The sequence below is a fragment of the Globicephala melas genome, chromosome 6 (genome assembly GCF_963455315.2).
Source record: "Globicephala melas chromosome 6, mGloMel1.2, whole genome shotgun sequence".
NCBI classification, from domain to species: domain Eukaryota; kingdom Metazoa; phylum Chordata; class Mammalia; order Artiodactyla; family Delphinidae; genus Globicephala; species Globicephala melas.
This window is the reverse complement of record NC_083319.1, coordinates 62,753,878-63,042,235: the sequence shown is the minus strand read 5'-3', so window position 1 is coordinate 63,042,235 and position 288,358 is coordinate 62,753,878. Positions and strand designations below refer to the sequence as shown.

At 37.7% G+C, this 288,358-nt stretch overlaps 1 protein-coding gene across 7 annotated transcripts; it reads left to right on the top strand.

Annotated features, from left to right (window-relative positions):
* Positions 1 to 84,980: 84,980 nt before the first annotated feature.
* Positions 84,981 to 252,831, top strand: MPDZ (multiple PDZ domain crumbs cell polarity complex component). Of its 7 annotated transcripts, XM_060300933.1 has the most exons (49): positions 84,981 to 85,215; positions 115,695 to 115,762; positions 119,254 to 119,327; positions 121,964 to 122,130; positions 143,227 to 143,436; positions 143,924 to 144,063; positions 145,095 to 145,308; positions 147,979 to 148,107; positions 149,690 to 149,899; positions 152,705 to 152,819; positions 153,173 to 153,261; positions 162,712 to 162,895; positions 163,732 to 163,803; positions 166,894 to 167,003; positions 169,279 to 169,425; positions 170,410 to 170,574; positions 171,985 to 172,170; positions 173,303 to 173,512; positions 175,654 to 175,770; positions 178,548 to 178,715; positions 185,127 to 185,411; positions 185,661 to 185,784; positions 194,114 to 194,312; positions 200,501 to 200,605; positions 204,444 to 204,536; positions 211,041 to 211,218; positions 214,270 to 214,380; positions 218,889 to 218,987; positions 219,731 to 219,802; positions 222,087 to 222,249; positions 224,023 to 224,219; positions 225,358 to 225,449; positions 225,654 to 225,744; positions 227,905 to 227,985; positions 231,131 to 231,223; positions 231,313 to 231,387; positions 232,521 to 232,695; positions 235,136 to 235,281; positions 236,007 to 236,090; positions 236,280 to 236,473; positions 237,956 to 238,103; positions 240,660 to 240,746; positions 241,658 to 241,748; positions 242,613 to 242,656; positions 243,477 to 243,599; positions 244,834 to 244,938; positions 245,495 to 245,607; positions 246,417 to 246,540; positions 248,414 to 252,831. In XM_060300933.1, exons 3-49 carry the CDS (start codon positions 119,312 to 119,314, stop codon positions 248,558 to 248,560), a joined length of 6,288 nt encoding a protein of 2,095 aa, XP_060156916.1. In that variant the 5' UTR covers positions 84,981 to 85,215; positions 115,695 to 115,762; positions 119,254 to 119,311; the 3' UTR covers positions 248,561 to 252,831. The 7 variants fall into 7 exon arrangements, with proteins under 7 accessions (XP_060156916.1, XP_060156915.1, XP_060156918.1 ...); XM_060300932.1 differs by lacking the exon at positions 115,695 to 115,762; XM_060300934.2 differs by lacking the exon at positions 84,981 to 85,215 and having other exon boundaries at positions 115,743 to 115,757.
* Positions 252,832 to 288,358: the final 35,527 nt, after the last annotated feature.

The following is a 288,358-nucleotide window of genomic DNA, read 5'->3' as shown; positions in this document are numbered from 1 at the left end:
TCTCTCACTGGGACTCTGTAGGAATTAATGAGTATGATGCATGCAAATCACTTAGCCCAGAATATAATTTTAAGTGCAAAAGAAATATTAACTAGATATTGTTACTGGTGTTGTAGTTACGGTTTTTATTGCCTCCAGTTTTTGGCAAGTTCTGGTCAGTATAAGTCTCAGTGGAACATAATCATGAAACCCTTTAATTTTTCTCTGGTCACAACTTTTCACTGCCATTATAACTGTCCCTTTCCCATCCCTCAGCAATATCTTGAGTTAAATGCTATGACTTCTCTCTCCCTTCGGATTATGAAAATTTAAATCTGTTTAAATTTCCATCCCAAGTAATTTAAATCTCACCTCTTACTTCCCCACTGTCCTCGCACCCAGCAGCCTTGAACCAGGCTCTGACTGCCCAGGGTGGAGGGCAGATTATATGGCTGGCTACAACGACTCTTTCCTACGCCCTTTTCAAGACCCAGCAACCTTGATCGGGACAAGCAGATTGAAGGAAAAGGGCAAATGTTTATTATTGTCTCATTTCTTTCCTGGCTGCTCCATGGACCTATCCCTGATGGGTGTCGCTTCTTCTCACACAGTGGTGACTGGCTTCTGTGCCTCTTGTAATGTTGGCTCCCTCATGACATGCTGGCTTCAGTTCCCTAGGAGGGGTCATGTGGGGCTTCCCTCACTGCGCGCTTATCTGACACGGTTATCGGGCTCAGTGCACTGGTTTGCTAGAGCTGCTGTAACAAAATACTACAGACCACGTGGCTCAAACAATAGAAATGTACTGTCTCATAGTTCTGGAGGCTAGAAGTCTGAGATCAAGGTGTCAGCAGAGTTGGTTGCTTAGCTTGTGGAAGCATCACCTCTGTCTTTGCCTTCGTCTTCACATGGCGTTCTCCCTGGGTGTATGTGTTTCAGTGTGCAGATTTCCCCCTTTAATAAGGACACTAGTCATATCGGATTTGGGCCCACCCAAGGACCTCATCGTAACTAATTACATCTGCAATGACCCTATTTCCAAATTTAGTTGCATTCTGCGGTACTGATGGTTAGGACTTCAATATCTGAATTTTGGGAAGACACAATTCCACCCTTAACAGTCAACATCAGCCATCCCATGCCAACCAGGCTGTCTCCAAGCTCTTGCCTCTGTTAGTGCACACACTGCAGGCAATGAGGGGGCTCATACGATGGACACTTTTCACTGTCTCCTGCCTTGTTACACGTGTGTTTATGGCAGGATTCAGTACCTAGGGTCTGTAATCACCCGTCCTCCCAGTTCAAGGAGATGGCTTGTAGACACCCAGCTTGAGTTTATCTGCTTTGTGATTCTAAGTGACTAAGCTTGTCCTGCATCCAAGGTGATATTCTGGAAGGAAGTATACTCCAGTCCAAAACTGCTTAACCTTTCATATTTATTAATGCCTTTTTCCAAATCTGGTTGCCCCCAAATGATTAGCATGAAGTAGATATTTTATTGCCCTTCTCCCTGGACCTCGTCTGTCTGGAAAGTAATAGAAGGGCATGGGAAGAGATAACAATGGGAAGCGGAAAGCCTAGTGCTGATTTGGTTAATTTCCTCAAAGGCAAATGCAGGTCTTCATCTGCTCTGGGTTGCCCAACGTGACGCATGGACTTCCATGATTCACTCTGTGCAGATTCTATCATATGTGTTCATTTCTTAATTTTAAAATAAGTCTTCTTTTCAATCTATTGCCTCAATGTCCTTATAGTTTGGAAAACTGGTTCCAGTATAATTCCTTGTTCTGTAAAACACATTTGGGGGCAGAGGCTTCACTGAGAGAGAGAGAGAATCACAACCCCAGACCCCATATGCCTGCCCAAAATAATTGGTACCTTATATGATAGGTACTTCTGGATATAAGATTTATATTTCCAAAAAGGATAGAGAAGAGCAAGCCTAATGCAAGTTGACTTTACCCCGGGTCCTAGCAGAAGTGATATAATCCTGGCCGATTTTATCATTTCTTCAAAGCAGTGGTTCTCAATGAATTCCCCAGACCAGCAACACCAGCATCCCCTGGGGTCTTACAGAAATGCAAATGTTCAGGCCCCAGGCCAGACCTACCCAATGGGAAACTCTGGGGGTGGGGTCCAGACAGCTGTGTCTGAGCAAGCTCCGAAGTGATGCTGACGCGCACTCCAATTTGAGTAGCACTGCTCTGAAGCAGTAGTTCTTAACCACGGCTGCGTTTTACAACATCTGGGGCCCTGAAAAAAAACAAAACAAAAAACAGTTGTCTATGTCCTAACTCGTATCAGTTGGATCACAATATCTGGGGGTGGGTTCTGAGCAGGGATATTTTTAACAAGTTCCTCAGATGATCTAACAGGCAAACAGGATTGAGAACCACTGCTCTCAGTCAACAGAGTCTATAGATTCTCTACTGCTCAGGAGAGCTCTTCTGGAGCCTCTGTTGGATGGGAATGATGGGGCCAGCTGCCAGGGCTTTGGGCCCCCTCCCTAATTCACCTGGAGCAACTAAACTTTTATCTGTTTTCCATCCTTGGCTTTAGTACAATGTTTTGTCTGAACAAAGGTTTCTGTGGCTCAAAAGTACAAGCATTAATTCTCTGAAGGATAATAAATTATAAAAGCCAAGAGCCCCTTGTTTCCTTCTAATTCCATTTTATGGAGAAGGTGAGACGGTAAAATAAATATATCTGGAGCTTATCAGGAGAGAATAGCGGCTGGAGGCTCCTCGTGAGGTTATAGGAAATCTGAGGTTTTGGAATGGACCAAAGTGCATGGAAACATTTGTGTGGGAAGTCCAGGAATGTGATCTGCTGTTCCAACTGCTCTACGCTTCACTAATCTGATCCTCTAAAACTTCATGCTTGTTAGAACATAAATTATACCATCACAGATTAAAAACATGTTCACCTTTTGAAAAATAAATCATGGTATGAAAGTACAAAGTAGAGATTTTTTTTTTCCTGATTTTGGTTAGCCAGCATCAAATCTATGAGCAAAAAATTAAACACAAAATATAGAGATGCTTAAAATAATAAGATGATGGCCAAAGAGGGGCTCCATCAGCACAGATACATTGGGAATTTTTAATGGCAAATAAAATGTTGCAACTGAAACAATTTTAGAATATTTTAAATCCATTTATTTTAATTGGAGCAGTTTTTGTACATAAAGATGCCAAGATACATGAGAAGGAATATATGTAAAAGGTGGATAGCTTCATTCATCAAGGTAGATAGGTATTTTAGAAGGCAATTTGACTCTCTCTCTCCCTCTCTCTCTCTCTCTCTCTCTCTCTCTCACACACACACACACACACACACACACACACACACACACACACACTACAATAAAAGTCTTTGCCAACTTTCGTGATTAGGAGCTTTTAAATATCCAGTAGGTCCCTGGAAAAGGAAACTTACTAAGGATAAAGTCTAGCGTATTACAGGCAGTTACCATGCTGATGATGGACATGAGTTCTGAGTAAGCAAAAAAAACAATGAACAATATTTAAATCCGGAGAGGTATGAAAACAAATGCTTGATGAGTGTCATAAGTGTCAATTGAACAGATGAAGAGAAGAATGAACCTCCAGGGTGGGGAGGCAGAGGTGCTGTCAAAGGTGGTGAAAACAGGAAACTCCAGTTGGTGGGATATGTGGTTAGAATTACAATAATAACAGTGATCATCATGGGTGCCTCCTTCCTCCTCCCCTGCAACTGAATAAATAAGGAACTAGAGTATGACGATCACTCCATAAAACTCTCATAAAATCACATTGTCCTATCAGCTCTCTTTACGTGCACGCTGCTCTAGAAACTCAACAAAGGAGCGAAATTCTCCTGGCAGAGAGGAGAGTTAAAACTTTTCCTTTATCAGGGAATGAGAAGTCAGGACAGACAGACAAAACAGAAAAAAAAATGCCACACTTCTTTCATCCAGAATCTTTAGTCTTAGGAGATCAGAAGCACTGTGGCTTGATTTGAGGGGCCTTTTGCCATGGCTTTTTTTTTTTTTTGTGGCACGCAGGCCTCTCACTGTTGTGGCCTCTCCTGTTGCGGAGCATAGGCTCCGGATGAGCAGGCTCAGCGGCCGTGGCTCACGGGCCCAGCCGCTCCGTGGCATGTGAGATCCTCCCAGACCGGGGCACGAACCCGTGTCCCCTGCATCGGCAGGCGGACTCTCAACCACTGCGCCACCAGGGAAGCCCTTGCCATGGCTTTTAAACTACTTAAGGATAAGGACTTTACCTGTTCATATTTCCAACACCCCAAAGCAAGCACAGGGCCGAGGAAAGTATACTTTGCATTTTCTGATTCTCAGAGCTTCTCGTAGGGCTTCAATCACAATTCCTGATGGTCCTATGTTTTTTTTTTTTAAAAAAATGAAATTTTAAATCGCAGGTAATCTATGTATATCTTATGTGTAACTTCCTACAGTATTTTCAAACATTTTTATCAGTGGAATCTGTTTACAAATTTACTCTTATGGCCAAACCACGATTTATAAAACAGATTAAAGTAGAACTGTACGGCCATTAAGGGGCAGGGAGCTCAGACTGCTGGGTCACCTTCCCTTCATCCTACACAGTGACCTTGAGCATACTCCATGAAGCATCAGGGGTTAGAACTCTTTGAAGATCATTGTTCTAATATATTTATCCATATATATACATATATATATATACACATATATATACACACACACATATACATAATACCTATATATGCATATATTATCATTATTATATATTTATATGTTATATTATACATATTATTATTATATATCATGAGTGCATATGGAACACATTTGTAAAATTAGTACAGATGAAGCGTGGTTCAGTAATAGTAACTGTTTACCACAGAAAGCAGTTAATGTATCTATGTACCTATGGTACAATCCAGTAATTCATCTCTCTGTAACCTAGGCACCATCCCCATAGAAACTGCCTTGCACCAGGGCCCTCAACTTCTCATCTTACTTTTCATTTTGGCATATATTTTCCCTTTTTTAAAAAAAAAGTAGAACCTTCACTTATTTTTCGTTGTAACTGAGGTACAACTTATAATAGTAAAATGCACAAATCTTAAGAGTACAGCTCTATCCCTTTTACTTACCTACAGACACACCTGTGAAATCCCTACCTATAGCAACACAGAGAACATTTTAGCACCCCAAGATGTTCCCTCCAAGTCAGTACCATCTCCAGAAGGTAATAATTCTTCTAACCTCTAACACAGAAGATCAGTTTTGCCTGTTTTTGAACCTATATAATCTAAAGCATGTAGCATGAGCTTTATGCATCTGGCTTCTTTCACTCAGCATATGAGATTCATCCATGTGCCTGAATGTGATATTGGTTCATGGTGATGACCTTGACTTTTATTTTCGTAAGAGCAAAAGTTATTTGACCTTTATAACTTTTCCCTACCACCCTTCATCTCAGCATGTATCATCGTCAGGATTTAGAGGTGAAAAGGACGTTAGGACCTTAAATATATCTAGCCCAGTAACATTAAGAGACGAGCCTAAGGTCACAGCCCTGGTCCTTCCGAGAGCTAGGACAAGGAAAGCCTGGTGTCTTGACTCCCGTCCGGTAGCCTCTCCGTTACCTTTTGCTCCTGTCTCTCTTTTATTTCTCTTCCCTAATCTGTTGACCCTGCTTTTTGTTTGGAGAAGCAATAGGAAAGCTCATCTTCCCTATTGGCAATCTCCTGAGCAATGTGGCTTAAGCTCTTTCTCACTTCTTTTTTGTCCCAAACTCCTACTTCTGCCTTTCATCCTAATTAATCCTCAATTCTTTGAAATCTCTTAATGCATCACTCTAGGAAAATTACCATCACCATGCTGATTACCGATACCTTTCCAGCTATGTTTTCCAGTTCATCTTTCTAGCTACCTGTTCTCAGATTTTTGAGACTTTTCATTTCCATCTACTGGAAATATTGTCCTGTCTAATCTTCCATTACTTTCCCATCTCATCGTAGCCTTATCATTTTTAATGTAGATCTGTGTTCTACATTTGTTCCCTCGCTGATTGGTTCTTACTTCACATCACCCATTATTTTTACCATTAATTTTACCATTCTGATATATTGGAATGGCAAAATTACAAGGATACCTGACAGTATCAAGAACCCAGGGTGAGTGACCACAAACAAGCAGTAATAATAATGGTAAACATTTATATAGCATTTACTATGTGTCAAGCACTATTCTAAGCACTTTACACATATTAACTCATTTAATTGTCCTAACGACCCTCTACGGTAGGTACTAGGGTTAAGAACTCTGTTTTATAGATGAGGAAACGGAAGCAAAAAGAAGTAACTCACCTAAGTTCAAACAACTGGTTAGGATTTGAATTCAGGGGGTCTGGTTCCAAAGTCTTTGATCTTAACTGGCCTCCAAAGATGAAGATGGTGTGGGTACGAGAATAAAAAGAAGTCAACTTAGGGTGCTTGGGATAAATCTTCAGGAAAAATTTGGAGAGATGTCCAAGATGGGCAACAATATAGCAGACATGGGAATTTAGTCTGGCAAAGCCACCTGGAAGGCAATGACAGGTAGATAAAACAAAGACGATTCCTAAAGGCTCAGAAATAGCTGCCTTCGTGTAAGAATAGAAGAAATGAAACTGAGCATTCAGCCAGTGTTGCAGAGATAAATTGCTGATATAAACATGATGACTCATCTAGAGAAAGGGATAATGTCTAGGGTTCATCCAGAACAATTACTTAGACCAAGTTGGTTTTATACATTATGTAATGACAGCCTATACATTTAAAAAAATAAAATGCTAGTTCATTGCTTTCTGTAATACATCAAATTGGATGAACTAAATGGGCAAAATAGTTGATTTGGCAGAAATTAAACTACATGTAATTTCTTCAAGAATATGGACAGTATTTAATTATTTCTATATCATCCATGGTGCCTAGAATAGCATTTTCACATTTTTCATATCAGAATTGCTGAGTCCATGTGGAATTTACAGTGGAATTAAAATAGTGGTGGATGGTTGCAACCTATTAGGACAATAATAGTCAATATTTATTAAATCTTTACTATGTGTTGGGCCTTTTTCTAAGTGCTTTATGCCATTCAGTCCTTTAAAAAATCTTGAATGGAAGATGCTATTCCCATTTTAAAATAAGAAAATTGAGACTCAGAGACGTTATGCAACAGGCTCATGGTGGCACAATTAAGTGGTGAAGCTGGGGCTCAAATCAATCTGTTTGCCTCTAGGACCAAAGGTAATATATTATCCACCAGGCTAGAGACAGATCTAGAGAGAACGAGACAGAGAACTGAAGATTTTTGCCTATATGTAGAGACAATATTAATTTAATGATGCTAATGAAATGGCTATACAGAGCTATGAAATGTTTCATTTGATAGTAGAGCATAATTCTGCTTTCCCCACATATACCTTCCCGTGTGAAGCTCAATGTCTGCATGAAAAGATCTCTGGTCAATGATTATGCCTATAAGTCCATTAGAAATGAATAGTGCCAAATATATCTATTGCTGTTTGTGCTTTGTAAACTATCTTATTTAATCTCATTTTATGATCACAATTGTGAAATGTAATACAGAGTTTATTATGCAAAAGCCTAGTCACAGGGAAGGACTCATATGTCATATTTCACAGCAAGACAGTGATAGCAGATCACTGCAGTAGAACCCAGAACTGCTGATTCTTAATTTTGACCCAGGGCTTGCTCCTTAGTTTTATTTAAACTGAATCCCTTTCCTCATTATATGCCTCCAGTATTTACTCAGCTCTGTGCCTGACCCAAAGAAGGTCTACAGAAAACATAAACTGAAAGAAGACAAGCTTTTCTGCCTGAATAGGCTGAAATTTTACAGAAAGATACAGAAAGATGAGTTTTACCACCTAACGATGCCATCATTGATCTAACTTTATTATCATTGTGAGAGTGCCATGCAGAAATTATGACACTTTGCAAATGCAGGCTTTTGGACAAAAGTGGACATGAATGAGTTGTTTTTTAAGTTGGTCCATTGTGCCCCTCTTAAAAGATCAAGCTTTTGCATCAGCATACCTGAATCCAAACCCTAACCTCAACATTTACAATGAGTGGCAGGGCAAGTTACATGCAAATTCTCCAGGCCTTAAGTTTCCTCACCTATGGAAATTATCTAACAATTATCTGCTTTTTTGGTGTATTTGTGAACATTGAATAAGGTATGTAAGGTATTCAAGCAGTACCTAAGACAGTGTAAACAGTAAATAGTGGTTATTATATTCCCAGCACCATCATCATCATCATCAACCTCCTCAACCTCTATCTTATCTATGAGAGCATTGGTTGTAAAATTTCACATCATCATTTTTACCATAAAGAAAAGAAAACACTCCAACCCAACTATGTCTTGCCATTGACTATAAGATGCATCAAATTTCAATAATGTTAAAAATGTGGAAAAAAAATTTTCATCTTAAGTACATAAAATACAGTAGTGTGTGTGTGTGTGTGTGTGTGTTTTCAAAGATTTAAACTGTGGTCTGGATCAAGTTTAAGAGTGGAAAGTTTTAACTAAATTTCCCAAAAGAAAGTTTAAGAGCAGTTTGCTGTTCAACCAAGTAAAATTCTTTCAACAGTACAATGGAAATGTTCTAAGGTACAGAGAACTCTATATGCCTCTCTAGCTAGTATATTTTTAAACTTATGAATGATGTTTTCATAATGTGCATGTGCTCACAGGGTTTTGTGATGGGCTAATGATGTATATTGCAAATAACAAATAAATACTTCTGCAATGTCATTTGAAAAAGTAAAGCATATTTTTGTTTATAGCCAGATAAATACACTTGCAGATGTTTTCCCATAAAAAGAAGTGATATCTAGTGAATTTCAGGAACTTTATTGGAATGACAAAGTTCAAACTGCTGCCAAAGCCAACACATAAGGTTTATATATAGAGAGAGAAGAACAGATTTCACTGTGTTGATGAGATTTTTATTTCTTGGTTCACGTTTTCCAGTACTGCTTGGTCAGTAGCCATGAAAGATTCAGGGTGGTTTCACTCAATAAATGCCTCCAGTCTCATACCCTTCTCTCCTAACTTTATTCAAAACCAAACACAAATCTGAACAAAAATTAAATATCTAGAGAACCTAGCAAATCACTAGACAGCTATACTAAGCTCTTCGTGCATATTTGAAGATAATCCAATGTATAAGCTATCTTTGGAACAATGACTTTAAGGTTTAATGATATCATGACTCTAGTATAACTAAATCAGTCATGACACAGTTAATTCAGAATTGTAGACGCTTTCACTATTGCAGTAATTGATCAGATCGAATGCATCAATCCAATTCAGGATATTCTTTTGTTGGAAGTAGAGATTAATGATACAGCAGTAGTTATTTGGTTACCATGGCTCACCATTTGCAAATGAAGGCCTCATTTGTTATGGACACCTGAGCTTAAAAGGAAAAGAGCTCTCAGAACAACAGCTTATATAGTAAATGACAATAAATTGAAACATTAAATGTTTTCTAAACATTTTGTAGTGTTCATTAATTTGTTTTATTTTAAATTGTACTTTCAAATGTTCTTGCTTTGGAGAATAGAATACAGAGGTGGCCAGGATTGTGATTCCTATTGCCATTCTAGATTTGAAAGGTAGGAGATCTTTGAAGGTGCACTTAAAGAGGTATAATGTAACTCATTAAGTCTAAGATGGCTTTGATTGTAATAGGGAACATTACTCTTATGTGCCACTAAGAAGAAAAAAATACTGGCAATCAAATTATGAGGCACCATCAATTGCAAGACACATTTCAATTTCAGAGAAGTTAAAATGTGAAAATATGAATGGCTTAGAATTGATAAAATATGGTAGTTTCCATGATAAAATGTAGCCACTTCATCTCAGAAGCATTCAAGAGAAAACCACATATTATGCTACAGGGAAAATCAGGGAACTTGATAACTTTAGAAGGTGTAATGGTGTTTCTACATCACTCTGGATGCTTTGGAATTACCCAATGGAATAGATCCCTAATTCTGTACTCCAGAAATTCAAGACATCTTCACTCCCCACTGTCTTCCCACCTGCCAGGACAAATTCCAGAGCAAAGAAAATAGTCACAGCTTGCAAGATAGATGTTTGAATGCTCCCTGCCAGTTTTGCACAAAGAAAGATTCAAGAAAGAATTCTAATTCTCCTTTAAATAAAATTGCTGATAAAGGTATTGCAATGGGAGGCCTGAAGCCTGAGAAATTGCTGAAATTTCAGAATGTGAAATGACCTCTAGGTTCTCATATTCTGAGGTAGTTTTATTCTTCCAAGGCAAGTGAATGCTTCACATCTCCCTTTTGCCCACCAGCCCCATTTATTTTCATTTCTCAAGTTTCATTATGTCTTTTTTTAAAATTTTTTAGCATCTTCATTGGAGTGTAATTGTTTTACATTGTTGTGTTAGTTTCTGCTGTATAGCGAAGTGAATCAGCTATGTGTATACATATATCCCCATATCCCCTCCCTCTTGCGTCTCCCTCCCACCCTCCCTATCCCACCCCTCTAGGTGGTCACAAAGTACCGAGCTGATCTCCCTGTGCTATGCAGCTGCTTCCCTTGAGCCATCCATTTTACATTTGGTAGTGTATATCTGTCAGTGCTACTCTCTCACTTCATCCCAGCCTCCCCTCCCCTCACTGTGTCCTCAAGTCTGTTCTCTACGTCTGCGTCTTTATTCCTGCCCTATATTCCATTGTCTATATGTGTCACACCTTCTTTATCCATTCACCTGTCGATGGACATTTAGGTTGCTTCCATGTCCTGGCTATTGTAAATAGTGCTGCAATGAACACTGTGGTACGTGTATCTTTTTGAATTATGGTTTTCTCAGGGTATATGCCCAGTAGTGGGATTGCCCACCAGCCCCATTTTAGTTCATTAAGCCAAAGTGGGACAAATATAGTGTACTACGGGGGACAGGGAGATGGAGGACAAATACTGGAAACCATGTTCCAAAGGGTTACTGAGGTTAATCAAAATAGTTCTTCCCAATATTCTAGTATTCGAGGGTTAGATTGACAACAGTAAAAAGCCACACACACACACACACACACACACACACACACAGAAAAAAGAAAAAAAAAAACAAAAAACAAAACAGGTCATGGAAATAGGGAAGTTAACAAGTGGTGGTAAAGGAAGCAAACTGAGTTTATCTGAATGCATTGTAGATGCAATGCAAGTATCTGAGGACCTTCTTCCATACATCTGGCATGACTGGGGATGGATAAGCCCTATCTGCAGGGTGAGAAAGGAAGCAGTCAGCAGCAGCATCCTTGACTAGATCCCTCTTCTCAACTCCCAGTGACAAATGTGGTTTTTGAAGGGAAGGAAGTTCTAGGGAAATCATCTCTCAAGGGTATACCAGAAAAAAATTCTTCTACATTTTATAGACATTATAGAGGGGCTGTTCATGCCCAGGCATCTTCATATCTGCATACTTCAGTGAAGGAGAAAAAAACAAATCATCTTACACTTACATAGTCTACCAAGTCTCCATAAACCTATGTTAGCAGGAAATTAAGAAGTTGCCCCCAATCTGTGCAGGATTCTTTACTATTTCTTTTTTCTTCTCATTAAAAATTTTTCTTCTCTCTTAAAAAAAGGAAGTGGAATCAAGAGAAAATGTGCAGAACCTGTGTACCTATGTGAAGTGCACATAAAAATAAATCACAATGAAACCCAACTTCAAGTGTGCCAAACCACACAAAACTCTGAAATAACTTCAGCCCAACTGTGAGGCAAAAAGGTTTAGGTTGCTTTTACGTTTAATGTTTAAGGAGTTTGTGACCGTGGGAAAAGAAGAGAATAAAGTTGTGTGCAATGTAGTAGTTTTTTTTTTCAAATTACTTTTAAACTACTTTTATTCAAAAAAATATATGATCTTTTATATGCATGATTCTACCATTTTTGAAAATTTTCAGGGACTTAACTGGGCTTTGGAGCCTGAGGATTTCACGTGTATGTAGAGTCTCTGTCCTTAACTCAGTGGGTGCCTCATAGGGCAGAACAGCTCCATGCTTGCCTGGCATTTCTCTTGTTCCTTACACACCGTGGTCCTGAGAACCAGAACCAAGAAAGGCTCAGCAGTGCTGTGCTTGGCCTTTCTTCCATGTGCATGCACATTCCTTTATGGAAGGTGCTTCCTCTCTACCGCAAATTTCTGCTCACTACCTTCAATTTTTTAATAATAAAATTAGTACTTTGTTCCCATGTAAAGGATTAGCTCTGATAAGAAATAAAAATTCCTCTTAAGATTGGAGCAACTTATTTTTTTAATGATGTGATTAAAGGGACAAGATTTCTTGCAATTCACAAATGGTCATACTAGAGACAAATTAACAGCCTGTCCTGAGAGTTAGCCTCTCGGCAGTACACTTGCAATAAAGAAAATAAAGCCTAAGATGTTGAAGACCTATCCCACTCTGGGACAGTTGAGGTCTGTAAAGCAACAGATTGCATGCAAATGGATCTCTGCTGGCCTTCCTCTTAACAGAGCTTTGATTGGACAGTGGTGTGTCTAACTTTAATGTGCATAGAAATCACCTGGGATCTTGTTCACCTGCAGATGCTGCTTCTGGGAGTCTGGAGCAGACCAAGGATTCTGCATTTCTAACAAGCTCCCAAGTGATGCTGATGCTGTTGATCCAGGGACCACACTTTGAGTAGCAAGGGTCTAGAGGAAACCATAAACCAGGGCTCCAGACAGACCAGGACTAGCAACCAAGCTCCACCACTTAATAAGCATATGAATTACGGTAAGTGCCTTTACCTCTGAGCTTCTGTTTCCTTGTCAGTAAAGTGGAAATAATAATAATATTAAATTAGCATTCTATTCCAGACACTGTTTTAAATGCATAATAGTAATTAACTCAATAATCTGATTTTTACTGTTCACGTTGATGAAAGTGTTAACAAAGAAAGCTCAAATTACCTGCACCAAAGCCAGGTGGCTAGTAAGTGGCCAAGAGTGAATCCAGATCCCAGGCAGCTTAGCTCAGGAGCCCACTATTTGCAACCACACCTTAGAAGAGCACACACAGAGGTCTTGCTAGCAGACATGTGATGTACCATAGCTAGTGCTCACTAAATCTGAGTTCCACTTTCCTTACTTCCCTTCTCCTACACCAAGTTCCGGTGTCCTTAAGCAGAATCTACTTATAAAATTTAGAAAATGGTACTGCTTTCTAGGATTCCTTTTTCACAATGATCTCTCTGGTGGACTTTTCTTTAGCTGAAGAGAGTCTTTGGTGTTTAGAGAGTTGCATGAATTGCTACTACTGACAGAAGGAATTGCTTTGATCTCTCTTGCATCGTTACTGGATCCATTGTTTCCCTTCTTTCTAGAAGTGCCAAAAAAGTCTCCAAGAGACAGAAAATAGCATTTGCTATAGCTATGAACTTATAACTATATCTGGCCTTTAGAAAAATAAAAATCTAGATTTATTAAATATTAAACAGTGGTAGTTCATTCAACAAAGGGATTTACCAAAGTCTTGATTTAAATAGTAAGCTCCCCTGATATTTTAAATTTTTCATTAAGGTTTCTTTTATTTAAAAATAAGCTCTTTAAAAAGTATAACCATTGTGTTAAAATTAGAAGCAATAGAAAAAATACTTTGCACACTGGTTTGCAGATACACTTATCTTACCATGAACAGACTTGTGTAGGAAATATGACTGAAAAAAAACTATTTTACATACCATAGTGGCAGAATAGTTTGCTTTAAGAAGAAGCTTCAAATATTTCATATTCAAACTTTATTATGAATACATTCTAAAGCATGGAAGTTGTTTATCTTCCTGATGTCGGTGCTAAAGAATGATGCGGCACTTCTGATGGAGGGAACTTTCTGAAACCAGAGCTGATATTTCTGGAAATATTTCTCTCATATGCTAGAATTCTTTCTTTTTTCTACAACAGAGCTGCCTCTTGCAATATCTGTCATTTGGGAAAGCACACTGTGGAAATCCCCAATTTTTAAGTAAATATGTTCTAGGTAAATGCTTATGCGGGGAAAGAGATGATGACAGTGAATCAGAATCATCATCTGACTGACCCTAGGGAAAAATATGAAAAATGTTAAAGAATTTGTCTTTTAAGAGTATGGGATGCAGGCATGATGTAGGGACAAGGGATATCAGATTTATTTATTTATTTATTTATTTATAAATTAATTTATTTGTTTATTTTTGGTGGCATTGGGTCTTCGTTGCTGCCCGAGGGCTTTCTCTAGTTGTGGCAAGCAGGGGCTGCTCTTCATCGCAGTGCACAGCCTTCTCGTTGCGGTGGCTTCTCTTATTGGGGAGCACAGGAGCTGGGCACACAGGCTTCAGTAGTTGTGGCACATGGGCTCAGTAGTTGTGGCTCACAGGCTCTAGAGCGCAGGCTCAGTAGTTATGACACATGGGCTTAGTTGCTCTGCGGCATGTGAGATCTTCCTGGACCAGGGCTCGAACCCATGTCCCCTGCAATGGCAGGCGGATTCTTAACCACTGTGCCACCAGGGAAGTCCTGGACTTTTTTAATTTAAATTCTAGTGATTAAAACAGTGTGGTACTGATGCATGAGTCAACAGACAGGGCAAGGACATACAGTAGAGAACCCAGAAATAAATTCAAATACATAAAGCAATTTAGAATATAAAGGGGGAGCATATCAGTCCATTTGAAAAATTATATATTATTCAGTAAGTGGTATTAGACAACTGGGTAGTTACTTGAAAACATAAGTTGGACCCATACGGGACACTTTACACCAACTGTAAATTTCTAATAAATCAAAGATTTAATGGCGAAAAGATAATCCATAAAATTTAAGGGAAAAGCAATGGAAAATTTTTTAAGAAGCTTGGTATAGAAATGAAGTGTGGCCACCGCTTGAAGACTCATGAGAAGGGAAGAGATTATTCCTCTTTACACACCAGCCTCACCACCACCCACTACTGGCTTCCACTACACCAGTGAGCCAGAGCATTTCAGTGGCACATATTGTAGGCTCTGAAGTCTCTTACTTCATTTGCAGACTTCCCAGTTCCTGAGCCAATCTTGACTAAGACAGAAAGCATACTGTAAAACCCATTCTTAAGCTAGAGGTATCACCTGCCCTGATTTCAAACTATTTTACAAAGCTATAGTAATCAAAACAGCGTGGTATTCGCTGAAAAACAGACACATAATGGAACAGAACTGAAAGCCCAGAAATAAGCCCATACACATATGGACAATTAATTTACAACAAAAGAACCAAGAACATAAAATGGAAAAAAAAACAAATGGTGTTGGGAAAACTGGACAGCCACATGCAACACAACAACAACAACAAATGAAACTAGACCACTATCTCATCCCATGCACGAAAATCAACTCAAATGTATTAAAGACTTGAATGTAAGACCTGAAACTATAAAACTCCTAGAGGAAAACATAGGCATTTTGCTCTTTGAAATCAGTCTTGGCAATTACTTCTGCATACATCTCCTCAGGCAAGGGAAACAAAAGCAAAAATAAAAAGACTGTATCAGATGAAAGAGCTTTTGCACAGCAAAGGAAACTACAAACAAAGTGAAACAAAAAAGCTGTCTGCTGAATGGGAGAAAATATTTGCAAACAAAGATCTGATAAGGGTTTAATTTCCAAAATATAAAAAGAGCTCATACAACTCAACATCAAAAAAACAAACAAATTGATTAAAAAATGGGCAGAGGATCTGAATAGACATTTTTCCAAAGCAAACATACAAATGGCCAAGAGGGATATGAATAGGCATTCAACATCACTAATCATCAGGGAAATGCAAATCAAAACCATAATGAGATATCACCTCACGCCTGTTCGAATGGCTGTTATCAAAAAAGCAAGAAATAACAAGTGTTGGCAAGGATGTGGAGAAAAGAGGACCCTCATACATTGTTGGTGGGAATGTAAATTGGTACAGCCACTGTGGAAAACATTATGGAAATTCCTAAAAAAAATTAAGAATAGAACTAGCATGTGATCCAGCTATCCCACTTCTAGGTATTTATCCAAAGAATATGAAAACTCTACTTTGAAATGATATATGCACCCTTATGTTCATCTCAGCATTATTTACAATAGGCAAAGCATGGAAACAAGGTAAGTGCCCATCAACTGATGAATGGATAAAGAGACGTGATACACACACACACACACGCGTGCGCGCGCACACAGACACACACAGTGGAATAATACACAGCCATAAAATGGTGAAATCTTGCCATTTGCAGCAATTTGGATAGACCTTGAGAGTATCATGCTAAGTGAAGTATGTCAGATAAAGACAAATACTGTATGATTTCACTCATACGTGGAATATAAAAAACAAACAAAGCAAAACAAAATAAATGAACAAACCAAAGAAAAAAAAAACTTAGATACAGAGAACAGAATAGCAGTTACCAGAGGGGAAGGCGTGGAGGAGAGTAAAATGGGTAAAGGGGAGCAACTATAAGGTGACAGATGGAAGCTAAATTTTTGGTGGTAAGCACGGTCTAGTATATGTATATAGTATATGCAGTGTATTATATGTTTCACATGTACAACATAATATTTCTGCTTTTGAAGTAGAAATATTATGTTGTACATATGAAATGTATATAATGTTACAAACCAATGTTCCCTCAATAAAAAATAAATTTTTTTAAATGTCCTTGAGTCAGTCTCCTGTTCTAATTGGCTATATATGAGGTAAATACTGATACCCCCGTGCCCACCAAAGCATAGTCTTTATCTTTATTGTGTTCTATAAACTCATACATTTCTCCTTCCATTTTTCCAGGGTAGAGTCCATTCCCAGATTTTAAAAATGAAGTGTTACCTAACACTCATCATCACTATTATGAGTCCATATTAACAAAATAAGAATTTGAACCTGTGTCTGATTCTCTAGGTCAGAGTGCATCTGTCTATTCACTTGTTTCTGCAAATAATGTTTGTGCTAATATCTGGTTGATTACAGCACAGACTATTTGGTCATAACACATAGGCATCTATAAAATAAGATTGTGCATAGAATCCTTCTACATTCTTAATCTTCTAAAAAATATAAGTCCTGCCCACATGAAATCTGGTTCCCTTAATGAGTTCACTAGGAGAGTCACCGTAGCTTGCAGTTGTTTGATTAAAAGAGCATAAATTGGGATGTGTTTGAAGGTTCAGAGGCATTTCCTATTGTAATTTAAATAAAGCAATCTTGAGGTAGGAGACATTATTGATGGGAGCTTATAATGGGATTAGTAAAGGTTTCACAAGTGAACCCAAATTCAACAAATAGCCAAAGTTTTAAAATATCATTAAAAACCACTGATAAAATATACCTTTTTTTGAGAATAAACTTATAGGGGCTAGAGAGTGCTGGAAAATAAGAAAAGCAGATGCAAATTTAAAATTTAGAACAACAAATAAAAGAAGTTATTGGATTTTTTAAAAATCACTGCACACATTAAAAAAACCCTACAGTTCATGGTAAGTCTAAATTACAGTTGGAAGCATGCCAGCTAGTTACAGAGCACAGAAAAGGTGAAAATCTCTCAAACCAGAGTACAATTAATGCTGCCTGGGCTCTCTGGAATCCTTTTCAAATGTATTTCCAAATAAAAGTACTCTGTTTCTCTGTTGGATGCCAATAAATGGTAAACCTTAAACTTGGGAACTTACTACCCAGCAATAGCCAAGAATTCATTTACAAAATGCCATGGAAGGATCCTTTTTCTCACGTGACAGGAGGGAGAAAACGTTCTCTTTCTTTAAAGGGTCCTACCACTTAATGCACATTCTACCCATTACGATCAACATTTCGTCTTCGTCCTTGGTAACAGAATGACTAATGGACAGATTTGGTTATGAAACTACATGATGAAGTTTCCACATTGCCTAAGTATAGTATGCTTCTTCTTCGGTGGGTTTTGGGCTTTCTTTTCTTCTTTCTTTTTGCAAACCACTGAAGTATGCCCAGGGATATCACTGATCTTTAAAGCTGCAAGTGAGCTTACAGATTCTAGCACAACTCCCACCTTTAACAGAAGTGGAAAATGAGGCCCAGAAAGTTGATCATCTTAGCCAAAAACACACAGCTAGCTAATGTGAAAAGTAAGCCTTAATTTCTAATCAAGAAATATATTTGGTACTTAATAATAAATAATATTTATTGGACACTTTCTTTCAGTGACACTGCACTAAATTCTTTACACAAATTTCCACATTGTATTCCCACATACACACACACACACACACACACAGACAGATGCACAACCCTCAACAAATTTCCACATTGTATTCCCACACACACACACACACACACAGATGCACAACCCTCAACAAATTTCCACATTGTATTCACACACACACACACACACAGAAATACGCACAACCCTCAAGGCAGTTGTTAGTATATTCCTAGATAATGAAGAAACTGAGATCAAGTAACTTGCCCAAGGTCACACTAATCCTGAGTAATGGAGTCAGGATTTGAATCCAAGCCCTGTGAGAGATACAGCAAAAAAACTAACAGCATTCCTCTCCTCAAGGAATGATCTAGAAAAGGAGCTAAGACATGCTTACTAATACAGTACTGCATATAGTACTGCATACAGTACTGCATATACTGCATCCCCATTCCTTACTCTCTGATGCTGGAACTGACCCATAATTGTGAATGCACCCATGATTTAGCTTCATTAATAGTGAGCATTCGGGCTTCCCTGGTGCTGTGGTGGTTGGGAATCCGCCTGCCAATGCAGGGGACACGGGTTCGAGCCCTGGTCCGGGAAGATCCCACATGCCGAAGAGCAACTAAGCCTGTGCACCACAGCTACTGAGCCTGTGCTGTAGAGCCCGTGAGCCACAACTACTGAGCCCGCGTGCCACAACTACTGAAGCCCACACGCCTGGAGCCCGTGCTCCGTGGCGAGAGGGGCCCCTGCAGTGGGAGGCCCATGCACTGCAGCTGGAGAGAGCCCGCTCGCAGCAATAGGACCCAACGCAGCCAAAAATAAATAACTAAAATAAATTAATTAAAAAAACAAAATACTGAGCATCCAGTAATCCCAGAATCATACACAGATGCTCTGTGGGCAATTGCAACACTTACCACATGGAATGCAAACTATTCTGCGTAGCTTCTGCCACAGCACTGTAATTCTTCAGCTGATATTTGGAAATTAGCCTCAGTGTCAATTGTCTTAAGCTGAGAATTCCATTGTCCTTGATATAAAAGAGCAATAAAAAGTTCTCCAAGCCGGAGTTATCTATGGTAGGCTTGGCAAAGAAAGAACTTGGACTATCTAGGATTCACCTGAGAAACACTAAGTAGCATATAGAATTTGCACGTATAGAAGTAAAGGAACTCTCATCTTAAATCACTTTCTTGAGAAACATTAAGACTTTTTCCATCATATCATTATGGTGGTCTTTCCCTTTGAAGAAATGTTTCTTAATTGGTTTCTGAAACTCTGTATGGGGTCCAAGACACTGTTGGTTGCCTGTCAATTTCTTCCCCCTCATTCCATACAAACATAGAGTTTGAAAATGCCAGATACTCATTTTCCCAAACTTCTTTGCAGGTAGGGGTAGCCATATGATTTCTGGGTAATAAGGCTGGGTCAGACCACAAAGGAATGGTCTAGGTTAAAAGATGGCTGTGAAGAATGATTTGGACTGGGCTCAAGGTTGCTTTCACTTTGATTTATGACCAAACAAGGAAACAAGCGTACATTAGACATACATTAGATAAGTATGCAAGAAAGTGTGCATGTAGCTTCCTGGAGCTTCTCTAAAGTCAGTGCTCAGTGGAACCCACATAGAATGAGAAACCCCCCAGTTCTAAGGAGCCAAAAAACTGAAGTCTCAAATCCTTCCTTTGATTAGACTGGGAGAAAGACCACGTTGGTTATAGAGGGTCCACCTACTACATTATAAGGCAATTCCCTTCTGCATCATAGTTACATACCTCCAGGTTCTGTTTTTAATTGCACTGCGTAGCCTATAAAAGACCTGGTCATAGCCTTCCATGGAAGGGGGGATATTCTTAGGGGCAGGGTAGAGAATGAGGTGCTTCTGGAAGTGATTTTTTTTTCTAATAGAAAGAGAGATGAAAGTTAAGCAAACTCTCCTTCCCATTTCCTTCCTGCCTTTGGAAGCCAACCATGAATCCTGGAGTACAAGCAGTCATCTTAGGACTGTACAGACCTGAGGAGAAAGGCCAGCCTGCTGAGGAAGCTTGAGAAGGATGAAATATCTTAGATCCTTGACAGCTTTGTTAAACTGTTAAAATCATCCCCCCTGGGATTTCCTATCTCTCAGCTTCTTCTTAGGAGAATAAGGGGTATATTTGCTTGGGTTTATTCTGTCTCTTGCAGTTTAAAAGACCTTAGGCGATGCAATTGGCACACTAATTCATTAAGGAAATCAGCCCTTAGGAAAAAAATGTCTTAAGGGAAATAATCTCTATGAAAATTGTTCTGTAAAGAGAACTCTACCTTCTTTACCTCATCCTTTGGATCTCAGTGTAAATAACCCTGCTTCCAAAAATCTATGATATTTAATAAGAACCCTGTTTGGCCACTTGTCCTTTTACCACTCATGTAATTTACTGTTATTTCATAAATGCCTGTGTGTCTTTACTAGCAGCGTGACTGTAAGCTTCAGAAAATCAGGGGTTATAACTCACATAGTCTAAGACTGTATTCGTCACACCATGCCCTGCATATAGTGTCATGCAGTTTTTGCTGAATAAAAACTTCCAAGGAGATTACTTGAATCTCTAACGGCCAACCCTAAACAACAGCCATTCATTATGTAAAACTGTCTTTAGTGGTTCCTTCATTTTATTTCTATTACTTCCCTCTCATAAAAACGTTCTGCTCCCCCAAACTTCCCTTTACTTCAGGCCTGCCTGATTTCCTTAAAACTTCATGCTGCCCAGGGGTTATAATTCTGTGTTTCCTTGCATAAATGTACATTCCTTCAGCACCAGGCATAGAGTTCTACATCTTCCATTAATTACAACTGGCTGAATACAGGCACTTAATAGATGTTGAATAAATGAATACATAAGTGGGTATATTAACTCAGTGACTATGGCTGGCCGGATTAATATTTTGAGCCTTCTTTTCTTTTTTTTTTTAATTCTATTGTATTTATTTTTTAAACAGCATGTTCTTATTAGTTATCTATTTTATATATATTAGTGTATATATGTCCATTCCAATCTCCCAGTACATCCCCCCACCACCATCCCCCCACCATATTCCCCACTTGGTGTCCATCCATTTGTTCTCTACATCTGTGTCACTATTTCTGCCTTGCAAACCAGTTCACCTGTACCAGTTTTCTAGATTCCACATATATGCATTAATATATGATATTTGTTTTTCTCTTTCTGACTTACTTCACTCACGTCTCTACAAATGACCGATTTCATTCTTTTTTATGGCTGAGTAATATTCCATTGTATATATGTGCCACACCTTCTTTATCCATTCGTCTGTCCATGGGCATTTAGGTTGCTTCCATGACCTGGCTATTGTAAATAGTGCTTCAATGAACTTTGGGGTACATGTGTCTTTTTTTTTTTTTTTTGTGGTACGCGGGCCTCTCACTGTCGTGGCCTCTCCCGTTGCAGAGCACAGGCTCCGGACGCGCAGGCTCAGCGGCCATGGCTCACGGGCCCAGCCGCTCCGCGGCCTGTGGGATCTTCCCGGACCGGGGCACGAACCCGTGTCCCCTGCATCGGCAGGCGGACTCTCAACCACTGCACCACCTGGGAAGCCCCATGTGTCTTTTTGAATTATGGTTTTCTCTGGGTATATGCCCAGTAGTGGGATTGCTGGGTCATATGGTAATTCTATTTTTAGTTTTTTAAGGAACCTCCATACTGTTCTCTATAGTGGCTGTATCAATTTACATTCCCACGAACAGTGCAAGAGGGTTCCCTTTTTGCCATACCCTCACCAGCATTTGTTGTTTGTAGATTTTCTGATACGCCCATTCTAAACAGTGTGAGGTGATACCTCATTGTAGTTTTGATTTGCACTTCTCTAATAAGTAGTGATGTTGAGCAGCTTTTCATGTGCTTCTTGGCCATCTGTATGTCTTCCTTGGAAAGATGTCTATTTAGGTCTTCTGCCCATTTTTTGATTGGGTTGTTGTTTTTTTTTTACTATTGAGCTGCATGAGCTGTTTCTGTACTTCGCAGATTAATCCTTTGTCCGTTGATTCATTTGCAAATATTTTCTCCCATCGTGAGGGTTGTCTTTTCATTTTGTTTGTAGTTTCCTTTGCTTTGCAAAAGTTTTTAAGTTTCATTAGGTCCCATTTGTTTATTTTTGTTTTTATTTCTATTACTCTAGGAGGTGGGTCAAAAAAGATCTTGCTGTGATTTATGTCAAAGCATGTTCTTCCTATGTTTTCCAGTAAGAGTTTTATAATGTCCAGTCTTACATTTAGGTTTTTAATCCATTTGAGTTTATTTTTGTGTATGGTGTTAGGGAGTGTTCTAATTTAATCCTTTTACATGTAGCTGTCCAGTTTTCCCAACACCGCTTATTGAAGAGACTGTCTTTTCCCTATTGTATATCCTTGCCTCCTTTGTCATAGATTAGTTGACAATAGGTGTGTGGGATTATCTCTGGGCTTTCTATCCTGTTCCATTGATCTATATTTCTGTGTTTGTGCCAGTACCATATTGTCTTTTTTTTTTTTTTGCGGTATGCGGGCCTCTCACTGTTGTGGCCTCTCCCGGCCCAGCCGCTCCGCGGCATGTGGGATCCTCCTGGACCAGGGCACAAACCCGTGTCCCCTGCATCGGCAGGCGGACTCTCAACCACTGTGCCACCAGGGAAGCCCCATATTGTCTTGATTACTATAGCTTTGTAGTATAGTCTGATTCCTCCAGCTCTGTGGTTTTCCCTCAAGATTGCTTTGGCTATTTGGGGTCTTTTCTGCCTACATACAGATTTTAAGATTTTTTCGTTCTAGTTCTGTAAAACACGCCACTGGTAGTTTGATAGGTATTGCATTGACTTGGTAGATTGCTTTGGGGAGTAGAGTCATTTTCACAATATTGATTCTTCCAATCCAAGAACATGGTATATCTCTCCATCTGTTTGTGTCATCTTTTTTTTTTTTTTTTTTGGTACGCGGGCCTCTCACTGTTGTGGCCTCTCTCGTTGCGGAGCACAGGCTCCGGACGTGCAGGCTCAGTGGCCATGGCTCACGGGCCCAGCCGCTCCGCAGCATGTAGGATCTTCCCGGACTGGGGCACGAACCCGTGTCTCCTGCATTGGCAGGCGGACTCTCAACCACTGCGCCACCAGGGAAGCCCTGTCTGTTTGTGTCATCTTTGATTTCTTTCATCAGTGTCTTATAGTTTTCTGAGTACAGGTCCTTTACATCCTTAGGTAGGTTTATTCCTAGGTACTTTATTCTTTTATTGCAATGGTGAATGGGACTGTTTCCTTAATTTCTCTTTCTGATCTTTTGTTGTTAGTGTATAGGAACGCAAGAGACTTCTGTTCATTAATTTTGAATCCTGTAACTTTACCAAATTCATTGATTAGCTCTAGTAGTTTTGTGGTGGCATCTTTAGGATTCTCTATGTATAGTATGTCATCTGCAAACTGTGATAGTTTTACTTCTTCTTTTCCAATTTGGATTCCTTTTATTTCTTTTTCTTCTCTGATTGTGATGGCTAGGACTTCCAAAAGTATGTCGAATAATGGTAGCAAGAGTGGACATCCTTGTCTTGTTCCTGATCTTAGAGGAAATGCTTTCAGTTTTTCATCATTGAGAATGATGTTTGCTGTGGGTTTGTCGTATATGGCCTTTATTATGTTGAGATAGGTTCCCTCTATGCCCACTTTCTTGAGAGTTTTTATCATAAATGGGTGTTGAATTTTGTCAGTAGCTTTTTCTGCATCTATTTAAATGATCATATGGTTTTTATTCTTCAATTTGTTAATATGGTATATCACATTGATTGATATGCATATATTGAAGAATCCTTGCATCCCTGGGATAAATCCCACTTGATCATGGCGTATGATCCTTTTAATGTGTTGTTGGATTCTGTTTGCTAGTATTTTGTTTAGGATTTTTTCATCTATATTCATCAATGATATTGCTCTGTAGTTTTCTTTTTTTGTAGTATCTTTGTCTGGTTTTGTTATCAGGGTGATGCTGGCCTCATAGAATGAGTTTGGGAGTGTTCCTTCCTCAGCCATTCTTTGCAAGAGTTTGAGAAGGATGGGTGTTAGCTCTTCTGTAAATGTTTCATAGAATTCACCTGTGAAGCCATCTGGTCCTGGACTTTTGTTTGTTGGAAGATTTTTAATCACAATTTCAATTTCATTACTTGTGATTGGTCTGTTCATATTTTCTGTTTCTTCCTGGTTCAGTCTTGGAAGGTTATACCTTTCTAAGAATTTGTTCATTTCTTCCAGGTTGTTCATTTTATTGGCATAGAGTTGCTTGTAGTAGTCTCTTATGATGCTTTACATTTCTGTGGTGTCCATTGTAACTTCTCTTTTTCATTTCTAATTTTTTTGATTTGAGTCCTCTCCCTCTTTTTCTTGATGAGTCTGGCTAAAGTTTTATCAATTTTGTTTATCTTCTCAAAGAACCAGCTTTTAGTTTTATTGATCTTTGCTATTGTTTTCTTTGTTTCTGTTTCATTTATTTCTGCTCTGATCTTTATGTTTCTTTCCTTCTACTAACTTTCGATTTTGTCTGTTCTTCTTTCTCTAGTTCCTTTATGTGTAAGGTTAGATTATTTATTTGAGATTTTTCTTGTTTCTTGAGGTAGGCTTGTATTGCTATAAACTTCCCTCTTAGAGCTGCTTTTGCTGCATCCCTTAGGTTTTGGATCATCACGTTTTCATTGTCATTTGTCTTTAGGTATTTTTTTATTTACTCTTTGATTTCTTCAGTGATCTCTTGGTTATTTAGTAACTTATTGTCTAGCCTCCATGTGTTTGTGTTTTTTACATTTTTTTCCCCTGAATTCATTTCTATTCTCATAGCATTGTGGTCGGAAAAGATGCTTGATATGATTTCAAGTTTCTTAAATTTACCGAGGATTGATTTGTGACCCAAGATGTGATCTATCCTGGAGAATGTTCCGTGTGCACTTGAGAAGAATCTGCTGTGTAATCTTCTGTTTTTGGATGGAATGTCCTGTAAATATCAATGAAATCTATCTGCTTTTTCTTGAATTTTTATTTTATTTATTTTGAATTTTATTTTATTTACTTTTTATACAGCAGGTTCTTATTAGTTATCCATTTTATACATATTAGTGTTGTGTCATTTAAATCTTGTGTTTCCTTATTAATCTTCTGTCTGGATGATGTGTCCATTGGTGTAAGTGAGGTGTTAAAGTCCCCCACTATTACTGTGTTACTGTCGATTTCCTCTCTTAGAGCTGTGTTCAGGTGCTTCTATGTTGGGTGCATATATATTTATAATTGTTATGTCTTCTTCTTGGATTGATCCCTTGATCGTTATGTAATGTCCTTCCTTGTCTCTTGTAACATTCTTTATTTTAAAATCTATTTTGTCTGATATGAGTATTGCTACTCCAGCTTTCTTTATCTTTCCATTTGCATGGAATATCTTTTTCCATCCCCTCACTTTCAGTCTGTATGTGTCCCTAGGTCTGAAGTGCGTCTCTTGCAGACAGTATATATATATGGGTCTTGCTTTTGTATCCATTCAGCAAGCCTGTGTCTTTTGGTTGGAGCATTTAATCCATTCACGTTTTAGGTAATTATTGATGTGTAAGTTCCTATTACCACTTTCTGAATTGTTATGGGTTTGTTTTTGTGGATCTTTTTCTTCTCTTGTGTTTCCCACTTAGAGAAGTTCCTTTAGCATTTGTTGTAGAGCTGGTTTGGTGGTGCTGAATTCTCTTAGCTTTTGCTTGTCTGTAAAGCTTTTGATTTCTCCATCAAATCTGAATGAGATCCTTGCCGGGTAGAGTAATTTGGGTTGTAGGTTCTTCCCTTTTGTCACTTTAAATATATCGTGCCGCTCCCTTCTGACTTGTAGAGTTTCTGCTGAGAAATCAGCTGTTAACCATATGGAAGTTCCCTTGTATGTTATTTGTTGTTTTTCCCTTGTTGCTTTCAATAATTTTTCTTTGTCTTTAATTTTTGTCCATTTGATTACGATGTGTCTCGGCATGTTTCTCCTTCGGTTTATCCTGCCTGGGACTCTCTGTACTTCCTGGACTTGGATGGCTATTTCCTTTCCCATATTAGGGAAGTTTTCAACTATAATCTCTTCAAATATTTTCTCATGTCCTTTCTCTATCTCTTCTCCTTTTGGGACCCCTAAAATGCAAATGTTGTTGCATTTAATGTTGTCCTAGAGGCGTCTTAGGCTGTCTTCATTACTTTTCATTCTTTTTTCTTTATTCTCTTCCGTGGCAGTGAATTCCACCATCCTGTCTTCCAGGTCACTTATCCGTTCTTCTGCCTCAGTTCTCCTGCTATTGATTCCTTCTAGTGTATTTTTCATTTCAGTTAATGTATTGTTCTTCTCTGTTTGTTCTTTAATTCTTCGAGGTGTTTGTTCTTTAATTCTTCTAGGTCTTTGTTAAACATTTCTTGCATCTTCTCAATCTTTGCCTCCATTCTTTTTTTCGAGGTCCTGGATTATCTTCACTATCATTATTCTGAATTCTCTTTCTGGAAGGTTGCCTGTCTCCACTTCATTGAGTTTTTTTTCTCGGGTTTTATCTTGTTCCTTCAGCTGGTACATAGTCCTCTGCCTTTTCATTTTGTCTGTCTTTCTGTAAATGTGGTTTTCATTCCACATGCAGAATTGTAGTTCTTCTTGCTTCTGCTATCTGCCTGCTGGTGGATGAGGCTATCTATTAGGCTTGTGCAAGCTCCCTCATGGGAGGGACTGGTGGTGGGTAGAGCTGGGTGTTGCTCTGGTGGGCAGATCTCAGTTAAACTTTAATCACCTTGTCACCTTGTCTGCTGGTGGGTGGGGTTGGGTTCCATCCCTGTTGGTTGTTTAATCTGAGGCGACCCAGAACTGGAGCCTACCTGGGCTCTTTGGTGAGGCAAATGGTGGACTCTGGGAGGGCTCATGCCAAGGAATACTTCCCAGAACTTCTGCTGCCAGTGTCCTTGCCTGGCGGTGAGCCACAGCCACCCCCTGCCTCTGCAGGAGACCCTCCAACACCAGCAGGTGGGTCTGGTTCATTCTGCTATGGGGTCACTGCTCCTCCCCCTTGGTCCTGATGCACACACTACTTTGTGTTTGCCCTTCAAGAGTGGAGTCTCTGTTTCCCCCAGTCCTGTCAAAGTCCTGCAATCAAATCCCGCTAGCCTTCAAAGTCTGATTCTCTAAGAATTCCTCCTCCCATTTCCGGACCCCCAGGTTGGGAAGCCTCATGTGGGGTTCAGAACCTTCACTGCAGTGGGTGCACTCAGTGGTATAAGTGTTCTCCATTTTGTGAGTCACCCACCCAGCAGTTATGGGATTTGATTTTATTGTGATTGTGCCCCTCCTACCGTCTCATTGTGGCTTCTCCTTTGTTTTGGATGTGGGGTATGTTTTTTGGTGAGTTCCAGTGTCTTCCCGTTGATGATTGTTTAGCAATTAGTTGTGATTCTGGTGCTCTCACAAGAGGGAGTGAGCGCACATCCTTCTACTCCGCCATGTTGAACCAATCTCCTGAGCCTTCTAACATGGGGGTTTAACCAACAAATCTTCATTTGACAACTTCATATGTACAAGGCATCTAATCCCCAACATTAAGTATTTCTCCACATCAATTTAATTGATTTTATTTAAATGATAGACTTGACTGCCCTTTAAAAGCCTTCTTTTTCTCATTACTTGAAAATGTTCTGAGTTTATGAGATAAAACTGATTAGCACATGAGTATATATTCATGTTATATTAATTAAGTAGTATCCTAGTCTTGGAAGGAAAAGATAGCTTAGCCTAGAATAGCAATTTTGCCACTCGAAGGGAGCTTAAGAAATCCTATGTTTCAATTTTTTTGACTTACAGTTATTTTAGTAAACCGTGGAATATGAATCCAGGTATATTAGTTTTCTTTTACTGCTGTAACAATTTCCCACAAACTTTGTGGCAAACTTTGTGGGAAACTTAAGCAACACAAATTTATTGTATTACAGTTGTGGAGATCAGAAGTCTGACGGCGATCTCACTGGGTTACCAACAGGGTTATGGCAGGGTTTTGTTCCTTTCTAGAGGCCCTGGGGAGAATTCATTTTCTTGCCATTCCAGCTTTTTTGGAGGTCACATTCCTTGTGGCAGCCTTCCTCTGTCTTCAAAGCCAGCAACGTCTCATGTCTCTGACCCATCTTCTGTCCTCCTGTCTCTCTCTCTGACTGCAGCTGAGAAAGATTCTTCACTTTTAAGAACCCATGTACTTAGATTAGGCCCACCCAGATAATCCAACCTAATCTCTCCATCTCAAAGGCCTTAACCTTAGTCACATCCACAAAGTCCTTTTTGCCACATAAGGTAACCTATTCACACATTCTGGGCATTAGGACATGGACACTGTGGGGTGGGGAAGGGGGCAGTATTCTGTCTACTACACCAGGATTCCTAGAAATACATCAATTTGTGTTTCCAGAGAAACAGAATACAATTGTTGAAAGAGCACTGGGTAGAGTTTTAAAGACCTGAGTTCAATTTTCGATAAATATTTCACAAAGGGCGTTGCAAGTAAAGGTAATAATGTGACCCAAGAGGTGTAAAGCACAGAGTGTATTTAATAAACACTAAATAATCTGATTCAACTGGAGTACAGCAGTAGAAGAGTCTTTGGGGGAAATAGCCAGAGGGACTGAATGTCAGGCTGAAGATTGGACCTTCATCAGAAAGCAGTTGAAAGTCATTGAAAGTTAGTGACAGTAACCACATTTGCACCTTCTAATGGGTCATCTGGAAGCAGGATGCAGAGAAAGCTGGAAGGGACACATTGCAGGTAGACAGACAATCAAAAGACTATTGCTTCCTTCTAGGAAAGAGGTTTGAATATGGGGTAATGGCAGTGTAAAGGACAGGAATGGAGTAGCTGGTGAAGTAATAGAGCTAAGTGATCCTTTCAGTTAGGTTTGATGCAGCTGAATACTCAGCATCATATGATGACCATCTCTGGGGCATTAGTATTGAGAAATCACATCTGAATATAATTTTTAATGTAATATTTTTAGGAAAAATCTAAAATTTTTTCTTAAGTATTATGTTCATTAGCTCCTGGATAATTTTAGTTTTGGGGTCCTGTACTGTATGATTGGAGAAATGAGTTCCAATTAAGTACAGGTAAGAAATGGTGCCTCAGGAGAGCTTTATAGCTGGAAGATGTATAATGTCGAGATTTTCCTGGAAGGAGTGTCAGGAGAGCTTCTGTAAGTGAGAGTGTGGTACAGGGTGGGGGGTAAAATAAATATCATAGAAGAAAGAGAAAATGAAGTGTTGGTAGATTGATTAAGCAAACACAATTCCCAATTTCTAAAATTTAAGAAAAATTCACTAAATCTTAAGATTGCTCTTAAAAGCAAGCTGCATGTAGAGTAACAAAGCTCAGGTTAAAGATGCCCCAGTTAGAAGAGGTTATATAAATTAGATTTCATCTGCAAAAAATTAGCTTAGCAGAGACAGAGGCCACTGTGGCACCCCTTCAGGCTGGGACCGTAGGATATGATTATATCTTAGAGACTTCAGCTCTCTGGATTCTATTTATTCTGACATCCTGTTACTTTCCTGACCTGATATTTCAGAGTTAACTTATCCAGAGAAAAGCTGGCCTGACTCTTCTTTGTGAGCCTTGGCAAGTTTGTAGTCTGTTGGTGGTATGGCTGTAGGCCCAATTCCCATCTAGTGAATATAGCCAGTGACTGTATGTTTTTGGTATGCAGGCCTGTTTGTGTACCAGAGAAAGAACTTCGACATAAAGGAAAAAGCCTCTAAGGTATTTGAGCCTCACAACTACTGTTAAGCGTGAGGTGGGCTACCTTATTACAGCACAGGTTTCTCTCATTTTGTTAATAAAAGCCAGACTCCATCACTATAGTTGCAGGGCAGCAATGATGGGTAAGAAGTGAGGAGAGCAGCTGTGCAGAACTGCAACATCGAATCATGATACTTATCCTTTGGTACTAGTTTTAGATGTTTGCTATTAAAAGATAATGAAAAGAGGCTGAAATCGTTTCTGATTTGTTAATTCTGTGTGGCTCAAGTCTGTATTCCTTACAGAGCAGTTAACACTACCATTCCACCTTTCTGGAATTAAATCAGAAGTTTGGATCTGATTAAATTTCAGATCCAAATTTAAGATTTAAGTTCAGACAGTATCTTCAAAAATTAAACACCTTGAAAAACTGAAAAATTTAGTCCAATATCCAGATGTTTGACTGTATGGTGCCAAACAGCTGCATATACATTCTACTTTAATTCAACAAGCTTTTATTGAAATGTTTGGAAAATGATGGATAAGTGAACTAACTCATTGAGAATATCAGACCTGGAAAGAGGCCTTGAGGTCCTCTGCTTGCTACATTTCAGAGCTGACAGTGGAGTGAAGGTAGCACTATATAGCAGGGGAAAGAAAGATAAAGTGAGGGGAGAATGATTAGGGCCCCAAGAGGTAAAGCCATTTTTATTGAATTTTGTTCATTTTAGCCATGTTTGTTGTTTGGTACATAGATTTATAATGTTTTCAATTTTTGGTAATTGATTAGTTGGGTCTTTTTGGGGGTGGGGCAAAAAATACAAAGACACTGACAAGTTCTCAGAGTCCTCAGTTTGCCTCAAAAGGGAAGAAATAAAAGACTTTTTGATTTACCACTAAAGCTCTACCACTTTCCAAAGACAAACGTTCATTCCCATAGTATACATATGAAAACAATTTAGAGTGCCTATCAATGGAAAATGTATTAGCTAAGTTCCTTGGACCTGAAATTAATAGGAGAGCTTTAAGATTAATGGGACTAGAGATATCACTGCTTTCCCTTGACATGATCTTTATGGCATCTTCATATTCTTAAAATACAATGTACTGCTATGAATCTACTCTGTCTCAACCCTTCATATGATTTTGTAAGTTCTTAAGATCATGAAAACAGCAGAAACTAAATAATGGTTCTTCTTCTCTCTTCTTCTTCTCTGTGCCGCACAGATATCTAATTCTGTTCATGTAAATACTTTGAGAGACGAGTGATGCAAAGTGTGTGAACATTATGTATAGTGAGGTTCCTTAAAATTCAAAAATGGAATCAAATAAATCTAGGGAAATAGAGTCTATTTTTCTGAAAATACTACCAGCTTCAATGCTATTTCTTCAGTATTGAGAACTTAATTATTAAATTTTTCTTACAATCAGTCTCAGATATTTACTGAGGATAAAACTATGAGTCAAGGAAGGCAGATTTCTCTTTGCAGCATGTTATTTTTTCTTTCTGACTTCACAGTCTAGATAGAGAAACTAGATTCAGATAAAAGTTTTAGCAATAAAAAGCAGTATAATTAAGTTCTAAACTGTACATCTTAAACTTTAAAAACTTTCTGTTTTCGAGTAAATTACAATTATTTAGGCAGATTTTTAGATTCCAAGTTTAAGTGTATTTCTCTCAACATGTAGTGTCAAATGTACACTATTTACTCACAGGATGGAGATTGACAAAAGAGCTGTCTAGGTTAGACTCCTGAGACTTCTACTTGTATCAATGTAATCTTACCAACATAATGAGTCTTAGTTAAAAATGGTAACATTCACTTTGACAGTTATAGTTGGGAAAGGAATACGAAAGGGCTTACCATTTGTTTAGCATTTAAAATTGCCAGGCATTGCCCATAAATCTTCTCATTTTGTTCTCATAATAGCCTTATGAAGAGATTACTGGGATCCAGAGAAATAAAGTAATTCTCACAATATTACATATCTAGTAAGTTGAGGCTAAAAATTCAAATCCAGACCTGTCTCATTCCAGATCCAGTATTCTGTTACAGCTCACTCATGGTAAGTTTTCATGTATCATGTTGTAGACACACGAGTGTTTACAATTATAATTATCCCATGGTTGAAATCTGATTGTGGGACTTAAAGAGATGAGGTGAATACAAGCTTAACCCTGCCGTTGATTCAGTGAGTAATTGTGTTTCAGTCACTTAAAAAGAGTGGCCTCTGCTTTCTCATTTATGAAAACAACTAAACAGAAAATTTAGGTTGGTCATTTGGAAAATGCATGGCTTCCAAATAAAATGATTGCTTATATCTCTTCTGAGATGACAAATTATAATGACTAAACCTATCGATATGCCAAAGGGATAAACATATTTCAAAGCCAAAACCAAAATCCAAAATAATATATTTCTCCTGTGTCCACTTGATGATATATGTAAGTCTAAATAAAAAATATGTGCTTTCTGTCCAGTTTTTACTGTACTACATCTACAAAGTGAGAGAAGTAGGAACATACTATTTCAGAAGAAATTCTCAAATCTTTATGTATGATACTATTTTTCTTACTATTTTAGAATTTAATTTTTAAAATAAATTTATTTACTTATTTTTGGGTCTTTGTTGCTGCACGCAGGCTTTCTCTAGTTGTGGCGAGCAGGGGCTACTCTTTGTTGTGGTGCATGGGCTCTAGATGTGCAGGCTTCAGTGTTGTGGCACGTGGGCTCAGTAGTTGTGGCTCACGGGCTCTAGAGCACAGACTCAGTAGTAGTGGCACACAGGCTTAGTTGCTCTGCGGCATGTAGGATCTTCCCGGACCAGGGATCAAACCCGTGTCCCCTGCATTGGCAGGCGGATTCTTAACCACTGCGCCACCAGGGAAGTCCCTTAGAATTTAATTGTTTAAGTACCAATTTTTAAAAACAGTTTTACTTTTTCAATTCTAAAGAAATCCATGTAGGCTGGGTAGAAAAAACTTCAGGGAGTTTGTAAAGACAAGAAGAATAAAAACTGATCGTATAAAATTATTAAGATGTGGAGGAAAAGATCTTTAAATATAGAAATCCTTCCCTGGGATGAAGGCTCCTATCAATCAGTTGCCCAATGTGTCAAAGGAACAATAAATATTTAATAGAAATTCCATTATTAAGAGCATTTATCCACCCATCATCCTCACTACTTACTCTTTCTATTACTAAAGTGAAAGAAATCTTTTACTTCTATTTTGACAATGTCTTTCCCCTTTCCAAAACCATTCAAATGCTTTGTAAATGAAGACTAATTTCCTGTCTCAGCTTTAGCAAATTTTGCCAAAATACTCTGAGTCCAAAATCAAATAACAAAACCATAATGCTGAAAGGGACCACAGTGAGTCACTTTCCCTTCCCCAGCCCTCTGTCTAGTCCTTCTTCACCCAGACCCGCCTTTATCTCCCCTGTTCAGCTGCCGGTTCTCCCAATTATCCAGCAAGCCATACTCTGAACCTAGAAAGGTTACTCCTTTCTGACTCAGTGAAGTTCTTTGCTTTTATAATTCTTAGATGCCGTAAACTTCAGTCTCATACTCATTATTTCTGTTTGTCAGTCTTAAAATAATTAAAAATACCTATGTCTACTTCTTAAACTCCAACGATATATTACTATTACTAATCTCAAGAGCTCTCTGTCTAGTTTAATGGGTGCTCTTGCTTTAAATTGAGAAAGTCCTAACGCTGTGTCTTTCAAATTACCGGGAAAAAATAATTATTGCATGAGTCCCACCACACTAACGGACCTACAAACTCAATTCTTAGTACAATATAGTATAAAAATGTAAGTATCTTAGTAGGATCTGAGTGTTTATTTTTCCTTTTAGCTCTGGGGGGTATTCCTCATATTTTTATTATAAACTCTAGAGGTTAGAGTGTGATTAGCTGCGTGAATTTTAAGTGTAATGTAGGTCTATTCTGGAAACATGTCTTGTTTATTTTTGTTGTATTTTGTTTACACCCCTCACTTTGTCCCCACATTCCCAGAGCCTACAAGGACATATAATATATAGCAATCTGAGGGTAAAAGTATCTGAGAAAGAATGAAAATAAACTCAGAGTCCTTAGGAATGAAGTTCTTATAAAATTGTAAACCGTAAAGTTCATTATATTTGCCATAGGAGCATAATTCTGGTTCTGTGCTTTCTTATGAGCCCAAGTCAGGCTAGAAAGAGAGATGAGTCATTATTAGACAACCTACTATGTTATAAAATTAAATAAAAAGAACTGTAAAGAGCTCAGAGAAGTGAAACTGTATTGACACTAACACTGAAAGCTGGAATCCCAGGAAACAAAACAATCAGCGTTTTCAACAATGGCCTTACTTTTAACACATCAAGTTTCCAAAACTTTATTTCCTATGCTGGGTTTCAATAAAAGCCAGAGTCATCCCAACAGAATGAATTTAAGTCAAAAGAGTGGCACTAGGTGCCACAATGATATGATTGAAGTATATTGATCTCTGAAGTCCAATTTAGTGTAGGCGTAAATTTTAAAATATCTGGAAGTTTGGCCTTTTGCAGCTACTGTGCAGCAGACTTCACAGGAGAGTGCTACCACAGACGCTGCAAATACAGTGATTCGTGTGTCGTGCAGTTGATTGACATACATTTTTGTTGTGTCATTATATGATCTATAGTGTAGGTTTAAAAACAGGCTTCTGTAGAGAGCAGTGTCTACATCTTGTAGTTAACAGGGACATACTGTTATGTGTTAAGAAGATACACACACACGCACAGCAACGAAGACCCAACACAGCCTAAATAAATAAATAAATAAAACATCAATTATAGACTAAAAATCCAGACCACTGGAAAATACTTAGTAATGTCAACTATGTGTATCTTCTTTCTTTCATTTTTTAAAAAAAATTTTTTTTAAACATCAAAAAAAAAATTTTTTAAAAAAATGAAAGAAAGAAGATACACATAGTTGACATTACTAAGTATTTTCCAGTGGTCTGGATTTTTAGTCTATAATATTATGACTTTCAGAGAAACCCGGCTCCCTTTATGAAAATCCAGTAATCTAACAGGTCAAAAATATTACCATAGATGGGCTTACTTAGACAAGCAAAGGCCAGAGGCTCACAAGGTTCCTGTTAGTATACACAGAGAAAAAGGCAATATGATGTTCCTAAAATAGATGTTATAGAGACATATTAAAACATAGGGTGTCTGGGAATGTCTGGTCTATCCTGATGAAATCAACAGAGGTAGGCCAGGGCAGGAGAATTCTTTATGGCCGGCAGATATATAATCTGTGCTGTTGCTGATTTGAAAACTGGAATAGATTTTTAATTTATGATCGAAAAGATTGAGTTCACCTTTGAACAGCTTAGGTAAATTAGATTGCCCCCAAGTCACACTTGAAAAGCACCACAACCACCAGCATCAGTTTCAGTTTGTAAAATGGAGTCAATGAAGTAGTCACTAGGGGCACATTCACACACCTAGCCCTTAAATTATGCATAAATAAGAACCACCAACACCTCCAGCAGGCAAATTAATTTCAGAGTATGAGGATTTTTCTACTGAGAATACCCTGTTCAAAAGTTCAACTCTGCAGTGCCAGCGTGACTGCACTAATGAATCAACTCTAAAACCATGGTAGAAATGGAACAGAGATCAGTGTTTGGTTATGGCCAATATTTCTCTATGGAAGTTGCTTGGAAGCCACTAAATTGTGCCTCTCTAAAAGAGCTTAGTGATTTTAACTTCCTAATATCAGATACTATATGTTTAAAGGGTCAAAGAAACCCAAAAGAGGTAACTAATATAATTCAAGTTAAAAAATCTTAATTTCCTTCCCTTCTCTAACAAAACTTACAGGAACATTATAAGGAAAAAAATGTCAATTGCACAAAGATTTAGAAGGCAGCAATTGGGTCTATGAATTCTCATTAAATTAGTTCCATAAACCAGATTCTATGGAATAACTCTGAAAAGTAAGCCTTATCTTATCCAGGAAAACCCACTGTATATATTTAAAACCTCATAAGATTCTATTACTTACGTTGTATATTGTATTAAGTAAGCCCATTTAAAGTATACACTTCAGCTTCCTTAAGCCAGTGTTTTTACAAGTTCATGGCCATGATAAAACATATTGCTTTTCAGAATACGTATCCTTTATGCCTATCATAACTATGTTCTACCAATTAAATTACTCCAGCATTTATGGGACAAAGTTCTCTAGAAACAGAGACTGTGTTTAATGCCTGCAGTGACACCTACTGGTAATGAAATACACCTAATCCTTAAAGATATTTGAAGTAATAATATCATAGGTCTGTGCTTTTCATTCTCAGGTCCTGATTTCACCATCCACAGCAAATTTTCTTTTCATCAGCAAACTTACTTCAGTAGCTTTTTGGTAACAAAAAATCCATACAAATAACATTTTCTTTTAGAGAGTGAGGATTTGGCATGCAGTAGTTTGTGTTATCTTTGTTGAGTATGACAAAGAAATGTCCTTTTTGTTGGTAACAGATTGTCCCAAATCATTTTATTTATGCTTATGCAAAACCAGATGTCTCTTCTTAGCCAGGATGCCCACGAGAGATAGTGTTTCTGACAAATTGAGGAGAAAAGGAAGGGGAAGGAAGGCCATCGCATGAACTGCAGATTTATAGGATGGTCTCCACTACCATCGTCTCTGAGGGCCCCTGGATATAACCTCTAAAGCCCCTTTGAACAATGTGGCCTTTTCTTAGAAGTCTTGCACACCTGATAGCCGTCAACTCTTTTCGTTAATCCTCAAGGCCAAGTTGAGGCCTCCCCAAATATCATGGTACCACATTTCCCACAAGCCTGCCACACGTGCGTGGCCTTGTCTCCCATGACACATGTGTCCCCCAAACACATCAGTCAGTCACATCCTTCTCTCCCTCGTTCCTCCATGCAAAGCTTTATAAATTATTCAAATCCCAACAAGCCTTTCCTGACCATTCTACCATCTGTGCTTTCCCTGCTTTTGAACTCTCAGACTCTCAGGTCTGAATTACACCACTAAGAAATTGTTTATATATTCTTCTTTAATCACTACTACTGATAATTAGAGTAGAATCCATGTATAGATGATCCATAAAGCTCTGGAAATATGCTAAGCTGGACATAATGACTTGAATGTTTATAATGACCCTTCAAGTTAGGTACTACCATCTTCATTTCTCAGATAAAGGAACTGACACTCAGAGGAGTCAGATCCTTTGTTCCAGGTAACACATCCTGACAAAGTTAGGATTCTAAGCCAAATCTTTCTTGCATTCCAAACCTCTTCTTCCATGATGAGATATAAGTGTGTTATCTGTAAGTTCTATTCACCCAAGCTCCAACCCTTGTGGCTGTTGGGAATATTCTGTCCTCGGCAGGCGGCCCCCATTCTTCCCCACAAGCAGTGACAACTTTCTAGCAAGTTATTGCATCCTCCATTAGTCAGTGGAGTTTCAGAAATATTCTTCTGCTTTTGCCTAAAAGTTAAATTTCCTAAAGGGGGACAGACCTGTTGTAATTTTGTTGGCAGTGTCCTATGGCGGCTTCTGAATTTTCATGCCTGTCTTTGTGGCTCCTTACTGGTAGTCTAGTGGTTCACCAAGAGCCTTTAAAAAGGCTGCCAAGCCAATCTGTTTGATACTGCGATGGTAAATACATGTCATTATATGTTTGTCCGAATCCATAGAAGGTACAACGCCAAGGGTGAGCCCTAACGCCCCCTGTGGACTCTGGGTGATAATGATGTGTCAGTGTAGGTTCATTGATGGTAACAAAGGTACCTCTGGAGTGGGAGATGTTGACAGAAAGGGAGGTTGTGCCTGTGTGCAGACAGGGGACATATAATAAATCTCTGTACTTTCTGCTCAATTTTGCTGTGAACCTAAAACTGCTCTAAAATATAAAGTGTATTAATGAGAAAAAAAACAAAACTGCCAATGCCTGGCCTCACTCACGCCACACAATAAATTCAGAATCTATGGGGGTCTGACCTCTGTATTAGTATCTGTTTAAAGTTCCCAGGGGAACCCTAATGCGCAGCCGGGGTTGAAAACTGCTGTGCTGTGTCTCCAGTGTATCTGGAGTGCCTCTGGCCCTCAGGTTGCTGACTTCGCTCTAATCACAGACACTCTGGAGTCATCTCCATGGTGATTCCTCAGCCAGGAAGTAATATATAATATATAAAAATAATATATGCAGAAACATATGTAATATACTAACTGTGTATTTTTATAACATGTATTATATAAAACATATTTTATTTAAATATATATATGATAAATCCATGTCCCTAGTAGGTGACCAGGTATGCACCTAACATAGCATCAACCACTCACCTTACTTCTGAGTCTTTGCCCCAGAGCCCCTAACATCTGAGTTTGTTGGTTCCCACTAAGACATTAGAGTTGCCAACTGCTACACTGTGGGTTTCAGTTCTGGCCCCAGATTCAGCCTTGAAGCTCCTGTCTTCTCTCTTGCCATCATTTTTCATCTTGTCTATATTCACGTGTGTTCACAGAGATCAAGAACTTCCTCCAGTGGCTCTTCCCGGCCCATGGGAGCCCTGGGCATGCTGCTTCCTGTACTGTTAACCTGGTTAATATTAAATCCAGCCTTAGCAATCATGAACGTGCTTATGCACCTCAGTGCTAAAGACATCACAGACCTCTGAGCACATCCCCTGTACATATACGGCAGCTCCTAGGTGGGGTTAGCACATTCAGTCTCACTTCATTTTACTCGACTGTAAGCTCTCTGAGAGCAAAAGATATACCTTATTCATCTCTACCACTTAACACAGCACCACTTAATACATCTAACTAGATATTTAAATATTGTAAATGAATAGTCTTCCACATTCCTTCCTGAAGCTCTGAAATATGTTTAGAGAATTAACACTATCTCCTGCCATCATTGAAGTATGGACTTGGGCTATTTTTTCCAATTTGTGGTCATGAGAGTTTCTACTAAGTTATTCAAGTGCTTCACTTGAACACTTTTGAGTGAAGTCAAATTGTGAGATAGTTACATAAGCTGTTTGGTGTCATTAGCACTTCATTCTAAGCAATCAGAAGGAGCACCTGAGGTCATAATATGTCATTTGATGAACTGCTTCATTTAATTTGGGAATAAATGATAAATTACTCCCCAGTAGGAAAAAAGGTTCTTTTCTTAAGGCCAAACATAGTACCCACTATTAAGTTTCCACTTTACTATTTCTTAGCTCTCTGACCACTTCCAAGTCACTTAATGGTGTCAACTACTTTGCAGAGTTTATTATTATGTATTTTTTTGTACTAAGTTACAATGTACATAACAATAATGACATTCATTATGGATATTATTTTTATTGACTTTATTTACTTCTCCATAAAAAAATTTAAATGCTGATTTACCCTAGAATTCAAATATAAAATCTACCATCAATCTACATTATATTTGGAAAAGTTTGCGATGTGCTAATCAGCCAATGGTCTTAAAATACAGTCTTTCACTCCCAGAAATACATTATTTAGAAGTACATTGGCCACCATAGCTCAGAAAATAGTTGGTTATGTCAGGAAAGTTTTAATAAAGCAAACTGTATATATTTATCATCTATGCCAATCAACTAATATCCAAAGAGCACCATTATGTTCTACAGATGTTTTATAAGGAATGGATGATCTTAGTTCAACTTAACTACCAGGTGTCTGTAATTTATGCCAACATCCTAATACTCAGAGAGTTTTTATAATTCCTGCCTCAGCAGTAGAAAAGAAAGATCAAGTCAGCTCTACTACATACAGAAGAGTCAGACTTTGGGTCTGATACTGCTGCACATAATATGCCCAAGATTGTTTTGATGCCCTCTAAGTAGAAGATTAATATTTTGGAATAGGAATGATGCAACCAGACAGACCAGATGTTTGTTTCTGTCTGTTTGGGGCTGTGATTGTTTAAATACAACCTAAAAAAAAAAGTCTAACTAGCTGCGGTGATGAAAGTTCCTGCAGTGCTTCCAGGATTGCATTGTTTGATTTGAATTTCAGCCGGATGTCAGGATGCTGGTGGGGTCAGATCCTCTTATGCCATTTTATAAAACGTTTTCTATGTGCCTAATTTGGTATACATTGAAATGTATATATGTACACACATAAATGTTTGTCCTTGTTATTTAAGGTATTTCAAGTAAGCTTAAAAACACTGAAACCATCTGATTTGCATTTTTCAACAAGAACCAACATATGTATTTATTTATGGAAATATTTTTGGCATAAGACTTTCTATTAAATTATAACAAAAAGCTTTCTCTATCACCCTGGGGAATCTGGCAATCAGCCTACCTCCTACCCAGATCAATCTTCCCCACCTACCCCAGTCTTCTTCACCCACTGTATGCATAACTTAAAGCGGTAGTCTTGCCCGGAGCTAGTGTTGAGGAGACATGGAAAGTTGAGGAGGGCAGTACTTGTTAACGTGGCTGCAATCCCCATGATCTCCAAGGTCCCCTAGGAATCCACAGATTGACCATCTATCATTTAGGTAGCTCTATTTTCATTTTAAAACGGGCACAGATATATTTTATATTGTAAAAGTTAATAACTCTCAAGAAACTAATTGAATACAATTATTTGAATGCTCTAAGGCTGGGAGAGCCACACTGCTGTCAGTCTTGAAATTTCCTGATTTAAATTCAACCTCTCTTTCCAGTCTAAACTGGATCAATACTAGTCCTCCAAATAAACACCATAAGTTTTAAAATTATAATTATCACTAATTACTACCACTAAGATGATGCTGATGATAATGAGAAGGAAGAGGAGGAAGGACATGGTGAAGGAGAAGAGCCTATTATCTTACAGGCAATTATCATAATTTAGGTGTATACACTCTTTACATCCATGATTTCACTTAATTGTGAAAATTCTAATAGGTAAATATTATTGCGATGCCCATTTCATAGATAGTAAATCTGAGAATTCCAAAGGTTAAACTTACTTGTCTAAGATAACACAATGAGAAAGTGGCAAAACAGAGAATCTAAACCAGGAGTATCTGACAATTAATCTGTCTTCCTATTATCCAGCCTCCATAATAATCATAAATTTACCTTAGTAATAATTAACACAGTGTGTATGTATTTTTCCCATTGGTTGAACATATATTATTGTGTTCCAATTATATTAAGTACTTTCATAACCATACACAATGTTTTAGTTAATCTTTACATCCCCTCAAGTTGGGATGTACTAACTGCACAAAGAGACTTTTCTCAGCCCATAATGACATGTATCTGGCGGTTTTATTGAAACATGTTTCCCTGTGTAACTACATCCATACATTTAAGAAATCGATCAGATTGGGACTTCCATAGGAGAAGGGAACTGGGTAGCTAGAAGAAAATGATAGAAAAGGGCCTATGGTGAATTTCTCTACATTTTTAATTTTGAAACAGATTTTTTGAATAATAAAACTACTGTTCTAAAATAATAGGAAAATGCATGGAAAAATAATGGTCGATTATAAAATTTAGAAATTATTAAAGGAGACAGTAAAATACAAAGTTGACAATATTAATAGGGAAGCTGGGTAGAGAAAAGGTCAAATGAAAGCATTCTGGCCATTACTGCAATTCAATTAGGAATAAATGATTTTTTTTAATTTAAACATATTTTGAAAACTGTAAATCACATCCACAAATAACTGACAAGTTAAAGTGGAAATCATAAAATATATAGAATAAATAGCAAAAAATTAAAATGGAAAAACTAGAAAGGAAAACTATAAAAGATAAAAAGGAAGGTACTATCAGAAAGAGCAAAATTAATGAACTAATAGAGTCAAACATAAACAAGCAAATAGTAGAGCAATTTATATGAAAAAGCCAATGCAATGAAAAAAATTCAGTAAATCAATCAAAAAAATAGTTTGCACAAATAAAAAATGTTAGTAGTTAAAAAAAAGAAACATAGATCATATACAATGGACAATTTTATGTCAAAAAAACTTCAAACAGAATGGAAATGAAAGTTCTCTTCAAAACAATTATTAACGTTGACTTAAAAAGAAATTCAGAAAATCTAAATAATCAATTACCAATAAATTAATACTCAAATCCTCCTGCCTTACCATGTGCCCTGACAAGATAATCACTATTTTATGAAAACTGTTTCAGAATTTTAAGTAAGATCAAAAAATAAAGGAGAAGTGCAAAAGAATAAGAGAGGGAGGTAAAGCTACCTACTTCATTCGGCAATTTATAATAAATAAATAAATAGCTAACCTCACTTATGAATATAGACATAAGCATGCTAATACAATAATAAATAAGATGAGAGAAGGACCTACAAGATGGCGGAGGAGTAAAGCATGGAGATCACCTTCCTCCCCACAAATACATCAAAAATACATCTACATTGTGGAGCAACACCTACTGAACACTGGCAGAAGACCTCAGACCTCCCAAAAGGTGGGAAACTCCCCATGTACCTGGGTAGGGCAAAAGATAAAAGAAAAAACAGACAAAAGAATAGGGACGGGACCTGCACCTCTGGGAGGGAGCTGTGAAGGAGGAAAGGTTTCCACACACTAGGAAGCCCCTTCATTGGTGGAGATGGGGGTGTGGCGGGGGGTGGGGAGCTTCAGAGTCACGGAGGAGAGCGCAGCAACAGGGGTACGGACGGCAAAGTGAAGAGATTCCCGCACAGAGGATCGGTGCCAACAAGCACTCACCAGCCTGAGCGGCTTGTCTGCTCACCCGCAGGGACGGATGGGGACTGGGAGCTGAGGCCTGGGCTTCGGTCAGATCCCAGGGAGAGGACTGGGGTTGGCTGCGTGATCACAGCCTGAAGGCGCTAGTGCGCCACAGCTAGCCGGGAGGGAGTCCTGGAAAAATTCTGGAGCTGCCGAAGAGTCAAGAGACCATTGTTTTGGAGTGCACAAGGAGAGGGGATTGAGAGCAACGCCTAAACGAGCACCAGAGATGGGTGCGAGCCGTGGTTATCAGCGTGGACCCCAGAGACCAGCATGAAATGCTAATGCTGCTGCTGCAGCCACCAAGAAGCCTGTGTGCGAGCACAGGTCACTATCCACGCCTCCGCTCCCAGAAGCCTGTGCAGCCCGCCACTGCCAGGGTCTCGTGATCCAGGGACAACTTTTCCGGAAAAACACACAGCGTGCCTTAAACTGTTGCAATGTCACGCCGGCCTCTGCCACCGCAGGCTTGCCCCACATTCCGTACCCCTTCCTCCCCCCGGCCTGAGTGAGCCAGAGCCCCCTAATCAGCTGCTACTTTAACCCCGTCCTGTCTGGGCGGGGAACAGACGCCCTCAGGCGACCTACACGTGGAGGTGAGTCCAAATCCAAAGCTGAACCCCGGGAGCTGTGCGAACAAAGAAGAGAAAGGGAAATCCCTCCCAGCAGCCTCAGGAGCAGTGGATTAAACTTCCACAATCAACTTGATGTACCCTGCATCTGTGGAATACCTGAACAAAAAAAAAAGAACAAAAAAAACCCTCTAAAGTTTGTACAAGAAAAGAAATCATAAACATCAGATCCGAAATAAATGAGAAAAAATTGAAGAAAATATAGCAAAGATCAATAAAACTAAAACCTGGTTCTTTGATAAGATAAACAAAATTGATAAACCATTGGCCAGACTCATCAAGAAAAACAGGGAGAAGAAGACTCAAATGAATAGCATTAGAAATGAAAAAGGAGAAATAAAAACTGACACTGCAGAAATACAAAGGATCATGAGAGATTACTACAAGCAACTATATGCCAATAAAATGGACAACATGGAAGAAATGGACAAATTCTTAGAAAAGTACAAACTTCTGAGACTGAACCAGGAAGAAATAGAAAATATGAACAGACCAGTCACAAGCACTGAAATTGAAACTGTGATTAAAAATCTTCCAACAAGCAAAAGCCCAGGCCCAGATGGCTTCACAGTGGAATTCTATCAAACATTTAGGAAAGAACTAACACCTGTCCTTCTCAAACTCTTCCAAAATAAAGCAGAGGGAGGAACACTCCCAAACTCATTCTACGAGGCCACCATCACCCTGATACCAAAACCAGACAAAGATATCACAAAAAGAGAAAACTACAGGCCAATATCACTGATGAACATAGATACAAAAATCCTCAGCAAAATACTCGCAAACAAATTCCAACAACACATTAAAAGGATCATACATCATGATCAAGTGGGGTTTATCCCAGGAATACAAGGATTCTTCAATATACGCAAATCAATCAATGTGATACACCATATTAACAAACGGAAGTATAAAAACCACATGATCATCTCAGTAGATGCAGAAAAAGCTTTTGACAAAATTCAACACCCATTTATGATAAAAACTCTCCAGAAAGTAGGCATAGAGGGAACTTAACATAATAAAGGCCATGACACACCCACAGCCACCATCCTTCTCAATGGTGAAAAACTGAAACCATTTCCACTAAGATCAGGAACAAGACAAGGTTGTCCACTCTCACCACTATTATTCAACTAAGTTTTAGAAGTTTTAGCTACAGCAATCAGACTAGAAAAAGAAATAAAAGGAATCCAAATCAGAAAAGAAGAAGTAAAACTGTCACTATTTGCAGATGACATGATCCTATACATAGAGAATCCTAAAAATGCTACCAGAAAACTACTAGAGCTAATCAATGAATTTGGTAAAGTAGCTGGGTACAAAATTAATGCACAGAAATCTCTTGCATTCCTATACACTAATGATGAAAAATCTGAAAGAGGTATTAAGGAAACACTCCCATTTACCATTGCAACAAAAAGATTAAAATACCTAGGAATAAATCTACCTAAGGAGACAGAAAACCTGTATGCAGAAAATTATAAGACAGTGATGAAAGAAATTAAAAATGATACAAACAAGTGGAGAGATATACCATGTTCTCTGATTGGAAGAATCAACATTGTGAAAATGACTCTACTACGCAAAGCAATCTACAGATTCAGTGCAATCCCTATCAGACTACCAATGGCATTTTTCACAGAACTAGAACAAAAAAATTCACAATTTGTATGGAAACACAAAAGACCCCTAATAGCCCAAGCAATCTTGAGAAAGAAAACATGGAACTGAAGGAATCAGGCTCTCTGACTTCAGACCATACTACAAAGCTACAGTAATCAAGATAGTATGGTGCAGGGATAAAAACAGAAATATAGGTCAATGGAACAGGATAGAAAGCCCAGAGATAAACCCATGCACATATGGTCACCTTATCTTTGATAAAGGAGGGAAGAATATACAATGGAGAAAAGACAGCCTCTTCAATAAGTGCTGCTGGGAAAACTGGACATCTACATGTAAATGAATGAAATTAGACCACTCCCTAACACCATACACAAAAATAAACTCAAAATGGATTAAAGACTTAAATGTAAGGTCAGACACTATAAAACTCTTACAGGAAAACATAAGCAGAACACTCTATGACATAAATCACAGCAAGATCCTTTTTGACCCACCTCGTAGAGAAATGGAAATAAAAACAAAAATAAACAAATGGGACCTAATGAAACTTAAACTAGACGAAAAGACAACCCTCAGAATGGGAGAAAATATTTGCAGCTGAAGCAACTGACAAAGGATTAAATCTTCAAAATATACAAGCAGCTCATGCAGCTCAATAACAAACAAAATACAACCCAATCTAAAAATAGGCAGAAGACCTAAATAGACATTTCTTCAAAGAAGATATACAGATTGCCAACAAACACATGAAAGGATGCTCAACATCACTAATCATTAGAGAAATGCAAATTAAAACTATAATTAGGTATCACCTCACACTGGTCAGAATACCATCATCAAAACATCTACAAACAATAAATGCTGGAGAGGGTGTGGAGAAAAGGGAACCCTCTTGCACTGTTGGTGGGAATGTAAATTGATAGAGCCACTATGGAGAAGAGTATGGAGGTTCCTTAAAAAGCTAAAAATAGAACTACCATAAGACCCAGCAATCCTACTACTGGGCTTATACCCTGAGAAAACCATAATTCAAAAAGATACATGTACCACAGTGTTCATTGCAGCTCTATTTACAGTAGCCAGGACCTGGAGGCAACCTAAATGTCCATCGCCAGGTGAATGGATAAAGATGTGGTACATATATACAATGAAATATTACTCAGCCATAAAAAGAAACGAAATTGAGTTATTTTGTAGTGAGGTGGATGGACCCTTGAGTCTGTCATGCAGAGTGAAGTAAGTCAGAAGGAGAAAAACAAATACCGTACACTAATACATATATATGGTATCTTAAAAAAATAATCATTCTGAAGAACCTAGGAACAGGACAGGAATAAAGATGCAGAGGTAGAGAATAGACTTGAGGACACGGGGAGAGCGAAGGGTAAGCTGGGACGAAGTGAGAGAGTAGCATAGACATATATACACTATCAAATGTAAAATAGATGGCTAGTGGGAAGCAGCTGTCATAGCACAGGGAGAGCAGCTCAGTGTCTTGTGTCCACTTAGAGGGGTGGGATAGGGAGGGTGGGAGAGAGACACAAGAGAGAGGGGATATGGGGATATATGTATACATATAGCTGATTCACTATGTTATACAGCAGAAACTAACACATGATTTTAAAGCAATTATACTCCAATAAAGATGTTACCAAAAAAAAAATTGATGTAACAAACAAAATAAGAGTATTGTCCAAGAACACACAGTGAAAGTAATAACAAATGCTCCTTATAACACGATTCCATAAAATTTCATTTTGAGCCTGAATTATAAAAATAATAAAATAACCTTACCAAAAAAAAATAAATAAATAGGATCCAACAGTGTATTAAAAATAATAATATATTAGTCATATAATATATATGTGATATAATAATAATATATCAGTGGTTTATTTCAGGAATACAAATGGCTTTACATTAGAAAATCAGTAGATGTGATTTACTATATAACTATATTTAGGGAGTTAAGGAAAAATATCTCAATTTTCTCTATTGATGCAAAAACAATCAGTTGATAATATTTTATGCCAATTCACAATCAAATTTCTCAGAAAACTAAGAGTAGACTTCCTCAGTCTCATAGAGAGTATCACCAAATTCCATGGTAAGCATCACACTTAATGTAAATCAGGAAGAAGTAAGGATGACCCTACAGCTATTCAGTAATATACTGGAATTCCTATCCAATGCAACAAAATAAGGAAAAAAGATAAGAAATAGAAAGATAAAGATAAAATGCATTATTTGTAAACATGAATGTCTACCTAGAAAATTCAAAAAAGTCTATAGAAATTAATAGAATTTGTAAGTTCAACAAAATTGTTGAACACAAGATCAGCAGACAAAATCAATAATGAATGCTTCTAATCACCATCACTAACCATATAGAAAATTTAATAGAAAAAAATTTCATTTACAACAGCAACAAAAACGTAATGTGTTAAGAATAAATATAACAGAATATATGCGTGACATTTAGTGTGGAAATTACAAAATGTTATAGAAGGACATTAAAAAGTCTGGAATTAATGGCAAGAAATGATGGGCAGAAATACTTGCTGTATTAAGATGACAAATTCATATAAATTCTAATAAAAATGGTGACATAATTTATCTTGGTACTTGACATACTTTTACTAAAATTTTTATGGAAGCAAAGTCCAAGCGTAGCCAAATACACTGACAAATTGGAACATTTACATTGAGAAATACAAATGTACAATGATTAATATATAGTACTATCAATGCAGTGATAGGTCAATGAAACAATAGAGAGATTAGAATTATTGAGGAGGCTTAAAGTATGATAGAAATATCATTACAAATCAGTAGAGGAAACAGAATGTATATAGATATATGGTACTCGGACTGTTGGCTTGCCATGTAGATTAAAAGTAGCTCTCTACCACATAAAACAAAACAAAACAAAATGTTTCAAATGGAAAAAACAACTAAATGTAAAATACATACACATTTTTAAAACTATACTAGGAAAATATCGTAGTAATTCGGATCAAGGAATGATTTATTAAACAAGATACAAAAAAACCCACAAAAACCCAAAACCTTAAAGAAAAGATTGGTATATGTAAACATTTAAGACATCTAAACAGAAAACCACCCGGTGCACAATGGTAACCCCAAAAATGTGACAGATGAACCATGTTTCAACATAATCAACATCCAAAGGATTGGTATCTAGAACACATAGTGACTACAATAGGAAGACCAAAAAAATAAATAAAAACCCCACTAGGAAAATGGTCAATTCAGAGAAAAGAAAACCCAAAAGCCTATAAATGTTGGGTTGGCCAAAAAGTTCACTTGGGCTTTTCCGAAATGTCTTAATGGGAAAGCAAACAAAATTTTTGGCCAACCCAATATATAATGAAATGTTCATCTTCTCTAGTAATCAAAGAAATACACATTTAAACATGATACATTTCATATTCATCAGATTGACATGAAATTCAAAGTTGGCAGTATGTAGTATTGATGAATATGTGGGGAAAGGGTAACTGTCATATATTTCAGGAGAAGTATGAATAATTCAACCTTTTAAATTTATCAGTGTCTAGTAAAGGTGAAAAACAAATTCCCTGTGACCCAGCAATTTGGCTTCTAGGTAAATATTCTCCATAAACAGGGAAATGGCCCGAGAATGTTTATTGTAGCATTGTTTATGAGAGTAAATTTTGGAAACTCTTTGAATCTCTAATATTACAAGCCAGGATAAATAAATTTAAACTCAATTAAAATGAATAAACAATTCTACACAGATCTCAAAATACATATGTTTGATTCATTGTAGAATGGAATATATGTGAATATATGAAAACAGAACCTGGCTATGCTTTGAATTCATGACAGGGTTTGCCTTTGGGGCAGAACAGGAATTTTTCTCACAGATGGGAGAAGAAGGATTTCATCTTTGTAATGTTGAATCACTTAGATATATCAAAAGTAACTAAAGCAAAAATGGCAAAAATATCATTTGTTAACACTGGATATGACTAAAGGAGTATTAGACTGTGCCCTTCAAAAAAAAGAGGCAATTCATATCTTCTTATTTAATTTTAATTTTATTTTGCAACAGGCTCTCCTACTCCTGATGAGTGAATTTAACATTTTGTTTTTCAAATCAGTAAATTTAAATTAATTTTGTTGAGACAGCAGCGAACCCTAGAGATAACTGGAGAAATAGAGGCTGAAATTCATCAGCTTAGAAATTAACATTAAACATTTCACTCTAGCTTTTGGAAGTTCAGTACAGTAAAAAAAAAAAAAAGAAAAGAAAAGAAAAAGAAAAATATTCTAGGCGTATTTTTAGAATCTATTCTTTCATATCTATAGTGATAAAGACTTTTCTTGTGTCCATATCAATAAAACAATAATAATGTATACTGTTACAACCAAATATTGTGCTAATTGTTTTACATGAAGTTTATCATTTAATTCTCATAATATCCTATAAAAAGACACTTTCATCACAATCTAAAAGATGAGAAAACTGTTCACATCTGTGAAATGAATATACTAATAGCTTGTTTACAGATTTGTTGTAAAGACTGAATTGATGTATATAATGGTACTTACACAAAGTAAGCTAATATTATTGATTTGAAAACAAGGAAAGTAAGACTTAGAGAGGTAAGATAACTAGCCTGAAGGCACAAAGCTAGTGAAGATTGGAGTCAGGAGCAGTTAGGATTCAGTAACATGCTTAGACACTCTTAGGAAGATCACAGTCTACCTCTTTTTGCTCTCTTAGTGCGTAACAATGAAATGACAATATTTATTTACCAGATTCACAAGATCCAACTATTTCATTAAAAAATATACATGATGTTGGTGAGGTTTAGAAGCTAGGCATTCACTGTTGTCAGGAGTATAAATTGATATTTCTTGGATGGGAAATTTAACGATCTCTACCAAGATTTAAAATTCATGCATCTTTTGACCCAATAATTTCCCTTCTTGTTTTCAGCTTTTATTGAATAGACAAATGCACAAAGATACTCACTACATCATTGTAGGACTAAAATGACTGGAAATAATATCAGTCATCATCAGTGAAGCATTTTTATAATATTACACATTCATGCAACAAAATACTCTAACCACTAAAAAGAATAAGACAGACCTGTGATACTGATATGGAATTATTTCTATTATATTTCACAAACTTTTAAAAAGCAAGATGAAAAAGAGAATATAAAGCATACTAGCATTTGTATAAAAAATCATAAATATGTGTACTTAGATATGTATATCTTTTATCATTTCTAGAAACGTACATAGGAAACTAAGTGTAGGAGTGTCCTCTGAGGTGAAGAACCACATAAATAGGAATCAAGGATAGGAGGAAAATGCACTTTTAATTCTACCCTTTTTAGCACTTTCAATGTTTACCATGTGCATGAATCAACTTTGTAAAAAATTTTAAAAATAAAACAACAGAAACACACACACACACACAAAACAATTATACATAGTATCATTACTTGTTTAAATGCTATGTGGAAATACTTTGTATCTAAAGTCAGCACTGCTCTATTTCCTTTCCCAAAGTAAGACTGGGAAAATCTTGGCAAGGGATTGAGTTTGTCTAGAAGGAGGTTGGGGGAAGCTGGAGCTGGGGTAACCCAGAAAGGAGGAGGAAAAAGGGACATAGCTCTCCCTGTGTAAGAGAAGATATGAATGGGGACAACAGTGAAATCTCCCAGAAGTTCATGTCAACTCCAGTGGAGTCTACATGGCTAAAAAGTAACAGGACAGATGACAACTTTGGAACTTGCCACTGGAGGGGTAGCAGGCATGGAAATAGCATCTGGGTAAAAGTGAACAAGTGGAGGTGTCCTCATGGAGAGCCGCCTTTCATAACTTGAAGCAGATCTTATGTTTCCAGATGGTTTCAACAAAAATACCAGACATATTTGAGAAATCTATAGCTGGGAGCTCAAAAACCAGATGGCTTGTAACTGGACACCAAATAGCCTTATTTGCACCATCTAATATCATGGACAACAAAATCAAAGGTCAAGGAGAATTTTGTGAGCATCTCAGCTTCCTTCATTTTGCTTCAAGTGAAAGTGATGGGTGTGAGTAGGCATAGAGCTGGTGTTTCAGGACCCCAGATGGTGAGGGCCAGCCACGCAGGTGTACTTGATACCATCTGACACCTATGCTTGCATGGCTTAGGAAAACAGTGCTTTCAGTAATGAAATCATATTCCCTAATATGAAGCATGCAAAACGAATCATTCATTTTTTCTTACTGTTTTTAAATTTGACACCACAGGAAAAAATTAAGAATTTCTGGAGTATAGGACAAAGACATCACACCTTAATTTGGAAGTTATAGAAAGAACAATGATAAATAATTATGACAGGAGAGTTAGAAATTTGGTTGTTCCTAGACAGTAAAAGTTAAACATGCTGTTTACACCAATAATGGAATATGTGATGCTTTTTGCATGTGCATGATATATATTCTACAGAAACCTGACCTTTGGACAAATCTTACAAACATTTCATCTTGCCATTGTGAGAAAAAGGCAACCGTAAAGCATAGGAGAGAGAGAGAAGAGAGAGGAATGAAAAGCAAATGAACAAAGACATTCTTAGAATGGGGGGGAAAGCACCTTGTAAAAAATAAAGCTGATTTAAATAAACAGCTTTAAATTAAGTTAAAAACTAAACTTTTAACTTTCCTGATAACTTAAAATATTTGCTGATAACATGCATTTCAGTTGATTTTTCTTCCTTTTCTTTACAAATACTCTGGTTGATCTTCATCATTTTCCATCTCTTCTTATACCTTTTGCGACTACAGTTCCTCAGGCTCACTTTATTGTTGCTTGGGAATTTTCTAGATTTACATTAACTTTTCAAAGAAATTAAGGAAACTTTACAAGAATTATCCCAGTTCCTAACTTATTGAAGCATCTGCCAAATAAATTTTACTTATCAAGATCCTTTGTTTATTCTTTTAAGATGCTACACTGAGAGTTGGTCAGATTTATTATTTTTCTCAAAGAAACACAGATTGAGTTTTAACAGATGTTCAGATGTTTTAATTTTCAGATTTTGCAATTCCCACTTGGCTTTAAAAAGTTCATTCAGTAATGCTGGCTTTTACTGGATACTACATTCTCACGCTTGGTTTTTCAGCTGTAAACCACAACAGTACTGGAAAGGAGAGTCTGTGAAGCAAGTAGATTGTGGGAATGGAATTCTCAAATGCCAGTGGGTTCAGAGTGAGGGAACATCCCCTTAACTGGGGAGTGGGAAGTGAGGAGAGATGATAAACAAGCAAACACTTCAAAAAGTAAACTCTCCACTATGGCATGTAGCAACTTGCTCCTTCTCAAACAAATTCTAAATCTTCTTTGACATTTGTAACTATCTTTGATTATAAATAATGACATTTTGTTTTTACTGGGAATTTGCCTGATAAAATTTTAAATGAAAATGTATAGTTTAATATTTGCAGATTCTATTCTTAAGTCAGACCAAATCAAATAGACACTCATATAAAAGTTCAGATACAACCTTGTTAGTCTCACTTCTGTTTTGTTTTTAATTTTTAAACATTTTTAATTTTTGTATAATTTTTCAAGGTTACACTCCATTTACAGTTACTACAAAATATTGCCTGTATTTCCCATATTATATAATACATCCTTGAGCTTATCTTACACCCAGTAGTTTGTACCTCCCAATTCCCACTCCTACATTTCCCTTCCCCCCCAACCACTAGTGTGCTCTACACGTCTGTGAGTCTGCTTCTTTTATGTTATAGTCACTAGTTTGTTGTATTTGTTAGATTCCACACATAAATTATATCCTACAGTATTTATCTTTGTCTGTCTGACTTATTTCACTTAGCATAATGCTTACTTCTGTTTTCAATGTCAGACTCTTCAAGTAGAACTAAATAGCCTGTGTTTCCTTATGTCAGTGACTCAGCATTTATATCAGTTATTGTTCTAATGTTTCAAGGGGGTGGCACCAAATATATAAGCATTATTTTAAAATTAAATAAAATTATTTGTATCCTTGGGGATATTGTGCTCAGGATTCTGCTGTGATGGAACTGATTCATGTGAACCAAAATGAAAATGCATGCTTGAAATGATATGGTATAGCATGGTATAACAGATATAAAATATTGGAATTACCAATCGCTATAAATTCATGTTCTAGGTTTTGTGATCTAATATATATTATAGTAATCACCTAGGAAAGGTTTTTATTGCATAGACTTTGAAGCTATTGCCACATTCTGAATCCAAGATTGATAGAATTAGAAACACAATTGAAAGAACGGAGTAATTTTTTCCAAAAAAAAGGGGGGCGGGGGAGAAGACACTCTATAATCATTTTATACCTTCTTAACTCTGGCTCAGATGTAATTCCTAGGCATTACTTTGTGGTCTGCTTTATTCCTTGCTTTTTTCTTCTCTCTCTTTCACTCGCACCATCTCCTCTGTGTCCCACCAAAATATTATGCCTTGAAAGCTTCCACAAGCCACTTGCTTCTGAACTCCAAACTGAAAGAAATAACACAAAAAAGGCCTTTGGGTGATAAAGGCCTACTAAGATTTCCAGTTATTCAAAGCAATTTGTGCTTAAGCAAAATGTCAGTTTAAGTGTGTTACTTTTTCCATTTGTTGTTTGAGTTGGCCTATGGTAGGCAGGTGAGAGAAATTTTTTCCATTTTCAAATGAAATATTAGTAGTCAAGTAAACTTAATTTGTATTATTCCAGGAATAAAAGGATTTTTACTAATAAAGAAAAACTTCAGAATATAAAAGAATACATCAATAGTCCAATTTTAAAGCAAACTCAATATATATCAAAATGCAGAAGATAAAATGTAACTGAAAAAACTCAGAAAATCACAAAGAAAGGGATACTTTCTGCACATAATGTAGAACACCAGTCTTACATCAATTGCCAAAACTATCATTATGGTGAAAACCAAGAGGCATTTTCAATAATATGAGAAAAAAATGGCCAGGATATGTGGGTTTTGTGTGTTTGTTTTTGTTTTTGTTTTGTTTTTTTCCCTCAGTCAAGATCCTAGCAGGAAGCAGATGGCACACTCAGGCTGGATAAGGGGGTTATAGAAACACCAAAGGATTCTGCAGCATCTGGAATTAGCAACAGCAGGGAGCTGTGACCACTTACAAGGCTGAGGGGCAAATGGAGGGACCCTCTTCCAGACTGGCATAGGGTAATGATGAGGACTTCTGACAGGAGCTGCTGCCCTTTGCAGGACACAAGTCAGGCAACAACTAAGCAGGGAGGGAGTTGTGGAAATAATTACCTTCCCCTCACTTTCCTGCCACTCTTATTTCCTGCCAATGCCCTCACTGGCTGAACCTAACAGGAAGCCAGAAAGCAAGGGAGCCCTAGTAAGACCAGGCTTCCTCTCTCCCTAGACATGGAGCAGGGTACAGAGCTGGGAGTGGACTCTGGAGGGGTAAAAGACATATTCAGCGCACCAGCTTGTCCAAGTCACACCGTAAGAGGTGAATCCAGACACAGAAGAGAAATCTGGAGACAGAAACTGAGCTTCTAATGACCACGTTTACTGCTTCTCCCTAACCTCGAAGTTGCCTTATAGAAGATCCAAAGGGAAAAAAGGATTCCAATTTCAGTGGCAGGAAAAATCACAAAATACCTAAATACATAAAATATCAACATACATAGGATAAATATAAAATACTCCTTGAGTACATGGCAAAGAATAAAATGCTCCTCACTTGGAATATTGTGAAGATATCATTATGTCCCAAATCAGTTTTAGACTTAACCTGATCCCAATTAAGTTCTTCATAATATTTTTTAGATTGAAATTTCTTTTAAAGTTGCTTTGAAAGAAAACGACCCCCCCCAAAAAAGCTAAAATTTTTCTAAAGATTATTGAAGAAGGTACTACCCACTCAGTTAGAAACCATAAAATAAAATAGAATTTTAACTATGAAATACATGTTTTTACTAATCAAATTAACAGGGTTTTTCCTCCCTCTCTGTTTTTTTTTTTTTTTTTTTGCGGTACGCGGGCCTCTCACTGTTGTGGCCTCTCCCGTTGCGGAGCACAGGCTCCGGATGCGCAGGCTCAGCGGCCATGGCTCACGGGCCTAGCCGCTCCGCGGCATGTGGGATCTTCCCGGACCGGGGCACGAACCCGTGTCCCCTGCATCGGCAGGCAGACTCTCAACCACTGCGCCACCAGGGAAGCCCCTCCCTCTCTGTTTTAAATATCCAGTGCAAAGACAGATGTGGAGAAAAGAACATTCTCACAGCTGCTGAAAGCATAAATCATATAAACTTTGTGAGGTGTAATCCGGTAATATGGATTAGAACCTTAAATATGTCCATACCCTTTGGCCCAGTAATTCACTTTTTAGTATTTTATCCTTAGAAGGTAATTAGACCACATAATGTTCTATAAACAAGTATTCATAGCATTACAATAGCTTTGTAAACAAAATAAATATTCAATAATACGGAATTTGATAAATTATGGAAAAGTTATGTACTAAAATGTCACATAAACTCTAAAGGCGTTTGTTGAAAATATTGAATAGAATAAATCTGTTTCAAAAAATTCTCTTTTTGGGCTTCGCTGGTGGCACAGTGGTTGAGAGTCTGCCTGCCGATGCAGGGGACGCGGGTTCGTGCCCCGGTCCGGGAGGATTCCACATGCTGTGGAGCGGCTGGGCCCGTGAGCCATGGCCGCTGAGCCTGGCGTCCGGAGCCTGTGCTCCGCAACGGGAGAGGTCACAGCGGTGAGAGTCTCGCGTACCGAAAAAAAAAAAAATTCTCTTTTTCCTAAACATGCAGAGGAAAATTGGGGGCAGGGGCCGGGAGATGCACCAAAATGTTAACATATGGTTTTCCCTGGTGGTTAGTTTTGAATAATGTTACGTTTTCTTCTCTTTTTTGTCTCTGTATTTCTCTGATTTTCTGTGTTCAAGAATTGCTTACGTAATCAGAAGGAGGTGTATGTGTGTGTGTGTTTGTGTGTGTATTATTTAGGAAATATTTAATTTTTAGAGATTAACTGCTGAAATTAAAACTCGCTCAGGCTACAGTATAGTGTAATTGTACACTGCTGATGTCCAATGCATATATTTTTTATAAAAGCAGGGAAATAAAGTAGATCCTAACATGAAGAAAGCACTTATGTTAAAGGGAGGGAAATTATGCAGATGGCACAATCTCAGTGTTTTTCTAAATTAGGTCAATTTTGTTAACTATCCCCTAGATAATAACAGAACAGAGTTATTTTACCAAACAAACTTTTGGAAATGGATGACCACAATTTCCTACAATTCTTTTTCAAATAATTAATAAGGGTTACTAATATTAACTGATTAATAAGGGTGTTATATAATAAGCAGTACCACTCCTCTGATGCAGTCACTGGTATAAGTAATAAAAATCTATTTTCATAAATCATACATTTAAAAATATGTGCTACTAGCATAGAATTTAACAGAGCATTGAAGCAAAATATGTATATATAAGGGAACATTGCAAGCCAATCAGAAAATGCTAGCTTATTAAATAATGATGGATAATTAATCTATTTTGAAAAAATACAATTTTATATAATTACCAAACTTGATTTCAGTTGCATTAGAATTAAAAATCTAATGGAGCGGGCTTCCCTGGTGGCGCAGTGGTTGAGGGTCCGCCTGCTGATGCAGGGGACGTGGGTTCGTGCCCCGGTCCGGGAAGATCCCACATGCCGCGGAGCAGCTTGGCCCGTGAGCCATGGCCACTGAGCCTACGCATCTGGAGCCTGTGCTCCGCAACAGGAGAGGCCACAACAGTGAGAGGCCCATGTACCGCAAAAAAAAAAAAAAAAAATCTAACGGATAAAATCATAAACCAGGAGAAACTGTGTAAATATGTAAAAAATCTTAAGAAAAATGGAAGTATTTTATTTCTTATCATAAAAAGAATTGGAAAACTCATGAAGGAAAATATATAGGAATTATAAAATTGAAAACTTTGGTGTTTCAAAAAACATAGATGAAATCTCAAGTGTAAAATTAAAAAAAGAAATCCATTTACTACACATCTAATAGACAATGCACTAATATCCTTTATGCATGAAAAAATCTTCAAAATTGTAAGAACTCTAATAATCCAATAAAAATATGGACACAGGGCTTCCCTGGTGGTGCCATGGTTAAGAGTCTGCCTGCCGATGCAGCGGACACGGGTTCGTGCCCCTGTCTGGGAGGATCCCACTTGGCGTGGAGCGGCTGGACCCGCGAGCCATGGCCACTGAGCCTGCACATCCGGAGTCTGTGCTCCGCAACGGGAGAGGCCGCAACAGTGAGAGGCCCATGTACCAAAAAAAAAAAAAAAAAAAATGGACACATATATGGTATAAAATGACAAATGTCTAAACTCATTAATAATCAAACTGCAAACTAAGACAAACATAAGACACTATTTTTCTCTTATCAAAGAATCAAAGTTAAAAATATATAATATTAACTATATTGTGGCAGACACTAATTTCAAGAGAAAGTATAAAAAGGAACTATATTTCTGCAAAGAAAGTTGGCAACATATATAAGTTTTAAGAGTGTCCATTCTTTGAGTTCTATCTTGGGGAATTAACCATATGAAATTATTTAATATACACTAAAAACATGGCTATTCACCCAGATTTACTTATCAGACTGAAAATTAGAACATCCACACGCTGCACATTGGTGTCATAGCTAAATAAATCATGATATTTCCACATCATGGATAATTAAATAGACATGAAATTGAGATTCCAAGAAATGTTAATGAAAACAGCCATAATATATGCTAAGTGAAAATTCAGGGTACAAAATATGTATACAGCAGTGATGATTCCATTTTTGCACATATGTATGCATATGTGACTGAAAAAATTAGAGCTAATAGTTCTTGAGCACTTACTGTATTCTAGGCATTGTTCTATGTGTTTTACAAAGTCTGCCACGTATCAATATATTGCCTCTCAGCCCGAAATTCACCCTTTTTGTCTGCTATGTGAAAAAGGAACTAGGCCCTTTAAGTATTTTTCCTTTACTGTCTAGCACAATGTTAAGTTTTGTCAGTAGAGGGTGCTGGAGAGACATTGCAGGAGAAAAGGGGTTTACTTCTTGTTTCCTAGGCTTCTCTAGCACCTGGGTCCTGCAACACCCGTTGACCAGTGGCTTCCCTTGACACCTGCGCTTCCCTTACAGTCAGTTTTATAGCTAAGCTTCCTGTGAGACACTTCCCTGTGAAAATCTTATATGATCACAGGGGATCTTGATGATTCATTCTTCATTATTAATCTTTCCCTGGTACCCTAGAGGGCAGATTCCAGGCAAGTTCTGCCAGTGTGTCAATGTGTCACCACAGAAAGTTCTTTTCCATTCAGTGAGCCACAACCTGGCCCTATCTAATAAAGTTGGGATGAAAGAAGGGTATGAACTCTTCCTTGAGAGCTCTAATGAGGATTAAGTCATTTAATGCCTCTAAGAACTCTAGGTTATAATTATTATCTCTGTGTTACAAATGAGAAAACTGAGGCATCATATAAAATAATATCGATAAAAACTGATGAGGCCAGAATTTAATCCAAGCACTTTGTCTCCCCTATGCTATACCAACTTTTTGTACTTGCAACCACTATGCTATACTAATTTCTAAAATTTTGAGTGTATTCACACAGATACATAAAAAGACATTGGATGGGTAAGCAGATACATGTAAACAGTAGCTATCTTGAGGTGGTGGATATTACAGGTGTCTTATTTTATTTGGGAAATTTCCAAATTTCCTTCAATATGAAAATATTAATTTTAGAATCAGAAGCATATACATATTTAGGTTAAGAATGAAATTCTGACGAATCCTTTCTGGACTAAAGGTATTTCAGTCTTTCCATGAAGCCATGCTACCAATAAAAAAAGTGCAGACTCAAACTATTCTGATAACTAAAGCTGCTCTTATTTCTACAGCCCTTACCTTAAGCTCTTTCCTGGTGTACAGTATGTATCACTAAAAACATAATTCCAATCTTCCATGGTATCTGTGCTTATAGTCCATTCAGCAACAAGGCAAGAGTAACTATAGCTAAGTTTTAATTTGCATAATTACAATCCTACACAAATAAAAACCATTCATTATGGTTATTCCTGGCCTGGCTCCAGTATAGATCATTACCCAGACTATATAGCTAATATTATTAACATTGTAGAGTACATTTATAATAAGTTTCAGGAAGCTAAACTATTTTCTAATTTCAAGTTATGTAAAGTTTTCCATCATTACTCAGGGAAGTCTCTTTTTTAAATAACGATTTCTCCCGATTTCTTTTTTTTTTTTTTTTTTTTTTTTTTGCGGTACGCGGGCCTCTCACTTCTGTGGCCCCTCCCGTTGCGGAGCACAGGCTCCGGACGCGCAGGCTCAGCGGCCATGGCTCACAGGCCCAGCCGCTCCGCGGCATGTGGGATCCTCCCGGACCGGGACACGACGCGCATCCCCTGCATCGGCAGGCGGACCCTCAACTACTGCACCACCAGACTACCGAATTCTTTATATCACATTTGATAACTAGCTTTCTCCTTTTCCATTGTATTACAATCTGTGACATTTTCCCCTTCTTATTCCTGAAATACAGTTCCTTCATGGGACACCTGTCAGTCTGAGAGAATCAATCTCCTAACCTGCCTGATATTCTTACTCCCAGAATGTTCAGTGTCGATACCAACATTATTTTTTGTTTTAAAAGAAAAAAAGGAATATGAACTTTTCCTGATACTTCTCCATATATTCTCTCAACATCATTGGAATAATTATCTCTCAGATATTAACAAAATATAAGCAGACATTTTAAAGAAATTTATAGTCACTTAAGAGAACATCAATTCAAGCTCATTGTCTTAGAACAGTTGGGACAGAATACTGTTTTCAACTGTCCCACAGATTATAAGGTTTATGAGAATCATACATGATCATTGGGGGTCTTGCTTATTTATTCTTTACTATTAATCTTTTCTTCACACATGCGTTATACATTCAATTACTCAATCAACAGATAGTTATAGAGTTAGAAATAGTGCCTGGAAAAGAGAAATAGATATTCAGTTGGTAGATGGTTAATACAAGCAAAATTTGTATACAACAAATAGGAATACAATATAATAGGATTTTATAGTAATAATACCTTAATCCTCCATGCTAAGAAACTGCTCAAATCATTTAGTCATCTGTGGCTAAAACAATTGACTTAATTCTTGTCCTCTCCATATTTCTTTTCTTTCTTCATTGCCCAGATTCTGTTTTTGTGAGTTCCTCAATGCTCTTGTCTTGCACCACCTGAGCTAGAGTGTTTCTCATGTGTAAAGACCTTACTACTATTTTGAGAAATTTTTTATTCACTATATCTTCAATTATTTATTTTAAATGTATTTTTTAATGATCTGTACTGCGTTTTTGTTTCCTCTGATATACTCTGCTATGAGACTATACTAGATTCTTATTGCCAATAAAGGCGTTGCTTTTTAATTGTTGAAGTTGTCTCTATTACAGGTGTCTGTTTATCTTGCTGTGTCTCCTTGATTGTTCCTTCTTCTAAGGATCTAAGTGGCAGATCCCTTCTTTTTTTTTTTTGCGGTACGCGGGCCTCTCACTGCCGTGGCCTCTCCCGCCGCGGAGCACAGTCTCCGGACGCGCAGGCTCAGCAGCCATGGCCCACGGGCCCAGCCGCTGCGCGCCATGTGGGATCCTCCCGGAGCAGGGCACGAACCCGTGTCCCCTGCATCGGCAGACGGACTCTCAACCACTGCGCCACCTGGGAAGCCCCGATCCCTTCTTTATTGTGGGAAGAATAACTTCTAGATTGACCCTGAGTAGTAAGAGATTTCCTGATGCCCAGAAACGTGTGTCATCATACCTTCTGTGATAGATTAAAGGTGGACACAATTTCTTTGCTAAGCCTCTCATTAAGAGGTGAAGAATCTCATCCCCCTGGGCTAGCCTTAGTGACTTGTTTGACCAACAGGATACAACAGAAGTGACGTTCCAGGTATTCTAGGGCTAAGTCATAAGAAGCCTTGCATCTTAAGCCCAGGTCTCTTGGAACATTCCCTCCTGGGAGCTCTGGCCAGTCAGGAAAAAGCCTAACTATCCAGAGACCACCATTCTGGAGATGCCATGTATAGATGCTCTAGTCAGCAGTGCCAGCTGAGCTCAGCCTTCTAGCCATCTCTGCCAAGGTGACAAACATGTAAATGAAGCCACCTTAAACCCTCCAGACCATCCTACTGACTGTATTCACGCCATGTGAAACAGAATAATCACCCAGGCCAGCTGGAATTCCTAACCTACAAAATCATGAGATATTAAAAAATGGTTGTTTAAGCCACTAAGTTTGGGTATAGTTTGTGATACAGCAATTGATAACTAGAACTTACCTCCTTGACTGGAGAAGTTTGGTGGTTTTAGTCTTTAAGCATTTCACAACCATTTTAATGTCAGCAACTCTAATATGGTAGAGGTTATAAAATTCTGCTTTCTACAGAGAGAATTGGGATGCAGTGACATTGGTTCATCAGGTGAAGTAGAACTAAAGAATGTCCAGTTTGCCATTTTATTAAGTAAATTTAAAGTCAGTTCAACTGGAAAAATATCTCCTGGCAGTGTTACCCTTGTGGAGCTTTATTTATATAGAATAAAACACTAAGACATTTCTCCAGGGTTAGGGCAAGGGATGTGAAGGAAGTTAAGGAGGCAGAAAAGTTCAAAGCACATTAGGCAATTTATGGGTTTATCAGATAACAAAATTCCTGATTTCTTGAAGTCCTTTGTTTTTTGTGTTTTTTCCCCTAAGTAAGCAATGTTTCTTGCTGCCGCCATCATCACTATTTCATACTTGCATATGTGAGATAAAATCTTGCCTCCTAAACTGAAGATAAGAAGAAATATGAAGAGCTGTACTAGAACATGAGCTATCATCTCCATCTGAATTTGAAAGATGAGCTCATTAGAATCCTTATCTAAGGACACAGCTAAGAGTATTGTTCTTCAGGGAAGTGATTCCCAAACTAGGCTATGCATCAGAATCACCCAGAAAGCTTTTTTAAATACTTTTTTCCAAAAATTATGATGCAGAATCTGAGAATATGTATGTATATATTGGACAAGACTCTTTAGTGTAAAAAACAAAACAGAAACAACAAGCAAAGTTAAAAAAGAGAAAAAAACAGAAAAAGCAACTCAAACTGACTTAAGCAAAAGAAGGGGGGAATTTATTAATTTACATAACTGAATAGTCTACTCTTTTAGATGTTTCTACTGGGCTATGCTGTCTACTTCTAAATAACATGAGTAGTTTCAGTTCTTCATATTTTGGCTGTAGGACTTATCTATTGACTTCCTGCTATGGAAGATGAGGACTTAGTTTATCACCAATTTCTGTCCCTTGTAAGCCTCTCTGAACTCCTCCACACTCATGCTTCCTCTCTCATGGTGTGTAATATAGTTCAATATTCAAGGTTCTATTTCTACAAGCAACATGGCGGCCATTCAGACATGAGCCATGTAAGTACTCATTTTTAGTTCACACACAAACTCTCTCTTAGAAGTGTTAATCTTCTCTCAGCTTGTTCAAAGACATTGTCTTCAATGAATTTCATCTTTTTTTTTTTTTTTCATCTGGATTGTTTGTCCTCTAAGACAGATGTTGTCTTGGGATCTCCTTTTGCCTCCTCTCTCTTCTAATCAATCTTTCACTTTCTGGCTCCCATTTCTTGCACTTTCTTGATTTATTCCCTTAAAAATAAGACCAGTGGAAGATAATCTTTTGAGACGCCGCACACTTGAAAACTGTTGTTAGATACCCTTCTAACAGATAGCTGAGATCAGTTAGATAGCTGAGTTTAGAATTATACATTGGAAATCTTATTCTCTTGGAATTTGAAGGCTAATCACCTTTGTCTTCTAGCTCCCAGAATCACTATTGCTTAAGTTCAATGCCATTGTGAGCCTTGATCTTTTATATGAAACATCTTTTCCTCTTGAGAAGTGTGTACACTCATCTTTTTTTCTAAATGTCTGAAATTTCACAGGCATGTGCCTTGGTTTAGGTCTGTTTTGGTCCATTTTGCTGTCAGGGGACTTTAGAGTCTGAAGACTCATGACCTTTAGTTCTGGGAAATTTTCTTGGATTATTTATTTAGTGATTTTCCTCCCTCTGTTTCTTTTGTTCTCTATCTTTGCATCTCTGATTACTGTAAATTTGGACTTCCCAGACTGATGCTCTTCTTTTCTTATCTTTTTCCTATGATTTTCCACTTTTTGTCTTGTGCCTTATCTCCTGGCAAATTTCATCTTAATAATCAAAATGTCTATTGCAGTTTTTCATTTCTATCATTGTTTTAAATTCCCAGACCCCTTTTGTTTTCTCTTTTTAAAAATCATGTTATTTTTTATGGATGAAATCTCTTTTTTTCTTTGAACTTTAAGTGTGTTTTCCTGGTTTTGTTTTTACATTTTCCTCTTCCTATGTGGTTCCTTCCAAGTTTCTTCTCATTCAATAAGTTTAGGTTTCTCTCATGTTTGAGCCTTTCCTCACACACTTGATGTTCTGTGACTCTCTAGTGGAAAATATTATGACCATTCACAAAATAATTCTGTCTTCGCACCCTGTTAAAGTAGAGTAGATGGCCTCCAATGACAGCTGCCAACAGTTCCTCCCGTTGCTGTCTACCTCTCCTCACTCGAATAAAGACTGACCAACATAGTGCAGCAGATGTGACACCAGTTTCAGACATAGGCCTTAAGAGGCCTGATAACTTCTGGTTTGGGAAGCATCCTTTTTGAAATGCTCTTACCACCATATACAGAAGCCCAGCCTAGCCTACTGAGTAATGAGAGACCACATGGAGAGATGAGCCACATGGAAGAGATGCAAGGCTCTCCAATCAACAGCTGACGCCAACTGCCATTTACGGGAAAGGGGCCATATCTTGGCTGTTTCAGCCTCTGCTGAGGTCTTGGTTGAATGCAGCCCCCTCATTGACTCCAGCTGACACCATAGGGAGCAGAAGAATCACTGCACTGAGCCCAGCCAACCTATAGAATCATGAAGAACAATACACCAATACATACTATGTCAGGTCACCAAGCTTTGGGGTAATAGATAACTGATATAGGAGGGTATTGTATATCCCCTGTTTATGACATTAGGCTTAGCCATGTGACATGATTTAACCAATGAAATGTTACCAGAAGTGATGTCTGTCACTTCTGAGCTTTAAGAGTCAGTGCATGGTTTTCCATGCTCTTTTCTAAATGCAAAAGTCAGCAATATTACTGATAGAGCCTATTCCCCAGAAGCCTAGGTCTCAAATCGAAGCTGAGTTTGAGAGAAGCACTGTGATTATAAGCGACTGAGACTTGGAGATCATTTGTTATTCCAGTACACCCTAGCCTTTCCTGCCTGATACAGACACTAAATAGCAACGGAGAAACTTGTGCACATGGCAAGTGTGGGATTCACTGCATGGCAGTCTGGCAGGTGGTCCCGGCTCCTTCAGACCTGAAGGTCTTATTTCCCCAGCTGCTAGACGTACTGCCAGTCCTCAGCTGTCATCTGGAAATTGCCCTCAATTAGAGAAAACTTCTTCACCAAGGTAATGCCCTCTCCTTAGGGGATACCAGCATGAAGGCATATAAGCACATCCCTTTGTAATAGTGCAGGACACCTTTGAAGGACCATCCCTGCTTCAGAACTCTCATGGGATCAGCTTGAGATGTGATCACAACTCCACTACCCCTCCCCAAAACTCCTTCCTTCCCTTTTCTTTATTCCATAGATGTGGTTACCATGGATACTCCCTAATTAACTTCCTGCAAGGTAATCTCCATTTCAGAATCTACTTCCTGGGGAATCTAACCTACAATAGTTTATTTTATATATGTATATAAATAATTTTTATTGACGTATAGTTGATTTACAGTGTTCTATTAGTTTCAGGTATACAGCAAAGTGGTTCATATATATATATATATATATATATATATATGTTCTTTTTCAGATTCTTTTCCATTAAAAATTATTATAAGATATTGAATATAGTTCTCTGTGCTATACAGTAGGTCCTTGTTGTTTATCTATGTTATATATAATAGTGTGTATCTGTTAATCCCAGACTCCTAATTTATCCCTCTTCCCACCCTTTCCCCTTTGGTAGCCATAAGTTTGTTTTCTATGTCTGTGGGTCTATTTCTCTTTTATAAATAAGTTCATTTGTACCATGTTTTTGGATTCCACATATACGTGATATCATATGATATTTGTCTTTCTCTGTCTGACTTCACTTAGTATGATAATCTCTAGGTCCATCCATGTTGCTGCGAATGGCATTATTTCATTCTTTTTTGTGGCTGAGTAATATTCCATTTTATATATATATATATATATATATATATATATCTCACATCTTTATCCATTTGTGTGTTGATGGACACTCAGGTTGCTTCCATGTCTTGGCTATTGTAAATAGTGCTGCTGTGAACATTGGGGTGTACGTATCTTTTCGAATTAGAGTTTTCCTCTTTTCCAGGTATGTGCCCAGGAGTGGGATTGCTAGATGATGTGGTAACTCTATTTATAGTTTTTAAAGGAAATGCCGTATTCTTCTCCACAGAGGTGTACCAATTTACATTTCCACCAACAGTGTAGGAGGGTTGCCTTTTCTCTATTCCCTCTCCAGCATTTGTAATTTGTGGAATTTTTGATGATGGCCGTTCTGACTGGTGTGAGGTGATACCTCATTGTAGTTTTGTTTTTGTTTTCATTTTTTTTAATACAGCAGGTTTTTATTAGTTATATATTTTATACATATTAGTGTGTATATGTCAATCCCAGTCTCCCAGTTCTTCCCACCACCACCCCCCCATTGTAGTTTTGACTTGAATTTCTCTAACAATTGGAAATGTTGAGCAAGCTACAATAGTTTGTTTTATAAATTTTTATTATTAACGAAATTTTCGAGAGCACATAATATCAGTATCTTTAGGAATTTATCTTGGATTGATTGGAGTTCTCAATAAAGAATTTTCTAATGTCACACTTAAGAGTATAGGTCAAGCTGTTACTGCTCTGGAAGCTGAATTGAGGAGAAGACTGTTGGGTATTAACAATTACTTTCTAAGCCTTCAATTTAATATCCCTATTTTCAGTACAGTATCCTGGCTCTCAGCTGTACCCAACATTCCCCAGGCCAGAGCCCTTCAGTCCTACTTTCCACAAAGGATAAACCCCCTGTCTTCTGCCCTGATGGGAAAGAGGCAACAATCCCAGATATGTGGAATGGGGCAGATGATGGGAGCCTGCTTCTGCTAAAAGATAACGTTCCATCAATCCTGCTATTGATATTTTTGTGCTGTTTTACTCTCCACAAGTAGCAGGTGCCCAAGTCTGCAAGGCAAATCAAGTGGTTTTGTAGCTTTCCATCTCTTTCCAACTTCTAGAATTTTGTTATTGCTGTCTCCTCTCCCAAAATATTTACCCTTATGTATTTATGACTTCTTTTTGTATGGTCATATCTATTTATTTCATTTTAGTGGGGTTCAGGAATGGAGGGAAATATGCATGTTTTTATCAACCATCTTAAATTAGAAGTTCCATATATTTATCCTCCCATGTATGCATTAGAATTATTGAGTCAACTTTTCTTTTAAAAAATATGGGGGGCTTCCCTGGTGGCGCAGTGGTTGACAGTCCGCCTGCCGATGCAGGGGATGTGGGTCTGTGCCCCGGTCCAGGAGGATCCTGCATGCCGCGGAGCGGCTGCGCCCGTGAGCCATGGCCGCTGACCCTGTGCGTCGGAGCCTGTGCTCCACCACGGGAGAGGCCACAGCAGTGAGAGGCCCGCGTACCACACACACACAAAATATATATATATGTGTGTGTGTGTGTGTGTGTGTGTATATATATATATATATATAGGAATCTTTATTAGAATTACGTTTAAATACTAAATTAATGTGAGGGAACTGATATGATGTTGAGTCTTCGTATTTAACAACAAAGCATACCTCACCATTTATTCAAGTCTTTTTACATATGTCAGTCGAGTAATACAGTTTTTTAATATATGTCCTATGTTTTTGAAACCTTATTCCTAGTTTTTTTAATTACTTTTGATGGATTATATAAATAGTATCTTTTCTTCCATAGCATTTGCTGACTACATTTGCTTATAAAAGGGAAGAGATTGAGTTTGGGATACTAATTTTATAATTGGGCATCTTACTGATTGAGCTTTGTTCATGACTGGAATGTTTTCTTCAGAGAGATAGGAGAAACTCCCATTTCAGAGACAACATAGATGACATCTGAGAAATGGCAGACAGGTCATAGGGATCACATTAGACGTTTTCCTCCATAGTACACTTTCTAACACCTAATCAATGATACAGGAACTTAGTCTCAGAATTCCACTGTGGTCTCTTGGTCCTTACTGACTGTAGGGACTATGGTTTGGGTTTTCTTGAATCTTTCTGTGGCATCTTACATCAGCTCAAGTGGAATCTGAGGAGTACCTGTTATTTCCACAGAAGAAAAATAGGCTTCCTCCTCCTAGCCCACCTCTGAGAGCCTTCTAATCTGGAGATATAAGCCAACTGGGGCAACGAAAGATAAGAAGGAAATTATAATAGTCCCTCCCATATCATGTGACCTTGTGCATGAATGAATACATGATTCTTCCCATAAAGAGGTCCAGTCTCTTTTCCCTGTGTTCTTAGTGCCCATGTCATACAAATTGGTAAGCATTTTGAATAGATCCCCGCTCAATCTACTATTCATCCTCAATCAGTTGCTGATTCTGGATCACTCTGCTACCTAATCTTCCTTTAGTGGAAGGAAATGGAGCCATTTTGAATGTTTCATGAGAGCATCCTTTCTGGTGGCCATCTAGATAAGAAATGGCATTATTGCTACTGAAGGATTTTACTAGACCAACTTGTAAAAACACCACTGTAATTTTTTGAAAAACACTTATTATCCAAAAGACATCGTGGTGCTTTCAATTTGAGACTAGCTAGTTTATTATGTAACTGCTTCCCGCCTCTCATTACTGCATATTAGATCTGAATTCAAAGGAAATAGATACATGACTGTTTAAAAATAAAATAGAATCAAATCATATTCCACTCCAGAAGTTATCACCTTAAAGAATCTTTTGTGCTTAGTCTGCTCTGTATTTTATCAGAAGTTTTGCTGTGTTTACTATCGTAAATGCTGAAGCAGTTATTAAAAGATTATTTTTGTGCAGTAGTAAAAGTGTTTTAATGTGTTGTAATTGCAGAGTCCTGTTAGTAGTTGTTTAAAAAAAAAATCTCAAAAATGATAACATTGTAATCTCTGGTTCTACATTAAGGGCCATATTCTTCCCAAGACACTAATGCATAAAGTAGAATAGTAATAACAGGTATTTGAAAATGTGTACTCAGGGAAGAATATAACCTTTTAAAATTACTTACAAATGGAAATCCATGCACTAGGATTGCCAAAACACATTGCATCACGACTAAAACTAATTTTCAATTCTTGCAAATACAGTTATAAAAATAGCAAATGAATTCCAAATGGTAAACTTAAGATAAAGCTTCCTCATTTCAAGTTCACATAATAACATGAATGATGTTTCATAAACTATTTCTCTAACACAGTAGTTTTCAAACTTTCTTATAGAGGTGGACCCTTGCTTCAAATAAAACCTTATCCAGAAGGTCAGCTGATACAAAACAGATAAAAAAATAAATCTCCTCTAGTTAAAATGATGGGAAAAGGGACTGGAAGCCTACCCAACAGACACTCTGTCTCCCAAAATTTTACTAATCGTTTTTTTCAGAGGGGTCCACGAGGCATTTCTGAGAAATTACTAGTGCTCTTGAGACATTTAAAGCCACTGTTATCTCAATTATTAGATATTTATAATTTATAAAATTCTTTAATAATTCTGAAAGGAGGAGAGCCCTAAGGACTAAGGAAGATATAATACTTTATTCTCTTATCAAAAATAACCATCTAGAGGTAGGCAAGTAGGCTAAAATAGGTATGAAAATTCCATAAAAGTCAACAGGGACTTAAGCTGCTTCTATCTTTCTGCTCTGCCATCCTTGGTGCAGGCTGCCACCCTCAAGGTTACTGTGTGGTCCAGGAGGGATGCCAGATATCCACCCATCTTATCTTTATTCTCACAATAGAAAGGAAGAGGAGATAAAGCACAAAAAACAAAGTACACCCTAGCCAGCTGTCTCCCTTTAAACAGTCTTTGCACCAATTCCTCCCAGTAATTTTTACTTGCAGATCCTTGGCCCAAATTTAGACACCTGGTCACGCCTAGCTGCAATGTACTTTTTCACAAGTCAAGTGTGTAGTTTGATTTTGCCTAACTTAAAATCTATTAAATTATCCTGTTACTGTTTCATGGTTGCTGACAGAAGACGGACTCTTGGGTCTTTATTAATCATTGCCCAGCTTTTTGTGTAGATTACCCTGGTCCCTAAGTCCCATGGGAATTATGCCATGGGCTTGATGACACTCTACATGTGCAATGGGTTGCATTATTACAGGAGAAGAAAATGCATGAGGTTTGGAAAAACCCAACATTGTGTAGCAGTCAGTAAGTCAGCCCACTCTTGATCCTATTTTCTTCAAAAACAACCCTGAAAAAATGGTCGAGGTCAAGAGCTATCAGGACCTTGCATTCTTGGCATACCCACTAAGAACATGCAGGGCCCATGGTGGATTGCCTCTCCCAACAAACAATACCACCCTGAAAAAATTCAGACTTCTGTCACCAAGGGAGAAGGGAGGAATGAAACTGGGTATAAAATAAGTAGTCTCTATCGTATAACCTAACTGTATTATCTGAGATTGCTATTTTATCTAATAATTTTTATCTTAATGAAGCTTTAAATAACCCAATGTATTCTTTCCTTTGGCTGATTTCTCAACCTGGATATCTGTAGTATTCGTTTCCTTACGTTATTCAGGTCTCTGCTCAATGTTATTTCATCCAAAATGTCTTCCACACTATCAAAAGAGACTTCATGCAACCCTATCCTTCCTTTCTTTTATCTGGCTTTATTTTTCTTCATTGCACTATTACCACCTGACTTTTTAAAAAAAAAATACTTTTCTTCACTACTGCCCCACACAAAAGTGACCAACTTACCCCAATTTACCTAGAATTTTCCCAGTTTTACTACTGAAAGTTCTGCATCCGGAAAACTCCCTCAGTCCTAGTCAAACTGGGACACTTGCTTATCCTATCCCACAATAGGATGCAAGCTCTATGAGAGCAAAACTTTGATTGTTTTCACTGTTGTATGTATCCTCGGGAATTAGAATAGTGCCTCGAACTCGATAATCGCATAATCAATATTTGTTAAATGAATGCATGAATAGGTGTACCAGATTGCTGGGAAAGTGTTGGTTGGAAGTAATCTCCAATAAAAGCTGAAAAGGGCTTAGAAGTCAGTGCAATCCTCATTTTGTGCAAGGGAACACAGAAAGTTAGTGGGTGTGTCAAGGTCCAGGAAGGAAACAGAGCCTATGCCAGCTAGTTTAATAAAAGGAATTTTGCATGAGAAATGAGCTACAAATGTATTGGGAAAGCAGACAAACCAAAGTGGGGATGCTGAGATCTCTCAAATATTAGCTACAATAGGAAGCCTCTAGTGTCTTAGGGATGAAGGAACAGAGAGATAAGGCAGTGTTTACCAGAGCTCAAGAGCATGATGAATGGAAGACTCTGTATCCCTCCAGAGTGATCAGGAATCTCCAAGGAGAAAAGGTACTGCCTGAGGCTGCCCAAAGCAAAGAGAAAGAGGGCAAAAAACTGGTTTCTCCCTTTTTTCTGTCCTTCCATTGTGGAATTAATCTGGAACCCAGTTGACCAAGGAGCCAAAAAAATGTTGTCTGCAGAGATGGGTAAGAAATGTATCTTTTGTGGTTCCATACAAACTTTAGGATTGTGTGTTCTATTTCTGTGAAAAATGCCATTGGAATTTTGATAGGGATTGAGTTGAATATGTAGATTGCTTCAGGTGGTTTGGACATTTTAACAGTATTAATTGTTTCGATCTGTGAGCGTGGAATATCTTTCCGTTTGTTCATGTCTTCTTCAATTTCTTTCAGCAGTGTCTTACAGTTTTCAGTGTATGGATCTTTCACCTCCTTGGTCAAATATTTTCCTAGGTATTTTATTCTTTATGAGGCAATTATAAATGGGATTGTTTTCTTAATTTCTCTTTCTGATAGTTCATTATTAGTGTATAGAAATGCAACCGATTTTTCTATATTGATTTTGTATCCTGCAACTTTACTGAATTCATTTATTAACGCTAATAGTTTTCTGGTGGAGTTTTTACAGTTCTTTTTACATAATATCATGTCATCTGCAAATAGTGACCGTTTTACTTCTTCCTTTATGATTTGGATGCCTTTTATTTCTCTGTTTTCCCTAATTACTCTGGCTAGGACTTCTAATACGGTGTTTAGAAGAATGGTGAGAGTGGGCATCCTTGTCTTGTTCCTAATCTTAGAGGAAAGACTTTCAGTTTTTCACTATTTTGTTACCTGTGGGATTGTCATATATGGCCTTTATTACATTGAGGTGCATTCTCTGTAAACCCACTCGTTGAAAGGTTTTTTCATAAATGTTGAATTTTGTCAAATGCTTTTTCTGCATTTATTGAGATGATCATATCATTTTTATTCTTCATGTTGTTAATGTGATGTATCACATTGATTAATTTGCAGATGTAGAACCATCCTTGCATCCCTAGAATAAATCCCACTTGGTCAAAGTGTGTGATCCTTTTAACGTATTATTAAATTTGGTTTCTAAAGCTTTGTTGGGACTTTTTGCATCTATGTGCATCAGGAATATTAACCTGTAATTTTCTTTTCTTGTTGAGTCATGTCTGGTTTTGGTAGCAGGGAATTGCTGGCCTTGTTTGGAAGTGTTCCCTCCTCTTCTATTTTTTGGAAGAATTTGAGAAGGATTGTTATTAATTCTTCTTTAGATGTTTGGTAGAATTCGCCAGTGAAGCCATCTGTTCCTGGGCTTTTGATTTAATTCCTCATTTAATCTCCTCACTAGTAATAGGGCTGTTCAGTTCTTGGTCCATTTCTCTTGAAGTAAACACAAAAATTAAAATGCCTCCTTTCTGTGTCTTTCTTAAGCCATGCTGACAACTCCATTTCACCACATAGTCAGGACTAATTGACCAACAAAAGCAAACTGTGGTCACTGGGTGCTGTTTGTAGCAACTGCTTTGTTTCTGATCTATTCTTGCTCTGCTCCCATTTCTTCCCTGCTCCAGTTTCTGTCCTGTTCCTGATACCCAACTATGTTTCCTGTTTGTTAACCCTGATTCTGCCTCTAGATTTCACCTTTATGCTTAACTTTCCCAGGCTTGAGTCGGTCATGTCTTTGTCTCCTTCCACTTGAGAATACTTTGATGAGCTGGCTGTACTCTAATTTTGCTGCACTCAGCATTGCATTTTTTACACTGCACTCTTGCGTATGGAGAGAAGGGCAATTGGGCAAAACCCAGTAAGCATAATTAGATTTTATTTGGGAGACAGCTACAGAATTAGGAAAATGTTTGGAAAAGCAAATTAATAAACAAAAGCAAAGTCCACAAAGATATAGGCAAGGTTGATGATGTTGAGACAATCTTGGGAATACTGTCAATAAGTTAGGCAATTTCCATAGACCTATAAAAGATCAGGCCCATTTTTTTCAAGGTGGGACAACTCTAAAGGGCCATTTTAGTGTCACAGCAACCTATGGAATCTACTGAGGGCTTTGTTTCAATACTACAAGATTCAACACTTCCCTTTGCCCAGTCCTACTTCTGTCACAATCCCCTCACCCAGGTGTTGATCCCAAGGGCGTTCTCCAATATAACGTATGCTTTCCAGTGTATCTGAATGATGGCAAAATGTACAAATTTACATTTTACTTTGGTTGTTGGGCTGGTGTTGGTGTTGATTACAGTGGTGCATGTAGTGGAGGTGACTGTGGAAATGGTAGTGGTTGTGGTGTTGGAAGCAGCAGAAGTGGTAGTAGGAAAGTGTTGACGGTACAGTCCTTGCTGTAAGTAGTATGTGTAAGTATTGGAAGATCGTCAGTGGGGACCCTAAGAAGTCTGGAAATCAGAGATAACAGAGAACTAGTTGTAGAGATGGCTTTCAGTTAGGAACTAGGCCAGTTTTTATAAGCAACAAATAGATTCTGTGCACATGATTAAAGGAAACCAGATTTTTGGTGAAAACTGTTACGAACATGGCCATAGAGAGGTACTAATACTCCTGAACTTTTTGTACGTACATATCACCCCCATGTTTGTAGTCATCTCTCTGTTGTAGGCTCACTCTTTGCCTCAGAACCCTAAGTTTGGACCTGGCTAAAGGCTTCAAGCTCACGCACTTGACCTCAAAAAGAAAGGAGAAAGAAGGGCTGGTCCTGAAAAGATAATTTCCCTCTGCTTTTTTGGTCTTTGAGGTTTATAAAATTGATGATGTTCTCCTCCATCTTAAAGCCCTTCAACAGCCCTCTTATGCCCTTAGAGAAATGCTAATGGGGACTTCCCCTGTATGGACACTATAGCCACATTGCTGTCATCCATTCCCACCTGCCTTCCCCTTTAGAATATGAGCGTCTTTGGAGTAGGACCTACGTAGTCTGTTTCTGTGAGGATCTCAGTGCCTGGCTCTTACCAGGTACTCAATTCTCATTTACTAAAGAATGAGTGGCAGCTATCCCCTTATCACCCAACCCCTACTGTGTTCAAGGATATTCGTTACTTAATGAAAGTGAAACAGCAGAGCAGAGGGTATAAAACTGCCTTAAATGAAATGAGGCATAAGACCCTCTTTTCTGCTCTTGTTTGGTGAGCTAGTACCAGATTTCTCTGAGCTCTAAATCCTACTGGTCTTTAGAGTGAACACAGAACAGTTCTTACTCAATCTAGTTCTTCTTTCTCCTGTCTCAAGTTTACCCGATATATCTAAGCAAAAATCCCTTAATAATGATTCAGTGAACCTGCCTGCTACACATACATAATTATCATATAATACATATTTCCACCTATAAGCCAATTAATCTTTTAAATTTTTCTTATTCTAGAAATACTAAATAGTATACTAAATGTACTGAATATTATTCATGTAAGCTCTGTCTTCCATGTTGTCATTCATGTTATACGTAATCTAATTGCAACATAAGATAAAAGAAAACCCTCAAAATTTAATTGATGGCAAATATAAGCAAACCCATACTTGTTGAGTAAACCAGAACAAGTTTTTTTAATCATTAAACTGTTTCACAGAGATACAGAGCCAAAATTCAGAAAATATTATGAAGAAACAAAATCCTGTAAAGTCGAAATATCACAAATATTCCCTTGAGATAATGTTACTGATGGGTTAGTTTGCTCTTGTCAAATTTTTCACCTTGCCCTTTTCAATTTTGCAGTCTCATTACTGAACTAAGATTACTAGGAATGTTCCATGTTCATTCATATTATAAATTTTTTTTAGAAAATATAATCTCTATGATAATTAAATACATCATCCTCTGGAAACAAAGATAAGACCTTTCAGAGGTGAATTATTTAGTCTACAGATAATTTAAATCCTTCACTTTATCCACAGATAAATATTTTTTAAATTTCAGTTATCATTACCACACTGAGAAGATTAAGAACTAATAGTGAGGGCTTCCCTGCTGGCACAGTGGTTGAGAGTCCGCCTGCTGATGCAGGGGACACGGGTTCGCGCCCCGGTCCGGGAAGATCCCACATGCTGCGGAGCAGCTGGGCCCGTGAGCCATGGCCGTTGAGCCTGCGCGTCCGGAGCCTGTGCTCCGCAACGGGAGAGGCCACAACAGCTAGAGGCCCGTGTACCGCAAAAAAAAAAGAACTAATAGTGAGAAGGCAAAGGCTTTAAAACGAATGGATGATAATAGATAATATAGATGCAGTATATAGTTTTTTTTTAACATTTTTATTGGAGTATAATTGCTTTACAATGGTGTATTAGTTTCTGCTTTATAACAAAGTGAATCAGCTATACATATACGTATATCCCCATATCTCTTCCCTTTTGCATCTCCCTCCCTCTCACCCTCTCTATCCCACCCAGCATATAGTTTAAAAGTGTTTCACTTTTCTATTCTCCTCTTTATTACTGTTTTTCAGCCAGTTTCCAACTTCTTCTAAGTAAGCAGTATTTTTAAGCTATAAATGACAAAGTAGATCTTATAACTCACTTCATATCTTATTATGAATTAACTTGATAAGTGGCCTCTGGCTGACATTGCATTTTTAAAGTGAAATTGGGGAGGAGAAATACATCTCAAAGCCACTACTGCTACTGCTTTTATGTATTTTCCTCTAAAATATAGATTCTATAAAATATGCCTATGTTGCTACTTGTAAAAAAGATGCAAATAACTTCAGATTCTGCTAAAAGAAAAAATATACTACAAATTTCATTTGGATTATCTTTTGGATTATCTAATATTCTTGATTTCCATAAGTTAAAGTATATAATTTAAAAATTATTCTATCAGGTGAGAAAAGTCATGAGAATTTTGAGAAAAAAGTAATAGTGAGAGGGTGCCAGTTATTAAAACATATTATAAATCTATAACAATTAGAACAATTGATATTGATATTGATGCAAGAAATGAGACAAATGGGACATGATTCCGCAACAGATACTGTAAGATGTGACTCTAATATGGGATAACAGAATCAGTACTGATGTCAACTAGGACATTTCTGTTGTTTTGGAACTTTGATGAAGTCCCAATCTCAGGGCCCAAGAGATACCTGATCTACATATTCTAAACAAAAGAAGTAGACACATTCCCCATGGCACTTACTAAGAACGGCAACGCAAATCCTGACACGTTTCACCTATCATCCACTTTCAGGCCGTGAGGTAGGAATTCAAAGGAAGGTTTTTCAGAGTGAGGCTTTTTTTGGAGAAAATCGTACACTTGGTAGAAAATACTACACGTTTCTCCTCCATTGCTCATACTGGGCAAAGTCTTGCTTCTTCAGCATCTCCCCAGATAAGTGAGGGGAGCTTCAAGAGAATTACTCACCAAGTCTGGTTTGTTTGATAGAGGGGAGGTATTTCCTCACACAGGCTGGATGCTGCTGAGCTGTGAAAACTGAGGTCTTGCCTGGTGCAGCTGTTAAAACAGAGTGTGATGAGAAAATATTTAGAGGAAATTGATCGGGTCCTCTGTAGTATGGGGAGCACACAGATGATAGTCTGATTCTCCCCTAGAAAAATTTGAATGTAACAGGCTGTCTTAAATTGCTTGAGATCGCAGGTCCAAGACAAATTTACAGATTTGGATGGACTGGGTTTTTCTGTGATTCCACAAAGACACCTTGGAAGATAGTGGTTCTAGACTAGCGCCATTTTGAAACGCATTCTCCAAAGAACTTCCTTCCTGGATGAATGGACCCTAGGAGGAGGAAGCTGTGTGGGGTGTACCAGGAAAGCAGGAGTTGAAGGGGAGTCTTAGGAGGTCAGCAGGAATGTACATCGTCTCTAAAATGGGCAGAGGTCCAGGGAGCCAGAGTGGAGGACGTCTTCAAATAGCTCACTAAATCACCCCTTAAGAGATGGAGTTAGCCTTTGGCTAACTGCCACAGAGAGAGTTTTCAACATCTAGCCAAGTAAAAAGATACTTTTCCTCCTTTTCGTCTGATTCCCAGCTTCTTAGCCTTAACTTGGAAGAGCCAGAAACCAGCAGCAAGTGAATGGAGAGGAAGTAGTGAATAAAACCAAAACCATCCAACTAAACCTTGGAGCAAAGAGGAGATACTTTAAATAGAATGTAAGGTGAATTTTTAAAACATTCATTTGGTTGGGAATTTTTAGTAGTCAAAAATAAGGGCTATTCACTAATACCCAAAATTTGCTGTAAAAGCAACTGGTTGCATGGTGGTTTTAAAATATATCTGCAAATGCTTTGACACTCCTCCTATCAAGAGATAGAGTCTCTCTCCCCTCTCCTTGTACCTGATGAGCCTTTATGACTGTTGTGATGACTGAATCATGGCAGAAGCTGCACCGGGTGACTTCTGGGGCTAAATCAGATAGGGAATGCAGCTGACCTGTGGCTTCTATTGGGCACTTACTCTGGGAGCCTTCAGCTACCATGGAAGAAGTTTGGCCATTCTGAGGCCATCATGTGGAGAGGCTACATGCAGAGATCATATTGAGAGAGGCAGCGAGGCAGAGAGAGAGGCTCATCGACCACAGGGCTACATCAGGAGAGGTGAGTGAAGTGAATGTGGTATTCACCTTAGCACAAAATTTAAGGGGGAGGGGTACCAAAAAAACCTAATAATCAAGGTAAATCAGATTTTAATGCAATATTAAAAAAAATAAAAGTCAAGGTAAATGATGAATAAAACATCACCATTTTAAATAAAGACAAGATCAGTATTCCTGATTGCTCCTTTTGCCTTCAACTTCAATATGGCTCAGCAAGGCACCATTACTCATCTGATTAACGAAAGGGCCCAAAGCAACTTTCTGGAAATCTCTGACATCTTGGTTCTCTGGTGTGTATGTAATTGTCAAAATGGATTGAAATGCACGCTTGAGATCTGTACATTTTATTGTTTGTAATTATACTACTCTCTATATGTGTATAAGTATTTTGAATTGTGAATAGTCATGAGATCTAATTCAATCTAAGGAGCGTTGAAGGCATGCTGCGGAGGTTTGGGGGACAGAAATTTACTTAGTTTTTAAAAGCGAGCAAGTGCATTGGATGGCCTGTGGACAGCACTCTGTATGGATGTGACAGCTGGGACTGCCGTGGCTACCTAGATGCCAGCCTGAATATGAAGCTGACACATGGAGATGGGTGGAGCTGAAAGAATCAGAGAGAAATAGGCTCGGAGCCCTGACTGAACTACACCTGATCACTGGGTTTCCTCTGGACTTTTCTGTTACATAAACCAGCATCCGTTTTATTTAAAAGCCAGTTTGTGTTGGGTTTTCTATCACACATTCAGAGAGACAAGGAGAGAAAGCAATAAAGAGAATCGGGAGGCAGGAAGAGCTAGGGGTGAGCAGAAGTCATGAGTCAGCAAAAGTAACGTACATAGCCTTGTAGACAGGGCTTACCACCCCCAGGCACTGTACTATCACGTGGTGAAAGACAGAAAATGAGTCAGACAATATCTCTGCTCTTGTGGAACTTACATTCTAGCTGGGAATGGGAGACAGGAAGGGGGACAGCAACCATTTTTGATAGTGATAAAAACTTTAAAGAAAATAATACAGGGTTATGTGGAATGGAAGAGGCTACTGCTTTTGTTGGAGCACCCGGAGAAGCCTTCTCCACGGAGGTGACATTTGACCTGTGATCTGACCGCGGAGGAGAAGCGAGCTGTCTGAAGCTCTGAAGAAAAATCTTTCCAGGTAAAGATATAGCAGCACATTCCTGGAAGACAAGAAACAGATCAAAGAGTAGAAACTCCCTAAGAACTTTAATGTGCATATAAATCACCTGGAGATCTGGTTAAACTGAAGATTCATATTCAGTATTCTGGGGTGATGACTGAGGTTCTGCATTTCTAACAAGCTCCCAAGCAATGCAAATGTTTCTGGTTTATGGACCATACTGGGAGTAACAAGGCCCTGCAGAATTGCTCCCCAAAGTATGGTCTGTAGCCTGGTTCACAAAGACTTTGAAAGTTTCTTTTAATATCTTTATGGCAATTTAACATTGATACAACATCCATGCATGTAATCACTTTTCTAGTAATCCATTTTAAGTGCATTGGTCACTGATAGATTGCAAGTTTAAAACACAAAATTTGACCCTGCACAGATAGTTTGAAAAGCACTGCCCTAGAGCCTAGAGTGTTACAGCTGGAGGGAACTGAACTAACTACTAAAACTACAAAGAAGCAGGAAACAATGAAATGTACAGCGTATAATAGAGAGTAGAAATAAATGTCATGTGGAAAACATGGGGATCGGTACAGTCAACAGTACCATCACTGCCACTACCGCATTTGTGCATAAACACAGATAGACAGGCAGACAGACAGACAGACAGACAGACACACACACACACACACACACACACACAACACGGCTTCCATACAGAACTCCTGGCAGCCAGGCGTCTATCATCTATTTCTCAGATAAACATCCAGAAATGTCCTCTCTAAACATATCAATGTCTATGAGCCAAGATTTCCTCCTTCTGGAATTTAGGGTCTCCTAAGTGTTGTTCCCTCAGAAGTGAAGCGCATGGGTCAACAATGTTTCCAGTGTGTGCAGAGCTTAGAACTGTTCATTGCCTCTTTATTAAATGGATCAGAATCTTAAGGATCACCAGACTTTCAAGGAACCAATTTAAACAAATATTCTGAGAAGAAGATGGAAAGCAAGATTAATAAGGACAGGGCTACACTGAATCATAATTATGGTAAAATTGCAGAGACTCAGTGAAAACCTACCTGGTCTCTAGAGCTACATCCTCTGAAACGAGCTTACATTCTCTCTGCACGTTTGTGGTATAACCAGATAAGATGTCACATTTCTCAGTGAGTTTCACCTATGGAATACTCTCATCTTCCTTATATTCCTAACTATCCTTTAACAACTCTCACTAACTGAGGTAATCTCAGTGTGTTCCTAGAAAGTTAAGAGTACCTGTCTAAAACACTGTGAATGGCTTAGTATGTATATTTCATCAGTTTGAATGCTTTTAGTTGTAAATAACAGAAGACACAATTCACACTAGTTTAAGAACTAAAGGAGACTTACTGGCTCATATAAATGGAAGTACAAGAGAGGGTGTGGGCTTCAGGTAATGTGTGATCCAATGACGCAGTGGCAGTCTGGAAAACTCAATTTTTCTTCTCTGTTCTTTTTGCCATCACAAAGGAGGGGTATTACCTAAAAATTATTATGTGACTTGAACAGGTTCTTCTCATTATCATTATTGCTTATTTGTCTTGACTTTTGCTTGGGCAATGGACTTATACCCTCATAGTATACATGATGCAGAAGAAATATTTTTCAGGAGAGAGATTCCAAAATGCTATTCTAGCTTGTATAAACTTGAGTTGGAGATTATTTGGATGTGTTCCACCCAAAAAATAACTACGTCCTCTTGCTTTCTCCTAAGATTTCCTCACTGCACCAGGATTCTGTGGGTACATAAGTAAATGAAGTCAAGGTCAGATGGTCATGACCTCCCAATGCCCTTTCTTTCTTCCTCAGAGAGATGAGACCCAGTCAGACACACTGTATGTTTCAGTGCCTCTATTCTATAAACAGTTTGTTATATGAAGAGAGACAGATTACTCTACATGTTTTCAAGAGATATAATTTTTACATTTTTCACATGCCTGGCATTCTCTCTCAGTCATTCCTTCCTCCTAATGGATTTCTTGTAGACACAAATATATTTATTATCCTAACATTCTTTTCTTTCTTCTTCATCTCTTTTCAATCTTGTCTGTTTTCAACGGAGAAAAAAGTTAAAGATTGTTTAAAATGGTCTATTTTTTTTCTAACATTGAAGAAACTGAAAAAAAAAAGTATCCAAACTCCTTTCTTTTATTTTAGAAACTAGAGGCCGATTGAAACCATAAAGTCAGTCAGCCAACACTGATAGAATATAAAAACCTTTCTGCAAACTATAATAAATAAAAATGCATATCTGTTATACATTAGTTAACCCTTAGGCAGGAGGAGATGTAGACACATCAAGTAGTTTGCATTTAAATGAAGCATTATTAATAAGAGTCACGGCTGGTTAAAGGTTTGGAAATAATCCATTGTCCCACAGTAAGAATTCCTCCAAAGTCATTTAGTCCTGGGGAAAGAATCTGGTTCATACACAGTGCTGACCTGAGAGCCCTGTAGTGACACCTACCAAGTGAGGGAGGAACTGGCCCACTGTTAGGAGAGCAGAACAAAGACTGTGTTGCCTGGGAGGCAACTCTGTAACTTGATGGATCAAACTTGCAATTTCTAGGATCTATCTTTAATAGCAGACATTAAAGGTTTTGAGTAGACAAGTTGGGTCTTTCACCAGTATTAGAGTTTTATGTACTCAGTTGATATTTGTACTTGTTAAATTATAATAAAAAATAATTCTAGCCAATCCTGGAAGTCCTCAAAATTTTCCCTTACAAAAATAGTCTGAACGTTACTCAAATTTGAGAAAAACAAATTGCTGTGCCGAATGCCTCCCTGGGAATACAGCTGGGATGCAGACAACGTTCCTAATTCCTTCATCTTCAGATCCCGGAGCCTGTGCTTGACAGGAAATAGAAAGACTTATTAACCTGTATTTTCAACCCACCCCATAGACAAGAGCAACTCTACTTTATCCTCTATATACTTGGGTTTTCTCTGTAAGATTTTATTTTATTTTTTTTTATTTATTTATTTTTTTTTTGCGGTACGCGGGCCTCTCACTGTTGTGGCCCCTCCCGTTGCGGAGCACAGGCTCCGGACGCGCAGGCTCAGCGGCCATGGCTCACGGGCCCAGCCGCTCCGTGGCACGTGGGATCTTCCCGGACCGGGGCACGAACCCGTGTCCCCTGCATCGGCAGGCAGACTCTCAACCACTGCGCCACCAGGGAAGCCCTGTAAGATTTTATTTTAATTAAAAAACATTTTTTTTAAACCAGTGCAATATACCACACTGCCTTGTCACTCTAGAAAGTCTTGGGTCCTCTGGGTGAGAACAAGCAGAAGAGAATGGAGCAGTAATGATACAGGTTTACTTCAAAAGGAGATGTCCCTGAGTGGAATCATCCCAGTTCTGGGTAATTTTATGGAAGAAGTAACGTAGGCAAAATGCCTTTTTGACTTATGATGTATTACCATTTAAGATGGGCATGTACAATTTGCTTTGCTAAATGAGACCAGAACAGTAGTATCTTTTTAACCCACGCTTTGTTTTAATCTCATTTGTAAACTTGCAACAAACCAAGTTATTAAATCCTTTAAGCTGGGCTCTTTTCCTATGGTTCAATAGAATAAATGCCATTTTACCTTTCAACACCCTTAGAATACTTTTAGTAACTTTTAAGGAACCCTTAGTTACTTTTAGTAACTAGTTATGGAATCATTCTCCTATTCTTCTTCTACCAGCTAGCATTTCATGCACTTACTTCCTTTGCATCTGAGAATGACCAGATTTGGAAATGGACAAATGGAAGAACTTTGCTATTCAAAGAGGAGGAATCCTCTGGAATTTCTAAGCAATAAGAGAATACTCTCCAAATGGGATGCTGGAGATGACTCTATGGCAAGAACAAAAAAGTTATGTAGAGAAATCATTCATTCTTGCATTCACGTATTCGTCCCATGTCAAGTGAACACTGATAAGGTATGAAACATTTTGCTAGGCTCTGAGGATGATCTGGTGAAGTGGGCCCTGCTCTTGAGTAGTTTATGGTCTAAGTGGGAAGAGAAACATTGCATATATAGCTAAATGTATAATTTCAAAGTAGGATGAATACTGTGAAGCAAAAGTACAGATGAGAATGTATCTCAGTGGGTTTATCCTAACTTGTGGGAATCATGGAGTAATGTCCATGGCTGTGCCGTTCACTGAAACACTGAACTGTGAAAGATGGCCAGGCCTGAGCAAATATCATTGTTCCATTCTGGGTAATCTAGGTTTGAGACAGGCATATGGGGAAGTCAAATAAAATCAGATAGATGGAGAAGTCTGCATTGAAGATAACAGCTTAGGAATCCTTAACCAATAAATGATAAGCTAGAGGTGAGAATGAACTGACTTAGGGATAGAGTTGAAAAGAGGGCCTATCACTAAGTCTTGAGGAATTCCATTTAAAGATTAGGGAGAGATTAGTTGGCAAAGAATATCAAAGAGTGGTCTGAAGACAGAGGCAGAGCAACTTTGCAGCTAATAAAGGTGAAGATTCTGGGTCCTTCTCTTGCTTGGGAGGAGCCCTAGCAACGGGTTTACACGGTCATATATTTTTGTAAAATTTTCACAAGAAAGATATCTTTGTTTTTCTTTTCTAAAAGCAGAGCCCCAAATTGTATGAGCTTCAGGTCTCACACTTCTGCCCCTAACTAAGAGGAAGGAGCAAAACCAAGAGTGAGTGATTGCCTGGAATTGCAAGGGGAGGGGAACAGTTCAGGAAGAGAGAGTGCAACAGTTATGAACGCATCTGAAGAGACAGGAATATGAGGAGAGAAACACATCTGCTGGATTTAGGTAGTGGGAGGTCACTGGTGTCCCTAGCAAGGGCCCGTTCTGTACTATGAAGGGGTAGGAAGCCAGATGCAGTTGGTTGGTTTCAACAAACTTAACTAAGAAGGAGAGGGGAAAAGTGTGGTAGCTGGGGAGAGACAGGTTTGGGAAGTAGCTTATTTGTTTCCTCTCTCTCTCTCCCCGCTCCCTCCCCGCTTCCCTCCCTCCCTCCCTCCCTCCCCTTCTCTCCTTCTATTTCTCTTTTCTCCTTTTTTGTCTCTTTTTCAGAATGGAGAGACCTGAGAGTGCTGATTGAAAGGTTATGCAACATAGAGATGTGTTGAAGAGACAACGAACAGAAAAGATAAGGTAAATGAGTTTTTCCTTTATCCTATCTTAACTTTCATTTTCAAAAGACCCAGAGGAAATGAATATCCATAGACTATGAAGAAATCTACTCCATGTTTTTGTTTCCCCGTGGGAAAATCTATACCAATTCATATGTTTATAAAAGAGCAAGCGTCCTTGGGCTGAAGACACTCTCTTCAGCCCAGGGCACTGAGCTGACTACTCAACTCCTAGTCATTTACAGGCAAATGTTCTATTTTGCAGCTTTCTGAAAATATCCATTTAAAAACTTAAACCAGTTTCCCTCTGAAGTCTTGTATATTTTATAAACTGTGTTTCCCCTTAAATAGTTGGTGAATATTGTAGAAATACAAATACGTTTTTTAAGACAAACCAAATTTACAAGTCTGCTAAAGAAAAACAGACCTTTAATTCAGGATATTAAAATAAATTCTTTAAATATTTTAATTGGGCTTCTGAGTATCCTTTGATGTATACTTTAATATTAGACTTATGTATTGAAAAAGGGAGCAATTTTCCTCCCCAGAGAATATTCCTGGGACTCAGGGAATTGAGAATATCAGAAAGAAAATCTTAAATGGCACAGAATAGAAATGAGTATGTTTTTCCTGGCACCGTGTATTTCTGCACCCTTCCTCCACTTTTTGTTTGTTTTTTAGTTGGATCATCTGTCTGAGAATGGACATTGATGCGCTAAAAGTTACTTTCTAGAAAGTTAGATTAGCCCCGCCCCCAAGCATCCTCATTAAAGTGCTTCTCATCACTTTAATGAGCTACCAGAGAGCAATCCGCATTAAAAAAAAAAAAAAAAAAGTCCTCAAAACTAGAAATAGAGGCTACCGGTTCCCGCAGGTTACCAGATTCAGCAAATAAAAATACAGGCTGCCCAGGTAAATCCGAATTTCAGATAAACAAAGAATTTTTTAGTGTATATCCTAAACGTTGCATGGGACAGACTTGTCCAAATTAATGCTTCTTTTTTATTTGACCTTGACATTTAAGGGGGCTTTTCTCCAGCAACCGTGCGGAACCCACTCCCCACATCCCCAGCCGAGCGCCCGCGGAGCTAGTTTAAACCCCGGGGCCTGCCGGCTGGGCCGCGCCCCCTGATTGGCCGAGGCGCGCCAGCCGCCCCGCCGGCCGAAGGCGTCACGCAGCCCTGGCAGCCCGGGCCCAGCCGCCGCAGCCGCCTCCGCGGCAGCCCCGGTCGGCGCAAGTGCGGCGCGCGCAGGGGGAGGGGGCGCGGCGGAGCGCGAGGCTGGCGTCGGGCCGCCGGCGGCCGGGCAGGATTAAGTTTCTCGGTCGAGTGGGAGCGTTAGTGCGCGTTCCTCCCGAAGCTCCTCGCCGGGACGTTACTTCAGGACAGAAGAGAGCGAGCGTGGGCGAGGCGAGGCTCCCAGTGTCCCCGGCGACCCCAGCTCTCCAACCCTCCGTTCCTTTCGCGTTCCCGCCGGCGGCGGCTGCCGCGAGCAGGGTAAGCAGCGCCGGGGCCCGGGCCAGGAGGCCGGAGCGCGCCCCCGTGCCCTGCGCGCGCACCGGCCGGGAAGGTGCGCGGCCGCCCGGGGCTCGGCTCGCGGGGCGGGCGGGCGGCCCACCCTGCGCGGCCCGGCGCTACCGGGAAGCAGCTGCTCCTCTGATTGTTGAAAATGATGGGGTCTGGAAGTTTCCTTTGCGACTCGCCGGGTCCCCAAGCGGTCGTTCCGGTTCTTTCAGCCACTTCTCCCCTCCTTTTGCTCTTGTTGATTCTAAGAGGTTGAAAAGTTTCGTCTTTTTGTTCGCCAGGAGGGGCATAGTAAGGGTGCTGAGGAGGCGGACCCCGGGCCTGGCACGCGGGCCGGGCGCAGCGGGGCGCGGGAGCCTGTTGCTGTCTGCTGCGGTGGCCGCGCCCCGGGTCGGACGCCCACTCTATCGTTACGCGGGGGTGGGGAGACGCGCCCCCAGACTGGCGCCTCTCGCCTCGGCTGCGGGACACCCAGAGCGCGCGGCTCACTGGTATCCGCCCCCACTTTTCATCCCTCTGCCAGACGCCAGTACCCTTTCGTCAGCTGTCCGCGTTGGTGGGAGTGTTTTGCTCCCGCCTCCCCTTTTATCCCCCCACCCCGCGGCGATGGGGCGCCTTTGTCCGCAGTTTCGCAGCCCCGGGATGCCGGATGTTTGTAGGGAAGCTTTGTTCCGAAGTGTGTGTGTGTGTGTGTGTGTGTGTGTGTGTGTGTGTGTGTGTGTGTGTGTGTGTGTGTGTGTGTGTGTGTGTGTGTGTGTGTGTGTGTGTGTGTGTGTGTGTGTGTGTGTGTGTGTGTGTGTTTCAGCGGTGGTGATGGTGTAAATTCTTGCTGCGTTCTTTTGCAGAGGCACAAAGCCTGGGCTATTCTTTCCTGCCGATCGCGTGGAAATTCATGCTGGGACTGCGGAGAGGGGGAGGGGCCGGGAGAGGGCGGGAGGGGCCGGTGGGAAGTCTCCGTCCATCTCAGCAGCTGGGGCTGCCGAGGTTGCTCTGCTGGGGCGGAATCCGGGTTTGGACGCTGCGGGTCTTGGGCGGAGTGGGTGCGGGTGGCGGCTAGTGTTTCAGAGGTGTCATCAGATAAGAGGACCTTGACTTCACCAACCTAGAAGGAAGACTCTCCAAATTCTTTTGGTGTCGAGAGGGGAATAATCTGAAAAGTGGCCAGACTCTTGTCATCCAGCCTTGTTGGACAGCTGTGGCGTAAACATCCCGTTTGTGTTTCCGTAGGCATTCCTCATTTAGGTTGCCTTTAACAGAATAAGTAACACCTAATCTGAAACATTCATGAAGTGATGGAGTGGGTTTCAGGGTTACATGTTGCATTTGGGTATAGGGAACTACAATGAACTTTTTGTAGGAGTCGCATCATCTAAATTTGTAAAATATATGCTTTAGCCCCGGTAGAATTTAGGTAAATAACTGCATTTAAAACCCAACAAAACTTGGAAGTTTCTTGGCTTGAATTCTAATGCAGTGCACCTGTGCCTTTGCCTGAGGGAGGAGCTGAGAGGGTTTAGAGGGTGGTGGGAGTAATCTTGTCTGGGATGCCCAGATTCCCTGCTTGCTGATGGGCTAGTTTACAGATGGGCCAAGTTTATCTAGACTGGACTCTATCCCTCACTGCCCCCTCACTACCCCCTCCCATTTCAGAGTTCACATTAGGGTCCTTAAAAGCAGAGGTCTGTAAACTTAAGGGCCAAGGGCCAAATCTGTCTGCTGCAGCCTGTTTTTTTCTCTACGGTTTAAGAGCTAGGGATGATTTGTACATTTTTTAATGGTTGAAAAACAAAATCAAAAGAATAATATTTCATGACATGTGAAAAATATATGAAGATCAAATGTCAGTGCACATAGTTTTATTGATGCACAGCCACTCTCATTCTTATTGTCTGTGATTCTTTCTTGCTGTTTGTGGCTGCTTTCGCAGCAGCAGTGGCAGATTTGAGTAGTTGCGTAGTTGAGACAGAGATGGAGAGCCTTCAAAGTCTGAAAAATTTACTGTCTTACTCTACAGAAATAGTTGCCAATCAAGACTAGGCTTCGAAAGTATTGCTTACATACTCCCTCATGTAATGAGCATATTGTTTAATTCCACTGCCTTTTAGGCCCTGTTTCTGGTGTTCTGCGAATTGGCAGACTGTTCCCCAGTAGGCAGACAAATTAATGTGTTGGATTTCTCATTTCCATGTTTCACTCTCAAAAAGTTTTCTTAACCTTTTGGTATCTTTTTAAGAATCTAGGCTGAAGTGGGGTTTGTGATTAGCAGAAATTATATATTTAGCTATTTTAAGTTCAATATACAGCTGTATCTCAGGGTGCTCTGCAGTGAGTTCTGGTGACTTCTAGCTGCTCTGTTACCTGAGCAGCTTTGAGAATTATAGTTCTGCTTATTTAGCTCGACAGAGGCAGGGGTTAGGGGTTGTCATAAGTTCCTTTCCACAGGCAGGTTGTCACTTAGGCAGAGCTAGTTTGGGGAGCCCCTTGACTCTTCATCACTCGTCTTGCCTACGTCATTTGCAAAAACAAACAAAACAATTGATGAAGTTTGTCTCAACACATTACTACTAGATTGCTCAGATGCATACCATAATTCTTACTTGTGTTCTCTCCTTTTCCTTGGCTCCTTTCAGTATTTCTTTTCCCCTCTCTTGTTTCTGGTTTCCTTTCTCCATTTAACACACTCCTTCATTTCATCACGTGAGCCCCCTGACTGTTGTTGCTAGGGGACAGATGTATGTCAGTTTTTATTGTACTCCAGATTCCTATCATATATACAATGCCCTGTTTGGCGGCTGAAGTTCTCTTTGCATCTCAGATACTTTTTTTTGTATATCTTTATTGGAGTATAATTGCTTTACAATGTTGTGTTAGTTTCTACTGTATAAAAAAGTAAGTCAGCTATGAGTATACATATATCCCCATATCCCCTCTTGAGCCTCCCTCCCACTCTCCCTATCCCAGCCCTCTAGTTCATCACAAAGCATCGAGCAGATCTCCCCGTGTTTTGCAGCTGCTTCTCACTAGCTATCTATTTTATTTTTGGTAGTGTATGTATGTCAGTGCTGCTCTCTCACTTCATCCCAGCTTCCCCTTCCCCTGCTGTGTCAAGTCCTTTCTTTACATCTGCGTCTTTATTGCTGCCCTGCCACTAGGTTCATCAGTACCGTTTTTTTAAGATTCCATATATGTGCGTTAGCATACGATATTTGTTTTTCTCTTTCTGACTTACTTCACTCTGTATGACAGACTCTAGGTCCATCCACCTAACCACAAATAACTCAATTTCATTCCTTTTTATGGCTAAGTAACATTCCATTGTATATATGTGCCACATTTTTATCCATTCATCTGTCGATGGACATTTAGGTTGCTTCCATGTCCTGGCTATTGTAAACAGTGTTGCAGTGAACACTGGGGTATGTGTATCTTTTTGAATTATGTTTTTCTCCAGGTATATGCCCAGTAGTGGGATTCCTGGGTCGTATGGTAGTTCTGTTTTTAGTTTTTTAAGGAACCTCCATACCGTTCTCCATAGTGGCTGTATCAGTTTACATTGCCACCAACAGTGCAAGAGGGTTCCCTTTTCTCCACACCCTCTCCAGCATTTATTGTGTGTAGATTTTCTGATGATGGCCATTCTGACTGGTGTGAGGTGATACCTCATTGTAGTTTTGATTTGCATTTCTCTAATGATTAGTGATGTTGAGCATCCTTTCATGTGTTTGTTGGAAATCTGTATATCCTCCTTGGAGAAATGTCTGTTTAGGTCTTCTGCCCATTTTTCGATTGGGTTGTTTGTTTTTTTGATACTGAGCTCCATGAGCTGCTTGTAAATTTTGGGGATTAATTCTTTGTCAGTTGCTTCGTTTGCAGATATTTTCTCCCATTCTAAGGGTTGTCTTTTCATCTTGTTTATGGTTTCCTTTGCTGTGCAAAAGCTTTGAAGTTTCATTAGGTCCCAATTGTTTATTTTTGTTTTTATTCCCATTTCTCTAGGAGGTGGGTCAGAAAGGATCTGGCTGTGATTGATGTCATAGAGTGTTCTGCCTATTTTTTCCTCTAAGAGTTTTATAGTGTCTGGCCTTACATTTAGATCTTTAATCCATTTTGAGTTTATTTTTGTGTGTGGTGTTAGGGAGTGTTCTAATTTCATTCTTTTACATGTAGCTGTCCAGTTTTCCCAGCAGCACTTATTGAAGAGTCTGTCTTTTCTCCATTGTGTATTCTTGCCTCTTTTGTCAAAGGTAAGGTGACCATATGTGTGCAGATTTATCTCTGGGCTTTCTGTCCCATTCCATTGATCTATATTTCTGTTTTTGTGCCAGTACCATACTGTCTTGATTATTACGGTAGCTTTGTTGCATAGTCTGAAGTCAGGGAGCCTCGTTCCTTCAGCTCTGTTTTTCTTTCTCAAGATTGCTTTGGCTATCAGTGTCTTAGTGTTTCCATACAAATTGTAAGTTTTTTTTGTTCTAGTTCTGTGAAAAATGCCATTGGTAATTTGATAGGGATTGCACTGAATCTGTAGATTGCTTTGGGTAATATAGTCATTTTCACAATGTTGGTTCTTCCAGTCCAAGAACATGATATATCTTTCCATCTGTTTGTATTGTCTTTGATTTCTTTCATCAGTGTTGTACAGTTTTCTGCATATAGGTCTTTTGACTCCTTAGGTAGGTTTATTCCTAGGTGTTTTATTCTTTTTGTTGCAGTGGTAAATGGGAGTGTTTCCTTGATTTCTCTTTCAGATTTTTCATCATTAGTGTATAGGAGTGCAAGAGATTTCTGTGCATTAATTTTGTATCTTGCTACTTTACAAATTCATTGATTAACTGTAGTAGTTTTCTGGTGGCATCTTTAGGATTTTCTTGGTGTAGTTCATTTATCTTTTAAATGCATATATATGATGAGGGAGTAGAGACTCTCCCCAGAGTTTACTGTATCTGTGCAAGGCTTGGTGCTTGGAGACATTGATGGAAATCCTTGAAATGTAATTTTGCATTGATCAGGCCTTTAGCCTTTAGCTGATGTGGTGGAGAGGCTCTGCTTTACAAACAAAGAAATGGACCCATTTCAGATTAAGGGATTTAGAAGCTGGGGAGTAACAGTTGCCTGGAAGATACTGTCCTGAGTTAAGAGCAGATTAATAGACTTGATTCAGGTTGAGTTGCAGGTGGGTTCCCTTTTGTATATTTATAATACGCACAAAGTACTCTGTGCTTTTCACAAAATATCTTCGGGCAGGGTTGACGTCTTGGGTTGGAAATGTCCCTATATATGCTAGAGCAAATGACACATCTATCAGCAAAAGCTTCTATGATTCAGAGTAAAGAAGCAAACAACTTCCTGTAGAATTCAGGACTGCTTGATGGTGCATGTGAATGATGATAATATCACCAGTTATATTTCCCAAACAGTTATATGTGCTCTTAAAACACGTTTGGCCTAAAGTAGGAATTCATTTGATATTGTTACATTGTTACATACATTATCAACCCCATATTTATAACAAGAAAGGTATTATTTTTTCTTGTAAATTAGTTTCCTGCTTAAAAGAGCATCACTATAAATACAGTTGGGAAATGATGTTTAATATGATAAAGTTAATGTACTATAATTAAATAATTATAGTGGGGTTCCACATGGGTGAATAAGAATAAGGAGATGAACTATTTCTAGATAGAGAAAACTGATACCATTGCCTTCCTGTGAAACACTTGCCAAGAAGATCTGAGGTAGTTATTCATTGAGTAGATGGTAATAGATGGATTAGGAGGTATGTTGAATTGGGTTAGGCACTGGGGAGAACACCAAATAAATACTGTTGGAAGCTTACTGTCTTAGTTGGAAAAATAGACACACAGAGGAAAGAACAAAAAGGTTTTACATGTAGTAAAAGTTACAGTGATTAAAGGAGTTAGACATCAACATTGGGTTCCTTGCTGGCAACTTGTAGATGGATTAAGGGCCTACCCCAGTGACCTCATTTAACCTTATTTACCTCTTTAAAGACCCTCTCTCCAAATATAGTCATATTCTGAGGTATTGAGGGTTAGGACTTCAACATATGACTTTGGGGAGGAAACAATTCATAAATTCTTACAGAGACTGTAAGGCTCTCACAGACTGTAGGTTGTAAACTGGTGAGACCTTGAAGAATTGGACTGGCTTCAGGGTAAGGGAGGGAGGTCCTGTAGGAGGCTATTGTGGTGGTATACCTAAGCTGTATTGTGGTAATTTGATGTTTGGAAAGAAAGGGAAACTACTATGTGAGGAAAAAGTTATTTTATCTTTGGCCTGAGGCCACTTGTTTTCTTTCTTCTGGTGTTCACTGGAAAATTGGCCCTTCCTTTTTGTAGACAGAGCATTCGTTTTCTTTTTAAGCATTTCATAAAAGCATCAATTTTCTTAAAATATTTCTTCTATCTCTCACAAAATGAGTAAAACATTAAATTAGCAAAGATGAAATATTAGTGTTGTAAACATCTCACGATGGTTTTGGAGTGTGATTAAAACAGTAAAATTTATAATTTAAATTATATTGACCTAAAAACTGTGTGTATATCCTATGCATGTTTTATGGTCAGATATTTGGCATAGTCTTTTTCCCCCAGAAATATCTTTCCCTTTTTGGAAAAATATAATTTAAAAAGTAATTCATATCCTATATATCATAAAGTAACAAAAAACTTTTTGAAGCGTTGAAGTTATATTTGTTAGAGCAGTGTTAAAGCAGTTCTTCCAAATTTGGACAGCTGAGTTTAAAAAAAAAAAGGTAAAACAAGGCTTAAATTCTTGCTTTTTTTCTTCTTGCCTGTGGTGGTTAAATTTGTTTGGTCGAGGGAATTCTTGTCTTTATCCTCCTGTTGGCTTTATTTAGATCTGCAAAATCAACATTCATTGTTATTTTCTTGTAAACCACTCTACCTCCGGATCTAGGGTGCCATAACTAAATGCAGGAGGGGAAAGTGAAAGAGAAAACACTGGTAAGAAAGGAAAAGACAGAAACATCAGCTACTGGACAACAAAAACTCAAGGAAAAACCTATTTAGTTTGTGTTGATGATTTAATGTTGATAGTATGAATACCTTTTGGGATACTTTTTTTTTTGGGGGGGGGGTACGTGGGCCTCTCACTGTTGTGGCCTCTCCCGTTGCGGTGCACAGGCTCCGGACGCGCAGGCTCAGCGGCCATGGCTCACGGGCCCAGCCGCTCCGCGGCATGTGGGATCTTCCCGGACCGGGGCACGAACCCGTGTCCCCTGCATCGGCAGGCGGACTCTCAACCACTGCGCCACGAGGGAAGCCCCTGGGATACTTTTCATTTACTCTATTGCTTATGTTTTAAAACTATAGTTATAGTAAAATACATAAGGTAATTCTTTCTTTTAGTAACTTTTTTTGATGATAAAAAAGCACGTTTAAAAAATATGGACAACATGAGCTTCCCTGGTGGTGCGGTGGTTGAGAGTCCACCTGCCGATGCAGGGGACACGGGTTCGTGCCCCGGTCCGGGAAGATCTTACATGCCGTGGAGCGGCTGGGCCCGTGAGCCATGGCTGTTGAGCCTGCGCGTCTGGAGCCTGTGCTCCGCAACGGGAGAGGCCACAACAGTGACAGGCCCACGTACCGCAAAACAAAACAAAACAAAATACATATATATATATATATATATATATATATATATACACACACACACACACAACATAAACAACTGCAAAGAAACAGAAAAACTTAGCTGCAATTCTGTCACCTAGGTACTATCCCTCCCCAAAGAAAACAAGTATTTTGTGAAACGAGAATGCTTAACTTATTTTGATATACAAATGAACAAGTACAGCCATTGGTCAGTAGTTTTCAGTAATTGCCCTTTCTCTCAGTGAGGATAAAATGATTTGAGATTATTAAACGTCCATATGTTTGAACTGACATTAATTGCACCTGTTTGAACCAATGTCTCTTGACTCTTTGAGGAGGTATAATATGCCTAACTACCATATGGCACACAGGACACCAGTGGAGAATGCATTTGTAATTCTTGATCTGGGCTTAAAAATTAAATGTTCCATAGACCTATAGTTAATTTTGCAATAACTTTACATTATGTATTGATAATTAGGTGGTCCCTAGCATGCCTTGCTTCAGGGAACACACTGAAGAAAATGGTCATGGGAGTCTGTTATCCTGTGCTTATAAGACATCAATACACTAACAAAACTGTGATGACAGAACCATAAATATTAAAGATTATTTTACAGTTTAAAAGATCTTCTCTGATCTATACAAGGTATGCCCAGCTTCTCTTATATTTTGCTAAGCACCCCTCCCAAACAGGTCCTGTTTGTCTAAGGCATTACTGGATAAAGTTAAAGAAGGTTTAGACCAGATGTTCCCATTTTCTTCCCCCAGTCTTGCAAGAGTATTTCATTTTAATAAGTCAGGCATGAAGTCTGCCTCTGGGCAACATTTATTTCCTGCTGTAGCACTGGAGGGGCCTCAACTATAGGATTCAGTGGAGTTTTGCCTGACACCCTCTCCCTCCTTTCTACCACATTCACGGTTTTCCTGGAACTAGTGAATGTAGTCATCCTGTTCCGGTTGAGAAAAGTACAGCACTGGAATGGCTCTTTATACTATAAACTTCGCAGAATGTACATATATACATATATCTATCTATATTAATAGCCCCCGGGCCTGGATTATTGCCCCCTAGGCAGTGCTATTAAGTTCAGTGAACATCTGTTGGGTGCTAAACTCAGGACGTTTAGGCTTCCCCCTTCTCTCAGGGAGGGGAGAGGGCTTGTTTAAGTATTTTACTGAGGTATAATTTATAGTTCACATATGATGGACTGCACATATTGAAAGTGTACAGTTTGTTGAGTTTGGACCCTTGTGAAACCAGCCTCGCAGTCAAGACAGTGCACATATCCATCCCCCGCAGATTTTCCTCACGCCCCTTTGTAATCCTTTCTTGCCTCTCCTACTTCCCTATCTCAAAGTAACCACTGATCTGCTTTTTGTCACTATAGTTTGCATTCTCTAGAGCTTTAAATAAATGGAATCATACAGTGTGTTCTTTTTGTCTGACTGCTTCACCGTGTATTTTAGGATTCATCCTTGTTGCCTGTACTCGTGGTTTATTACTGTTTATTACTGAGAAATAGTTCATTTTATGGATATAGCATTCAGAGTTTTTGAAATAGTTTTAGAATTCTCCTATACTTCATCCATTGCCTTGTAGTGTACTTGTGCTTGGATTCAACTATGTTGTGTCAGACTCTTGTATTTGACAGTTTTATTCAGTCTTCTTAAATTCATGCCCCTTTTGGATCAACATAAAATTTAAGTACCCTTATTTAATGTTTACATGAAGTTCAAAAATATGTAAATCATATTTTATTAAAAAAAAACCCTGGCAATTGTAAAATAGGGAGATTTAAATTTTTCAAATTTTTGAAAATATCAGGTGATTAATTTTTTTAAAGTCACGTGAGCGTTGAGGTTTTCCACAAGCTTTTGTATACTACCTTGTGAAGTCAGTTTCAATATTGAGCCCAAAACTGTATTTCCAGATTGCTTGCCTAATTCTCCTGACCCACGTGCATATTTTTGGTAGTTCTTATAATTTTTGGTAGATTTATTGGTCACTTCTTATGACAACTTTATGTGACAGTCCTATAGTGATTTGGATAACAAAGGAGTAATTTGGCACCTGAATTATACACATAATTGCCATTCATTATATGTTACACCTAAGATCATCAGACATACCAAGAATTGGAGAAAGGATGGTCATTATATTATGAAAACATGTTATTCTTACTGGGGTCATTCAGGTTTTTCAGGCCATTTTTAACATTTTTGTGTTTGTCTCTACTCTCTGATCACTTGATTGAAATTGAGTGGCTAAACAATAAAAAAAAACACAAACCCCAAAGCAGCAACACCATTTAAAGCAGATGTGCTGTCTGGATTATTACAAAAGTAAAAGTTGGTTTATAATCTTAATTTTAACAGTCCTTTGAGTACCATAGTAAAATACAGTTAATGCATGTAGTTAAATAGTAGATGTGTTAATTAAGAAGCAAATAGTCATGTTTATTGAAAGAGAATGAGACCTTTTAAATTGTTTTCAGAGGCGAAGTACCGAGTGGTCAAGATGGCCTTAGTGAGTCCTATAGACTTACATAGGGTGACTAAATAGTGTAGCCTATTAAAGTTATCTCTGAATTAGTAATTAGGAGATTGAATTGGTCCATGCTTATTTATCTTACGTGGGTAAGGTTTGTGTTTGGGTAGATTCATATTAATTCAGACTTCTTTAAATAATTTTCCCTTCTCTGAGCAACGTGGAATCTTGCCAGCACGATATAAGTTGTTATGTCTTTGGCTGACTTTCCTCATTGTATTCTCAGGAGTGTACACTACCACTGCTTGATGAGCTTATCAGCTGATTTAGACAGTGACACCTCTTTGCTTTCAGAGGGATACAGAGTTCTCTCTAATGAGTCTTTAGTACAGATTATGAAAAACACTACTTTTATTACTGTGAAGAAATTTTAATTTCTTCTTGAACGTTTGCATATTCAGTTAATGGAAGATCCAGAGGTGAATTTGTTTTGGTTTAGTGTGGAGGTAAATAAGAGAGCGTCATGGCTGATTTATATTTTTTAGATGTATTCTCCTCCGTGTATGTAGATATTATTTCATCGTGGAGCTTGCTGGAGTATTTTTGATTCCACTGGAATTAAAAAAAATTTTTTATATGGCTCTTTAACTTTTAAAGTAATATTTTTCTACAGTGTCATTTTATTATTATCCTATTATAAGGTCAGCTTTTTTCTTTGTTTTTTTAAAATATCTTTATTGGAGTATAATTGCTTTACAATGTTGTGTTAGTTTCTGCTATATAACAAAGTGAATCAGCTATACATATACATATATCCCCATATCGCCTCCCTCTTGCGTCTCCCTCCCACCCTCCCTATCCCACCCCTCTAGGTAGACACAAAGCACTGAGCTGATCTCCCAGTGCTATGCGGCTGCTTCCCACTAGCTATCTATTTTACATTTGGTAGTGTGTGTGTATATATATATATACCAATGCCACTCTCTCACTTCGTCCCAGCTTACCCTTCGCCCTCCCTGTGTCCTCAAGTCCATTCTCTACATCTGTGTCTTTATTCCTGTCCTGTCCCTCGGTTCTTCAGAACCTTTTTTTTTTAGATTCCATATATATTTGTTAGCATACGGTATTTGTTTTCCTCTTTCTGACTTACTTCACTCTGTATGACAGACTCTAGGTCCATCCACCTCACTACAAATAACTCAATTTCGTTTCTTTTTAAGGCTGAGTAATATTCCATTGTATATATGTGCCACATCTTTATCCATTCATCTGTCGATGGACATTTAGGTTGCTTCCATGTCCTGGTTATTGTAAATAGTGCTGCAGTGAACATTGTGGTTTATGACTCTTTTTGAATTATGGTTTTCTCAGGGTATATGCCCAGTAGTGGGATTGCTGGGTCGTATGGTAGTTCTGTTTTTAGTTTTTTAAGGAACCTCCATACTGTTCTCCATAGTGGCTGTATCAATTTACATTCCCACCAACAGTGCAAGAGGGTTCCCTTTTCTCCACACCCTCTCCAGCATTTATTGTGTGTAGATTTTTTGATGATGGCCATTCTGACTGGTGTGAGGTGATACCTCATTGTAGTTTTGATTTGCATTTCTCTAATGATTAGTGATGTTGAGCATCCTTTCATGTGTTTGTTGGAAATCTGTATATCTTCTTTAGACAAATGTCTGTTTATGTCTTCTTCCCATTTTTGGATTGGGTTGTTTATTTTTTTGATATTGAGCTACATGAGCTGCTTGTATATTTGGGGGATTAATCCTTTGTCAGTTGCTCCGTTTGCAAATATTTTCTCCCATTCTGAGGGTTGTCTTTTCGTCTTGTTTATGGTGTCCTTTGCTGTGCAACAGCTTTTAAGTTTCATTAGGTCCCAAATGTTTATTTTTGTTTTTATTTCCAGTTCTCTAGGAGGTGGGTCAAAAAGGATCTTGCTGTGATTGATGTCATAGAGTGTTCTGCCTCTGTTTTTCTCTAGGAGTTTTATAGTGTCTGGCCTTACATTTAAGTCTTTAATCTATTTTGAGTTTATTTTTGTGTATGGTGTTAGGGAGTATTCTAATTTCATTCTATTACATGTAGCTGCCCAGTTATCCCAGCAGCACTTATTGAAGAGGCTGTCTTTTCTCCATTGTATGTACTTGCCTCCTTTATTAAAGATACGGTGACCATATGTGCATGGGTTTATCTCTAGGCTTTCTATCCTGTTCCATTGATTTATATTTTGTTTTGTGCCAGCACCATACTGTCTTGATTACTATAGCTTTATAGTATAGTCTGAAGTCAGGGAGCCTGATTCCTCCAGCTCCGTTTCCTTTCTCAAAATTGATTTGGCTATTTGGGGTCTTTTGTGTTTCCATACAAACTGTGAAATTTTTTGCTCTAGTCTGTGAAAAATGCCATTTGTAGTTTGATAGGGATTGCATTGAATCTATAGATTGCTTTGCGTAGTATACTCATTTTCACAATGTTGACTCTTCCAATCCAAGAACATGGTATATCTTTCCATCTGTTTGTATTGTCTGATTTCTTTCATCAGTTTCTTATAGTTTTCTGCATATATGTTTTTTTGTCTCCTTAGGTAGGTTTATTCCTAGGTATTTTACTCCTTTTGTTTCAGTGGTAAATGGGAGTGTTTCCTTAATATCTCTTTCAGATATTTTATCATTAGTGTATAGAAATGCAAGAGATTTCTGTGCATTAGTTTTGTATCCTGCTACTTTACTAAATTCATTGATTCGCTCTGGTAGTTTTCTGGTAGCATCTTCAGGATTCTCTATGTATAGTATCATGTCATCTACAAACAGTGACAGTTTTACTTCTTTTCCGATTTGGATTCCTTTTATTTCTTTCTCTTCTCTGATTGCTGTGGCTAAAACTTCCAAAACTATGTTGAATAATAGTGGTGAGAGTGGAGAACCTTATCTTGTTCCTGATCTTAGTGGAAATGGTTTCAGTTTTTCACCATTGAGAAGGATGTTGGCTGTGCGTTTCTCATGTATGGCCTTTGTTATGTTGAGTTAAGTTTCCTGTGTGCCTACTTTCTGGAGGGTTTTTATCATAAATGGGTGTTGAATTTTGTTGAAAGCTTTTTCTGCAGCTGTTGAGATTATCATATGGTTTTTATCCTTCAGTTTGTTAATGTGGTGTATCACCTTGATTGGTTTGCGTATACTGAAGAATCCTTGCATTCCTGGAATAAACCCCACTTGATCATGGTGTATGATTCCTTTAATGTGCTGTTGGATTCTGTTTGCTAGTATTTTGTTGTGGATTTTTTGCATCTATGTTCATCAGTGGTATTGGTGTGTAGTTTTCTTTTTTTGGGACATCTTTGTCTGGTTATGGTATCAGAGTGATGGTGGCCTCATAGAATGAGTTTGGGAGTGTTCCTTGTTCTGCTATATTTTGGAAGAGTTTGAGAAGGATAGGTGTTAGCTTTTCTCTAAATGTTTGATAGAATTTGCTGGTGAAGCCTTCTCGTCCTGGACTTTTGTTTGTTGGAACATTTTTAATCACAGTCTCAACTTCAGTGCTTGTGATTGGTCTGTTTATATTTTCTATTTCTTCCTGGTTTAGTCTCGGAAGATTGTACTTTTCTAAGAATTTGTCCATTTCTTCCAGGTTGTCCATTTTATTGGCATGTAGTTGCTTGTAGTAATCTCTCATGATCCTTTGTATTTCTGCAGTGTCATTTGTTACTTCTCCTTTTTCATTTCTAATTCTGTTGATTTGAGTCTTCTCCCTTTTTTTCTTGATGAGTCTGGCTAGTGGTTTATCAATTATTTACCTTCTGAAAGAACCAGCTTTTAGTCTTACTGATCTTTGCTGTTGTTTTTTCGTTTCTTTTTCATTTATTTCTGATCTGATCTTTATGATTTCTTTCCTTCTGCTAACTTTGGGTTTTTTTGGTTCTTTCTCTAATTGATTTAGGTGTAAGTTTAGGTTGTTTGAGATTTTTCTTGTTTCTTGAGGTAGGATTTTATTGCTATAAACTTCCCTCTTAGAACTGCTTTTGCTGCATCCCATAGGTTCTGGGTCATCATGATTTCATTGTCATTTGTTTCTAGGTATTTTTTGATTTCCTCAGTGATCTGTTGGTTGTTTAGTAGCATATTGTTTAGCCTCCATGTGTTTGTATTTTTTGCAGTTTTTTTTCCTGTAATTGATATCTAGTCTCATAGCGTTGTGGTCAGAAAAGATACTTGACATGATTTCAATTTTCTTAAATTTACCAAGGCTTGATTTGTAACCCAAGATGTGATCTCTCCTGGAGAATGTTCCATGAGCACTTGAGAAGAAAGTGTATTTTGTTGTTTTTGGATGGAATGTTCTATAAATATCAATTAAGTTCATCTTGTCTAATGTGTCATTTAAAGCTTGTGTTTTCTTATTTATTTTCATTTTGGATGATCTGTCCACTGGTGTAAGTGGGGTATTAAAGTCCCCTACTGTTATTTTGTTACTGTCGATTTCCCCTGTTATGGCTGTTTGCCTTATGTATTGAGGTGCATAAATATTTACCATTGTTATATCTTCTTCTTGGATCGATCCCTTGATCATTATGTTGTGTCCCTCTTTGTCTCTTGTAATAGTCTTTATTTTAAAGTCTATTTTGTCTGATAAGAGAATTGCTACTCCAGCTTTCTTTTGATTTCAATTTGCATGGAATATCATTTTCGATCCCCTCACTTTCTGTCTGTGTCTGTAGGTCTGAAGTGGGTCTCTTGTAGACAGCATATATGTGGGTCTTGTTTTTGTATCCATTCAGCCAGTCTGTGTCTTTTGATGGGAGCATTTATTCCATTTACATTTAAGGTAATTATTGATATGTATGTTCCTATTACCATTTTTAAAATTGTTTTGGGTTTGTTATTGTAGGTCTTTTCCTTCTGTTGTGTTTCCTGCCTAGAGAAGTTCGTTTAGCATTTGTTGTAAAGCTGGTTTGGTGGTGCTGAATTCTCTTAGCTTTTGCTTGTCTGTAAGGGTTTTAATTTCTCCATCAAATCTGAATGAGATCCTTGCTGGGTAGAGTATTTTTGATTGTTTGAGTAATATGTTTCTCGGCGTGTTTCTCCTTGGATTTATCCTGTATGGGACTCTCTTTGCTTCCTGGACTTGAATGACTATTTCCTTTCCCATGTTAGGGAAGTTTTCAACTATAATGTCTTCAAATATTTTCTCAGTCCCTTTCTTTTTCTCTTCTTCTGGGACCCTTATAATTCAAATGTTGGTGCATTTAATGTTGTCCCAGAAGTCTCTGAGACTGTCCTCAATTCTTTTCATTCTTTTTCTTTATTCTGCTCTTCAGTAGTTATTTACACTCTTTTTTCTTCCAGGTCACTTATCCATTCTTCTGCCTCAGTTATTCTGCTATTGACTCCTAGATAATTTTTCATTTCATTTACTGTGTTATTCATCATTGTTTGCTTGTACTTTAGTTCTTCTAGGTCCTAGTTAAATGTTTCTTGTGTTTTCTCCATTCTATTTCAAAGATTTTGGATCATCTTTACTATCATTACTCTGAATTGTTTTTCAGGTAGACTGCCTCTTTTCTCTTCGTTTGTTCTTGTGGGTTCCTACCTTGCTCCTTCATCTGCTGCATATTTCTCTGTCTTCTCATTTTGCTTAACTTACTGTGTTTGGGGTCTCCTTTTCACAGGCTGCAAGTTCATAGTTCCTGTTTATTTTTGGTGTCTGCCCCCAGTGGATGAGGTTCATTCAGTGGCTTGTGTAGGCTTCCAAATGGAGAGGACTGGTGCCTGTGTTCTGGTGGGTGGGGCTGGATCTTGTCTTTCTGGTGGGCAGGGCTGCATCCGCTGGTGTGTTTTGGGGTGTCTGTGACCTTATGATTTTAGGCAGCCTCTCTGCTAACGTGTGGGGTGTGTTCCTGGCGTCCAGCAGTGGAGCTTGCTGGCCGTTGGGTGGAGGTGAGTCTTAGCATTGAGACAGAGATGTCTGGGAGAAGTCTCGCTGATTGATATTACAAGGGGCCAGGAGGTCTCTGGTGGTCCAATGTCCTGAACTCGCCTGTCCCACCTCAGAGGCTCAGGCCTGACACTAGGCTGGAGCACCAAGACCCTGTCAGCCACACGGCTCAGAAGAAAAGGGAGAAAAAAAGAAAGAAAAAACAAATTAGAAAAAGAAATAAAATAAAATAATTATTAAAATAAAAAAGTTTAAAAGTAGTAAAAAAAAGAATAGAGCAACCAAACCAATAAACAAATCCACCAGTGATAGCAAGCGCTAATAACTATACTAAGATAAACATAAAACTAGAAACAAACTAAACGCAGAAAGCAAGCCCCAAGTCTGCAGTTGCTCCCGAAGTCCACCCCTCAATTTTGGGATGATTCGTTGTCTATTCAGGTATTCCACAGATGCAGGTACTTGAAGTTGATTTTGGAGATTTAATCCTCTGCTTCTGAGGCTGCACGGGGAAATTTCCCTTTCTCTTCTTTGTTTGCACAGCTCCTGGGGATCAGCTTTGGATTTGGCCCCACCTCTGCATGTAGATTGCCCTCTGGTGTCTGTTCTTCTCCCAGACAGGAAAGGGTTAAAGGAGCGGCTGATTAAGGGGCCCTGGCTCACTCATGCTGGGGGGAGGGAGCAGTACCGTAGTTATAATTGGAATGCCCGGTGAGCCTGCGGCGGCAGAGGCAAGCGTGACGTTGCACCAGCCAGAGGCACGCTGTTAGTTCTCGAGGGAGGTTGTCCCTGGATCACGGGACCCTGGCAGTGGCGGGCTGCAAAGGCGGAGGTGTGGATAGTGACATGTGCTTGCACACAGGCTTCTTGGTGGCGGCAGCAGCAGCCTTAGCATTTCATGCGGGTCTCTGGTGTCAGTGCTGATAGTCACAGCTTGGGCCCGTCTCTGAAGCTTCTTTAGGTGGTGCTGTTTTCTGTGTGCAGACAGGGAAGGAATCCCCTCTCCGAAACAATGGTCTCTTGCCTCTTCGGCAGGTCCAGACTTTTCCCAGACTCCCTCCTGGCTAGCTGTGGTGCACTAGCCCCCTTCAGGCTGTGTTCACGCAGCCAACCCCAGTCCTCTCCCTGGGGTCCGACCTCCGAAGCCCGAGCCTCAGTTCCCAGCCCCTGCCCGCCCCGGCAGGTGAGCAGACAAGCCTCTCGGGCTGGTGAGTGCTGGTAGGCACCGATCCTCTGTGCCGGAATCTCTCCGCTTTGCCCTCCGCGCCCGTGTTGCTGTGCTCTCCTCTGCGGCTCCGAAGCTTTCCCCCTCCACCACCCGCAGTCTCCACCTGTGAAGGGGCTTCCTAGTGTGTGGGAACCTTTCCTCCTTCACACCTCCCTCCCACTGGTGCAGGTCCCGTCCCTATTCTTTTGTCTCTGTGTTTTCTTTTTTCTTTTGCCCTACCCAGGTACGTGGGGATTTTCTTGCCTTTTGGGAGGTCTGAGGTCTTCTGCCAGCGTTCAGTAGGTGTTCTGTAGGAGTTGTTCCACGTGTAGATGTATTTCTGATGTATTTATGGGGAGGAAGGTGATCTCCATGTCTTACTCCTCTGCCATCTTGAAGGTCCTCTCTAAAATTTTAATTTATTCTCATAGGTGATTGTTTGATGTCTGTTTAAGATATTTTGATCTTCTATATTTAACTTGACCTGACTAAGGTTATCTTCCATAAGTAATTTGTTTTTACGTTAGTATAGCAATCAAAGTGATGTCAAATAAGCGTTATTTAGGGTCAGGTAAATAAACACTAACCTGGCCTAGCGTGTTGGCCAGAGTGGGAGTTTTGTGAGTGTAGTATGTGTTTAGAGTGTTAAAGCATGAAGAGTCCTTACTTCTAATTGACTTTTACCCCTAAAATAATTCTTACGCATTAGATTCTACTTTTTAAATGTCCATGTTTCCCAGGATTCCAACCTCAGTTTTCTTCTCTTGTTAATCTCTACCTTCTCCCTGATTAATCTCCTTTATCTTCAGCAACACCTTGAGGCCAGTGATTCCCTGAGTTTACATCTCTAAGTTCTTTTCTCCTTAGATTCACATATGTAGTCAATTCATTCGTTTCAGCAAATATTTACTGAGTGCCTACTTTGGGCCAGCCACTGTTTCTAGGGCTGGTGACAGCCCACTGAGAAAAAGGAACCAACAACAATTTAAAAAAAAACAAAAAAACCCCCAACAACGTTCCTGCTCTCACGGAACTTAAGTTCTATTATTTCCTATTTTCTATAGATATTTCAAGCTCAGTATGTCCAGTATGCATTTCTGCCCTGTTCCTCTAAATGACATTTTTCTTTCTTTAAGCTAATGATGCTGCATTATTTCTAGTTTCCCAGGTTAGAAACATTGAGAGTCAACCTTTGTTGCTGTCACTCGCTCATTATGCCTGCCCCCAACACATGTCTAGTGGTCATTGATCATTTTAGTTCTCTCTGATGAGTGTATTTGTGTCAATTCTTTTTGTTTTTTCTTGCCACTGCATTAATCTTGGCTCACATTATTTCCTGACTGGGCTGTTTTAACAGCCTAACATCTGGCTATACTATTATTCTTTTTTTTTTTAAGAATTAAATAAAAAAATATATATATATATTTGTCTGCACCGGGTTTTAGTTGCAGCATGCGGACTTCTTAGTTGTAACATGTGGGATCTAGTTCCCTGGCCAGGGATTGAACCTGGGCCCCGTGCACTGGGAGTTTGGAGTCTTACCCACTGGACCACCAGGGGCGTCCCATTAGTTCTTTGTATTTTTGGTGAATTATTTAGCCTATTGCCAGAATTGCTTTTCTGGAAAAGAGATTTTAGTAACCTCCCTCTTCCCTGCCACTCCTGCCCCATGTATCTAAAATGCACTGCTATCTCCCTGCAGGGCATAGTCCTAGGGAGCTATGCTTGGGACAGTGCTTTCTTCTCTTCTGTCTAGTGTGGTAGCCCTGTAGTTTAGAACCATTGTCATTAAGTTCTCTGGTTTCATTGCCTTAGCAGATGTCCTTGCGTTAGTAAGAGATGCCATTCCCTCTCCTGGCTGTCCCTCCTATTCTCCTAAGTTGCATGTGTTTCAGGACAGTTCACCTGTCACATCTCCAATTTTTTTCTGACTCGTTCTGACAGCATTGGATTCCTTTGTACTCTCCCAGAATTTAGCACATCTTGTTGCAGTGTCATTACTTACTGTTTTCTACTAAATTGGGAGCTCAGAAGCTGGGTACCTCTCTTTATTTTGTTTTGCCGTATGCTTCAGTGATAGAGGCAGATAGTACAGATTTGGGGGGCTTAAAGCTTATAGAATTTAGGGTGGCTTTCTTAAATTAAAGCAGAATTATAAATACAAAATTAGATGTGAAAGTGCATATTTATTTGTATGAGAATGGAAGTGCCCCATGCAAGTATCTTCATACTAACTCTGCCTGTGCCTTATGCCTAGGGAAATGGAAGCACTTATTTAAAACTTGCTAACATAGTGCTGTGTATATATAATATTTTTTGCTGTTCATTTTCTTAAAATTAGGGATAAGAAACAGTATCAGCCATTCTGATGCTGATACTGTTGTTAAAATAATGCCTAATGCTTCTATATCACTTCCCATTTTCTAAGCACTTTCACATACTTTTATTTCATGGGATTCTGACAGCTGAGTCACAAAGACAGTAACTCAGATGTTCTGAGTTTTACTGTGTTTGCTAGTTTGCGGGTGAGAGAAGATAGAGATGAGCTCGAGGTTTTCCTTTGAGATCCGATTTCACTTTGGCAGGGGAAATGATTCCCTTCTTCTGGGCATCTGTGACCTTAGTAGCCCCCGCTGCCTCTTGGCCTTGTGAGTGCTAAGGAATTTTCTCAGGGTTTTCTCAATCGCTTTGCTGCCCTCCAGCTTTCTGTCTCTTTTCCCTTTCAGCTTCCTCACCTCATTATTTCTTTCCTCCCATTTGTTTATCTGTGTCCTGCCAGAAACCAAACCTATCCCCTCTCCCTCTGTCTTCTCTGGTTGATAACTTAATACTTCTAAGTGTCAGTTCTTTGACTAAGCTGAATTTTGGATTACAGTTTCTTTGGGTTCATTTCTACTTCTTTGAAGTACTTTAGAGGGGGATCCTAAATAGTACAAAAAGTACGGATAGTTTTCAGCAGGGGGAAAGCTAGCCTAAAGCCATGTGCTTTGTTTACTGCATAGGTAAGACATGGTTCAGTTTGCAAGTCCCAGTTCAGAAATGATCAATTTTCACTCATGTTAAGGAGTTACATAGCACATTGGAAACAGCAGACACTAGAAGACAAAAATAATAAATAGCAGCAGCTTTTATATGCGTGTTACTTCCAGGCACTTTGCATATGTTATTGTTAACGTCACTTTACAGCAGCAGCTCTGAGAAGTTAAGTGACTTGCCCAGGATCTCACAGCTAGTAAAATGGTAGAGTGTTTTTTCAAGAGAGCTTTATAAAACAGCTTGGGAACTCTGAAAGCTCTGCCTGAGGCTACTTCATCTGAAGGTAAATAGCTATTTTCTTTCCGGTAGTAGTAGTAGTATTAGAGCACAGAGCTATGATTTGGTAGAAAGGACTTGGCTTTGATGAATGGGATTGGCTTTTAATGTTAACACTCTTACTTACAAGCTTCCTGAATGTAGGAGAAAACACTTCCATCTTTCTGAGCCTCAGGTTTCTTACTTGAAAATGGGTGTATGTTTGTGAAGCACATATGCTCTGTTTAAGAAGACGGATATATGAAAGCCATTTCATAAGTGGTTTCATTGCAGACAGTAAAAATAATGCTGGTTCATTGTCTAAAAAACTCACTTATGGACTATTTATTCTCTGGAAGAGTTATTATTATAGTAGATGTAATAGCAACCAATTCTTACATGCACTTTTTTTTTTAATTAATTATTTATTTATTTTTGGCTGTGTTGGGTCTTCGTTTCTGTGTGAGGGCTTTCTCCAGTTGCGGCGAGCGGGGGCCACTCTTCATCGCAGTGTATGGGCCTCGCACTTTTGCGGCCTCTCCCGTTGCGGAGCACAGGCTCCAGACGCACAGGCTCAGTAGTTGTGGCTCACGGGCTTAGTTGCTCCGTGGCATGTGGGATCTTCCCGGACCAGGGCACGAACCCGTGTCCCCTGCATTGGCAGGCAGATTCCCAACCACTGCACCACCAGGGAAGCCCTCTTATATGCAGTTTTATTATTCGTTGTCATTGAATAGCATGTTTTAAAAGTCTTAAATGACAAATTAATGCTTTAGTTTGTGGATTACAACCAAGCCTACATTTTAGATACTCTAGTGGTGAATATATATTTGGAAACCTTTGGTTCTTTGTGGTTTTTTTTGGTTTTTTTTTTTTTGCGGTACACGGGCCTCCCACCGCTGCGGCCTCTCCCGTGGCGGAGCACAGGCTCCGGACGCGCAGGCTCCGGATGCGCAGGCTCAGCAGCCATGGCCCACGGGCCCAGCCGCCCCGCGGCACGTGGGATCCTCCTGGACCGGGGCACGAACCTGCGTCCCCTGCATCGGCAGGTGGACTCTCAACCACTGTGCCACCAGGGAAGCCCAAACCTTTGGTTCTTGAAGGGAGTATTTGGTGGTGAATTTGTACCTGAAGAATGAAGTTGCTTTTTTTTAAAAATCAGCAAAATAACATGGAAAATTAAACATTTTATTGTTGAGGGAATTGAGTTAGCATAGACACCCATTCTGATGGAGTAAGATTTTTAAGTTTATTACTTTCTCCCTTCTTCTCTGCCCCCAAATCCTCTTGTAGTTAAATTAAGATTATTTTTGGCTGAAACTTTCAGGTAATTGTTGATGTTTTATTACCTAGACTTTTCAGTACCCTCACGTAATAATGGATATAGAAATACAATTCCTTAATAAAAGATGTGAGTTACGTGACATTGGGGAAGTTAGTAGTTTCTTTGACTTTCTACTTCCATATCTGTAAAATGTGTTAGCAAGTTGTTTTGGAAAGAGTAAAAGCTCAAAATTTTCTGATGTCTTCAAATAAGATATTTGAAATCATTAAGCGTTAGTAATTGCAAAAAATGCTTTGATTCCTTCTGCCAGCTAAACTTAAGGGTTCTAAATTTCTTCATGAAAATTATTACAGAGAATGTACTCAGAGCAAGAGAGCATGATCTTTCACAAACAGTTCTCGTATATGCCTGGTTCTCCTCTGTGCAAAGAGTTGGAACTAAACCAACAGGGGATGCAGACCTCGATAGTCACCACAGGCATAGTCCAGGAGAGGAAAACAGCTACGTTAAATATCACTACAGTATGTTGTTTTCTTCCCAGAGGATTTCCTATTAGAAATTTGAGGCTGCCCTTTTCTGAGTAAAGTTTGTAAACTTTATCTTTGTTCCCATCCAAATTCAGCAAAGGGAAATCAGGAAAGCCACAAACTGAATTTAGGAGACACTGATTGATGTGGAAAGATAAAAATATCTAATTATGTATAGTACTTAGAGCTCAATGATAGCTAAGTAGGCCATGTGATAGACGATGCTTCGTCATTTTTATAGAAAAGATTCCAGAACAGGAGAAGCAATTTGGAAATGGTGGAAGGAGAGTTATTTTAAAAGTTATGGGGAAAAGCCCTAGAAATAATCTTTGGTAAAGAGCATGGATTAATTGGGTGGGGAGGTGAGTTGAAGCAGCGTGGCTGTAATATTCTTGTCACCTCCCATCTCTGAGTTCCACAGTTTTATCTGTATTGGAAAGGTTGTCTCTCTGCACTGTTCTTTAGGGCTTTACCCTAAGGAGTCATTGAGTCACAACTGACAAAGCCACGTATTGTTTTGTTCTGCACCAGTATCGTCATTGAGATCTCACAAACTCATCATCCTTGAGAGGGCAGCCAGGAATGACAGAGATCTGTTACCTCCTCCTGCAGTTGATCAGTCCTAACACAGAGCAGCTGCAGGCCATGTTTCAGGGTCCCATGGGGACGCTTTGAGTATTCATGCTTTTTCTAAGCACGAGGACACTGTTGGCCTGATCCACTGGAGAATTGCCTCATTCCAGGCAGGCAAAAGGGCAGGAGGCAGAGCCATGAGGTAATTTCTCTGGAGAATTGGTTGCCAACTGTAGGAATAACACCTAAGAATTCTGTGGCACAGAGTTAATCCTCCTGCACATTTTTGGTTTCCCCCAAGACAATTATGTGGCTGGAGTGAGCGCTTTATGTGCGACTAGCTGCCTCTGGAGTCTGATGTCTGCCTGATGTTGCTCGCCTGCAGGGCAGGCTTTGGAGGAATCCCCCTGCCTGTTTGTGTCCAACAAACGTGCACAGCCTGTTGCATCTTGGCTCGTAGCGCTGAAAATGTGGTAGCAAACAGGGGCAAACTGCTCAACAATGTAAATTCCTCCGAGTTTGGCTAGGGAGAGAACAGAGAGGCTAAAGCTTCATTCTCAGAAGCATCTAAATCTTTTTTCTGAGTCACCATATTTGGTGTGAGTTGATTTGGGGAGAGGGTCCCTGTCCTGTAGGAATGTACTAAGAGAGAACATTACGGATGGAAAATATGTAAAAATGGGTGACCAGAGAGAAAGTATTGGAATCTCCAGTTCTCTAGGAGAGAGAGAGAGACAGAGAAAGAGAGAGAGCGCGTGCGAGCAAGAGAGAAAATTGTGTGTGTGTGTGTGTGTGTGTGTGTGTGTGGTTGTTCTTTTAAAAAAATATGGATGATGGTGGAGGAGGAAGGAAATAAATATAATACAATGGAATATAAATGGAATTGGTTTGTCTAGTATATTAAAAAAAAAGTTCAGCCTTTCAAATAGTCAGTTGAGTAATATATAGCAGCCTGACACACCACCGGTTTGTTGTAGAACCAAACCTCAGCGAACTTGAGCTTGTCTGTTACCTGCATGTTTTTTGAGGCCCCTTTCAACCATAAAATTGACTTCATCTTTAGGTGTGAGCAGTTAATAAGGGAATTTGACTCAAAAGAATCACAAAATGTAAGTGTGTAATTCTGGAAGTGGATGTTAATCTGGTGAAATGTCCTTTTAAAGTTAGTATCTCTGTGCTTTTAGGGAATCTTCAGTTAAGGATAGAACATGTTATACTATTTGAAAGGACAGTTAGCCCTTCACCTCAATCCAACAATCTTAAAAATAAAAGGAAGTAGCTTTCAAAACGAAAATATAGCCAATGACCATGTTTGTTAGTATAAACACATTGTTGTGTAAGTGTATCTAGAAGTAATAAAATATCCTAATATCTAAATTATATATATTTTCCTTTTCAATAGGTTTTTTTTCTCCCTATTAGGAAATTCCTAGGAAAAGGAATAAGTTGACATTATTTTCACCAAAATTTGTTTAGCGTATGTGGATTTAGTCAAAGTAATGATTGTAATTTATATATGTCCACATAATTGTGGATTAATATGCCACTTGCCCGTATTATAATATTAGCTTAGATATATTATATGACTGTTCATAATATTGAATCATCATTTGCATATGCATGAAAGATAAGTTTTCTTTCAACTGAAACAGATTTATATTTATGTACTCTCTTGGGTTCACCCATCAATTTCCAAAGGTGGGGATTTTGGTTTGCACTGTTTATATGTTCAAAACTAGAACAGCAGTAGTCATTCATCACTTCTTGCCTGCTGCTAGCTCTGTCACATGGAATTGGCTAATCCAGGGCCGTAAGATCTGCTTCTAAGGCTGTTATCTAAAAGGGCTTGGTAAAACTAGAAGCAGAGTAGCCATCAGAAAATTAGAATAAAGCTTTGTTTTTAATGGTGAAAATGAAAATTCCTTATAAGATACTAATTTTTAGAAAAGTCTTTTCATAATATTTTCTTTCATTTTGTTGGAGTATAAGTAATCTAGCCTGAAGAAATTATCTTTCTGGTAGCATTTACCAATGGTAAAAAATTTTTTCCAAGTAATTTAGTAGTTTGAAATGAAATCTTTTTTTGTTGAGGAAGGGTGCTAGGAAGAATTTGAAAAATATTGTGAATAAAGAAGGAAATAACCAGCTCTAGTCCTATCCTCCAAAATTAGGTATTAACATTTTCATATGTTTACTGACATTCTCTTATTTTTCTAATTGTTATTATGAAAAACTTAAAATGTACATTTTACACTGTGTATATTACAGTGAATCCTCATGTATCCATCATTCAGTTTTAACAACCACAGGTTCATGGCCAGTCTTATTTCTTCTGTCCTCTTTCATTTTTTGGAAGCAAATCGCAGACATTTCACCATTTTATCCATAAATATTTCAACCCAATTACTTTTTACATATATAAGTTTAAACATTCTAAAAGTATAGTTTCCTTAAAAAAAAATAGAGAAAGCTAAAGTCCCCTTTTAACTTCTCTCTGATCTAAAGCTACTACTTCCATCTGTCCACCCCTAAAAGTAATCATAACTGTAATTTTAAAATATCTTTTTAATTCATTGTTGAAATGATGAAAGCACATATATATCTATTTATATGTAGCATATATTATTATTTTATATTCTGTAAAAATTATAGATTAAGTGACATCAAACTGTATTCTGCAACTTTCATTTTCATTTTTGAGATATAGATTGTGAGTCTGTTCTTTAGTAAATGAGTCTAACCCATTTACATTTGTTGGGAATATGGATATCTGAATTTATTTCAGTCCTCTTGTGTTTTTTGTTTACTATGCTTTTATCTTTTTTCTTTTCTTCTCTGTTCCCAGCCTCTTTTAGATTGCTTAGTATTCTTTGTTTCATCTTTTTTCCTCCTGGTTTATAAACTATAGATTCCATTTCTGTTTTTTAAGTGTTACTTTTAATTTTTAACATGCATATTTGGCTTATTTTTCTAGTGGAGGTTGAAGTGAAAGTATTTCTATTCTTCTTTAACTGGAATATTTTAGCCAGAAATATTTGCATTATTTGTAAATGTTTTCCGCAGTTACTGTGGTTTCATTTATAGAATGAAACCTTGTCAGTCGGATCTCACATTCCTTTTTCAACAATGGATTTATGATTTGTTTGATTGAAACCTGATGGCTTTTCTCAGGCTCTGATCAAAACTGAATATAGTATTTTATTCACCCACCATAGTAGCAGTTCCTTATGCTTTGTTTTTCCGATGTAACTATCTCCCCTGTAAAATCTTAATTATCTCAGTGGTCCTATTAAAGTTATCTTTGCTTGTAAGCTCCCTCAAATCTTTATTGGAAGTAGAGAATCCACATGAATTAGTTAAAGGAGGAAGCGTACTTCTTAAGCAGGATATTGGTTTGTTTGGGATGTGATAGTATGATGCTATACCAAAGCAGCCTGTAATAGTTAGGTGTGTTTGAATGGAACAAACAGAGACTCATACTAATTACCTCTGGCAAAATGGAGTGCATGGTAAGAATGGATGTCAGTGACCGTGCATCTTAGGGACCAATTACTCTGTTTCCCTCTCACTGGCTGTGTTGGGTCTCCCAAAGAATACCTGCCTCTCTCCTAATGTCAGCTGTGTTCTTCTGTCTTTACCCATGTCTCTGTTTTGGTCTCTTTTAACTCAGGCTGGCATGTGCCCCATCTTAGCCTCTTCATTCTTTACTCACGCTCCTTGTATCTTTTCCACTGTACCTCCACTGCTAATTGGTTTAGTCTTTCTAGTTCCCAAGAGAGACTGTAGCCCAATTCTGCCTTTTAGGTCAGCACTTAGATTGTCTTCCCTTGGGTGAGGGGCCCACCCCTTGTTCCCCTTGTTATGGTTGAAGGAAAGGGGCATATCATAGTGTGTAATGGCATATTCCTTGGAGCAGGGGCTGTGGGAAGATTCAAATCTGTATTAGCTCAGGCTGCTGTAAATAATGCCATAGACTGGGTGGCCTAACTGAAATTTATTTCCCCACTGTTCTGAAGGCTGAAGTCCAACCTCAAGGTCTGGCAGGGTTTGGTTTCTGGTGAGAGCTCTCTTTCTGGTTTGTGGATGGCCACCTTCTCACTGTTTCCTTCCGAAGAAAAAACATGGCTTTTCTTTGGTGCTTGCATGTGGTGAGGGGGAAGGAGGGTAAGAGTGGGGGAAGGAGGGAGAGACGGAGATAGATATCTTTCTCTTCTTACAAGGCCATCAGTCCTCTTGGTTTAGGACCCCACTCTAATGATCCCATATAACCTTAATTACTTCCTAAAAGTGCTCTCTCCAAATACAGTCGCACTGAGGGTTTCAGCTTCAGCATATGAATTTTGGAGGCATACAGTTCAGTCCATCACAGTGTTATGAGGTACTGTATAACCCAGCCTTTTAAACTCTTGATCACTATAGTGCTTTATTTCTAGAACAGTCATACCACTGACCTGCTATTTTTTTTTTTTTTATTCTCTATTCAGTGGTTAGTAACTAAAGCAGGAAAGCTGGGATTCATCCTAGACTCATCTGCCTTACCTCCACTTTACCAGGTCCTGTTGCTTACAGCTCTTAATTCCTCAAATCTGTCTCCCATTTTCATTTATTTTTCACCTTCATCTCTATTTTTGAAAATGCCTCTTACCTGACCTTCTTGTTTCCAGTCTTTTTTTCCCCTTTTATAGGTGTTCCACACTATGACCAGAGTTATCTTTCTAAAACAAAGTTTGATTGTGTCACTCACTGTACCGAAACAAGCTTCAGTATTAAATATCTAAACTCTTCAAGAATGGCATGCAGGGCCCTCAGTGATTTAGCCTGTACCCACATCTCTAGCCTCATCACCTCTGTCTTTCCGTCTCCTTCAGGCCTGGTCCAGGCATAAGTAACTATTTGCAGTGCTCATAAAGGTGCTAGGTACTCTTGCCTCTATGTTGGGAGCTCTTCTATCACTCGTTCTGCCCTAACTCCCACCTGTTCTTTAGAATTCTCTGCAGGGGTCTCTGCCTCCGGGAAGCTTTCCCTTTCTCTTCAGTTTGGGTTTGATGGCCTCCCTCTCTTGTCTTATGTTTTAAGTGTCTGTTTACTTGTTTTTTCTTCCATTCACTTGGCCCCTGAGTTCCCAGACTGTGTCCCCATTCCTCTAATTCTCTCACCTAACAACATGCTCATCATGTAGGAGCCCCGTGAGTTGCTGAATCAGTAAACAACAGAATTTGAGTTCTTTTCTAACCCTGTGGCCCCCTCAGCATATTCATTTTGGATAGGTAATTTATCTTTCCATTTTATAAAGGAAGGACAAGACCATCAATCAGTATTTGCCTTATGCTGTAAAAGCAAGGTTCCTTGAAACTTGATTTTCTTCGATTTGGGGGAGCAAAAAAGAATTAATAAATTCTACTGAAGAATTCGGGGAGATTCATAAATGTCAACTTGAAAGCAAGGTTTTGTTCACAAATGCTTTTTTGATCAATCCTGTAAGAATGAGGGAGAAGTTCTAAAGAACAGATGCTAAGAAGAGCTGACTGTTTTCTGTTGGATGATCGCATGATGTTGGTGGGTAGTTGGATGTTTCTGTGCTCTTGCAATAGTTCAGTAACAGTAGTTCAGTAACGTTACCCTAGAATATGAATTATGACTGCAAGTGTAAGTTTTGCTGTCGTGGCCAATTGACTTTATGACAAACTACCTGCAAATGACTGCAGCCTTGTACTTGTCTGCTAACTTCAGGTAGTGCTGAGGCAGCTAAGAATGAGACAAATGCTAAATTTAAATGCATTAATAGACGCTAAGTGACTTTGACAAGCCACAAACCATTGCAGCAAGCTCTTTTAATGGTGTACTCCTTTTACAGTCAGAATTGTTTAAGATAACTAGAAAATTGTATGCATTTGGGGCAGTTTCTCTTAGTAGAGTTATTTTTAGCATAAGACATATTTTCACTTGTTAGTTGCCATATAATCTGTGTTGGGCAGAATGATTTGTTTTATGTTTCAGGCACTGATTCTCTACTACACAAAAGCTGTGCCTACATATACCAGTACAACTTGTTGAAAAGTAAAATGATTTGTTAATTAATCACTTTCTGTTTCTAAAAGAAACGAAAGAAGCTGTCTGATTTTTGTCCTCAACTGAAACTAGTGTTATCAACCAGTTGCTGGAGAATCATATGGTCACAGCTAAAATGGTTAGAGATTTATAAAGGATTTGGCAACTCTGTCATTATATTAAAGTTCTGCAGGAAGCATAAAGTCCTTAAATTAAAAATGATTTTTAAAATTTGCTTTTTTTCTAAGACAATATGTACATGAGTAGGCTTGCTGATTAAATAATGGATGCCTGGCTAAATTTGAATTTCAGATAATCAACAATTTAGTGTTTAGCATGACTGTATCCTAAGTATTACATGGGATATACTTATACTAAAAATTTATTCATTTATCTGAATTTCAGATTAAATTAGGTATCCTGTATTTTTAATTTGCAAAATCTGGCCACCTTATATTGACACAAAATTTTTCAAACTCAGAAGAAGTGCAGGTCAGAATAAGTTTCTCCTAATGTCCTTCAGCTCTCTACATCCCAGCATTAGTGCCTTTGGAAAGCTTGTAGGAATAGTCTGTGCTTTCATAAACATGCACATCTTAATTTGACTTATACAAATCTTTTCCCTCCTCTTCTTTTATACAAATACTAGCAGTGTTATACATTGCCCTGCACATTCTTTGTTCCTATAACAATATGGAAAATAAGGGATAGTGTGATTGAGTAAGTGGGGGCTTTGAATCAAGCAGAGTTGGATTCAAAGCTAAGATTTCTGGCTTACTAGCTCTGTGACCCTGAGTAAGACCTCAGCCTCTTCCTTTCCTCTGTTGTCTTATCTGGAAAATGGAGAGAATAATGTGACAGGCAGTGGAGGATATTATGGAGAGCAAGATGGTTGGGGCCCCAGCTCCCATGATGTAATGTATGGAAACAGCACTTGCCTAGCACTATAGTGCTTCATAGGCACTGAATTCATTGATCCATTATTGGTATGTCCTGTAGTTCTGAGTGCTATGGCTACTGAAATAGGCTCAATTGTAGCTAAATAGTGATATGGCTACAAGCAGAGTATGTAAACAGTAGCTAGAGGGGCTACTGTAGAGAAGCTAGTATTTCCTATACTATTTGAATATTCTTATTCTCATTGTGTTGAGGGATTTAGTACTTTGACATATAATAGCCATATTTTTAAAGGTACTTTGAATATTAATATAAAGAGGCTTATTTTTTCTTGGGGATTTTTCTTAAAATCTTGAATTTCAAAAATGATTTGTTTAAACATATATGGACATTACATAAATGGGGAATATTACTGATCTTTCTTTGATGTACCTACGCATAGTTTCTAAAATCCTAAACTCTGACTTGTTCATACCTTTGTGTGGATTGTGGGCTATGTTAAATAGTCTGAACCAGTCCCTTTCAGACTTCATTCACTTCGGGTTGCCATTTCTTTTTTTAGTTTCTCCTGTGTAGAGCAAGGTCTACACAATGTTGAACTTGGCTGGATAGAGGAAAGAGAATGGTAAGGTGAGTCTTCTTCTTATCAAGGGGGGCAGTATATCGTAGAAGCTAAATTAATTGACTCTGGAAACAAACTGCCTGGGTTCAAATCTTAGGTTCATCACTTACCAGTGAGGCAAGTTACTTAATGTTTCTGTGCCTCAGTTTCCACATTTGTACAGTGAGTAGATTGTATAAGGATTAAAGGACTTAATTTGATAACATGGTTTGAACAGTGCCCAGATCTGAATGTAATAGATGCTGGGTGGTTGCCGTTATGCCGTTATTACCACTGCTTCTGCCCCAGCATTCGTGTCCGTCTCTTTGTTATTGTACCCACATCTTATTTCGCGGCTTTACTGCTCCTCTGATTCATCACTGCTGGCATGAATTGCCTAGAAAAACCCAGAGAACTTGGCATTCTTCTGAAATGTATTGTATTGAGCCTTCTTTATGTCTTATCCATTGGCCATGACCCACGGTTATCATCCAGGTACCGTTCTATTTTCATACAATGTTGAAATGGGTAAAGAGGGAAGGGTGTTGGTGGGGCGGTGAAAGGGTGAGAAAGAGAATTCATGTCTGCAGTTTGATGGGAGTGGATGCCGTCTCTGTAATCTCAAAAATTCTGTGATTAAAAATGAGTTTTACACTTAAAACTGAATACTTGCCATTGTAGTATAGGGCATAGAAAGGAACATTTTTTTCAACTTCTTGTCTCTGTCCTGGTGAAATCAGAATAGTTATCTGTTTATTTGAGGGACATCAGAGCAGAGAAGACAAACTGTGAAACTAATTTTTGAATACTGAAATCCAGAGGAATGGAGCTGTCATCTGGAAACTAATGTCAGTGACTTGCAGCTGAATTGAGCTTTTAAAATTTTTTTTTAAAAAAAAACCTTTATGGGGCTTCCCTGGTGGCGCAGTGGTTGAGAATCTGCCTGCTAATGCAGGGGACACGGATTCGAGCCCTGGTCTGGGAGGATCCCACGTGCCGCAGAGCAACTAGGCACGTGAGCCACAACTACTGAGCCTGCGCGTCTGGAGCCTGTGCTCAGCAACGAGAGAGGCCGAGGTAGTGAGGGGCCCGTGCACCGCGATGAAGAGTGGCCCCCGCTTGCCACAACTAGAGAAAGCCCTCACACAGAAACGAAGACCCAACACAGCAAAAATAAATAAAAATTAATAAACTCCTTTCCCCAACATCTTAAAAAAAAAAAAAAAAAACCTTTATGGTAAGGGTTTCTCTGGAAAAAAAAAAAGTAATTCTGCTTCCACAGACCTGACTTGTAGGTGAACTTTTGGACACCAGTGTTGTTCTCAGCTGGGAACTGCTTACTCTGTGCTTTCTCTGCAGAATCCTCATAAATCAGTGGGCCTCTAAATCCATAGGCCTATCCCCCTCCCTCGCCAAGTCATGAATACTGTTTATCTTTCTGAGTTAATTTTTCATAGGGGAAAGAGGATAGAACTAAATTTTGTTGTGTATATCAAGCACTCATGCATATAATTTTACCCTTTCAAAACCTTATGAATACCAAGTTCGGAAGAGATAGATGGGTGACTTAACAAGGGTGTATAGCTAGTAAATGGTCAAGCTGAAATTTTAACTCAGGTCATCAGACTCTGTCGTCCATGCCCTTTCACTGCTATCATGCTTCCTCTTGGGCGGTTGCATTAAATACACCTTTGTAGACCTGGGCTTCCTTCTGTTGGTGTATCTTTCCTTTTATTATTCTGTCAAAAGTTAATAATTTTTTTAGAGGGGACCTAATAATATTCTCTTTTATGAAGGACTATTATATTCTCCTTGTAAATAAGAATAAAAAATATAACTATTTTAAAGATCTCCCTATATTTTCCCCCATAAAACTATGCAAGGCCTGGCATTGGAATGCTAATCTATTCAATACATGGGCTCAGCATTAATTGTAAATATATATTTTAGAATTAGGAGTTTTGCACTGAGCTGGAAATTGGTATATATATATTTCTAATCTCATTTATCATTACATACCCAAAGAGTGAGTACGTTTTCTGGTAAACTAAGGTTCAGATGATAGGCCCCTTGCTCAAGGTCACACCACTCTTGAGGTTTCAATTCCAGGTTAGTGCCCTCTTTTCTTGACACCAGGGCACTTTCTAAAACAAGTGCCAGTAGTTGAGCTGTTTGACTATTTGAAGTGGAGTTATTTTAAATCGTGATATTCTAAACTGGGTTAAGGGAAGCCAATAAGTAGTGTTCTCAGTTATTACACAGAGCTGACTGCAGGCATTGATGGTCTGTGCATCTGCTTGTGTACATCACATTCTTCCTTTTTTCCCAAATGCATTCTCTCTTAAAGAGATTACAGGGGGCAACTTGTCCCTTCTCAGAGAAATCCACTGTCTCATCTTCCAGATGAAAAGTGAGGATGTCTGGTTGTGGATTCCTTTTCTGCATTGAAGAAATGACCCACTGACTTCCTAATGACTCAGGGTTTTCTGCAAGGCAAAGGATAGATGTAACTTGGAATCAGTTGGGCAAAACTGCTGGACAGCAAAGGTTAAAGATGGGTTAGTGGTGCGGATATTGTCAGCGGAGATCTGTATCTGGTACTTTAAATAGCCTAGATGAGTATTATCAGAGAAAGATGAAATCTGTGTGGGTTGAAGGAGTTGAGAAGATTTTTTTGAGTGGGAATAAGAGAGATTATTGACAGGAGGGTATTTTGAAAACTTTAAAAAATCTTTTTAATGTTGTGCTTTTATTCAGCTTTTCGTCTGTGATTTAATATGTTATCTTGCATTGATTCACTTACTGCTCGAGTGTAACAATTCATTTCTTAATTGGTGTGTCTGAATCATCTTCCCAGTTAAGACTGAGCATTCAAGGGCAGGATCATATATGCTTTTTTTTTTTTTTTTTTTTTTTTTTCGATACACGTGCCTCTCACTGTTGTGGCCTCTCCCGTTGTGGAGCACAGGCTCCGGACGTGCAGGCTCAGCGGCCATGGCTCACGGGCCCAGCCGCTCCGCGGCAAGTGGGATCTTTCTGGACCGGGGCACGAACCCGTGTCCCCTGCATCAGCAGGCGGACTCTCAACCACTGCGCCACCAGGGAAGCCCTATTCTATTTTTCACATTTTATTTTTTTTTTGCCTACGAAATTTCTCATGCGGAGCCAAGTAAATGCCTTCCTCTATGGGTAAGGATCTGTAAGTGAATCCAAGGTTATAGTGGTCTGTGTTGAGAAGCTCTTAAGGAAATATTTTGGATACTTCTACTATCTTATTTAAAACAGATTTTATGCCTTTTACCTTATTATACAAGTATTATCTGCAAATATAAGATAATTTTGAATAAATCCTAAAATGATTACTTTTTTTGCCTATAAAGAAAACTATCTTAAGTTACCTCAACAAGATTTTAATGGTCAAAGGAATCATAGTAGTATCAAGTGCTTTTTAGAGTATTTGGTTTTAGAATATAATTTTAAAGTTGTAAAACATAACCATTCCATTTTCTTTTCTCCCTAGAGTTCCTTGTAGTTGCTGTTTATAATCATTGTAGAGAAGGACACTGAACTTGGGAACAATGTTAGAAACTATAGGTAAGACCTGTTTCTTCCTGACCATTTTGATAATAATTGAAACTCCTTCCATTGGGATCTTTGAAATATGGTGTGTTCTACATATCTGGATTCTGTCTATAGTAACTTAGTAAAAATTTTTTTTTATCCACTAGCATCGTACTAGGGTAATGTGTTTCTATATTTGGATAATTTCATATGAAGTGTTATCAAAAACACATCATTTATAAGCAAAAGTTGAGAGTATATGAAATGTTCTACCAATTATGGGTTTTATTAAAACTTAATGTAAACCCAATTCTGATTTATGAAACCAGTTCTGGTTAATGTTTGTTTCTGGATAGCACCAAAAGTTTTAACAATTTTTTTAATACTGAAAGATCATTGCCTGTGTCTTATTTTTAATTTATTCTTGGCAGGCGAAATACTACTGAGCTTTGCTTTTAAGTTGGTAAAAATAACAGTAACAAACACTTAGGTTGACAAACTCGAGTGACAATTTAAGGCAGTTTAATTTCTACATGAGATAATTTAGGTTGAAATATCCAAATTTTCTAGACTCATGTGTTAATCTTTTTTTCACACTGCTCTTTAGTTTTAGAGAAGCTAGTTTATAGAACTAGTTGCAGGTATTTCAGGTATGGTACACCCAGTCCCTCATCGTCCCTCGTCGGGCACTGCAGTCCTCACCTTTTCCAGGGAACTCTTTGGGTATGATTATTGGAAGGTATCTGGATTTCACTTTGGTGCCTTGATGATAATGGCTGGTGGCTTGACACCTGCAGGTTTTGAGGGAAGGGTGGGGAGAGTGGGTGGCAGGAAAGGAGAAGGAGCTGTTTTTGTGATCATGGGGATCATTACTTTGACTTTTGTTCCTAGTACTATGCCCGTAAGAATGCATGGGTGTACATTTCCTGCATCACTTATTTTATACTAAAGTCACAAATCATAAAGACTACCAGTCCACATAGGAAAGTTCCTCATAAGAAAGTGGACAGCAAAGGGGAAATACAGAATTATATAAACCATTACCTTATAATCTTCATTCTGTAAGTTATTACTGAGTTGTATACTTTTCAAGAATTGACATGGGAATTAATACTAGATTTGTATTCTGAGATACCATGGGAAATATGACCCAGAATAAAATTCTCATGCATATCTTCACTATTATTTGCTTTTAAATTCTGCATACAGTAAGTCCCCTACATCCGGACGAGTTCCGTTACGAGAGCAGGTTCGTAAATCCAATTTGTTTGTAAGTCCAACAAAGCTAGCCTAGGTACCCAACTAACACAATCGGCTATATAGTACTGTACTGTAATAGATTTATAATACGTTTCACACATAAAATACGTAAAAAACAAGCGAACAGAAAATAAAGAAAACATTTTTAAACTTACATTATAGTATCTTGAAAAGTACATTAGTACAGTACAACAGCTGGCATACAGGGGCTGGCATTGAGTGAACAGGCAAGAAGAGTCACTGACTGGAGGAGGGAGAGGAGGTGGGAGACGGTGGAGCTGAAGGATCACCAGCAATAGGGGATGGAGGGCAGGCTGCAGTTTCACCCACGCCTAACGTTGATGGCACAGGTTCTGGTTCCTTGCTGGAACCAGATGCACGTTCGCATTCTTTGAAAGTTCACAACTTGAAGGTTAATATATAGGGGACCTACTATATGAGTAAATATTGTTTCTTTAAATTTGTGTTTGTGAACTCATGGTCGACATTGATTCATGTTTTAATTTCCCCATTCCTGCATAATTCTGCATTTGGTGCTATCGAAAATGACTCTGGTGATAATTCTCACTCTTTTCGATTACTATGATATGGCAAATATATTTTAATAGACGCACTTGTTACCATCATGAATCTGTTAGGACATATATCTGAGCAGTCTCCATTTTTTTAAAAAACTAATGTGGCTTCACTTACCAGTAAGGGAGAGAAAGAGAGCAAGAGTAGGGTTTGGGGAGATATTTTTAACTGTTATATGTGGTAGAAACTCACTATCTGGTAGAAGCATGCTTGCAAGATGCTAGGATTATTAAGGATATGCTAATTCAAGACGTTTACTTTGGCAAATAAATATCTTACTTTGGGGGTAAGACATTTAAAATACTAAAAAATTGTGTTTTTGAAGGGATATGCATTATTGTGATGTATTTTCAAGTAAATTCACAAATACACAATGCTTTGCCCCTTAATATATGAAATTGTCATATTTGGATGTTATAACTCATCAGTAACATTATTCACCTCCACTTATTAGCTGTACTTCTAATTTTTCTTACATATAAGTTTTTTTAAAAAGTGGAAATGTCAGCATTTACCAGATGACAGAGTGTTTGGTTTTCATTAGCGATGAAATACCTGGAACTGGAACTCAAATATGCTTCATCTGAAGTAGTTTCTGTACTTTACCATTAGTTGCATGTAGCACACACTATAACCAGTTCCCTGCTGTCAAGCCTTCTTACTAGAAATTTCAAGGTTTGAAGAATATATTCGTAGTGACATGTTTTAGACCCTTCTTTTTTTTCTGAGTCAATTTTGAGCTCTGGAAAGGAATAGCTTTAGGATTTCTCTAAGCATGGTTTGATGCCTGTCTTTCAAATCCTGTTACTGTCTAATGCTGCTCTTTGGTTTAGACAAAAATCGGGCCCTGCAGGCGGCAGAGCGCTTGCAGGCCAAGCTGCGGGAGCGCGGGGATGTAGCAAATGAAGACAAACTGAGCCTTCTCAAGTCAGTGTTGCAGAGCCCACTCTTCAGCCAGATTCTGAACCTGCAGACTTCTGTACAGCAACTGAAAGACCAGGTAAGACATGGTACACTCACGGGAGGCCTTTGTGGTGTTGCATAGAGCTTGTGAAACTCTCGTGTTTTTCTGAAAGGCTGATTTTTGTATGTGTTAATGAATAGTTAATGAAGTTATTTAAGCCAGCGGTCCCCAACCTTTTTGGCACCAGGGACCAGTTTCGTGGAAGACAGTTTATCCACGGACATGGGGGGTGGGGGTGGGGATAGTTCAGGTGGTAATGCGAGAGATGGGGAGCAGTGGGGAGCGACAGAGGGAGCTTCCGTCGCTCACCCGCCGCTCACCTCCTGCTGTGCGGCCCGGTTCCTAATGGGCCGTGGGCCGGTACCAGTCCGTGGCCCGGGGATTGGGGGCTCCTGATTTAAACCTCCAAATGAGACATTCAGATTAACTGTGGCTTCCCCCCACCCCCAGTTATTTTTGTGACAGTTGTTGCAGCGTATTGTAGATGATATGACATTGTGTTGAAGGCTGTTGAAGGCTGTGTGGATACGGAAGAATGAGTTCCTGCAAGAGAAGGGGATGATGAAAATATGTTTAGGCTGGATGACTGTAGCTTGGTTTCCATCATCACTAGGACTCATGGTTCATGTGATCTTGCTCATTCAGATTCAGACACTCAGTAAACTTACATGATTTCAGATGAGACTGGATTTGCATGTGTAATCATGTATGTGAGGAAGGGAAATCACCTCTATTTTGACAGTAAACGGAGTAATTACATTGTCATCAGTTAGAGGAATTGCAATTCTCACTTCTGAAAAGAGTGTAAGTAGCAATTGCTCCCATGACAGCATCAGATGGTGATAAACATTAGGACTTCTAAATGTAACACAGTGTTTTATTCCTGTAAAAATTATGAATATTAAAAAGTCCTGGCATTTATATTAAAATTGAAACATCACAATGACAGAATGAAAACTGGAGTCAGATGGTCTTTGAACTTACTTAATCACCATTTCTCAGGTTTTTAAAAAATATTTTTTAGATGGTTGCTATCCTCACAAGGTTTGAAGTCAGTCTAATTATGTCTTTAGTCCAAGTTAATACTCATTCTGATGTTTTTAGCATTAATCTGATGTTTATGGATGACTTGCTAGCAAATATTCTGCCTTAAAAGTTTAAAATGAAACCTGTAGACTCGTTTCATAATTCAGTGAAAGAACAGCTCCAATTAACAAAAATACCCAAAATATGCCAAATGCAAAGAGAACAAATAGTAGCAACAGAGAAAGAATTTGTTTAGTGTCATATAACTTCTTAATCTAGATATTTTAGTAGCCCCCCCCCAAATTAAGTAAGTAGATCAAGAAGAATGTCTAAAAATATTTTTCTCAAGTGAATTTCTACCTAATGATTTTAAAAGTTATGGCCATGAATTAAGAAAAAGAGGTAGTTTCATTATATGTAGTTGTGTTTGTTTCCTTTGTAAATTATTGAAAAGATTAGTTTTAGGTACTCATTTTCAAAATGAATTGGCACACTTTTGGATAAACCAATATCATGAATATTAGTGTAATTATGGTGTGGAAAATTATCTGGTTTTTAAAGAGTGTGAAGATGTCTCCCCTTATTGTATTATGTGAAAATATGATTAGAATGAGATGAAAAGTTGCAAGAAAAAGTACTAGTAAGTGTGTTAGGGAATACCATTAGTCCAGTGAGGCAACTGTTGAAATTTCCCTGCTAGCCAGCCTTATGTAAGGAGAATAGCTTTCATACTTACCATGTCTGCTGAAAGGAGGAGAGAAATGGGCCTACTTATTGAGCTTGTTTTGTCTTTTCTAAATGGAAGTAGAATGTGGGCTCTAAAACTGTTTGGGTCCCACATGATTCAGCTGAAATTTCTTTGGAAATTATTGAGCATAATATTATTGAGCCTCATAGTCTAGGTCTATGGGCAGTGTCATCTCATTGTATTAAATGTTAGAAGCTAGTATACAGTTGACCCTTGAACACCATGGATTAGAACTGCACATAGATGTACTTTCTCTTCCTTATGACGTTTCTTAATAGCATTTTCTTTTCTCTAGTTTACTTTATTGTAGGAATACAGTATATAATACATAGAACATACAAAATATGTGTTAAGTGACAGTTTATGTTATGGGTAAGAGTTCCGGTTAACAGTACGCTCTTAGTAGTTAAGTTTTGGGGGATTCAGAGTTATACGTGGATTTTCGACCGTGTGTGGGGTGGTGCCGTGCCCCTACCCTCTGTGTTGTTCAAGGGTCAACTGTATTTCAAGGCTACGTAAGCTGTGATGTTTGTGAATTCTGTAGGCGTGTCTTACATGACTTTGGACTTTTTGGCTCATTGGTCACCCCTTCAAATACTGAAAGGGACCAAAGAAACCATCTGTTCTTCCCCCTGCTTATTACAGCAGTGGTTTAGAAGAGTAGAGCCAGAGCTACAACTCATGCTTCTTGGCTGCCAAGGCACAGCCCTTCCCCTTATTTAACCCTGCAGCTTATCTCACATCTCCCCCTGCCCCCAAGGGTAGACATGCCCTAGATGCCATGACTTTATGTCGGTTGAAACTATTGATAATTTTCCACATTTTTTGTGACTCTTTACTTTACTCCCCGTTCTTTACCAATTCAGTTTCATTTGTTAACTTAACCAATTTCTTTTCCTTGCGTGACTAGAGAAAATTTTCAAAAACTTAAAATAATGTTTTCTGTTTTAAAGTTTAAACATTAAATATTCTAGACGTTATCATGTTAGATTTAAATTTTCTATATAGTTTACCAACTGCTAATTTATTGATATTTATAATTTAATATTTAAGTAATGCATCTAAGGAGTGACATTTGGTTTGTGTTTTTAATCCAGTAGCTACACAAATCTGATGCATGTCTAGCTTTTATTTATTATCTTATACCTAACTTACATTTTCAAATGTATAATTTTATATGCACAATAGGAGCAAGTTACCATTTCCATCATTTTCCCCTGCCATCATTCTGTTGACCCCTTTGATTTTCCCCTGCCATCATTCTGTCTTTTAAAAAGCAAAGGGAGGGAATAATTGAAAAGCCCAAGGTATATGCACCATATTGGGAACATGATCATATTGTTGCATTAATGACAGATACCGACATGCCATGTTGAATTAAGCCTACTATTTTTTTCCCTTCAGATCCTTCCCATTACTTCTATTCAATAATGTTTAATTTTTCCAATTTGCTTCTTCTGTATTAAGACTGCCCTTAGAAATCAAACTGTTTCCCTTTGGCAAATTAAACACTTGACAGGTGTGTAACTGAGAGGGCAAAAAAGCCATGCCCTGAAGGGATGTGCTATTTAAATATTGTCAAAAATATTAACAGGTCTGAGAGTATAATTGATGCCTCTGTTTAACTCTGCCACATTGTGTATTGTTTTAATGCCAGCTAAAAGGATGTGTGCTATTAAACCTGAATAATCTCTAATAGCTCCAGTTCATTTCCTATCGCATGATTCCTGTTTAAGTGAAGAGGGGGAAAAAAAAAGGGAACTGTGACTTTGTGTCAATGATCTGTCAAATGCAAATTCTCAAGTAGTGTCCTCACTGTCACCTAGTCATCAGGGCTAATAACTGCAGGGCTTAATGCATATTCATGACAAAAATCCAGCTATTGTGGAGGAAATAAATATGTTAGCAGTTTAATAATAGAAACTTGTCAGCCACGAGGATATTGGATTTGAATATTTATTCCGTGACGTTTCTCTATTCCAATATAGGTGGATGCTGCTTTCCTGATTAATTAATCGCCTTGCTTTCTGAATTAACTATGGGCACTAAGTTAAATGTCTTTTTATCCTGAGTTTTTTATAGGAAAACTGTGAATTAAAATGATTAATTTCATTAGAAAGTTAGAATTAATATTTAAAAGTTAGAATTAATATTTAAAAATTGTCATTGCTAAGATTTTTTTAAAAAGTTATGGCCACAGAGACCAAGTCCAACATTGAAGAAATGATGTGGATATGCAGGCTACAAAAGCTGCTGATATGGAAGACTAGCCTTGGGAGGATAGAATATTCTGGAGGTTTCTTCTTGTCAGTGATTTCCAGCCTTTTTGGAGTATAACAGTTGTTATTTTGTTCTTGTTTGATATTTCCAGGTTTCTGGTTCATTAACCTTTCTCCCAGGGAAGTGTTAGGAGATGGATAGATGCATAGTGTATTTACACACAAAATTAAACCAGATTTTTCCAAGTTTTTCTTTGGAAATTTCCAAGTTTTTCTTTGGAAATTTTATGACATCTCTTGAAATAATTGGAGAAATGCTGATTTAACATAGAATCAGTGTTGGAAATTACTGTTCAGTGTAGATCACAGTAATTCAGTCCATCTTTTTCATTTTTATTCTTGGAAAATACGGTCTTCATGGTATAAAATTGTGGTTTTATATTTGTGTTCCTAAGTTTTATCTGTTCACATTCCAAAAAGAATTTGGAACAACTCCTGAAGGCAAAGCATCCTGACTAATAGATGATTCAAAGGTAAATCTAAATAAAGATCAAATAAAAATATTAGACAATTAGATATACCAAGAATCTTGGGTTGCTAAAATTTAGTATAGAATTTATTTCCCATTTCCCAGGACAAAGGCAAAAAAGAACCAGATAATTATATATTGCTCAACGTGAGACATCATTCTATGAACCAGATTTCCCCTTGGCAATGGGAACATTATGGGAGCTCATGGTTATTTTATAGAAAGCTCATAATCATTTATTAATAAACCTTGTTGAACACCTAAAATAATCAAAAACACAATGAATAAGTAAGGTGGAGGTTCTCACCATCTAGAGGGAAATAGAGAACATGTAGAGTCTTACGTAATTAAATAGAAAAACAAGAATGTGAGTGGTATAAGAGGAAGAAAGAGGAAGAAATTACTAACTTTGATTAGAGGAAAACTAAACTTCACACTGGAAGTAACATGTAAAATAAGTCTTGAAAATGAGTAGGAGTTTTCTGCAGAGATGGAGGAAGTTATTTCAGGTAGTGGAAACAGTGGTTAGAAGAGTATAGAGCAGTTCTCAAACGGGGATTTTACGTTCTCCCTCTCCAGGGGACATCGGGCAATATCTGGAGACACTTGATTGTTGCAACATGTGGGCTGTGGGGGCCATTGCTACTGGCACGTAATGGGTAGAGTCCAGGGATGCTGCTGAACATCCTCAGTGTAAAGGATAGCCCCTCAAAACAAAGAAGTGTGGGGTTTAGGGCGTGTTCAGTGCTGAGGTTGAGAAACCCTGGTACAGAGTCACATACATACCTGTATTATCAGAGCAATAGAATACGTAAGGCTATTGGCAAGAGAGGAAACTTTGGAGCCAGATTATAAAGGATTTATTAAGGTAAGATTTTTTTTGTTGTTTTTTGAGTTTTTTTCTTTTTTTTTGGTTTGGTTTTTATCATCTTTGCTCTTTTGCATTCAACTTTCTATATCAAATTTTATTGTATCAAGTTGAAGTTATATCAACTTGATCTTTTAACCACACTATTAAATACAGTCTTTTAACAATCATTTTATTTACGTATTTTTATTTCTCCACATTTTAAAGGTTGTAGTAAAAACACACAGCATAAAACAAAGGTATAGGTTTTAATGACATTTTTGATGGATAAGACCCTCAATTATAATTGTAAAACACGTGACTTACACTTCAAAGGACTATTTCTTTCATCTTTCTAAGAATGAAATACACTAAGAATACACACTAATTTAGCGACGGCTTTTCTGCAGAAGAGTACATGAAGTAATGTACCCTATGTATTTTTTTTCTCATACTGTCTTAAAACAGGAGCGCACTTTATAGAACCTAAAGAAAAAGGTAGTCAGTGTGTACTTCATAGGGTTACTTTCAAATATCTGACGGAAGTAGAGGGTATTGGGTGAAACACCACCATCCTGAGGCCTGCCCAAAGAGCCACTCTTCTGTGTTTGTAGGACTGATACATCACGTTCATGGCCAAAGTGTTGAGGTATGCTGCTTTTAAGCAGTAACATTCTCACCTCTGACACTTTCTTACATTTATGTTTTTTAGGTTGTTGGAAAGTTGAGAATTTTGATAACTGAGTACTTGGTTGCTCTGTTTTGACTTTGGTCGTCAAAAAGATGCTGTTTTGTGTAATTCATGTCTCAAAGAGCAGAGATGCCTGTATTTCCTCAGCTTTATTTTATTACTTATGTAAAAGATGAAAACATAACCCTTGTGTGGATGGTTTCTAATTTGAGACTGAAATGAAGATAATTCACCTGTAGGCTTGCTGTCAGGAAAGGGGAAATGGCTACTCTCTCCCAAGAATGCCTAGGTTAAATTATGACTGGGTATGGGGGAAGGGGAATGGAGAGAAAGAAGATACGCCTCAACCCCATTAACAGGAAGTATGAGAAATCGACTGGAATTCTTCCCAGTTGATGTTGCCTGTGAAAATGAAAAAACTATTTTTCTTACCCCTGAAACGGTTTTGCTTTTATGAGAGAGCATTGCAGCCGCCTAACAGGAAAGTGTCTGTTTCTTGAGACTTCAATGTACATTATCTAGGAGAAGTTATGAGAGGAGGAGTTGAGTCTCAGTTTTTACATTTACCATAAAGTTTATTTACTGTAGGAATTTCAAATACTTTATTTTTGGTACAATAACAGCTTTTAAATGTTTGTTCCTTTAACTAAAAGTTTGTAAATATAGAGCCTTTGAAGGGACTAAAATTCTTGTTTTATCCTGGGCAAGAAGGCAGTGTTCAAGCTTTTTATACAGTGCTGGATTAAAATGCAACACCATCTTGCTATTGGGTATGCATGTGTGTCTAAAACAGCAAATGGTGCTAATTGTATGGTGTTTTTGTGACAAAGTTAAATGGTCTTTGGAGAAGAGGGAAAAAATGTGAAATTTACTGGGTATAATGTAAATCAGTTTTATAACCCAAGAATTTAGAACAATAGAGGTTGATTTGCATTTGAAATATAGCAACAGCAACAAGAACAATTACTTTTAGGAAGCCATTGTGTGCTGTGGACTTTGTCTCATTTAACCAGTCCATCAGCTTTTTGAGATGGGTTTTATCCCCATTTTGTCCAGTGAGGAAATTGGGGTTTAGAGAGGTTATATAACTTAATCTGGACCACACAATTATTCATTGGTAGATTTAGGGGAAGAATCCAGGTCTGTCTGACCCTGAAGCCAATGCTTTTTTTTAACTTCTAATTTACACTGTTTCTAAATCCTAGTTCTGTAATTTAAAGGAGCAAATAAGTTGAAAAAACAGTTAATAGCATTCCTAAAGAGAAATGAATTCAAACTAAATCTTTTATAAATTCAAATTCATTAAAATTTGCCATTTCCCTCAAATTCTCCCACCAGATTTTAATCAGAGGGCCTTCTTAATATAAATCAGAAGTTTCATTCTGCTTTTGTTTATAATTATGCTAGGTTTTAAAGTAAATGAACTGGGTAAAGGTAATAGTGGAATGGAGAGACAGCATGGCAAAGTAACATCAGTCTTCATATGCCCATTTCCATATATTTATACTTGTCTAGAAGGTTTTATTTTTATTTTTCTCTAAGCAGACTGTGAACAGTGAATCAGTTTTATCTTTTGGAAATGTGGGACATAGAAAAAACACTGCAAACATTCTAACATGTCATTTGTCTAGATTTAAAATTTCTGAAATTTGTGATGGCATTTGAAAAAGATAGTTACTTAATTTTGATACCTTTACCCCTCTGATGTAGAAAATTTCAGCGTACTTTGATAAGAATATTATTTTTGGTCAAGTTACATTCTCTAAATTTTTTTCCCTTGGAAATTTTGTTAAGAAAGCACAGAAGTGTTGAGATTTAAATAAAGGAAAGACATTCTGCAAATACACATCAACACACATGCCTAGACTAGTGGTGTATATGCTGTGCGCCACTCGCCATTTGTTCTTAACAAGCGTAAACAGGAGTTGTAGAATTCATTTGTTTGGACGTTTGTTTGGAGTCCATTTACTACTTTTGGAATAAAATCCATGCCATGTTCACCTTTGCATACCTTGTCCCTAACATGACACTTTGCTCAAACTCAATAAATGATTGCTTAATTAATGAGTATGTGAATGTTGTTGAATATTTAGAAGTTTTGTGCATTAATAACTTTCCTTGCTAGAGAATTTATTTAACATAAATAAACTAGCCAAATAACTGAGGTTACTTTGAAGACACCTCATTTTTCTCGTAGGAACCATATTGAAAAAGATATGTCACTCATCATTCATCATCATCATAGCAGTTAACATGTATGGAATTCCTACTGTGTGCCAGGAGCTATTCCACGTAGATTTACCTGTTTCATCATTATAACAATACTGTAAAGCACAGGATAATATTTTCCTCATTTTGCAGCTGGGGAAACGGAGACACAGAGAGGTTAAGTGGGGGAGTGAGTTAGTATCTGAATGCAGGCACGCTGACTCCAGAGCCCAGGTCTTAATGATAGAGCTCTGTTGTCTTGTTTCACTGTCCTAAACAGTATAATGAACATAATTTAAGGATTTCCTGGTGATCTAGAGGCCTTCGTTTTGATGATCTGATCTCAGGTGCTGGCAGTATTGTAGTGTTGTCTTGTTTGGAGACAGACACAATCCAGATTTGTATTCTGGCACTGATATTTATAAGTAAATGATCTTAAGCCAGAGTTGATTTCTTAAAATGAAAAAATATATATTTATCTTGACTGAGCCCCTTTTTTTTTCCTCCTTTAGTTGTAAAATGGGAACTAAATAACATGGATTTTAAAACTAAGGCATAAGCCCAGTGCTTACCAAGCACTCAATAAATATCAGTTCTCTGCTTATTGCTTCCTCCTCCTATTGAGATTTTATGTTCTAAGGCAGCAACTCTCAGTTTGGCCTCACGACCCCATTACATTGTTAAAAATTACCAAGCACCTCAAAGAGCTTCTGTTTTTGTGGTTTTATCCACCAGTATTTATCAGGTTAGAAATTAAAATTGAGAACTATTGTAAATATTTACTTATTATATTAAAAACAGTAATAAACCGATTACCTTTAAAAATTAATGAGAAGAGTGGCATTGTTTTATATTTTTGCACATCTCTTTAACGTGGCTCAGTAGAAGACAGTGGATTCTCATGTCTGCTTCTGCCTTTGATCTGTTTGCATTTTTTGTTTTAGTTGATGTATATGAGAAAATCAGGCCTCATGCAAGTATCAGTATGTAGCTGGAAAAGGGGAGGGGTATATATAGCCTTTTCAGATGGTTGTGGATATCATCCTTCAATAGGACACCAAAACTCCTGGTAGTTTCTTAAAGGTTAGTTACAACGTGGAATCTGAAACCAGAACAGTGAACATTTTGTACTCTGTTACAGTAAAATCTGTGTTGTGCTTTGAATTTTTACTTTTATTATCCATGCAGAATTTTATATTATATTGGTCATCTGGAAAATTTGCAAAAAAGAAAAATTACATTTCACTATATAGTATCAGAAAGTTACACTTGGCTAATATTGCTTCTGATCTTATCAATGGAGTCTTTAAATTATGGAAAAGTGTCAAGCTCAGGAAGGCAGATGCAAATTTTTCAAAATTCTCATTTTTACTTGAAAGCTCAAATTTTACTACTGGCAACAATTACTGTCAGTTGTTTTCCTTGAAGTGACAAGCATACTTTGTTTATTTTTGAGAAATTGTCTGCCATATACCCAAGCCTGTATAATCATTTTTGGTTTTAAGTCATTTTTTTCAAGTAATATGGTACCCATGAAAAAAATAGCATAGTTTAGTTTGCAACTCAAACAATAGTGCTTCTCTTCTGACAATTGTATTTTTTTGTATAGCAGAAGTACTTTATACTTACCATTTTTAACAGAGTATTAAAAGGATGTGCATGCAAGAGTCAATATCGAATAAAATTAATAATTTTTACTACTTCATCAAGAACGTTTTTATTTGATTCAAAGGTGGGGAAATAGACTTGTTCTTGCTGAGAAGAGCTGAAAATAATTTGTTGCCTTTTCTTTCACAGTCTACCACAGACACCGCTTTAATTACCATCCCATCCCCTAGAGCCCAATGTCTCGGACATTTCAGGTGCTGAATAAGTATTTGAATGAACTAAAGATAGGTCTCATAGAAAATGTAAAATTATGCTTGTTTCATCTGAACCCCCCACCCCGCCCTTATAACTTGCTGTTGCATTTTGTATCTTGTTTAGCTCAGGAACTGTGAGCTACTTTATGTCCAAAATAGTCTGGTCACATTAAGCTAATATGCTTTGAACATGCAACTCAATTTCTTTAATTAGCTTTAAAAATAAGGATCATTAAATCAAGATTGCCACCATCAATTACTGTGCAAGGGGGTTTGCCTGTTCAATAATGCATCAGAGTTGTGCTCTACTCAGTGTTTCACTGAATGATTTATGGAAAAAGAGGCATCTCTTGGTTCCAAACTTGAAATGGAGCTCTATTATGTATAAGATTTTTTTTCCTGTTATTGCTACCATTTTAGGTGCTGTATTTCATTGAATACTCTCAGCATCCTATCCCTCTTTGCATTTCATATTTGGGATCAGTTCCAGAGAGTGTTTTACAGCATTTTTGTAAATTCACAAGAAAATAAGCACTTTTCTTGCTCTACAAGAAGAAAAGACAAGGTGCAGATTAAAAAAAAAGAAAAAAGTCTGCATTTCTATGAGGTGCACCTGTTATGGCAGATTCCCCAGAGAGTGCCTTGCTTCTTATTTTTCCATTATGTTGAGGGAGTAGCAAACAAACAAAAAATTGGGAAAGTGAACTAGCAATATATGTTTATAAATTTGTTTAAAATCTACCAAAACTAGGGTTGCAAAAGCAGTGGTCATTTTTCTTGTTTAATTCAAGATAATGCATATTTTAGCTTTTAAGTGATAGAAATACAGTATTCATCAAACGTACGCAGGCATTTGGGTTGTTTTATTCTCATTGCTATACTCTGAATTCAGAATAAGTCAAAATAACAGGACCACAAATTAGGTTTGGACAATCTATACAGAAATGCTTTGGGAAATTCAGTTTGATCCTAAGCAGTCATTTTTGTAGACAATAATACAAGTACTTCTGGAAAGATTGATGTTAGCCATGAAAATAGAGCTAATAATGTTAACTTCCTTTTCAGTTAACAACACAGAAGGGATAGATAAAACCTAAGAAGTTAATATTTCAGTATTTTGTAGCAGTTTTTGTTAAGTGAATATACGTATTTGAAAAGTTTTCTATTGGATTAAGCTTAAGTGCATAAACCACATGCATATGATCAAAATATTAAGATGTTGATCTTGTTGAGTATGTTTGGAATTACATTAATTTTAAAGAATAGGTATTATTATTGAAAAAAGATGAAAAACAATTTATAATTAAAAAAATCTTGGAGCTATATCAGCCTTGTACCAGGGTGGGTCAAACTACTTTAGTGTAAAAGTGTAAGACAGAGTAAAGATTATTCTTTTCTTCTAATTTGGTGTGCAATTAAATGATACAAGCTTTAAAAATGTATAATCTTTAAGGAAGAAAGATCTAGGTGCGCTACAGAGGTCAAAACACATTTGCTGAGGATTCATCTTGACTTGAGCACTTGTTAAAAGATTTATTCTGGCAGTGGGAATTAGCCAGTGTAATCCATATCAAGCCTGCGGAGGGTAATCTATCACAGTAATAGACTAAGCTTCATCTTCGGATATCCACTTCTTTATTTTCCTTCACATAAGGTGAATGCTGGGTAATTGAACTTTAAATTCAGTTTCTGTCAGAGAAGGTTTAGCTTGATACATAAAGGCTATTCCTACTACCTCTTTCTTTAAGAGAAGTGTATGTGTATATCATTTATTGGAGTACCCCAGGTTCTCTGCTCTGATTGTATCACTTACTTTGTAAACTTTAAAAAATTTTGAGAAAAAAACATACAATCAAGCGAAGATTATATGGCTCAAGGATTTTTTACAAATTGAATGTACACATAACCTTCCCCATAAATCAAGGTATAGAAGGTTACCAGCACTCCATAATAATCTGTGTCCCCTCGGTCAGTCCTAACTACCCCAAAGGAATCACTGTTTTTTCCAGCCTATTTGAGTTATAGTTGACATAGAATATTGTATAAGTTTAAGATGTACAACGTGATATTTGAAATATTTGCTACCCTTATTTACCAGAGTAAGGCTAGTTAATACATCTATCCCCTCACATAATTAACCCTTTGTGTGTTAGGTGAAGACTTTTTAAAATCTATTCTCTTAGCAGCTTTCAGGTATATAATACAATATTGTTAACTGTTGTCACCATGCTGTCCATTTAGATACCTGGAATTTTTTCATCTTATAACTGGAAGTTTGTATCCTTTAACCAGCATCTCCCCATTTCTCCCAGCCCCTGGCAGCCACCAATCTACTCTTTGTTTCTGTGAGTTTGGCTTTTTTAGATGCTACATATAAATCAGATCATACACTATTTTGACTTTCATCCCATAGATAAATATTTGAATTTTATATAATGCAATCAGAGTATATATGCTTTTGTACCTGGCTTCTTTGTCTTCACTTTGTGTCTGTGAGATTCTTTTTGGTTGTTGTATGTAGCTGTCGTTCTTTTCATTTTTTTGTTGCATGAATATACTAGAATATATTTTTCCTTTCCTTTGTTGACTATAATTTTGTGGGTTTTCCCCAGTTTTTGGCTGTATTATAAATAAAATTGCCATGAATGTTCTAGCATGTCTTTTGATGTTCACAGTTGTGCATTTCTCTTGGATATTTACTTTAGAGTGAAATTTCTGGGTCTTAAGGTATATATTCAGCATTTGTAGATTCTGCCCAACTGTTTCCCAAAGCAGTTGTAGGTCTGTGCTCTTACTATAATGTATGAAAATTCTTGTTGTCCACATCATCGCTTATACTTGGTACCGCCAGCTTTAATTTTCTTTCCCCCTCGCCCCCCAATTTTAGCCACTCTAGCGGTACTTGTAGTATCACATTATTGTTTTAATTTGCATTTTCCTGACGACTGATGATGTTGGGTACCTTTTCATATGCTTGTTGGTTATTTGGATATCCTCCTTTGTGGAGTTTCTGTTTAAGTTTTTTGCACACTTTTCTATTGTTTTGTCAGTCCTTTTCTCATTGACTGACGGGTTTTTTATATATTCTGAATACAGTTTTTTTTTGGACATATGTATTACACTTGTCTTTTTCTGCTTTGTGTTTTGCTTTTTGACTCCCATAATTGTATCTTTTGGTGACCAGAAAATTTTTTAAAATTTATAATAAAGTCCAATTTCTGAAACATTCCTGGTGTTTTATCTATTTTATTAATCCTTTTTCTTCCAAAAGTCCAACATTTGACTTTCTTTATCGTATTTAAAAAAATTTTTCCTCAATTCTGGTCTAACCTATGTTATTTTCTTCCTTTTTTCAGATTTGGTATACTGTTTTATTTTAGCTTTTTGATACAGATGCTCAGCTCATTGATTTATTAATCTTTCATCTTTTTCTTTTTTTTTTTTTTTGCGGTATGCGGGCCTCTCACTGTTGTGGCGTCTCCCGTTGCGGAGCACAGGCTCCGGACGCGCAGGCTCAGCGGCCATGGCTCACGGGCCCAGCTGCTCCATGGCATGTGGGATCTTCCCGGACCAGGGCATGAACCCGTGTCCCCTGCATCGGCAGGCGGACTCTCAACCACTGTGCCACCAGGGAAGCCCCATCTTTTTCTAATATATCCATTTAAGTCTATGAATTTCTTTCTAAGCATTGCTTTTGCTGCATCCCACAATTTTGGTATGTTGTATCTTCATCATCATTTAATTCAAAATGTTTAAATTTTAATATAATTGCTTTGACCCATGGTTTATTTGGAAATGTATTGCTTAATTGACTAACATATTTTAGCTTTCCTGTTACCTTTCTGTTATTGATTTCGAGCTTAATTTACTGTAATCAGAGGTCATCTATTCTTTGGGGTTTGTTGACACTTGCTTTTTGAACTACCTACAGTCTATTTAGATAAATATTTCCTTTGTATTTGGAAAGAATTCAGCATCCAGCAGTTGTTGAGTGCAATGTTCTATATTTGTCAATTAGGTCAACTTTATTTAGAATGTTGTTCAGATCTTCTATATCCTTATTGATTTTTTTTCATTTTGTCAGTTACTGAGAGAGATTTGTTATAAACTCTAATTATGATTGTGGATTTGCCTATTTCTTATTTGGATTCTGAGTCCTTTTTGCCCTACCTGTTTTTTTTTTTTTTTCCTTAAAGATTTATTATTTATTTATTTATTTGTTTGGCTGCACTGGGTCTTAGTTGTGGCACACGGGCTCTTCGTTGTGGTGTGAGGGCCTCCCTCTAGTTGTGTCATGCAGGCTTCTCTCTAGCTGTGGCATGTGGGTTTTCCTCTTCTCTAGTTGTGGCGCACAGGCTCCAGGGTGCGTGGGCACTGTAGTTGTGACCTGCAGGTTCCAGAGCGTCTGGGCTCCGTAGTTTGCGGCACGCGAGCTCTATTTCAGGCATGAGAGCTCAGTAGTTGTGGCGCGCAGGCTTAGTTGCCCCGCAGCATGATGTGGGATCTTACTTCCCTGAGCAGGTATCAAACCCGCGTCCCCTGCATTGTCAGGTGGATTCTTTACCCCTGGACCACCAGGGAAGTCCCTTCCCTACCTGTTTTGAGATTATCTTTTTAGATTACTAAGACTGTTTTTCTTTCTGTTGAATTGACCCTTTATGAATTGTCTCTTTTTATCTTCAGTGATGCTTCTTAAAATCTACTTGTCTGATATTAGTTTAGCTGTATCAGGCTTCTTTTGGTTAATGTAAGTGTTGTGTATCTTTTTTCCATCTTTCTACTTTCATCTTTTCTGTATCTCCTTTTTTATTATTAATCTGTGTCTTTGGTAAACAGTATACATTTGGATTTTACTGTGTTATCCAATCTGACAATTTCAGTCTTTGAGTATTTAACCCCTTCATATTAATGTAATTATTGATAAATTTAAATTTGACATTTTTGTTTTCTTATTTATTCTTTTTTGCCTTTTTTGTATTAGTTGACTTTTTAATATTATCTTCTTCTATTAGCATGTTATTTATACTTCATTTTATTATTCTTCTATTGGTCACCCTAAAGATTGCAGTCAGTATCCTTAACCTATTTGAATTAACTTTAAAAAATTATTTTGAATTAAGTATAGATTCACAGGAAGTTTTCAATATAGTATATGTATAGTCCTATGTATATTTCTCCAAGTTTCCTCCAATGGTTACATCTTAATTATAGTAAAATATCATACCACAAAACTGATACTGGTACAATGTGTGTCAATTTTTTCAATTTGTGTCATCTTTTCTCACTTGTATAGATTTGTGTAACTACCACCACCATCTAAATACTGATCTATTCACCACCACAAAGACCTCCCTTCTGCTACCCCTTTATATTCATATCCAGCCCCCTACTCCACACCATTCCCAACCCTGGCACCCTTTTCCATCTCTATAATTTAATCAATTCAAGACTCTTATAAAAATATAATCATAATGTATGTGACAGTTCGAGATTGTTTCTTTTCACTCAGCATAATCCCTCCAAGTTTCTGTGTATCTTAATATTTTGTTCCTTCTCGTTGTTGAGTATTATTCTGGGTATGGATGTACTTACTAGGGGACATTTTGTTGGTTTCCAGTTTTTTACTCTTATAGGTGAAGCTGCTATGAGCAATTATGTACATGTTTTTGTGTGGACATATGTTTTCATTTCTCTATAATAAGTGCCCAGGAGCGCAATTGCTGGGTCGTATGGCAAATATGCACTGAGGGTTTTTTTTCAGAAACAGCCAAACTGTTTTCCGGAGGGGCTCTCCTGTTCTGCATTCCTACCAGCAGTGTATGAGCGTTCCGTTTTCTCCACATCCTCACCAGCATGTGCTGTTGTTTAGTTATCCTGTTAGGTATATAGTGATATCTTTCTGTGCTTATAATTTGCATTTCTCTAACAGATAAGATGCTGAACACCTTTATGTTCTTATTTGCCATCCATGTATCCTCTTTGGTGAAATGTCTCTTTGTGTCTTTTGTTCATTTTTTAATTGGATTTTTTGGATTCCTGAGTTTTGAATTTTCTTTATATATTCTAGGTATGAGTCCTTCATCAGATATATACATCCTTAACGTATATGTTTCTACTTTAATTAGTACTTTCACTACTTCCTGGAAAATTGAAGGAACTTATTACCTTTCACCCCATTTACCCTACTCCTATATTTTGTGTAATTATTCACGTAGTTTAATTTGACATGAATTTAAAACTTCAGAACTTTTCGATTATGTGTTGTAGTGTTGTAAGCAATTTCTGTTGATTTACTCACATTTTTAAACCCTTTTTTGTGCTCTTCAGTTTTTTCTGCATTAGGGAAATTCCATCAGGGATCATTTTCTTCTTGCAAAAGAATTTATTTTGGTATTTCTTTTGTACAAAACTGAGACAATACTTTGTGTGTTGAGTATGTATGTGGGGGGTTGTTCTGAAAATGTCAGGTTGTCAGTTCTTTTAATTTTTAAGTTCTCTTCTGTCTTTCAGTGATTCACTTGAGAAGTCAGATGTCACCTTTATTCTTTGAATATAAGGTCTGTTTTTGCTCTGGTGGCTTTTAAGATCTTCCCTCTGTCTTGGCTTTCAGCTGCTTTACCGTGATGTGCTATCATAGACAGCCTGGAGGCTGGACACCAATAATCCCTACTTCCTGGTATTTGTGCTCTTGTGTGATACCTTCTTGAGTATGGGCTGCCATTACTGATTTAGTTCTGATGAATAGAATATGGCAGAAGTGATGGTTTCCTTTTGATCTTTTAAAGGTTTTTTTTTAAACAGCTTTTTATGCAAATTTTCCAATGATCTCAGTGGAAGGGTTATTCTGATACAGTTATTTCCACAGGGTGAGCTTAATTGTACATAGAACTAAAGACAATTTTTGTTTTCTTGGGATGCTCTTATAGAAGAGGCAGCTCTCTTAGTACACGTCCATATAAGTTGTTTGCTACGTAGAAAGATGCTGTCCTTTTCTCCTGTAGTGCATATTGACTGATGCCTGGAGCACTAAACACTTGTTCAGTCAGATATTTTCTTGTCTGTTTGCTTTTGTAAGTGTATATTTATTAAAAAGTCATTTTAGAGATAGTTATGCAAGTCATAATATTTTTATATTTGTGTGGCTTTATTATGTAGTATAAAAGTTATGACAAAAGATATTTTTCTGTGAAAAGTTATTTAAATTCATTTTAAAGACTACACAGGTGAATTGATAAAACAATTGTTGGTGAGTTGGTTGTGTTAGAGGCAACTGTGAAACACCGAAGAAAAATATCCTAAAAATCTGGAAGGTTTCTATCCTGAAATTGTTTCCCAAGTGTCCAGATTCTTGCTTCACCTTGTAAAGAGGCTGAATTTGAAAAACAAGTCCATATTATATGAATGTGGTTTATATAAGAAAGAGGGTGGAACCTCCCATGTATCAAGATATTTGTGAATATGTATGTGTGTTTTAAGTTAAAATAACGTGCTTAAGTTGTATATTTGTCCTTTGTTATGATTTTTGCTTTATCTGGTCTTTTAGAGTAAGTGAACCTTTTGCTGGTTCTGACTACATCTTATAATAGAGCTCCTACTGAGATGGTGTTCCATATTACCCTTTCACAAAGAATTTGGTAACTTTTTAATTGAATACCTTACATAGTTTTTATTTAATTTATGTTTTAATGTTAGCACTAATTAGAATCCATAAATTAATACATGTTTATTTACTAAGAACATAAAAGACCTTTTTAGACTGAAATAGCCAGAAACTAAGCAGAGAACAGAAAATTATGTGGTGACTCTTGCTCATTTACTAGCAACTTCCATAAATTATACAGATTGTTTACCTGTATGTAAAAATCAACAGATAGTTGTGTTTTCTTCTGTTTATTTTATATTCTATAAACCAAGATGGGAGTCAAGTTCTTTTTATTAAACATTTATACTGTGTCTGTTATGAACAGACCTATCATGGCAAAGAAGATTCATTCTTGTTCTTCAAAGAGATTATAGTTCAGAAAGCCATTTTAATAAAGCTATGGCAGAATCACAAGGTGCCTTTTTGCTATGGGTATAAATTTTCAAAGTTAGAAACAAGCCTTTTGTATAACGGTATAATTAAATTTTAGTTTTTACTTATGTGATCTCTTTGCTTTTACATTTATGTAGACCTCAGTGGCTGGGAGGAGGTAGGAGGAGTCATTGTCATTTGTTAACCTTTAACAAATTTGTGGAAGACAATTGATATTCAATATCATATAGCTTTATATGCATATATAACTTTACTCTTGGAATGCCTTCACACCTTGTCTTGCATAGTGTCAGAGCTTCTGTTTCACCAGTTAACTTCACACAGACAGACTCTTTGTGCTTATAATGTGATTTGTTCATCCTAGCTCACTGTAGCAAAACTCCAAATATTTTTTCCCTATGCAAACATACCATAGGCATTAGGTCCTGGTGTGTGGGATCCTCAGCCTGTCACAGATTTCCCGATGCCATCTGCTTCAACCTGAACAGTGTATCTTCTGCTGGCAGATTTTATTGAAGTTGCCATGCTCAGGTTTAAAAAAAAATCAGGTTTGGCATAAGAAGCTTACTTTTGAAAAAATAATAATTGATCATGCCTGCTGTAGATTTTAAAATAAGAATTTGAAAGGATTCCCAAAAGCCTCTTCCTCAAATACCTTGATCTCCTTTACATCTGTGGTTGTAGATAGCCAATAAAATGGTGAATTACTGGTAACTTTGGTAAGTTACTGAGTTTCCTGTTTTATTTTTTAGGACAGGTAACAAGCTTAGGCATGGATTGGTGACATAAATTGTGAAATATTTTGATTGCTTCTGTCAGTGGAAGACATTTACTAATGTCTCATTTCCAGAAATGATTGTTTGCTATGTGTATAATACGAAGATGGTAGTAGCACCATGATGAAAAAAATCTAGGTCATAATCTACTTACTAGGTGTGTGACTTTGTGTAATTTTGTCATCTGTAAAATGGTAATAGTGATTCTTGGAGGGTCATTGGGCAGATTAGATCAGAGTGGGTCCTTAAAAATGGATAAACATTTATTCTGCAGATGGATATTGAAAGCCAACTCCGTGCAAGACACTCTCCTAGAGGATGAGGATATAATAGAGAATAAAATAGTTGAATTCCTCCACTGGAGAATTCTACATTCTAGTCTGTCTCTGCAGATTGGGGTGGAAGCTCCATGACAGCAGGGTGCATGCCAGGCAATAATAAGCACCATGAAGAAAAACAGGGCAGTGTCAGTTCATGGAGCGTAATGGTGGGACGCAGTCTTAGTTAGGGTTGTCAGGGAGGCCTTCTCTGAGGTGATGTTAAGTGTACTTGGATGAACAAAAAATGTAAGCACGTAGATCCTTGGGGGAAGGACGTACTTGGCTGCTAGAGAGAACAGCTTGGCAGTTGGAGGAACAGTAAAGTGGTTAGTATAGCTGGAGCTTTGTGAGTGAAGGACAGAGTGCTGGGAGATGAGCTTAGAGAGTGATCCAAAAGTGTCATTGCTATAACTTTTCTTACGATTAATTGTAAATTAAAAGTTACATTCCAGATACCCTATAGAAATACAAAATTAGGATTGACTCTTTGCACTGTTTTAATAATTGCTTAGCTTTAATGTAATATTTATTATTATTTAATATTACTATATTAATGTCAGTATGACTTTATATAAGATATTCTATAAATATTAATAATAAATATATTATTTATTATTATTAGATTATTTAGCTCTGTATAACAGGCACATACAAGTAATTACAGAATATTTTGTTGTTGTTTATTAATATCATTGTACCTGGAGTTAACCATACTGTGAGGTTTGAGGGCGTAGTCCTCCAGACTAGAAGCTCTGCCCTAGACTTGTGCCACCAACAGCAAGGAGTTAAGCTCCAAATACAAAGTTGGAAGGAAGAGTCCACACAAGACCATCCTCACTTCTGATTCCAACTGCACATTCAGGAGGTTCCCCAAACCACGCTCAGGTTCAGTAATTCATTAGAAGGACCTATAGAACCTACTGAAAGCTGTTAAGACTCATGGTTATGGTCTGTTATAGGGAAGGGATACAGGTTGAAAGTTAACCTAAGAAAGAGATGCATAGCACTGAGTCTGAGAGGATTCCAGATGTGAAGCTTCCATGGTCCTCAGGAGTGTTCCCTTCCCAAACTTGATGTGTGACAGTATGCGTGGAGTATTGCCAACCCAGGAAGCTCACCTGAGCTTGGTGTTCAGAGTTTTTATTGGGACATCATTTCATAGGCATGATTGATTGCCCATGTGAGATGACTTAGTTTAAGAGTTTGAGAGGATATCATGTGGCCTTGGGGCCCACTGTGAATAACAGAGACACTTCTGTCATCTGGGAAATTCCAAGGGTTTAGAAGTTTCTTCCTATGAGGTAAGAACAAAGGCCAGGCTTCTTTCTGGGAAAGACCAAATTCTTTACTGCATAGGTTGTTATAAAAATTCAAGCAATATGGTAAGTTAATGGCCTTCTGGAATCCCATCTCTTGGGGACAACTAGTGTTCTGTTGGTGGTTTGGTATATATTCTTCCAGATGTTTAATACACATGTAAACATTTTTTTAGTGTACATTGAATTGTACTATACTTACTGTTATTGTTCAATAACTAGGCTTTTTCACTTAAAAACATATGTATGGATGTGTTTTTGTGTGTGTTTTAATGAGTACCTTGAAGTTGAACACTGATTCTTTTCACTTAATTAGTTTTTAAAACTTTTTCCACCTAAAACATAGTGCTGTGCTGAACATCCTTGGGTTTACATCTTTGTGTATTTTTCTAATTTTTCTCCTTGAAATAAATTTCTTGAAATAGAGTTGCAGAATAAAAGGGTATGGACATTTTGAAATTTCGTAGGTACTTCATTATTACCTCTCTTGGGATGATTGCTATGAAATAGTTTATGGAATGACAAAGTTGTTAATAGTCTCCATATTACTCTTAGGTAAACATTGCAACTCCCACAATTTCAAATGTTGAATGTGCCCACATTCCACATCTCAGCCCAGCTGTAATTCCTACTCTGCAAAATGAATCATTTTTATTATCCCCAAATAATGGGAATCTGGAAGTTCTTACAGGATTGGGTACTGCACACATCAATGGGAAACCTGCTTTTGATGAATTTGATCAACTGATCAAAAATATGGCCCAGGTAAGAGCATTTCTTCCTGATAGTTAATGATAGAATGTATAATAATATCTTAAGAATGTAATCAAATCCTGGATAATTTGAAGAATACTTATATATATTTACATTATGTAAGTTAAATATATACATTAAATATATATCAAGTATATTTAAAATATATATTATATTCTTATTTATGAAGACATTTATAATATCTGAAAAAATTGGAATGACAAAGATGTAGAATTTATGTGGGTTTAGGTGATTCTGAGATTTTTCTGTTCCTTTTTTTAATTATCATATTTTAAATTGAGCATTATATGTTATGTTTCAGAAATATTCTTCAGGATAAATAAATGTCTCATTCTAGGTGATGAGTGATAAAGTTTATCTTAGAAAAAAATATTTTTAATTTCTTTTTTTTTAAAGAACAGATTAATGTCACTAATAAGATGATTGCAAGTGCAGTGATTTGCATTTAATTATATTTCTTGCTTTTTTTCCTGAACAGGGTCGCCAAATAGAAGTTTTTGAGCTCCTCAAACCTCCATGTGGAGGCCTTGGGTTCAGTGTTGTGGGACTGAGGAGTGAAAACCGGGGAGAACTGGGGATATTTGTGCAGGAGATCCAGGAGGGCAGTGTGGCCCACAGGTGAGACTGTCACTGTGTCTTTTCTGTTTTTGTTTTTGGTTTTTTTTGCGGTACGTGGGCCTCTCACTGTTGTGGCTTCTCCTGTTGCGGAGCACAGGCTCCGTACTCACAGGCTCAGCGGCCACGGCTCACGGGCCCCGCCGCTCCGCAGCATGTGGGATCTTCCCAGACCGGGACACGAACTCATGTCCCCTGCATCGGCAGGCGGACTCTCAACCACTGCGCCACCAGGGAAGCCCCTCTTTTCTGTTTTTGATACCAGATTCAGAAGGTACTGCTCACCTTGGGAGAATTTCAAGGAACAAAAATGAATAAAAACAGACAAAAAACTGAATACAATCTGTTATTAATTAGTTTTTAGAAATCATTAAATTCTTAACATTGCTACGATAAAAAGAAAGTCCTTTGAAAGGAGAGTTACTTTTAAATTTAGTCATAACTTAATCATTTTTTAGTAAGGAAAGAAAAATTTGACTAGGGCAGTACTCTCATTGCTATTAAATGGGCTCTTTTTGATTAGATTTTAAAATTACTTTATAGAAAAGTATACAAATGGCCTATGATAATTTGAGCTATATTTTATTAATATACTCAAAGCAACAAGTAAATATATACATCTTTGCTTTCATTTGTAGAGGATAGGAACATCTAAAATACAATGTATAGGTTGAGTGGGTAGCTGAAAAGAAGGTGCTTTTAACTGGGAGGGGTTGATTAGGGGTAGGTCAACTGGAGCCAAAGCATATATATTTTCCCTTCCATTTTTATTTTGACATAATTGACATACAGCAGTATGTAAGTTTAAGGTGTACAGCATAATGACTGGGCACAATAGTTTAGTAAACACCATCTCATATACATACTAAATTAAAGAAATAGAAAAAATATTTTTAGAGTGCAACTGCAGGAAAAAGCTTTCATAGTGTGGACATTAGAAAATAGAATTAAAAATAACCAGAAAATGCGTGCCAAAGAAGCTGTCATTGTTTTGAGAGCTGTTAGTTGTTTTTTACCCCCTTTTTCATTCTTAGAGATGGAAGATTGAAGGAAACTGATCAGATCCTTGCTATTAACGGACAGGCACTTGATCAGACAATTACACATCAGCAGGCTATCAGCATCCTGCAGAAAGCTAAAGATACTGTCAAGCTGGTTATTGCCAGAGGCTCATTGCCTCAGCTCATCAGCCCCATAGTTTCCCGTTCTCCATCTGCGGCCAGCACAATTTCAGCTCACTCTAATCCGGTGAGTACATCAGATTTTCAAGAGGAACAGAACGTATTTTGCTATCTCTTTAAGGTTTTGTATGGGTTCACACTTCCTGTAGATTCTTTGTACTTCTTGGGTTTTTCCCTTTTTGTTGCATCTCTCTGTGGCCTGGAATATTTTTTATGTAATTATGATTAAGTTTAAGGCTTCTAAAAAATTTTTTTTAATTTAATTTAATTTATACAGCAGTTTCTTATTATCTATTGTATACATATTAGTGTATACATGTCAATCCCAATCTCCCAATTCATCCCACCACCACCACCCTGCCACCCCACGCTTTCCCCCTCGGTGTCCATACGTATGTTCTCTACATCTGTGTCTCTATTTCTGCCTTGCAAACCAGTTCATCTCTACCATTTTTCTAGATTCCACATATATGCATGAATATACGATATTTGTTCTTCTCTTTCTGACTTACTTCACTTTGTATGACAGTCCCTAGGTCCATCCTTGCCTCTACCAGTGACCCAATTTCATTCCTTTTAATGGCTGAGTTATATTCCATTATATGTACGTACCGCATCTTCTTTATCCATTCGTCTGTCAATGGGTATTTAGGTTGCTTCCATGTCCTGGCTATTGTAAATAGTGCTGCAGTGAACATTGGGGTGCATGTGTCTTTTTGAATTATGGTTTTCTCTGGGTATATGCCCATACCATATGCTGGGTCATATGGTAATTCTATTTTTAGTTTTTTAAGGAACCTCCATACTATTCTCCACAGTGGTTGTATCAATTAACCACTGGTTGGTGTATCATTGGTGGTGTATCATTCCCACCAACAGTGCAGGAGGGTTCCGTTTTCTCCACACCCTCTCCAGCATTTGTTGTTTGTAAATTTTCTGATATGCCCATTCTGACCGGTGTGAGGTGATACCTCATTGTAGTTTTGATTTGCATTTCTCTAATAATTAGTGATGTTGAGCGCTTTTCATGTGCTTCTTGGCCATCTGTATGTCTTCTTTGGAGAAATGTCTATTTAGGTCTTCTGCCCATTTTTGGATTGGGTTGTTTGTTTTTTAATACTGAGCTGCATGAGCTGTTTATATGTTTTGGAGATTAATCCTTTGTCCGTTGATTCATTTGCAAATATTTTCTCCCATTCTGAGGGTTGTCTTTTCATCTTGTTTATAGTTTCCTTTGCTGTGCAAAAGCTTTTAAGTTTCATTATGTTCCATTTGTTTATTTTGTTTTTATTTCCATTACTCTAGGAGGTGGGTCAAAAAGGATCTTGCTGTGATTTATGTCAAAGAGTGTTCTTCCTCTAAGGGTTTTATAGTATCCGGTCTTACATTTAGGTCTTGAATCCATTTTGAGTTTATTTTTGTGTATGGTGTTAGGGAGTGTTCTAATTTTATTCTTTACATGTAGCTGTCCAGTTCTCCCAGCACCACTTACTGAAGAGACTGTCTTTTCTCCATTGTATATCCTTGGCTCCTTTGTCATAGATTAGTTGATGATAGGTGTGTTCCATTGATCTATATTTCTGTTTTTGTGCCAGTACCATATTGTCTTGATTATTATGGTAGCTTTGTAGTATAGTCTGAAGTCAGGGAGTCTGATTCCTCTAGCTCCATTTTTTTCCCTCAAGATTGCTTTGGCTATTCGGGGTCTTTTGTGTCTCCATACAAATGTTAAGAGTTTTTGTTCTAGTTCTGTAAAAGATGCCATTGGTAATTTGATAGGGATTGCATTGAATCTGTAGATCGCTTTGGGTAGTATAGTCATTTTCACAATATTGATTCTTCCAATCCAAGAACATGGTGTGTCGCTCCATCTGTGTCATCTTTGATTTCTTTCATCAGTGTCTTATACTTTTCTGAGCACAGGTCTTTTACTACCTCCTTAGGTAGGTTTATTCCTAGGTATTTTATTCTTTTTGTTGCAGTGGTGAATGGGATTGTTACCTTTCTTTATGTAGCCTTTTTACTTGACATCATTCCTTAAAAAAAAAAAAAAAAAATTTTTAGTCCCTTAAAAAAGTTTACTCTAGGGACTTACCTGGCGGTCCACTGGTTAAGACTTCGCACTTCCACTGCCAAGGGCGCGGGTTCGATCCCTGGTCCGGGAACCGAGATCCCTCATGCCGTGCTGTGCAGCCAAAAAATAAATTAAAAAAGAAAAACAAAAAACAATCTTATTGATCTTATCAGAGTACGAGCTCTTTAAAAAAAAGAAAAAAGGAAAAAAAACCAGTTGACTCTAAGGGTAAGCAAATAAAATCTTAATTTTGCTTTGTAAAGTCACTGACAGCTGTCAGTGACTTTAAGAGGTCACTTTGTTTGGAATCTCGCCCAATAGGGTTTATGCAGAAGAAGTTCTTAACAGCTAACAGTCTTTCCTTGATCATCCCTTTTTTTTTTAAGTTCTACAAAGGATCTTGCAAATCTCTCTTTACCTGGTTAAATGCAGTCACTGTAATGATGTATTGATTATTTCAAGAATGGTTATATCAATAGCAGTAACAACATGTTGAAAGAGAAGTGTACTAAATAAAAGGGACCCTGTTAAAACTCATTATTATGTCTGCACTTAGTTATTTAATACTAATCACAAAATAATATTCATAGAGATCTCAACTGTAGTAATAATTTTAGTTTTTCGTAAAATGTTTTCAAATTCATATGGGGGCTTTGCTTTCAGGTTCACTGGCAGCACGTGGAGACTATTGAATTGGTAAATGATGGCTCTGGTCTGGGATTTGGCATTGTAGGAGGAAAAGCAACTGGCGTGATCGTGAAAACCATCTTGCCTGGAGGAGTAGCTGATCAGGTAAGCTACTCCAGCAGATTTTTTATGTTTTATCAAAAATACACCTTCATCTTTTACATTTCTGTTAGAAGAGAATTTGGCTTTAGACAGTGTCAGAATCTTCTCTTTCGCTGGACTTGTATGTAAAATGTTTTTCTTAGACCTGGGGAGAAATACATTTCAAGAGAGACCTTGATTTTCAGTTACAGTTACAGACAGTGATCTTAAGCCTCTTTAGAATCACAGACTAAAGCCCAGGTTGTGGTTTTGATCATTGTAGAGGTATATATCCTTTATTTTATGATTGTAAATCATGTTTATAAGCCTACTTATCTGTTTTATAGCTACAAGGTATTATGGAAAAAAGAATACTTCATTATTGAAGGGCGAAAAATAAGATTCATCTTGTCCCTTTAGTGATGGGTCACTGGTGTCATCTTTGTATATGAAGTACAGCCTGTTTTTATCTCTTAGAGTAGTTTATTAAAGCATTGCCATTTATGCTATGTAAAGTTGTTGGAGCATATGTGAGAAAATTGTAAAGTTACTAATTATGATTTACATTTTAATTTGACAAGTTCTAGTGTCTCTTTTGCCTTGGTTATAATGTTTTATATATAAAGCTGTTTGCTTTTGCATGTGTATTTGAACTTAAGTCACGTGCATCAAGTATTTTTCATATTGGTAAATGAAAGGCAGATTTATGGGCAACCTTATCAATTATTGAGAGTAACTCAATAGTATGTGCGTTTTCTTCCTTTTAAACATTAGCCAGTATCATGCAGTATCCAGTGAAATTTCTCTAATTGACAGGCTTGTGGTAAATCAGCTTTACCTTGTGTATAGAGCTGCACTGTCTAATACTGTAGGTACTGGCCACATATCACTTTTTAAATTCAAATTTGAATTAATTAAAATGAAATAAAATTACCACCCCAGTTCCTCCATTAGACGAGCTATATTTCAAGTGCTCTAGAGCAATATGTTGCTTGTAGCTTCCATATTGGACAATGCAGAACATTTCATCACTGCAGAAAGTTCTAGTGGACAGTGCCTGTATGGAGGCTTACCAGACTGCTGTTCACTTCCCTGGTTTATCTGAATTTAAGTCTCACAAATATTTCATCTGCAAATGAGTTTTTTAGGGATGCAAATTTTTGAAATGGCAATGCAGAAAATTGTGGTATTAACTCAGTGGATTTTTGTGGTTGATACTGTATTTTGAGTTATATATATTTGTGAAGTGAGTTATACTTCACCTTTCCTTAGTGGCATTTTCTGTTTATTTTATCCCTCAAAAAATTCACAGAAAGACTAGTGCTTTCTTGCATCGAGTGGGTAGAAATCAAATTGAAAAGGTCATATCAACTATTGATTTAAAGAATATTTATGAATTTCATTTACTTACATCACATTTAATGAAGTTAGCATGCTTCAAAAGACAGTTAACATCACAACCACATGTTTAATGTACCATGATTGGTAATTCATGTAATAGCTCTTTTTTTGTTATTACTCTCGTTCCCTCTAAATGAGGGATTTCTCTGATGAAGTTAATAATAATAACAACAACAATCTGACTAATCAATCCCTTTTTATTCAGCATGGGCGATTATGCAGTGGAGACCACATTCTAAAGATTGGTGACACAGATCTAGCAGGAATGAGCAGTGAGCAAGTAGCCCAGGTCCTCAGACAGTGTGGAAATAGAGTCAAATTGATGATTGCAAGAGGTGCCATGGAAGAACCAGCGGTGCCCACCTCTTTGGGCATCACGCTTTCCTCATCCCCATCTTCTACACCAGAGATGCGGGTAAGGAGATAAAAGCAGTTAATGGGAAAGTCATAGACTGTAGCACTTAGATGACAGTGGTGTTTATTTAGAAACTAGACTTATTAATGTTAGTGTATTAGTGCTAAAGAATGAAACAAAATTCAAATGTAATGATGTTTCAGCACTAATAATAGTTTATTAAATAGGAATAATGTCTAACAGGTGAAAGATAGATTGCTTAAAAATTCTAGATTACTGTTTTTGATTTTTCTCTAAGCACATTTATGAGGAAAATGTTTTGAAGTTTGGATATATTTTAAAGAATTATTTGCTACTAATACATAAAACATTTAATTCTATCTTTTTCTTACTTAGAAGAGTTTCTGTAAGGTGGGCTGTAAGTTCCAATCATTCCCTTTCAACACCTTGCTTCTTAGTGTCTTTTTGTGGGCAAGGTGGATAAATAAAGCTTACTAAAACCTTTCATTGTTGTTTTCAGGTATGTCATATAATTGTTATCAGATTTGTAATAAGTTGCTATTCTTGACCCACTTATATAATTTTTTTTAGAGAAAAGTTATGCTTTCGGGGTTGTGACAAAAGCTTCATAGGCGCAGAGCATTCCATCTTTGTTCTTAACTTGGTATGATAAAAGCTAGAATGTTTCAAAATTATTATAATGTGATGGTTATCTCAAATAGTTCAGGTCACAAGATGATAGTGGATTAAATATCAACAAAATAATTTTATCCAGAAATTTCTTAAATATTTAAGAAGAGAATTATGACCAATTTCTATATGAGCTTTATAGCAAATGCAAGTTCTACATTCCTTTCTTATAGATTTAAAAACAGTTATTTTCTAAACAGTTGCTACAAATTCTTTCTTTTAATATTCTAACCTCCTCCACAAGCCCTTTAAAACTTTATTAGAACACTTGAAATTTCCATGATTCTGTTGTTTTTAGGATTGAGTTTCGTTGCTATTTTTTGCAGGGAGAAAGAAGTAAAGAAAGAAAGCCTGTTTATGAAAGTATTTAAATGGCATTCTTTTGTGGTAAACAAAACATTTTATTCAGCAATATATAAATGAATGCAATACCAAAAACCACTTGATGTAATTGAAAGCTTAGAAAAATATCTATTCTGTGCATATCATCATTTGTGAAGCTTGTGCCCCTTTTAAAACCATTCGATAGTCAAATTGCCACCCTCTAAAATAGCACTTGCATAAGTCTTATTAAAAATAGAAGACACATTTGTTTCAATTGAAGCAGATTTCATCCTGTCATTTTCTTGTAATTATCTAAACTTTAAACTTTTGCTAAGTTTGCACAGATAATTATGTGCAATGAAAAAAATAAAACTTTACTATACAATTATATCTCATTTAGGTGACTTATCAGTGAGGTACAGAGTGTGCTTAAAGAAAATCAGAAACCATTACCAGCTCGCCCCAACCTGCATGTCCATTCGAACCAAAGACTTCATTCTTTTGTGATCTTCCTAGGGTTCTCTGTGGAATCTGCTGACACCACACTAGTATATAATGCCAACAACTTATTGATGACTTACTGTGCTAGTTCACTCATGCTTTATTCAGCGAGCCTTGCCCTTCAGTCCAATACATAATAACAAGTCTACATATTAGAGAAATCTGCTTTCAGGTACCACTCCAGGAATGAAGGAAATCATGTGTAAAGGCATTCTTTCCTTCTAAAAAGCTTTTTGTATTAAAGTTTGAATTTATAAAGCAAATACAAGGACAGTTTTTTTTTTTTTTTGCGGTACGTGGGCCTCTCACTGTTGTGGCCTCTCCCGTTGCGGAGCACAGGCTCCGGACGCGCAGGCTCAGCGGCCATGGATCACGGGCCTAGCCGCTCCGCGGCATGTGGGATCTTCCTGGACCGGGGCACGAACCCGCGTCCCCTGCATCGGCAGGCGGACTCTCAACCACTGCGCCACCAGGGAAGCCCCAAGGACAGTTTTAATTAGCTGTTTGATATATTTCACTGGCTTTCAAAATAATCATCAGTCTATTAATAGTATATCTGGAGGATAGATTCACATTTATGGTGTTAGAATCAGCTCTCAACTTAAGATAGTAATAACGGCATGTCTTGAGTGGGCAGTATGGCCCCTACATTCTAGGAGGAATTAACATACTGTGCAGCTTTTAAGAGCAGGGGTTCTGCAACCAGCTTATCTACATTTGAATTCTGCCTCTACTAGATTGCTGTTTGTCCTTGGAAAAGTTTGTGTTCCTCAGTTTCACCAGAGAAAAATTGACAGTAATTGTACCTACCTCATAGGCTTATTCTAAGGAGTAAATGAATTGAGACATGACAGGTGTCTGTTATATAGAAACTGCTCAATAATTGTTAGCTGGACTTGTTCTTATTCCTGATAGACAGTTGAGCAGAGTGATGCTTAGAAAAAAACAGTGGCAAAGCTAGATTTGAACTTGCTGATGTGGATTCAAAGTATGAGTTATTTTAACTGTATTACATCCTAACTTCTTCAAAAATGAAGATGAGCCATCCCTGAAAATAGAATTTGTTAATAAGAAACTGTCTAATTTTTAACATTTTGCACGCACAGACAATTATATATTTCTCTGATGGGGGTGTTCAGCTTTACTCTTGACATTCCTTTTGAGTAAAAATGTGATGCTGAGTCCAAGTTGTCAAGATTGAAGGAGTAATCCCTACTCTATAATTTTCTAGCTGAGTTCTCTAACACCCAATTACATCATATTATTTCTAAAGATTGTGGCTTAAAAAAGATTATCTTGTTTGTTTACATGTTTATTTATGTGTATATTTATTTATCAATTTTATTTTAGGTTGATGCTTCTACTCAGAAAAGTGAAGAAAATGAGACATTTGATGTAGAACTCACTAAAAATGTCCAAGGATTAGGAATTACCATTGCTGGTTACATTGGAGATAAAAAATTAGGTAGTTTTTAAACATTAATATTCTATTTCTTTCATCTTGGCAATTGCCTGTAATGTCTTTGTCTTATGAAATATTGAATCAACATAATGTATTTTCAGATTGTCATAAACTGATGGAAATCTTCCTTAGGAATGATTTAGTGCAGGCGACTCTGATATTTTATTTCAGACAAAACCATTGTCTTTTTCTGTAGCGTAAGTTTCTACTAGTGGTTTTCTTTGTGTGGTTGGTTGATTTATATCTGTGCAAAATTAGGATTTTATATTTGGAGAATGGAGGATGGGTATTGTTTGAGTGTGCTTTGTAAATAGTAAAGCAAAACAAAGCAAAAACAAACCTATTTCTAATCTTAGAACCTTCAGGAATCTTTGTAAAGAGCATTACAAAGAGCAGTGCTGTTGAACATGATGGAAGAATCCAAATTGGAGACCAAATTATAGCAGTAAGTACACATTTAATAACAGCTTTGTTAATTTTCATGGTTGAGAGATGCATTCTCCTAGTTCATGCAGTTTTGAGAACTACAGGTAGCTCTGTACTAATTGAAGCTTGCTTTGGTGGTTTGAGCTGTCATCACAATTACTCATTATTTTGTGGAAGTCAGAGCATTGGATAGAAGCTTTATTGATACCTTTTCTAAAGGTGGGACACTTTCTTGACTAACTGCTAATACATCTGCTTTCTGGTTTTAATGATTTGGGTACATTAATAATCATACTTGTATTTTAGCTGCAGATGCTCCAAAACTAAAGACCAGACATTATCACTTTTAGTGTACTTGAATCTGAAATTGGGTTGTGTGCATTTTTTTACATCAGCTTCAGAATGACACTATTTTTGTTGGCACCATGACCAGGGCTCCTTTTAGCTGTAAGACTATAAAGGAATAAAAGAAATAAAGCCAGATCCTCTTGGTTAGATCAAGCTCATAATTGTATCCTAGTAACATTAGTACGTTTTGACCACATAGCTGTTCAAGGTAGTATAAAAAGAATCCAACTTTCAGTTCAGTGTTCAGTGGAAACTGGACTACCCTAACTACTTCTCAGAACACGAATCCCAGAGACCCTGCGTCAAGGGCTTTCTGGTTAAATAAGTTTAGGAAAAACTGCCTGTGATATCATTTCTTAGGGGTCCACAATGCACATTGAAAAATCAAAACCTGAGAAGTTTCCCAATAAAGAAACTTGTTTAACTCTTTTACTTCAGAGGTTCCTAAACTTTTGTAATCATGTTCTTTCTTCCCTCAAACATATATTATATTCTTTGGAGTACATTTTGGGGAATGCTGATTTATCTTAATATATATTTGTTTATGTGTAATGAAGTCTGTTTTCCCCTTGGGATCTTAATAGTAGTTAAGATAGAAGAGTCCTTGTTCACTGCAGCATTATTCACAAGAGCTAAGATGAGTAAGTGACCCAGAGGTCCATCTGCAGATGAATGGATAAACAAAATGTGGTATATACATACAATAAAATATTATTTAGTCTTATAAAGAAGGAAATTCTGTCACATTCTACAACAAAACCTTGAGAACATTATGCTAAGTGAAATAAGCCAGGCACAAAAAGTCATAGCAACAGAAAGTAGAACAGTTGTTGTGAGGGGCTGGTTAGAGGAGGAAATGGGGAGAAGTTGTTCAATGGGTATAGTTTCAGTTTTGCAAGATGAAAATGTTCTGGAGATGTATCGTATAACAACATGAATATACTTAACACTACTGAACTATATACTTAAAAATGGATAAGAGTAAATTTTATGTTTTGTGTTTTCTTTCACATTTAACAGAAAGATAGAGATGTCCTTTATCAGTCTCTGCTCTTTGCTTCTACATTGCAACTCTGTGACTTTTCTTGACCTTTGTTCTATAAAACTCCTAACTACACCTGTTTACCTCTTGAAATCTGCTCTAAAGACCAAGTTGTGCGTGCCACCTAAGCTGGTCATATCCTGGGAAAGAGCTTTCCCATTGTATCTCTATTTTAACATACAATGAAACTTAACTACTTTACTTTTTTTTTTTATTTTGGAGGAAAAGGAGAGGGAGAGAGTGAATATATACATATTCTAAATCCATATCTGATAAAGAATTAAAAATTGAATATATAGCTAATGTACTTGCCCCCCAGACTATATATTTGAATCTAATAGAAAGCTTTTTTAAAAACCAGCATTCTTGAGATATAACTCACAGAACATACAATTTGCCCATTTAAAGTGTATGATTCAGAAGCTTTTAGTATCTTTACAGTTGTGCGTTCATGATCACAATCAATTTTAGAACATTTTCATTAACCTTTAAAAGAAACCCATCCCATTAGCAGTTACTCCCTAATTCCTCCATCCTCCCAGCCCTGCACAACTACCAATCTACTTCCTATCTCAATAGATTTGCCTATTCTGGACATTTCATGTAAATGGAATCATTCAGTAGGTGGTCCTTTGTGATTTGCTTCTTTTGCTTAGCATAATGTTTTCAAGGTTCATCTATGTTGTAGCATGTATCAATTCTTAATTTCTTTTCTTTTTTTTTTTTTTTTGCGGTACGTGGGCCTCTCACTGTTGTGGCCTCTCTCGTTGCGGAGCACAGGCTCCGGACGCACAGGCTCAGCGGCCATGGCTCACGGGCCCAGCTGCTCCGCAGCATGTGGGATCTTCCCAGACTGGGGCATGAACCCGTGTCCCCTGCATCGGCAGGCGGACTCTCAACCACTGCGCCACCAGGGAAGCCCCTTAATTTCTTTTTATAGCTGAATAATATTCCATTGTAGAGACACACTACATTTTATTTATCCATTCATTAGTTGATGGACATTTGAGTTGTTTCCACTTTTTGGCTATTACAGACAATGCCGCTGTGAACATTCATGTACAAACTTTTGTGTGGAAGTATGTTTTCATTTCTCCTGGGTGTATACTTAGGAGTGGAAATGCTGGATCATATAACTCCATGTTTAACCATTTAGCAAGAAGCAAGATTCCTTAACCTACAAAATTGGGATAAAGACACTTCCCTTGTATGATTTTTAGGAAAACCAAATGAGTTGTTTATTTAAAATACATAGTATGCATGGCACATAAGTACAGTTTAATTAAGCAGATATTTATTAAGGGTCTGAAATGATTACACATTTAAGTCTCATAAAAGTTTCCTTTCAAGCTTGTCATTGTTTTCATTCTTATATAAGTGGAATCTCAAATATAATTTCGCTTAGGCAAGATCAGTGCTAAAGGAAATTTTTGACTCAAAAGCAGAAGCACCCTTCTTCTGAAGTATTTTCTTGCTTTCAATAAAATCACTGTCTTTGCTGTCATCAGTGTTATATTTTTAATTTTTAGCAACATTCTCTTCAAAGTTGGAAGCACCTCGACTTTTAAGGAACATGATGCAGTACTTTTGATCATGCATTAATTTTGTGCAAAATACCATCATCTTGTGGGCTTTTGAGATACGGGTAGGAAAGTTCTTCACACTAGTTCCTTTTCACAACTGCTGTATTTGATTTTTTTTTTTTCAATTTTGTCCTAGCAGCAGCTATTTGGAACTATGTTTTTATTTTGTAATTGTTGAGATGGTGAGAAGATTAAGAAATTATTTCCTACTATTTTGAGGATGTATTATTTTGAAACATTAAACTCTTTTGTTATAAGATTCCTGTTTTACGAATTGTGCTCTGTTGACCCCTAGAGTTTCACTGTAGACATTACGGGGCGGGGAATAGAGACTATTTTTCCCACATTATATATTGGTATTCTATATAGGAATTATTTAATAAAAGGTCTATTTTTTTTTTAAAGTTGACCAACCTTGTCATTAGATAAAATCATATACTCATTTTTTTAGATTGGTATACAGAGATCCTTGATAAAAGCAGTATAGAATTAACGTCTGATTTAAAAAAAATTCTAAACAAGCATATATTGATAAATAAGGAAAGGTATCAAGTGTTGCCTTTGGTATTCTGTGACTTTGTTAATAGTCCCAAGTTTTGTATGTGTGTATAGGTATAGGCCACATTGGAGGAGGCTTGGCCAGCTAGATTGAGTGTGCTAAGGAGCTGGGCTTTTCCATTTGTTCTAACTAGGATTTCTCCCCTTATTAATTGCACCTGTTAATTGTGGTATCTGCACTGCACATTTTGAGGATGTTGGATCTCTCCTTGAGATGGCACATAGGCAGTTTACTGCCATTGCACCTAGTTCCACAGCACTTTTGTCTCTGGGACAGTTGGGTCTGAAACCACCTCTTAACTCTCTTCCTGTGATATTGAGGGATCAGAGATGGCCTGAGCCCTGATTTAGGTTTTGGTGACCTTGTCTCATATGTATGATGGGTGTAATTATGTTGATCAGAAACTGCTCCCATAGGGCTTGGGGTTTTCATGTTTATTAATCACTTCTTCACTTTATTAATAATAATAACAGTTTCTGAGCATCTTTCCAGTACAAAGTGCCATGTGCTGTAATTTTGGGAAAGTGGGTACCATTATTCTCCTATTACAGATGAAGATACTGAGAAATTTGAACCAACGTCTAGGTTTAAAAGTCCGTGGTTATTCCATTATAGCAATTTCTTCTGTGCTAGTACCTACCATCTCTGACATTTGTGTAAGGAATATATTTTAAAATTCAGGTCATCAGGTTTTGAAAAAAAGGGAAAAATGTGTTTTTTTTCCTTTACATAATGAACTTTATTGCTACTAAGTAGGAAAAATCTACTTTATTGCTACTTAGTAGAAAAAATCATATACATTCGATTTTTCTTAGTGAAACTGCATTTAAAAATTGAGCCATAAAGGGCTTCCCTGGTGGCGCAGTGGTTGAGAGTCCGCCTGCCGATGCAGGGGACACGGGTTCGTGCCCCGGTCCGGGAGGATCCCACATGCCGTGGAGATCCGTGGGATCTTCCCAGACGGGCACAAACCCGTGTCCCCTGCATCGGCAGGCGGACTCTCAACCACTGCGCCACCAGGGAAGCCCTGCCACTGTTTTCTTATGTTGAATTTTAAATCTGATTAATCTCTTAGTCAGCTAGAGTGTTTTTTAGTAAATTTTAAATGAAAGAATGTGTTGGTAGACTTTCTGAACCTTTTCTGTCTGATAACCTCTTCTGTTGCCTTTGCACACTTGAATGATTTGGCTCGGGATAACATAGACTTTGCATAAGGAAGACTTAGGGGGGATAATCTTAAACAACCTTGGAAATTTTGTCATCAACTCTCTTTTAGTTTTTTATAGGGAAGGGTCTTCCCTTTTCCCTGGAAGAAATCTTAGGCAAGTGCCATGACTTACATTGTTCTTAGAGAGTAAAAGGCCTTTGGCCAATCAAAAATCACCAAATACAACCCCAATTTAGTATTAAAAATTTCCCTTCCTAAAGAATTAATTTCAGACTGCCTCCCTGGCCTCCCAGAAGCCTGCTATGAACTGATGGCTTACATAGGGATAGAGAATGCACTCTCCAGTATGTCTTCCCTACCTAGCTTTTCTTTTCCTCCCTCACCTTCTCATTTGCTTTCTGACTCTTACCAGTGTAAAAGGTGAGAGAAGGAAGAGAGGAAAAGACAGTAAGACACTTCATCCTTGACTGACACTGTTGTAAGATGGCTTTGTACTGAGTGAACCTGGAGGATATTCAAAACCGACTGTCATTTAGGGTTCCTTCTTGGATTCCTGAGAGATCCTTGTGGAGATATTTGAACTTTCCATGACAGATGGTAGATTTTTTCATCTGACTGACTCTTCTTCCCTTTGGCCCTGGTTTCTCAGCATTCTGCTCCATAGATTCTCTCTTTGGGGTGCCATTATTCCCTAGGAGTACTCTTGGGTAGGTTTCAAGATGGCTCCAGCCTGGCTGTCTCGTGTGTGTGTGTGTGTGTTTGTGTGTGTGTGTCTGTGTGTGTCTGTGTGTGTGTCTGTGTGTGTGTGTGTGTGTGGTCCCCTTCTGGTCTGTGCCCAGACAGAGTTAGGCTTTTGAGCAGTTCTCAACATAATAGTTTTCTCTTGCTTCACTTTCCGAGCAGTTAAACAGCCTCTCCCTTAACCTCCTTACAGAGCTAGACACAGTCTACTACCTTCTTCCCTACAACACGTGATGCAGCTCTTCTGACTTGTGGTCAAAGGCTAAACATCTAGGTGGAGTGGGGACTTACAACACTCTTCTCTCTAGAAAAAAACAAAACAAACCTCCTTTAAATTTTTCCTAATCTCTAACAACCCAGCCCATTTATGCCCTAAATGTGTACAAATTATAATTCTTGACCAGTTAGTTTAAATTTCTGCATGGTGGCCATCTCACAACACGATATAGGATATAAATAATCATAGCATCTCAAACATAATTTCCATTTTCACATATGTTAACACTGAATATAAAATTTTGGGTTTGTAATTTCTTTCACAAAGGATTACCTGCTCACTCTGTTGCCTAGATGCTGATAGATTTTTTTCTTTTGATTTTTGAAATCTAAGAATTTAACCATGATATGTCCGGTGTTAGTTTTTTTCCCCTAGTTTTTCATATACCTCTGATTTATAGAGGCAAATTTCTTTATCTACTAATCATTTCTTTGATTATTTTTTTTCCTCAGTTATTTTTTTTTACTTCCTCAATTATTTTCCTCAATTATTTTTTTCCTCAACTATTTTTTTCTCAATTATTCTCTTCTCAATTATTCTCTTCTCAATTATTCTCTTCTTCAATTTTCCTCAATTATTCTCTTCTCCTTGTATTTCTTTTCACAATTACATTGATTTTCTAGATCAGCCACATTATGTCTTCAGTCTTATTTCCCTGACCATTTTTATCTATTTATTCTTATCCTCTGAAATATGGGAAAATTGCATATTCCTGTCTTCCATTCCTTGACTTTGTTTTTGCAGTATTTAAAATCCTGTTGACTGCCTTCACTGTAACAGTTTTCTTTTTCTTTTTTGGTAGATACTTGTTCCTTCTTTGTATGTATAATCCCTACTTCCATCAATATAATGAATTATGAATTCCTTTGAAGGGAAGTTTCAGAAAATACCTTTTTTCCTGTTCACTGCAGTGACAGGAAAGATGGAAGATGTTTGTACTGATGCTTCAGGGCACTTGCCTTCTTTTGGACTGTGGTATTCAATTCTTGTGACCTTTAGTTATTCTCAGAGATCTCAGTGAGAACTATGCTTGTACAAAAGGGAGTTGAGATGGATTTCTGTACAAATAATTCAGGAATTGACAAAGCAAGAAGGAAGGGGAAAGTTTAAATTTAGTCAGTTTCACTTGTAGATTAATAGAGAGGAAACCGGGAAACCACAATGGGGAACGTTACCTCTCTATAGTAAGAGATTGTTTTCTTTGTGTAACCTGGAGTTAGTTGGGGTTGTGTGCGTATGCATGTGTGTGCATAGTGTGACTTCACTGCACATATGTAATTCTGTGCTGCCCCATGCTCCCAGCTTGGTGTGACCTCTAGCACTTGGTGTAGTTTTTAGAATCACTGGTTAGGGTCCACATGTACCATCTGACTTTCTTTTTTTTTTTTTTTTTGTGGTACGCGGACCTCTCACTGTCGTGGCCTCTCCCGTTGTGGAGCACAGGCTCCGGACGCGCAGGCTTAGCGGCCATGGCTCACGGGCCCAGCCGTTCTGCGTCATGTGGGATATTCCCGGACCAGGGCACAAACCCGTGTCCCCTGCATCGGCAGGCGGACTCCCAACCACTGCGCCACCAGGGAAGCCCTGACTTCCTCCTTTTAATGAAGGGCAGTTGTTGGATTTTACTGAAGTTTCATCTTAACAGACGAGAGAAACTATTCCCTCAAATTTAGAGATCCAGCTGGCCTGCCTTCAATCTCGTCATGTTCAGACCATTCCTCATAGAAGTTCCTCCAAGTTACTGGTATAGGGACTTGTCTTCTTCCATGGTTTCCAGTTTTGTTATGGTGTTTTCTCTGTTATTATATTTTTACTAGTCTTTCCAAGAGGGAATCAACAAGGTGGTGGTGGGAGGAAAGAGGAGAGTGTTAGACACCTATGTGCAAGTTGCCATTTAGCTCAAAAGTGTCGTACAAAACTTAAGTAACTTCCAAAGTCCAGTTGATCATTTAGATCAGAGGTCTCTAGGTTTCTGACTGAATATCCCCATTGGTAAAAAAATCTGTATCTATCGATCTATAAACTACCCCTTTCTCCTTCCTCTTTTATCCTCTCTATATATTCATATATGATATATGTTGTTTTGTATGTATTATATATATTGTTTTATATACATAGTTAATGTATGTATTATATATGTGTGTGTGTAAAACAAATGAGATTTAAAATATGTTTAATTAAGAGTGTGTTATATTCTTCCAGAAACCTCTGCAGTAAGGGTACTTCATCTTGGAGATCACTGATCTAGGTCTTTATTGTAGTTCTCATTCATTTAGTAAATATTTGAGTGCCTAATGTGGTCAGCACTGTGCTCAGAAAAGCATGACACTTAATAGCCATTTTATAGTCATTTCACAATTCAAAAGGAATATCAGTGACTTTGAATTTCAACATTAAATTTATTGTTCCAGTTTTCCAAATTGTTTTCAAATTTTATGTATTAAAAAAATAAGGTGTTATAATCTGCATTTATTTATTCAAAAATATAATTTGCTTTCCAAATAAACCTTTGACATATGAGCCAGTTTCTCATTTCTCATTTGTGAATATCTACTGTGTGAACAGCACTGTGTTTTTGTTTGTTTATTTGTTTGTTTTGGTGGCCGCATGGCCTGTGGGCTCTTAGTTCCCTGGCCAGGGATCGAACCCCAGGCCATTGGCAGTGAGAACGCGGAGTCCTAACCACTGGACCGTGAGGGAATTCCCAGCACTGTGTTTGATGCCACACAGAGCCTGTCCTCTTGGAGGATGCAGAAATAAACCAAATAACGACAGAAAACGTAAAATTAAATTTCTGATAAGTGCTGTGAAGGAGAAATGGTAAAGGGGACTTTGACTAAAGTCCGGGGCCTCAAGATAGCTTAACTGTGGAAATAACTATTGAACTGAGATCTAAAGTACTTATGGGTGTTTTAGTAAATAGATAAGAAAGAGCATGGGCTGGAGCAGGCTGTCCAGAGAGTCTAGACTGAGGGAACAGAACTTGCAAAGACCTCACGGCTGAAGGGAGCACTGCAGGTCAGAGAAACGGAAATGGTCCTCTGGGGCTGGAGTGCAGAGAAATAGGCAGCATCCCGCAGGATGAGGTTGGTGATGGGAGGTGGGGTTGACACAGCCATCCTAAGCCATGTTAAAAATTTGGAGCATTGTCTCAAGGAGTGTTCTACGAAAGGCCGGGGTGGGGGGTGATGGAATCATATCTGTAGTTTGGAAAGGTCACAGGGGCACCATCAAGTGTTTTGTCATTTGTGAACTATAAAAAGGGAAAATATTTTTTGAAGAGGCAAAGAAATAAAAAGGAAGGTAGTTTTGTCATCTTTCTTTTTTTAAAGCCGGTGTAAGTATGATTTCGGAATTCGTCAGCCCTCTCAGTAGCCACTTCCTCACTGTCTTCTATACCTCTGTATCCTGCCTAGGACTGATTTCCAAACTTGACTGTGCGTTAGGTTCCCCTAAGAAATATAAAAGAATATTTTAAAAGGTGGAGAATCCTGGCCCCCTCTCTAGACTCGCTGGCTCATAATTTCTGGAAGTGAGACCCCTTAGTTTGTATTAAAACAGATGAAACACTCCTGCGTGATTCCAGTGCGTCTGAGCCAGTACTGGTCCCCAGACAGGTTTTAGCCCATCCCCCCACCTAGGGGAATACTCATTCCCAATTTTGTTCTCACTGACAAGCAGTAACCGTGTGTTTCGTGGGTTGGTAATACAGCTATCCTTTTATTTTTAACATGTCTTGTTCTTATCATAGGTAGATGGCACAAACCTTCAAGGTTTTACCAATCAACAAGCAGTAGAGGTGTTGCGACACACAGGACAGACTGTTCACCTGACATTAATGAGGAGAGGAGCAAAGCAGGACGCTGAGCTCGCGTCACGGGAGGACATCACAAAAGATGCAGTTTTGTCTCCTGTTAATGCAAGTGTAAGCAAAGGTAAGGCCACGTGAATCTGGTTTTCAGTTAGACTCTTAACATCATTTTGTATTTTTTCTAATTCTGAAATTATTTAAAGAGTCACTTTTTGTCTTAAGTATTCATTATGAACCAAGTAAAAAGGGAATTTATTAAAGTTGAGATTAACTGGAACCAGAGATGCATCCATTAACTATAGAATGGGCTTCCGAATAAAGCAGATTTCTATACTGTTTATTCAGTCACCACTTCTCATTTGGAAACACGTGCAGTCATTTGCTTTCTGTCCTTGCCTTACTTTTGGATGTCATTGCTACATTTTCTCTTTAGGGGGAAATATGTTCTGCCTAGATTATGTGTGTGACCCCCATAATGTTTCTAAATGCCCACCCTTTCCTTGAAGGAATCAACTTTAATTCAGTGTGTAGGCTTGGCTAGCTCAGTCAGTAGACCATGAGACTCCTATTTCCACATTTAGAAATGCCATTCATAAGCTGTTTGTACATGGATATGTCTGAAAATTACTGAAATCCTCGTGTAGCTCCCTGATGCAAGTATTTATTGCTAGAAGTCAGGCTGTTGGTTTGAAAGTGTGTTTTATTTCTCAGACTGTTGACCTTTCTGGTATTTATGCCGTACACTACTAATTGCAGACCAGGAGAGAGGGAAGCAAGTCACAGGAGAACTTCATTACTTCTTTGTACCATTAACAGAAGAACTTTAAGTACATGTGGTTGATGAAAAGTTTACCTACAAAAAGCAAACTCTCATTTAGGTGTTCAAATAAAGCGGGGTTTGAAAAATTCAAGTGCTTGATTATATTACAGACATAACTACTAAACTTTCTTATCTTTAAGAAAATTATGAAGAAGATGAAGATTCTTTATCTTTGAGGAGAAACACCAGCATATTACCAATTGAAGAAGAAGGTAAACACTTGGAGCCAGGTTTTTATGTTCTTTATTGATTTTTAGAGAAATGATTTTTATAGATGTGATTCAACCTCTCTGGATATATTGTAAATTACAAAAAAAAAAAAAAACTTTCAAAAAAGATTCTTGAAAATCCTTATTTACAGATTGATTAATTGCTCCAGTAGATTAAAATAGTTTATAGCTGGCAGATTTTCTTGCTGAGTCCGTCTTTTTTTTTCTTCTACATTTTTTTAAATCAGAACCTTTAGGAATCATTCAGTTACATACATGGCTTTATTTCATTCCCCTTATTTCTTAGGATAGATCCAAGTTGTCTCTTCTTGAGCAAGCAGTAATGAAGTTAAAAGGATTTTTTAAATAAACACAAGAGAATCTTTAAAGCATAAGCTCTTAGGAATGAAATTATCCTTATTTTGGGGACTTTTTCTTCTAAATTTTTCGAAAGTTTTAAATTTTGAAAGGAATTACATGAGAAATTATTAAGCCTCTCTGAGGTTTCTCTCACTATATACCTAGAATTCATCAAACTGTTTCAAAAATTTTAGGGCGGCATAGTTTTAGTATATAATTATGCCCGAATGTTGCTGCCTTTGTTTTAGGCTGGATGCTGTGTGCTTCCCTGACCTGTCATATTGCTTTAGGTGTTTGATAAGTTAAATCCAGTGAACAAAGTCCAAGACTGATCTTCCTTACGAGAATTCTGCCCTTCACTAAATAATTAGATTGAAGCTTTGTAGTTCTTTAAAATAGTTCCTCTTTCATTATTTTTTTTCTACTGAAAATTGTGATTTAACTTTTTTATTTTAAAGGGATATTTGTGTTTGCAGTGATATCCCAGGAGTGACAGGTGTAGGACTCTCAGGGATTTAGTCACATTTTGCTAGTTTTACACTCATAGGTGTAGAAATTATTTAGGATAATATGAATATCCAGAGGAGTGGGACAGGATAAAAATGTTTCAAAGCATAAAACTTGAGAGAGTAAGAAGGGATGGGTGTGGGGGATGGTCTTGAAGGCTCAGCCATCTGTTTTGCTTTGGTGAATGTGCATATGTGTATGGGAGGCTAGGTGGGAGAGGGTCTAGACTTAGAATCAGGAGTCCTACATTCTTTTAAAAATAAAGTAAAGGAAAAATGTCTGAATGATTCTAATGCATCTGTTCTAGTGCTGGTCCTCTGACAGGGGATAAGATGTTGCCTCTTCCACAGAAATTTGACTCATAATGTGAGCCTGGACAAATCATTTGACTTCACAGTAACGTCAGGAGACTAGACTTTTTTTTTTTTTAATTTTAATTTTTCAATTTTTTTTAAAATTTATTTTTTACATCTTTATTGGAGTATAATTGCTTCACAATGGTGTGTTAGTTTCTGCTTTATATAAAACAAAGTGAATCAGCTATACATATATCCCCATATCCCCTCCCTCTTGCATCTCCTTCCCACACTCCCTATCCCACCCCTCTAGGTGGTCACAGAGCACTGAGCTGATCTCCCTGTGCTATGCAGCTGCTTCCCACTAGCTATCTGTTTTACATTTGGTAGTGTATATATGTCCATGCCACTCTCTCACTTCATCCCAGCTTACCCTTCTCCCTCCCTGTGTCCTCAAGTCCATTATCTATGTCTGTATCTTGATTCCCGTCCTGCCCCTAGGTTCTCCACGACCATTTTTTAAAAAATTCCATATATATGTGTTAGCATACGGTATTTTTTTTTTCTCTTTCTGACTTACTTCACTCTGTATGACAGACTCTAGGTCCATCCACCTCACTACAAATGATGACTTTATGGTTTTTTAAATATGCCTGAAATCTGATCTTGGGGCATTTGTGAAAGGGGGAGAATGAAGGGTTTTGTGACTGTAGGTTGGTTGTATGAATACAAATTTCAGACTGTTGTTATCAGCAGCTTACAGATTCCCCACTTTCTCCATTCCAAATCCCACCCTGCTTGAATCACTGCCCACCTGTGTAAACACAACAGAATCAGAGAATGGGGTTATGGGAGGAGGTAGGACTAGCTGACCCTCCTCTTTCTAACCTTCATCAGCTTGAAAGGTTTCCTGTAGTCTGTGTTCACCGCTGCACATTCATACTTCTCTGGAATGAGAAAACACTCATTTTGGGGGGCTAGTCTCCAGAAATATATCGATTACTGTTTCCAGTTTCTCAAAGAGAAAACAGAATCGTTTTATTAATCTGACACATAACAAACCTGAAAAATAGTCCTGGAGTGGAAGCTCATTCATTCCACTAACAAGGAAGCAGCTAATGAGAAATTTGAATTTTAGAATACTTTTAAATTGGAAATTTGAATGCTAAAAAGTGATATTGAAAATCTAATATAAGGAGTAGTGGCGTGTAGAGTTTTTTTTTTTTAGAAGACAACCGTTATGAGTAAAAACTGTGATGTCATGGAAATCTTTGAATATGACTTGAAAATTCTTCTCAACCAGTTTATTTTAGCTAAGTGTTTTAATTCAGTATTGTTTACATAACTTGTTTAGTGATTTTCTTTTCTATTTTTTCATGTTCCTTTTTTTGCCAATTAGTATGATTCCAGTCATAGGGTTTTAACTTAATGTACATTTTCCATTTGTTTCTTATTTATATTTTCTTATTGTACATGGAGGTACATATATTATTTGTTAATTTGTTTGTTTTTGCTAAGTCATAGCATGGTCCCTTCTCTACTCTGTAGAACCAAATGAAAATGAAAGAGATACACTAACATAGAAGGCAGTGTGACTTTTTAATATAGAGTCACAAGAGGGCCACCAAGTGAATCCTGGAGCTACTTGGAGTCCTTGTTCTTTTAAATAAAACTTAGACAATATATGAATACTTTAATGGAACTATAGTTAAGACCTAAAAGATATCTCTTAAAAGAGAATAGTTTTGGAACATGCAGATGATAGGCTTCTGAACTGAATTATTAAGATGTGTAGAGAAATAAGAGTAACTCATGTATTGAGTGAACAGTCAGACTTGGTATGACAGGTTGTGATCACAGTGTCCCTGGTACCGAATGTTCAGATATGGAGATTTTTGTGGTATGTCACTAATTGTGTCACCTCTTTCAGGGTATCCATTACTGTCAGCTGAGAGAGAAGATACAGAAGATGCTCAACAACAGGAAGCTGCCCTGCTGACCAAGTGGCAGAGGATTATGGGCATTAATTATGAAATAGTGGTGGGTTAGCTTCTCCTCCCTAACTTCCTAACTTGTGAACTGTATTTGAGCAGGAAGTTCCTGACAATAATAAAGATGACCGTCATGAAGAGTCTTAGAGAAGTAGCAAACGCCCAGGGGTTTTTTCAAGTCTTAGAGAAGTAACAAACGCCAAGGGCTTTTTTCAAAGACCTAAATGTGCTGATTCAGATATTTAAAAATTTCAAGTTGGAGAGTAACCAAGGAGCTGAAGTAAAAATGAGATGGGAGTTTTAGAACTTATAATTCATCAGTATTTCTTACAGTTGTATATATTATTTAGATATTAGGAAATGTTTTTCTGATTCTTATTCCTAGGATTCGTGGAAAGAATCAGAATAGAATGACAGAATTTACTTGAAAATAAAACAAAAATCATCATGCCCTATGTGCAGAACTGTAATTTGCTATTTCTTCCTTATCACTCTTATGCTTTTACTCTCCTTGAGGGTTTTTATTCTGCATGCTTTTCTTTGTTTCACTTATGCCATAGTGAGCATTTTGTTTATTAAAGGTTTGCATACCTAGGGTAGCAGTTGTGATCTGCTATTTTAAAAAGAGGTTTAACAAAGTAGACACAAATTATGAATCTTTAGGTATATAGCAGCAACTTTCAGGAATTTCCAAAGGAACAATAAAATACTAGGTTAGGTAAAATTTTTCATATTGCTTATAATATTCAAGTAACTGTAGATTAGAAGCGATAAAGCACAACAGATAATGACATATAATATAAGTAATAACTAACATTTATTGAGTACTTTGTGCCAAGTAGTATTCTTAGTTTTTAATACTCATTACAAAGTTGTTTTTTTTTTTAAACACTCAAGATGGTTAACAGTCAAATGAGATTTGAGTAAGTACAGCTGCTGTTACCATTTTAAATTGAGTCAAGGAAAAAATACAACAAAGTCCAGCTTAACTGTAGTTAATTTAGCAGGAAAGGAAAGTTGGGAGATTCCTTCTGTGGGGTGGGGTTAGCGTGACTGGCACGAATAACTGAGGCTGCACTCCTTCAGGCGCTAACTGAATAGTGAAGAGCGCCCTTTCCCCAGCCATTTTCTCACAGAGATCAGACCCAAGACCATGGACTTTTAACTGCTCTTTGTGCACATGCTCTCTTGGTGGCACTTCCATTAATATGTCAAGCGTGGGATTTTACTATAAGTAAGAAAGAACTAAGCTATTTATAGGTCTTCATTAAACTCCAGGTAAATATTGACATAGATCTGGACTTCAAATTATTTTCTATGTAGTTATACAGCAAAAATGAAGTTACAGGAGGAGTAGTAGAGAGAAGGATTGATGGACATTTAAATGGGGACCTGGAGAGCTGCTCGGAGGAAGTGATACCTAAATTGGATTTTAAGAAGTAGAAGGATTTCATCCAGCATTAGATTGCAAAGTCAGATAGTGCAACATCTAGTATTAACCCTGTGCTTGTTATCATTAAGATTTGAAAAAGATCTCTTATAATTCAACATTTTTCTCAGTCCTTTTATCCCTCAGTTTCCTTAACTATAAAATAAAGGGGATAAAGCAGATCATCTTTAGTATACTTTCTGATTTTAATATTATAATGAATGGACTCTTTGTGAAAATGGTGAATTCCTAACATTTTTCATTATTTAGTGTAACAGTAGGAAATAGAAAGTTTATTCTCCTGTTTTAAGCTTTGATTCACTTTTAAAGGCAAGTGTTGTCCCCTTGATACAGTGTATGGTCCAGAGCCTGGGCTCTAGGTTCAGACTGCTGAGGTTCAAAGCACTTTTGTAGCTGTGTGACTCTGTTGAAGGTAACCTCTCAGAACCTTGTTTTCCAATTTGGGAAGCAAGGATAGACATTGTACCTATTTATGAGAACTAAGTGAGATAATCTGTGTAATGGGGTTAGCACAGTCCTGGCACACGGGAACTGCTAAGGATGCGCCTTTTCTATCCTGTTGTTTGAGCTCAGACTTTTGATTTTATCTGTGGTCACTCTGATTACCCTCTATCTGTTATCAGCACCCGTAGGCACTGCAAAGTGTCTTGGGTGCTTGCATCTGGCTACTTCGTTTTGGTTTGTGTTGGTTCAAGAAACTGATAGATATCAACACTCTTTCCAAGGCAAAGCTCTAAACGTTTGCCGCTTTACAATAAGGGTTTTGAAGCTTTTGTAAGAAACTTGACCTTTTAGGGAGTGAACATAAAATACATACAGGAGAAGAAAATAACTGAAAGAATATTAAAAATTGTGATGATTTTTCTTGTTTCAGGTGGCCCATGTGAGCAAGTTCAGTGAGAACAGTGGGTTGGGGATAAGTCTGGAAGCAACAGTGGGCCATCATTTTATCCGATCTGTTCTACCGGAAGGTCCTGTCGGACACAGTGGGAAGCTTTTCAGTGGAGATGAGCTATTGGAAGTAAGCAGCTATTTCATTTTCCCCTTTGTAAATAAAATTTTGAAAAGGCTGTGGGAGGCTTAATGTGGTGAATAAGTAAGTTCTTATTTAAAATTTCTCCTCCAAAGTGTACTTGAGAAAGATAGGCAAGTAAAACTCCAGCCAAAGCAGAAATTTCAATCTGTATGTACATTGATCTTACCTAATTCCTTGCGTGGTGTTTGTTTGTTTGTTTGTTTTAGGGCCGGAGAACTATAAAAAACTTTTCTTTAAAAATTTTGAAACATTCACTTTTTAGAATAGGTAATATATTCACATGTTTCAAAATCACAAATACAAAGATATACTCCAGTGAAGTCTCTTTTCTGTCCCAGTCCACTCAGTTCTCATCACGCTTCATTAGGTGTAACTGCTTATCATTGGTTCTATGCAATCTTCCAGATATTTTTCATGAATAAGTAAGAAAATTTGAATATATTTGCTTCTCCCCCTTTTAATAACATACTAGCATATAATACATGCCATTTTCTATCTTCATTTTTTTCATAATGAAGATAATAATGATTATTATGATATATCATTTAAAGAAAATGATATAACATATCATTTTGATATAATGATATAACATATAATGATATAACATATCATTATGTTATATAATAATGATATAACACATCATTTAAAGAAAACTTCACCTTTTCCCTTTATCCTTTGGGAATGATTTTATTAACTCTCCCTTTCCAAACTATTACACTGGCATATGAAACATGGGTGAAAGCTAGTGATTTTCCTGTGAGTGCTTTAGAAGTCCAATTCCAACAAGACTGTAGTGTTGCGTGTAGATTGTTTTAGGAAACACCACTACAGATCCAGCTATCGTTCTCAGCACAGCAGAGCCATGGTTATCCCCTGAGTACAGTTTATATTTATGTAATAAAAAAAATGGTTTTGAAAGTAGCCATGTTAGGAAATGTTCTTTCTTGGCCCACTTTTCTTTTTGCACAGGTGAACGGCATAACTCTACTTGGGGAGAATCACCAGGATGTGGTGACTATTTTAAAAGAACTGCCTATAGAGGTGACAATGGTGTGCTGTCGTCGAACGGTGCCACCCACCACCCCGTCAGAGTTGGAGAGCCTGGACTTATGTGACATTGAACTAACAGAAAAGGTACCAGGTTTGCAGATATAGGAGACTAATCTGAATGTATAATGGAAAGGTTAAATGTTATTTAAAAAATTTTAAGCCTTTTTTCTCTTATTTGATATTTGATTTCCTCACAAATCCTGTGGCTTATGGGATAGACCTTGGAGTCAGACAGACGTGGGTTTGAATCAAGCTTGGCACTTACTAGCTCTGCAACCTTGGGCAAGTCACTTCATCTTTCTGAATCTCACTTTTCTCCTGTGTAAAATATGAGTCTTGATGCCTATCCTAGAGGGTTGCTCTGTAGGTTAAATATGATATATAATGATATTAGGTATTACTGTGCATGTGTGCTTGTATAATTTATTCACACTATTCCTATGAATTAGACACTCGTTCCCCTTAACAGAAAATTGAAATATGAAAGTAGTGAGTATGTGGTACATATGTAGTAGAAGATACTTTTATGTAACCTCCCCAGCCCAGCGCTTGTCACAGGCGTGGTAAGAATAGGGGAGAATAAGAAACATAATTCCAAATTGTGTAGAAGTCAGTCTAGCACCATACATATCCAAATACATTTTATGTGGTGTAATGGTATTTATTATTATAATAAAGCAGGTGGACGGATTTGCATCCATGGTTCTACTGTGCAATAATTGATAAAAAGCAACGATAGTATTTAAACTAACATTTCATCATCAAAAGCACATTTTTCCTATCTAATGTGGAACCAGATTCACTTTAGTATATTTTTACTAAAAGAAGCTAATGTTTTGAACCCCTGTGCCAAGTGCTTTTTAAATGTTACCTCACTTAATCCTCAAAAATTCTATGAGATGGGTAAGTGTGAAGCCCAGGTTAAGAATGCCGCTCAAAGCAACACAGATGAAAAATCATAGAGACAGTCTTCAAGCCAAGGCCAATCTGACTTCAGATCTCGTCCTGCCATTGTGCATGTTAATTTATTAATGAAATAATCACGTGTACAGCTCACAGGATTTTAGAACCCTTATTTGCCTAGAGTACAGAACTTTTACATAGCCACTTCCTCTTGAATTGTTCTTATTTATCATAAGAATTATTTTTCTTTAATATCAAAATAGCTTCACATTTTTTTTTTCTAACGATAGACGTGATAACAGACACTGATGAAAAAAGTCAAAATCACCCACCATCATGCTGCCGAGATGTAATCACTATGTATTTTTATAGGAGCTCTTTGAACCATACATTTTAAATGCCTATTACAAGTTAGATATTTCTGACTTGCTACTTTAATTCATAATGGTTTCATGAGAAGCTGTTGCTACTCATATGTGCATGTTTTATTCTGGACAGATGCTGGGAATCTTTGTTTTCCTTGTAGTGTTTGTGTGTGCATCTGTGGATCTAGTGCGTCTGAAATAAGAGCTGTCTGGTCTGTTTATCCAGCCTCATATAGATCTAGGTGAGTTTATCGGGTCCTCGGAGACAGAGGATCCTGTGCTGGTGATGACCGATGTGGGTCAGAATGCAGAGGAGGTTCAAGGACCTTTGGCCATGTGGGAAGCCAACGTTCAGAACATAGAGCTGGAGAAAGGGAGCAGAGGACTTGGTTTTAGCATTTTAGATTATCAGGTAAATATATGCTACTTTTAACAATTTTTTTAAAAAAAGATGACAGATACTAAACATATATTGTTAATAGCAGAGAAAAAGCAGATAATACTGCTTAGATTTGTCAAAGATGTATTCTTGTTTCTAGTAAGTCTTTCAGAATAATAATTTATATGATTAATTGATTATCGTAAAGCATTTCTTTTGACATTGAATTCTTTGAGCTCTTTTATATTTCAGCTCTTGGAAGTTTGAAGAGTATGCAGAATACTTTTTAGGAATGTTATAGAAATACAGTCTTTCTGTTCCTTTGGGGAATATGCCTAAATTATTTTTATTTCCTTGCTCTTAACTGATGGTTCATATTTGAGTGGTAAGACAGAAACTTTAAATACTTACTTCTTTTGTTAGAAGTGAATGATAGGCTTATAATTGGATATATTGTAAATTCTAATATTCTTATTATTTGACCAAACTTAGGAATAATCTTAAATTGGTTAGATGTAGCCTGCATCCTCATGTTGTGTTCTGTGTTGAGTAACTGAGGGCGTGCGAACGCCAGTCTGATGAAGTGCAGCTGCTGTTCCTCATTAATTAATACTGAGCTGGAAAGCCATCTCAGATGACTCCAGGGAGTTGTGTTCTTTCTAGGGCCTGGTTCTGGAGTCTTGTTCTAATATTTCTGTGTATCTGAAGACACTGCATCACCAAATATGATATGGCCTCCTTCTGTATTTCTTCATTTCAAAAACAGGCCCTTCCCTCACTATACTCACATCTACCAATGGCCCACAATACTATCATCTTATCAATAAACGCTGCTGTTAATAATTCATGGATCTCAGATGATAGTTATAAAATTGAACAGTTTATCAAAAGTTAAAGTTATAATTTTACAGTTACCTGTATAATTTAAGAGGTCTACTTGGGAACCATGGAAAAGTGAGGGTGCCACTGTTTAGCGTAGACTTTTCCTAAACTCTTTCAAATGGATATATCCTTCACCCAGATAATTCACTGGGAGTGTTGTATCAAATTCTTAAAAGACACTTGGAACAGTTACCCATCTGTTACAATTCAGAGTGTACAACCTGTAACAACATTTTTAAGTGTAGAAAGGAGCTGCCTTCTCTTTCCTTTTTCGTTCTGCCAGGATCCAGTTGACCCAGCAAGCACTGTGATTGTAATTCGTTCTCTGGTGCCTGGTGGTGTCGCTGAAAAGGATGGACGACTTCTCCCTGGAGATCGACTCATGTTTGTCAATGACGTTAACTTGGAAAACAGCAGTCTCGAAGAAGCTGTCCAGGCACTGAAGGGTGCACCGTCAGGAACTGTGAGAATAGGAGTTGCCAAGCCTTTACCCGTAAGAATTCAGATTTTGCTGATTTCTTTTTATTTGCAAACAGTATTGGCATTCAGGCTTTTATCTTCAGGTGTTCTCATGATTGAATCACGACTTTTGGTACTTTTCATCAACATGGTTATTGGCTCCATGAGTGTAAAGATTTAATTTTGAGTAATATTTTTGAAAAGAGTAAAGGGCAGAAAACAGCCAGGAAGTTCAGAAATAAATTTAAAACTTAGCATTCTGTGGTTTACTTTTCACCTTTTTTATTCCAAGATAAGGTCATGATCAATATAGAATCAAGTATTTTCTAAGAAATAGGCTTTAAAATAATCTATACCACTATGGTGGCATATTAGAGAAATTAATAGCATTAACAACTGACAGTGGAATCTTTAATTATGGTGGAAGAAAGTAGAATCTCTGTCAGAGTGGGTTAAGTTCCTATATTCTAGTGACTTCAATACATTTGTTGTCTAATTACTACAGAGCAAGAAATTGAAATTTCCAATGTGGGTTCATCAGCTTATAGCTCTCCTCCTAGGAGGGAATTACCTTCATGTTATTAATTACTGCAATATAAAAACAACTAATAAATTCATGCTACATAATGTCAGTATGCTTATTAGGTATAGTGATTGCAGCATAGCACTTATCACTGAATTGCAATGAAATATTAGAGACAATCTCAGTATTCGGTTTTTTTCAGTGTATAAAATATTTTAAGTGAAAGGGCAAATACACATTTTCTTAAGAAAACACATGCATAGATGCATTTGCATAAACATCAAATGAAGATTTGTTGACTTTGTCAGAGAGTTTGTTCAAATTGTAAGCTTGTTAATATATTTTAAATGTTTATTAAATTTTTCATTCTTTGCTCTTTATTCTACAATAAATTTCTGTAACCTATGAAAATATATTCATGAAAACACAAAGAAAGGGAGGGAAAGAGGAAGGGAAGAAGGAAGAGCATGTTAAGCAAACCTCAATCAAACCAGGATTATAGAAATCAGAACAAGAGATCAGTACAACGGGGAGTGTAAGAATGAAGATAGGCCATTATGGGACTCTACATGTTCATTAAGATTGACCATACATTTGGTTCCGGTCTTTCTGTTACACAAAGAAAATGGCAAACGTGACTAAATATATGTTTTTTACTGCCCTTATCGGGAAACCATGCCACTTACTCAGAAGCAATCTTTTTTTTCCTGGGTAGATCCAAAGTAAGTTTCTTTCATAAGAGTATTTAATATTTCAAATTTAATACGCATTGCAGTATATGATGAATATCTCTTTTACATAAAGTGAGTTTTACTGACCATTAAACTCTTATGTGTGGGAAAAGAAGATAAACATTTTTTCTCTAAAATATTTCTGCATGTATTGGTGATATAGGCAAGACAATCTAAATATTTTAGCCTGTTTTATCTGAGATTGTAATAAGAATGCTAGGTTTTCGGTCACTGTGATCATGGTTATAATTTGATATCTCAGGAGTGCAATTTAAGCATGTTGTGTACATACAGAGTTGGTGGTGGTGGTTGTCTTTTAAAGCCGTGCTAAATTAAGAGACTTCACTGTAAGGTTCACTAACTTTCCTTGTCAAGGAAATTACATTCTTTAAAATAATATTCTAGTAAGGGATGACAGAGAGAAATTGGTCCTTCTTTTTAATGTTTTGTTTTTCTTCATCTTCTTTTATGTATTAACACCTAAAAGTTGCCTTCTTTCTATATTAAGAAGTCATTGTTTAACCAAATATTTGGCAAGTAAAAATGACCAGAAGATTATTATAATATAAGAAATTACTGATTTTGAATATCTTTTATAAGAAGGATGAAGAAATTGGTAGAAAGGGATTCTCATCTAACAGATGATGTTGGTATTGGAATAAACATCCTCATTGTATCTTAAAATATAAAACTGTTAAATATGAATATTTATCATATTCTGTGCTCATCATTTATGTTAAAGTTGTATGTTTATTATGACTTTATTATTTGAAAACATTATTTGAAAACTTTCCTGTTTTTTCCTCTCCTCCCCTTACTTTTTCTCCCCTCACCCTCTGTCTTCCCTTTCCCTCCCTCTTTCCTGTTCTCTCTCTTTTTCATGAACTCATCCTCAAACACTGGGCTTCATTCTCCCTGCAGCTTTCACCAGAAGAGGGTTATGTTTCTGCTAAGGAGGATTCTTTTCTCTACCCACCACATTCCTGCGAGGAGGAAGGGCTGGCTGACAAAGCCCTCTTCAGGGCTGACTTGGCTCTGGTTAGTGGCCACAGCTTATCAAGCTTTCCTTCAAAATCTTATGTGTCTTATTTTTGCTTTTCAAAATATTCTAAAGTCTTGCTGTATTGTTCGTTATGTTTTGGAAAACTGGGCATTTTGCTCTAATTTCATACTTGGGCATCTCCAGGCATTCTTTAACTGTTTTCAGTATTCATTCATATATCAGTTGTTTGGCTTCTTTTTAATGAGGTAACAGGTATATTATTTCATTAGATGTTAATAAAGTGAAAAATGACATAAATTGGTTCAGTTATTGATTAAGAGCGCAAAAGCTTCCAAAAGAGGCAGAACTCATGTTTCCTATGAATACATGTATGTTAACATTACTGATTTACCAGAAACTTTTAAATTAAAATTTTATTTTTACTTGATCTATATAAAATCATTCATTGTAATAAACATATTTAGGGACCACTGGGGGCCACTTTGTTAGGTAAATACATGATTCTTCATCCTGAGAACCTTATTGTCTGGTAGAAGAGCTAACACTGTGTTAACAGTTAAAATATAAAACTAAATACCAGATATAAATATACACGTGACATTTATACAATATAAGTGTAACAAATTACACATCCTATTCCTAGTACTTCCACCATTGAAGTCAGGTTCCTGACCTAAATTTTTCTGGGGAGAAACATTGCTCAGTGTAACTAGAAAGGAATATATATATTCTTTTTTTTGCGGTATGCGGGCCTCTCACTGCTGTGGCCTCTCCCGTTGCGGAGCACAGGCTCCAGACGCGCAGGCTCAGCGGCCATGGCCCACGGGCCCAGCCGCTCTGCGGCATGTGGGATCTTCCCGGACCGGGGCACGAACCCACGTCCCCTGCATCGGCAGGCGGACTCTAAACCACTGCGCCACCAGGGAAGCCCAGGAATATTTTTAATACATGTTTTAGTGGTGTTGGACTAGTGAGAGGTTTAGAACCTGTGAAATTCTCCATTAGTTATTTATAACCAATTGTGCACATCGTGCTTTAAACTGGAGTATGAATTATTTCTTTGATTCCTATAATCCTAGTGTTGAAGGAGATAGTTCTTCAGTATTAAAATACTAATAATACTTCTATTAGTATTTTTCAACTGTCAGCTCCTGAATTAGCCATTTGGAAAGTTTTGGTGTATATTGTAATCAGTGCAATAATTTCACATTATAATATTTAGCATACCAGGTAACATTTGGCTCTATTCCCCGTGGGCATTATTACCACTTCAAAACTGGATCGCTTAGAATGCTATGAACTACATAAAGTACTATGGTATAAATGTATTAAATAGTACCCAGCTATAGTAAATTATTTTTGAAATGTTGTAGGACACAAATATATCACTGTCTCTAGAAGTGCCCCAAGAAACAATTTTCTCTGTAGATTTTACATGGCATATTTGAATGTTCTTAAATAAATGCCAGTCAAAAAGAAAAATTAGACCCACTTTTAAGTGAGTTTAACATCTTACAACGGTAATAGCTATGTAATCTTGTGTTGGTCATTCAGTCTCTCTGGGCCCTAGTGTTTTAATCTCTAAAATAATTAAATGAATTGATTATTTGGATCTCTCTTAAGATTCTAAGGCATCAACGATAAGCATACAAATTGTTCTTAGGTACTCTTAAATATTTATTATAGTCCGTGACACTCGGCTTAGTTAATACTATCTAGATAGCAAAAGTTAAAGATTTACTATTTAGATTGTTGTACATAATGTGCATCTGTAAAGGGTAAACCTCCACATAGTCAGTAGTAACTTTGAACATGTATTTAAAATATATTATTAGAGAGAGGGTCACTTTAAAATGCCCAACCTGTATTCTTAATCAGGTTTTTGCAAGAATGTGACCTGGTATAATGTTATGATACTTTTCTTGGCTAAACATGTAAGTCGAAATCACAAAGAAATAGAACATACGGGTTTTGGCCATTAATTCAAATACTGGTAATATTAGAGAAAGGTAGTATTTACATCATTTCTGTCTGTGTAACTGTGAGTGATTTGTAAGAAGAGCTACAAGCTCATCATGACTTAATTGTTTCACTTGGTTCTGCGACAGAAAATAGTAATAAGATTTTTTTATAAAATGTTGTGAAATTGTCTAGCTCACTCTTTCTGAGTTTTCCATCAGTAGACATTTATAACTTACAGCTTCACTATAACCAGATCATAATAAGGTCCCGTGTTTGTTAATATAATTTCACCATGAAATCATAGATATTATTTTTGATTTCCAGTGATCACCATAAAATTCTGGACCTGTAACTTGAATGGTTTTAAAATCTAGTTAAAGGATAATTTAAACAAAATATATTGTTTTTTGAGCTTTACAAATAGATAATTGCTTAGCTGCCTTGTTGAATAATAATTTATTTTAGTTGAATAGGAAAAGTGATGATCTCATTCATTTTAATATAAAATTCTAGGAGTTTGGGCAGCCACTTTTTAAAAAAAAATGTGAAGTTGAAAAAAGTATGTTTTTAATTTATGGAAATATTTATACTTAGAATTGCTCCAAGCCCTTTGTAAATTGTTACCTTTTGCCCTTTTATTGATGGAATAAAGTAATCTTCTGTGCTAGCACCAGTTTGTCCTTGTTCTGTTGCATTAGTTAGTTTCTGATATGTTGAAGAGGGTGAGGAGGTCATGTAGAAAATAGAATAGACAAAAGAATGAAAGCAGTATGCCCTTTAGTCTCAAGTGGAGACTGTCATATATGTATCAGAACAGAATTCCCAATGATATTATTGTTTTTATTCCTAGGTGGACACAAATGATGCTGACTTAGCAGATGAATCTGCCTTTGAGTCTCAGTACTCTCCTGATAACGACAGTATCTACTCCACTCAAGCCTCTATTTTATCTCTTCACAGCAGTGCTTGTAGTGATAATCTGAATTTTGGTCCCTCCCTTCCATCTTCTCCTCCCAAGGTACAAAGGAAATGCCATTTTATTTATGGGAAAACTTTGTGCGTAATTTCCCAGAGGTCATTGTTAGTGGGGTGTTTTGGGAGGGGTATGTTAGAGACATTATGTTTTTCCAGTCAGGGATTCATTATCAGATTAAAGTGCAGTTTCCTTTAGGTAGTGTTAATTGGGTATCTTGTAGACTCCAAGGGACTATTTAAATCTAGGTTCTGTGATACAGTGTGATAGGCACAAAGGTTCAAAACTTTGCTTAGGATTTGCATGTTAGACAGAAAAATTTTAATGAAATGTATTTCTCAAATTGTGTTCTTGGCGGTGTCTACCTTGGAAAAATTACAAGAGTTACTTTATTTTCTTAATGGTTTTAAAGCTGACTTTCATAGAAAGTTGGACAGTAAAATATTCCTTTCATTAATTTAATATTTATTAGCTAAGTTAAAGTTAATGCTGTCTTACGTTTTTATATAAAATGATGCCAAAGAATACTTTATATAAAAACCCCCAGTGAATGGCAAAATTATGTTTAAGTCACTGGATGCGAATGGAGAATTTAGCTACTATTTGACATGTCTGTGCCATCTAAATTTTAGAAATAGATTATTGGTGTAAGTGCCCCACCCAATGCTATTTATTTTCTTGATGACACACTCTATAATGTTTATTAAGTAATATTTTAAAACTTATCCAGTCTTTTGGGTGTGGAATGATATCTTACTGTTTGAATTTGGAGCTCCTGATTACTGGTGAGGTTGAACAGGTTTTCCTGTATTGGCCATCTGGTTTTCACTTCCACCAATGGCCTCTTCATATCTTTTGGCCATTTTTGTGTGGAGTTGCTTGTCTTTCTGTTGATTAGTTGGAGTTGTTTATATTTTCTCAGAATTGATATAAAGAGCAATTCGGTGTATATTTATGAGTATATGTGTGAGTGTGTATACTTTAAAAATCTGAAAATGTGTGGGAATGATTTCTTTCAACTTCAGGAAAGAAGTTATTCTTGGAGAAAAAATAAAGCATGGGAATTAGCTCTATCTGTAACACATTATATCCTTTAAGAAGAAAGAGAGATTGAAGAAAATATGCCAAAATATTAATGTCTGTTAAATCTGGGCAAAGGGTTCATATATGGTTATATTTTCCTGTGTTGGAAATATACTGTAAATAAATATAAAAATTAAGATAAAAGACTGAATAATAATTCTTTCTTAAATATATGAAATATATGTTTTTCATGTAAATTCAGTGGGAAGGGAATCTGTATTTATGTATAAGTTGAAAAGTGGAATTTCCATAGGCCTTGGGCAGTTTTCCTCCTTTCCTGATTAACAGGTAACTTTTTGGCCAGAACATTTTCAAAGCATTTTCTTTCATGTTCAAGGTGCACCTGTTACCCTTGTAAATGATGCTGGGTAATCTCCTTGAATTAGTTTGCAAGGTATAATCTTGAATAGAGCAGCTGTTCCTCTCTCACCACACCTGAGACTGTCTATCTGACTGAGTACTTGTCTGGAACATATTCCATCTTTACTGGCCTCAGGGCTGGAAGCTGAGTTCATCTCCTCATGGAATCTCCTAATCTGCAGCATAGCACACTCCTTCTTGCCAGTGGGACAGATTGCATTGTTTACCTTAGTAATTGTTACTTAAAGGGATTACACAATCTGGATACTGAGAAGCATATATTTTACAGGGCAAATGCTGGCTGTATGCAGCACAACGTATTGGCTTACTGAAGTCTGTTTGTCGTTTTTTTTTTTCTTTTCATTAAACAGTTTACTCTTTTGTTGAAGCAAATTTTGGCAAGCTGGCCTATTAACTGAAATATTTAAACTACAAAACAACAAAGAAGATATTAATGAGGGTGTTTTAAAACACATTGTGAAACTCCTGTGTGCTTTCGGTTTTCTTAGAAAGTAGGGCTGTTTGTGTATCATGGTAAAGCTCTGCAACTTTTTTTTTTGGCTTGTTTGTTTTTGTATTTGTTTTGTGGCATTTTTTTAGTACCTAGATATTTTACTGGAAAAATGAAAAAATTAGATGATTCATTCATCTTCCTATTACTTTGCACTAAATTTATTTTAAAAAGAATGACAGTTTGTTACAGAATATAGAGTAGACCATTTTTCTTAAAGAAAAGTGAGCTTACTTTGGAATTCTTTAATTGATAAAATCATACCATGTATGATACTTAAGAAAAACAAAGAAGCTTCCATACAGATTTGAAAGAAGGATATAATAGAGTGTGAGGATCTCAGTGATTCCTCAGGCTTTTGACTTTGCTAATTATGTAATAATCTCGTAGCCTTAAATGGTGGCTGGAAATGCACAAATAATTTTACCTCTCTCCTTTACCTTGATGAGAAGCCTTTGGACCATTGCTAGGTATGCTACTGGAAGCTCCAAGAGCTGATCACCCAGAGCAGGGACTCATCATGGAGGGAGGTCTTCCCCCTAAGGGTACAGCCTGGGCCATGACAGCTGCTTAGACGGCATAGGGCTGTAGGCATATGGTAGACATCCTTTGCACAAAGTTCTCCCATTTGGGGGATCATTCTGCTTTTTTTTTTTTTTAAAGGAGTTATATTTGCTTAATTTGATTAATTATCATTTAAGGACTTAAGGGAAACAACCATTACTCAAGAATCTGAAAAATATGGCCACTTCAATGGTATTTGGATTAATAGAATCAGGTCACTGAAATGTGGATTTTAAAGGCAAGAAGCCAATGGGTTTTCTCATTATTCTAGGTTTTAACTTTTCGATTAATTTTTTTGTCCCCCTTTCTTTGTCACCCCAAGACATAATAGAATGCAGAAATAATTGTTTTAGAAACTTACTAAATACCTGTAGACTTTCGTTTAAAAGCTCAGTATAGTTTTGGGGAAGAAGATGCTTTCATTTATTTTTCCCTATTTTGGCTTAAAAGTACAGTCAAAAAAGATTCAGTGGCTATGTAATGAATCTCCTCTTCTTATCCACAAGGCCATGCCCGACATTCCCTAGTAAACCCACGTTCTCACTCTTGCTCCAGGGATGAAATGATTACCAGTTTGGTGCATGTCCTGCATTGCTGAATATTGGACCCTCTAGGAAATGCTGTTGTTCCTAGTGCAAGTTGGACTTCATGTTTGTCACGATTGAAACCCCTCCTCATACCTTGCACCCCAAACAAAACTAATGGATTCCATGATTTTTTTAAAAAATCTATATATTTAGAGGAACAAGTCTCCACTTAGTGTTTTACTGGAGCATAAAATATTGCTGCCTTCACATTTAAGTTTAACATGTTGATACCATTTTTTAATTTTTATTTTTTGGAGAAAGGGTTAGTCTCAAAAGCTAATTACATCATTCTAGTCAAGATGCTGAGAGTGATTGTGGAAGTCTTAGTGACAAAACTGCAAGCTCGCAAAGGTATGAAAGATGTTGCCTTTTCCCTCAGTAGGGTAAGAATACAGATAATAAAGGAAGGGTACCTTATCTCAGAAAGAGTGGGAGAACAATTTAAGTTGGAGCAGCTGTGCTTATGATATATTTTTAAAAGTATAGAGGGACTTCTGTGATAGTTATTACTGAAGAAAAGCAGGTTGTGTCCAGTGAATGCTTAAGTATTTAGCTCGTCTATGTAAACATATTCTGTGGGTAAATGATGTGCCCAAGTATAACATTATATGCATTACGCGTAAAAAAAAGAGCTACTTTCAAATATAATTGGCATTTTAATTTAACCTTTCCCCCATTTTCCCTAAGAACAAGAATGTGAAAAAAAGCAGAACAAGAATAGGAGGCACCTATTAATATGGAATTTTGAAAGACTTCAGTTTAGATACCAAGTTGCACTGGGAAACCGTAGTTATTTTTGGACATCTTATGAGGGAAGAACTGCTTTTCTTTTAGATCCATGAGACTTTTAAAAATAAAAGTCGGTTGTTCAGCAACTAGAAATGTTTCTGAAGTAGGCGTATGTTGTCTGCTATGTTGATTAGCTCTTTCTTTTCTATGTGCCGGTGTTAACTCCTTCATGAATAATTCATGGAGATTTCTGTTATATGATTTATAGTAAACCCCAGCTAACAAGGGCAGCTTGACCTCTTTTTGTGATGAAAAGTAGTTTTGATTGTCATCTTTATTTGAGAAGTGGTAGGGATGATTTACTGATAATTATTATAATAATTAATTTAGTAATACAGAAGCTAACCAATTCTCTAGTAAGTACGTTGTTTTGTTTTTTTCATAAGACTAAAATAAAGTTGGTTGAATGAGCCAACAGGTTGTTATTTAGGTTCTAGGAGTGTGGAGGATGATACTTTCTATCCTTTGTTCTTGAGGATTTTAAAGATGGTATTTGCTTATATGATATTCCTACTTGCCTCAGTGCTTTATACGAGGAATATTTGATATTTCCAGAGAGACGAAAACTTGATTGAACAAGAGGAATGTAATAAACTGTGTTGGAGCCATTGATTACCACCTTAGAAAAAAAAGAAAGAGACCCATATCTCACACCACACCCTGAAATAAATTCTAGATGGGTTAATACTGAATCTGCCAACTAACCATTTATAAAATTGGAGAAAAATACTATAAAGCATTTCATTTACTCTGTGCAGAGGAAGGAATTATTAAGCAATATATAAAACCCAGAAGCATAAAAAAATTGACAAATTTGATTACATAAAGAATTTCATAAAAAAATTACATAAACAATTCTTGATCACATAAAGAATTTAATTTCAGCATGTATAGGTATATAACATATACAAACTTAAAAGACAGGTGACAAGGATTTCCCTGGTGGCGCAGTGGTTAGGAATCCACCTGCCAGTGCAGGGGACACAAGTTCGAGCCCTGGTCTGGGAAGATCCCACATGGAGCAGGGCAACTAAGCCTGCGCGCCACAGATACTGAGCCTGCGCTCTAGAGCCCACGAGCCACAGCTACTGAGCCCACGTACCACAACTACTGAAGCCTGCGCACCTAGAGCCTGTGCTCCGCAACGAGAGATGCCACCGCAATGAGAAGCCTGTGCATCGCAACAAAGAGTAGCCCCTGCTCACTGCAACTATAAAAAAGCCCATGCGCAGCAACAAAGACCCAACGCAGCCAAACATAAATAAATAAATAAACTTATTTTAAAAAAAAGACAAGAGACAAACAAGCTTGGAAAATACTTAACAGTATATATCACAATGACTTTATATTCAGAATATGTCAATGACAACATATTTACTGACAAGGAAATCTCTCATGTTAAGATATTAAAGATACTTCAGAAAAGCAAGTAGAAATGTACTACTTAGTATATAGTTTAGTTTAGATTTTTAAAATGAACATGTATATGTGCATGTGAATGTGTGCATCTGTGCTTGTACATATGTGTTAGACAGATACATAAAAAATTTGATGAATAAACACCCAACAGATGCCAGCCCCTTATTTCTACTGAGGAAAGGACTGGATGAATGAGCCATAAGGGAAGACTTGCCTACTATACCCTGTATGCATACATAATATACCTCTGTATGGCCTGAATCTTTTTTGAGGATAATGTATTCATACCCTAATTTTATACTTTAAAAATGTCAGTAAAAGGATTGAAGGAACAATTAATACACTTATTCAACAGCAGTTCATGGAGGAGCACTGCTTGTCCAAAGCACATAAGTGATGCAGTATATGGGTTGTAAGTAGATACATGTATTTATGTAGATCTGTAGAATTTTAGAGTTTCAGGGAATTTTAGAAATTATGTAACATAAAGCCAAGAGAGGTTCTGTAATATATAGATTGTTAATAAGAGAGTCTGGATTAGAACCTACATCTTATGACACCATTTCTTAGTACTATTCCTTCTGCTACAACTTGCATAATATTTGAGAAAAATTTCCCTATAAAAGTATGAATTGTATGACTTCCTTTTCAACTACATAAATACCTACAAATCCCTATCCAAACAGCGTTTTTCTTGGAGGTTCTTATAAATTGAAATCAATTAATGTCATACTGTTTATCTTTGAATTTTATAATGAATAGAAACTTTCAGACAGATTGGATATGAGATACTTTCTAAATGAGATTTAGAAATATATATTTACTTTTCGTATATGTATTGAACTCTGAGTAATTTTATTAGTAGAACAGAATATTACGTCTTAATGATCTTAAGTACTAATATATTGTACTAATATGACTCAGTATGAGATGTATGATTTGCAGGAAATGTATTCAGAATCATTTATAAAAATAAACGTGTTTGGACTATCAACTAAGCAAAGAATGTATGTTTGCTGATACTTCTTGAGTAATTAAAAATTATGTTGTGTTTGTTTTTCACTAAATAGTTGTTCATTAAGATCTTACGAAATGCATTGATGCAGTTCTGGCCATAATTTTTATTTTTTGTTCTTTAATCAGGATGTTACTGAAAATTCCTCAGATCCAGTACTTGACTTGCATATGTCCTTGGAGGAGCTATATGCCCAGAATCTCCTGCAAAGACGGGACGAGAGTCCGCCTTCAGTGGACTTGAGCATGGGGACTGCTTCTGGCTTTACCATAAATGATTATACACCTGCCAATGCTATTGAACAGCAATACGGATGTGACAACACAAGAGTGTGGACTGAACCTCACCGACCAAATGAAGTTATATCAAGTGCAGAACTGAGTTCTCCTGTGCTGACTGATTCAGCTGGAAAGGTGACATTCTCAAGAGATGGTTTGTATATGATGATGAGGTTGGGGACAGTGAGGGGTTACATTATTCTGGCTCATCTGGAGCCAGCGCTTTCCTGATACTGAGATTTTCAGAAGACAACCTATGAACTTGTTTTGTTTGTAGGTTCTTGCTGAATAAAGCACAACCAGTTAGAGAACATGGGTGATGTTGAAATCATGCTCCAAAGTCTAGTTTTCCTTTCCACATGACTTATTTTTATTTTCTGACAGGGCTCCAAGTTCTTAATTCAACAGGGGTCCCTGGCCTCTGCTGCTGAGTGTGTCATGCTCCAAACTATATCCAAAGAATCTTTCGAGAGGACTATTACGATAGCAAAAGGCAATTCTAGCCTGGGTAAGTTTCTTATTTTCCACGTACACCTTTCCTCCCAGACCCCTGGCCAAGAGGAAATATTGAACATAGTTTCAATGTTTTTGAGTATAGATAAGATAATAGATGTTGTAAAATTTCCCATAGGTTTTTTTTTAAGCATTTAAAAAATTTTCATTTATTTATTTATTTTTGGCTGTGTTGGGTCTTCGTTGCTGTGCGCGGGATTTTTCTAGTTGCAGCGAGCGTGGGCTACTCTTCGTTGCGGTGCACGGGCTTCTCATTGTGGTGGCTCCTCTCGTTCCAGAGCACGGGCTCTAGGTGCACGGGCTTCAGTAGTTGTGGCACGTGGGCTCAGTAGTTGTGACTCGCGGACTCTAGAGCACAGGCTCATTAGTTGTGGTGCACGGGCCTAGTTGCTCCAAGGCATGTGGGATCTTCCTGGCCCAGGGCTGAAAGTCGTGTCCCCTGCATTGGCAGGCAGATTCCTAACCACTGCGCCACCAGGGAGATCCCTCCCTTAGTTTTTTTGGTTATTCTTTTTATGTACTTATTATTTTTATCTGAAATGGTTAACAGGTTTGTTTAATTCAGACTAGCTTATAACCCTCACTCTCCTAGTTATTTACAAGTATTCCTGAGCCTCATTTCCATTCAAGTAAAAGATATACGAAGCGTTTATGTATGATACAGCAAATCAGAAAAGGCATTCTTAGAAAATGAAAAGTCAGAGATTTGGAATTCTAAATTCTTTGGAAAAGGAAATTATTAGTTTCTTTGAATGCTACCAGTTATGCATAAGTCAGTTTGTATTTAATTTCTTTCATTTGCTGAAATAAAGACTAGAAAGACAGGAGGTGCGCAACCACCAAAATTTAAGTGCAGTTATTCAATAGTCCTTCCCAGGTGGCAGGATTTTTGTGTCCTCTTTTACCTATACAGGGTTGTGGCTGGTTAATAATCCCAAATCTCCTGAATTGGGCAAAGAAGACCCGCTGTAGAAATAAAATCCTAATTACAGTAGCTAAAATTATATCCAGGTAGATCACATTTGTTCTTCTTTTGAGTTAAGCAGTGACATGGCTCAGCTCTGTCTTTAGGGCTCGGTGCTGATCAGTAGGGCCATAAATCAGCTTCCCTGGAGGTCTGATTACAGCTCAAGACTCTCTGGTTAGCTGTGCTTCAGAGAGCTTTTTCCTCCATCTAGGATGTAGCCAGCCAGCACCCTTCACATTGGTGTCTGTGGACTTGGCAGAGAAGCCCAGCAGTGCTTAACTGGTGACTGGGATTCCGGTCTCTGCCTCCTTCTAGATTTTGTTCCATTTGCTGGCAGCTGGGCGCTACCAACAGCAGCTACATGGAGACTTATAGAAGAGAATTTCTACTTAATTAGCTTTACTATTTCTTATATATTACATTTAATAGAATAATATATAACTTAAGCTACAGAACTTTCTCTAATTCATTAATTATGGGATATGTACTATAGATACCTAAACATGTCAAAAATATCTCATCTGCTAATGCAGTGTTTCTGAAAGCATGTTGCTTACAATACTAGTTTTGTCGGCTGTTAATGGGAGTTATTAAATGGGTTCCAAGTTTCAAAGTTTGGAATGTGATAAGCTTAAGGAGACAGGTGTTTCTGTTTTCATCACTCAGTAGCTTTGATAGTCACATGTGCACTGTGGATCTCTAAGAAAAGGTTACAGGATGCAGCATTTCTCACATGTCATTGGCCTTTTTTTTTTTTATTAACTCATTAGACAGAAATTTTGCAGAGCCCATATGAGAGATCCTATTCTAGTGTATTTATTTACTCAACTCTCAAACATTAATTATTTTCTGTATTCTGGCTACTGTGCATAGACACCATTATATAATCATTTTCCTCAAGGAATATGAGGTTAGGAGAGTAGACAAACTGACTTCTAAAATCCTCAGTGCATTAAAATATCATACCTGCTGTGAGAGACCCTCATGCAGAGAACATTGAAGCCTTAAATGAAGGAAGAGTTGATCCCTGCTCTCTGAGTGTGGAGGAGTTTCTAGAAAGGTTTCAGAGAAGAGGAGATGTTTGATTTAGTCCTTGAAAAAGGAGATTTCTACCAACTCGTTGAGGCATTGGGAAAGTCGGAAGAGCCAAGGCAGAGAACTGTGAAACATCACTGAAGTTTGTTTGATGTGGGTGAAGTGTGGCATAATGGCGGGCAAAGGAAGAGTTGAAGCTGAAGGAATGGTAGGTGGGAGACAGCTGCCGGGCGAGTTCTTCGTATGCAGGACACAGGACCTCCCTCAGGACACCCCCTGCCTTAAGCGCCAGTGGCCAGTGGGAGCTGAGGGCAGAGGGGTGACATGACCAGATGTGTGTTTTACGATCATTCTGGCACAGGTGGATGAATTAGATCGGAAGCAGTTGGGAGGCTGCTGTAAGAGCTGGGGTTGGAGTACATCTGATTTTACAGTCTGACCCTGTGGATTGCTCACCAGTTCTTAGTTTGCTGAGAGAATGTTGAATTTTGTGAAATCTTTTCTTTCATCTGTTGAGACAGTCATATGGATTTTTTTGTTTTTTCTCTTATGACGTCGGGATATATCCTTTTTTTAGGGTAGTACAAGATACATAACATGCAATTGATCACTTTAACCATTTTTAAATGTATATTTCTGTGGCATTAAGTACATCACATTGTTGTGCAACCATCACCACCATCCATCTCCAGAACTTCATCTTCCCTGAGTGAAACTGTACCCATTAATCACTAACTCCCCATTCCCTCCTCTCCCCTGTCTCCTGGCATCCTCCCCATTCTCCTCTCTGTCTGTAAATTTTGACTACTCTGGGTACCTTATGTAAATGGAATCATATGGTATTTGTCCCTTTGTGACTGGCCTATTTCGTAATGTCTTCAAGGTTCATCCATGCTGTAACATGTCAGAATTTCCTTCCTTATTAATAAAAGGCTGAATAACATTACTGTGTGTGTGTGTTTACACCAGATTTCATTTATCCACTCACCTGTCGTTGGAAACTTAGTTGCTCCTACTTTAGCCATTGAGTTTTGATTTTAAAAAATATACCAAAGTGATTAGGATTTTGGGGAAAAAAAAAAAGAGTAGAAGGTGAAGTGTCCTTGCTTTCATATCCAGGAATCCATTTATACCTCAATAGTTTGATTTTAACCTTAAAATATAAAAGAACTCTTTAATTTGCTTTGTGAGACTAAACCACTTACTTGTGTGAAATTATAACACCATTAGTTTACCAACCAAACTGTAATATAAAAGTGTTAACATATATATGTAATATATATCTTTTAGTTTTACTTTTCTGCTTAGTTTCCATTATTTGAATAATGTGCATACCCAAAATGCTTATAGGGCTTTGTCGTTAGCTGTTTGATTTCCTGGGACCCAGTGGAGTTCCTCTGGCATCTTGGAGTGCAAATTCTGTATGCCAAAGCGAGAATATTTCTCTCTTATCTCATTTGAGATAAGGAGGAGATTTCAATATTCTACGATGCCCAGAGTAACTAGATGTAAAGGATAATGAAAAAGGCCTATTTTTAAAATCTCAGTAGAACATTAAAACAATTTAATTAAAGCATTCATTTAAGCTTTTAATGTAGGAAGGTGTTGCCTTTACAACTTGAAGTAACAAAAAGTGTGGTAGCATTTTAGAATATCTAATTGAGACTGGCTTTGTGCTGGTAGGAGTGTGTCATGAAAGGGTCTGTCACTGAACACATTTTCATAGAATAGGTCTCTCCTTTATGTGAAGTTGTTTGCAGTTTTCACTTTCTGGGTAATTTATTTCTTTCCTAGTTATAATCAGAAGAAATTATTAATAAATGATAGGCTTCTCTAAAAGCTGTCATCATCCATTTGCTGTGATTTTAAGAATAACCTGGGTTTTTTAAACTTTGTTAAATTTAGTGGGGGGGATGTTATGTGCAGATATACACAGTTATGTACATATGCATGTAGTGACCTTTGAAAAATGTAATCGTGATTATTTTTGATTCGTCTGTGGTACATTGGCTAATTATGTTGTACTAGGTCTTGAAGGTAAAAAAATAAGAAGGAAAGGAAGGTGTTAACCTTTTCTTCGCTGATGAGGTACAGAAACGTAGACTCAGGAATTTCTCTGGAACCAGGACTCAAATCTGAGTCTGTCTCTGGTTTTCACAGACCATACAAGGCACGTGAGTCCTTGAGTCACTCAGAGCTGCGGTGGCATTGCTGTAATAACAAGCTTCATTTTGAAGCTGAATTACGATTTGCATTAAGACATTAGAAAGCAATGTAGCTTTGGATTGGAGATGTCTTTTAAATATATTCTGTGAGTTTTCTTTTGTACTTTACTGAGCACTTTGAAAGGAACACTACATGTGCTTTTCTCAAAAAATTCTTTAAACAACCCTGAAAGTGGACATTATCCCCATATTACAGATGAGTAAAATGCAGGTCATTGTGAGGTTAAGTGAGTTGCCCAAAGCCACACTGATTAGAAGTGCTGGAACTCAAATTTGGAACCAGTTTTTTGGTTCTACAGTACATGGTTTGGGCTATGCTACTATACCTCTTTTAGGAAAAGATTGAGAGATCTTATGAGTTACAACCAAAATCTAGTCAGTGGATATTACCTCGAAGTTATTGAAGCCCGAAAATGATCATTTGGTGAAAGGAAAATACAAGCTGAGCTAACTGATGTCAACCTTTTTGTTCATGTGGTTGACATGACCTGACAGCCTTAATAACTGGTAGAGTTATGAGTTGAATATGCTGTTAAGAATTAATTTAGAGGTCATGTTGACCATAGCTCGTGAAGACTTGTTGCATGTCTGTGGCTTGCTTTATTGCAGAATGCATGGTGCCAATGAGAACAAGATGATGGGTTAGATTCCCAGGATGGGCCACTGAGTTGAGTTGTGTTTTGTAGTCATACATTTTGATTTTGCTATAGTATAGTTGTCTGGTGGGTCTTGGTGGGAAAGATGGCAGCATCAGAGCAAACCAGCGTACCTATGGAAACGTTTCAGAGCCAGCCTCTTTGCTTGTATGAAACCTCCCTTGGATGAAGCAGCGTCTAGACTTGTTTTTTGGTTTATGTAAGCTCCTTAATAACAGTGCACTTAAAAATAGTTCGTATGAATCTCAACAGAATCTTTTAACTACATTTGATTAGTGGTTCATTCCTATCAGAAAATGGTAACTAGGAGCCTGGATAGCCCAAATCCAGGCATGAAATATGAGGTTGGAAACACATTGTAATCAGGATCATTCTTTAAAAAATATTTGAAATATCATGTCTAATTTGGTATAGTTAAAGTTAATATTCAGAGAGAATTTCTTTCTTTTAAAAATATTATAAAAAACTAAAAACAGATTATTGACTTCTCTCAAAGTTTTAATAAGAGAGTTACAGCTCTCCTTATATTGTTTAATTATATAATCTTGTTTTGGAAGGAACTTTTAGTACTTGGTTTTAAGTGAATTTATATTATTTTATGTAAAGTTTTCAATTTCAGTAGGTCTTATATTTTTGAAGGAATAGAGTGAGGGTAGGGGGAGAACGGAGCATTAATTCAGATGGGTTTGTTGAGAATATTTTTCTGAGGAATTGATATTGAAGAATGAGAAGTTGTTAGCTGTGCAAGAGCTGAAGAAAGGGGGTGTCAGGCAAAGACTCTGAAAAGGGAGACTAGGTATATTTCTGAAAGAAGGCCATGTTGCTGGAACACGGTGGGGCCGTGGGGCAAGGAGGGCATAGCCCAAAGAAGGGTGCATGTCGAGAGGGCCAAGCCAGGAATTCCACATAGACAGGGCCATGTAGGTATGTTGTATATTTGAACAATAGGAAACTGTTAAAGGATTGTTAGCAAAGGGAGTGATGTGATGTGGTTTGTCTTTTTTGAATGGTTGCTCTGTCTGCTATGAGAAGAATGCATTGGCAGGGACAACTTTGGAAGCCAGGAGCCCAGTTATGAGGCTCGTTCAAAAAATGAGGCAGGAGAAGTGCTGGCTTGGTCTAGGTTTAGTTTGGATGTGGAGAAAGGTGAATGAATTCAAGATAAGTTTTGGGGATAGAAATGGTGGAACTTGGTGATGGATTAAATATAGGTAGTGAGAGAGAGGTAGGAATCCAGAACAACTCCAACATTTCTGCTTTGAGTAATGGAGAGTAGTATGGTGGTACCATTACCAAAAAGGGGAGGACAAATGGAGAAATAAGGGGAGATGGAGACTAGGGAGTTCAATTTTATACTTACTAGGGTTGTATTTCCTATGAATCATTCAGGGACCATGTCAAGAGGGCAATCAAATATCCAAATCTGGAGCTCATTGAAGTTCACATTTGGAAATAAAGTGGTAATAGATTAATGTTTACATCAGTTTAATTCAACTGACTACTGTATGTTCAGGCACTGTGATAGGCACTGCGGATAAGACTTGAATACAAGCTTCTTGATGTTAGGAATTCTGTTATGCTTTTTTATATCAAGCTACCAGTATAGTACTTAGCACATAGTAAACATATAGTAAATATATACCAAATGAACAAATGATCTAGAAATAAGGTAATATCAGAGAGTTTCTTAGAGAACTAATTTTCCATTTATAGTCCTGCTCTTTATTCTTTCATATATGTAAGAGATGAACTATTATTATAAAATTGATTTGATACTGTTAAAATGTTCTCCCTGAGAGAGCTTTCTATGTAAGTGGTGACACATCACGTAGCCTAAGCTACATTGACTCCACAGTGTAGACCCTGTTTCATCTCTAATGTATTTAACATGGAGTGTCTTTAGGTATAATTTCACAAACATTTCTAAATTTACTTAAAAAATATTTTTGTTAGAAACTGATGCTTTCCTTTTGATTGTTTTTTTTTACTGCTGAAAAAGTTACTCCTATTCTTTTATCTGTGAATCCATAGGGATTACTAAATTCAATTAAAATGAATTTGTAAGTCATGCTTTTTTTTTTTTTTTTTTTTTTTTTTGAGGTACACGGGCCTCTCACTGTTGTGGCTTCTCCCGTTGCGGAGCACAGGCTCCGGACGTGCAGGCTCAGCGGCCATGGCTCACGGGCCTAGCTGCTCCACAGCATGTGGGATCTTCCTGGACCAGGGCATGAGCCCGTGTCCCTTGCATTGGCAGGCGGACTCTCAACCACTGCGCCACCAGGGAAGCCCCGAATGTCGTGCTTTTTTAAAAAAAATTTATTTTATTGAAGTATAGTTGATTACAATGCTGTTACTTTCTGGTGTGCAGCAAAGTGATTCAGTTATACATATATATAATAGGTTACATTTGCTAATCCCAAACTCCCAATCCATCCCTCCCCTACTCCGCCTCTCCCTTGGCAACCACAAGTCTGTTCTCCCTGTGAGTCTGTTTCTGTTTTATAAATAAGTTTATGTCATATTTTAGACTCCACATGTAAGTGATATCATATGGTATATTTGTCTTTCTCTGTCTGACTTACTTCACTTAGTATGATAGTCTCTAGGTCCACCCATGTTGCTGCAAATGGCATTATTTTGTTCTTTTTTATGTGTGAGTAATATTCCAGTGTGTGTGTGTGTGTGTGTGTGTGTGTGTGTGTGTGTGTGTTTACACCACATCTTTGTCCATTCATCTGTCAATGGATATTTAGGTTGTTTTCATGTCTTGGCTATTGTAAATGGTGCTGTTCTATATTGTAAATGGGGTGTATGTATCTTTTTGAATTATAGTTTTTTTTCCGGATATATGCCCAGGAGTGGGATTGCTGGATCATATGGCAATTCCGTTTTTGCTTTTTGAGGAAGCTCCATACTGTTTTCCACAGTGGCTGCACCAATTTACATTCCCACCAACAGTGTAGGAGGGTTTCATTTGCTCCACACCGTCTCCAGCATTTGTTATCTGTAGACTTTTTAATGATGGCCATTCTGTGACCGGTGTGAAGTGGTACCTCATTGTAGTTTTGATTTTCATTTCTCTAATAATTAGTGATGTTGATGAGCATCTTTTCATGTGCCTCTTGGCCATCTGTATGTCTTCTTTGGAGAAATGTCTGTTTAGGTCTTCTGCCCAGTTTTTGATGGGGTGGTTTGTTTTTTTGTTATTGAGTTATATGAGCTGTTTGTATATTTTGGAAATTAAGCCCTTGTCGATCGCATCATTTGTAAATATTTTCTCCCAGTCCGTAGGTTGACTTTTAGTTTTGTTTATGGTTTCCTTTGCTTTGCAAAAGCTTATAAATTTGATTAGGTCCTATTTGTTTATTTTTGCTTTTGTTTCTATTGCCTTGGGAGACCATGAAAGTCATGCATTTAATGTGTATCCCTCCTTTACCATAGGAATGACAGTAAGTGCTAATAAAGATGGCTTGGGGATGATTGTTCGAAGCATTATTCATGGAGGTGCCATTAGTCGAGATGGTCGGATTGCTGTTGGGGACTGCATCTTGTCTATTAATGAAGAGTCTACTATCAGTTTAACCAATACCCAAGCACGAGCCATGTTGAGAAGGCATTCTCTCATTGGGCCAGACATAAAGTAAGTATCATTTGGATCCTATTTTGGCTTGGGAAATTCAGGAATTTCAATTCATTAATCAGAATTTTTTTCTCAGTACATACTTTTGTTTGACATACAAAAATTATTATATATTTATTTAATATATATCACTGAAGAATTTGACTATTCCTGAGAAGTTATTGATTGTATTGATTGTAGTCTTTAGGACACTATATCTACAATCAATAACTTCTTAATACTAACAGTACTGAAATACAGTTGACCCTTGAACAACACAGGTTTGAACTGCACAGGTCCAAATATACCCAGATCTTTGTCAGTAAATACACAGTCGGCTCTCTCTGGGTTTCACATCCTCAGGGGCAGCCACCTTGGATCAAAATTTCCATCTGAGGTTGATTGAACCATGGGTCTAGAGGGCCAGCTGTACTCTGCCATTTTATATGTCAGGGACTTGAACATCCATGGAGTTCGGTATCCATGGGGGCCCCTGGAACCAATCCCCTGCAGATACCTAGGGACAGCTATACTTCAAAACAATGTTGCCTTCTATTTTTATTTTTAATTCTCCAGTGATTTCTGCAAAAATCTTAGATGTGAGAGATATGAAATCTCTTAATAGAGCAGGACAGTCCACTCTTAGGAACTTACAAAGAAGTTTGGATTGGCCTCAATAGAGCAGATTGTGCACTACCTAATGATCTGTATGAATCCTCCAAGTCAGCCAGTTCTGTAAGGGCCAAGCATGGTAAAGATCGTACAAAACAGTGTCAGTCTGACCCATAATTTATCCTTTGTTGAACTGCCTCATGATAAAAGAGAATTCACCAAAATGTTGATATGGTCTGATGGTATGTCATATAGGCTATTTTGTCAGGAAGTGTTTACGTTTCTCATCATCCCATAATGTACTAAAAGCATGTCATATATGTGGTTTGTTTTTTAAGTCACTAGACATTTCTTGAGCCAGCATAAAAATCAGTTAATAACTTTATTGTCACACCTCAGCAATGTAAAAGCGTTCCTTTTTTTCTCTAGCATTAGTAACTGAATATTTGCATATAAGGGATAAAATAGTAAAATAAGAGTTCAGGGAAAGATTGTTTACTGTAAATTGATATGATGAATACTAGTATGGGAGACTTTTTTTGTATTCATATTATCTAACTGACTGAATTCTGTATTATTCTTCTGCAAAATACATATCAGTAGAGCTTAGGTAAGAAAACTGTATTTACAACCTGTTTCTCATTTTTCTATCAATAAAAAGCAGAAAAATATATGCTGTTTAGAGTGCATTCTGCTGTCTTATAAAAAGGAGGTTTTATTTTTAGGGCAGAATTTCACTCACGGGCTTTCATATTTTTGCCTGCCTTTTTGACTTTTATTTTATAATGAAACAGATCATCAGATCATGTGACGGTTCCATAATTATCTTATTAATCACGCAAGTACAAGCGAAGATCATTAAAAATGTCAGTGCCTCTACAATAAATAAAAAGAGAAACGTTAAGTGCTTTCCTCACCACTTGCAGGCTAGTGTCCATTCATTTTGCTTCAAAGATGAATGGTAAGGATCTACATGGAGACTCTTTACTGCCGGGGTTTTAGCTTATGTAGTTTTGAAGTACTGTAAAATACAGATGGTCTCGTAACTGATCATTTGATTTATTGTGTGATAATGCACGTCTTATGTCGTGAGCCCTGATGCAGGTCTCCTGTCCACTTTTTGGCACTGAGTACCAGAATCGGTGCTTGGTTTTAACCTTACCTCACTGTTCTAATGTACTGCAGATCTTAAAAAGTGGCCCAAAAATAAGATCATTGTGACATTGATTTAGCGTAAGTCATGTACCTAGTCAACTCTAGAAAAGGAGTCAGGTACATTTTCAGGCTACAAAGCCTTTTTCTCCTTTCCTGTTTTGTGGGGGGTTTTTTTGTGGGGGGTTGTTTTGATTTGTTTTGTTGTTTGTTTTCCCACCCTCTGATTTAGCACCAGGATTTACCCACTTATGCATTCAGCAGCTTTATTAAGACTGTGAAGAGTATCTAGAGAGCTAGTTTCATAAAAAATTGATTTAGGATTCCAGGAAGCAAAATGTAATGTAGTATCTTACATTAAAAAGAGAAAATAAGAAAAATCCTACAACCTTCCCTCCTCTGGAAATCAGTCAGTCAGTCAGTCAGTCTCTTTCTCACATGCTCACATGCATGCATACACACACTCACAAACACACCCACAAATTACATTGATTTCTCCTCAGGTATCCTATTAAAGCTGTGATTAGGATGGCTATAGTTTTGACTCATTGGGTAAATGATAAAAAGAAATGAGAATCATAGAGTCCTTTTTTAGAAAAATTGTGTCAGGTGGTAAAACAGATAGCCATTTAGATTGACCAGGGCTGAGCAGTGTGTTCCATGCATTTTGCATGGTGTTTTTGGCCTTTTCTCCTCCCTGTCACTTGCCTTCATGAAGCAAAAGGTGTAAAATTACCTTGAAAACTCTGTGGGTAATCCTTCTAAATGGAAAGTCTAGTCCTTCCATTACTCTGCATGGAACCATAATGTTAAGTGCTAGTTAAGTGTTGTGGTCATTGCTTTAATCTAGGCTCCATCCATGTCTCTTCCTTCCTCTTGATTTCTTGTTAGGAAGCTAGCTTAATCTGGGCTGGTGGTGGAGGAATGTATTGCAGGGACTTAAAAAAAGGGACTCTAATTGGTTCAGTTATATAACTGATTGGTTTTAGGAAAAGCATTGCTTATTGAGACAACACACTGGCTTCTTTTTTGCCGCTTACGAGAGATGACTAGGAACTTTGTGTATGCGTGTTCGTGCGTGCCTGGGTAGATAATTTGAGTTTCAAGAGTTCAGGAACAGCCAGTGTAAGTTCCAGGTTTCATTATTTTCTATGGAAAACCAGATGTGAAGCCTCACCAGAATGCATCCTGTCTCACTTCGCACTCCACCTTGCCAGGAGTGCTTACGTTTCTGTAATAATAGCCAGGGTTTTGCGCTTAGCAGCAGCTGCTTGTAACATCTGCCAGATAATTACCGAGCTGAATCAGAATTCACCTGCCTTAACCTAAAGTGTGGGATGAATTCCTGATCAAGGAATAAAAGATTGATTGCAGTTACATTTTTCTGTGCTTGTTAATAATCACTGCTATAGACACCAGTAAAGAGCAGATGCTTTTCTGGGGGAGGTGTAGATAGGAGGGAGGTGGAAAGGGGAAAAAACAACCAGGAGGACCCACTTTTAACTACATATACATGCATCTCACATTCAGCACAAGACATTGACATTTGTTAACACCATTGTAAAAAGATGCTGCGGTGTGTGCTTCACATTCTAGATTCTCTGCAGCACCTGCTGACGATCGAGCCCCCTTTTATGTGTGAGTAATGGTGATTCAAAAGCTCATTATGGCTGCATTTTACAACTTGTCTGTGAAACCTCTTCATGCTTTTGTAACATCCCGATGTGGGGATAGACCCAGACAGAGATTCAGTGTCTATACATTTTGGCTTTTTTTTTTTCTCCTTTATGTAAGAACGTACTTCCAACAGAGCTGTGAGATGGTTACATTTTCACATTGTACTGGTGATTGTGAACTCATTTTAAAATCACATCTTCCTACTACTAAGCTTTCCAGCTCTTTTTTCAGGGAGCGATCCTGTCTGCATATGCAGACGCAACCTCTGGATTAATAGCTGTGTCACATTTCAGCATCACTAATGCTATTCTTTTTCTTCCACTCCACATGTAACCTAAGGTTAGTTTGCTTTTAAGAATTTTTAATACAACTCTCAAATAAGCAGTTTCAGTGTGTTTATGCAGTTCATAATGTAGTTTGGTGTTCTGGGTTGGTGTCTGGAGGTTTTGTGTGGCCGTGTGACCAGGCATGTATTATAATTGTTCTGCATGGGCTAATGCATTGTGGGATGCTTGTTCCGATGGCCTTGCTGTCTGTGTTGGGCTAAATATTTATGAAAACTGCTTTCTTTCCTTTTTCTCACTGCTCTAAAATATAAGAAAAATATTTGTAAAGCTCTTCCTCCCCCACCTCTTGGTAAAGGGTAAACACCTTTGAATAAATATAGAGGAGAATTCATTTTCAACAGTGTTTGGGATAGAAACAGCTTTTCCTTCTCAAACCAATTAAAAAATTAAATACTTTTAACTGATTATTCTTATTTTGCCTGTTGTGTTCTAGCTTTTTCTCCTCACCTCTTCCTGGCTTTTTTTCTTAAGGTATTATTTAGGTGAGTTTTAACTTTACTGAACCTTCAGAAATAATACCAGTTTTCTTGAATAGGCTTTTCAGGTTTTAGTTTTCTTTGTGTAAAGGCAGTCAGTCTTCTTCCCCAACCTAATGTGTTAAACATTTTTGACTCATTATTTTTGAAGGGATAAATGCAAATTTGCTATTCAGTATACTTTTGTAACACTATAGAGAAGGTGTTTTATAGATGAATAAATAAAGTAGCATCAGAATTAAAATGCAGCTCTCTCACCCAGCCTAGTCCTAAATCCACTGAAACTGTGTTTTTTACTTCCGTTTGATCCTTGAGGTAAAAGTGTCGCAAAGTGTCGTAAGGGTCCACGGCTTATGCCAGAATGCTCAGGTGTGGCCACGCTGGCTGACACTCTGTTAGAGCACTGTGTTATGTTTGTATTGTGCTTCTTGGCTTACCGTAGTCTCATAAAAAGTGACATCCTTTTTGTGATTGAGGATATGGACATTCACTGGTGGTGATGTACCCTACCAGAACACTCTGGAGAAGCAGCAGAACTGTGTCCTCTGACTCTAAACCTAAGCGACCTCACAGAGTGAATGCTTTTTATGGAAATCACCAGTATGTCTGAAATTATGTATCTTCTCACTCAATAAATTATGCCATTGGTATAATTCTTATTTTTTTATAACATGGAAGACAATCCTTTTTCTTTGCCCTTTAGTGCTAGGGTTTTTTTGTTTGTTTGTTTTTGTTTTTGCGGTACGCGGGGCTCTCACTGCTGTGGCCTCTCGTTGCGGAGCACAGGCTCTGGACGCGCAGGCTCAGCGGCCATGGCTCACGGGCCCAGGCGCTCCGCGGCATGTGGGATCTTCCCAGACCGGGCATGAACCCGCGTCCCCTGCATCGGCAGGCGGACTCTCAACCACTGCGCCACCAGGGAAGCCCAGTGCTAGGGTTTTGATACTTATTGTCTTCATGGGTAAGCTATGGTTAGCCAGTTTAATAGTCTTCATGATTTTTGTGAAGACTTTTTTAATAGTCTTTTTGATTGTTGATACATACTTTTGTGTCTTTGTACAAATATGCTGAACCGACTTCAAATGCATTCTTTCTCTTGCCTTACTATTCATTAATTTGAGGATCTCGGAACAGACTACTTAAACAAGTCAATCAGTTGTGTAGCCTGATAGGACAGCAGTAAACTTAAATTTTCAAATGTCAGTTTCTAAGCATTATAGCTGTAATAAGCATCTTACTCTGTGCCTTCCACATTATAGGCATTCAGCCAGCACTTGTTGAATTAGTAAGAGACCATTCAGGTGTACACAGTAGGCTTTTCTCTGAAACCAAAATGAACATATAAGAAGTTGCTACAAATTAGTAATAGAGTCTTTCCATAAACTTATAATGGTTTAACTTCAGACTTGGGAGTTAATAATTTAATAAAGCTAGGATATGATTATTGATAATGCTTGTTAATGTCCAAAATTAATTGTGTATTATGGGAGAATGTAAAGTAATTTGGTATACCCAGTGTTTTAATAGAGTTCACCTCATTTGTTTCTGCTAAGGAACCCAAAAATCTTTGGACAAAATAATGTTATTACTGACAATAATTTTTCTAAGGATTTATAGATTTCTTTAATTTCAAAAAATTCCTGTTAGTGTTCTCATCTGGAAATAGATATTATGCTATTTTCCTCCCCCATATAATTATTGGTAAACACATAGTTTATCAGCAGTGTTTAAAATTTTAATTTCTGTTGTTATTCTTGCCTATAGGATACTTTATCCTTTTGAAGTTTGGATTTTCCACTGAGTTAAGCCAATTTAAATGAGTTCTGTGAAAAAGTAGAGGTGAAGGGACAATATAATTTTATTTTATATTTTGGAAGATTCCCCTAACAGGCAAAACTTTGCTTCCCTTTGCTTTCATGGATTCATGGATTGTGTCTTGTTCCAGAATTACTTATGTGCCTGCAGAACACTTAGAAGAGTTCAAAATAAGTTTGGGACAACAGTCTGGAGGAATAATGGCACTGGATATTTTTTCTTCCTACACTGGCAGGTAAGTGAAACTGTAAATCTGCTACAGTGAATGAATGATACAGCAAGTTATAAAGAAGAGTTTTGAATCCAGAGTCAGAGAGTAGTAGAAATGAAGAAGACTGGGTTCCTTTTCTCTCTTTCAAGATTTTAAAAAAATATTCAGCCCTTTCCCCCATATTACTTAAGGAGTGATCATATATTGTGGAAAATTTGGAAAAAACTGTGAAAAATCAAATCAAGAAATTAAAACATCTTTAGTTGTACCACTCAGTATAGCACTTTCATCATACTGAGTTTTGGGAATTTACCCCAGGTATGAGTATGATTTCATTAACTCCCTGGAACCTACAATTTGTATGGTATTGTATCACTTTTCCTCTTTCATAAGCAAACATTTTCAGAAATTTTATTTCTTTATTAACGTACATAAAGATTCAGAAACATTTTCAATAGTTATGTTTTTACTGTTTTGGAGAACGTTGAGCTGAATGTCTTTGTATGTATGCATGTTAGGAAATAGTGTATATGGCTTTTTAAAGCCTTTTGATATGCAGTGTATTAAGAACCTTTAAATAATACAGGAGAAGTGGTCCCCTCCACCCCCCCATTAGGAAAGGCAGAAACTAGGTTTTGATGATGATGCTGAGTTCAGCACAGGGAGAGAAATAATGTCATACTGCTTTTCCGGGAAGAATGAACCACTTTACACTTCCAGCTGTGGGCCTGTTTTTTTTCAGTTGCATTAGCAACTGAGCAACAGATTTCTCTTTAAGCATGCTGTAGAGAAAAATGGCTTTGCAAACATTCTGAGGTTTGCTCACAAAATTTCTAACATCCCAGGGCACCCTGGTGTCCAGTGACTTTGCAGGCATCACGATATCCCATTGCTCTTTCCTTTACAAATTGCACATGGCTGCAGCTATCCAGAAAGCGTCAGGGAAGGAAAGGTGTGTTATGTGTTTAATAAAAGCAAAGAATGTCATGGCCCTTAGGGCCTCTTGAATTTTATGGGAAAAGGAGTATTCATTCCACCCTGCACAAAACTCAGCCATACTCCTGTCTAGAATTTCCATCTCGGGGTTAATGACATGAATTGATTACAGCTATCTGGTACTTCCTATTAAAGTGGTAAAATCAGTAATTCCAGTGTCCTCTGAAATATCATTTCAGATGGCTTAATTAAAGAATATGCCAAGATAACATGGTATTCTTACTAAGTTCTGAGGCCTTAAAAGCACTCAAAAATTTATTATTGGAGCAAAAGAGCCACTTTCAGCACTGTGCTTCCCTCACAGCACAGAAGGGAGAAGGGCCTGAACTGTACAATGCTGTGACTAGCTGCTTCCCTGCAGAAAAAGTATATTTGCTATTAATGTAAGGGTGCTCAAAACAAAGTGGTCTTTGTCCTACACAGGAGGAATCTGCACCGGAGAGGTTAAGTTACTTGCCCAAGTTTCATAGCTAATAAGTGGCAGAGTCAAGGTTAGATGCATGCAGTCAGGCTCCATGTTCTTAACCATTGGATCCAAAAAAGAATTGCACAAGCCCAGTATAAAAATATGGGGCAGCATAGCATGGAGGTTGAGAGTTCAGGTTTTGTAATAAGATGGCCTCAATTCAAGTCTCACCTCTGCTCCTTCACTGTGTGACTTTGTGCCAATTTCTGGCACCTTAATGCACATGAAAGAGAGTTATTATAGTTGACAGAAATTTCGTTGATATTCAATAGCAAACATGAGTGCAAATTTCATTCTTGGCTGAGTGAGTGCTGGGGAACAGAACCGGTCCATTCTGCTCTTTGGAGCACATGATCCAAGACCCATAAACCCCAGCCTAAGATGGATAAAGAATAATCAGCACATTTACAGGAACATATCTGAGTTAGTGAAATGATTTGAGATTGGGGAATCATTTGAAGAGAATGGGGTTTTTGTATCAGAAGACTCAGGATATTCATCATCTTATAGCTCAAAGGGCAGGAGCATGTGATGTAATGTGTGTGCTTGGGTCTGAGCAGCTCCCCCAGCTTGGGCTTTAGGGGTAAGAACTGAATATTTTAGATACTCTTTCAAAGTTCTCACTCCTGTCTATGTTCCTTACCTGCTTTTTCTATCATATTCTCTCCAGTGGTGTTTCCAGAGGGTTAGGCCTTGTATCTGCCTTGCATCTTACGAATTGAGCTTCACTCAGACTAGTTCTCAGTCAGCTACTTAACATCGTTTTGAAAATCCTTCTTTGGAGCCGTTCTCAGCCATCGTGTCCCACTGTCGGGCTTAGGCTCTGGGGACCCCAGCCTCATTTAGAGTCTCCTTTCTCAGTTTACACAGAGGGGGAATTTAGTCACACAACTGATGGGTAGGAACCACAGGCAGGTGGATTTCCTTTTAACAGATGAAAAACAAAAATCTGACATTCAGGTCAGAGAAAGAATGAGACGTTCAGGGAGAGCCTGGACAAATTATTGGGCAGAAATGTTGGGAAACATTCAAACACAGTTGGATTATTGGATTAGATGACTTCTCATCTCAAAGTCTGAAGATGACATAATTTGATAGAATTATATCTGTTCGGATATACTACTGTGTATCACTAAGGTGTATTTTCATGTTCATGCTGAGTAGAATCAAATTCATTATTCCTGTCAGGGGAGAATGGATATAATCTGAACATACACTGTCTTGAGATTTTTTCAATTTCTATAAAAATCAACTGCAAACATTTATTGAATTAGAGTTTGTAAAGCCTTCTCTATTTTCAAAAGAACATGTTGGCATGTTTCTTTAGAAATCCATTTTTTACTAACAGCGTAAGGCCACACCATAATTGATTTAACCATTCTCTATGGCCCTTACAATGCCATTTGTTGATGCAAAGTGTTCCTTTGGGAAAACAAAATGTTTCTTGACAAGGTTATTATTTTACGGTTTTATTTATAGTCAGTTAACAGATTGGACACATTTTGCTGTATGCCTGGCATTTGGCAAAATCTGAATTCCTACAGAAATTGAAAACTGACCTTGAACACAAGCGTACTGCAAACTGCTTCCTGTAAGGAGAATTCTGTGTCTGGCTCCTTTGGATGGGCTGAGCTGGACCATAAGCATTTTCCATCTGTCTTCAAAAGTTGAAGGGAAAGCATTGGTCCATCCTGAGGAAGCAGAGATGCTACATTCCTGGTGTACTTGATGATAAGCTCTTTCAGGCCAGGGATCGATCAGGGCTTTGCAAGCTTATAACCCACATGGTGCTTCTACTTTCTTGCGCACGGTAAGCATTTAAGAAATAACTTGTTGGGCTTCCCTGGTGGCGCAGTGGTTGAGAGTCCTCCTGCCGATGCAGGGGACGTGCGTTCGTGCCCTGGTTCGTGCCGTGGAGCGGCTGGGCCCGTGGGCCATGGCCGCTGAGCCTGCGCGTCCAGGGCCTGTGCTCTGCGACGGGAGAGGCCACAACGGTGAGAGGCCCGCGTACCACAAAAAAAAAAAACAACAAAAAAAACCCAAAAAACTTGTTGAATAGTTCTCTTTAAAATTCTGGCATTTTCCCTTTCTTTTCATGCCTTTCCTTTCTTTGTCCATGTTTCATTAGGAAAGAGACAGACTAGACAAGATTCTTTGTGTTCTGCTGTATCTCCAGACTCAGTTACAGTAGATTGATTCTAATATAAGACTTTTATGTAAAATGAAATACGGGTTTTGTTTTTCCCCTTAATGTAAATTATTATCTACTTATTAGTTAAGTATGGTGAAAATATAAAGCAGTTCTGCATTTTTAGCCAAACCAACAGTAAAGTACATACAAGACAACCTTGCATGGCTTTACTAGGATTTGGGAGTACTCACTGTGTAACTCTTTAACAGAGACATTCCAGAGCTACCAGAGCGAGAAGAAGGAGAGGGGGAAGAAAGTGAACTTCAAAATGCAACATACAGCAGTTGGAATCAATCCAGGCGGTAAGAACTATTTCTGTCTTCCACCTACTCGGTGTTTAAAGATGGGGAGGGGTGGTTTCAAGTATTGGATTACAACTTGCTACTGTGACTTTGAGCAAGTAGTTTAATATCCCTTACCCTCCATTTCTACATGGGCACAGTGGAGAAGATAATTTGTATCACACAGGGTTAAAACTAACATGTATTTGAGGATTTGACACATAGTAGGGACTAAATAAAGTAGAGAAAATTAGGCATAGGTAGTTGGAATATTTTTTGTAGAGTTGATCTTAGGTAAACCACCAAATGTTAACTTGAAATTTTTCTAGCATTTGTAGAAACTAGATATTCAAGCATATATATTCAAAATGTGTGTGTAAGCATCTTATCATAGGCTGCAGTTATTCTAACCCATGCTCTTTCTAGAACGAATCTCATATATAATAGAAAAGACGACTTCCCTAAATCTGCTCGGATATACTACTGTGTATCACCAAGGTGTATTTTCATGTTCCTGCTGAGTAGAATCAGATTAAGTGTAATAGGAATTTTTTGAATCCCGATTATGGACCCAGATGAGAGGCAGGTGATTTTGTGAAAAACAGGGAAGTATAAGGCATAAATACTGCCTTTAAGGAAGTTATTATGCATTTGGGGAGGCAAGATATAGAGACGCACAAAGTAATTAAAGAAAAATGTAAGGTATTTTGCATTAAGTGTAAAATATAAGTAATCGTTGGGTACTTTCTCTAAACAGATTTAAAAGTGACCATCACAAAGGTGCCTTTTACATAGTAAATACTTAATATTTATTCTACAATGAATAAACAAAATTCGAGAGAGAGAAAAATTTCTACTCTGCAGATGTGTAGTGCAGTTTTATGAGTTTCCTTGCTCACCAATGAGCTTGAGGCTACAGCCATCCCATGTAAGCATTCTCTAGGTCAAATCCTGTTCAAAGTATAGGAAACCTTTTATGTTGCTTTCACGAAAGACAGTAAGCATTTTCAGCCATCTAAAATGACTTTTTGATGTGAATTTTTTAAAAACTGTTTAGACTGCTTAGAGAAATTAAGGTCTTTCTACATTATTACCCACATTGAGAATATAAGTGGTAGATCTGTGGCAGAAAAAATATTATAACATACTAAGTTTCTTGAAGAAAGAGGCAGAAGTAAGTTAGATAGAATTATAAATATTAGATGAAATTATATATCTATCTTTATGTATATATACACACAGTGGAATGTTACTACTCAGCCATAAAAATAATGAAATTCTGCCATTTGCAGCAACATGGATGGGCCTAGAGAATATTATGCTTAGTGAAATAAATCAGATAGAGAAAGACAAATACTGTATTATATCACTTATATGTGGGATCTAAAAAATAAAACAAACAAATATATATGCAAAACAGAAACAGACTAACAGATATAGAAAACAAACTAGTGGTTACCAAAGGGGAGAGGGAAGGCTGCAGGGACAAATTAGGGGTAAGAGATTAAGAGATATAAACTACTATGTATAAAATAGATAAGCAACAAGGATATACTGTATAGCACAGGGAACTATAGCCATTATCTTGTAATAACTTTTAATGGAGTATAATCTGTAAAGATACTGAATCACTATGCTGTACCCCTGACATTAATATATGTTAAAGCAACTGTACTTCACTTAAGAAACATTTTTGAAATAATAATTAAATTTTTAATTTAAAAATAAATAATAGAACCTTTTAAATTTGGGGGAGAATTCAATATCATAATGCATGTAAAGTCCTTAGTACAGTGCCCAGTACAGAGTGAGCACTCAGTCAGTGTCGGTCTTAGCAGCATCTTCATCATCATTACTCATAACAACGAAAATAAAGCATTGAACGCAGGAATCATTATGAAATTTTCTTATGAGAAGGGTGTAACTTATGGACCAGAAGATTTTTATACTTTTATCCTCGATTTTAGCCTTCACGTCAGCCTAAGAGGTGTCTCTAAAGGCAGTAACTAATTTACAGAGAGGATATGTCTGCTTCCATAAATCATAAAGAAGATACTCTGCCCTCCCTAACCTACATAGAAGCACTAAGGTATTTTGGGGGGAAAGTTCATAGAAGTTCATGAGGAAGCTTACCAAAAGAGCCAGAGCTTTTAGTAGATGAGGAACAAGTGTTATGAATATGCTTTACAACATTGGAAACCTGCTAGGACATTTTTTCATGCAGTCAAGAAAAATTTACTTTGTGTGGAAATAGAGAATACTTTTTAGCGAAGCGTAAATTTTAAGATTGTAAATAATCTGTGTTACACTTTTGTGTGATTTTCATGTACAGGATTGTATCATACTGTATGTATCATTTTCCAGCTTACTTTCCTCTCAAACCAGTGTCTTGGAGATCTATCATGTTGATACTTAAATATCTAATTCATTCAGTTTATTTGTTGCAGTGCATTTCAGTATATGAATATACCACAGTTTATTCTCATTGATATTTGAGTAGTTAATTATTATTATAATTCTGTGTAGTAACTATATCTTATTTTCTTATATGTATGGATGAGAATTTATCTAGGTGTATATCCCAAAGTGGAATTGCTGGCTTATAGATTTAACTGTATTATTTACTAGAAGTTGTCAAATTGCTTTTTAAATTGACTATACCAATTTTTTACTTTTATTTCCAATATATAAGAGTTTCCTTTTCCCCACATCTTTGTTACCACATCATATGATCATTTAAAAACTGTTTTTGTCAACCTGATGGGTAGAAAATGGTAAGTTATCTTAGTAAACAATGTGTAGGTATAACAGGATTGAGGAGCTGGGGTACATTTGCTCATTTGTCGTATGAATTGAATATTATACCTTGTTGACATTACTTCAGTAATCGTAATTATAATCATCATAATAAGAGTAATCAGGGATTTATTGATTGCTTAGTATGTCCCAAAGCTTTGTGTTGCACGTTACATGTATTCATGAATGTAATCCTCACCGGAGCTCTCTGATGTCGAGACTCTTGTTGGATCCGTTTCCCAGCTGAGGAAAGTAAAAGAGAGACTAAAGAAGTTGCAGAGGGTCACACAGTTGTTAAGGAGCCTAAGGGCAGGACTTGAGTCCAGGAGCTCTTGGTTCTAAGTTCAAGCAGCCTGGCCTCAGAGCTCTGTATTACCTTTGCTTTTCTGAATTTCACTCTTTTTTAAACCTGTGTTCCCCAGAAAGGCTGCCGTTTTTCTGTAAAACCAGCTCTGCACATGTTCTGTAAAGTTTTTTTTTTATAGGTCTCTTTTTTTTTCTTTCCACGGAACGTTTACCATGTTCTGCTCCGTGAATCCTGAGTCTGGTTCCTCAGTGCTGGGGTCCTTTTGGCAGCTCTGGCTTTGGATATCTGCTCTGATGTTTTGAGGAGTTACAGCCTTTCCTCTGAGGAGTGGATCTGAAACCACTTTACTGTCTGTGCCACATCCTGAGGAAGCACAAGGTGCTGGTACCCAAAGGCAGTTTAACCTCTCTGTGCCTCTTCCCTTTGTAAACTGGGGCTGACAAGAGTATCCACCTCATAGGAGTGATTTGAGAATTAAATCAAAGTGTATGGAACTCACTTAGAGAACAACGCTGAGCACATGATAAGCCCTTAATAAGTGTTTGCTGTGCTGCTCTTTTTAGTATTCGGGGAATCGTAAGAGCCAATCTCTAGTTTACACCAACCACAAAGAGCCCTAGGAGACATTTTCTTTCATTCTTTCTTTTATTTTTTTTTTTTTTACATTTTTAAAAGAAGAGATGGGCTTCCCTGGTGGCGCAGTGGTTGAGAGTCTTCCTGCCGATGCAGGGGACACGGGTTCGTGCCCCGGTCCGGGAAGATCCCACATGCCGCGGAGCGGCTGGGCCCGTGAGCCATGGCCGCTGAGCCTGCGCGTATGGAGCCTGTGCTCCTTAACGGGAGAGGCCACAGCAGTGAGAGGCCCGCGTACCGCAAAAAAAAAAAAAAAAGAGCGAGGAAGCCCCATCTATGTATTTTGGATTCTTAAATATTAAACACAATGGCTAACTCTGCTGACTTTAATACTTTGCCATTTTACCTTAGGAAATGGAAGAAGTTGGTTCTTGTCTTTCCCAGAATTCCTAGAATGAAAGAAAATGATGAATAGGATTTTAACTAGTGTAAGCTATTCTCACAGATTTGTTAAGATCAAGAATCATGGTGAGATCCTTTTAGACTAAACAGTAGATCTCTAGGATCTTAGATTTCTAATAAAGAAAAAAGTGCTGACCAAAGAAAATGTGGGTTTCATCATCTACCTTCATGTGACTAGTTGCCTGCCCTCTCACTCCACCTGTAGTACTCTTTTATCCCAGTCTTTTCTTACTGTGACCTCCCTCATTGCACAGGAGTCCTACCTCCATCCTTTCGTTTCCTCTGGGAGCACCTCAAATGTCAAGTTTGAGGGCATGCTGGACCGTGCTTTCTTCATTTATCTGATGTCCAGTGTCAGCTGACTCCCTTCCTGCAGCTGGGAGTAGACTGTACAGTCTCATTACCTATCTCAGAGCTTTCTACTCAGTATCTCTGTTTGCTTCCAGTCACCTGAGCTGCTCCTTCATCTTGGCCAGACACCTCGCTGCAAATCACCTTATTCTTATATCCCGCCTTTTCAAAAGACACGTATTTTCAACTCATCCATAACTCTGACAGCTATTTGCAATTATCAGATAAGAGTTCATGTGGTTATTATGTGGGTAGAGGAAGTACATTCAGGACACAGGCAGTAGCAAGCGCCATGGCCCGAAGGCGGGAGAGCATGTCTGATGAACCTAAGGAACGGCAAGATGATATTGTAGCTGGGTTGGAGAGAGGAAAGTGGAGAGCTGTGAGGGATGCATTTAGAAGGTAGTGATGGGATCAGGTCACGGAGGATCTTGTTAGCGCTGCTAACAAGAACTGCTCTTCTTGCGCTGACTGTTAGTTTCTAGATCTGTGTTGGCAAGACAGACTTCTACAGAGGTAGGCTTCTGAAACAGTGCATGCAGAAATGTTCTCTCTCTTGATTGGGTTGCTAAGCTTAGAAGGTACCATCTGTTTGAGGGTAGCTGAATTTTTTGATGTCTGCAGTATTAGAGCTTCTGGAAAATGGTCCTTTTACATTCATCGGTGCCCCAGCCTGGAGTATGAGTCCAATATTAACCTGTAACAAATCAGCTTCAGAAATACATTAGTATTTATCAGCCCCTATAAAACAGATAATTGGAAGAGTATTTAAAATGATCTTGTTTTACTACTAGTAAAACCTTAATAAATTGAGCAAATAATATTTGCAGAAATTAACATACGTAACATTTTATTCCTTTGAATTTAAAAAAAAGTGTTTCCTATTATAATTTCTGAATCATTTTTTAGTGTGTTAGGTCAGTGGCATTAAGTGTGTTTACATTGCTCTGTAACCATCACCACCATCCATCTCCGGAACTTTCTTCATCTTGCAAAATTGAAACTCTGTACCCATTAAATAGTAACTCCATCCCCCACCCCATGCATCTTCTAGCAGCTGCCATTCTATTTTATGTCTCTATGGATTTAACTACTCTAGGTACATCATATAAGTGGAATCATACAGGATTTGTCCTTTATTTCACTTGGCTAGCTTATTTCATTTAGCATAACGTTCTCAAAGTTGATCTATGTCCTAGCATGTGTCAGAATTTCCTTCCTTTTTAAGGCTGAATAATGTTACTTTGTATTTATATACTGTTTTGTTTATTCATTCATCTGTCCATGGACACTTGGGTTGCTTCCACCTTTCGGCTGTTGTGAATAATATTTCTATGAACATGGCTGTACATGTATGTTTTCAGAACCTTGCTTTGAATTCTTGTGGGTATATACCCAGGAATGGAATTGCCGGATCATATGGTAATTTTATTTTTAATTTTCTGAGGAACTTCCATACTTTTTTCCATAGCAGCTGCAACATTTCACATCACTACCAACAGTGTACAAGGGTTCTAATTTCTCCATAATTTCTAAAATTTTTCCCTGCCAACGCTTATTTTCTGGGTTTCTTTTTTTTTTTTTTTTTTTTGATAGTAGCCATCCTACTGAGTGTGAGGTGGTATTTCATAGTACTTTTGATTTACCTAATGTTAGTGATGTTGAGCATCTTTTTATGTGCTTATGGGACATTGGTATATCATCCCTAGAGAAATATCTAGTCAAGTCCTTTGCCCAATTTTTGATCTGTTTGTTTTCTTCTGTTGTTGAGTTTTAGGGGTTCTCTAGATATTCTGGATGTTCATCCCTTATTAGATGTGTGATTTGCAAATATTTTTCCCATTTTGTGGGTTGCCATTTTACTTTTTTGATGAACAAAAGCTTTTACTTTTATTGAAGTCCGGTTTGTCTGTTTTTGGATTTGTTGCCTTGTACCTTTGGTGTCATAGCCAAGAAATCATTGCCAAACCCAATATTATGAGGGTTTGCCCCTATACTTTCTTATAAGAGTTTAAAATTTCATTTATTTTTTATAGGGTTGAACTTTGGCGAGAACCAAGCAAATCCTTGGGCATCAGCATTGTTGGTGGACGAGGGATGGGGAGTCGTCTAAGCAACGGTGAAGTGATGAGGGGCATTTTCATCAAACATGTTCTTGAAGATAGTCCAGCTGGCAAAAATGGAACCTTGAAACCTGGAGATAGAATAGTAGAGGTACCCTCCAGTGAGCTTTCTGTGCTAAAACTATTCACCTGGGCCGTCCTCTTTACCAAGGGAGTCATCATCTTTACACTGACCCAATATTAGAGTAAAATGTGTTTGCTGTTAAAGCATTTCTTTCTTATTTGTTTGTTTTCGTCCATAATTTTTCTCTTCAGTATATGATGACAGATTATATATCTCGATGTAGAGATGGGTGTTTGGGGGTATAATCAACTTTTTAAAAAAACATTGGCACTAAGATAAAATAATTAAGTTCAGTTTAAAGAACAAAGCAAATTTCTTGGGGAAATCATTGAATCGTTTAAAAGTATACGTACACACACAGAATGTGTACATCATAATTAATCCCTTAAATGAGATTTTATTTCTAGAAATACTTAAATGTTGTTGGATGAGATTTTTTAAAGTGAGTCTTTTTAGTAAAATTTTTATGCTAAGATCCTATTGCCTTTTATATAAATGTCTCCCCCACCACCCCTGCCAATCCAAGCGTGGCTTTTCCTCCATCTCAGTGCTGTGCCCATTCCCCATCCATCACTAAGGGCTGTGTGTGTGTGTGTGTGTGTATGTGTGTGTGCACGTGTGAGTTGGTACGTACACACGTGTGTACGCATGTGTGAGTACTTTGTTATGTGTGAGAGAGAAGCGTTTGGTCAAACTGTACCTAATCCCTTAATTCAAAGCTAGGTTTAATATTTTAAATTAACTCTTCTCGCACGAGTCACTCATCATTTACTCAACAAATATTCCTGGAGAAGCTGTTGCATTCCAGGTGCTGTAACAGACTTTGGGCATCCCACAGTAAATAAAACACTGTGCCTGCCTGTCAAGTGGGACAGACTTGACAAGTGATCAAGTCACTTCAGAACAGTGTGATGAATTATTTGATCAGCATAAGCATAGTTTTAGTTTAGGGTAGAGGAAGGGGTAGCTGAACCCAGGTTTGCTGAGTTTCCAGGATTTAGAAGACTAAAAGAGACAACTTCCAAATAGAAACCGATCACTTTGTTATTATAACAACCATTATTTTTACTTTGTACAAGTGATTGTATCTCATTTTCTAAATCCATATAACTTACGCACTAAAATGCCTTAATTGTGTAGAAGAAAGTTATCCATATCAGTCACAACTTTGAAATGAACATTTTGGGCATTGATCGATTTATTCCTTTATTGATTGTCTCTGAGAGTTGAAGAAGGAAGAAGATTGAGACTTGAGAGAAAGCAAGGGCCATGTCTGGTGTTTTGTTTTTTTTTCTTCTGACCATTTATAAGGAAGAATGATGGGCTTTTTTTTCTCTCTTCCTGCATCTTTACTTTTCATTAGATGATACCTTAGCCCCCTGTTAAAGGATTCTTTTTTAGTTATAGTACTACATAAAATTTCTAATTTAAGATTATCACAAGGCAGTTTATTTTATAGATACTTCACTATTGAATACCTTTGACCTAAGTAGAAAAAAGTAAGAAATGTTTATAAATTATTTCAAGAAAAGATTAATCATAGTTTTCACCAAAATGTTTGTTTCAGTGTATTAAGAGAGTTAAAACATCCCTTTCAAATTGAAAAGAAAGGATTTTTGCGTGTGGTAAAATACTGCTAAGCAACAGTTTGTTGAATATTGTTACGTGCAAGGGCTTTTTGCTGTAAATAAGGAGCCTTAGGCCTCTGTAATCCTGGGGATTCTAGAACATGTCTCTGCTAAGAGTTTCTGAAAATGTATGTAAATTAGAGACCTGAGAAGTATTCCATTCTAAGTATAGAGTTCTTTGGACTTGGGCAAAGATATTTAATGTCCTGTTAAATTTTCCCACTAATGGAATATATAGTAAACATATATACTTTTATTTTACAGAAAGTTAGAAGCCATTTTTTTTTTTTTTTTTTTTTTTTTGCGGTATGTGGGGCTCTCACTGCTGTGGCCTCTCCCGTTGCGGAGCACAGGCTCCGGACGCGCAGGCTCAGCAGCCATGGCTCACGGGCCCAGCCGCTCCGCGGCATGTGGGATCTTCCCGGACCGGGGCATGAACCCGTGTCCCCTGCATCGGCAGGCGGACTCTCAACCACTGCGCCACCAGGGAAGCCCTAGAAGCCATTTTTAATATGAACTGAAAGAGATGTTGTTATTTCATCTAAGTATCAACATGAGGGAAGTTTTTAATTAAATATAGTATATAATTCTTTTAAAAGTGATAATGTTCTATGCAGAGATCTAATAATTTTCTTTTTCAGAATTATGTCTACTCTGATTTTTCTATTTTGTTGTATATACCATTCTCTGGTAATTGGAAATGATAAAATTATACCAGTGTCCTATAGTTTTCTGGCAGGATTAGCATTTGGCCTTTCAAACTATTTTCCTTCCTATTCATATAGTGCATAAGCTGAGCTGATCATCACCAAGGCAAACCATGGTCAATAAAACGTTACAAAATAACTTTCACTTTCAAGCTATTTATATAAGAATTACTAACAGATAAGCACGATTTCTTGGCTTCCAGCTCCTACCACGTCTACTGCAAAGATTCTTTTGCCAAACTAACCTTACCATAACCTGATTTTTCTGAACATCAGAATTTTGTTTTTAACTTCAAGCTTCCTGTACAGAGAGAAATACACAAAGCCTCACACACCCACTTCCCAAACGGCTCTGTAAGGAATTGGAAGAAAATGTGTAAAGTGACTTTCACGATGAAAGCAGTGCTGCTAGGCAGTTCCCATATATTATTTCTTTAATGATGCTGATTTATTAATTTAAGGGAACAACTGGGCAATGTAAGGGAAGCAGAAGCAGAGCCTTCATTCTAATTGATTATTATTTCAGTTGATTATTGGAGACAGAAATCTGTGTCCAAAACAAGGGAACACAAGTCTGCTGGACAAATGAAAAGTCCTGGAGCCTCATAAGTACTCTCAATTATTTTTGAATCTGAAACAGATTTTTTAGGAGACTCACCCAGGATCCTCAAAACTCCAGATCGACAAATTGTTCTGTTGTTCTGTAGCTTCTTGAAATGTTAAGCTGAGGCCTTCCATTGCAGGTGGATGGCATGGACCTCAGAGATGCAAGCCATGAACAAGCTGTGGAAGCCATTCGGAAAGCAGGCAACCCTGTAGTCTTTATGGTACAGAGCATTATAAACAGACCAAGGGTAAGCAAACACAAAGGGCAAGGTAGGCATATCCAAACAGTATTCAACTTGGAATCTAATGTATCCAGGGCCAAGTTGTTTCTAGGACCCGAGATCGAGTCTTGAAATCTCAGGAGACTTTTTAGAAGTTTATTTTGCTTTTTTTTTTTTCCCATTGAGTTGTCCTGGAAATCCCTTCTACCATGTTTAACAGACACTTGAAGCCTGTTAAAAACACACAAGTAGGATTCATTGGTGGCTCATAGGCATCTAGATGGATAATTATTAGTGTTCACACTAGTCATAAAATATTTAAGTTGTTAAGAGGGTTGTGGTGGAGTCATTCAGGTTGATTGTGACGTCTAGTCAAGTCCCTTAGAAGCCAGAGAGATTTCATTTTCTTTATAAATTTATTCTCTGGACAGAATTTCCAGTTTATGCAATCTCATGATTTCCTGTGCATGATCTTTAATGTATTTGTCTATCCCAGTGAACATTAACTTTCCACATGATGGATTTTGTTCAAGCTGTATGTTTATATCTAGTGATTTCATACCTGCTGTTTCCCAGCCATCATCACTGACTGTATAGCTCTCATTACTGTATAGCCCCTGGTGGACAGAGACCTACTAATGCATTTTACTGTCAGTCGTCACAGGTGAAGTGGCTTTAAAAAATGTTTTAGAAATTCTGAGCACATTCAGTGAATGTTGTTTATGAAGATACTAAGTGAAGCTTTGTGTATTCGATGTGTTGAAAATTACGAAGATGAAAATTATGCCAAGAGTTTAAAACTGTTTTTTTCTATTTCTTCTTTATGCCTCGGTGAAAAAAATAATATTTTCCTGTGCAGCAGTTCTTGAATGTTTTGGGGCCACATACCCCTTAGAAAGTTCTTCACATTTATTGCAAAGTTTGCATAGCATTTCAGGAGTTTCCTAGATGTCCTGAGGCTCATAGAGAATTTCCACTTCTGGATTTAAGAACCCCTGTCATACTGAATCTCTTTGAAATACCTCCTTATTAGTTTTTAGGGTTTGTTGTGTTTAGAAAGATAATGTTAACACATGTGAGGGAAGTGAAAAGAATCATAGAAAAAAGAATCATAGAAAACTTAAAATACGTAATTTTATGTATAATACATTTAATTTTAATTCTTAAAATTAAAAATTTAAGATAGCAATGCTCAAGTGAACAGGTTTTTAGATGAGATCAGTAAAAGGAACTTGTCAATATTCTGTGCCCTGAGAAACAAAGTGACCAGATTTATCCTATTGGTTTTTCCCTTTGTTGTCAAGACAGGTGTAGCTCTGGTCTGAGTTCACTGTAAGAAATGAAATAGTAGTTCTTAATGTAAGCAGTTATCTTCACATCTGCAGTTTTTAATCATTCGGTTGTTGATTGTTACGCGACAATTATCCATTCAGATGAGAAAATCTGCCAAATGGTGGGGCTGTATCATCTTGCATTCTTTTCAGATGCTATTCAGTTTGTTTAAATAACTACAGATCTTTCTACCTTTGTTTCCATTTGTTGTGTTAAACAGACACAGTATGATAATGTTGGTAAATGGCTGTTTAAGTTAAGTTAAAGCTATTTTTTGTGTGTGGGTGGGTTTCATTCCTTTTTTTGTTTTATTTTTAATTTCCAACTTTTATATCATTTAGAACAATACTATAAACTGCTGAATAGGATTCTCAGATTACTTTTGAAAAAACTACAAACATTTCTTTCAACGCTAGTCACATTTTCTAATGCACTAGGAAGATATTTTTCTCATGCACCTGGAAAATATTCCTATTTTATTATCTGAGGTATAATGAAGCCTGATTTATAGCAATTATTCCAGAATAAATCTTGCTTAGAATGACATGTGTAGTCAAATGATACGTGACAGGGTTTAGGACATGGTACCCTGAAATACGACACCTTGGCATATTGAATATTTAAACTGAAGTTATTTGAGAAAAGGCAGGTGCTGGAAAGACTCTGACCTCCCCCTTCTCTGCTGAAGCAGGTCCTAAGACTCTCCTGAGAGGTCTTAAGGAAAGGAGCATCCTTATCTCCAGACGAGGAGGAATCCTGGGAGGAATCAGAATGAACAGGCCTTGCTAAGTTTCCCCCAGTTAACTACACTTAGCTCGTGCTGTTTTGTCCTATCATATTTTCTGTAACTTTCTACTCTTCGTAAGACCTCCTATAAAAACACTCAGACTTAACCATTTCTTCTGGTCTTCATTTCCTTATGAAGGCCCCATGTCATGCAAAACTTACGTTAAATCAATACACATGGTTTTCTCTCGTTAATTTGTTTTTCGTTACAGAGGTCCAGGCAAGAATCTACGACAGGTAGAGGAAAGATATTTTTCCTCCTCTACATACATATTTTGCTTTGGGAAATTAGAATTAATTTTGCATTTAAGATGAGATCTACTTTGTTTTTAATGATTTACTTCCCTATGAAAATAATGATGTCTCCAGGAGTCTAAAGGGAAAAAATTACACATACATAAGAGTCTCTTGATGGGAAACGTTTTATTTTTGGATATAATAAAGCTTCAAGAAAAACTTGTACATAGACTGTGAAAAGCCAGTCAGTCTCTTTGGCTCTTAAACTGTTCGAGAATTAGAACTTCCCAGAACTAGCCCTGATAATTCCACCAGTATGACACTTCAAACTCAGTCTGACCGCATTGTCGCATTAAAGGGTGGGTCCCACTAGTACGGGCCAGAGGATGATTTTGCCTTCCCTGTGCTTCTTCTTAGTTAATAACGTTTCTGTTTTCATCAGCCCTTGGAACTATAAACACAGGTTTCATCACTGAGTTTTTAATAAGAGATATAGTCTGTTTCTATAAATCCTTCCCTCATAATAGAGTGATCTACTATTTCATTTGCTGTGCTCATCCTGTACTTTTATACTCTCCTATCAGGGCCAAATTCTAATCCTTAAGGGCTGCAAGTTGAAATAACAAAAAGCAAAGCCAAAAAAAAAAAAAAAACAGAGCTCTTTTTAAATATTCCATTTCTTCCCATTATTATTTTGATTTATATTGTTCTACAGAATTATAAAGGAAATGTAAAACCTGACAATTCCATGTGTGAGGATTAGAAATAATCTACTTTCCATAGCATTGAGTTACTTTGCCTAGGATTGTGTTTTTAATCTCTGCCTAGTCATTTCTTCCACCTTAATAAATGGTCATGTTTTTTGGCATTTGTGATCTTTTTTGTAAAGCAGGAGTTTGACATTTTAAATTGAAAAGCAGAGAGAAAGTTGAGATGAGCAGAAATGTCAGTGTGCCCATTACTTTTACCCATCTTCCTTCTGTAGGAAAAACATTGCAAGAAGAGCAGATTGAAAGGGTGATGTGGCATAAGCTTTAGTGCAGGCGTATTGAGTGAGGATAGTCTTTGTAGAGTGTTCTCTCATACAGGGTGGTGTCACATGACAACCTCTCCCTACTCTTGATGCTTGCCAGTAGGGCTTTTTTATAGAGAGAAGTAACACAAACATTTAGTTAGAGCCAAAATGAATTTTAAACGTCTGCAATTTCCCCTGAAAGATATAGTCAATAAAAGAAAAAGATAGCAGTGTGAAAAAAGAGAAGAATTTATTGTGCTAAGGAAATTACTTTTCTTTTTTTTTCCTTTTTTTTTACTCTGAAAATGCTACATTCTCTCTGGCAGTCATCCTGCCTGTAATACGTATATTCAGCTGCAGTAGTCCAAGCTCAGAGCATATCACAGGCGAGCCACAAAACCTGTGTGAACACTGTAAGGCAGGACTTCAAAAATTACCCAAAGCCTCATAAATTCCCCAGTAATATGGGAACGTTTATAGGAAATTTATATATATATATGTTCCTAGCTCCACAAAAAGTGGGCAGAAATAGAGAACACCACTGTACAGCAGGTCATTTCTTTAAAAATTGTTGATTTCATTTTTTAAATTAAAGAATACTGTTGATTGAAGCAAACTTAATATCTAGTCAAGGTATGAAAAGTTTCCTTACTGGGAAACAAGATAACAGAATACTGAAGTTTACCAATGGACTAGCGGACAGATGTTTAATTTGCACTCTGCAACAGATAGACTCTTTTTTCTTTGTTTTACCAAAAAAGCATAATTTGCTTTTAAGTGTAAATGAAAACCTTTTATGGTTTCAATTTTGAAGCATGTTTACTGATATGCATGGAACATGTGTTAATATAAGTGGGTGAAATATATGTGCTTCTCTGTCGGTGATAGTGAAGACACTCAGTGAAAACAAAAGAAATTTGGGATCAGTTTGACAGACTTGATTCCTGTGTGTTTTGTGACCAGATTTAGATTTGAGTGTGGATTCAGGTTGCTAGAGGTAAACCCTGAGTTCTACGCTGTTTGATAAGATGTTATTAATTAATTATGAGATCTGACAGGATCTAGTGTTGCACAGTTATTTAAATCAGCAATTGCTTTGTCCTTATAAATGAGTTGTTTTAAGTACATTTCTTTTGCGCTCAGCGCCTCTTATGTTTCCTTTTAGAAATCCCCTTTGCCTTCCTTGCCGCACAACCTTTACCCTAAGTACAAGTTCAGCAGCACTAACCCATTTGCTGATTCTCTACAGTTCAACGCTGACAAGGTTGGATAATGACCGTTGTCTTGCCATTGCCTTTTGCCAATGTTTTGTTCTTTGTTGCTACTGTGCCTTTGTCCCAGTTCAGTGTTTACTAAATTTGGGCAAGGATTAAAAAAACAAAAAACAAAAAACTGTGTGTTTGGAGTGGGCATGCAAATCCTTTCTTAAGCACATTTTCTTGCCAGAACCTATTCATTTTTATAGCTGAAATTACATGGCCCTTCTGAAGAGTAAGGGAGAATCGTGAGTCCAATGCCTTTCCTATATTTTGGTGTGAGTTGAATTTTCAGATACATAAATTTTTGTTAGTTGCTAAATGTATGAGCTACTTTCACACATAATTTCTTTAAAAACCTTGTATTGGTTTAAATCCTTCTCAGACTTATACAAGGTAGTCCTAAAAGCTCTTCTGTTAGTTAATCACTCCATACATAATTGTGTATATGCAGGATTTTGTTGAATATTCATAAAGTATGTCCGTGTAAATGCCTTACGAGGAAACATGGAACTGTTTCAACATTTGTAAATCTATACTTGGATATTCTCATATTCTGATGAAATTATAAATCCAAAATTGAAACAAAAACTTACAAGAACTTGTATACTATAATTTGATCGTGAAAGGAAGAAAGCTGTTAATTTTTTTCAGGAAGCATTTTATGAATATTCATTGGATTTTTCATGTTATTGTAATATGGATAACCAAAGATGCTATATCTGAAGGAATATGTTTTCTGTTACTGTAGGCATTACAGAATTCAAGTAGAGTTCTCTTCCGTTGTTCCCCAACTAACCCTTTTGCTCCCACACCATTTAAGGTTTGTCTTAATGTGAAATTTTCACAAGTAAGTGGGTGTGTTACAGTGTGCTGTGTGTGTACGTTATACTTGTGTGCATACATGGCATGGAATGATTTCAAGTACACTTTGCATTTTTGCCAATGAAGGCTAAATGGTCTTTGTTAAAGAGTTGTATTTTCACTGGTAAATTTTAAGAAGTGTCAACAGCAAGCTAAATTACATGATCTCAGTAAGAATGAGAGTATCAGGGATAATAAAATAGAACACCTAGTTGCCCCTTTAGTAAATGTAGGCTTGTATTAGCTTTATGATTAATCAGTTATGTTAGGGCACCATTTGAGTTCATTCACAGTGCGAAAAATGTTCTGCCTAAGTAAGATTCTGAATAGTTTTTAGACAAGCAGGTTTTGTTTGTTTGTTTGTTTGTTTTTAAGGAAAATAACAGCTCAGAAAAGTTATGCAGAGAGTAAGATCTATAAAATATGCATCCATAAATTCATTAAAATTATGGCAAGTTTATATTAGATTTTGTTCCACTTTTTAAAAATGAAATGGGCTTAATTCATGTTTTCTCACATTTTCCATTGTTAGAGAGGTAAATTTTTTAAAAACTTTTAACCAGAAAAATTCTAAATTACATGTTCCTTCCTACCCTAGTATATTTAATGAACCTCCATTGGATCAAATGAAGTTTTTATTTGTCTGTTTATATTTATTTGTACATTGCTAATTTGAGAGTTTTATGGCACAACACTTGGGAGGATAACAAGGATTCTGTTTCTATTAGTAGTTTTTGTCTGTTTGGCCAATGGTATGTAAACCAAACATTTTAATGTAGCAGATTCTGTGACTTGAAAAATCTGTTGCCCCTAAGTGTCTAAAAATCAGCTCACCTGTGCTTTGCCGGAAAAATAGTAATTCATGTTTGCCAGGATCATTTTTGGGGCAGCTTAGCATCCAAAGTGTTTTCTGAATCATCAAAGAAAGATCACATTCAGTGCCCTATAGTTTTATTTTTAGGTATATTTTGATTCTTGACATTAATTATTCTTAAGTATTTGTACATGCCTGTCATTTAGTGTGTTCTCTAAGAAATATTTCTTAGTCACAATCTTTTTCCAGATATACACATATAAAACAAAATAAGGTATATCAGAGGGATTTTTATATAGGAAAAAAAAAGGTAAAACAAAGAAGGAAGGAAAAACGTATGTTCAAGGCATCAGGGACAGCCTGACCGCAATGTTGGAACTTTAGCTGGGTATCTCTGACCCTTGAGTTAGGTACTCTCTGTCTTAACTGTAGAAATTGGAGGAGACAACATGATATAATGGAAAGTGCATTGGATTAGGTTAAGAATTAAGCAAAAAGAAGTCTAGTATCACTGGGTGATTCTGAGCAAAATCTTTCACATCTCACAGCCTTGGGTTATTAATCTGCAAAATGAATAAATGAATAAAATGACTTAAGGACCTTTCTAACTCTAATATTCTGCTTGATAATCTATAATATAAAAATTTGATCAACTGTGTTTCAATTAAAGAAAAAAAGAACCTGATGATACCAAGTCCTTTTTTTTTTTTTTTTTGAAATAAGACTTGTAGCCCTAAGTGACAGCAAATATACCAGCCAAACTTGGGGTTTGTATGAAGTATTCAACCCTGTTTTCCCATTTTGCTTTAGGGCTACGTTGGTAAGGGGCCGGTGGTTTTGTCCCTTAAAACCAGACCCCTGAGATCTGAATTTGTGTGCTCTTTACTAACAAGTCTCCCTGGTAGATGAACCCTGCATGTGCAATGCTCATTTTCATGAATTTGTTACAAGTCAGTTTGAGAGAGGATTCAGGAAGAAATAAAAAATTCCTTAAATATCTTCTCACTAACAAGCTTTGAACTGCTTTGCTTGATTATATGATTAACTTCATTAATTTTTTTCTAGTTTCTTGGAAGCCTTTCCTAGACCCCCAAAATCTTGCCCAGATAACTTTCGAATGAGCATATTTTTTCCAAAAAAGCAAGTTTGTACAACTTTTCATCTTATTTAAGCCTTTAATTCTTCACCTTAAAATACCATATAACCATTTAATGGATTGTGCTCTGAACATACTATTTTGTTTAGTGTATTTAAAGTTTACCTGAATCCTTTCTACCATTTTTTATATATGTATATTTTCCCATTATTTAATATGTGAGATATTTTAAAGCTACTTTTTTTTTTTTTTTTGACATTGCAGACTTATTTCTTTCCGTTGAGTCTTCCTTCCTTAGACTGCATACCCACTGCATTCTTCTTGTTCCCACAGGCTCCCAGTCAGTCAGAATCCGAGCCAGAAAAGGCTCCGCTGTGCAGTGTGCCTCCGCCCCCTCCTCCAGCATTTGCAGAAATGAGCGAGGATCATGCACAGTCATCGGCAAGTGAAATCTCAGCAGATGTGGACAAAGAGGATGAGTTTGGTTACAGCTGGAGTAAGTTGTCTTTTTGAAATGCATTGACTTATAAGAGGTATTAAAGTAGCTCTGGGTTTCTCAAGGCTTATGTCCTGGATGAATAAGTACGTTTCACCTTCGGTTATACATGCTGCAGTTTTGTGTGGAAAAAACTGCTGTTCGTCATACTTGAATACACACATTCCTGAGACATGAAATCATGTTCTTTTTTTAAATCTGCATCCCTGTTCAAGCCCACTTTGCCATTTGTATGAGAGTTAAAAAGGACAGGGCGCTCTTTCAGAAGCTGAACTGGATGAGCCATCTCTTGGTCTCGAACAAGTCGTCACCCCCCTCTAGGCCTCAGATTCCTCACTGTAAAAATCTATTTGTTGTTGCTGGTGGAACAGCCTTGATTTTAGGTATTTTCTGTACTAAGATGGTAACATAGTATAATTGTTGAGATACAACCTTGGGACATTTGGGAAGTTGTTTAACTGCCTCTAAGTTTCAGCCTGGTGATATCCCCCTTTTTAAAATTCAGTTCCTACATTCCCTGTTGCTAACAGTGAATTAGATAATGTTTGAGGAGCCATAATGATGCACAGGAAGCATTCGAAGGCAGCTGTTATTAGGATCATGGGTGTATCTCCGTTTCCTAAGGAAATAAGCCATTTTACAGGGAAATATTAAGCTCAAAGTTCTGTGTCAGTGCTTTAAAAAGTTTCATTTAAAACTGTAATTATTTCTTTCAAGAATACTACAGTATATGCTCTTAGGAAGTACAGAGCACAAAATTTGTGCTGCTAAGATTCAAGAAGGAATCAGGACACGGCAATTTATGAAACTGACGCAGTTAAGAATCAACATAGAATGCATGACATTAGCCAAATAGTAATGTTTTCTAAGAAATGATTTGTAAAGTTTGCACTTTTCTCAGTGTATTTCTAATGAAATTAGAATGTTTTGCTAATCCATCAGGGTGGCCAGAATGTACTCTGAGGAAAACATCAAATGGAATGTTCATATATTGCCATGTCACAGCCACCCCAAAACTTAATGGCTTAAGAAAACAAGTTATTATTAACCTGTCAAGGTGCTGTGGTTGACTGGGCTCAGCTGGGCTGGACCTCCAGGATGGCTCCCTCACGTACCTGGTGATTAGCGTTGGCCACTGGCTGGTTGTGCATCTGGGCCTGGGGCACCTACCTGTGGCCTTGCCCTCTCAGATTAAAGAATAAACTCTACCTCTTGAACACGTGGGATGTGAGGTATGAAAGGTCTCATTCAGTGACAGCAGGTACATCAGTGTGTGTGGCCTGATGGCTCTGTGCAATAAGAAGACCCATCCCCTTTATTCTGGATCTTTGTACCGAGCACCACCCAACATGATGTGACATGTCATGTAGATTTCCCTGTGGAAGAAAAGCTTCCACTGACCAGTAGAGACAAGTCCTCTGGATGTTCTGTTCTCTGCAAATGATAAAGTAACTTTCTGTTTTAATCACAGTCTTTTGAGAGTTTGTTAATGTGGATCACTTCTTTGGGCCTGACCACCCCAGGTGAACTGATTAATCAGATACTGTGCTCTGCACGCTGGATGCAGAGAAATTCCTCAAAGATTGGGTGCTCCAGGAAACCAGTCTTGACGCCCAGGCCGCCAGTCTATTTAGCGTTTTCTTAACTGCTAAGGATTTCATTTTGGTACAAATATGCCCTTATGATGCCATCCTAAATAACCTTCCATAGTAAAGCATTTTGCTGTGAATTAGCTCTTACTATCTGTGGGTTTTTTGTTCTTGTTGTGTGTAGAAAATATCAGAGAGCGTTATGGAACCCTAACAGGCGAGCTACATATGATTGAACTGGAGAAGGGTCGTAGTGGTTTGGGTCTGAGTCTTGCTGGGAACAAAGACCGGTCCAGGATGAGTGTTTTTATAGTGGGGATTGATCCAAATGGAGCAGCTGGGAAAGATGGTCGGTTGCAGATTGCAGACGAGCTTCTAGAGGTAAGTTCTTGTGGAAAGCACTGAATTTACTCTCGCTGAATTGGTGCAGTGGAACCATCAGTTTCCAGAAAATCCACCCGGGTCTCATATGATGACTGAGGAAACTACCGCTTCTCTAATAAAATAGATACATTGCAGCAAATTTGGCTCTAGACCAAATCTCTACTAACTGCAGCCCATGTTCCCATTAACTTCCATTAAAAGGTTGTGACTATATAGCACGAGAAACAATTTTTGCCCCAAGACAGTAATAAAGATCACACTTCAAATACATTTTTTTTGTGTGCTGCATTTTTATTAGGAGCTTTTGAAAAAACCAAATGGCCAATCATGCCCTGGTAATGAGACTGATCCACTGAACCTTCTAGGAGTTGAATCCCTAATGGTAGACGTCATGGGGGTGGGACGTGGCGGGGTCAGATTTGAGGCTAAATAACAAACACAGTAATTTCAGCCCGCCGAGCAAAATAAACTCGTGGACCATACTTTACAGTATTAGAATTGTGTTTGCTTGATTTGTCCGTCCTCGCCTCCTGTAGTCTGGGCTCCATGTGTCTTTACGCTGCTTGAACCATGCCTCGTGTGTTTCCCTGTTGGCTAGGGAGGCTCAGTCAGCAGTGGCTAAATGACAGGATGATTGGCAGTTTCCATTAGGTACTGTGCTGCTTAAGCACATTCTGCTGCCTAAACCCTGAATCCCCTGGCACTGCTTCTCCCAGTGGCCTATTCCCAGGCCTTGAGTTTTGAGATTAATTAGGAGCCATGACAGTCAGGGCCTTCCCAGGATGATCTGTGCGGGTCACAGGTGCTTCCACAGAGCCCCTGCTTGGTACAAAGCACTCTAGAAGCTTGTCGCCTGCCTGAATACTGTCCTATAGTCAGTCCAAGTGGTGTCTCTTTAGTCCATGGAGATCAGACTACATGCATGTTATTTTAATGTTGGCTTTAAACACGAGCTTTTCTTTTCTCACCATCAAAGTCAGGTTCATGTTCTAGGAAGAAAAATATATATAATATTTTAAAGGGAGAAACAAATGTGCTTTTCATTAGATAACAAATGTGCTTTTCATTAGATAGGATGATCAAAATGTGTGAAGTTAAAATTCTAGGTTCAGTTAATGATATTTATTTCTCATAGATCAATGGTCAAATTTTATATGGAAGAAGTCATCAGAATGCTTCATCAATCATCAAATGTGCCCCTTCTAAAGTAAAAATAATTTTTATCAGGTGAGCATTTTTTCTGGTTTATTAAATATTTTTCCTTCGCCTTTCAATTCTTAATTCTTTTGAATGAAAATAAAACATATATAAATGTGTGAGTGTTGTAGTTCCAGGTCCCAGAATTTTCTCTAATAATCTGAGTCTTCAAGCTAAAGAATGAAAATCATATGAATGCTCATGATATGATAGGTCAGTGCTTTTTTCCTTTAGAAGTAAAGATGCAGTGAGTCAGATGGCCGTATGTCCTGGGCATACAGTGGAACCTTTGCCTGCTACCTCAGAGAATCTTCAAAATAAGGAGGTATGTAGCTTATGCTTGTTTTTCTGGGAAGATTTGCTTGATACACCACTTATTAATTCAGCTAACAATTATAGAACTCTTGCAGGGATATAAAAGATAAGTAAGACATAGCCGTGGCACCCAAGATGTTTATACCCTAGTATAAGAAACACTCATGTAAATAAGCACACCGCTTACATGAAGGCTACTAGTAGAGTCTGCAAAGGGAATAATGAAGGTAGAAAAGGAGTTGACAGTTTTACCTCTGGAGGGAAAGCGAGAGTAAGACTTCATAGGGGAGGTTACACATGAAATGTATATTGGAAGTAGATGACTTGGGGGCCATAAACATTGCAGGCAGAGCACGTGGATTGAGGACTGGCCTGGAGGCTCTGGCAAGTGAAGAGAATTGATAACTGCAGAGTGTTACTAACGGTGGGAGGCAGGGAATGGGTAGGGTCGGATCATGGGGATCATGGTGCAGACTTTGTCTTTGAGGCCATGTCTTTGCAAATTCAAAGAATGAAAATTATATTTTTAAAAACTTCTCTGGAAATGGTGCAGAGAAAAATCACAGGTTGCAGGGCAGAGAAGTTAAGTTAAAGGGAGTAGGAACATTATTGGAGTAGTTCAGGGGATAGATAATGAGGGCCTGAACAAATGCAGAAAAAAAAAGAGAGAGAGAAGAAGTGGTTATGTCAGATATTTAGGACCCAAATTGGCATTACTTCATCCCTAACTAAATATACTCAGTGAGGAAAAATGACTGGTTGATAATCTGTTTATCCGACACATATTTGTGAGTATCTGCCTTGTAATAGGTTCTGTGTTTTGGGCTGAGAATAAACTGGTGAATGATACAGACAAGAGGTATGAGGCTTCCAGATATCTGACTTAGTGACTCGATAGATGGCTAACTTTCATTAAAATAAAAAAGAGAAGCAGATATTTGTTAAAAAAAAAAAAAAAAAAAAAGTAGAGAACATTCTCTCTGAGGCAACTTAGGAATGAAGCGCCTGTTGGAAAGCCTGGTAGGAGCGTCCATGGAGACGTCTGGTGTAGAGTTTAGAGATGAATCCCCATAGATGCCGACTTGGGAGCCATGGGAGCTGAGGCTCTGGCCTATGGCGAATATTTAGAGAAGAAGAGGGCCCAGGTCAGAAATGTGTAATATCAACAGTAAGGAGGAAGGCTGACAAAGAGAGGCCAGAGATGAAGAAGAACCAGGCGGGCATGCTGCACAGCAGCTGAGGAGAGCCCCGTTGAGAAAGGGTGTATTCCACAGCCTTGAATACTGCAGGGAGCTCAAGTGAGAAGGTGAATAGAGTTCTTTGGATTTCCCAATTAGGAGAGTATTAGTGATTTTGAGAAAGCAAATGATGGATAAGAAATTAGGAAAGATGAGGCAATGGCTAGAGGGTGACAAAAAATTGAGTTTTTGGTGGGAGTTTTGTTTTGATTTGGACATGCATTGGATACATGCTTAGAATGATGAGTAAAAGGAGACAGGAGAGAGAGAAAAGCTTAAAATTAGAGGAACCATGATAACTATCAGTAGGAAAAGGCATAGAAATGGAAACGCTCTTCCCTAAATTAGTATCTATACATTGGGTTTTTTTGTACATAAGATGCAGAAATCATTGTCTCATGCTGGTGAACTAACTCACTGATCATAATGGTGAACTGAGTCAAGTGGTTTTTCAAGATTATAAGGGAGAAAAATTTATTTTCCTATGAGTACCAAATATTGGTACTCATATTGTACTAAATATGTCCCTTAAGAAAATGGATTTTAGTAATTTTCAGGTAAAACATTTAATAGCTCCTAAATACACTTGATGACCAGCACAGTAAAGCATAGTGAATGGTGCCTCTGCTGGTGTTCTGTGTTTCAGTGCTTGCACCATTTGGAGCTGGGTTCTTGTTAGATAGCACTGTGGAGTAAACCCAGGCAGTCTTGAGGAGCACCTTGTGTCTTTGTGCTCCAAAATAATTGCTGTCTAATCACACCTCATTCGTATTTTAAAGAGAATATAATGTTCATAAATGTCATGAAATAATAAAATAGTAATAAGGAATTACACCATATGAAATAATTTTGTTTAAGTAGTCCCTGTATTTAAACAAACAAAACTATATAACACTCAGTTGCCTATTTTGTCATTTCTTTCCCTCTGTCAGGCTGAACCGAGTGTTACTGCTTCCGATGCAGCTGTGGACCTCGGTTCATTTCCAAACGTGCAACATCTGGAGCTTCCCAAGGTAAATCTGCTTTGAATTGGAGTGAAATGATGTGACCTCCTTGACACTGGTGTTTTAATTCACTGGTTCTCAAAAGTGGGCTGCATCAGCATCACCTGAGAGCTTGTTAGAACTACAGGTGTGTGGGCCCACCCTGACCTCCTGAATGAGTAGCTTTGGGGGGTGCCCCCGCATCTTGTGTTTTAATAATAAACCTTCTCTGTGATGCCAGTGTGCACTAAAGTTTGAGAACCACTGTGCTAATTGATACTTGGGCAGGGACCCAGCTTTTCCTGCCTTTATGATTATCCCAAGGTATGACATTTAGTGATCTCTCCTTTGATTTATTTACCAAGGACCTGCTATGGAGGAAATAAAAAGAGTAAAGAAACGGAAGTTATTGTCTTTGTCCTTCGTGAAACCGAAAGCTCAGATAACTAGATGTCTCACCGATAGGCATCCCTGAGGTATTTGCTTTTGCAAAGATCTGAGCCTTGGGTTCAAGTGACCACTTCAAAGAAGTGGTTTGTTGAACAGATGTTGAACAGCACCTGTAAATGTTTTCAAGTGCTGCAGGCTTATGCTGGAATGCAGGTGGGCAGTGGATGAGCAGAGTAGAAGCAGAAAGAGTAGTGACCTGCTCAGGGAAGAGGAGAGGAAGGGAGGAGGTAGGGTGGTGGGATAGAGGGATTGAACGTGAAATGCTGCAGCAGAAAGGGGTGCTTGCTCTGCAACTCCCCAGCTCCAGGGCGTCCCGAGGCAGTCTGTCTGAATTGAATCTTTGTTTCATCAGGTCCAGACTTCACACATTGTGTGGTCTTGCTTTGCCTCCATTTTCTTACCTATAAATTGGAGATGATAGTATTACCTCTGATAATACTGTAATTATAAAGATTAAGTGAGTTGTTTATAAAGTGGTGGGCATAAAGCCTGGCATGTGATCAGATTTTGTTAAGCATTTAGTGGAAAAAAATACTGTGACTTTTCTTGGTTTGATTTCTTTTTTAAAAAATAACTACAAAAATGGATTGCTCTGTTCTTATCATATACGTTTAAGAAAAGTCATCGTGGGCAGTTTGTGTTGTGGATAGAGGGAAAAGAAGTTATTAAAGCTTTTTCTATGAAGAAGTCCGTACACTTCCATTCAAGAATCCCTCATTCTATTGCCATTTAAGAAAGAGTTGTTTGAGGCAGCAGTGGGAGAGGGGACTGGATATTCTAGTGGAAGTCTCTGAGTTTGTATAAAGGAGTACGACGAGAACGGATGTTAGGTAAACAACCGGCAAATGCCGTCTGTACTTAGTAAAGTACTTTTCTGACTACAGTTAAGTGAATAGACAATAATAGAATCAACTCTCAGAATTGAGTACATACAGTCATGGTAGATACAGAGTATTACTTATTCAAACGAATATTTATTTGTGGTAGTAGGAAAGAGCATTGGTGTGGAGTGTCCCAAACAGAGGGTAGCTCAGTTTTTTACATTTGGCATCAGCATTGAGACTTGTCAGTCTCATAGCACGTTGACCCTCCTCTTCAGTGTGCCTGATTCTTTGACCACTAGATCAGAGTTCGGGGTTTCAAAATGCTGGCAAGTTTAGGCACTTTATCTGAAGTCAACTTGATTATATCCTGTAGAGTTATAAGTAGAAGGAATGTGTATGTGATAGCAACACTTTTGCATAGTGTATCAGGCTTTTAAGCCTTTTCTTACTACACATGATCCTCACAGCAAACTTGTAGTTGGCAAGAATTATTTTCCCTTTTTTTGGAGATAAGAAAATTGAGGTTAAGAGATAGGTTAGGTAACGTATCCAAATTTCTAGAGCTAGCCAGAAAGGAAATTACAGCTGAGCTCTGCTTTCCCTGAAAGCGTGTGATTTTCTCTGTATACACTTGAAAAGAGCAGTGGCAGAGAGGATGCACAGTGACAGTCGGAAAGTCGTCAAGCATTAATCATCATTGCAAAGCCACAGTGTTGATAATCTTTAAAATGATGGTGAAGACTTATCTCACTGTCGTGATCTTAAATGTCTGGTGGCAACCTTTGCTCTCATGTATACGTTTCAGAGAAACCATGGCAAGATTCCCTTTTCTCTCTTTGCTTTCCATCTCCCTAGGTGCAAACTCTAATGAGAAAGGTTGCTAGCTCTAACCAGAATGAAATGTGTAAAACCCTATGGTAATTTTGTTCACGTAAACGTTAAGAAAAGGTAAAACCCAATGTTATGGAACACTTGGTTTTCAATAAAAAAAAGTGTGGAAAATATAGACAAAAGTAGGTGTAGCTCTTCTAGCTTTGGCAGGTTTTCAGTGCAGGTCTTTGGGTTCAGAGTTAAGAGAATTTTCACTCTGCACCACATCAGAACACGAGTATTTGAAGTAACCAGTCTGGGTATTCAGCCCCAGAAAGGACAGCGCGTGAGCAGTCATGGCAGTCTGTCTGCTAAAGGAGGAAGGACAGCAGAAAGGGATGAAGGGGCCAGTGTTAGCGGTTATCTCTAAGCTGTAGGCCAGAAAGAGGAAGAAGGAGGATATTTTGGTGTTGAATCACTTGGTTAGCCAGTTACACAGAGCTAAATTCTCAGACGTTGTACAGTCATTAAATTGTTGAATACGTTTTAGTTCTCTAGATATTTTGTTAGAGTTACTAGAGATATGTTACTGGATATATATGCTAAAGATACTAGAGATAGTGGACATATGGGAGGAGTGAAAACATTTGACTATTTATTTGATGGAGGAGAATTTAATCCCATTAAAATAATTGAAAGTTTGCTTAAGAAGAGATTTCTAATAGTGGGTTTTTTTTTTTTTTTTTTTTTTTTTTGCGGTACGCGGGCCTCTCACTGCTGTGGCCTCTCCCACTGTGGAGCACAGGCTCCGGACGCGCAGGCTCAGCGGCCATGGCTCATGGGCCCAGCCGCTCCGCGGCATGTGGGATCCTTCTGGACCGGGGCACAAACCCGTGTCCCCTGCACTGGCAGGCGGACTCTCAACCACTGCGCCACCAGGGAAGCCCTGTAGTAGTGGATTTTAGAACAGTTTTCTTTTCTAGCCCTTGGGTAAGAAGACAGTGTTCAGAAGTTTCGGTCACATACCTTTCCATTTGGATAAATTTAACCTGTTTCACGTTTTCTGAGTGTTTCTGTTTTTGCTTCTCTAGGATCAGGGGGGTTTGGGCATTGCCATCAGTGAAGAAGATACACTCAGCGGGGTCATCATAAAGAGTCTAACAGAGCACGGGGCAGCAGCCAGGGTGAGCCTTCCCTCTTCTCACTCTCAGAAAGTGGTGGGGAGGGAATTCTTTCTGTAAATTCACTCAAAATCTTCCATATTTCCATCTAGGATGGACGGCTCAAAGTTGGAGATCAGATTTTGGCTGTAGATGATGAAGTTGTTGTTGGCTATCCTGTTGAAAAGGTACTTTTCCAAAAGAAAGCAGATGATACCATAAACTCATCCTTGAACATGGCTAAACGTGTGTGGGGAGGGGGGGTCAGTCATAGGGAATCAGAGCTGTGTAGCTATTTTAGACAGATATCTGCAAGGAAGAAAAGAGATTCTTTGGGACTTACTTAATTTCTCCTTTCTGTTTTCCAATTAAGATGATGTTAAGGTATTTTTTGTTACCTGATAAATTCAGGATTCAGTCAGCATTTTTGATAAATATCATTTCAGTTTTTCCTTAGGAAAACTTGGAACTTCTAAACAAAGGTCAACTTAGTGTTAAAACTAAAGGAATATTTTTTAATGGATGTTCGCTCCTATAAAATATCCACTATGTATATTGCTTTATAAACAGGTTTTAAAACTCAACCATTAAATCTATAACTTTTATTGGGGTTAAACAGTTATTTGTGCCTGAGTTTCTTCCTCCTCAAAAGTGATGTTAATACCGTACTTACCAGGAGTCTCATTTGAGGCCTTTCATAAGTGCTAGGAAAAAAACCCTATTTTTCTTGAGATTTGGAGTGTCAATGTTTCCATTTCTACATTGGCCAGCAGGATGCTTAAACCATTTTTAAATTCAGTTTTAATAATTGTATGGGTTTGATCCTTTAACTCACATGTGTATGTTCTAACTTGCCATTTGGCTTTATTCTTCTGCTGCACAGTGTTCCTTATCTTGCTTTTAACCTAAGTGTTTCCATATTATTAAAAATGTTTGTGTAAACTGCTTCACATTCTCTGTAGAATCAGAAGTGGGTAAAGCACCCCATATGTCTTCAAGGGTTGTAAGAATCCAGAGAACTGGGCAGTATTAATTAGAAATGTAAAAAGTTGAAAGCCCGTTACTTATATAATGAAGAATATGGTCAGAACTAGACTTATAGCAGAAATTAACTGTGGCCTTAATCAGTATCAGGGAATTGGAGAAACTAGAAAGGAACTGCAACCATTCTTGCTTGACCACTCAAGTCCTGACAGGGAAAGAATTTGCCTGACTCTTCTCTCAACCATAGATGGTTCTAGTTTCCAGCTATAATAGTGGAAGTATAAGTCTACTAATTTGCCTGTAAATTTTATTTCCCCTCTAAACCAACACCTGCCAGTTTATTAGCCTTTTGAAGACAGCGAGGACAACAGTGAAACTGACCATTCGTGCTGAGAATCCAGATTCCCAGGCTGTTGCTTCAGCAGCTGGTACAGCCAATGGAGAAAAAAAGAGCAGCCCCCAGTCTCTGATGGTCCCGCCGTCTGGCTCCCCGGAACCAGAGCCCATCCGAAGTAAGGGCTGGTCTCCTGCTAGTCCTGCGCGTATGATGCATTCAGACTCAGTATCGGGTCCCTATGTGGGAGCCACCTGCCTGTATGTAGCCCACTGCTTGAGAGGCCGTAGTCAGGGAGCCTGTTGGTGAAAGGGTGGTACAAAGCAAAGGGCTCCTGAAGCAAGAGCACTGGACTGTGAGGCAGGGGATCTGCCTGCTGTACATTAACCATCCATAGTGCCTTGGGAAAGCCATGCAGCCACTCTGAGCCTCAGCTTGCTCATCTCTAAGACAAGGGAGTGGTACTCTTTGCTCTCCAAGGATCTTTTGCTAAGGATATCTGTGATTCCAGGTATCTTACTAATACATTAGATACACCATTTTGTACATTCCTTTTTTTATACTACTGAACAAGTAATTTAACTTCCCAAAGCCTCAGTATTCTCATTTTAAAATGGATACAGTGATACCACTTCACTGGTGTGAAGTCAACATTGCCTGGCACTACATCAGACTCTTAAAAATGCACATATATGTAGTTGATATGAGTTATCCTTTGAGTGTAAATAGTAGATACTGTCAAAGTAGATGAAACAGTTGTATGTAGAGCACGGAATGAAACTTTTGTGTATCATTAAAATGCCAGTCTAGTATATTGAGGCAAATTATTCCTTTGAGTTACTTTTTTGAGAAAAATTACACTGGCGTTTAATAAAAGAATAAATTTCAAGCTTTGCAGCATTGAAAATAAAAGTACTTAAAAACATTGCTTTTGGGGCTTCCCTGGTGGCGCAGTGGTTGAGAGTCCGCCTGCCGATGCAGGGGACACGGGTTCGTGCCCCGGTCTGGGAGGATCCCACATGCCGCGGAGCGGCTAGGCCCGTGAGCCATGGCCACTGAGCCTGCGCGTCCGGAGCCTGTGCTCCGCAACGGGAGAGGCCACAACAGTGAGAGGCCCACGTGCCGCGAAAAAGAAAAAAAAACAAAAAACAAAAAAAACATTGCTTTTTTCCTGCAACTGGGGGAAAAAAATCTCTTCTGGCCTCCAGACTGAAACATTCAGTTCTTTTGAACAGGTTTTTAAGGAAACAGCAGTTTAAAACATTTGTAATATAGTTGGTTGAAAAGTCTTTTTTTTATTGAAGTATAGTTGATTTACAATATTGTGTTAATTTCTGCTGACTCAGCTATATATAGATATATATATATATATATATATATATATACACACACACACACACACACACACACACACACATACATATATATTCTTTTTTATATTCGTTTCCATTATGGTTTGTCCCAGTACATTGAATGTAGTTCCCTGTGCTATACAGTTGGACCTTGTTGTCTAAAAAGTCTTAAAGTAATAAATATCTGATGAAAGCAATCCTTTATTTAGAAATACTAATTCACTAAAATGTTAAAAAAATATATGGAATTTTTTTCATTTTTCATTTTTAAGTAATCCCTAAATAGCATTGTCTATAAAAATATAAAATGCTAAATGGAAACATAACATAAAAGAAAATATGTTACACCTGTTCTTACCATTCAGGAGCAAGAAAATAGTCTGCCTCTGATTCCTAGAAAGAGAACACTTTTTCTAAAGCTAATCTATCAAGTATCCCAGCTTTCCCAAAATATGACATTTGCTCTATGCTTTTTGGTATATCACAAAACATATGATGTGAAGACTCTCATAAAACAAAGTGTAAAATTATATTCTCCTTATTTTTTCATAATCTAATCTTATTTATTTAATTCTGAGCATTTATGCACCAGCATTTAATATCCGAGTTCATAAAACATCGAGACACAAGGAAAGAAACTGCAAGTGGGTCTCACTTGATGTCTTATAAACTCAGATATTAAATCCAGCTGCTTGTATGCTCAGATTTGATTACATAAGTAGAGATGCTCTAAGATAAGATGAAAAGGGAAACCAAATCAAAAATCTAAAAAGCCCTGAATGGCAGGCACCATGACCAGAGTTACTGATGTCCTTTGTGTTTTGTCATCTTCCCTGAATGTGAGTTAGGTCTCCACCACATATCTCAGTTCTGAGTTTTACAAATCATAATTTCATAAGAAGTTTGTTTGGGTCCCATGAAACGTAGAATATCAAAGTGGAACTAGAGGTTCAGTTCAACTCTCTGTTCTCATTCCTTTTACCCATTACCTCCAGTAATTTAAAAAAATACAGAATACTGCATAAAATAATATAACAGGTAATTTTGTACCCACCACCCTAAATTAACAATGACGATTTAATCATTTGTTGGATAGTTTTAAATATAACTAAAAGAGTAAGGTGGAATTATATAGTCTTCTTTGTCCCCAACTTGGGCCCATGTTTCTGCTCCATCCCCCAAAGGCACCCAGTGTGGTAAGTTTGATGTATATGCCTTCTAATCAATTTTTGTTTGTATTTCATTTCACTTTTAACTTATTTTTAGGTACAAGCAGGTCATCAACACCAGCAATCTTTGCTTCTGATCCTGCAACCTGCCCCATCATCCCAGGCTGTGAAACAACAATTGAGATTTCCAAAGGGCGGACAGGGCTGGGCCTGAGCATCGTTGGGGGGTCTGACACACTGCTGGTGAGGACACAGCCAGAGATGCTCCACATACACAGGCAGCCTCTTCAGTGAGCCCTGAGAGATCATTGTCAGGGAGATTTCCATCAGTTTTATGAAAGGAAATACAGAGGCTTAGAAAAATGTATCATTCACTGTTATTTTAATTTATAGGGCAGATACTCAGCTGCCTACTGGGATTTTTATTTTGAGTAAGCCAACACCAACTTAATAATATTTCTTTATACTTGTGACTGTGACCTTTAGATTCAAAATATTTCTGTTAGTTTATTAGTTCTTGCCATATTTTAATTTTCCTTTTACTGACTGGATACTCTTGGGTTAGACCCATATTGAGAGAAATCTGAAAATTTGGATAATTTATAGATAAAAATTTCTAAACGTCAGAAATGCTTTTAAAATCCATTCATTCCTTTTGTGGATAGGAAAGATGATGAGGCGATGTATATCTATTATATATGCGTGTGTGGGTGATTTATATATTTTATAATTTTTTTCTTTAAACTTCCCTATCATGTGAAAGAAATGTAAGCTTCTTTGAGCCTTTTAGCAAAACTTGTCTTTTTATGCTTTTCTTTCAATTTTGATATGTGACTCACATACGGATGCAGTGAGTGTATAACCCTTATCACTGTCTCTAAAAGTGAAGTGTGCTTTGACTCCATTTCTGCTCACCCTCCCTAGGGAGAATGGTATAAAGCATGGCTGTGTTTTGTTTGTGCCCTTAGGGTGCCATTATTATCCATGAAGTTTACGAAGAAGGAGCAGCATGTAAAGATGGAAGACTCTGGGCTGGAGATCAGATTTTAGAGGTACAGAATGCTGTGCATTTGAACTTTACAACTAACAAAGAAAAGGCTACTCTGGGGAGGATGGTCTTTGCTTATTTCTTTTTCCCTCCCTCCTTCCCTTCCTCTCCCCCCTCCCTCCCTTCTCCCTATCTTTTTTCCTTTTATTCAACTCACCTGGTTCCTCACCCTGTGTGTCCCATTTCTGTACAGGTGAATGGAATTGACTTGAGAAAGGCCACACATGATGAAGCAATAAATGTGCTGAGACAGACACCACAAAGGGTGCGCCTGACGCTCTACAGAGATGAGGCCCCGTACAAAGAGGAGGATGTGTACGACACCCTCACCATCGAGCTGCAGAAGAAGCCGGGCAAAGGCTTGGGGTTGAGTATTGTTGGTAAAAGGTATGACTGATCAGGGCAAATGCAATGACCTCTTGGAAATGATTGAATTTAAATTCCTTGGAAGAGTACTAGCAGCAGTAGAATCTTTCCCAACTGCTAGTGTTCTGTAGGTAGCTATTTCAGCCCATGCAGTAGTGGAACATCAGAAGACATTGGTGTTGAAATTTTTTAGTCAGTATTTTGGGGGATTTTGAAAGTACTAGACAAAAAGCCATTTGGTACTTTTGAGGACCTGCTGGGTGCCAGGAGATACATTAGGTTCTGGGGAACGGAGTTAAATAAGACATGGATCCTGGATCCATGGATCCAAAAACTCAGTTTGGTAAATGAGTATTAAATATATTCTTGCAACAAAGGAATTTGTTGATGAGAGACAGAAACGCATTGTGGGGGATCCGTGGAAGCACAGGAGAAAGGGACCGACTGCATGACCTTATTTAAGGGAAGTAGATTAGGAAAACCCCTTTATAAAGAGGTGCCAGAGATGAAGCCAAAAATGAGAGGTGAGAGTTGGTCTGACAAAAGTGGGCGAGGATATTCTGGGGAGAAGGATCACTGTGAACAAGAGCACACCATCAGAAGGGAATAGAAAGTGTAAATTAAGAGGCCAGGGTAGTAGGTTGGTGAATATACATAAAGTAAGTACCTCATTTATTTAAATATGTATGTATAGTTAATATTAAAAAGTATATAATCCAGTAAGTTCCAACACTTTTATTCTTAAGATGGGAAAGCAGAGTATCAGATGGTGAAAGGGCTTGTTTGAGGTCATGACCTTAGCAAGAACAAGTGATACAATTCAACTTTTACTAAATGTTTCTACTAAGAGTTATCTTTGCATCTCAACAAGAAGTCCTTGAGTTATTTATAATACTTTTATGAAAGGAAGATTGAAATAAGTTGAATATTTGTTCATTTTGCATAAACCTATCTTGTATGAAAGTTAGACCTGTAATGATTTAAAAGAAGAGACATCACAGCAACGGTACTTAATTTTGAGGAACAAATGGTTTTAGTTTGAGATACATATCCGTTATTTATTTTCAGTAACGTTAATGACCCTGGTGATAATAGCAACATATTTATATAGGCACAGGTCAATATCCATTCAAGGCTTCGTTATGGTGTAGAAAGAACAATAGATTTAGCTCCCAGTGACTGACTCTCAAGTCCTGTTTTTGCCATTTAGTAACTGTGACTCATGAAATGAGTATAATAGCCACTTCTACTCACAGTGTAGAACTGTTGAATAAATATGCTTATGAAAGATATGTTCAATCTATGAAATATTGTAAAGACATAAGATACTGTTTATTACAAAAAATAATTCTCATAGTTGCACCAGCATTGCTTAAAACTTTCAAAGTCGTAAAAATAGAAGTACAATTTCCAGTTGTAAAATGTTAGCCTTTCATTAAATAAGCATTGCATTACAGCTGGGAAAAAATAATAATGTTGACATTCAAAATTTTACGTTTGCAGAAATGATACTGGAGTATTTGTGTCCGACATTGTGAAAGGAGGAATTGCAGATGCTGACGGAAGACTGATGCAGGGAGACCAGATACTAATGGTGAATGGAGAAGACGTCCGTCACGCCACCCAGGAAGCCGTGGCAGCTCTGCTGAAGGTAGAAATCCAGTGTCACAAATGCTCATGTGTAATAGTGTAAGAGAAGGAGGGGCGGCCACATTCAAACACGTATTTATTTAATATGTTCTCTCAAATAAGATGTTTATACATTAGACACCATATTTCAGTAATATATCTCTAAATAACAAACTTACAATCAGCTGTTTATTATATTATTATATATTTATTTAGCAGTAGTAAGAATTATGAACTGAGTATCTGTGTTCTTAGTAAATCTTTTATCACAAAGTGATTACTGTGTGGCTCTTTTCTTGAAAGAAAAACACATTTTCAGTCCACAAAGGAGAAAAAAAGTCTTAACCTCAGTTCTCCCTTGCCCCCCCATATTTATATTTGGATTTATTCTTATGACCCCTAGCCTAAGGGAAGAATCTCCTCCCTGGCACGGGTGTTCTTTGAAAAGGGACTCAGCAGAAAGGCGGAAGATCATAGGAGGCAAGAAGGGCACCTCTGGAAGTTGTGCTTTCTGGACTGCCCTGTCCCAGCCTCTTCCTTAACCCCTTACTGGGCGCTAAATTGGAAATCTTTATATTTCCCCAGAGATGAAGAATGTGGAAGAAATATTTTATTCTTTTTGCATGACAGAAGAGAATGTTTGGTTCACATCTTATTCTGATTCAAAACTATTGAACTATTTAAAGTTTGACATGTAGAATCATAGTTGGATGGGTCATCCTTATGAAATGAAGACAATGCAATGCAGATTTACCGGGCAGTACCTTCAACAGTTATTATTGTTGTTATTTCAGTAATTATAATGCCTCCATCCCAAGGTACCATTGCTAGTCTTAAGTACATTTTACATTGTGAAATCTCTTTCCTCCATGGAGTAAACTCTCCATGAAGAATCATTTTCTGATTGGAAAGATCCAGTCTCATTTTAAAAATGTAAAATATAGAATAGTCACTTAAAAATACAACTTGTGGAAGTTTAGACATATTTCCTATCAGGGAATATTCCAGTTTCCAGAGGGGATTTGTGTTCCTACAAGTAAATAAAGCAGTGTTTATCTCATTGTTTTCCTTTAGCTAACATGTGTTTTTAGGACCTGAAGTGTAGTTCAGTGCTGATTAAAAATCGATCGCCATCAGTATCCATGTCATGTGGCACATGTTCAGTAACATGAGCACATAACTTCATGACAGTGTCTGACAGCAGGAGAAATGTCAGAGATCTCAGATGCTAGTGGGAGCCTCTTCAGTGGCTAAGCTTAGCTTCATGGAGTGATTTTCCAGTGAGCATCTTGTTAAAACCTCTGTGGTTTGCATAGGATCTGGTATATACATATACATTTAGTTATTAATAAAGCACACGTAAAGTCTATCATTTCTTCTTAGAGTTATCAATTTTCAAAAAATAATTAGAATTCTTTAAGGAGAAGTAGCTTCCTTTAGGAGATAAATTAACAATGATAGTTTACTCTGGAAGATAGATACCTCTCAAAGATAGGGAAGGAGACATCCATAAAATAACCTAAATAATTTTAGAACCAGTTAAATCACCATTTAAAAACCCAGTTTGGCAGTATATAATGAGAGCCTTAAATATTTATATAGCTTTGCTATTTGTACCTCCAGCTGTTGCTTGTTGTTGTTTTGACTTGTTATTTCTTCATTTAAACATCTTGCAGGATCCTCAATACACAAAAAACTTCACGTACGTAAGGTTCATTGCAGTGTTGTTTGTAATAATAGAAAACTGGAAGCAACACAATTGACGATACTGCTTTGTGCTCAACACTTTGATAAGAATTGTGCATGGATTATTTTATCACAACAACCTATAATGGTCTCTGTTTTTAAAATGCAGAGTAAAAAGACTTATCAGGGTAAACATCTGCTAAGTTCACACAGCTAGTAAATCACATAGTCTGGATTTAAACCAGTGTATCTGACTCCAGAAGCCTGAGTTCTCAAACACCTCATTGTGCTACTTTCACATTAGACTGTATAGCATTTCTTGCATGCCTATGATTTATTCGTAAAGGACCACAGGGAAATTGTCTTCAATTCTTGTTTTGTGTTTACAGCAATATGGCTTGTGTAAGTATTGTATATTATAATATATCTATTCAGGTACAGTGAGGCAGTAGGGAGCTTACCCAATTATCTGAGTACCTCTGCTATTGAGGGCAAACGAATTGTTGCGGTAGTGGTTATTTTATTGTTTTTGTTTTGTTTTTTAAGATCTGAGTTCCTTAGTTCTTTTGGCCTATCTAAATTAGTGTATTTCGTGAGATACTTGCTTGATTCTCCATTTCTCTTTGCCTTGACAGACATGCTCTCCATGTAAATCATGAGGCAGTAAGACAGACACTGGGTGTTGCTGCTGCTGCTTGTTGTTATAATTTGTTTTTTTACTAGTTTTAATGTTTTAGAAAAGCCTTTTTCCACAAAGGATTGGAGGTATCCTTGCCGTGGAAATCCCAAAAGGAAAATGCCTTTCAAAAACCCAGTTTTGAAGAGTAAAATGTAATTCTAAAGCTGACTGTAGCATTTTATTTAAACATTTCATCGAACAACTTCCCCCCAGTGTTCCCTAGGCACAGTAACCTTGGAAGTCGGAAGAGTCAAAGCTGGCCCATTCCATTCGGAGAGGAGACCTTCTCAAAGCAGCCAGGTGGGTAGCTGTGGAATTCATCAGGGCAATGCAGTCCATAGGCCAAAAGGAACTCAAAGACGGCCCTGACCATGAGTCTGTTCAGGGTCATGTATACACCTGGCAGCTTGGCAGAGTGGCTGAGGTGCAGAGTTTGTGATAGGGAAGAACGAGAGATGGGAGTGAACAGGCAAGCAAGGTGGATGGAGCTCTTGAGTAGTTTGTGAGTCATTCTAAGGAACTTAATTCCAACCATTCTTCTTTTCTGACATGATTCTTTTTCCATAATCTCAAAAGTAAACCTATTAATATATACATATAAAGTCTACAAAGACATACGTTTAAAGTATTTTTATAACAAACATTTATCAATCAGTATTGAACTGAAAAAATCCCATGTAAGTGAACTGTAGAAGCTCGCCACCACGTATAAAATATGGTGTGAGATAGCTGGAGTCTCTTGGTAAGCCCCTCTCTTGTCTTGCCTTCTGATGACAGAAGCCCATTTTTATCAGCCTGTCCTTAAGGACCTCTTAGTCACCCTTGAATGATTACCATTCGTTTCCTGTCGACTGGCCTTAATTCTGCAGTTGTTGAAGTCCCCATCTATGTACAGCATTTGTTTAAATTTAGAGAAGATTAGCTTGGGTGAGATTATGAAAATCCACTAAAGTTTTAGGAAGGTTGGAATCAATTGCATCCATTCTTTTGCCTTTAATTTATTTATGTCATTGGACAAATTCTTCCTAAAAAAGAAAAAAAAAAGAGAAAACTCAGTGGAAACTCTCCATATTGATTGCCCTTCAAATTACCAAATGCCACTGTTGCTTAACAAGTATTTCTAAGTCCATTAAAAGAATTCTGAAATAAGTTGTATTTAGCGGGTATTATTACTGCCCAAACTTTCTAAAACAACTGTTATGTATTTGTAGATAAGTGAAGGGAGCCTGTCATCGTTCACTTTTCCACTTGCGGGGTCCAGTACATCTGAGTCACTGGAAAGCAGCTCAAAGAAGAATGCATGTAAGAGTGGATTGAAATTTTAAGTGGTTTGAATTTTGGCCATCAACCGTGATTTTTTTCCCCTGTTTTACTTTACCTCTGAAGCTCTCTTTCCTCTAAATCATCCCAAACCCTAGTATAGGTGCAAAAATTCAGAAGAGCATGAAGCAATGCCTATAGCGGCATTTCCCATTTGATGTTTTCCCTACGAGGTATACTAAACATTAGAATCAGGATCCTGCAATTTTTTTCTTGCGAAGCAGATTTTTGTATTTGATTTTTATTCCCTTTTTCTGTTTAATGTAACACCAGTATATCAGAAGATCCCATTAAGTGAAGCTTTCTTTCTCCATGAAGATTGCAAGAAATTTGCTTGATAAAATTAATATGATCCTCCTGTGTTTTAATTACATGAAATCATGAGGCAGAGGGTTTTTTGGCTTGGAGCATTGGTTGAAAGTTGTTCAAATTGAAGAAACTAACCGTATGGCAGTCTCTGTTTGCAATGTAACTAATATTCTAGAAATTTAGGCACTTAAGTCCATGGATTCTTTTTAATGCTTCCATGACTTTATTTCTCTCAGCTGTGCACATGTCTTTCTATCCAAAGCACATCCTGTCCTTAACTCATTCAAAGTGGATTCTGGAGTTGTGTAAGCAATGCTTGAAATAAGAAGGAAGAAACAGGATGGTGTGTGCATTTTTCCAGCTGGGAAGTCCCTCCGTAAGACAGATTTAATCATGTGTGCTAGTAACTTTGAAACCCCCTTTGCAAAAAAATTAGGGTACCTCACTTAGTCCCATCTAGCTGTAGACATCAACTGAAATTTAAACTAACATTAAAAATGTACTAATAACCATATTTTATCTTTTTCCTATTTACAGTGGCATCTGAAATACAGGGATTAAGAGCAGTTGAAATTAAAAAGGTAACTTGGGAGAGAGGAAACAATATAAACTCTGTTGACTCCAAAGGCATCTGCATATGTATTTTCCTGTTAGCTGCCTTACTATTTTATAGTACCATCTGATAAAATATGTATTATATGCAGTGGAAATAGCCCAATGCAGTCTTTGCTGAATTTCCTTGTTTGAAAAATCATTTTTGGTGTACTCTTTATTGCCACAAATGGTATCAACCCAGCCCCACGCAAAATAATGCCGGGTCTCTCTCACTTCTCATATTAGGATAAATTAGCCATTGCCTTCAACAGAGATTTCCCATTCTCCTGAAACAGATTCCTCTGATAGCCATGCACAACAGAGAAAATAAAAGCAGATATAAGTGCTGAGCACACTTGTAAACACTTCATACCATCGTCATTTCATTTAATAGTCACTGCCGCCCTTTGTGAGAGGCACGGTAATCTCCATTTTGTCCGTGAAGATCTAGGGATTCATTGAAAGCAGTGGACTTGTTCCAGATCCCAGCGTTTGTAAGTGTGGGTTTCTGGCTTTGAACACGGGTCTCTCTGATTCCTTTTCACTTCATCAGCTTCCTTGATTTTCCTCATTCCCTGTAGCATGATTTTCATTTAGTTTTGATTTCTTTTACCTCCTGAACAGATGCTTATTTTTCTAAATCACATTAAGGACCTGTATCAAATAAAGTAATACAATTTTCTTGGGCATCATTTTCCACCCTCACATCTAGAAGATCAAAGTTAACTATAGAATATTGTGCCAAAGAGACCAAAATCCAATTAAAAATATCAGTTTGACCAAAATACTCTGTCTGTCCAATGGCAGGGACCCACTGACTCATTGGGGATCAGCATTGCTGGAGGAGTGGGCAGCCCACTTGGTGATGTTCCTATATTTATTGCAATGATGCACCCGAATGGAGTTGCAGCTCAGACCCAGAAACTCAGAGTAAGTTTTACTGATAGCCCTGGTAGCCCTAGCAAATCTGTCGAAAGGTTTTATAAACCCTTTGACTCTGGCCAACTGTTGCAGGCAGTTTGAGATGTCTGTCAACTTTTAAATCCGCTTACCCAGCCACATCAGGGCTTGAGAGGAGAATTTGTTGTTGTATACAGATTTTCAAGTAAATGAAATGGGATGATTTATAGTTATTTCTTAATATTTTTTACTTGTTTGAAACCCTGTGGAAGAAGTTAAAATAAAACAGAAGGTATTCTCAGAAGGTATTGCCAGAATGAAGTGAAATTTTTTCTTTACGTGTTTTTTTTGGTTTAAATGCTGGTTTAACTTTATTAAATTGAAAATTGTCATTTATGTTGCATTTGTTTATCAGTTTTGCAAAAGTTTAGTGTAAACATGACTTACAATGTGAAACTATACAGAGCTTGATTCAAAACTGAGGGATTTTGCATATGTAGAGCACTATGATAGAATTTATGCTAACTGCCCAGTTCTGAAATAATGTGAATATTCCGTTAAAGTAACTCAATCTCTATAAAGTAAAATCTGTATGGCCTCATGCCTTAAAAATGGTCTCAAACCATAATCATTATTTAAATACTGTCTAAATCGGTAATGGTTCTATTTCCCTTTTGCTATGTAAATTTATGACTGGCACTTAAAAACAGATTGTAAGCGTAACACAGGGGTCAGAAAACTTTTCTGTAAAGGACGAGATGAATATTTTAGGCTTTGCAGGACATGCATGTGTGTCCCTGTTGCAACTATTCAACTCTGCCTTGTGAAAGCAGCCAAATAATCATGTCTGTCCTCCAACCAGATTTTATTAACCAAAATAAACAGTGGGCCAGTCTTGGCCTGTCAGCCGTAGTTTGCCAACCCTTGACTTAGAGTCACAGCTAATGTGTATAATAATAATATCCAGAGAGATTCTGGTTCCCAAAAGATAGCAGATATGGTATTCTTTTAATAGGAAGTAATGTTTTAACCAGGAGAAACAAAGAGAAGGCAAGCGTGATTCCCTGCCCATCGCACCAAAGATGATAGAACTCAGCCATTACTTGCAGCTTCTCTTTGTGGTCGCCGCTGCTTGGAATTGGACGTTTCCTTGGTTCTATTTCTATTGCTGATTAGTAGTATATATGTGGTGTGGAAGGTAGGGAAGGAAATCATCCCACTCTCCATGGCTGTTGTAGCAGATGGCTATTTCTCTCCCTCGCAGGTTGGGGATAGGATTGTCACTATCTGTGGCACATCCACTGAGGGGATGACTCACACCCAGGCAGTTAACTTTCTGAAAAATGCCTCTGGCTCCATTGAAATGCAGGTAAGATTTTTATCCCAACTCTTCTAATATGGGTAGCTTGAGGACACATGAGATTTAATGCTAAGCTATAAAATGATTAAATCTCCTATTATTGTATTTACTGTTTCCCTTGAACATAAATGATTACTTTGAGAATTCCAAGAAAGTACATAGGAAACACATTCTGTCACATTTTATCCTGATGCATTTATCATTTCATACTTTATATCTTAGGGGGAAAATTCATGGTCTTGGCAGGAAATGATTAATCGCTGAAATTTTAAGTGGTGTGATTGAGTGACTTACATTCTAAAGATCTTTAGAAAACAATTGCATGTGAAACCATGTTTGAAAAGCATCAAAGAACTTGGTAGAATTGAATTAGTAGCGTATTCTTAGTGTCAGTTGAAAGAGGCCTCTGGACCTTATGAAATTCCTGAATTTATGTTAACAGAAATGATTAAGTGTATGATAAAATACACATTTTATTCCCAGTGCTCTTTTTGAAGAAAAATTATGATGTCTTCCTAGCCACGTGAGCGTGTGTTTTTTCTCTTTATATTTCTCCTGTGTACAGGTGGTTGCTGGAGGAGATGTGAGTGTGGTCACAGGTCATCAGCAGGAGCCTGCCAGTTCTAGTCTTTCTTTCACTGGGCTGACGTCAAGCAGTATATTTCACGATGATTTAGGGTGAGCTCATATACTGTGGTTTGTATGTCCCTGTTACCCACGTAAAGGTGAAATGATGGAAGATGAGGTACAAAATATGAAAACCAAGTGTTTCTAAACTCTTTGATTATGGAATGGTAGGTAGATAGATAGACAAGCAGATATGCATGCATGCTACTACTCTTCCCACATTTTCATCTCTGAGTTTTTTGAGGGAACATTTTAGTCTTGGGGGTCAATCTATCCTTTTAAAAATTCCAACATTGCCTAATCATTTAATGAATCATACTTGTGATTAAAAAAAAAATTCACAGTTACCCAAAAATTGAGTACACGAGAATTAGAATATAGAGAGAGGAGCATGTTGGAATTTTTACATAATTTGATGCAGCTTTTATATTTCTTATCATCTATTTTTGTCTCTGAGCTTGGGAATACTGATGTTTATGACTTATTCCATCATAGTCTTTGGCAGTTTAGCCTCTCACTTTAAATAAACTGGAAAAGGAAGGAGCTGCTTTATACAATGAGAGCTTGCCATGAATATGTTAGGTTAAGGGTAGTATACATGAGTAAGAGAATAGGGTGTTAAGTAGTCTTTCATTAGGTTATGTAAATTTCAGATACATAGCACAGCACACACTGACAATTTAAGCATCCCCAAAATACCCGTGATGTACTCACTGTCGGTAACACAGAGAGTTATACTAGCTTTAGGTGGATGTCAGCTAACCCATAACTTACAGATTCATGGAGATACATATATATGCCATATATGTATATATTTTTTTAAAGTCTAAAGACTCTTTTTTTTCTCCCCTTTACTGTAGACCTCCTCAGTGTAAGTCTATTGCACTAGACCGAGGACCAGATGGCTTGGGCTTCAGTATAGTAGGAGGATATGGCAGCCCTCACGGAGATTTACCCATTTATGTTAAAACAGTGTTCGCGAAGGTAAGCTTGCAAATTTTAACCACCCTCTTCCCCCCTAAGCATTCATTAATGGTGGTCAGCAGCGGGCTTATAAGTTTATGGCTTGAGGTAACGCCCAATGATTAACAGTTGATTATTTTCTTTTGGAAATCCCTACCGGAATAGGTCGTTAGATATATTTGTCCAATTTGAGGTTTAGTTATGTTTAAAGGAAAATAGGCTCAAATTGAAGTTCCATGGGTACTCTCGACAATATACATAAAACTATTAATGAACGTTAGTTAGACAGTCAGGCCTGATTGTTTTCCTTTGGAAACAAGTTGTATGTGATTGAACGTCTTTTGCAAATCGGACATTTTAAATATGTGTATGCTAAAGAGACCTGACATTTTTTTTCTTTGCATTTTTTGTTGTGAAATATAAAACAGGCACAGAAAAGTACATAAAATACATAAGGAGAATAACTAGTTAGTAGGGCATTTATTTTGCAAGTTTCATTTCATTGAATGGAATAGAAAAATAACTACTAAAAATATTAAGGAGTATCCAGCAGCTCTATCACCTACCACAGATCAGCTGTTTGCATTCAAGGGATTCAATAAAGAAAAGAAAACTGTTGGTATATAGTTATAATCATATAGCATCCTCTTCTTTGGTAAGAATATTTAGAATACAAATAAAGTTATTAACAACATTGGTGAAGCTATTAAAATAACTTAAACCCATATAATTATTGTTAATTTTTTGTTAAGACAATTTTTAGGAATGACAAAATTTCCTGCAGGAGAAAATTCAGATTCTCAAAATTTTACAGCACGGAGGAAACAAAATTATGTTAAACCCATTAAAAGATTTGGTACAGGGGCTTTAGATTAGTATTATAGTCCTTTAAAGTGCTTACTTAGGGAGGTTTCATTCTATTATTTTGAAAAAAAATTATTTTTCACCAATTTAAAGTTCTGTATCTATAGCTATAGCTATCTCTCTAGCTATAGGCTTAATTTATGAGATTTTTTAAAGCCATTGGTATGTCCAAAAATACAAACAGCATTTGCCAGTAAATAGAAGAGTCATGCAGTCCTTTTTCTCAGCCTCGGAACAATTTATTTAAGGCATGCTAGTTAGAACATATTTTAAGAATTTCATCATTATGGAGTCCTCATTAACTTTTCCATATTTTTAATCTTATATTTAATTGCATAATTGCCTACTATACTTACGCCTAAGATGAGGTTCTTTTCCAAACAGCAGTGTCTGTGTTTAGTCTTAATCATTTAGGGCCCATAAGGAATATGAAGACTGTCCACCCTTGGGAAGTAAAGAATCAAGCAGCTTAAGCCACCTTTTGAAAGTCAAAGAAAGAATTAGAATTAGAGTTAGCACGACTTGTGCCTTATCCTGTCCTTGTCAGCATACATGTGGGCTTTTGTGCTTCTGCAAACCTTTGGGTTTGGTGGCCCTCATGCCCTTGTCCTATAAAACTGCTTTTGTCCTGTAAAACTGCTAATCCTTTGTTTTCTTTCTGTAGGTCTTCTTTATAGGATAAAAAATCTTGGATTCTATGAAATCATTCCTACTAAGCATATTCCCAAATATTCTTTATTAATTTGAGTTCCTACCAACTGCTGTGCTGAACAGCCAAAAAGCCATCCAACTAATCTATTGACTGCTAAATTCTCTCTCAAATTGGAATCTCAGGGCTGAAGCCATTTAGGAGAAAGGCTTCCTTTGTGTCTGTTCATCATTGCTTAATGGCTTTGGAGCACCTGTGGAGCGCTGAGAGCAATGTGTGTGTACATGCAGAGCAATTCACATTCTTGTTTGGATCTTTTTCTGTTGTGTAACTGCAAGGCAGCATTTTTTGAGAAGTAAACAAGCCGCTTTATAATTGCAGGGAGCAGCCTCTGAAGATGGGCGTCTAAAGAGGGGTGATCAGATCATTGCTGTCAACGGGCAGAGTCTAGAAGGGGTAACACATGAAGAAGCCGTTTCCATCCTTAAGCGGACAAAAGGCACCGTCACTTTGATGGTTCTCTCCTGAATTAGCTGCCAGAATTGAGCCAACTCAACTTCTCACTTAACATCCCATGCTACAAAGAGAGTGGAACTGGTCCTGTGCACTCCTCCTGGGCTGTGTTCATCCGGCTCTTCAAAACTGTAGGAAAAAAATCGCATGTAAATTTGTTTTTCTCATATGGAAATGATTTTCTTACAACCTAGCATCACTTTCCCTTTCTCTTTGCATTTTGTGATGGAAACTCAAAGAGAAGGGCTCTTTGCGTAGATAAATCCAGTCTTTCTTCCTGAAGATATATGACATTTTATAATCATGTGGGCAGAAATTAATATGGGCTCAACTGGTTAGTAGAGAAAGGAAAAAAAAAATCATTCGAAAGCTAACCAAGGGGAAATGGTCTCATGAAATTAAGGTGAAAATTGAAAATATAAATTAAAGAAGAAAATTTCAAGTTTTATAAAAATGCATTCCGTTAAACCACCTTCTCTCCTCACTTCTAACTAAAAAAGAAAAGAAAAAAGTTGTACTGAAAATGTTTAAAAATACTTTCAGTATTTAAAAATGTTGACTATTATTAAAACATTGCAACTCCCAGCTGTAATACGCACATATATAGTTTTCTCCTAAAACGGGCTGCAAGATTGGGTAAGTAACAACAGGAAGCAATGTTCCTAAGTTTGTAAAGAAACCACTTACTGCACATCTTGCTGTTCGTTTTCATTTTTGACCTATTATACAATATTTTCACATTTCTATAAGTGAAATGATGACGCTGCCCTGTATTGACTGCAGTTTCTCTAGAAAGCAGCCTTGCTAACCACGCAGGAGCATAGGAGGCTCTCTGAATTGTTAGTGATGGTTTTAAGGGATGCAACACTGAAACTGTGTCAGTGTGCTGTGCAGTTGGTTTTCAATTAGTATTAATCTTAATGACAGAGAAAAAGCAATGTGTTAGTAATTATTTTGGTTGTATGCCATTAGTAAATTGATAGAAAAATTAAGGGGATTAACATAAGTTCATTTCATTGCCTTATATTAACATCTTATAATACAATAGTTTAAGACTAAGGGAAACAGATGGAGCTGTTTATTGAGACAACTGGTGAGGAATTATCATGTGTTCATTCCCATTTTAGAGCGTGAAACTCCTACAGTAGAATATATAAAGTCACTTTAAATATTATCTATATTTGTAACAAAAGTAGTGTACAGATATTTTATTACAGCGCTTTTGTGTAAATGCGGAATTGAAGTGAATAAATAAGAAGTTTCATGGTGCACAAAAAAAAGCAGGCATTTTTATTTTGTTCTTTTTACTGGGGAAAAGCTTTATTATACTGTTCAAGATTTACAATTTAAAATTGGCTTTTATCATGTCTAACTGAACATATGGTGTCCATAGTTTTACAGTTAGAGAAACTCTGGACAACAACATTATGAAAAGCTCAAAGCTTTTTATGCCCAGAATTTTTACTAATGCTAAAAATGCACAGACTCCTCATGGAGCAGAGGAAGATAAACAGCATTAAAAAAAGAGAGGTGTTGTGCCTGTATGTGCTTTTCTGAAACGCTACGAGTGATGCAATATTATAAGTTGTTCTTTAGAGTAGTCAAGAGTTAAAGCATGTTCAGATAGAAGAAGTCATAATGAAAATTATTTGTAATAATGAACATGAAAAATCTGATTTGAACACTGAGCAAGGAATTGAGGAACCTTTGTTCTGCTAGTTCTTCCCCTAATTAGCTAATGAACATATGCATTCCCTCTGATTTATCTCATCTGTAAAATGATAGGTGATTTTATCTCAAAGCTTATATCAAGTTCTAAAATGTAAAAATTCTGTGATTCTTAGATACACGAAACGAATGACACAACTACACGTTGCATCAATTCGGAAGCTATTCTCCCCAACCAGCTATTGTAAACTGAGGTACTTGAGGTAACAAAACTCATTTTACTATCCCAGTGACACGTCTAACCTCTTACTCACCAATTAATGGCCCTCTGTCATGAAGGCATGTCAGGATCCTCTCATGGTTGGCTGCTGGAAGCTGAGCCACCCACTTTTATGTTTTAACCAGCAAAGATTTTATGGAGGCCACTCTGTGGCACACCCTAGGAAGGCCAGTTAACCAGCCATATTGAAGTTTGAGTAAATGTGTGAAGGCACTCCAGTGAGAGCACCCAGCTGGGTATCTGTACTAGCCTGTAGAGCATTGCCCCCAAGTTCATGTCTACTAAGAACCTCAGAATGCGACCTTATTTGGAAATAAGGTCTTTGTGGATGTAATCAGTTCGGTTAAAATGAGGTCATGCTGGATTACAGTGGACCCTAAATCCTTAAGAGAAGGCTATGTAGAGACACAGAGACAGAAGAAGAAGACTGTGTAAAGATGGGGACCAAACAAACAAAAAACAAAACAGAGTACCTGGAACCACCAGAAGCTGAAGAGATGAGGAAGGTTTTTTCTGTGGAGTCTTCAGAGATAACTTGTCCCTGCTGACCTCTTGATTTCAGATATCTGGCCTCCAAGACTGTGAGAATAAATTTCTGTTGTTGTAAACCACCTTGTTTGTGGAACTTTGCTACGGAAGCCCTAGGACACACCAGTATAGTATCTTGGATGTTTTTATATCCTTAGCTACTATCACTGTGCCTGGCAAATAGGAGAGGCTCTATACATTTTTGTTCAGCATGTAAATGATTGAATTATATATAGGTTGTGATTAATTTCATGGTCTTACCTTGTTTTAGTTAAGCTAGCTGCAGCCTTCATACTGAATGCAAAACAGGAAGCAGTGGGAATGCCACTTAAGAATGTAAAACGCTGGGGATAAGCTCCCCTCCTGAACTGCTACTAATTAACGAAGTCAAAGCATGTAGAAGTGAAGAAAGAGAGGGAAGGAATGAAGGAAGGAAGGAAAAGAAGATTGAGAGGGAAAGAATATCGATGCATCAACATTAGAGAGAGTGACAAAGGCTTATGCTTCCTATGTTATTCTTTCTTGGAAATGTAAGATTTCTCCGTGGAGAAGGAAGAAAGTGATCAAAGAGTTTGAAGACTTGAACGTTATAGTGTTAATTCCATGTGCAACTCAAGACCATGTACAACTCAAGATTGTGGCTTGCCCATAATATGTTCAGAATATTTGTTTTTGTGATTAAATTACATTGGTGAATATTGCATATTTCTGGTGTTCTTTGTGACCCCTCCAGAATGATGATGATGGTGATGATGATGATGTATTTGATTTCAGCACCTACTGATTTATAGCAGCAGATGTAGCAATGCGGTGTGGCAAGTCAGTAGAGCCCGTACGTCAGAACAGTGATGGAACTGGAAGCATAAAAGATTAAAATTCATGAAAGACAAGAAAAAGGAGCTTTTTATTTCCATTTTAAGAATCTTGATAAAGCTGATTTTGATAGATTCGAAGAAACAAAGTAAGCTCTTCCCTGCTCTGAGGTATACCATGCCAAGCTGTCTTAGACCTGGTCATCTAGCTTATTGTCTGAGAATGCCAGAGATTTAGTGCCTGTCTTCAGATCTCCATCACGGTGAGTGGAGAAGTTGAAAAGATGCCTGCAGGGAGACAAGAATCAGTATGCTTTCTTGGGTCTAGGTGTGGGAATGTCGAAACTGTCATCACCTGCTTTCAGCAGCCCTGCTGTGTTGTTTCATGTCAGTGACAAGTATTCTGGAATGCATTTGATTTGTGCAAAGATGTTCCTCAACTTTGTCTACGAGGAATTCATGTTTAACTTTGACCTTTCCTAAAGGGAGCTATTTGTAAGGTGGGATTGGCCTCTGTTACCTCAGGAGGAAAAACACATGTTGGTGACAAGAATATTTCTAAATGAAGAGCATGGAAACTAGGCAAAGCAAATATGGTTACTTTGATTTTTGACATTGCAGCTTCTTTTTTCCTTCAAAATACAGGTACTCCATTTTATGTAAATTAGAAAAAATTGTATAATTTGTCTAGGAATTTTATTTATCATTCAAGTACTGAAAGTTCAATTGTAGGTCCTTCCAAGGAATTCTGTCAAGACAGAGGCAAATCTGTGGTAATGATCTCAGAATTCTCTCGCTGAAAATGTTTCTTGAAGTTTCAGAAAGTACTGCCATCAAAGAAGAACTGCTTTCGGCAGCTTCTGAGAGGGAGCTGTAACTTATTCATTTAATACTGGACATTTTTCAGAAAGCCGTGTCATTCGCTGATTCTTTGTGATCCTTTCTCCCTCCTTCCCCCATTCTCCTCCTCACATGTGGATTTTCAGAAATAAACAATTATCCTTGGAAAACCTACTTTTCCTCTTCTTTTCTTATTGATGTATTAGAAGTTGTGATTTTTTTCACCTGAGTCTCCCTTGAACTATTTGGCATTCAAGGTTCTACTCTCTGAATTTCATTTACCTAAAGGTCCTTTATTCCATTCAGTAAAACTTACAGGTTTACCTTGCTTTGGAAAATTAACTGAGATAACTGTATTTAAAGCATTAATACCATGCACATGATAAGCTATCAAGAAATGGTAAGAGGTATTGTAGTATTATATCCTGGAAGACATAGAGTAATGGAAATTCAGTAGCTTTCTTTAAATAGACTTCCATTTTCATTTTTGTATTACCATGTCTTTTTCTTCTGAAGTTGGATGCAAATCAACTTATACCAAAATTTCAGTTGTTTTGCATACAGTCTTCATGCTGTTTCCCATATCCTCATATAACTCTACTATTAATTACTAAATATCTTTAGACTCCTGTTTAACTTAAATGTGCTTTAAAAAGGAGTTATATCTCACTACTTCAAGTGGAAAACCAATATAATTTGCCACAAATTTAGGGTAATTATGAGCAAAAGTGATGTTGTTGAATTCTATCAAAATACAGTTGCCTACCGAGGATCAGAACTTGAGGTCTGCTCTCTCTGTCAGAAAGGGAGAGTTGCAAATACTAGAATGGCGATAATGACGCAATAGAGACTCTCCTGGACTTAAAAGAACTGAAAGAAAATACCTTTTTCATGATATGATTTAGTATTTTCTAGTGCCTTATCAGTGAGCCCTATATTGTGATCTCACAATATACTCTCTCTTTGGAAGAAACTATTATACCAAAATCGGAAAGGTTTTGTTTGTAGACTCCTTTTTTAAAAAGTAAAAGCAAGCCAGTCAATTCCGGTTTTAAGAGTATTCTGAGCTAATGAGGTTATTTAAGATTTTGTTCATAAGACTTTCACTAAAATCAGAATTGGGTCATCACCTCTAATGCTTTAGTTTTGGCAATCTGAGTTTGAAATAAAGGACAAATGACATAAATTAATGGAGTAAAATTAATGTTGTGGTAATATTAAATAAAGCTAATGTCTCCTGCACCTGGAGGGTGATGCAGATGGCAGGCATACGTAATTATGCACCCTGCTGCCTTTTAAGTGTACTGATAAAAATCTCTCAACTGAGTATAAAATATGTTCATTCACTGGCTGCAGACACATTTGAGTAAGGCAACACAATACATAAGAAACATAGCCTAACATACTTATTTTTTGAGGTAAACATGCAATTCTGTAAGTGAAATGATTAACTATTTACCTGATTTTTAAAATAAGTCATTATTAGAGTCATGGTCTTTGTCCTTTCTGTGAATATTAAAATATGTGTCAGTCCCATTTAGGAAAAGATTTTTCTCAAGCCAGCAAGGGAGTATTTTAAGTTTACTTACTATGCATTAGTTAAGAAGAGAAATTTACTAATAGAATCCTAAATAAGTTGATTTGACTTCTTACTGTAGGTACAAATTAGATTGGCCAGTTATCACTCAGATATTTATCAACTTGTTCAATTCTTTAAGAAGTAGCTGCTCTGTAGCATTGACATATATACACTACCAAATGTAAAATAGCTAGTGGGAAACAGCCGCATAGCACGGGGAGATCAGCTCAGTGCTTTGTGACCACCTAGAGGGGTGGGATAGGGAGGGTGGGAGGGAGAGGCAAGAGGGAGGAGATATGGGGATATTTGTATACATACAGCTGATTCACTTTGTTGTAAAGCAGAAGCTAACAAAACATTGTAAAGCAATTACACACCAATAAAGATGTTAGAATGTTAACATGTGAAAAATCCTAAAAAAAAAAAAAAAAGTTACATGCACCCCAGTGTTCAAAAAAAAAAGGAGCTACTCTAGAAAAGATGTCAGTATAATAATTATGCATATAGATAATATATTTTACTACAGCTATTTCAGAGATGTCACTGAACTTTGTAAAACTTACTATGTATTTTCTTCATTTAAGGAATGTGAATTCTCATAACTTCATTTTGTTGCAGTTGGATACCTATGCAGTTAAAAGTACAACCAGCAACTTCCAGTTTTAGCTTCAGAATGATTTTTAAAATGCTTTTATGATATTTGTTATACACACCCATTATTTTTCTTATAATTAGGTATATATTTATAGCTTATATTTTAAAAATTAAAAGGACAAGTAAAATATTCTTTTTCAGGTACAGTTTTTATCAAAATAGGAGATCTGGTGCCAGGTGTTCATTTTATGATAGAGGATGCTGGCTCACTTTAAAGAAAAAAAATTTAAGGCTAGGAAGCATATGATTTTTTTCATCTTTTACTCTTTAATCTTAGGGTTAATAAATAAAGGAATTATACATTTTAAAATATACATTTATAATTTTTCTTGCCATTTGGATAACTAAAACTATGGGAATTAGGTTCAACCCATTCATCTGCATTTATTTGTAAATACCTGACTATTAGTTCTTCTATTCAGTAGTTGAGTTTTTTTTTTCCTAAAGCTTTTCCTTTCTGTACATTACAGGTATTCATGTAATGAAGTCATCAATGTCTCAATACCTACTTTGACTGCCTTGAATGAATGTAAGTCAGAGCTGATAAATGTCTTAACACTGAAGGAGCTCTAGATTTCTCTGAAATGCAGTGTGAAGAGCATGGGCCTCTGGGTCTCAAGGCCCTGGGTTCATATCCTGGCTTGGTCCCTGACTGAAAGGCAGCTGATCTCTCTGAGCCTCTGCCTCCTTAACTGTAAAAAAGGAATAATAGCATCTTCCTCACAGCTCTTTTAGTGTCAAAAGAGATGAAGTGTCTGCGTGTGGTGGCCCTTGGTAAATGATAGAAATATTGTTAATATTTCTAAAATCAATGTAACTTCAGGGCTGCAATGATATCTCTAGTGGAATCGTGAGGGTCATCTGGAGCAGAGTGTGCTGTCACTACTGTTAATTTATATCCCAACTTTAAACATAAACTTGGGAAGTGTCCTCTTAGTTTCTCATTCTAGAAACATCCTCATAATTTCTGCTAGAACGGAAAGCAAAATCAAAAATGATTCCAGGAAAACTGAGAATGGCATAGTCTCGTCGGTTGGTGAAGCAAATGTGTCACTCCTTAATATTTTAAATAAGGTATTTTGGGGATGGGAGTTATTTAAACCTAGTGAGAGGTTTTATCATCAATCTGAGCCCCGTTGCTTGCATAATAAGCCAAGTTTCTCGTTTTGAAAAGTAAATGGGAAGTTGTACAATATCCATCACTCTATAATCTCTCCTCCTCAGTCCTCTATGTTCAGTTAATTAGGATAAATAAATTTTATTTTCATCTTCCTTTTTAGGTACAGTCTCTTTTCAGAAGGGAGGGAATGAAGAAATGAGCTTGGTAGACTAAACAGTCTTCTAGAAGGAAGTTGGTGAGATCAGATTCTGTCAGATCCTCCTTTGTTCCACATTAGGTATTATTTCTCAAGTGATTGATACTAAATAAGTTGGGGAAATGTAAGGTGGAAATTGTATGCACTACTAGTAGTTAAATTTTTGTGTTTTTTTCCCCCTAAGGATTTAAGGAAAGGGAATTAGCTTTTAAAGAGGACTTCTCCCAACTGATAATCACATTTGACTATAAAATAAGCTTCAAGTTCTTTGAAGACCTGGCTCTGACAGTTCATACTGAAAGATTTAGGTGAGGGTTGAGTGAATGGAAGCTTCTATATGGGATCCTGCAGCACGCTTTTCTTTGGGTGCAGTGAAGGGTGATGTTTTTCTGTACTGGAGAGCAGATGACTAGTACATGTAAGCCTAATTTCTAGGTTTGGACATTGGCTGAAGTAAACTTATAAAGCATTCTCAATCCCCACTTGTTAATAAAATAGTTTATGGGTATTTATAACATAAATCATACGTTTCAATTACCTGAATATTGGAAGCCAGTGAAGAGTCAAGAATCACCTTAAACCTTTATAAAGCATTGAGACCCAAAGAATATATGTGTCTGTAACCACCTGTGCAGAAGTCATCATTTGCAGGTAGATGAGCTCCTGTGAAAGCTGGGATGGGAAGTCCTAGTGTGAAAAGCTTTGGTAAGTTTTCCTTTATGACCACGGATCATATATTTTTTTTTGATACTCGCGATGGTGTTCCTACTTAGAAAACTTATCTGTTTTTCAACTTTCAATTGAAAACAAGAAACAGTTATTAAAATACCTTAACTTTCTATATGGGGATTCTGAATACAAGAGAGAATAGAAATTTAATTACTAAAGAATTTGAATGGGACTGTGGAAAATGTTCCCTACTTGAAGGAAAAAAAAATGGGATTAGAGCCATAAATTCCTTTACTAAGGCCAGATACTTAGTTTTGCCAAATATATTTCTTAATGGAGATAATATCTTCCATCTAGGTTTTTTAAAGTTGAGATACGTAATGGATATGAAAGTTTTTAAAGTTTCAAATCATAGATCATTGTTATTGTATATTAGCTAAACCACACATTTATGGATTTTTTTGACTAAAAGTTCTCAAATTGATCAATACTGTCTAAATATACATTCTGTCATTTTCCTGTTACATAGTTCTAGAAATGAAATATCCCTACTCGTCCTACAATGCTTTATTAATGAATGACATATATACCACTCTTTTCCAAAAGTGTGAGGTGGTGTATGTTTTTTAGATTTTGTGTTACGTAATTTTTTAAAAATATTAACGATAAATCCATTAAAGAACAAACCCAACACTCATTCCCAAGCATGATCTTTCCACCCTTTTTATTATTACTGTGTCTTGGACATACCCATTTTATAGCAGATAGTTGTACCATATTGCTTTATTTTGTGTACCTTATGGGCTCTCTTATTCTACTGAAAATAATGTTAGCTCAGGAGTTTTGCTCAACAGTGTGGAGAGGGGTGAGGGAGAGAAAGAAGGAAGGGAGGAAGAAGGAAAAAAGTTAGTTTAGAGAAAGGGAGAAGATCATTAGCCCCAAGCCTATTCTGATAAGATTTCTACTATTGGATGTGAAAGTTGAATATGGACTTCTTCAGAGTCAATGGAAAACAAAAGGGCAGGGTTAATTATAATTATACTTCAGAGACAAAAAGCGGAATTTACAAAATCTCACATATTGCATATAAATACTGAGACCTTCGTAAGTGTTCAGTAACTGTGAATAAATGAATGATAGAATCATTTTGGGATAGACTTGGACAGATCAAGGTAAAAGAAACCAAAAATAATGCCAGTGGGGCCTATGCTAGTTTGCATTTTCTGTAACTTTTGTCTCTTCCTTCTTTTCAAACTTCCTTCTTTTCAAACTTTAACTTTGAGAAGAGGAGACTAAGAGAATGGTGGTAAGTCATGGATATTTTTCACTTTCTGAGGAGGTAGGAAAAGTGTACAAGGTCTCAAGGGGTTGAAGGGCGAAGGCAGCTGCTGTTTGTTTCTGCGGACATCCCCGAAACTTAGGGCCAGTGGGTGGTTTCCATGGGAACGCTTGGTATCTAGGTAGATGCTGGCAGAATGGTTTTAACCTTTCTGGAATGTAATTGAAGAAAGGTTACTTCTTCTTACTCAGTTGAAGTTACTCCCCAAGATAGTCTTTATTATAAAAAAGAAAATATGTATCTTATTTAATCAAACCCACTTTCCACAACATATCAAATTGAGTGCAGCGTCTACTGGACAAACAATAAATCTTCATAAATATTAGTACTAAGGCCTTGTTTATCTCCTTGACTTCTACCTTAGGTAATACTAATGATAATGAGAATAGTCCATTCCAATGGTACCACTTGATATCATGGAAAGAAAAGAATATTTCCTCCGCCCTTTAGTCTGGAGTCCTCTGAGAAGCATCATTACAGGTGGCATGATGGAGAAGTGAAGTAAAGCTCTAATCTAGATATTTCAGTTTCTCTAGTGTAGATTTGGCTTGAAGTATAATCACAATCAAGTATTAACAGAAAACTGAACATACAGAACTTTGGATTTTATTTTTGATAAATAAGAGTTGATAACCAGAGAACTTCTTGGTCCAGGAAATATTTTTTCACCTGTATTCTGCATGAACTCTTTAGAAAGTGAATGTTTCCTAGAAACAGATGATTGATTAGAGACTCAGTGACTGTAGGGACATCCTCTGTAGGATCTTCCCTAAGCTTTCCTTCTCCCTTCACCAAACAACCCTCCCCTTTCGTGAAAGTGTTTGTGTCCCATTGGAGCAGTTCCCTTGCAATACCGTCATTGTTTCTATCCTGGTGATTCGTTTCACTGTTGTTTACCACTGTAGAAAGATGATTTGTTGCCTCTCTTAGAGAAATAGATAAGAGCTAAATTCCTGGAAATGAAATGGTGTGTGGTCTTTGCCTTGGATTGGAAAAGTGGGAAGGGGCAGTGATGGCAAGCATTTCCTCAAGAAGTGTCATAATCTTAAAGACTCTGCTTAGTAAGAACTCATTGCTAAGGTCAGCTGAGAGCGAAAGGGCAATCTGACTGCAACCGTCAGGGGAAGACCCCACTTCCAGCCCGTTGTTTACTGCAAAGACTGAAGGACCACAGCTCATTCTCAGAATTGCTGTTTAACATTTCATCTAGAAGAAGTGCTTGCAACACCTTCTTGACAAATGAAGAAAACGAAGTTTGTTGGAGTTAAGTGATTGGACAGTTTCATAAAGCCTCATTGTCTTCACCGAAACCCTAGTCTTCCATAGTGAAATGTGCCATCCCAGGTGACTCAGCCTTCTCTGTCCTTAGCGTATTTGTCAACTTCTCAATGTCTCTTACTTTCTTGTGTGCCCTCTGCAAATTCCCAGTACATATTACATGGAAGACTTGAAATCTAAAGCTGATTTTCATTAACAACATGATCAGTGGGTGAACTATAATTTATATGTAACCCAAACATAAATGGGCTATATTCAAAGAAGCACAGACTGGCAACCAAAATATATAACTGAAAGGAGTCTAAGTATTTTATTTCATTTATGAAACCTTAGTTTTTTTTTTGCGGTACACAGGCCTCTCACTGTTGTGGCCTCTCCCATTGCGGAGCACAGGCTCCGGACGCGCAGGCTCAGCGGCCATGGCTCACGGGCCCAGCCGCTCCGCAGCATGTGGGATCTTCCCAGACCGGGACATGAACCCGTGTCCCCTGCATCGGCAGGCGGACTCTCAACCACTGCGCCACCAGGGAAGCCTGAAACCTTAGTTTTGATGCTCATTAAACCTTCTTAAAAACCTTTTGATTGATCTTTATCTTATCCTAATCTTTTACTCTCACAGAAGGGATTAAAAATTACATCCCCTCCCCTGCTCATTTCCCAAGTCCTTTCCTCGCACTCTGTGTTGCCCTGTTTCTTTCCTCCGTCTTCAGGCTGGAATGGCCCCTTGTGCCTGACAGGCACAGCAGGTTGACCAACAGGACTGCTGGCTAATCCAGAAACTCCATATACGCCTTGACTGTCATGGAGGGAAGCACAGAGTAGCCCATAGGAAATAGGTTTAATCTTTAACTCTGACCACTTTTTTTGGCAAAATCATCCCATTACCTGGTTTCAACATGCACATAAATGACAGCAAGCAAAAAAAAAAAAAAAAAGAAAAAAGGAAAAAAAGAAATCTGTCATCTGTCTGCTTGGGAGAATGTGTAGGGAAGGCGAGGTGGGCATATGTGATATAGAGTGATGCACAAACATGTAACAGGACTGTATCTGGAACTGTGAAAATATGCGTTTTCTATGCATTGCATAGCTCTCACTCCACCCCCTCTGCTCCCCACCTATCTTTCTCTCTTTCTCCTAAAAAAAGCCTTTCTTCCCTCCCCAGCCACAGTATAATATAGGCACACTCTCAAAGTAGCCGCTGGCCAAAATATTGGAGGAAAAAGTTTAGGTTCTTAATGCACAGTGTTTTCATTCTCCAAAACTATATCAAATATGGCTGGTGAGGGAGAAGGAGTGAGGAATAAAAGGAATGAAAGGGCTTAAAGTGGGAGGAGGAGAAAGAATCATCCAGTGTAAGGACCCAGAAGCTGAGGGGAAGGGCACTCAGTGCCCTGTTAACCTTGAGTGATGACCCCCAGTTGACAGTTGCTTGAATCCACCAGCAGTGCCTTGACTGTGTCCCCTTCCCCACACGTCGCCTGTGGACAACCCACCATCTGACAAAAGTAGACACTCCAAGTCATCCAACTGAAGGAGGGGGCGTTGGATGACTTGGGTAGGTTTGATGACATGGAGGAAACATCTCACTCCCTGGTTAGGGGAGTGCATTTCATTAGCAGTTAACAAAGTCTATAGTAGTGAGGGCAGCAGGGACCATGGCACTTCTGTTTCCCACATGCAAACATTTAAGTCCCCATGCAGAGGATGTCTCTAACTGCTGAATGGCTAGTGTTTCAAAAATTTTGTGGGAGGGGAATAGTTGGAGATGAAGAGGATAGTGGTTGAGAATAGAACTTGGAACATGTTTAACCACTTCTCTAGCCTGTGGTTAGCCTGGACACAGACTGGTTTATTAAGGGGAAAAACTTCCCTTACTTGAACTGCAAAGACAGTTGAGCAGTGCTCTCCTCCCCAGGTCAGTGCTATGTGATCACTGTCAGGGCTCTAGCCCTGTTTTTCAGGGTGTGTGCTGAGCAGAGACAGGGAGGGAAAGAGTGTATTCTCCTTCTGCAGTCAGCAGGTCAGAGTGGTTATTTTGCCTCCCAGCTTGACCTTGACTCAAAGCCCCACTTCATGTTTCCTGACTCTTTTACTGAGACTTTCTATTGTTCTTGTCTTTGTCCTTGGTCTAGATTGTCTACTGATGTTGTATTCTGTTAAAATTTTAAATAATTGACATAGAAAAACTAGTGTTTGGGATGTGCTGAGTACTGGCGTTCTAGGAAAGCTGGACTTCACTAGAGAAGGAGGATGAGTCAAACACTTTTGTGGAGATTTCGAAGAAAACCATTGGGTGTGTTCAAGAACTCTAGAAGTGAAAAGAACTGCTTCTTTGTGAGTTCTGATTTTACTTTCAAATGTAAGGCTCCTATTTTCTTTGATCCATTTGTGTCACTAACATTACTCTTTTGGACTGGTTGTTCAGTCGTGCCACTCTGCCTAAACATGTCTTAGGCTTCCCACTGTGTAGAAAAAATAAGTCCATACGTTGCTTAGTATTTGAGTCATCTAGCACTTGGCCCCAAATTTTCCTGTCTAATTCACCAGTTCTGTTCCAAAGAAGCTCTAGTCCTATCATTCTGTTTATAATTTTCCAAACCTGGTTGGTACATATTGGCCTCCATGATTCTATTTACACTTAACCTTTTTCTTTCTTTTAAAATTTATTTAATTAATTTATTTTTGGCTGTGTTGGATCTTTTTGGTGTGCGTGGGCCTTCTCTAGTTGCGGCGAGCGGGGGCTACTCTTCATTATGGTGAGCAGGCTTCTCACTGCGGTGGCTTCTCTTGGTGCAGAGCACGGGCTCTAGGCACGCGGGCTCTAGAGCACAGGCTCAGTAGTTGTGGCACATGGGCTTAGTTGCTCCATGGCATGTGGGATCTTCCCGGACCAGGGCTTGAGCCCGTGGCCCCTGCATTGGCAGGTGGATTCTTAACCACTAAACCACCAGGGAAGTCCCACTTAACTTTTTCTGAAATTATGTTTTCCTTAACCTGTCCCTGGGTTATTCACCCTTCAAGACCCAGCTCAAATCATTTAATCTTCATAAAGTTTTCTCTTCAATGAGTTGGTGTGTGTTCTTCTCATGGCAAGTACTTGGAACACTGATTATTATTAATCAGAACTCGTCTTTCTTCTCCTTATATTCATAAAATTTCATCTCTGGCATAGCATTTTTCAAGTGTTACATATTACTTTAAAAAAATCTTCTATGGTCTGAAAATAAATTATTGGAACATTGGTTATACTCAGTTAAAGCAAGTTGTTTTATGTCAGACTTCTCAGAATGTCAAATATAGCAGTATATTGTAAATCTTCACGGAGTGTGGGATACCATTTTCCAAACCAAACTGACCCAAAATATCTGGTCAGACTCGAGTTCCAAGTAATACATTTTAAGGAAGCACACCTCTACCACACTAGTCTTTGATCTGTTAAAGTCATTTGGCTATAATATAATCTCTTCCCCAATAGATTTTGAGCTTCTGGCTATATTGGGTCTCACTCAGCTTTTTACCCCCATAAAATATGACATATATCACATAGCACGCCATAATACATTTCCTTTTTTTTTTTTTTTTTTTTTACTGTACATGGGCCTCCCAATGCCGTGGCCTCTCCCGTTGTGGAGCACAGGCTCCGGACGCGCAGGCTCAGCGGCCATGGCTCACGGGCCCAGCCACTCTGCGGCATGTGGGATCTTCCCGGACTGGGGCACGAACCCGTGTCCCCTGTATCAGCAGGCGGACTCTCAACCACTGCGCCACCAGGGAAGCCCAAAACATTTCCTTTTTAAGAGAGAAATATATTTTTTTTCCTAAAGGAACCAGAAAGGAGTTGAAAGCAAGGAAGGTAGAGAGACTGTGTTTATTATTTTTAAGGAATTAAATGAGTTGTGAGTGGTAAAAAGGAAACCCTCTGTGCATTGTCCAACATGCAGAGAACATGGAACTGGAGAGGGAAGTACTGGGTCAGCTTTTGACATACCCACGAAGTTGCAACGAAGTAATTTAGGTCATATGGGAAGATTAGGTTGTAGAGTACAAGCCAGTCCTTTAATATTCAAATATGTTTCCAAGTTGGCTGTTCTTCCTTGGTAAGTTCTTGTGCATGGGTATATTTTAGTATTCCAATTATCTACCATCTCTCCAGCTTGTTAAATTTGACCAAAACCTTGATCGCGTATTATGGGCCTGGCATAGGATCATTCCAAAGCCAATACTAAATAAGAGCCCTGAAAATTCTTGACTTTATATAAGATTAAAAAATTTAAATTGTGAAAGAATCTAATCTAATTCACTAATATTATAGAAGAGCCATCTTCAAAGTTACCAACAATCTATGGTAAAAGTGGGACTGAAACTCAGGTTTCCTGACAGTGAGTGACTCTTTTCATTGAACACAAGTATTTAAAAGTGATTTGAATTCTTCTTTAAAAAAACTCAATACTTAAATAACTTATAATAATAGTATCTTCCCATATTAACTTGATTGAGGGAAATTAGACAAGCATTAATCTTGTATGTTTGAAGTTGGAGCAAAGGAGATGAATGAATAATGGCTGATTATTATCATTAACTTATTGAGCTGTACTCTCAAAAGTTCAGACATTAAACCATGAGACTTCATAGTCATCAATTGATATACAAATCTCTAGCAGGACTCTACCTGAAAGATCATTCAGATTTCAACTCTGTGTTTGACAGAGGAGGAAGCTGCAGATAAGCAACTTTTTCAGCAGGTATTAAAGTTCACTGTTTCTCAGATTGTATCTGTGAGTTGGAGTTAATTTATTTTCATCTGCCTTCCCCATGGAAATATAAGGCAAATCCCCATCAGTTTATTATCATTCCAGCTACTAAGTCTCGGGACATTTACGTAAAAACAAAACTAAACAAAATTATATTTTGATTATTATTGTGGTTACTATTGAGACAAGTTCCCCACATAAGCTTGTTTAAATGTTTATGTTTGTATGATAGTGATTGCAATATTAGGTTATAAGACAAAGCCGTTTTGTGATAAATTAATATTTTGAGAAGTTTAAAAAGCATTTCTGCATGTATAGTAAATTGTAATCATATGTGATTATAAAGCTCATTCAATAAGTGGAAATGCATTACAAATTGATAGGTTTAGGTTAGCAGTGAACACTGTTAAGGTGTTTTAATGTAAGTTTTTGAAAATACAAGTCCCATTTAAAGGGAAAATTTAAGGGTAAATACATTAAGAATTGGCCTACAACTTTTAGAGATACAATAAATAAATGTAGATGAACTAACCTTACACCCACATTAAAATACGAGGTTCACCCCACGAGCTTCAGCTATTTCGGTTTCAACAATCATTGCTGGTTCATGTATGTATATACAGTGCAACAGTGACACCACTGGGCCAGACTTATCTTACTTCTTGAGCTTCAAAGTGTTAACAAAAAAAAAAAAAAAAAGATTTTTATGAGAAATGGAATCAATTGGGTAAAATGTGTGTATTGGTTATGAAACTAGGCTATTGAATTTGGGGGATACGGTGGTCGACTTTCCACCAGTGCCTTTATAATGCTGACTCTGTTGGGTATGCTTCTTCAGTGACTGAAAAAATAAAGGACCAGATGATAACTAGACTGATTAAGTAAAATGAGGCTGTTCCTGATACTCCAAGAAATATTGTCAATTGGTTAAAGACCTTTACATTTAGTTTAAATTTTCAAAGAGAAAATAAACCCACTTAGAGGAAAAAGGAAACCCATGGAACAGTTTAATTTTTTTCTAGAGTCCAACCACTAGAGGGCAGGAGAGTCCATGCTACTTTGGCTTTGTTCTACATTACCCGCCCCTGCCCCTACTCTACTCTGTCTTCAGGCCATCCTTCTCTTCCTGAGTAGATAAATGCATTCTTCAGAAAAGGGGATGTTTCTTATTTCTAAAATACTGGAACATTACATTTTCTAGAAACATACCCAAGATAAAACACTGTACAAGTAGAATGTGAGATAACATCTTTTTCCAAGTGTAAGGGTGTGATTATATTCTTTTGGTTATATTAAAATCAGGTCTTTTTTTGAAGTAAATGCTTGGGGCAAAAAAGGGGGTATATCCACAGGATTTTCTGTAGCTATTGAAAAAATTAATACCAAGTACTAAATCAATTAATTCTTAAGTCAATTCTTAAGAAATCTTCCATTCCTGAAAATCTAACTTAAAGTGAGAAAATATAAAAGTGATAAAGCCAAGCCCTTTGTGTTCTTAAGAAGAAACTCTGTATGAAGAACATAAAATAATAGGCACATGAAATACTCGAAACTTAGAAGCCTAGATTTTCATTGATGTTATCATTGTATATAGTTGCTAGGATTTGGGAGAGAAAAGTGGCCTTTTCACAATTTTTTTTTCAGTTTCCTTTATCTTTCTCTCTTCTAACAAAAGCTTTTATTTCTGGTAAAGTGAAAGATTTGGTTGAAATTTTTCTTCGACTAAAGTTGAAACCGATTGTGTGAGTGTTTATTTTGTGTTTTATCCAGTAAAGAAAGATTATGTTGTAATACATCACTGACAAAAGTAAAATCATTTTTCTGGTTTCTGCTTCCAGCTCTAATAAGTGATCGTCACTGCAGTCTTTAACACTTTGTGCATAAAATTTTCTGTGCAGGTAAACTTAGCTGGGATCTTTGGCATTGGAATACTTAGAATTAAATTTTTCTATAAACATACTTACAGAACTGGTAATTTTACTTGCTGAAGAATGGAATCCTATAGAGGAATATTTTAAAGAAATATGAGCTTTCTTGAGAAAACTTGATTATATTTGGTTAGACCTTCACCTATACCTTTTGTGTGTGTGTGTGTGACCTATACTTTTGAATAACTATTTATTCTCCCAAACAGTGCTGGGCATAGAACAGATACTCAATTTGTTCAGTGAAAATTAGCATCTATTGGTTGTGTCCAAATTCCACACATGATCCTGGGAACTCTTAGCCCTTCCTTATGGGAGTTAAAAGTTTCTAGAGTAATAAATATTCAATATTGCTAACTCTAAGGTAGGTTAATTTTGGCGCTTGTATTTGTTGATTTTTGTTAGTTTCCCACTCTCCTCACAGAAGTGTTCCATGACACGTACTTTTTTCCAGGTGAGGTGAACTGAATTATTTTGGCAGGGCACTTTTAAACGAACTTTGAGATTATTGCAAGCAAACTGCAGTGTCTCAAAGACAAGTGTTGTCAATTACTGGCCTAAGTGATGAATTTTCTCCAAATTCCCTGCATGTTGTTACCAGGATTTTTTTTTTTGGTAACTCCCATACATAGTTTTGGTACTCTGCCCTTCCTGCACAAATTCACTTTGGAAATTTGCAAAGGATTAAATTCTGGATGTGGCCTAGGGCTTGACAAGCAACTTCCTGGAAAAGCTTTGCAATAAGAGCTTTGCAATAAGAGTCTTGTAGACAAAACTCGTCCTGGCTCATTATAAGTTTCTCCTTGGTGTGTAAGTCTGCTATTACTCATGCAGTGGTTCAGTTTACACTGGCCCTTCTTAGGGAACTATAAGGACATGATCTTCAGGAGACAGTGCACACATTTCAAAACAATCCAGTCATAATATTTTAAAAAGAGATTCCTTGGGAGGCAGCCACCATAGATTCTGACCCTTCTTTCTTAAAAAAATCCAGTTAACCTCAACTATGTTACTTTGATATCCTTAGAGCAGAAGAGAAATCCACAGACCCTAAAGCAGAACATTGGTATTTCAGGTATGAAGAGACTTTTCCAGAAATGGAAACCAGTCAGAACTCCTGTTTATCTCATGAAATTGCCCAATTTGAACAGGATATTTTTATTTGGCAACGTTTACTGAGGAAGGTTTTTTTTGAGGTGGGAAGGGGTCCTTTTCTTCTTCTCTATGGATTAGATTACACTTAAATGAGATGCTTGATCAGGTTCAGCTGGAAAGAGGATGACCTTGGTTAACCCATGTTTAATCCAGTTCAACTAACATTCGAACCTAGGCTATTTTGCCAAGATTTCCTCGGTTGGATTTGAGAGCCAGCCTGCCTTGGAGAGTAACAGTCGGTTAATCCTATTCTAGGATGGCAGTTCAGTCATCCTCTGGTATCGGCAGCATTATTTCTGAGTGGCCTTCAACTTGTTAGCTTTTTATATCTGACTCTGATTTCCTATCCAGCCATTATTTACTCAGGGCTTATGATGACTGATTCCCTCATTACATTATAAAATTGAATACTTAAAACACTCATGTGATGGGAACAGTGATCTTCCCCATTTTGCAGATAAGGAAAATAATTGATCTGTCTGAACTTTATCAGTCTAAGGTGACACATATTAAAGGGGACAGAGTGAGAATCAAATCCATATCTTTTGACTTCGTATCCACTCTTACTTTTACCACAACTGTAGCTTGTAGTTCCATCCCAAGGAGGGAAAACGGTATAAACTGGACTAAATCAGGGTTTGAAACCACAAGCCAAGTTAAGTCATTGCTATTAATGGAAACGATTGCATGAACCCCCATAGCCTTCTTGCACCTACAGACTCTACCCTGCCCTCAACTACATCATTACAGCTTGGAATGCAGCTGTTCTGCTAAAGACTTTAAACAGGAAGGTTGCACCACGATTCATGCCTAGTAAGTGCCAGTGATACTGCAGCTATTTTATAGAGCAGCAAAACAAGTTTCAGCAACCCAGATCTTTATCTGCTTCAGCGGAAAAGACTAGTTACATTTTAATCTCAGTTATATAAATGATTGTTATGAAAACAAGCTGGTACATCTCTAGAAGGTTTTTTTTTTTTTTAACTCTTCCTTTGATGCCCATTAGTTCTTTTTTTTTTTGAAGTAAAGGACGAATTAAACTATCAGTACATTAAGTATAGAAAATGAGGTAGATCTCACTATTGAATGGGTATTCTGGTCAGGATGTTTCATGGAGTTGAGACACACTGTAGCTGAAATCACCTCTAGTAAGGCATAATTTATGGTCAATGAAATGTACCAGATTTAACTGTAGGTCTTAATATGCTTTGATAAATCTATGTGCCCGTCATTTCCAATATCCCCAAAAGTTCAGCTGTGTCCCTTTTCAGTCAGATTCCGCTTCCCCCAGTTACCACATCTGGTCACAGGTAACCACTGACCTACCTGCTTTCTGTAACTACCGAATAGTTATTCTTCATTAGAATTGCATATGAATAAAATCACATTGTCTGTATTCTCTTTGTATTGGCTTCTTTTGCTCAGACTGTTTGTGAGATCTATGTTGTATGTTTTAGTAGTTCATTTCTGGGTAGTATTGCATTGTTGGGTTGTCCAGTTTGCTTATTCATACCACTACAATAGACATTTGTTTCAAGTTTTCAACTGTTATAAAGATACTAAGAAGATTCCTGAAAAATATTTTGTGTACATATAACACTTTTATTTCTGTTGGGTAAAAGCTATAATTAGAATTGCTGGGTCATAAGGGAAATATACACACACACATGAACTTTATAAGAAACTTCTAAACTGTACCACTTTGTATTCCCTCCATCAAAGTACAAGAGTTGCAGTTTCTTGATATTCTCACCAGCACTTGATATGATCAGTCTTTTTAGTTGGAGTCATTCAGATGGCATCTGGTGGTGTTATACTGTGGTTTTAATTTACATTTACCTAATGAATAATCATGTTGAACAACTTTTCATGTGTTTATTTGCTGTTTATATTACATGTCTTCTTAGGTGTGTCTGTCCAAATCTCTTATGCAAATTTTAAAAATTGGCTTGTTTGTTTTTCTAATTATTGAGTTTTGAGAGTTTTGTATATGTATATATATTTGGGTGTGTGTGGATGTGTGTATATATATATAAAATGCAGATTCTTTATTTTATATTATATATATTTTCCCTTCAAGTTTCTGATTTTTCTCTTCATTCTCTTCCCAGTGTCTTTCAAAGAGCAGAAGTTTTAATTTTGATGCAGTCTAATTATTAATTTGTTCTTTTATGGGTCGTGCATTTGGTGTGTATCTAAATAATCTTTGTCTAACTCAGAGTCACAAAGATTTTCTTCTAATTTTCTAAATGTTTAATAGATTTAAGTTTATATTAAGGTCAGTAATTTATTTTGAGTAAATTTTTATATATTGTGTGAGGTATGAATCTGAGATTTTTTTTTGGCATATATTCAGTTGATTCAGCACATTTGTTAAAAAGACTATCCTTTCTCTACTGAATTATCATTGCACGTTTTGGAAAATCATTTGTCCCAATACATGTGAGTTTATTTCTGTTCTATTGATTTATCTTGCTGTCTTTACATTTATATTGCACTGTCTTTATTCTAGCTTTAAATTAAGCTTTAATTTTGGTAGCATTAATCCTTCAAAATAGTTCTTAATTTTCAAAATGCTTTTGGCTACTCTGGGCACTTTGCATTTCCATATCAGTTTTAGAGTCAAATTTTTTTTTTTTTTTTTTGTGGTACGCGGGCTCCTCACTGTTGTGGCCTCTCCTGTTGCGGAGCACAGTCTCCGGATGCACAGGCTCAGTGGCCATGGCTCACGGGCCCAGCCGCTCCGCAGCATGCAGGATCCTCCCGGACCGGGGCACGAACCCGTGTCCCCCGCATCTACAGGCGGACTCTCAACCACTGCGCCACCAGGGAAGCCCGAGTCAAATTTTTAATTTCTGAAAACTATGCCTTTGAAGATTTTGAATGGGATAATGTTGAATATATAAATCAATTTGAGGTGAAGTTATCCCTTAACCACATTGAGTCTTTTGACCTGTGAACAAAATATATTTCTTCTTTATTTAGATCTTTCTGGTTTCTCTGAGCAATCTTTTGTAGTTTTCAGAGTACAAGTCTTTTGCATCTTTTATGAGATTTCTCTCTCCCCAATTTTTCATACTATTGTAATTTGTATTATTTTTTAAATTTCAATTTCTGTTTTTTTTGTTGCTGGTATATAGAAATACAATTGGTTTTGTTTATTGATCTTATGTTCAGCAAATTTACCAAATCACTCATGGTGGTAGCTTCTTTGCAGATTCCATTAACTTTTCTATCTAGAAAATCACGTCATCTATGAATAAAAGAGTTTTATTTTTCCTTTCCAATCTGGATAACTTCAGTTTCTTTTTCATTGTTTTATTGCATTAGCTAGAACCTTCAGTACAATATTGACTGGAAGTGATGAGAACTTACATCTTTGTCTTATTCCAAGTGTTTAGTTCTTCACTATGTTGTATGGTATTAACTGTGAGATTTTTGTTTATCCCCTTTATCCAGTTGAGTAAATTCCTTTTTCTCTAGTTTGCTGGGATTATGTATCGGTATGTTTGATTTTGTTCAGTGACTTTTTCTGTGTCTGTTAAATTGATCTTTTTTGTTAAGTTTATTAATATGTTGAAATACATTTATTTTTATTTATATATTTCCAAACGTTCAACCAGCCTTGAATTCCTGGAATAAAACAGACTTGGTTATAATGTATTATAATTTTTATATATTGTTTGATTCAACTTGCTAAAATTTTGTTTAGAATTTTTACATCTGTGTTCATGAGGGATATCAGTGTCTATTTTCCTTTTCTTGTAATGTCTTTATGTCTTTTTTTTTTTTTTTTTTTTTTTTTGCATTACGTGGGCCTCTCAGTGTTGTGGCCTCACCCGTTGCGGACAGGCTCCGGACGCACAGGCTCAGCGGCCATGGCTCACGGGCCCAGCCGCTCCGCGGCATGTGGGATCTTCCCGGACCGGGGCACGAACCCGTGTCCCCTGCATCGGCAGGCGGACTCTCAACCACTGGGCCACCAGGGAAGCCTTGTCTTTATGTCCTGATGTCAGAGTTTTGCTATCAGAGTAATGTGGTCCTCATAAAATGGGGAATATTCTCTCCTTTTCAATTTTTTGGAAAGAGTTTATGTTTAATGGTAATATTTCTTCCTTATATATTTGGTAGAATTTATCAGTGAAGTGATCTGGGCCTGGAGTTTTCTTTGTGGAATGGCTGAGCTGTTAACTACAAGTTAACATGCATTCCATTCTCATAGGGCGAAGTGGTCTATAAATGCCGATTAGGTCAAGTTGGTTGATAATGTTGTTAAGATCCTCTGTATCCTTAGTGATGATGTTCTGTTTACATGTTCTATTAATTTTGAGAGAAGGATATTGCAGTCTCTTACTGAAATTGTGGATTTGTCTCTTTTTCTTTGTAGCTTTATCAGTTTTTGCTTCATGTATATTGAAGTCATATTATTAGATGAAAGAACATTTAAGCTTGCTGTGTCCTCTTAATGAGGCTATGTTGTTTTGCGTTTTTGCGTGTTTGGCAATTTTTTATTGTATGTTAGACATCTCAACATTGTGGTTTTCATTTCTAAAAGTTTGACATAGATCATTTTTACACAGAATTGAATGTTTGATTTTGTTGTGTTTCTTTAAACAGTGGTGTTTAAACACCTAAGTGGTTATTCAGAGTACACAGAAGTTCTAAAAATTATTATTATAATAGCCATCTTCACACATGCCTGAGCAAGTATGTAAAGTTTATATACAATGAGTAACATATGATCTTAATTTGAGAGGATTTGTAATAATCTTGATGAAAATAAAAAGATATGTTTTTGTGTTTGAGGTACGCGGGCCTCTCACTGTTGTGGCCTCTCCCGTTGCGGAGCACAGGCTCCGGACGCGCAGGCTCAGTGGCCATGGCTCACGGGCCCAGCCGCTCTGCGGCATGTGGGATCTTCCCGGACTGGGGCACGAACCCGTGTCACCTGCATTGGCAGGCGGACTCTCAACCACTGCGCCACCAGGGAAGCCCGAAGATATGGTTTTGAAATGAATTTAAGATACGAATAATACATTCAAGAAGCCAAAGGAGAAACAACAATTTTTCATTCTATACCACATTTACTTTTGAGTATTTAATCATATTTAAATGAAATCTAAGTGAAAAATTTTTAAATATAAAAAATTAAACATTTCTTCAGCATATACTATATTCAAGGCAGTGTGGTACTATGAGCCAAAAAAGGAAGACATAATATGTCCTGGTTTTGAGAAATTTATTGGGTTGGCCAAAAAGTTAATTTGGGTTTTTCCGTAAGATGTAATACTCTTTGGTTGGGGAAATAAGACAGAAAAAAAGGCAAGTAGTGTCAAATGAGTATAAGTACTATTAGTATAACTTGGTCTCTGTTGTCTGTAGAGAACTCAAAATTTTTAATATACATTATATCTACAAGGGTCCAATGGGAGTCAGTTATGTTAGGACTGTCTCAGGACCCTAAACAACACAAAGCATGATACCCCAAAGCCCCCATTGCTGAATGCCATTCTCCTTCTTCAAAAAGTGTTGTTCTTCTCACTGGCATCCTGTCTGCTATTCCTGGGAAAAGAGAGACTAAGTTTGTCAGACAGAAGCTGCATCCTAACTCTCTCTCCTAGCTTGTGCTTCAGACATCCACCGGCTTGCACTGGGTAACACCCTTTGTTTGATTAATCCACTTCTAAATCACTTATCTGCAGCCTTTCTGTACGAAGACTGAAGGGGCTCTCTAGGGCAACTGAAACTACAGAGGTGTGGCTCTACAGGAGCAGAAACCGTGAGACCGAGAAGTTTGTGAACAATGGGTATGTAAGCTTGGCCCTCGGGCCATACTAAACAGTAGATACAATCACCCCAAAATTGTTTTATATGTGTAATTTATTTTCCTATAATTAGCAAAGTATCATTTGTATTCTATAAGAAAATAATGTTGGTATGCATACTATAAATTTAACTGTAACCTGTTTATAACACTGTTTATTTCACCAGGAATAAAATGACTTATAAATAAACAGGTATTACTTCCCTTTTCCTTACTTACCCTAAGATCCCATTCATTTCTTTTCTTGCCTCTTTGTCTTTTCTGTCAGGTTTCTAATTCCCAGCCCCTCATCTCTCTTTTCCATCCTTTCCTTCTCATGATGGTGTGCATGAGGTAATGGGTTAATGTTTTTGACAGATTTTATTAAAATCAGTATTTGAAGGTCTACATGAAGGTAATCTTCCACAGTTGCTCTCTTGGGAAACGGTGCAATATACTAATAAAATTGCCACTGCACATAACCTTTTTAGAATCCATCTTTGACAGATTTATTCCATATTTACTTTTGCGTTTCCTAAATTTATAAACGAAAGTTTTCTCTTATGTTATATTTTAATGACTTCTGATTATTTCAGATACTCAGAGGAAAAATAATGCTTGCTACTGTTGAAGATGTTCAAAAAAATGCAGCACAGCCTCTCAAGGTAGTCTGAAAAAAGATTGTCCAAAGAACTTCATGAATGAAAGCATCATCACCCAAAGCTTTTGCCTTTCAAAATAACAGTGATGTTTAAAAAATACCTTTACTTGAATAGATAGTATAGAGTTGCCATATGTGCCTCCCCTGACACACAGTTTTCCCTATTATTAGTATCTTGCATTGATGTGATATATTTGCTATAATTAACAAACAAATATTGACACATTATTCTTAACTGAGATCCATAGTTTAGATTAAGGTTCATGCTTTATATTAGACAGTTCTTTGGCTCTTGAAAAATATATAGTGTCATTTATCTACCATTGCAGCATAATAAAGAATAGTTTCATCATCCTAAAAATCCCCTGACTTTTACCTGTTCATCTCTTCCCCTTACCTCTGGCAACTACTGATTCTTTTACTATTTCTAGGGCTCTGCCTTTTTCAGAATGTCATATAGTTGGAATCATATAGAATGTGGCCTTTTTAGACTGGCTTCTTTCACTTAGCAATAGGCCATTAAGATTCCTTCATGGTTTTGGTGGCTTGATCGCTCAATTTTTTTTATTGCCAAACATACTCCATTCCACGTACCACAGTTTGTTTATCCATCCACCTATTGAGGGGCATCTTGGTTTCTTCCAGTTTCTAACATTATGAATAAATCTGCCTAACTTTCCTGTGCCGGTTTTTGTGTGGACGTAAGTTTTCAACTCAATAAGGTAAATACCTAGGAGTGCAAATGGTGGGTCATGTGTTAACAGTATGTTTACTTTTGTAAGAAACTGCCGAACTTTCTTCCGGAATGGCTGTACTCTTCTGCAGTCCCACCAGCAGTGAATGGGAATTCCTCTTGTTCCGTATCCTCACCAGCATTTGGTGGTGTCAGCATTTTGTATTTTAGCCATCCTAAATGTGTAGTGGTATGTCATGGTTGTTTCAGTTTTCAATTTTCCTTATGACCAGTGGTGTTGAGAGTATTTTCATATGCTTTTCCACCTGTATATCTTTGGTAGATGTCTGCTTAGATGTGTTGCCCATTTTTAAATTGTGTTGCTTGTTTTCTTATTGTTGAGTTTTAAGGGTCCTTTCTCTATTTTGGATGCAAATCACCTGTCAGATATGTGTTTTGCAAATATTTTCTCCCAGTCCTTGGCTTGTCTTTTATTCTCTTTCACAGAGCAAAATTTTTAATTTTAATTAAGTCTAACATCAATTTTTCTTATATTTTCTCATATTTTTGATGTTGCATCTGAAAACTCATTGCCAGACGCAAGGGCACCTAGAGGTTCTCCCATGTTATCTTCTAGAAGGTTTATAGTTTTGAATCTTATTTACATTTAGGATTATAACACATTTTGGGTTATTTTTTGTGAAGAGTATGAAGTCTGTGACTAGATTCATTTTTTTTTGCATATGACTGTCTAATTGTTCCAGCACCATTTGTTGAAAAGAGCATCCTTTTTCTATTTATTTGCCTTTTTTTTGTGACAAAGATCTAATGACTATATTTGAGTGGGTGTGGTGTTTTTTCTCCATTTTAAAAATAACACTTAACTAGATTTTTTTAAATAAAATGAAATATAAATAAGAAAAACACAAATGATCTATAAAGAGAGGGCTTCCATTTGTTAGATGATTGAGTAAAGTTGATTTTGCTCCCTTGTTTCAGAAATCATTCCAAAGCAACAAGGATAATGGGAGACACAGACACAGATTTTATTTTTGATAACAGTAGGAGATTTTTTTTTAAACTCTAAATCACAGTATCCAAGAAAAGGATTGCGAAATGTTGTGCTGGTTAAACAAGGATGCCAGGAGGCACTTAGATTTTGTATGTGGGGCTGTGAATCTCTAAACAGCTGGAATTCCCCAGAGTCAACATACTTCCTAGGGACAATGCCTTCTTTGGAAGAACGGAAATGGGTAATTGGGCTAGTTGCACAACTTTCCTGAAAGCAATTTTATACTGTAAAGAAGCACACTTGTGTGCGCGCGCTCTCCCTCTCTCTCTCTCTCTCTCTCTCTCTCTCTCTCTTTCTCTCTCTCTCTCTCCTGTTACATAAAGCACTTCAGTATAAACCAGAAAGAATTTCTCCTATTTTGGAATGCTGATCTCTTATGCATGAACTTCCTTTAATTGTAGAGGATAAATTTGCTTCATTCAAAGACATCTAATTTTTTTTTTAATTTGAGATACTACAAAAAGTCAAAAGAAACAGAGAAAACAGAGGTCAGAGAATATTGATAATGATGTTGCCCTAAAACATGAAAATTGTGATTATAGGCATACATTTAAAAAAAGTAAAACACTTTTTAAAATATATAATAAGAGTTGAAAGCAGAGATATGAGGGCCCAGAGAGATGGCCATGTTGATGATTTTCATCTAAATAGCCTCAAGGAAATGGAATACTAGAGCCGACCAAAGATATAAGTACCTTCTAGCTCCCTCATAGATTAGGTACCATATTCAGTTAAATATGATTTGCGACATATCAAAAGCCAGGCCTGCCCCCTCTAATACCTCTTCACCTGCCAACCTTGGCATTATCCTCTCCTTCTGCCTAACACAAGAAGTTAAAGTAATTCTACTCCACTAGGTCAGGCGGGCACCTGTGTATCAGCTTAACCAAGACTGTATGGAAATGTACACTGCCTGCAAAAAAGGATATGAGTTATCGATGGCTGCTTTGACGACCTTGTCTAAGCACGTATCAGTTCATCTCTTGAGGCTTGTTGAACGTTGCATAGAGCCTGGCTGTGAAGACGAGATGATGGTCAGATAAACTGTAGTGCAGAGTAGCCTAGGAGTAGCACGCCACAAGATGGCGCTAGACTGGCGAGAACCGACACAGTAAAAAGCCTCAGAGAATTGCAGGAAGTATTTTTAGTCCATTTTGGAAGGAGGTTGCCAAGAAACAAACATTTTCTTGGGAAGACACGTATCTTTTGATCCAGTAAGTCCAAGTCTGAATATTAGACTCTACTGGAAATCAATTGTGTGACTTTAAGCAAGTTACTCAAGCTCTGAGAGCCCTGTCTGTGAAGTGTAAGAGATGTTTGTATCGTTGGTTGTTGGTAGTTTTAACTGAGATGAAGTTCGGAAGGTACCTAGCACAGAGGAGGTGGCATTCAGGCTGTGATGCACAATTCCACAGGGCAGCATTCTCAGTGTGGATGACACTGGAAGCTGTGGAACGTGGAGGCCCTAGGCAGTCAGTTAGGATGACTATTATTATTGCTGCCTTCTCCTTTTGCCCAAAGGCAGCCCCAGCCAGTCATGTACTGGAATAGCACAGGAAAATTAATTCTCTGCTCTTTCTGTTTTACTTCTTGTTACTTTACAGCCTTATACACGTGTGATGCGTGAGAAAAGGGCCTACACTGATAGAAGAGTGTTCCTGGTCAAAGCCCCATTATTCTTTAACTAATTTGGGAAAGTGAATCAATGAAGAATTTGGTCCCCAGTTTCTTCGTCTGTGAAAAGAGAGAGTTGGACCAGATAATCTGTAACACTCTTTCCCCAATTCTTTGTTTTACAGGCTGGGTCCCGTTCAATCCTTTCATCCTGGTACAGTTGCCCATAGAGAAGAAACCTTGTTCTTAAAATGGCAATGAAATTCATTGAACATGAATTCCCAGAGGATAGGAGAAACGGGCCAGACTTCTCCTACAAGTATGTGGCATCTAGTCCTTGGCAAGAAAAGGAAGTTGTCAGGCTAAGCTTAAAATGTTCCTCTTTGCTGATACAGTATTAATTAAATTTGCTTAATCATTGCTGCAACTGTTTAGCAGAGAGGACTTAACGCACAGAGGGCTCAGGGAGCAAGCAGATTATGGGAAAGTATGGGAACATCGAGGGCAGAATCATGTTTACAATTAAAGTTGAACCTCCTCTCCATCTCCCTCCCCCCTCCCCCTTCTCCCTCTCTTCCTCCCCCTCCTGTCACTTCTACCACTCCTTCCTCTTTTTAATTTCAAGGAATTGAGCAGTTGCTCAGAGACCTTGGCGATTGCGCTGGGGCTCTGTCCAGCTGAACAGCCCTCCATTCCCATCTCCCTGGCAGTTACCCACAGTAACTAATGCAGACTGAGAACACACACGTAAGTCCCTTTCAAACGAAAGCCATCACATCTACTCCCACTTTCTTAGCAGGTTTTCTAAATCTTCAATAAGTTTGTGTTCGCTGGGAATGAATGTCTGAATTTAGGCTTCAAAAATATTCCTCCCCCCGTCCCAATCTGTATAATTACTGTGCTTTTTTTTTTTTCCTGAAGCCTTTCAAAATACTGTAATTAACAGATTGGCAGATAACCCATAGAACTGCAGTTAAGGCAAATATAGTATGCAGCTGTCTTTGCATTAAGTGATTAAATCAAATAGCATAGTTTTGAAGTACATTTATAAAGCATAAATTTACCTCCTGGCAAAACCGTCTTAAGTAACACACCCTGCACCATCTGTTCACTCAGTATTAATAACCATATTTCCCAGGACGATAGCTACGGAGAGCAGAGCTACCAGCTGTGCAGAGCTAAGAGGTGCTGAAGGATTCTTTGGAATACTCAGCAACTATTGGATCCTCTTAAGGACGCTCACAGTGATTGGGCATGTGAAACACACACACACAACATATATGTGTGTGTGTGTATATATATGTGTGTATATATATATATATATATAGGCGCACATGCATGCACATACACCCACGCATGTGCCTACACTTGCCCATGTACCCACGTGCACACACACACGCACACCACCTCAAGGTACAGATGACTGTATGCTCACTTTCCATGAAGAAGACAATACACTGGTGTGACTTTAACTGTATTTATTCAAGTACTTATTTCATTAAATGATTCATTCAGCAATGATTTATTAAATACCTCTGTGTGTTAGATTAGGTTCTAGGTAGCAGGAATACATTGGTGAAGGGCAGTGGCCCCTGCTCTTATGGAGCTTACAGTCTAGCACAGAAGTCTCATTAATAGACTCACTACAATACATGGTAATGATTTAAAGGCAGGATAGAAACCCCCATTTAGGTTTATAAAATCAAAAGCTATAAATATTTTGCATTTCAAGGCTATGTGTAATAAGTGAAAACTGTTCCATAATCAAAAATGTATCCAGAACCTGCCATGAGTGGCAGTAGCCTCAGTGGACAAAACAAGAAAAAGGTGTTTCCAACCAGGTAAAAAAAAACTGAAGGTAGCGGTAAAAAGAAACGCTAACTTGAATGATTCAGACTATTGTGCAGAGTTTCAGAGACAGCCAGCAACTACTGAGGCATGAGAAGCCTGAATGGGTTTCACAGAGCAGTGGTCTGCCCTGGCTGGCTGCCTCCTGGAATAGTCTGGGAGCCTTCAAAAAGTATTCATGGCCAGGTCCCACCCCAGATCAATTAGATTAGAGGATCTGCGGATGGGGCTTAGACATCTCTCGGGTTTTTTTTTTAAGTTTTGGAGGTAATTTTAACGAAACTTATCCTGCAAGAAGTGGAATTTGAGCTAGATGTCAAATGATGGTATAATCTAGAGCTTTACTGGCCAATATGTTAGCCACTAGCCACATGTGGTCATTAGAACTTTAATTAATTAATTAAAATGAGATAAAAGTCAGGTTCTCAGTTGCCTTGTCCCACTTCATGTGCTCAGTAATCACCATAAATTCTGTTGGAATGTGAACCAGATGGATGAAGAAGAGAGAAACTGGATAATGATAGGAGTTAAGGCATAGTGTTTGGAGAATTCATTAGTGGCTGCGGGGAGAAGTGACTAGCTGCTTACAGCAGTGGGGACTTGTGAAAAAAGGTATGTAAGGGGGAGTGGTAGGAGATGGTGATAGTGAGGGTCCCTCAGTCAGACGGGAATACTTAGAGTTGAAGCAATAGCCAACAGGAAGTATGGAAAGATTGGATGTAGAAGAATGATAAAAGGGAAACTGTGTTAAAGCAAATGGCCTGGTGTAATTCAGGATGGATGGAGGATGGAGTAACTGGAGTTTGCAAAGCTGCTCTTCTCTTCAATAGGAAGATGGGATGAAGACCTAGTCCAGTTAGCTAGACCACGTTTCACTTTATTTCTAGTTTTATCTGGGAAGTCACACCAAAGCTCATTTAAGCTTAAAAAAAGTCAAAGATAGGATGGACTCAAACTTGTCAGCTTTCTTGAAGACATAAAGCTAGAGCTTCCGAAGTCATAATTTACAGTTAGGAGGGATTGTACGGGCCATCCAAGCCAATTTTCTCAGGTCATAAGTGAAAACATAGAGGTACGGAGATGGTGAATGAATTCTCCATGGTCTCACAGCTAACGCAAGGTAGATACTGAACCAGAGTACAGGCTTTCCAGTTTCCAGACTGGGAGTCCTTTTATTACATACCACTTTCCAGATTTTAGTGTATAGTAAAAGTCAAAGACAGTCACACACACAAAAATAGCTTTGTCATGAAGGTTTCAAAATGGAAGTACTTTGAGTAGGAAAGCAAAGAGCAGGAATGTAAATAATCAGTTGAAAATCAAAGATCAGATATTACTATTTTGTGCAGGAAAGTGGAAGTAGATTCTTAAATTTTGTGGTTTACATGAAACACCAAGAATGCAAGCATCTAAGCTTCTTTTACTTCTGTTAACGATATGATTGCTTCTTTTAAGGGTACCAATCATTTGATCTTTGGGGACTTAGCGTTATACAAAATCTTGTCTATCTAAGAGTCCATTACTCTTGTGAACTCTTGTGAACAATGCCTTATTAGAAACACACAGTGCTTTCTGTTACGGCTGCTTAATCTAAAGATAAAAAGAAAGGTTTCCCTTGGTAAAGTCTGAGTAACATAGTGCTGCCAGACTGGACTACAAGATTCAGCCTGCAAAAGAAGGTATTCTGAGCTTTGCTTTGTATCAGTATTTATTATTGTATCAGCAGCTACATTTGACGTGCTTATAATTTATTAATAGTCTTTATCTGGAAGCAGAAACAAATTCCATAATTCTCGTGAATCACATATCCTCCAGGCATTTTTTAAATCTAGTTTTTGTTTGCTGTCACTGGTACTGAACATTTCTCATTGCAATTCATGCAGAAGCTGTTCACTGAAAACTGGTATCTGGCCTACTCCAATATTTTCCATTTTATTGGTCGATGGGAGTTGGCTTTAAACTACCAAGCTTATAATTTATTACCGGAACAGACAATTTAAACATTTTAGGATGTGTTCAGGCACAGCTCAAAGTTTTAACAAGGCTGCTCTCTTTATTTCAGAGCCCTTCCCTGTCAAGTAGGCTCTTGTATTTTAACAAAGAAATCACTTTTTTTTTTCTTTCAGTTTTCCCTTGAGTTAGAATGTGTATTGAAACACTTTATGAGGAAGGTAATGTGGGGAAGTAAAGTTAATCTCCAGGAAGGAAAAAAAAAAACTGGGAGTCTTTTGAGGTCATATAAAAAATAAGTGAAAAGATGGCCCAATTATTTTGACAGCAGATGGGATCTCTAAGCTGTTAATTAAGAGACTAACCATTAAGAACATGGAGACTCAAGTTTCTAGAGGTTTACTCCTTCTTTTCTGGTGTTTTGAGAAGATTTGATTATATGGTACTATTTTTAAATGTCATTTTATAGTTTTAAAAAGTGACAGAAGAAGCACCTTAACAAAATGATCATCCTGAGGGGACAAGAGTAAAAAAACCACCGTATTCCAGGTTTTCATCTTACGTTAACTCCAAACTATTTCCCCCGTGGACAAAAGACCATTCATTACGAGAAGTAGGTGATATAATTCAACATGCCTATGCTAGGCCAACTAATAAATCAGGCAAATGGGTGCCCTAGGCAACAGAATGGTATCTTCAGCTGATGGGATAAATAGGTGGATGGACAGACGGCAGAATGAACTGATGGATAGATGGGCAGACAGTATTAGTACTCATGTGAACAAATGCCACCCAGTGTTCATGTCAAATAGAAAAAAAGCAGGAAGAACCAAGAGAATTGCCAATTGGTAGATAGCCTCAGTAATGACAGTAGAAATAACTCAAGGAACACAGTTCTTTCTGGCACGAGCTTTGTCTTACTTGACTTTATATCCTCCGCATCTATCATAGCCCCTCTCATTCAGTAGTTCAATAAAGTTGCATAAATGGAGATAAAAGAACAGAAATAAGGACTCCTAGATGCGAATGCTATCAAATTGCATTTCAGGGAACAAGAATGGGATATTTCCATTAGAATTGAAAAGAATCTTAGTATCACAGAAGGAAAACAACTGGAGTGGAAATAATGACTTTTAAAGATGTTCGTTCTGAAGCAGCCTGTCTAGAAAGCCCTGAGAAGTCCTTGATGAAGGGGAGAGATGTTGGTGACAGGGCTGTAGAATGGGTGGAATGTGCAGGGCCATGAAACAGGACCAGGCCAGGAGCAAGGAGACCAAGGTAGACCTGGATGTGCCGTCTCTAGACGAGGAGTCCTGGGACAAACCTTCTGTGGGCCTAGTTTCTTATTGTATTAAATAAACTAATTTATTTACCCCTTAGATTCTTTTCTAAGTCTAATGTACATTTTTATAATCCTTATGTTTTATTCTAGAAATCTCTTGTCTGACTCCCTGCAGTACAGGTGATTATTCTTTGGGAGAAGGTGGGCAGAAAGCAGAAATATTGGTTATCATATTACTTTCATTTATGTTATGACTTGAAAAGTTTTTCATGTTTCTCAAATGTGATTTTATTATATGAAACCCTAAAATACTGAGTCTATGTAGGAGTTCCTAAAAGTAGCACCTGGAAAAAATTGGGTTTGAGCCAAAAAAAATTACTTTAAAAGAAACTTCTCTAAAAACATGTTAATATTGGTATGTATTTGGAACTACGTATGCTACGTGCTAAAACCTTTGTATTCTTTCCTTTTTAAGAAAAATCATTCAGTGATTAGCGTTGAGATACATGATAAAGGCTTATGTTTCATTGGTTTAAGCTTTCAAATTGGGAATTTCAAGGATCTGGTGAAGCACAGGTTCATCCCCAGGTTTGGCAGTCTGCAATTTTCAAATACAGTTTGAACTCTCCGTGCAACTATAGATTTCTTTCTAGCTATAGGTTTCTTTCTAGATATTTATAGTAATGCACAGAGTGCAGAGGAGTGGATACCTATACCTGAATATTTGTTTCTCCTCTGTAGGAGGCTGGGAACAAAATGTTTCTGTTAGTAGAAAATGACAACAGTAAATATGAAGGGAGAAGAACCACAAATCAGCAATGATGCATATGGTAAAGCAAACATAGGGCAGCTTTATCCCAACCTAGAAACGCTTTGAAGAGAAATAGAGTTCAAGTGAAATCTGTTAACCCAACACTGTGAGCGGGTTTCAATGGAAGAGGAAAAACCCTGAGGCGAAAGAACTCTCAGGAGGGTCCCATAAAAGGCTGAAGTGGGGCGACCTCTGCCTTGAGTTGGTTTTCAGCAGAACAGCATTATGGGGCAGTGATATTAACATACAGAAATAAGAACGGAGCACTTCATCTTGTTGAGGAGAATCAATCTATATAGGCTTGTAGGACTGTGTCCTGTGGATTATTGGACTAGGAGCTGTGCCAGGTGCACTCAGAAAAATTGGGGTGTTTTGAATAAAGACATTTCAGGTGCGGTAAAGCTCCTATTGGTTTTATTAGTATTCTTAATCATAACTACTGTTTCTCATGTGACTGAGGACTTTTATCTCTACCTTCCAGATAAAGAAACAGAAAAAGAAAGAAGTAAAATGACATTTCCCACATCACTCTGTTGGCATGTTACAGGGCAAAGGTTTGAACTCATATTAATGTGATCCTTTTATTTGATATTTTTACATGTATGTATTTTTATTTCATTTGCATTTTCCAATAATTTTTAAAATCCATGTTGAAAATGTTTAGAACCACAGTTGTAATAAGAAGATCCTAGTGTTTTTGTCTGAGACAGAACCTAATAAAACTGTTTAAAAGCTGGGATTTCTTGTAAAATGGATGGCTAGTGGGAAGCAGCCGCATAGCACAGGGAGATCAGCTCGATGCTTTGTGACCAACCTAGAGGGGTGGGATAGGGAGGGTGGGAGGGAGACTCAAGAGGGAGGGTATATGGGGATGTATGTATATTTATAGCTGATTTACTTTGTTATACAGCAGAAACTAACACAGCATTGTAAAGCAATTATACTCCAATGAAGATATAAAAAACATTTTTTTTTAAAGTTGGGATATCTCACTTTGAGGAGTTGGATGTGATGGTGACAGCTGTGGGCATCAATGTATGTATCTCAAAAGGAGTTAAAGCTCAGCAGGACTGATCGATGGACCATTTCTTAGAACTGTTCATTAGGAAACAGTTTGAAACTTACAGAAGACTTGCAGTTTGAAACTTAGAGAAAATTTGCAAGTCTTATAGAAAAAGACTGCCCAATAGCCTTTACCCAGCTGCACTTACTGTTTATAATTTGTCCTGTGTGCTCTCTTTCTGTGTAAACATTATTCTTCGTCCCATACTTTTGAAATTGAGTCGCATACATCATGGCCCTTTGCTTTTAAATACTTTATGTGTATCTCCTAAGAAAAAGGCTATTCCCTTAAAAATCCACAGCAGGGTTAGCAGCTTAACTAATTTAACATCAACACGGGACCTCTGTCTTATCTACCATCTCTATTTCAGTTTTGTCAGTTCACCCACTCAGCAATGTCCTTTACAGCCTGTTTTCCCTCCAGTACAGGATACAATTAAGGATCACATATTTTTGATCCTTTACTTATCATGTTTCTCTGGTCTCCTTTAATTTGGAACAGCTCCCAGGAGCAGCAAGACACTTGAAAACTCTCAGAAAGTAATAGGATACCATCCTTCTAGGGGAAAAAGTTGGGTGGCTCAGAGGTCAGAGTGGAGACTGAGACTTGCATGCGAAATTCGCAGACCATCTTCCTGGGTGTGGTAGAGGTTTCCAGGGTAAATCCCAAACACCATTAATCAGGGGTGATAATTTGGTTTTTTAAGGTCTTTCAGGACACCCGAGAAGAAACATTTCTCAACGTTGTTCATCAGCTGCCTTCTGTCTCAGCTGCCTCTGGGATAATCCTCTCCCTGTGTGAGGGCTGACCTGGAGAGCAGTGCTGAGCCTCTGATCAGACGCTATCCCACAGATGCTCAGGGAACAGAATCCCACTGAATGGAGCATAGATGTTTCTGTAGGTCTGAGGATCTGTGCCCTTCTTCAGCCAAGGACTGCTGGTGGGAATGTCAACTGAAGACCTCGAGCAGGAAGCCTTTGTTACTTGAGTTTTTTAGGCAAGAAACAATGAAAAATTACTGTATCCACTTCAAGAAATGAATAACAGAAATGGAAAACTGATCGTAACAAATTGAATGCAGAATACTAAAGCGTAGTATTCGTGAATAATGAGTATCTGCATGTTGTCTAGAGAAAGGGGAATGAGAATGAAGTCCCCGACTCTCATTCTTTTTTTGTCTCTTAGCATCAGCAGGGCCAGGAAGAGGATCATTAACAGGAAGGTGGAACACTCACAGGTGCGTTTCTGCCCCTTCAACACTGTGCTTTCCAAGGGTTGACCTTAAACTCTCTGTGGGGACCCAGGTTGACAATCTCTGAGGATGTCAGTTATTAGACTGACTCCCTTCTCAGAAACAGGGCCATCAAAAGGGAAGTCCAAAGGAGGGAAATTCCCGGGCCAACCTTGGGAATAAAAGTATGACAGAGGGCTTCCCTAGTGGCGCAGTGGTTGAGAGTCCGCCTGCCGATGCAGGGGACACGGGTTCGTGCCCTGGTCCGGGAAGATCCCACATGCCGTGGAGCGGCTAGGCCCGGGAGCCATGGCCGCTGAGCCTGAGCGTCTGGAGCCTGTGCTCCGCAATGGGAGAGGCGACAACAGTGAGAGGCCCGTGTACCGCAAAAAAAAAAAAAAAGTATGGGGCCCACCTACTCAGTGGTGGTATGGGCTGCAGTAAACACTAGTCAGGGTTATCCAGAGAAACAGAGCCAGTAGGGTGTGTATAGAGAGATTTATTTAAGGAATTGGCTCACGTGATTATGGAGGCTGGCAAGTCCAAGATCCTCAGGGTGGGCTGGCAGGCTGGAGACCGAGGGAAGAGCAGATGTTATGGTTCAAGTCTGAAGGCCATCTGGAAAATTCCTTCTTGCTCAGGGGAGGTCAGTCTTTTGTTCTATTCAGGCCTTTAACTGATTGAACAGGGCCACCTGCATTGTGAAAGGCAATACTATGCTTTATGCAAGTGTGCTCATTTAAATGTTAATCTTATCTAAAAGCACCCTCACAAAAACATCAACTCTGTATAGGTTTAAACAAATGCATAGAGTCATGTATCTTATTTTATCAATTTTATACAACAAACAGCTATTTTTTTGGCCCCAGCAAGTTTTACTTTCCATTTAATGTGATATTTATGACAAACTGTCTTCCTTCTTTCTTTTTCTTTTTTTTTATTAATTAATTAATTTTATTTTTGGCTGCGTTGGGTCTTCGTTGCTGTGCGCGGGCTTTCTCTAGTTGCGGTGAGCAGGGGCTACTCTTCGTTGCGGTGCACAGGCTTCTTATTTCGGACCACGGGCTCTAGGCGCGCGGGGTTCAGTAGTTGTGGCGCACAGGCTTAGTTGCTCCACAGCATGTGGGAACTTACGGACCAGGGCTCGAACCCATGTTTCCCGCATTGGCAGGCGGATTCTTAACCACTGCACCACCAGGGAAGCCCCTTCTTTTTTCTTTATTGCGCCAGTTACAATACTAACTTTACCATTTCCACTCTATGTCTTTATTTTAAATAATAAAAATTTTTCATATTTATGTTGCTGAACTAGAAAAATAAGTTAATATTTTCACTGTAAAATCATTAATTTCAATATAATTATCAATTAAACTTACACAGATGTCATGATAACCTGTGATGTTTTCTTAAGATATTCAAATAAATGCATTACAATGTTGCATTGATTCATAGAAAAAATTTGAACTGAATTAATTCATTGGCACCGACATGTGCTTTATATGATACTAGAAAAGATGCACTAGCACCTCACACATAGTACAATATATTACAGGATGCAATAGTTAGCACAAAATGGAGGACTAAAATAGTATTAAATTGAAAGATAGTTTACACTGTCCGTTGATGGACATTTAGGTTGTTTCCATGGCTATCATGAATAATGCTACAATAAACATGGGTGTATCTCTTCAAGATCCTGATTTCAAGTCCCTTGGATATATACCTGGAAGTAATTCTATTTTTAATTTTTTGAGGAGCCTGCATACTATTTTCCATAGTGGCTATACCAGTTTCTATTCCCACCAACAGAGTACTACTCTTCTCTTTTCTCCACATCCTTCCCAACGCTTGTTATCTTTTGGGTTTTTTGATAATAGCCATCCTTCTCCAAAGAAGATATGCAGATGGCCAACAGACACATTAAAAGGTGTTCATATCACTAATCATCCAGGATATGCAAATTAAATCCACAGTGAGACAGTCACCACCTCAGCTTTGGGCCAAGGCCACAAACTTTCTGGGAAGTCCTCAGCCAATGTGTGAGCATGGCAATGGCGGGGGGCTTCTATCTGTGGCAGGACACAGCAGTCTTCTATCTGCAGTTCCTGATGGGCTGGTGGAGAGTTTGCCTACAGCTCCTCTGCCCAATCCTTCCCCCTCCCTGCTTTCCTTTCACAAGGTTCAGATGTGCACTATCACCTAATATCTTTCTTTACCCAGACCTGCTTCTTGCTCCCTTGTCTTTCATGGACATCATCACCCCTTCTCCCCCAATAAAAGTTTTAGCCCCAAATTACCTTTTCATGTCTGCTTCCAAGAGACACAGTTCCTTAAATTGTTTTCCTTTTCTTCTGCTCTGTGATGGCTTGAAATTTTTAGTGTCTCCCATCCTTCCTTAGGGATGTTTTTAGATTCTCTGGCAGTAAAATCCCACATATTTCTGCACACAACTTAACTGAAATCTACGTTGCTAAAGTTTATGTTTATCAAGAACTGTAAGGCGATATATTCATGTCCTCATATTCTGAAGTCTTTTTTTCCTTTTTTGATAATAATCACAAATTATCAGTGTTACCAAATCAAATAATTCTGGAGTTGCAGCCACCTTGCCCAACACTGCTCTTTTATAGATGATATGATGTAGCTGAGGGCCAGAGTATTTAAGTGATTCATCTCAAATTGCAAGAATTATAGGATGAATTTTCTTCAGAAGTTAATTGTCTCGAGAATTTCTTCACTTTCATGACATTTCTAATCAGAAAGTGTCAGATCCTAGCTCTAAACTGCTCATGTACTAATCTTACTAAATTACTTCCTAATGTCTTTAAGATTATTTTACTCATCTGAGGTTTGATAGATTAGCTCTGTGTATGTGATGAGTGCATTCTCCCTGGGGGTATATATTCCATATATGCTGGGGAAAGCTATTTGCCCGGGGCTAGGTTAGCAAGGAACAAGGTGATCATGGAAAGCCCATTAATTAATATATATTTAATTTAATTAGTTTGGGC

Excerpts from the sequence above, each read along its gene's own strand:
- MPDZ (XM_060300932.1), top strand. Across the intron at positions 152,820-153,172 it reads CATTGGAGATAAAAAATTAG|AACCTTCAGGAATCTTTGTA; the intron begins GTAGTTTTTAAA and ends TTCTAATCTTAG. Across the intron at positions 246,541-248,413 it reads TTAAAACAGTGTTCGCGAAG|GGAGCAGCCTCTGAAGATGG; the intron begins GTAAGCTTGCAA and ends TTATAATTGCAG.